Here is a 213240-nt window from a genome sequence, read left to right as displayed (position 1 = left end):
ATCAATCGCATCATTCCTTTACAAGCGTTCGTCTAAGCGCTTACATTGACCATCGTCGTCGATGGTTTTTGCACATTTTTAAGTTGTGATAATTTACTGTTGGGTGTTCAGCTACGAACGCCTTTTGCAATCACGCCTTTGCACGGGTGGTGGAAGTCCGCCGCCATCCACCGACAACGAAAACGTGCGAACGAGTTACAGAGAAAGCTATCTGCTCTAAGAAGAGTTGTTTTGTAGGTGTCTTTAGTTAAATTAATTAAAGTGGGGTTTTACGTGCCAAAGCCACTTTCTGATTATGAGGCACGCCGTAGTGGAGGACTCCGGAAATTTAGACCACCTAGGGTTCTTTAAACGTGCACCTAAATCTAAGTACACGGGTGTTTTCGCATTTCGCCCCCATCGAAATGCGGCCGCCGCGGCCGCGATTGGATGCCGCGACTTCACGCTTAGCAGCGCCACTCCATAGCCGCTAAGCCAGCGCGACGGGTTGCTTGCGCGCTGTGGCGAGTCGTCTGGTGCAGTAACGAAACAACGGAAGGTCTCGGGAAGAGGTTTTCGTCTTGCAGTATAGAGCAGAAGAGGCTGGCTACGACGATGATTACTAGAACGAGGTCGAATTGGGTGAAATTTGTTAATTACCTGACTGATAATGCCATTTGGCGGGCAAGGGATGTACCCCCTGGTAATCTATTAGTTCGCATGGTTCAGTGACACTATAAGAAGTATAGAATCTATGGTAAAAAAAAAGTCGTGCTGAAACTTCTCTAGCAGGTGTCTAAGTATGCGTAAGCATTGCGCCGCTTGCTCAACTCTGTGCAGCCCGGTGTCACGTTATGAAACTTGATACGACCAGTATAAACCACAGCGCTGCGGCGACACGAACTGCTGCGAACGGCGGCGCAAGGTGAATCGATTATGCAAACAGACTTCTGCCGGCGTAGGCGCCAGGTGCACTGATGACGTTCCGATCATTATCAGCTGTTATCGCCCTTTAGCGCCTTATCCATAGACATCGAACCATTATGAACCGTGATCAACTGTACTACGGCGGTGGCTGCGTGTGGTGCGGGCCCTATCTGGAAAGCGATCTGCGATGGGGACAGAGAGTGCGGCGAGTACTGATAGCTTCGTGGACGCTGTGTTATCGCCACTTAGTTCGCGCTGAAGCGAGAGGCACCACGAAAGTGAATTCGCTCGCTGCTGCGGGCCCTATCTTGAAAGCGATCGTCTTACGGGACGGACGGACGGACGGACATACGGACAGACGGCTTTTCTCGTTGGGTAAGCATAGAAATGCCTGCCCATTAAAAAAAAAAAAAACGACACAACGGGCTATACATTATACTGGGAAAGAAATGGAGGAATCACGAAAGGGTATTATTTGCCATACAATCCAGTTAATGGGAAGATAAAAGTCATCGCGTGGAGCTTTCACTAAGATCCGTGGCTAATTCCCCATCACGGGTACGACTCATATTTAAAAGGCCACATCAACCAGCAGGCCGCTGCGACTAAAGCTCCCAGAAATGTGAAAAACTAAAGGCTATATGCCAGTGCAGAAAACACTAAGATTTAAATTGTTGGTGCTGCTATTATTATTATTATTATTATTATTATTATTAATATTATTATTATTATTATTATTATAAAGAGTGCACATTCTATGTTTTATTACGGCACATGCTACTCTAGTCATTGCAATATCTCCTTCGTTTACTTTGCGTTTCTCGCTTTCAAATGGGAATTTTCTTGAGCTGCCTCCTGCCGCCCGATTCTTGGCTTATTCTCCTTACTGGGCGCGAGACATGACGGATGATGATGATCATCATCAACGAGTGGGTGCGTGCCAGTATTTCCAAGGATGTACATCTACATGTCGCGTAGCCGGGAGAACAGGTCTTCGCAGGCCACTTCCTCTGAAGTGAGCCAACGGGAACAGAGCGATGGACCCTCCGCGTCCACGTCTGCACCAGGCAGCGATCTTGGCGAATCCGGACTCGGAAGTCTCGCGTCGGAGGCCTCGCTCTTCGGCACGGACGCAGCAGCCGGGCAGCAAACGAAGCCACCAATCCTGGTGGACAGGACTGTGGGGAAGCAGAAGCCCTCTGCCAGCCGCCGCCGGGGTAGACGCATCACCTGGAACTTGACTCCCGACTTCGAACCAACAGCGGCAGCGACTCAATCTTCGAGATCCTTCCCCGGCATCGGCTGCCTCGCCGTGTTTGTGGCGGTAGGCACTTGCTTCCTCGTGCTCGGGTCGTTCTCCCTGCTAGATAACTACCGCGACGGCTACTTTCTCACTACCGTAGACAGCAGGACTTCCGAGTACAAGGTCGTCGTTCATTCCGTCGGCTTCAGACGCGGTCCAGCAGCAGCGCCGCATGCGACGCCTGACAAATCCGTTTCAACAACTAGCCCGGTTTGGAAAACCCGCCTAGCTAGGCTCCATCCGCAGAAATACCACCAGAGGCAGTCTTTCTGCATCCTCAACGTCTCGTCGTGGTCCCTCGGGCCCGCGAAGCACACCAAGGAGTCCGTTTTGACAGACCTGGAGGAGTACTGCGTCATTTTTGTCTACTGCGACAACGGCGATTCGAGAGGACGGCGACGTCCTGCGCATTTGCAATCGGGTCAACTGGTGGGCAGACGTCCTGATGGCACGGTGAGCATGCTCGTCGGTCTGCGCATTGGGGAGGCGGCGTTTCGGAAGGTCCTAAGCCACGGCACCCCACGAGCGCGATTCGTGCGCAACGTCCTTCGGTTCATGGAGAACAACGAATACGACGGCATCCGCCTTTGGTGGAGCGGCGCTGCGACCTGCAATTTGAACGACCTTGTCGGGGCAGCGAGGGCGATCGGCGACGCGTTAGGCAAGAGACATTATAGTTTCGGGTTCTTTCTTCCCTACGACCTGCTACCCAGTGGTGTCTACTTGGCGAGGTTAGCGAAGCTGAGGAAAGCGTTGCGTGGTGTCCCTTACGGCCTACTGCTGTACCCAACGTTTCCCGTATTCAGAAACCTAACTAGCTGGCCTTCTCCAGGCGACATTGCCATTCCCTGGAAGGCAGCCAAGATCGATATCTCGCTGTGCCACATTCTTCCGCAACAGCCCGTGTGGGTGGCGCTGCACGAAATGTGCGACGTCAGCAGAACGCAGCGCATCTCCGGTCTAGCCTCTCCGACTACCGCCGCACTTTTCGAGCCGTGTCGTCTGCTTAGGGAGGAATCGTGGGAGAAGACGACCCTTCGCTTCCACAGCTACGCCTGCAAAGAACACAACGGCGTCCTTTATCAAACGGCGGCCCAGGCTGACACGTTTCGGCACGAATTTCTTGCGGAAACGAAGCTTCCATGTGTCGGATCCATCGGAGAAACTATTGGCTGTGAGGCAGAAGACAGCGCAGTGACTTCGCTCTGATCTTTTTGAAAGGACGCTTATTTTAGTGCGCCCATTCTTACGGTATTTAAATAACTAATTATCAACCTGCAACGCTTTCACGTGACGACAGCTAGTGCTCCACAAACGACTCGGTTAAGACCTGCGATGTTTTTTTAGACGGCTGTGTCTATCCTGCTATAAAAGCAACTTAGCTGAGTAACCAAATTTCTTTTTAACAGGCTTAAATTCGTTGTCAACATTGGTTGTGAATGTTGCTGTAATCGCCGATGACCATCACAGCATTACCGGCAACTGTAATGACAGGGCAGACAAATTGCCACGATTGCTGCTGTACGGGAAGTGCGGCGCGAAAGTAGCAGCGCACGGATGGCCGGCAACCGTCCGGCTCCATTTCGTTCTTTGCGCGCGCGTGCGTGCTTGTCCGTCGCAACGTGTACGCATTTCTGCACCGTGCGCCAATATCGGCGTAGCAGTTCACTCCAGCTGCTTCTAACGCGTTTCTCTCTTTTCTAAGCTGCATCTCCCTTCGTGCGTTTCCACGCATGGACTTCACTTAGCGGTGTTCTCAGTAAAGGAGTACTGAATGACATTTGCTTGCTTGTCATGTTTGCATATGTTAAGTGAAAGTCCAGACTTTACAAAATACTATAAAGCGTCAGAGGCCCTAGAGTGGCAACCAATACGCATGCTATGTTATGCCATTGAAATAAATTGTTAAGAGCCCCTCATTCGGCTCCTCACTCAACCCGTGCCACTTCGGGATGAATGAGTACTCGTCGGTGGTTCTCGAAACTGCATAGGTGTGTGCGCACACGTCAAGCGCTTATGACGCTCGCAGGGAAAGAACAAAAGTCTGAGAGCGACCCAACTAAACGCTTCTTTTGTTTATCGCATGGGCTCAGTGTATGTAACATTCGAGGACTTGATATAGCCAGGTCCATCGACAGCTCTTGAATAGCTTCACAGCCTGGTGTAGTAGAACTCCGTACAGCGTACACTGCAGTGAACACGGGGCAAAAATTACTGCGTGCCAAGTTGCAATAGTCGTGGGATTCACGGCAAACATTTGATGTTTTGTAAGTGAGAGTCTAGAATGAAAATGTAACTTTTTAGTTGCGATAACGTCGACGTTTCACTTCAGGAGCTGTTCTGAAAGCGCATACATGCCTGCCAACAACCATGGTGGCAGCTGCCGCATGGCACATGACGCGCATGAAATAAATGTGATGTACTTTCACAGTTCTCACAATTTTGAAGTTCACAGCTTGAGTGATTCGGACGCCGTCGGCACATAGGCAGAGGAAACCACTGTTGCTCCATGACAGGTTCAAACTATTACCTGCAGTTGTATGGCAAAGTGAGTACAGGCACGTCTTTTTAATTTCTGGAAACAATACAGAATATCTGGACAACCGGGGCAATGTCTTCCGGGACACCCGATGTAAATTCGGGACATTTCGGGAGAACAATGTTGCTGAAAACTAGGTACAAGCAGTTTCGTAGACGCGTGTACGTAACTCGCATTAACACCGGGACATCTCTAGAAACCGGGACACGTCCCGGAAATCCCAACTCTAGGTATGAGGATACATAATCTCACCCCTACCCAGCGATATCACCGCGGCTGTGCCGAAGGCTCTCCCGCGGGCGCAGCCCGGAAGAAACGCGCGCAGCTCTCTAGTTCTTTTTTATGAGCAGCTTCTTCACACGTAGCCTCATTGTTGAACGGCTTTAGCAAATTTTGCTATTTGTCGTGACGCACGTCTCTGTAGTATTGATGACGCCTGGTCTGGCATCTTGAGACCGACCTTCATAGGTGCTTATCAACCTTAATGCTTCCTAAGTGTCATCGTTTTGGGTGCGAAAAACGTGCGGAAATGTTTGTACAGTTCCAAAAAGGTGTGTCGGTACTCCTTTAAGCTCTGCGTAATTGATGGAAAATGTGTTGTGAAAATTCGGTGTTCTCAAAGTACTCAAGAATTTGGTTTTATTTATTGCATTACCCTTGCACATAGATTATCTAAGGGCCGTATTGCACACTTTTCTTCCAAGCGTCGACGTGCCTATCTGTAATGCGGCACAAGAACTTTGATCACGATGTTTTCGTGCCAGAAGAAGCAGTCGACAGAAAAATAAATTCCACTTCTGCTGCGGTTTAGTGGTCGTGCCATCGTCGTGGGACCAGCTGTGTTTAAGCGCGGCTATCTTTGCCTCTTCGCACCTTCGGCCGCTAGAGTTATATTAGAAAGAGAGGCGTTTGCGCTTGGGGCTTCCGAAATACGCTGCCAACACCATATTACACCTGAAAGCGTGAATCCCACCCCCTTGTATGTCGACATCACCTGACTGTCCAGATTTACTCAAGGCTATATGAATAACTTTTAAGCCGCTCTCAGATAATTTTCATCTCCGATCCAGAACTTTTCTTTTCTGCTCATTGACTCCGAGTTTCATGCACCACGAAGTATAATTGTTCAAACTTTACTTGAGCCACTGAATGTGCCAATTTCGGATGAGTTTCCCCTGAATGCCTATTCTAATTAACCGGAAATTTCTTTTGATAATATTTTTCCAAGCCACGCGAAACTACTACCTTATGGCATCTTAATTGGATTACTACAGCGTTATCCAGAGACACTAGCAACAAAGGCGGTCACTGCGACAGACGCATCGCAATGTGAGGAAATGTGTAGCATAGGAATATTCTATCCTGCATTCGACTGGTTCCTTTTGTAAGAGGAGCCTGACGCTGGGGCCCATTTTTATCGCTGAGGTTAATACAGTATTTCTAGCTCTAGGCAAATTAAACCCTTCAACTACAATAGCTGCTATTGTTACAGACTCACTATCCTCCCTTTCCGCGTCTAGTTATTCGCCAACGCTGAAAAATATTTCACTTGCTAGGTGCTGCCCATCTACAGTGTGATAATTTGATTTGCTTACCTGGCAAGTAAGGTTTGTTTTTGAAAGAAGCTAGCCAATAACTGATTCCCACATGTGTGTGGAAATACGAAGCACACAGACACAGAAAATGACAAATCCGTTCTGCAGAATCCCGTAAAGTGGGGGAAACTTCATGGAAAGAAATAAATTGTCATCCACCCGTTTGTGGCACCGAGCTGCAAAACTTCATGCTAGAGTTTGGTCATTTAAAGTCCGATTTCATCTGCAGTATGATCATTTACAGTGCGATGATCATTCGCCCTCGCGTTGCCATCTGCTAGCCTCTTGGTTAGCTTAGATGGTAGAGCGACCACCCCGGAAAGGCGTCGGGCCTGTGCTAGATGCCCGAACTAGAACAATTTTTTCTTCGACTGCAAAAGCTTGCTTTCTGAGAAACTCGTAGAGGTCCCCTCCTTTGTGAGCTCGTGTTACACGACGGGTGGACGAGTATGCTTCCCTGTCGCGAATCTTCCTCCACCTTGCGGGCTTCGGCAAAACTGATTTGCCAGCCGTTGGGCCCATTCTTGGCGAACGCCACGGGACGGTCACGTGTGCCCGCACAAGCAAGCAGGCCAAGCGGCTAGAAGTCGTCAACAGGAGCAGCCGAGTGTGGTAGAGAGTTTAAGCGAGCAAACTGGCCCTTGAGCGTGCATCGAGCGAATTTGGTGCTTGTCTATTGCCCTGCTCGAACAAGCGTTGAGCAATGAGCCTGTCGAGATACGGAGAAGTGTATAAGTCGGCAACAGGAAATTCAAGTCGGCTACAGAGAATTAGTGCGAAAAAAGTACATTTAGTTTGCGTCATGTTGTACTGATATATTTCGATCATTAGCTTTCATTTTGTACAACATTTACATTTAACATCTGCGAGATCGAGTGCTCTCCGCGGCTAAGAAAGCTAAGCTGAATACTGGGAATCTTGGTTTTGAGGCTCATGAGCCAATTTATGAATACGAGCATATTTGCATTTGAGAACAAAATACCGTTTGGCAAGGTACGACATGTGAGGAAAGAGAAGAACTGGAAATATGTTTGGGTTTCCCAAGGGAAAGTGCTTACGCGAAAGGCGGACAACTTGCCTGTTGTGCACATAACTTGCGAGGCGGACTTGTCCCGCATACGTTAACTATATAACGCTTGTTAGCTAAGAATAGCTTTTCTTTCTGTTCAAGTATGGATTTCTGATCTTCCCAGGTTGATAAGTTGATCGGAAACATTAACACATGTTCTATATTTCAATGCAATGTTCGCAGTATTCATAAGAATTTAAACTCCTTAGTTGCATGTATTTCACGTAATAAATCATCGTTTGGCCTAATCGCTGTCTCGGAAACATGGCTTAAGTCTAACGAGAGAATCGATATTTAGGGATACAAATTCTTGTCGCGACCCCGCGATTCTCGTTCGCGAGGCGGAGGTGCCGCATTTTTTGTTAAAGAAAACATCCATTTTCAAGTTCTGCCTTCTCTCTCAAGTATTGATGAATATGTGGAAGCGCTGTTTATAAGACTAGATTTCGTTTTAATTGTTGGTGTCGCTTACCGACCTCCTAACTCGTTGATGGCACCTTTCCTGAGCAGGCTTCAGTTTATTCTGGGAGAACTATCTCTAGGATCTGGTAGTATTGTCGTTATGGTTGGTGATTTTAACATTGATTTAGTTTGTGTTGCGCAAAACAGTTATACGCTACTTCTCCAGTCATTCGAATTACGCAATCTTATCACAGAACCTACTCGCCTTACTGACACGTCCAGCACGTTATTAGATCACGCTCTATGCAATACAGATACTGGGGCGTGTGCTGGAACTTACCCTGATGCAATAGCTGATCAGTTGCCTATTTTTCTTATCATGCAGACCAATCCACCCAGACAGAAGTCGCGTACGAAGGCTGATTATAAGCTTCTTCGCAGAAACCTTGAACAACCTGATTTTTACGTCTTGTATGACAGTGGCGTTAACATTGAATATCTGAAATTTGAAGAAACCCTTACAAATGGGATAAATCTTAGTAGCATCCCCATAAGGCGTAACAATTACAGTAAGCCCGTGTGTCCCTGGATGACCGATTCAATTCTATTTGTGTTGAAAGAAAAATATAAGTGGTACCATAAATGGAAGGAACACTGGCCATACCCTTTTACTGGAGCCAGTTTAAATGCTTCAGGAATAAATCAGCATCTCTTATGCGGAAACGAAAAAGAAAAGACAATATTGCTCCTCGATGGTACAGCAGGCCGACAGAAACACGCAAGAAATATGGACTATTGTAAATGATGTAATCGGCAATCACTCAAATCAGCCTGTATTGTCCCAACTAGTCGATCAAGCTACAGTATATGCTTTTAACGACTACTTTTCTAACCTAGGACAGTCACTAGCCGCGCAGTTTCCTCCCGGTTATGAACCTTCCGTACCGATACAACCTGTTAGTGAAAGCTTCGCGATGCATGATATAGAGTTGGTGGATATTTTAACAGTTGTGAAAAACTTTTCTGTAAGTAAGGCGGCGGGACTAGATGGAATTCCTTTCAGGTTACTGAAAGATAATATAGATATATTAGGTATTCATCTGTTGCGCATGTTTGATCACTCCTTGGAAGCGGGAAAATACCCTGACGCCCTCAAAGCAGCAAAGGTAGTACCAATTTACAAGGAAGGAGATCGTTCTGCCCCCAGCAACTATAGACCAATATCTGTTCAATACTTTGTTTGAGAAAATAATTTGTGCGCGCATGCAGGAATTTATAGGTAAGCGCAATATTATTTGTCCTAATCAGCATAGGTTTCATCCTCATAGATCCACATCATCTGCAGTTCTTGCACTTACACAATTGATTAATACAGCATTACATGATAATAAGATTGCCGTTGTTGTATTTCTAGACTTGAAAATAGCATTTGACACGGTTAATCATATAATATTAATGCATAAACTGTATACTTACGGTTTTAGGGGGCGAATATCGGATCTGCTGAATAGTTATCTCTCGGAGCGGGAGCAGTATGTTGTAATTGATAACCTCATGTCAGCCTCACATAGTGTTTCGATGGGCGTTCCGCAAGGCTCAGTCTTTGGGCCCGTCTTCTCGCTATACGTCAACGATCTTCCGTCGGTGTTAACGTGCTCCGAAGTTTTATTATACGCTGATGATACGGCTTTATTTTTTGTTGAGGATACTATTGGAGGAACTGTAGGGCAAAATAAATAAAGAAGTTGGTCGTGTCACGAAACGGTTCACGCAGAATCAGCTTACACTTAACATCGACAAAACCAGTTTTGTAGTCTTCCATTCCAGGTGGAATGAAACGAATTGCGACTCCCTGTCTATATTTTTGAATAATGTCCGGTTGAACAGAGCATGCCGCTACAAGTATCTAGGTGTTTGGTTTGAATCGAATATGCATGGGAAATGTCAAATTGGTTAGGTATGTTCCAAATTGGCGTATGGTTATCGTGTATTGGTAAAAGCCCGTCAATGATTCGACCCTCAAGTTTTACGGATACTGTACTTTGCTTTTATGCAGAGTCACCTTCATTATTGTTTAGGGTCTTGGGGCAGTACGCACAAAACCTATGTAGAATCTGTCGTCGGTCTTCAAAAACGGGCGCTACGAATAGTTCCTTTTCAAAACATACTGATCCAAGTAAACCTCTGTTTCAATTGCTTCGTGTTCTGCCGTTGAGTGAGGCGTATAAAGTAACAGTTGCTCAGGCAGTTAATGCAATAATACGCTATAATAATCCGCTACCTATCACAATATTTAATTTCCCGGCACGAAACGCGAGGGCAGCTACTAAAAACAGTATTAACTTACCACCATGTCACAATGTATATGGACAGAGACTCGTGGAGTTCAACGGTTCTCTAACATGGAACACATTCCTAGTCAGTGCAAAGACCAGCCACAACTTTGTGCAGAGCTTAAAAAACTTCTTTCATGAATGCTCACAGGGTCTTTCTATTTGTAACCCCTGATGTCATAACACAGCATTTTGTTTAGTTTATATTTTCCATGTAAAAATGCTTTAATAACGTGTGTTTAAGTTGTCTCGTACAATAAGTACGCTGTTCTTATGTCTATTTGGTTACTGGACCCCAAACTAGCCGCCAAGGCTATGGGTCCAAAGAGTACTGTGTATTGTGTGTATGCAATGAATGAAATAAATAAAAAAACACCAAATAAAGCTTCGCTTAACAACGGTTTCTTTGCACATAAGTGTAAGATTCGTGAATTTGGTAACGAACTCAAAGCAACAGAAATTTCAGGATGACCACTACAGATTGTAATTAAAGGTGTCTTCAACAGTACGGTGTGTCGCTATATACATTGCTTGAATGCTAAACTTATTAACGTCGACAGCCATCGGGAGATGGGCTCTGCCGGAATTTTTTTTTTGTGCCACACAGCTGTCCCTTAAGTGTCCCTCTGCATTTTTTTTCTTTCAGTCGCCTTGCGAGCCGGTACTGCTGCCCCGAATAGCGAAACTGGCCAACAGTTACTTTCGTATTCGGTGTCAAAACGTAATAAATATTAACGCAGCATGAGGAACGGAATAGTCTTGAAATGAAGTAGAAAGCGCAACTATACGCCAGTGCTTTAGTGCCCCTTTAATAGACCCTTGGACGGCACCACCCTTGCGGGGAAGCAATAGTTCCGCGAAATAAAGGTGCGCTGGCAGCCGTCCTGGTGACGTCATGAAACGAGCTTGAGCGGCCGTCCTCCTCGCCTGCGCTGCCCGGCGCATCGATCGAAGCGCGACCAGAGGGAACAGCGGCTGATACCGATCCAGCGGGAGCGCCCGAAGCCACCGTCGACGCTCTGCTGACGTAGCGGACGCACGCAACCATGGCTCAGCTCTAACAGCGCTTCGGCGAAGTAGGCAGCAGCTGGAAAGGAAAGCAGGCAGAAACGTGCTCCCTGCGCTCCCAGCTCCTCCGCCGAGATATAGCCGGCGTCAGTGAGTGTGTGCGCGTGCACGCGGAGCACTGCCTCGCTCCACAGCGATCGCCTCGTGTTGACCTTTGGATTACCGTGACGTGCTGATCACCTGCTTGGCAGGCCACTCGAAAGGAGTGAGATTTCTAGCCCGAAGCCAAGCGCTGACGGTGAGTGTGGTTTTTTCCTGTGGCAGCTAAGCCGTGCGTTGCAGCCCACCCCCAGGAGATGGAGCACAGCGTAGTCGCGTTTCATTCTCGACGCCCTGGCGAGCCCATCGATCGCAGCCGACCGAGTGCGGCGTGCCAGGGCGACATCCCGGCCGATCTGCCGGCGCGGCGTAACTGCACACAGTCTGCTACGCGTGGCAGGCACCCACCACTGCACATGCTTGTGAGCTTCGCTCGTCACCCACTGAAATACTCCACCGTATCTTTCCTCCTTTGGCGCCCAGCGCGGTTCAACATTGAGCTGAGAGCCGCTTCTTGTGAGTACAGTGGTGAACACCCATTGGCTACTTGGCGTTGCAAAAACTCGCGACACGCTCTCTTGTTTCACGAAGAATTCGTATGACACCTTTGGATACTGCGCATGTCAAGCTTCCTCTGTTAGAATCATATATTGTTTTTGTTTGTCTAATGCACGAATGCTTGACTTTTTTAGTTGAGGCTTCCTCGATCAAGCTGGTTATATATACGCGAAAATGGCAGATCCATAGATCAAGCTTTGAAAGAGGCATATAACAGCTAGCGGGACCTAACTGGATCCTTATGGGGGTGCAAGTCTTACGATGAGCAGAGAAGCATCCCATGGCAACCTTTCCTGGTGTTTTATTCGTAGTGGCTGAACAGACTTCATTCCTGGCACCCTTCACGCGCACAGCCAGCGAGTACATTTTGCGTGGCATATGAATGGCCTGCTGAGCGGACGTAGAATTTCTCTCGAACAATAAATAACCGCACAGCCTCACTGACGCTTGCGGCCACTGGCGGCGGCGAGGGAGGCTTGAAACAGCTGGCACAAAAGTCTGAGGCGTTCCATCAAATCTGCAATGTTAGCGAAACACATTTACAGAAGGTTTAAGGCATTATCAAGAGTTGGCTTCCTCTAAGCAGGACTACCTTCTGCCCTTCTATTACTACGCTTTCATACTCGACGCTGCGGCTCAGGGAGAAGCTACGTGCATCAGGGGCGCAGAGAAATACGTCAGATGTGCAACATTTATTTTTATCGAAGTGGAAAAAAAGGTCACTGGTAACACTACAGTGGCCACGGCTGCTGTATTTTAACTTGCAGCCCTAAAGCTCGCAGAATTGGCGTTCTTATGGCAAGTCAACCACATTGAGTGATGCTGGAAAGAATACGTAGACACGACGAAAGGAAGTAGAAAGCCCATGATAACACTCGCGAAGCTTGCTGACCGGACGTCACCAGCATACTTGCCTTATATATCCGAATCTCAATAAATGGGTAAGCGTTACATTACAGTAGGACGGAAATGATGCAATGCCTAATCCAGAGGCAAATTGTTCAACATTAACTTAAACCTGCCTCAACCACCCTTGTAGGGCGACACAGCAGTTCACGCGGTAGGTCGCCGTATCTCGGCTCACCTTGCACTCTAGCCACTTTGCTTTTGTTGCACAATGCTATTCGCAGTGCACCGAGTATTTTTTTTAATGGTCATTGCTTCTGCTTTGATTTAGAACGTTGTAGTTTCTCTTCGGGTTTTCTTCTAATATTAAATTATGACTGGTCTCCAAACTAAAACACTTTTCCCACTATCAAAATGCTGTGTCTATAAGGGAAAATAACTTTTTCTACTATCTTACTTATTCTTGGCTTGTCGAACATGTCGATCGCTAAGCTAAAACGTTATCGCGACAGTGTGAATTTTAACAGGCCTAACCACGGTGAAAAGAAAAGCGTCGTATATAAATATATAAGCCTTGTGTATGAATGCAAGTAGTGGTGCCTATCGGTGCTCAGTAGTACCCAGCGATTACAGCTGTAGGCATGGCACTGTAGCGGAGGCCGGCTTGGAGTAGGAGAAAGGAGCGTTCCGGTTGTAAAGCTGGACTAGTCCACATTAGGTGACGAGCGTCTGCTTTCGTCACTGAAGGAAGAAAGTTTGGACACGTTGCACCCAGTGGAAATTGCGGCCAGTTTTACGTACTACAGGTGACAGCCGGTGCGAGGATTAATTTTCTTTCATTGCACTGTACAGGTGGCTTCGCTGCTTCATTTAAAAGTCATGAAAGAAGCGCACTTTACAATAGCAGCGCTTTTCCATGCGCATAGCACGTGATCCCGCGCCTTATGCGTACCTAGGGCTCTAGCTGTGGCTCCCACAGCACGTGGAAGCGGGAAACCAGCGTTCAGTGGGTGCTAATGAGGGAGTAGCCATGGATTTGTGAAAACGAAGCAGATATTTTTGCCAAAGCTATCGTTAAAGAGCCTACATACCTACAAAACATGCTTTCTATTTTGAACTCCGCAAGCACGTACAACATAGAAGCTTCTTCTACGTGTCAGCAAACCCAAAAGCTGCTTCCCAACAGAGCAGTTTATAACCTCACGTACCATTTTCTTTTTTTCATTATTTTAATTATATTAAGCCATCCTCCTGAAATTTCTTTTTCATCAAACATTTTTTTCTTGCGCATTTCTTCAGGCAGAGGGCAGTCACGCAGTACTTTTTAACGTGTGCGACACATAGATGAAGAATCTCTCCTCTGTTGAACTGACATGCTTGTTTCTTTCCCTGTGACGTTGCACGCGTTCGACCATCCGGAACCATGCAGCAGGAACAGCACAGTTTGCGTGAACGATAAATTTAGCCAGAGGCTTCCGGGCAAACCCAGACGTTACTTTGGCAACACTCCAGAGGAAGCCGCAACAATCTAGGACTCTGGTTTAGGCTCGGCGAGTAGTTGTCGATGTTTTCACTATCGGTGGCGTTTGCTCAAGATGAACCGACAAAAGGTGCCGATAAGAGGGCTATTACGCTTTATTTCTTTGGCAAATGTCCACTGTGGCTTCTGGTTACAAATATGCTATTTGTTATTTCAGAACTGTGTTAAGATGGTGGATTAACTTATTAAATAATCGGTTGATTTGCGGATAAACGGTGGATCAACTCTATAAGCGCGTACTGATGGAGCCGATAAAAAACTCGCGCACTGGACTTGCTTTATATAAAAAAAAACCTAGTAGTGAAACAAAGGTCCAGCACTGTTCCCTAAGACTAATATGCTACAGCAGTTTGCACATTAAAAAAAATTCATTGGTTTATTATAGATTGCAAATGTTGGTAGCAAGTAGAATACGTAGCAGGCTTCTCCACAACGTTAAATTGTTGTATGAATGAAAGAAGATGACATACGTAAAGAGAGACCCTGTAGATATTAGGCAGCTCTCACGGTCGTCACGCCTGCCGTCACAGCCCATCACTTTGACAAGTCTCGCTGGACACAAGTTTTGACATCGGTGAGCCAGCCGTAACAAGCTACCTGCAATGAACGTATCCAGGCCTATCTGCGTCTCGAGAAAAAATCACCGAGCACAGTCGCTGCACATTAAGCGGGGGGATGGTAGGCACACATAGGCTTGTCGGAGATTGCGATTTTCTCAACTTCCTCTAAATGAACAAAAAGCAAAGCTTTAAATTTGTACGTGCTTGGTAATGACATTCGTAATTATCCAGAGTACGTTTTTTAAAAAATATTCAGAAGTGTCGGAATTATGAGCATTACACCTATTTGACTTTGTACTTCCACCAAAAAACATATAACAAGGTAATGCAAAAAGAGCTTTGAAACTTCTGTCAAATATTGTTCCCCATATAGGCCGTTCACTGAACATAACCAATACCATTCACACTGCAATTTGCTGCAAAATAAATGTTTCAGCATTCACATCCCAATATGAGGGCAATTTTTCAATGAAATTTTTTTCCATTTAAAAATATTCTCGGAGGTAACATAATTGTTTTAGTTCATTAGATTAATTATACATATTACAAAATTTTTGCAGAATATCGCTGCAAAAGTTTGTAAGTTGCCGGGATAGTGCGCCTTTTGTGAACAAAAACAGAGTTTTTCAGAAGTCGAGTTTATATTTTAAGTTGCAGACGATCGAGCCTTAAATGCACCACCGGATACAATTTCTAGCAATATTTACCCGACAATCGTTTCAAAAGTTATTTCTTGCATTTACTCTATGTTTCCTCTTTCGCCAGCTTTTCAGTTATTGTGCTTGGCGGTCGCAATCTTTATGGGCCTCGCCCTCGTGAGCATGAGCTGACCACGTTATGGACGCAGGGTAGCAAATCGATTGCCGCAGGAGCTGCGCTTTTTCTTCTGCTAGGTTAGAAAGGAGACATCCCTGTATTCTGAGCGTAGCGCGTAAACATGACAATTCTGTTAGTACTAAAAAAAATTAAGAATTTCTACTACGATGAACAAAATCGCTGATGTACAAAGAAGTGCGCTGCTGGCAAGTGTCAACAATGTAATTTTCGGCGAATATTCGAAACTCTGAAAAGCTGAAATCAGTTATGAAGCCACATCCCCAACTGTCAAAGCAAAAAACATCTTTTTGCAAGTTTTTAGCTCTTTAAAGAGGGAGTTGTGTCACTTTACTATTAAAGCAGGCCAATTTCTACAGGCGGGAGATAATATTCGGTGCCATTTTTGGAACATTCCTATTGGTCGTTTGAATTCTTAGGCATTTTTAAAAGGTAATGACACAGTGACAAATTATTGATCTACTTTATACTTCGGAGCTTTCATAATGCATTTTCTATTCTCTTATATGGTAGTTTTTTTATATAGTTTATTAACGGGCAAATATCTGTGTGTGTTTGGCTTTGCTTAGGTTGATTCTTGTTTGCGTGGTCTTTGTGTCTATTCGTGTTTTTCGTTTGGTACTGCTCAATTGTACGAAACCTTGCTTGTATTTATTTTATTTTATTGCTTTATGGTGGCTATCCACGGAGCTTTTGTGAAATGCCCGTGAACACGGGGAGACTGTCTTTTGCGGTCTATGTCTCAGGCTACGTGAAAGAAATGTGTTTTATTTTCTAGGCCTTTATTTAATTGTACAACATTGCTAGGTCACAAATGTTACAACAGGTTTGCACTATGACACAAAGCTATAGCGCGCCACAAGCTCGCACTATAGTGTCTTCCGGAAACGGTGACACTAATCTCGCCGTTCCCGAACATTGGCGCCAGCAGAGTTTATCATTCTGCCTGTTTCGATTCGACGACGGCGTTCGTTGAAGTCGCGCTCTTCGCTGACTGGTTGCCCGTCTCGGACGCGGCTGTGCCGAGAGCTGACCGCGCCCTTGATGCGCAAGAAAGTGGGCAGCGCGACTCGTCTTATCTAACCACCGCGTACGGAAGTCGGTGCCCGCCACGAAAGGATTCCGTACGCGCGCCCTTTTCACTCCGAAATGCTATGCTTAGGCTCGCCATTATGATGCGCAGATGCGCATCCAAGCGGTCGTCCAACAAGTTCACCAAGGAATTCTAAATCTACACGGCTGAGTGCCGAGGGCGCAGACACGCAGAGACGTCCTCGAGTCTCTGAGGTATATGTACAATGTGCGATGTACTGTCGTATACAAACGAAACATGAACAGGAAATTCAAGCACGAACATGCACAAAAATCTGAATATTCTGTAGATGGAATACTGCAAAACGATGCAATTATTGTCATCGCCTATACAAAGGGCACTCTATTGCACCTTGCATGTCCCCTACCTCCAGCGCAATTTTAAGAGTTTGCTGCTTTCTTTTGAATTTTCGTTTTCATTTTATTTGTTCATGCCATTGCAGCTTCTAGTTAACAAACACGATCGCGGGTTATTTAATATTTATAGCGTCGGCTGTTAAGGTTTCACCGGAGGATATTTTGTCTGGTTGCCTCCGGCATGCTCAATATTCAAGCGATTACTGAGCGAACCAAACACGACATCGTGTAACAAAATTCAGGTGTTACCATGAGGTGGAGGGGAGGGGGAGGGAGGGGAAGCTTGCCTCTTAGGAGCTGACACTATCGTTCGTATTTACTTACTAAATGCTGCGTGAACTCTGCCAGGAGATGTATTTGGTTCTGTATGCTTCTTTTGTTCGCCCAAGAGTGCAACATGTCGACTTAATCCTGTCTGACGCTGCAGCCACTCAGTTATTCCAGTGTCAGTGATGGTCCCGCAGACCAACTGGTGGCTTATAACTATACCGTGGCACACTGTTAGTGTTTTTTTTTTCGACTTCTATTGAGTGTACGTGTCTGCGTCGACGGTAATCGTTACGGTAATGCTAGAATTATGAGTGACAACGGATCAAACGCTCGTGGATGCAAACCAATTCAGTGTGCGGGTATCATTGTATACGGTTGTCAATTATTATAGCCTCAGGAGTACAATCAACTGGAAGATTACATTACACATCACTCATGCTGATAGGCAGAATTAAATTTGTTTCTTTTATTTTTATTTCAATCATAAGAAAAAGAACATGCTGTCTTATTAAAACCGTTCAGCGCAGATAATACTGCAAACCGTTCTCATATAACATGGCAGTTGAGTAAGAGCTACAACTGGTGTATTCAGTCCGTGTTAAAGCGCTGTCTTCAACAGCGTTTTGCATCTTACACGCCAGTGCCAGGTTATCGCTAAAACTCCTAGACTGGTTCTGCGTCAGTCATACACTAAGATTACACTTGCGAACAGCCTTCAGAATCCAAGTCTATCGTGAGTTGACATTGAGACTATAATAATAATAATAATAATAATAATAATAATAATAATAATAATAATAATAATAATAATAATAATAATAATAATAATAATAATAATAATAATAATAATAATAATAATAATAATATTTGATATGACTATGTATATATATATATATATATATATATGTGTGTGTGTGTGTGTGTGTGTGTGTGTGTGCACAGGGAAATAGGAAGGAAGAGGGCTGGCAACTGCCTCCGTTAGGGCCACAATGCCTGCCTCCTCCTTAGGAAGCTGGCTATAGAAACAGAAGTTGCAGAAAGAAAGGAAGTAAAGAGAAAAGAGACAGCAAGATGGCAGGCCACAAAGGCTAATGCAAAGCATCGACAAAGAATAGAGCACGCCAGTAGGAACATAACAGACACGCGGGAGCAGGAAAAAAAAGAACGCAAGTTGCACTAATTACGAAAGAATGTAAGAAAACACAAGAACAATATTGCAAAAGGTTTTTGTCACAAAGAAAAAAAAATGAATATAGGAAGTCAAGTCAGTTCCTTTTAGGGAAGTAAGCAGCTTTAGGGAGCGACGCGCCTAGTCGTGTCGAAAAGCGCGACCAAATGGCTTCAGGCACGCGGTAATCGCAATAACTGCAAGCTAAGCAGACTATGGTTCCTCAGTAGCGAGGTGCGCTGCGTAAGGAAAGTAGGACACTCCAATATAAAGCGCTCAAGTGCCTCACAGGAGCTATAACACGCACACGACGGACTGTCCCCACTTCCTTGTCGGTATAAACGTTCAGACACAAGGACAAAGCCAACTTCCAATTTGACTAATTATACTCCAGCAGGGCGAGGCAAGCCTCCGACACGACTACAATGTGGCTACCATCCGTTTGCGACGCTCTATGTCTGGGTGCCATTCAAGGAGGCATCGGCGAATGAACAGACAAGCATCGTCTAGCCCACGCCAAGCAGTCACATACGTTGTGAGCACAAGTGAAAGCGAGTAGATCGGCAAAGTCATTTCCGGCAGTGCCCACGTGCGAAGGTAATAACTGGGCAACGAGGAATGTCCCCCGAGAGGCGCAATTCTTCTGGCAGCTGACCGAATGGTGCTACGTACAACTGGACGACCAGCGTCACTTCTCTGTATAGTCTGCTAAGGGCAGCGCGGGTGTCCGTATAACAATCACAACCTTCGATGTGCCTGACTCCTTTTGCACGTACTTCAGAGCAACACCAATCGCTGCCACTTCTTAATGAGCCTGGATGTGGTGTGCAAAACGCCCGTCATATTTCAGCCAAGCAGCAGAAGAAAGATGTAGAGGTGCCTTGCCGTCGCTGTGTACAGAGGCGCCCTTAGTTACTTAACCTGCAATCCTTCGAATAAGTGTGATTCAGACTTTTGTGTATTTCAGTAAGTGAAAGACAAAATGCGAATAGATGTTTGTGGGATTCTTCCGTAGGTGTAACCGAAATAGCACATTCAGGACTGTCAGCAACTGTTATAAACAATGCCGTCATTTTCCCTATGCGAGGGAGTGGACGCCGAAACAGTCGATTAAGAAGTGCTTGGCCATTCGATGCGCGGTGCAGGCGCTCGACGTGTTGTAGAGAGCTCGTCTATGGAGTTGCCCTCAAATGCAACAAATGTGCTTCAGCAGCTCTGACTGCACCTCTCGAGGATAGCCAAGCACGACTCGGAGAGCAACTCGATGGTCATGTTCCAGCTGGGCCATCAAACTAGGCGGCGCATTCAGAACTGGCAACTCAACTCAACGGAGTACAGATGACTGATACATCGCCAATGCAGTCGTTTTGGCGCCATCCGCACCTCCAGCAGTCAAGGCGGCCACGTATTTGATGAGGAACTGTGATTTACTTCGATCAAATTTAACTGTAAGGGTGCCACGAGAGGCTATCATAGATAATTACGCCTTCGTACTGGTGTTATCGTAACAATTGTATTTGTGCATAGGACAGCATGCAATTGCAGCCGACTTAGAAGGCGATATTTACGGGCAAACCTCTCGCAAGTACTCTTGTGGTCGCATTAAGAGCTCTCTGGCGAGCACGCACGAAGGCGTGGACCAAGGTGCCAAGAGCCGCTGATCCACAGAGAGATGTTATCAGCATAGATTTTATTTCAAGAAACCTCTGAAGGCCCTCACAACAAAGGTATTACATAGGGGTGTGGCAAAAATTATATGGCAAGCTATAGAACCCCGATAAATGTACAGGCGAAAGTGTGGCGGAACAAAAGCACTAAATGAAACGACGAAAAATCACGCGCCATTCCACTGCTGCGAAGGTGAATTACCAGCGAAGCTGTTTAGCAGACGACATAGAGGGGACACAGAATTTAGATCAAAGGTACGAGCAAATTTTATTGCTCTCTAGTGACACGCACACGCACACACACGCACGCACGCACGCACGCACGCACGCACGCACGCACGCACGCACGCACGCACATTTATTCTAGATCGGTGGCACACGAACGCGCACCAAATTTTCTTGATCGCTGTGCCTTAGTCGGTGGTCTTAGTAGGACCATGTTCGTATCATTCGATTCATTATATACAAAAGCTTATACGTCTCATCACTTGGATATACATTTATTTTCCTGATAGGTGGTCATTTATTTCATTTATTTGTACGTACTGCAGCCCCATAGGAGGGCTATTGCAGGAGTGGATAAAAACTGTGGTAACGAAAAATAAAGTGAAATCAACAATGACTCTTACAACATTTATAAGATAATCAAAGAACTGGAAAGTCGTTTTCATCGAATCTTAAATGGAACGAAATAGCGATATGCATACACATAAAGTATAAACTAAACATAATTTAAGTAGTTGCACATGCTGGTTTTCATAGAGAGCACTTTCGAATTCGCTTATCGGGAGTGAACGAAGGCAGCCAGGTAAGGAATTCCATACTTCTATCGTGCGGGGAAAGAAGCTGTACGTGAAAGTATTTGTACGGGCATAGAAAGGGTTAAGATTGAGCTCGTGGAAGTTACGCATGCAAGAAGGTTTGGTAAAAGATATGCAAGCTGTGTTAGAAGTGTGATAGGACTTGTTTAATTATGTTGAGCAAAAATTTTAATGATTCCACCTCACGACGTACTGAAAGTAATGTTAGTTTCAGTGTAGGGAGGGTAGACGAGGGTGAAAAATAGCGGTCATACCGGTGAAAAATGAAACGGACGGCTTTTTTCTGAACTGCTTCTAGTTTGATTATGTTGTTTTGGTTATGGGGTGACCAGACTGTTGCGGCATAATCGATAACGGGGCGAACCAGAGTTTTATACATTAAGAGCTTAGTTGCCTTTGGAGCCTTTTGCATAGTACGAAGTAGGTAACCAAGTTGTTTTAGGGCTTTTGAACATGTTTGGTCAATGAGAGATTGATGAGAGAGTCCATGAGAGATTGTCAGTTAATATTACGCCAAGGTATTTGTATTGTCGAACTCTGGTTAAAGGCGACCAATTCAAAGAATATGTCGCAATTACAGGTGCTGCTCTATTCGTGAATGCCAAAACAACCGTGTTTTTTTTTAAAGTTAATGTTCATTTTCCATTTTTCGCACCAAGCACCGAAAGAGACAAAGGAATCGTTCAGTCGCTTATAACTAGCCGCAGAGTCAATTACGTCGTATAAGACGCAATCGTCAGCATAAAGACGAATGCTGAAGAAAACGTTTTTGGAAGGTCCATTGACATAAATTAAGAACAATAAAAGACCCAGGACGGATCCTTGAGGAACCCCGGAGCCAACTTCAAATATGGATGACCTTGCGGAACTAAAGTCGACGTATTGGGACCCGTTAGAAGGGAAACTTGCAATCCAATCGACCAGATGGGAATGTTTTAGTATCGCATTTAATTTTTGCAAGAAGTGAGAATGAAGTAATGAATCGAAAGCTTCAGAAAAATCAACGAAGACAGCGTCAATCTGTTTACCGAGGTCCAATTGATAAGCATGGGTGAAGTCGGTTAACTGCGTGATAGCACTGAAATCATATCTAAATCCGTACTGAACATTAGTTAGAAAGTTGTTCGACTCAAGAAAATCTATTATGTGTTTGTAAATAATATGTTCCAGCATTTTGCACGATTGGGAAGTTAAAGAGATTGGTCTGTAATTGGTTACGTCTGTCTTGCTACCTGTTTTATACAAGGGTATTACTCTTGCAAGTTTCCAAGATGAAGGAACGATTCCTGTATCTAGAGACTTATTGAATATAATTTCAAGATAGCGTGATGTACATTGTGAATATCGAAGTAAAAACGAATTCGGAATACCATCTGAAGCACTGGAGTTTTTTGTGTCTACATTTAAAGTCAAATTAAGAACGCCATTAACATTAACTGAAATGTCGGAAATCGAAAAATCTGAATCATTATCAAAAGCAGGATAGACATGACAATCGTTTGCATATACCGAATGGAAATATTCATTGAATGCATTGGAGATGCGTGCAGGATCGTTTACAATTTCATTATTGATAGTCAATGAAGATGAAGAATCAGTAGTAGGCATGACAGAATGCCAGAACTTCCGAGGATTATTTCTTAGTAATCCTGGCAGCTCGACATGAAAGAAGAAATCTGGCCATATTCATTTTCAAATTCAGTTCCTCTTTGGTAGAGGTGAATTTCGTAATTGCATCTGGATCATTACTGCGTTTTGAGCATCTCTGTCTTCTAACGCAGCGTGATAATTGCAAAATTTCTCCAGTCATCCAAGGGAGGGCACGATTCTTTTTCTCACTTTTTAACGGAACAAAGCGTGTTGAATACACAGCTTTGTAATGCTTTGAAATTGGCGAACTAGTGTACTCACATCACAATCTTTACTGAGTGTGCCAAACTATTCGAAACGTTCAGATAAAACATCAAGAATAGACGTGTCGTCAGAGCGATTAAAGTCGGAAAAAGTTTTAATTTCGGCACGCGGTTTACAGACTGTGCAGTTTAGCGATATAAACACTGCCTTGTGATCTGAAATTCCGTCAATAATTTCACACTCAGACAGCTTATCAACAAGGTCTGAACTGATGAACACCAGGTCAAGAAGTGCGTTTTGTTTTGTTGCGCTATCAACTACTTGCGTAAGCCCAAAAGATAAAGAAAATTTAATTAGTTCACTACCTAAAGAACTGCAATGTGATAGTGAAAGCCAGTGAATATCTGATGTGTTAGTCTCCCATTAGAATTAAACTAGATGCATGATAACTGTGGTTGTTAATATAATCGGCGAGTAGAAAAAGATTGTCGAGTGAGGAGGCAGGTGGATGGTAGAAAACAGAGACTATGATTGCTTTTTGCCTCGGTACAATTTAAACAGACTCAAGATCTGCTGGAGGACAGATAACCGAAAACTTAAAGTCAGATTTGAAACAAAGGGCGAAACCGCCTCCTCTGCCAGTTTTGCGGTCTGATCAGACAGCTACATAGCCGGGTGATTTCAGAGTCATATATGTGATCGTGAAGCCAGGTTTCAGTGACACCAATGAAATGAGGGGAATAGGAGGCTACCAGGGAAAGGAACAGCGGGAACTCATTTGCTAGACTTCTTGCGTTCAAATTCAAGAAAGTAAGCTTGTAAGAGTCGCGGATATGCCAATGTGAAGACGAGGTAGCGGGGAGAGTGTTTGGCATGCCTTCAGAAAGACTTGAATTGTTAACTAGGGCGTTATCTGTATCATTCCACCTGTAGCGGACACCATTTAAAAAAACATGGTCATAACGCAACCTCACCACAGAGCCATGGTCACGAAAAGAAGAGGTTGCTGCCCATAGCTTTTTGCGACTGACACGTACATTAGCCGAGAAATCTTCAGTAATATAAAATTTTGTTCCTTTAAGCTTTGAGACAATTTTCATGATTTCTAATTTGTTCCTAAAGTCTAGTACTCGTAGTATAACTGGGCGCAATCTACCTTCACGTTTGGTGCCAATTCTGTGACAGCGTTCAAAGGGCGGGCATTCAATTTGATGTTTCTCTGTGAAAAATTGGTGTACATTAGACAAAAGCGTGTGTGTGTCAAAAGCGTGTCATCATTATGTTCACCAAGTCCGTGCAAAATTATATTGTTGCGTGTGGAGCAATTTTCAAGGTCATCATTTTTTTAATTAGTTCTGAAACGGCCTGAGATAAAGAGCGTACGTCAGAACCGGAATGATCAAACGAGACTCTAGGATCAGCGCTAGTTTTTTCGAGGGCGGCCACATGGGATTTCAGAGCGTCAAAACGCTTGTTCACAGTTTGCTGGAAAACGCTGATGTCAGCGATGTCACGAGCCATCATTTTCTGCCCAGCCAATAGTTCGGTCAGCATTCCGGAAATGCTGTTCGAGTCATTATCAGTTATATCAGGTTCAGATGAGCACGTAGTTTCATTAGAATTACTGGTGTTGCGAGCCGTCTTTTTCGTAGGACCGGGATTTAACTACACATCACCGCTAAGGACAAGCCGATTTGCGCAGAACAGTGCATGCATAAAACAAGACAAAACGCTCTCGTATCTATCGTGTCGGTAGGTACGCACACATTCTCGTACCGCCTCTGTTATTAAATGCGTAAGCATTTCTATGCCGACCCAACGAGAAGTTTAAGCAATGGCTCATACCACCGTAAGCAACCAAAAGAAAGTTATCTATCTGAGAATCTTCCGACGTTGAAAATCGTGCCTATGGATAATTAATGTACCGAAAATTCGTACCCAAGTGATGAGACGTATAAGCTTTTGTATAGAAAGAAGCGATCTTGCATCAAATTCGGGAGCAAAGTTTTGCAGACGCAGATTTAGTGACGGACAGGAAAAATCCACGGAACCTTAATCATAAACAGTTTAGCTGTAAAAACGCCACAGAATCAAAAAAAATTATATTATGGGGTTTTACGTGCCAAAACCACTTTCTGATTATGAGACACGCCGTAGTGGAGGACTCCGGAAATTTCGACCACCTGGGGTTCTTTAACGTGCACCTAAATCTAAGCACACGGGTGTTTTCGCCCCCATCGAAATGTGGCCGCCGTGGCCGGGATTCGATCCCGCGACCTCGCGCTCAGCAGCACAACACCACAGCCACTGAGCAACCACGGCGGTTGATAAACAATACCAAAAATATTAAACATATTGCGGTGAACGAACCAGAACTAGAAGAAAAGCTACGCATCGTTTAATTTTTTAGAAATTCATGAACATTAGTCGCATTTATTTCAGTTGCGAGTGTGGGAGGCAGCCGGTTCCGATCAGTAATGGTTTTTGGTACGAACGATTTGGCAAAAGTTGAAGTGCCGCATGTGACGCGTTTAAACTTGAAAGAACGGTCACGGCATGGAATGACCGCTTAGGATGAGTGTAAGAAATCGCCCTGAAGCAACGGATGACAGTAACATTTGGGAAAAAGAGGTAAACTAGCAAGTTTGCGACGATGGGAAAGGTTATCAAGACCCGCGCGAGCTTTTAACGCTGTGACGCTAGTGAAACGTGAGTTATCTGAAAAAAGCTCAGTGCCCTTCCACTCTGTGAAGAAGGATGACCAGCGAAGCTGTGTGTGTCGGCCCCTTAATGGCGAACTGCACTTCCGCCGCGGGTCGACCCGGCATTGCACCGTCTCCGGGATCGGCACACGTATGGGGAGTGCTTCACGGCTGCTTCACCTCCGCCGCGGGTCGTCCCGGCATTGCACAATCTTCGGTATAGACCCACGTATGAAAAATTGTTGGTCTATACGCGCGAATGCGATCCGCCAGATTCTAGCCATAGACAGCTTCGCTATAGAAAATGAAACGAGGAGCGCGGTTCTGCAGGGATTCGATATTATCTTTGATGTAGGCCTGATGTGGGTCCCATATGGTTGAAGCGTACTCAATTTTAGGTCGGAATAAGTTACTATATTCCCCCATGCACTGACTTTTCTCCAGCCTGCTTCTTGCCTACCCTGGCATTGAAGTCGCCCATCAGTATAGTGTATTGTGCTTTGACTTTACCCATCGCCGATTCCACATCTTCATAGAAGCTTTCGACTTCCTGGTCATCATGAGTGGATGTGGGGGCGTAGACCTGTACGACCTTCAATTTGTACCTCTTATTAGGTTCACAACAAGACCTGCCACCTTCTCGTTAATACTATAAAATTCCTGTATGTTACCAGCTATATCCTTATTAATCAGGAATCCGACTCCCAGTTCTCGTCTCTCCGCTAAGCCCCGGTAGCAGAGGACATGCCTGCTTTTAGCACTGTATATGCTTCTGTTGTCCTCCTAAACTCACTGAGCCCTATTATATCAAATTTACTGCCCGCTAATTCCTCCATAGCACTTCTAGACTCGCCTCACTAGATAATGTTCTAGCGTTAGACGTTGTGAATGTTGTATTCATATAGGAGGTTGTGGCCAAGTACTGCACCAGGGTGGCCAATCCTGCTCTGGTGAGGGAGTGCGTTACCAGTTCTGGTCACCGGGATCACGCCGCACTCCAGGCCTGTTTATGCAATTTTATCAACACGCGGATTTTTTTTTATGCGGTGGAAAATTGCGCGGCACCGGGATTCGAACCACGGTCCTCTTGCACGCGAGGGGGTTGCTGTACCTCTACGCCACCACCGCAAATTTGCACACCTGCGCAGGAGCATGTCGAAGGTTTCGTTTTAAGAGGCCAAGAGAACGGCTAGCAGCTGCTGGAATGATCAATGTGACAGTTCGAGGATAAGTCGCACTGAAGGTGAACTCCTAAATATTTGTAAGTGGAAGCTGTTTCAACTGTTGTGTCTTTAAGAGTGTATGTGCTTGGGATACGGCAATAATTTCTTGTAAAGGAGACGAGCTTTGTTTTAGCGTGGTTTAATGTCATTAGCCACCATGAACAGCAAGTGTTATTTGAATCGAGGTGAGTTTGTAAAGATTAGTAGTCGGTGTCACTTTTAATGGTTCGGTACACAATACAGTCGTCAGCGAACAGTCTAATTTGGGAAGATACGCCATTACGTAAATCATTAAGAAATATTAGAAAGACCAGGGGACAAAGCGCGTTCCCCTGCGCTACACCATATGTGACTTGAGCCATTCAGGAATTAGAACTATTAACAGAGATGAAATGAACGCGAGATGAGAGGAAATCTTTAATCCGGCCATGCTAAAGCCTGAAGGTGAATATTGAGAAACGATAACTTGAGTAGTAGTTTATGGTGGAAGACTAGATCAAATGCTTTGGAAAAATCGAGAAACAAATCATCGACTTAAATTCCGGCGTCTATTAAAGTAAATAAGTCGTTAGTAAATCCAGCAAGCTGAGGGTCACAAGAAAATGTTTTACGAAAACCGCGCTGCTATTTAATTGTGATGTGATCTTCGAGATAATTAATCATCTGCGTGTGTATGACATGTTCAAGGAGCTTGGAGTTGCAAGTTGATGAAAATTATCTATAGTTTAGAGGATCATAGCGGATGCCTGATTTGAAAATTGACATTACTTTAGCTACTCGCCACTCGTGAGGGATGGAGCCAGATGTTATGACTGAGAAAAAAGTGCAGATAGGATTTGAAAAATATTCTGAGATATGCCTTTAAGTATTTTGTTGTTAAAGCCGAACGGATCCGTGCTTGTAGCATCTCTAACGTTCGTTAACGAAGAAAGAATACCACCTTCACTTTGGTTATAGGGGGCATATAATGATCATGAAATGAACTGAGAAGTAGAGAAGGGGCAATGACTTCATGAGTGAAAACAGACTTCGGGCGTTATTGATAGCCTATTGGACAAGAGATTGCTGTAAAACTGGCGCCGAGTGGCTTTAAGCAATATTTGGTGATCCTTGCCGCTTTTTCTGTAGGTTTACCATGTAGTTAATAGGTTGTTAGCAATTTCCTGCCCATACAAGCGTGTTTTGTTTGTATTGGCTATTCGCAGCCGCTCAGTGAACCGAGACGCACTTTTGCTGCCCTTAATTGTGATAACCGGTATGAATCTTGAACTGAGGTTAATTAAGGTAGTTCTCAACAGCGCCCAGGTTTGTTCAATGGGGCGGAAAGAACATCCAGCTAAGAACCGCCCAGAAAAAGAGGTCAATTCGAGATTTATGTGGTTAAAATTAGCTCTGTTAGCACTTAATCAGCTTTGAGGTGGTTTTCATGTCAAGCATACGGGGATTGATGCACCAAGTAGTGATGTCATGATCCGAAAGACCACTGAGATTATTTATTTCAGAACAAGCATCGGGATAATTGGTTAGAATCAAGTCGAGAACGTTGGCAGTGTTACCTCTGGATCGCGTGGGCTTTGTAATGAGCTGAGTCAGGCGAAAATCAAGACAAGTCTGCAGAAAAGCGTCCGCATCCTTATCACTTGCAGAGAGAGATAGAGCGTGCCACTTGATACTAGGAAAATTAAAATCACCAAATTAGGACAGAACTTGGAAAACGCGTGCACACATCGGTCAGTAGGCGACAAAATTTGTTGGCAAACCCATCGTACAGGTCGGGTGGACGGTACAACAAACTGGCAATAATATTTGTAGCATTGCACTTCAAGGAGGAGGTGTGCGGTATGTGCCGTGTATAGTTTCAGTTTAAATACAATGAATTGGTAAGACGCAATACACAGGCGAGAGTCCCACAGTGCCACGAGGTAGGCGCCCAGCGGCACGTGCGTAGCAGACACGCGCGGTGCTCACGTGATTCGTTCACTGACACCATACAGTGTATCGATATCACACTTTATGGCTACTATTTGTGTGCGTCACATATGAAGTGCCCTAATTAAAGGACGCGTGTCCTTTAGCATGCATTTTAATCACTCCCTGGTAGTTGTTTTTGAAGTGCAAGGCCTGCGTGAAGACTGCTCACCAGCAGTGTTGGTCCTTTAGTACGTGCTATATGCGTACACCGGCGCTGACTCATCGCAGTTCAACAGAATGGAAAATTGGACTAGTGAGTTTACACTAAGCATGGTCTTAAGTAGTGCTGACTTCTTGTTTTCCTCCAACAAACTTCAGTTGAAAGTTGTTGCGCATGGTGTGTACCTCCCTTCGTTCTTGTGTTTCGGGAAATTAGCGTTGCTTAAGACCACGCTAGTAGGTTACATATATTGTGGCGTGGGTCCCTTGCGGGACCACCATTAGCGTAGGTTTGGTTTGACCATCAGGGGTTCTTTAACATGCACCCAAAGCGCGGTACACGTGTTCTAAAGCGATAGATCTATTTAGCTATTAAGGTCACATTGCATGGTTGCACGATCTCGCACAAAAAACAGTGACACATACCCACTGTCCCCAGCTGTCTCCTAGCCTAGGTCACTAGGTGTGTGCTGTCTGTTATCTTGCCGGGCAGACAACATGGGCAACTGGGTGGATGCCCGAACAGACAACTGGCCGCCGTCTGGCCTGGTGGACAACCTGTGCCGCTGGGTGTGTGCCTGGACAGACAACTTCGGCGCCGAGTTATTGGCCAGTACCCCAGAATGAATGTGCCATGGTGACACAAGGGTTATGTATCAATGTGGGAAATGTGGGAATTAAAGAAAAATGAGACAAACGCAAGAAAACGTACACACATTTACGTATTATAAGAGCGGGTTCACAAGCTGCTAGGCCTACTTTCTCGTATGCTTTTTTTTTACCGTTCTCTTAACAGTGTCTTGGGAATCTTTAATTACAACATATCACAAGGATCGAAAAGCAGCGTGAAGCTGTGTTGTGGGAAACCATATCGAGCGCTGGCAACACAACTTATGCGTGACTGTGCCACAGCGCGCATTCTACATCTTGCGCGCGCTGTGAGCACTGATGGAAAGCAATCAATTGACGGTGCTACACAACGCTCGAACACCGCCGTTAGACGCTAGGCTATCTCACTGCTGACAACGATCGTTCACGCTAAGTTGACGGCGACAAATCTTTGCGTATGAGACTTCTTTTGCAAATATTTTCTGTTGAGAGGCTCGTAGGTTTGTTTCATGCACGCACGCTTTTCTCATTTCTCCTGAGAATGGTTTTGCTCCATCACTTCACCCCGACCGACGAGAAATGCAGCGACACAGTGCATGAACACACTCGCCGCTGACAGTAGGCACCAGAATCTGGCAAACTTTTCTCGTTATAACTTCACTCGGGAGCGAAATAACAAAAACATGGAACAAACACGCAGGATGTGTGTTTGCAGCGGTCGCTGCGGGATCCTGTTTTCAGGCAAAGCGTAGAGCAGCGTCAGGAATGCTCGCTGCAATGTTTCTTCGCCGGATTACGGCTGAGAATAAACGCACGCGGCACAAATGCGGCATCATAAGCTCGCAGTAATATTTCCGGCATGATAGACAATCACAAACAGTTTGGGTATTCACTGTGACGAGGCGTTGACGCGCACAGCTGACGCGACTTGGCCCAGTTCGAAGCCCGGGCGGCCATCTTCTCCGACGGCGGGGTCACCGGCCGTCCGGCTCATGACGTCGGTCTATAGTGCGCGCCCATTGGTGGATGCACGTGTGCATCCGCCTCGGAAGAGCAAACGCCCCCTTTTTTCTATAGTTGTATCAGATTATAAACATGTATTTAAAAAATTGGAGGCTTAACCTTAGCGTATCCTTAGCGTTTGGAGGCATCTTGACCGCATACACGCCCGGCGCAAAGACGCTGGCGCGGTTGCGGGCACAGAGACTGACGCGACGGCGGGCGCGCGCCGCTTCATCCCTGGCGTGACGTCACATATCACGTTATACAGCGATGGTGGCGCCGCCACCGCGTCGCGCGCGACGGCGCAAACCGAAGCGTGGAGGCCTCCGCCGGGCGACGTCCGACGGCGCGATATGAGGCCCTATCTGCAGCCGGTGTGACGTCATCACGTGACGTCACATCATGTGATCTCACTTCAGGGTCAATGGTGGCCACCGCCGGGAGGCGACCGACGGCGCGATATGAGGCCCTATCTGCAGCCGGTGTGACGTCATCACGTGACGTCATGTCACGTGACCTACTTGAAGGTCACTTGAAGGTCAATGGTGGCCACCGCCGGGAGGCGACCGCCGGCGCGATATGAGGCCCTATCTGCAGCCTGTGTGACGTCATCACGTGACGTCATGTCACGTGACCCCACTTCAGGGTTAATGGTGGCCACCGCCGGGCGTCGCGCGAAGGCCCGAAACCTACGTTAATATGCTTCGCATAATAAGCGATGCTGCACCATCCGCAGCAGACACCTCCGCGCTTGGTAAACAGCCATTGCAACTACGTTGCAATGGCTTTTTACTAGGAATAGTGAGCGTTGCTATGGGGGTGTCAACTGGGGTGCACTGATTACAACAGGATGTACCGTGTCGTGGTATCGTTGGGATTATGGTTGACAGCGTGATTGCCCCTTCGTGTTTCTGCCGATGATCCCACAAGGTTTCGTGATTCGCAGATGGTATGGCGATATTTATTCATTTATTGACAATACCTCAATATGCTTCTCTACACAGGGTTTTAAGCAGCAGGTTAGATAAGAAGACTAACTCTGGCCTTCAAAATTATCTTCGGTGGTTTCTCCCCAATTTTTCATGTACCTCCCTCATCCGAATACGACGGATGAGAATCGAACCAGCGATCTCGCGCTTAAGCGTGTTTACCCTTTTCGCGGTGAACCCGTGGGCAATGCCAGTTTTGATCACGTGGTAACGCTTGCATTGCTTGCCTCAACTGTCTCTGTTGCCTCTGCGTTTACAGTGGGTGTGTATGATGCCGGTGCGGCTTAGCAAACCTCTGTTTCGGGAGATATGGTAGACGGTGACTGGGTGGACGACACCAAGCTTTGGCCACAGCTTCAGAGAACATGCAAAAGTGTTCTGGAAACTGATTAAGCTATCTTCAAACCGCATGAGCAGTGCATATTGTGTTTGTTTTTAAAGGGAGGCTAAATATGTATTGTAAGCTATCTATACTTTCCGCTCATGAATTGAATCAGGATTAGTGTCTTGCTCTTCGTTCTTTATTTAGCAAATATCTTGAAGCAGCGCCTTGTCGCACTTCTGACTTAGTAAATTTCCTTGGCGCGGTCACTATCTGATTATCTCGGTGTGCTCAGTTCCGATGTATTTGTTCTTGCTGCGTGCAAAGCTTGAAACCTAGCCGTTTTGTGCATTGTAATGCCTTGTAGCAAAGATGTATTACCGCTATAAAGTCGCTTACTCTTGCTGACCGTCACGAAACATTCAACATTCAGTTTCGAACATTCGTGCGCTATTGCTGTAGTCCGTGATTTGCACCCGCGGTGGTTGCTCAGTGACTATGGTGCTGGGCTGCTGAGCACGAGGTCGCGGGATGGAATCCCGGCCAGGGCAGCTGCATTTCGATGATGCGAAATGCTAAAACACCCGTGTACTTAGATTTAGGTGCACGTTAAAGAAGCCCAGGTGGTCGAAATTTCCGGAATCCTCCACTACGGCATGCCTCATAATCAGAAAGTGGTTTTGGCACGTAAAACCCCGTAATTTAATTTAGTCCCTCGTTTATTGTGCGTACATGGTGTGCATATATTCAAGTGCGCGCCCATTTACTTATTGGCACGTTGGCGATAAAGTGGGCGTAAGATTCCGCGCCAGTTGGGATAGATGGGCGTGTAGATACTGTGCGCGAAACGTACTATGACAGGAAGCGGCGCCACTCTCTTTGTCATTGTTTGACGAGCGGTACTCTTGCCGACGTTCCGGGGCCGAAGCACTTTCTTTGAAGGTTAGCGATACAACGCTGGCGGATGAGCAAATTTCTGTGTCCTCGAAGAAAGCCGTACATCTCAAGGTGCCGGTAACATGTACGGACAGTTGCAGCAGCGGTCCGCGAACCTGGCTACACAGATTCATTCCATTCCTTAATATGCCAGTCACTATTTTTGCATCCAAGTACTGCACCACGTCTTCAATGCACATAATTCAATCCGACAGCTGATCGCACACAAGCAAGGTGAAAGCGGTAATGGTTTCGCATTCGTGCGCTGTCGCTGAGGCGACGTGCGGCGCGCCGCCGAAAGCGCCATCTCGTTTCACTAGAACAAACTGGTCAGTAGAACGTCAGAAACTAATGCGAATACTTTCTCGTGTTCCATTTTTTCATTCGCGATCAGCGCCACGCTTAGTGCAGCAGCTGCGCGCCTCGATAGCGGCCGCCCCGTGCACAGCTGGCGCACATTCCTCAAACTGCGTTGTGTGCGCGTGGCCGGACACTGCAAGTGCGCGCGGCTGTGCACGAAATGTTTGACTGAAAACGCGGCCGGTGACTCGTCACACGATGGCCGTCTCACGATCAGCCCGGCTGTAGCACTCTCCTACTTTGCTGCGTCACTGAAGGCAAGCTGACGGGCTTTTATCCCTTCTACGTCGACCCTCGCTCTAATGGTGCCATCCCACAGCAAAACATCTGCGTACTGTTGTCATACAGCGTTCAACTGGCATGTTGAACTTCGCGCTGTACGGTTGAGGTGACGTCTCGTTGAAAGACGAACGTGTTGCGCGCGTTCGTGTGCACACGCGTCTACTCGTGCAGCAGGCGAGAGCTATTATTCACGATAGTAACAGCCAATCACTTTCACGCGATAATTCGCAGAAGAAAATTTTTCCGTGTCTGTCCATCTGAGCGTTCAACCACAACTTGGGCATGACTTAAAAGTATCACTGGAAGCCGTCTTAAGATGGCGCTCGTGCATATCTATAGCATGTCTGACAGGAACCCTCCCAAAGCAAAATTATCTTCGTAAGTTCAGTATAAGGCAGTAAATTGCTCATATCTATCTCCGCTTGTTGCCCTTCGTTTTGAGACCGTAATAAGATAATCAAATGTTTAAGCTATTGAACAACTATTATGCACGCGAAATTTGCCGCTAGAACGTCATCGACGCCTGTATACCATCAAAGAACAATCTCTCAATGCATGTTTAAATACATCTTTCAATGTTGGGTCAAAAGGTGCAGGAGTTCTGTAACGTACATCTGGATACACGAAAAGTTTACTTCCATCAGAAGCGGCCGTCGAGCGACCAGGAATCGTGCGGCGTTCGCCATCGAACCGCCTTGCCAAATCGATGCCTCGCTGATATTGCAACATTATTGACAGATTATCCATCCCTGCCTCGTCTACCTCCACTGACATTGCACCTTCGTCTTTGTTCTGACAACGTTATATGATATTCTATACGAGGTGACCATTTCTCAGTTTTACGGCCAAATATCGCCTGTATAGCAGGTAGCATAATTCTTGTCCGTGAGCTGAATTATTTGAAGAGGTGGACTTTACTAGCCCGAGAAATCGAAACACATCTTGAACTAATTAACAAAAGTCCATTAATTAACGTCTTAATTATTTACCTTGCGGTACATGTTGCAATTTAAGAATTGTGGCCGGTGAACATGCAAGAGGTATCCCCTCGAAATCAATCTCCAGGATGACACCACTTTCGAGAGATTATTTCACGAAGTGTGTGGGGCGAAACACATGCGCGTTCCGGTTGTTTTTTTGCTTCCGTGAATAAAAGAGATTTTTGTTTAAAAAGTAAGCGGAACAACAGTGCATTTTTACGGCGAGTTTGATGGCGTATATCTACAAACTGGTGTCATTCTAGAAATTCATTCCAGTGGACGCGTCTTGCAAACTAACCGGCTGCAAAACTCGGAATATTTATTGATTGATTGATTGATTGATTGATTGATTGATTGATTGATTAATTAATTCATTCATTCATTTCACACTGGCAGCCTGGCTGTCAGGCCCTAGACATGAGGAGGTATTACAAAAAAATATGCAACGGGTAGTACAAAGGAACAAAAATAGTGTATATACAATGCAGAAATATGTACAAAAAATAACAGTATATGGGACATTTTGAAGCTTAGAACGACAGAAAGCTGAGCTAATTGGTAAGTATTCATTATTACAAAAAAGGTGAGGCGTGCAGACAAGACACACGAGAAGAGAAGCGGCGTTCGTGGTGTCCACTTCTCTTCTCTTGTGTCCTGTCTGCACGCCTCACCTTTTTTGCATAATAAGCATGAGACAATTGAGACAAAGCTGTATCTCAATAAAGAAGGTAGGATATCGCAAGTAGAAATAATAGAAAATTGAAAAGCCCAGGCAGAAACAACAGCATTGTAGAAAGTACCACGGCATGCATATAAACACAACGGCAAGTAGAGAACACTTCATTACAATGTAGCGCTAAAAGCACAAAGGGCAAAAAGCACAAAGCACAAAGAGCTTCTCAGGCGAAGTACACATGCATGTATGTATTGTTTATCTATGTCGCACACTTTCTAGTCTGTAGCAGATACCCTGGGAAACAGTTTATGTCACAGCTTTTGCGAGTGCGTGCATGAATGAAGATGCGGCTTTTGAAGCATCCAGGCAGGGCGCTCCAGTTCGGCACGCATACTCGTTTAGCCTCAGTGAGTCAGATGAACGCGTTGTGCGCCGGTTACAAGGTTTCATGTAGAAGTTATTTATTTATTTTTACGTATTCGCTACCAGTTCTGTATAACATCTTAAGCCTCTCTCGATGCCGCCGTACCTCTAGAGTTTCGAGGTTCGAATCCTGTAGAAGAGCGCTAACTCTTGCGTGATGGCGATATGAATGAAAAATGAATCTAACAGGTTTCCGCTGCATGTTTTCGATCATGCTTATATTTGATAGGGTGTAAGGGTCCCAGACAGGAGTAGTACGTATATTCTAACAGCGGTCTTATAAATGTATTATATGTTAATAATTTTATGTGACTGAGAGATTTAGCCCAAGTTTTTAAGTATCCAAGTTTCCTCACGGCCTCTTTCTTTTTTAAATGTGAGCTATATATATCGCTATTCTATTTGAGGTATGAAGTTATCACTAATCCGAGGTACCCATCTTCGCTAACATACGATAGGTCGTGACCACTAACGCTGTGTACAAATGATAACGGCTTATTTTTGCGTGTTATGTTCATTGATACTGTTTTCATTAGATTAACTGTCATTTGCCATTCTAAGGACCACGTTCCTATAGCGGATAATCATGAGTTTGGTATAGCCTGATCTGCTTTACTATGAATTTCTCGATAGAATATGCAATCATGTGCGAACAACCGCATTTTAACTAATATATGCTTAACGATGTCATTAATGAAAACTAGAAAAAGCAGGGGGCCAGAAACTGATCCTCGCCGGATTCCAGACTGAACTTCTGATGAGACAGATTTTGCGTCACCAGCAACGCCTGCCTGTCGCCTTCCCGTAAGGTATGCCTCAATCCAATGAAGCAGCCGGTCGTTTTTGAGAATAGGTTTTTATTTTGGTAGCAATTTCTGGTGGAATACACAGTCGAACGCCTTATTGGAATCTAAGAATACCATGTCAATTTGGCTTTGTCTGTCTAGTTCGGCCGCAATTTTCATGTACAGTTTTTAACAGTTGTGTTACCGTTGACATTCCGCGACCAAAAAAAGGGGTTGGCCCGTGTCGCAGAGATCGTTGTTTTCAATTCAAACTGATATGTGCCTAAACATCACATATTCTAGCAGTTTTGATGCCATACAAAGTAGGAAAATTTGACAGCAAGAGACGTGCGGTGAGGGGTCTTCTGATTTACGGATGGGCAAAATTTTTTACGTGTTTCCATTCAAATGAAATTTCCGCACGGGAGAGTGACTTATTGTAAATGATGCAAAGGCACTTAGCGCACCAGTCGGCGTACCTCGCGAGAGAGGCATTAGGTATTTCGTCGATGCCTGCCGACTTAATTACGTCAAAGTCAAGAAGCAAAGACAGCACGCCTACTTCGTTTATGTCAATATCGTTAATGTGTGCAACGCTATTAAAAATGACTATGCGCGGTGTCTTGTCATCATCTTTCGTGGACACATAGCAATTTCGTGGACGCTTCTTCAATGCATTCGCAATTTTTGGTTTATCAGTCAGCACGATACCGTCAACACATATATCAGACACATTAGTTTTTTGTTTTTTTTTTGGCGATAAGTATCGCTAGAACTTATCCGGGGATGTGAAAAGTCTTTAAAATCAATATTTTGATAATGTTCTTTAGCTTCCGAAACACTACGTTTAAGCAGTTGGCGCAGGTCGGTTAGCTTATCAGTGTCAGCCTTTGATGGCCGTGCTTTGTGTTGGTTTGGTATATTTTTTTTAATTTTCGCACAGGGCCCACGAATCTTATCATCTACGGTTTCGTATAATATGCAACTTTTCGCTTTTTTGGGTGCGTAAGCGTAGATGCAGTTGTGAACAAACTTTTTCAAGAAGCACCATAAACTTTCAACAGACACATAATCGGATTCTGAAAAAACAAGAGATATAAATTTATAAAATTCAGTGTTTAATGCATCAAGTATATCGACGTCGTTATTCCGTGAGAACACCGGAATTTTAGAGGGTCTTCATCCGAAGTTTAGCTCTAATGTTAGTCGTAACATTCTGTGATCCGAGATTTCTTCGAATGTGTCCACACTCATATTACGGCTGAAGACGTGGTCGTCTACAAGAAAAAAGATCTAATGTGTTTTGCGCGTGCGTCTTTTGTTGTACAAGTTGAGTCAGTCCATGGAAAAGAACAATGTCAGTTTGTTTCTGCGGCCGCACAATGGGCCTCAGGGAAATCGCTTGACCAAGCCACTGAAGGGACGTTGAAATCGACAGCAAGCAAGATACTCTTGCAATGTTTACCACTTTTACACAAACATTCATTCAGATTATAAAAGCATATGTCAGAGTTACGTGGACGGTAAAACCCGTCAATTACAGGATGGAAATTGTCCAAGAACCCTTTCACAATGACGCATTCAATGCCTGCTATATCAGGTAATCTTCGAATTTGCAAGGATTCGTGAAACAACAAGGCAACTCCGCGTCCTCGAGAATCTCGGACTTTCCTGTAAATCTTGTACCCTGGCGTTGTTACCTCGAAGTCAGAGATGCCGTAATGAAGCCAAGTTTCTGACATTACAATGACATGCGGCTCGTGCGCCATTGCAATGCTCTGTAAGTCGCATAGTGTATTTACGATGCTGCGATAATTTAGAGCAACGGAAGTTACCTTCAGTGCTCGAGGAGGTTCACTGTTTCATTTTTGACTTTTTCTTGGTTGCGATAACGGGAATTATTTTCAGCTGAGCAGCATCCCATCCTCTTATAATGACCTTGTCATGTGCAAGCTTCACTTTCCTGTAGTTTTTTCTTATATTTGCATACTTTCCCGTAGGTGCTTTCTTTATTTGTCTAGTCTCAGCCGAAAAGCCTTCTGCAATCGAGATATCTTTCCCCTTTATGTTTATGATAGATTTTGAGTACACTAATCATTTCACGGTAGGCGATAAACCGGAGTACAACTCGCCTATTTTTGTTTCGGTTCTTCTGCCCTACCTGATGAAATCTTTCGACTCTCGACCCCTTGATCCAAACCGTGTTTTCAATTATTTCGAACACTACGGCATTCGTTAGGGATTCAATTGTTTCGCCAGCACGTTCAGGTAAACTAAGCACGAGGAGGTTATTGCGTCTACTCCTGTATTCGAGATCGACTAATTTCCTTTGCGGGTTCTGAATGGTTGTCTCAAGGCTAAAAAGCTTGTTCGAAAGTTCTGTGAATGCCGCTGCAAAACTTTCAACCTCGGAGTCTTGCTGGCATGGCTTTTTGATCATCAAGGATTTGATGCAACAGCTCCTCTGTGCTGGGCCCGGGCTTCGATTTCATATCAGCACAAAGCATGAGCAATGAGAGTACAATGTCTTGCACAAAAGAGCACAAAGAGCGGTGGGCTCCCGTGAGCAGCGGGCTCTATATATGCCGACAGTTGTCGGCTCCGGTCAGTTTAAAAGAAGGGAATTCCACGCCACGCTCGACGAGCTTGACAACCGTCGCTTTACGGAAAACATCTTGGACCCTTGCCTCAGCCGACCCGAGCAGGAGTTGCTCTATAATGTATATATATATATTGCAGCTGACGGTCGTCTTCTCCAGACCACCGGCACCGCTCGTCAAAGAGGCAGGACGTCTGTCCAGTGAGCCCCTGAACAACGCTTTGCAATGTGGCGTCATCATCATCATCATCATCAGCCTGGTTACACCCACTGCAGGGCAAAGGCCTCTCCCATACTTCTTCAACAACCCCGGTCATGTACTAATTGTGGCCATGCCATGCCTGCAAACTTCTTAATCTCATCCGCCCATCTAACTTTCTGCCGCCCCCTGCTACGCTTCCCTTCCCTTGGGATCCAGTCCGTAACCCTTAATTACCATCGGTTATCTTCCCTCCTCATTACATGTCCTGCCCATGCCCATTTCTTTTTCTTGATTTGAACTAAGATGTCATTAACTCGCGTTTGTTCCCTCACCCAATCTGCTCTTTTCTTATCCCTTAACGTTACACCTATCATTCTTCTTTCCATAGCTCGTTGCGTCGTCCTCAATTTGAGTAGAACCCTTTTCGTAAGCCTCCAGGTTTCTGCCCCGTAGGTGAGTACTGGTAAGACACAGCTATTATATACTTTTCACTTGAGGGATAATGGCAACCTTCTGTTCATGATCTGAGAATGCCTGCCAAACGCACCCCAGCCCATTCTTATTCTTCTGATTATTTCCGTCGCATGATCCGGATCCGCCGTCACTACCTGCCCTAAGTAGATGTATTCCCTTGCGACTTCCAGTGCCTCGCTGTCTATTGTAAATTGCTGTTCTCTTCCGAGACTGTTAAGCATTACTTTAGTTTTCTGGAGATTAATTTTTAGACCCACTCTTCTGCTTTGCCTCTCCAGGTCAGTGAGCATGCATTGCAATTGGTCCCCTGAGTTACTAAGCAAGGCAATATCAAATGCGAATCGCAATGTTGCGTATGTGGTTTAAATCATGGATCCAGGAACTCAAAGAAGTGCGGCACAACGCTAACGCATTCCTCTCGCATTTACCACTAAATCGCCCCTGAATTTTTTTATGTATTGGTCGGGACTGATTGAGAAAGTATGGTTGTCAGTGGTCTTCACTGTATATGTGCGGACAGATTTTCTTCACATCTACTCTTCTTTCCTCGTCATCTTTTCTACCCCATACCCCAGTGCGAAGTAGCAAACCACACAGTCAAACTTCTCTGCCTTTCATCGCTTATTTTCTCTCTCCTAACAGTTTCCCTCTATGGTCCATCGATGAAAACATGTCCAGTTCTCAGCGCGTCGTGAGCTGTGAGCGACGCCACCGTTAGCAGATAGGTTCTCACGAGCGGCCGTTCTGAAAGGAGAGGCCGGCCCCAGGAAGTGTCGCCGGGCCACGTCCTGCGAGAGAGACGATCACAGCGACAGCGGTGCGCGCTTTCGCCGCTGTTGTCGCGCCGGCCTCTCGGTGTCTCCGACAAGGGACGTCTCCTATTTCCGGTAACGCTCAACTCGTATTCGGAACGATTCACGACCACGCAGGAAACGAGGCGGCCCTGGAAAGGGGCATTCCATGTTATGTGTCACGTTTGTTTTGCTCAGGAGTGGAGACACCACGTGCTTCCCTTACGCGCAGTGTTAGTGCATCCTCACCGTTATCACACCGCTGCCCGCGAGTGCTGGTGGACTGAAACGTCAGGGTCCCCATAACGTCAAGGTGCACTCTGAACTCGGTAACCCAGGTGCACATTTTCACAACTTTAGGCTACTGTTGCTGTGATGTTAAATAAAGCTGACAATCGCGTGGACTTTGATGTCGTTGTTATATACAATTTGTCAGAAAATTTCTAAAGCCGATATCTCAGTTTCTTTTCATGATGCTCAAACTCTAAAAATGGGTGTTACTGAGTCACTTTGTAGGTTCTCAGCGCACACATAGTCTTGGTATGGTTCTAATACGAGCTCACTTGGCGGCAGAGCTCACTTTGGCAACCAACTGTTAGGCTTGGTGGCGCATTTATAGACATTACACGAGGGATGCGATGAACAAAAAATCCGGGCAGAAAGTAAAGATTAAGTCTTGCATCAGGCCAGGGAAAACACATAGTGAGGCGCGGTAGATGGTATGGCAAGTGTAAGGCGATGGAGGATTATCGAGAAGCCGTGTATTTGAATGGCACCAACAGTTTCGCGAGGGCGGGGATCTCTGCTAGACGGTCGTGGAGGCGGGTCGCGTACCGCTACAAATGTTGAGCGTGTGACGCAGTCACTCCATGAAAATCGCAGTGTTACCATGTTCCCCCACTTTGTCCCTCTTTTCCTCTTTCTATTCCTCATTTTTCCTTACCCTCAGTGTAGGACAGCAAACCGTGCGCTCGTCTGAATGACCCAACTGCCTTTCCTCTCTTCGCCTTCTTTCTCTTTCTCTCTCTATCTCTCTTTGTCCTTTTAAAATATGTTACTGTGTTTGAGTGTTGTGACCTCAAGCCGTGCGTCGTAACGGGAGCTTGGTGCTTTCGGCATCGTCTGCAGCTACACGGTACGTATTAATTTCGTACCGGGGAAAGGAAAACCATCTGCTTAAGTTCAGGAAGCGGCATTCGGTCATGTCTTCTCGCGTGTATTTTCGGCAGACGCGTCTGTTATTAACATTTGTGAAGGGTGTGCCACTGTGTAAACCACGCACTAGACCTGCAAGCAGTGCATATCCGGACTCAGCACCTGAGCCTGGCTATTCATATTCTGGCTGGACATGTTTTCGCACCAACTAGTGCAGCTTAACAACGCTCTCACGGAAGAAAATTGTGTCATTTGAGTTTCCTCACAATTTATGCGCAGACGTTATCAACGGAAACGACGGAAGTTTTGGCCTCCGACAGCCTCACAACAATTTGACCACGCTCGGCATACGACCACCGAATGCCACGGTTTGCTATTGTGTTCCCTCTCAGTTCACGTGCTCCTGACATTCAGCGCTCAAAAGAGAGAGAGAGAGAGAGAGAGAGAGAGAGAGAGAGAGAGAGAGAGAGACAACGTGATGGTTTATGCGTTCTATGCTACTCTCAGGCAGATCCACCACCGCCTCATCACAAGTCTTCACAGATGGCAGCCAAGGCCACATCAGAGCAGATTCAGACTATTCAGTTCTGTACATAGCGGCGGCCAAACTGCCCAAAAGTCCCGACAGATGGCGGCGTGGCTCTTTTGTTTCAGCGATGTCCACGTCCCAAGGCGATCTAGTGACACGCGGATTCGTCTTCTCCGACCGGCCTCACTTCTGTCTCACCGGAGAAAGGGTTTCAGGGTCCCGTCAAGGTAATTAATTCTCCGCCGGCTCACTTTTTCTGCGTGTGTGGGACAGAATGAACGAGCATAAGCAAGCATTTTTCTTTATCATATCACTGATTCCGTAGCAAATCTTAAGTTATTGCACGCATCACCTCGGAAACCTCACTGATATCGAGCCCAGAGCCTCAAAGTTACAAAAATACCACCTGACTGTGGACCACAACAAGCACGTCGCGTATTTGCCTTTGGCACACAATGCATGTTTGTTTTATCATACTATTATCAGGAAGGGAAAAGTAGCAGACCACGAAGTAATTGATACCGACGCGCAAGATATTAATTTTTTTTTACTATTAACGCAATCTGATTTCACTTATTCCAGTGACAATGTCCTGTGCAGTGTTTAGGCGCTCGGGCTGTTTTTCGTTCATCTACATTGCTGGTCGTTTGTACACGTATGAATGCAAACACAGATAAATGCACTTATGCAGAATTTAATTTTGAGGAATCACTGAAGATTGTTTTCACTGAGATCGTGGTTTCATTGATGAACCCTGTTGCGGGTATATTGCTATGTGTGTCTTTGATGGGGGTGATGGCGAGTTGTAGCAACAGGCGAGTTTAGCCTGGCGATCAAGGCCGGCAACTGCTCCGCCCGAGCGTCTCTTACAGAATCACTGTGGTGTTTAGCCACATGTTCATCATACCAATCTCTCTTAAGAATGCGATAAGGAGAAGCGAAGTTTCTTTGCTCCTTTGGGGAACACAGGGAGCAGGATGAGAAGGATTAGGAGGAGGAGGAGGAGGAGGAGGAGGAGGAGGAAATGAACAGAGAAGGCAGGGATGTTAACCAGAAATGCGTCTGGTTGGCTACCCTACTCTTACTTCTGGGGACAGGAAAGAGGAAAGACAAAGATGAGATAGAGAGAGGGAGGGGATGGGAGGAGGTGTTGCAGGCACGTATGTGGAAGGTCCTTTTGTTGCATATTTTCCAGGAGAGCGTCCATTTCATCTAGGAATTTCTGGCGCGACCATAAGAAAGTGTTCAATGCCTCCTGTCTCATCGCATGTAGTACAGTTCGTAGAATTGATATACCGTCTTAAATAACCATGCTGGTGTACCATAAAATCCTGTCCTTATCCCATGTAGAAGCGAGGCTTCCTCTCGAAGAAATATATTAGTTACGCGTGACATATATGGTGGAACCCAAAGTGATTTAGAATGTCAGTTTGTACATGATAAATGGTGTGGAAAGGAAACTTTTTTGATGGCACATTTTCGGGAGCAGACAAAAGACGTGGTAGGTGCACCGTGGGTTATTGTTCATCTCGTAGCCAAGTTCGAAATGAGCTGGTTTGAAAAGGTAAACATTGCTGCGGTATTTTGTTTGCTCTGAACACAGGCTGTATACATCCTTACAAGACTGTTAATGAAAACATCAAGGTAACTATGCAGAGGTGGTTTCTGATGAACCTATGCTGAACAAGACGACAGCCCTTGCTTTTGATACTTTCACCCCCACGGTCGATCACTTCAATGGTGAGATATGATGTGTATTCTAGAAATACAAGGACAAGTATTTTTATCTATGTAATTGTGCTGCTTATGCGCCAATGATTACAAAAATATACGTGAAATAACATCGTTTTTTATTTGTTTTTTGCTTTTTTAACATTTGATTTGGTTGCGATGAGTATCTTGAACGTCCACTTGATGGGCACCAGTCTCTTTCATAGCAATCTGGTTTACCTATGGCTGCCAACTCTTTCACAGGCTGAACAACCAATTGCCTCGAAATGTCAAGAAAGCGCTGATTATTCCTGTAACGAAGAAATACGTTATTCTAAGTGAAATTAATTTAAAATGTAAGCCATTTCTGCGCGTTTACCTTAATCCTGTGCTAGCTTGCCTACTACTCAATGCTTGATTTTATACATTGTAGGGATGCAGCTGTGTAAAGCGTAATATTTTGGCTAATTTACTACAAAAGACTATACTTACAGCATCAGGGCCTTTGAGCGCAGCATTAATTTGATTTACAGACAGCAGCAGCTTTTTTATAAACCTTTACTTTCAGCCACAGATTTTATCGTGAAACATCATTCATTGCTGTGACATTAAACCCGCTGCAAAAAGTCTAATATCAAGCAAATTGCATACTACGCTATGCTTTGATGATAATTATTTCAATGTTATTTTTCATGAACCTGTACTTAATTTTCATTTCGTTATAATTTTCACTTTTTATTTCACCTATATTTTTACCTTTCCCTTTTATCTTCATGAAACTGTACTGTATGGGAAGTGTCCGTTATTAGCCGTTTTGTAAGTGTGAATTGAATTTGAATTGAATTCTGGGGTTTTATACGTGCCAAAATCATGATGAATTATGAAGCACGCCGTAGTCGGTGACTATGGATCAATTCTGACTACCAGGGGATCTTTGACGTGTCCCAGTTGCACGGGATACGTGCATGTCTGCATTTCGCCGCCGTCGAAATGCGGCCGCCGCGGCCGGGAGTTGATGCCGCGACCTCGTGCTTAACAGCGCAACGCAATGGTCGCTAAGCCACCGCGGCGGGTGTTTTGTAAGTGTAATAGGGGGGTGAGAACAGTGATTTCTGATACCGAATCGAATACGAATCGAATATCAAATACTTTTTGAATAGTTTTCGAATAATGAACAGCCGTTATCATAATTAATATGCTACAATGTTCACATGCCAGTATTCTTCGAGTTTGCCACTTTCTGTGATTACATAATTCGTTATGAAGCGTTGTTTATTAAAAGCACAAATAGAGCATTAGGAGCAAACAACTAGTTTCTTCGCGAGCACAAGGCTCTTCGAAGAACGTGGCTGATCACTGCACAGCCTTTAAAGCATGGCTGTCCCAAGGGACGTATCCTGCTTCACTACGCGAGTTGACATGTTTTATGCCTGCGGGGGTGAAAATTTACCGGACTTTTGCTCCAATTTGTATGTTTATTTGGGCGCAGTTGGCATCCCGATATACCCTAAAAGTACTTGAAAAATATCCGCATTTGCGAATAGTGACTGTTCGATTCGAAGACCGAAACGAATAAGGCACTGATCGATTTTTTACTCGAAAGTTTCGAATAGTGCACACCCTTTAAGTGTAATGACACTTTGTCATCCCTTTGTAATTATTATCACTTTGCAAGTGTGATATCCCTTTGTTGTCCCTCATCTCGTTCTATGATGCGTCAGATGTGTTTTGCGCAACAAATGTGTATCTGTTGCGAACTACGGGTGCCTTGCCAGGCGCATAAAACGGCCTTTTGCTTCTGTTTCTTTTTTGTTTGTATGTATGCATGCAAGAAAGAAATAAGGATACTGCTACAACTTAATACTGACATGTAATGTTGGTACTGAGGCATTTCTACTAATAAATAATTGCATCTCGAGGTAGCTGTAATGACAAAAAAGAAAGAATGTAACCGACTGAAAGCGCGAGTTACTTTCTTTTTTCTTTTCTTTTTTTTTGCGAAATAATCCTGCACCATTGAAAGATTACAGAGATTACGGTAAGAACGTTAGCGATCTTGCTGCATTGGAGTAATTTACCTGCCAATATTAAAGTGCATCACTGCTGCCACTGTTGACGGGCTGATTTCCTTCGTGTGTCGGTGTGCCCGTGGCCACGCATGTGCATCAACTAAAGGATTATATAGACACAAAGGCAAAGCCAATCCGGCTGTTCGACTTTCTTTTCTTGGGGAAACATTACCGTGCATATTATTGTGGTTTTGTGTACCGCTAGCTAGTAAAGTGCACTCTCCTAATCACTTATTGCAATGTGAGGTTAACTCCTCGTGCTGACTCCAAGAGCGAGTTTCGTCCTCATTTTGCTTTTACGGTCGTCAGCAAGCGTGCATTTGGTACGGTACAGTGAATGCGCTGCTGTGTACGCTGCACAATGAGCTGCATCGTCACTGAAAACTGATTGATTGATTGGTATTAAAGGGCGAAAGCAACAGAGAGGTTATGCAAAGTTGTTGCAGGGGGAACCAGGTTAGTTTTCTCCCCTTGGAATAACTTAACCGGCACCGCATGCTAGGTGCACCCGTGCTTTCCTTTATTGTTATTCCCCTCGCATCGGCACGGGAGTGCCGCATCCGAAACATCGTGAAATTCACGAAGCATGCGAAAGTCGAAACAGGACATCGTGCCTAGCAGCAGAATGCCATAGCCACCAAGCGACCGGGGCGAATTCATTGAAGACTATATGAGCGTAGAAAGGCAGGGTTAAATCGATACCATTTTTTATCATAATTGAGATGCAGTGTAACAAACAAGTATGGCGCCCGGCGATATCAGGTCATATATATTTCCACAGGCATTCTCACTTTAGCCCGCAGCGAAGGGCCGACAGTTGTGCGGCAGATCCGACAGCTGCACTCTTGACGCCACGCCACGGTGAAAGCAAAACACGACGCCACTTGCACAGAACGCTATTTTTGGCTGTGAGTCGAGAGTTGATGTCGCTCGCAAGGCTGCCGCAAATGCTGCAATGACCGCGTTTCTCATATCTTGATGTTAACTTAGCGAAATTTACTGCGTTAAATTATTCCTTACCGTATTAAAGATACATTTTTTCCTCACTTTCGTCCAGCAGTTACGGTCACATACAACAAAAGAAAAATTGGCTAAGAGCAGACGAGATAACTTGTAGAACGCAGGTATAATGGCGCAGGCATATCTGGGCTCCGAATCGTTAACTGGCTCCAAGGCATGCCTTTCAGGAACAGCGTTGCGTCTGCGCAAGTGTTTCCATTGTCTTCCACCTATTCTAGTTATAATATCGTCCAGTTATAATATCGTCGTAGTGACTATAATGTTACAGACGACGTCACGAGTTATAACATTCGTTAAAACAGAAGAAACTAACTAATAGAAAGAAAGGACGTACTACATTTTCTAGTAAATACAATTTCACTCACACAAATGGTGTGCGAATATTACGAAAAGGCTCAGGGGTGGTGTAAAAATGGTGAACAATTAAAGACCAAATAGGATCCTTTTTTTAAATATACGATGTTTAGAAAATTGTGTCTTTAACTGGTGCCGGTGAGCTCTTTTCATATATAAATGCAAATAAATAAATAAATAAATAAATAAATAAATAAATAAATAAATAAATAAATAAATAAATAAATAAATTTTCAGCCATTTATTTATTTATTTACCGTTCCTATTGTAATGACGGAGATAGCGCGAACGTTAGTGCGGCCGCATTACTCCCGAAGTGAGGAAGACAAAGACCAAAGGGTCGGAGTCGCTGTTGTCCCTGGTTCCTGCTGGCCTCGACAGAGCGACCGTTTCGTTGACCTGCAGTGGTGTTTTGGCTGAGTATCGGGTGGTTTAAGGTGTCTCAATAACCGTATTTTCGTTCCTGGTTGATTGGCATTCCTTGCGTCAGCCGTCTTGAGCTGATGTCGACCAGTTCTCCTGGCCAGGCGCGATCCGCCTGGTCAGCATCCCTGCCACCTAATGAATTGCCCATAGATGTATTTTTTCGCAGTGGCGTCAGCACCATTCCTGTGGCGCTTGTGCCTACCAATGGAGGTTCCCTCAGGATCACGAACCCACAGGCTGCCGAGAAGGCACTTAAGGCCACGTCCAACCACTTCCAGACCGTCACTGATGTGCGAGCGTTCGGACGGGGAGGCATAGTGTGTCGTTCACCCGACCAGACCTGTGTAGAAGACCTCTTGAAATGCACTTCATTCGCTTCCACCTCGGTGAGTGCTTTCATTCCGCCTCACCTTGCGTGCACCAAGGGTCTTGTACGGGGCGTAGACTCCCGATTAAGTCCTACTGAAACCCTGGACAAGCTATCCGCAGCAGGCGTCATTGCCATCTACCGTTGCAATCGACTCGCAAATAACGAGAGGGTTCCGACAGAATCGGTTATTGCAACGTTTGTGGGCACATCATGTCCATCTGAAATAAAGGTGTGGCCTCTTGTGTTCCGTGTAGAGCTGCTTGCGTCACGTCCAATCCAGTGTAAGAATTGTTGGAGATTCGGGCACAGTGCAGGAGGATGTAAGACTAGCTTGCGTTGCCGCACCTGTGGCGATGGTCGTTCTTCAAGTGAATGCTCTACTCAATCTCAATAGTGCTGCCTCTGTGGGGGAGAACACCCAGCAGACTATTCGAACTGCTCAGCTCGCGCTCAAGAAATACAAATTCTTGAAATAATCCCGTCGTCGCTGCTCCCGAAGAGATGCAATTTCAGTTATCAAAGACAGGACCTTCGGATACTCAGGTGTTACAGCGCGCAACACTCCAAGCATGGATCTTAACCTCTCAGAAGCAATTGACTCTGCTGTGGAAAAAGCAATGGCTAAAGCTATGGATAAATTGATATCCAGTCTCTCTGATTGCTTAGCGCAAATCATTTCCAGTCACATCATGCAAATAATGCAGCCCACTAAGACACCAATGCAGTGCCCAGTATCTAACGCCACACCTCGAATGCCTAGCAACGAGGTAGAGACGCCTTCCACAGTTGCAGAACATTCCACAGACACCACTTCGCTAGTCCAAACACGCGAGGATGAGCCCTGTTATTCAGACACTGTTAGTGTCACAGACATGGAACTTGACACTCGAGCTCCCAAACGTATGGGGTCCCCAATTTCAAAAACTATGAAACCAAAATCAAAAAAGAGTCAACCAACTCCTGTGCTTACAGAAAGTATTCTAAAGGCGGCAGTTGCCGCTGCTGTGCGTTCAACACCATTGAACAGTTGAAAGTGCTGCAGTGGAACTGTCGTTCTATATTTTCAGCTTCAACAGATTTATCTTGCCTATCTATTCAATTCAATCCAGATATCTTCCTGCTTCAAGAAACGTGGCTTTCACCACCAAAAAATTTTCATTTAAAAGGTTTTCGGTCCTTCCGATTAGAGACTCGCGAGGTGGAGGATTAATGATACTTGTTTCCAGTAAAATTCGTCACAAGGCAAAAATTTCTTTTCAAATCATGGACTGCGACGGTGAAATTTTGGCCATAGATTTATGTCTCCCAGGATACCATCCATTTTCAATTATAAATGCTTATTTCCCCAGCGGTGTGCAAAGTACGCGTCAACTTGATAGGGCTGTGGCTGCCTGTAGAAAAGAAACTTTGTTTGTAGGGGATTTTGATTCGCATCACGTGTCGTGGGGGCTAAAATAGATTTGTGTGGTAAGCGACTATGGGAGTGGACTATTGATAGTCACCTTTCATGTCAGAACACAGGACAAGTAACGTTTGCTAGAGGACCCTTCCGTTCAGTGTTAGATTTGACATTTTGTAGCGCTGGCATCAAGGTTTCTGAAGCATAACTGCGAGTCGGCCTAGTTGGAACATATTCATATTTATACTTTTTGTGCGCAAACAAACAGGGACGAAGAATAGGAGCAACACAAGGACGCACAAAAAAGTATAAATACTTTTATACTTCTTGCGCACAAAAAGTATAAATATCAAGGTTTTGTCGTGGGTAGCGGTTGACTCAGCAACCAACAGTGATCGTCTTCCTGTGTCATTTGAAATCAATTGTCAAATAACATCTTTAGAATACCAGGCATGCACATTTATAGACCATACGAAATTTAAGACTTTCTTGCGTTCTGCCGTTTCGAAACTTGCCAATGCCAAGGATAAGGAAATCGCTTCAACCATTTGCTCAATTCTAGAGGATTCCCGGAAGCAAGCTGAATTTGTCATCCCTTCGACTAAAGGCACCGCTTGTCGTAGGTGGAATAATGAGTGTACGCGGGACTATAGAAAAAAGAAAGGCCGCTTGGAAAATGCTTCTGCATAATCAGTGCCCGACAAATCGGAAAAAATTATCAGTTTTATGCTGGTCTATTTAAGCGTACTGTTAATCGAGCCAAAGAGGAATACGATATTAGACATTACGATTATCTATCTAATTCAAAAAATAAGCGTGCTTTATTTGCATTATTTCGTGCTAGGAAGGTGCTACCAACACTCTTAACATTAGATTCAATTGTTTTGACCTAGCTGGAACTGAGCGCCTCCCTAGAAGAGATTGCCGAAGGCTTAGAAAATCGATTTACGGCCAGGCTTCCGGCTATTCATTCTACATTAGATTCTTGGGATGGCTTTACTCCAATTTCCTTAGCTGAACTAAATAAGACTGCACTATGTTTACCGAATTCAGCCCCTGGCCCTGATGGCGTCACAAATGCAATGTTAAAAATATTGTTACATGAATCGCCTAACGTTCTTTTAGACCTGGTGAATTATTCAATTAAATATGCTTGGATTCCGTGGCACTGGAAGCTCGCCAAAGTAATATTGATGCTTAAGAAACAAGAAGGAAGGTATGTATTGGAGAACATTAGGCCCATTGCGCTTACATCAAACGTAGTAAAATTCATTGAGAGGCTTCTTCACCATCGCATCATGAAATTTATTAATGATAATTCCATTCTTAGTCCCTGTAAGATTGGTTTCAGGGCCGGCTGCTCCATCTGGCATGCCCACGTCGACTTAGAAAGCCGAATACAACTCGCTCGACGTCATAAGCAATACGCTGCCTTAGTGACGCTCGATATCGCTAAAGCATACGACACTGTGGAGCACACTGTATTGATCAATCGGTTAACTTCCTGTGGTGTTCCTGGGCGTGGATTCAGTCATTCTTAGGTGAAAGAGAATTCTATTGCTACGAAAGCGTCGTTTCTTCTTCTAAACACAAACAAACGAGAGGCGTACCGCAAGGCTCAGTTCTTTCCTCAGTTCTTTCCCCGGTGCTTTTTAATATTCTCATGAGCACACTACCTTGTCATCAAGAAATAACTACTTATGTTTATGCAGACGATATTGCGTTTTTTGCATCTGCAAACGACATCCACACGCGATACCAACGACTGAAAACTTACCTTTATGATCTGGAGAGGTGGTTAGATGCTAATGACTTTATACTCAATGCCAGCAAATGTGCTGTTCTCGTTTTTCCGATACGTGACATAGTGCACATTTCATTGTCTTACCACCTTCAAGACATACCACAGGTGGAATCTGTTAAATACCTCGGAATTATTTATAACGCCTCTCTCAACTGGCGCTCAGACATAGATCATGTGACTGGGAAAGGTACCCGTGCAATTGGCATATTGCGTAGGCTGAGCAGTCGTCGAGTAGGATTGAGAAGAGATACACTACTAATGATATATCGTATGTACGTTCGCAGTGTATTAGAATTTGGTTGCGTGCTCTTCTCTGGAGCTACAGCCTACATGTCCCGTCCTCTAATCCTCTTAGAAAGAGAAGCCTTACGTCTGTGTTTAGGTCTTCCTAAATTTGTTGCAAATTCTATTCTTTATCTAGAATCCCGTGTTCCGCCACTTTCGTGCAGGCTCCGGCTTTTGACGGTGCAGACGTTCTTAAGGATTTATGAATCACCAGTGCGTCATCCCCAAATAATCTTTATTTCACAACCTGCATTGATTTTCGGTGTCATCTGGCCGCGACTACATAATCCGCAAATTATATTCGTGCAAAAATTACTTGACTCTTTGGGCGTGCGCATATGCGATGTACTTCCTATTACCGACAGAGCTGTTGCCACGGATATTCAATTCGATGACATCTTTCCTAATAATGCAAAATTACTTCCACACCGTATTCTAGACGGTATATTACAAGATCACCTGAAAAACCTTCAAACAAACGTTGTAATTACTACAGATGCTTCACAATGTGAAGAAAAGTCAGGTGGAGGAATATTTTCCCCGATTCTCGATTGGACATTTTCTCTTCGGCTGCCAGATTTCATACCGATCTTTTTAGCCGAATTCATGGCCGTGGTGCTGGCATTACGCAAATTAGGACCATCAATTACGTCAGCCGTGATAGCCACTGATTCGTTATAATGTTTCTAGTAATTCTCGCGTGACGAGGACATTTCAATCATTGGTACCTGGTTACTTGAGAAGCCTGCGTTTGATTTGGGTGCCTGGCCATAAAGGACTAATCATTAATGAAATTGCAGACTCTCTAGCCAAGGCATCGATAAGTGGTCCGATTCTCTCTTGCTGCCCTTTGACTGCTTATGTTACTGCTGCTAGATTTCACAGGAGTATCATTATACAGTCAGTATCAGGCTCCGCAATTACTAACTCTGTGGATTACGGACATCTCCTACACCCTTGGAACAGAGATTTTTGCCGAACACGGAAAATTGAAGTGTCCATCACGAAGCTGCGCTGCCGTATACCTGCATTGAACTTCTACCTCCACAGGTCTGGTCTGGTCCCCTCACCATTATGCTCATTCTGTGGCGAAGCGGAGACAACCGACCATTTCTTGTTGTCTTGCAGACGTTTTTCTATTATAAGAAAACGACTACTCGAAATCCCGCTTCGCTCTATTGGTCTAACTTTTTCAGTGCCTGTGATCCTATCTTCTGGAGCCTCCATTGTTGGGTTCAGCCACAGAAATGTTTGCTTGGCGATCCAAAATTACCTCATTGAAACCAATCGATTTCCATGTTAGATTGATCGTTCTCCCTCCCAACCATAGCTTTCTTTTATTTCTTATCTATTATTAATTATTATTGTTATTATTATTATTATTATTATTATTATTATTATTATTATTATTATTATTATTATTATTTTACACCCGGTTTTCATCTGATTATTTCCTTTTTTCTCCAAACACAAAACGTTTACTTTTAAACTCACACGCTCAAATTGTTAACTAGCTTGTTATCATTATTATTTTTATGCACCTAATTAAACCACCCGATTCTTGGCCAATCCCCCACTGTGGGTATGTGCCACGGCCACTCAGGACGACAACAACAACAACAACAACAAAAACAACAACAACAACAACAACAACAACAACAACAACAACAACAACAACAACAACAACAACAACAACAACAACAACAACAACAACAACGCCGCTTCTGCTCGCGCTGTCGTTTGGCTGGAACCGCTCGACTGCTCTCTGCGCTAGACTCGCTAACCGCTAACCGTCAATAAACCTCGTAGCATTTGTTGGAAGTGCGGGGCACCCTAACGCCTCGCCCTGGAACTCTGCCCACTGCTACCGCCAAGACCATGCCAGATGACGCCGGTGAGCGACCCACTTCAACAGGACCAGTCAGCTGCGGTGCCGTTCGTCAACGAGACTCAGCTATGTTCAGTGGCGCCACTGATAGTGACGTCGACAACTGACTTTCGTCGTACGAATGGGTGTGCAACCACAACAAATGGGACGATCCGGCAAAGCTCACCAAGGTTATTTTTTATCTTGTGGATGTCACCAACCTCTATTTCCGATACCACGAGGCCACTATTGTGACATGGAATGACTAACACTGCTTTCGTGGAGGCAATTTGGCCGTCTGGCCATGCGAAAGCTTCGCGCCGGACAACGCCTCCACCAACGAGCACGACAGCCGGGCGAGAATTTCAGTAGTTAGATCGTTAGATACGTCAGCGGTTAGCCAGGTTTCGGTAAGTATCGACAAGTTACATCCAGATGATAAGACCAGATTAGATACAACGTCACGTTTGGAAAGGAAGCTACGTATGTTAGAATATATTGCTGAAACAGTACTGTTAGGGCGGGTTGTCGTTATCCAATGGTGTGTTGGATGACGGTGATGCAGCGATTGGTATTGGATTTCTTTTACACATTTTGTAGTTTCGTCGTACACGTACTTAGCAGATCCTGTAAACAGAGTTTTGTAACGTAATGAAAATGCAGCTGACTTGGTCCTCGCAAAAGCCAAAAGATGTTTCCGGGCATTTTGCACAGTACGGGAGTAGTCTTCGCGAATGCTATAGTTAGTCTCTTTCAACTTGCGGCCGCTAGACAGAACTTTTTCTTTTGTTTTATAAGAAAGGAATTTCACGATTATAGGACTGTTGCGGTTATCAGAATGGCGGCCGAGACCATGCGCACGTTCAATCTCCTCAGGATTCACGGTCACGTTTAATTGGTCTGCGCAAAGCCGAATGATTTTTTCCTCTGCCTGAGCGGCGGATTCAGACGCCCTTGGGTCGGGGATACCGAAGAAAATAAGGTTCTTGCGGCGGGCTCGGTTTTCTGCGTCATCGATGCGCGCTTCTATATCGGAGATTACCCGTGTCGTCATGGCCGCAGAAGTCTAAAAGTTTCAACCTGCCGCTGCAGGTCCTCATTGTGTTTACAGTGGCTCTCGACGGCATGCATTCTTCTGTTTAGTTCGGAAATCGAATTGATAGTCTCGACTAGTTCGCTTTTTAAACCTTTAATCTCGTTAATTAACTGCGATTGCCCAGCGGACAGCTTCTTTAGTTCAGTTAGTAAAGCGTTAGAGTCAGGACCGGGGTTAGTTTCTATGTCACCCGACAGTAGCAGCAAAGAGCGCGAGACATGAATACAATTCATAGCGATGGCAAACAGACACTGGGGGCTCGGCAGCAGTACCAAAACATAGTCGCTTGATTTCTTCGCGTAAAGACGATAACACTGACTAACCTGCATATTAAACAGCAGCAGTTTAGTGGACTGTATCATGGCACAGCCACCGAGCCCACAGGTTGGCGCGTAAAGGCGTTGGTCTTTTATAGGTGATCTGCCAGATGTTGCTGACGCAGGCAGCTCCCTGGTGGCAGGGCTGATCACGCTCGTCACAGGCGGCGCTAGTAGAAGCGTAGGAGGGGCTAGCGTGACTTAGCGATAGACAGCAGGGGCACGGCCAAGGCACGGTTCCAGGCAGTTTGAAGTTGCGTGTGGGACAGCCGAGATGGTAGCGGGCAGAGCTGCGCCGATCAGTGCGATGATGAGCACCTGCATATTAAACAGCAGCAGTTTAGCGGACTGTATCGTGGCACAGCCACCGAGCCCACGGTGGCTGTGCATGTGCAAAAACGCATGTGCTCTGGCTGGCTCTGGCAGCCCGCGGATAGGAGAACAAGAAAACTGAAGAGGCTCAACGTGGTGCTCACCATTAAAAGCCAAAGTAAAAAAAATAGAAGAACGTAGTTGTCTTTGCTGGCATTAGTGCCTTGACATGGTTTCCTTGGCGCAGGTGAAAAAAAGATGACGGCACAAATGAACCACCGCGCAACGCTTCGTCTCATCGGACCGCGCTGTGTGCTTTGTCAACTTGTCTGATAGTGTGTTGATTTGGCTTGTGTCGTTGTATGGTACAGTGTACGACTTTAGAAAAGTGAATTCACCTCTGGCGTCAAGTGTTTATAACAGCATTAAACCCACAAAACTCCGGAATTAAAATCTAAAGCACGACTTTGGAAATGTCAGTGCACCTTTCGCATCAAAAGATTGCGAGAACTTTATGCCCATAAAGTTTCAGAATTGAAATCCAAGCGCTTCCTAGATACCACGACCGCCGCGAGATGCGGCGACCAGCCCGCTCGCCATCAAAACGCCTTTGAGACTTTGTGCTCGGATGGAGCTCCTTGCGTTAGGATATGCGACTCCCGTGCATGGGCGTTGCCGCGAAATCCAGCGCGAGTTTGCAATATTCGTGCTAAAATGTCTTTTCGAGCGTGAAAAGGACATTCTAGACAAAATCGAGCATGATTCCGGCGCCGGGGGTTGTTTTGGTCGGCGGCGCATGACAGCACGAAAAAATTTCGGGGGGGGGGGGGCTTATGGGGCTTCAGCCTGGCTACGCCCCTAATATATATATATATATATATATATATAAGCAAGAAGAAAGGGGTTAACCGAGGGGACCGATTTTTATTAGTCATATCATAAGAAGCCAACAAACACTGACACTAAGGACAACATAGGGGAAATTACTTGTGCTTAATAAATGAAATAAAGAAACGACAAATTAATGCAAATTAAAGTGGATGAAAAAACGACTTGCCGCAGGTGGGAACCGAACCCACCTCAATTATCAATTGTTAGAGCATTGCACGCGAAATGCGAAGGTTGTGGGTTCGGTTTCAACCTGCGGCAAGTTGTTTTTTCATCCACTTTGATTTCCATTAATTTATTGTTTTTTTATTTCATTTATTAAGCACAAGTAATTTCCCCTATGTTGTCCTTGGTGTCAGTGTTTGTTATGTGCTTATATATATATAGCTGTCAGCTTGCATTTAATTCACTTCCTCCGCCTTGTACGCATGCCTATACTTGCCGATTTCGTTGTCTGCCATAAAGGGCTTCCTTGCAGCCTTCTCACCTCCGGCGTATTTCGCAACATGAATGCCCGTATACCACACGTTTGCGCTTGAGTGCAAGTTGGGCGCTTGTAAACAAGGGGACGAACACTGTGACATGGAGAGAAGCCAGAAGAAGTGGTTGCTCTCCGCTTCTTCCTATTGCATCTCGAATAGCTGATAGAACGACCGACTGGCGCAGAACGAGTGCGTTTGAGCGACAGCGCTTTTAAGCCACAGGGGCAGGGAACGAACACGCATTTGTAATAAAAGCGACGGCCAGGCCCAACCGACACAGCAGCGTGGCTTCGTATGGCGAGGGTTCGGGCAGCAATTGAAGTAGCTAAAAGCGATCGAGTCAGTGCAACGGATTAAGTAAATCAGTGCGAGGACCCTGGCTTTGGGCGTTATTTATGCGCAAGACCACAAGAGTGCCGCTCTAATTTCTAAATATAAATGGGATTCGAATTGAGACCTGACGTGTGTATTCGCACGTTGTCGGATTTACCCGGTGTCAATGTTCCTTCTCGGCCTTCCACCGGTGCAATGTAGCAAGCCGGGTATACTACTGGTTAACTTCCTCGCCCTTTCATCCTTGTTCCCCTCTTTCAGCTTTTTCGCTGTCCGCAGATAAGAATGATAACCTGCACGAGGAAGAAAAGTAACTGTGAGACTCTTCACGCTTAGGCATGAACAAAATTTAATGGCGGGAGTCCTGGCTTTTCTATAGCGACGAGACAACAAACGTCTTGTTGAGAAAAGCGCCTGATGCTCCCGGAGAACAAACTACACCAGTGTCACCACAGTAACTCCAGAAACTTGTGGACAACGCTAGGAGGCTCGTCCGCATTTTCTAGAAGCCATTCGCTTATACTGACTTAAACCACAATTGACGCGCCCTGTCTGCAGTGTCACACTTGGAAACAGAACATACGAGACATTTCAATAAAACTTCGGCTGGTGCCATCTGGTACATAGTACTTTTAACGTGAAAAATTCAGCGCAAGCACACAGAACAATCACAAAGAAGAGACGAGACAAGAATTGGCGTTGTATGCAGATGCCAGTGCATCCTTTGCCAGTTGCCGTGCTGACTCAGCACTATTCATTTCCCCCTCCCGCCTCTTCTGTCATTTATTTTTCTCGGCGCACAATTTGCTCGGACATGTCGAAACGGCGTTTCATCAAATGTGTCCAACTTGGCTTGCCGTCCACAAAGACACGAGTCCTACTGAACGGCGGCCATTGTTGAGCGGCGAAAGAGGCTCAAGAAGGCATCTTCGTACATCGGTCTTCCTCGAGGTTTAAATTCTACGCTCGGGTGAGATGGCATTCTGTGCTAGCAAGATAAAACAGCGCACCTTTAGGGAATTTACAACCGTGGCAAGCTATTCGAGGGCGAAGTTCACAATCTCGCACGTATTATCCGAACCCTAGCTTACTCGCCTGGCGAAACGTTGGCTCCGGCGACGTCAGTCGTCCGACCTCCACTGTTGGCCGCACGTGTTATGCGCGTTATGTGTGCTTTGTGTTTTCGGTCCTGTTTTCGGCGAACTGTCGAGGCGTCTATTTCACGACGAGCAACTCCCATGCGTGCGGCTGAAAAGCGTCCACAGCTAAATAGGGACAGTGGGACGTGCTCCTTGCGGCTGCACGTTACAGCGACAACCTGGCGCAACGCATTTAATCTGTGTCGGAAATCGCCGAAAGATCCTCCTACATGGCTGCCTCTTGGGATTTGTGCCGGACTGACCGACGCCTTGCCTGTCGTTTCGATCGCTATCGTGTATGACAGTCCATCGCGCGCCAGATAATGAGATAGAGAAAAAGAAGTGATAAGGAAAAGACAGGAAGGCTTAGCCAGATTGGATATACCCAGCACTGAGGAAGGTGAAGAAATGACTGAAAGATGAGTAGAAGGAGAGAAGAAGGGATTTGGTATTTTCCGTAGGTTGCCACGCTCCAGGGGATATTGGTGACACATGAGATGGCACGTTCACGCGCCGTGCACGCTCACAGAGCGTACAGTAGCGCGCACAGTTGCAGTTAGCTATGGGGTGCCTAGTCGAGGCCACTGTTCCGGAAGAAGACCAAGAGAGACTTCGTTGAGTGCGAAGGGAAGAGAGCGCTGCTTACAAAGTCCAAGTACGTGGTTCAGCTGAAGGCGCCTACCACGTAAATTCAAGGCGCATTTCAGGGTAGCTTTCGAGATCACAATCCGCATGTGGACGCGTTTAACGTGGTTCCGATCATAGCGCAAGTTGCGCACATTACACAGTGATGATTGCATTCAACTGCGATGTGAAAGAGAACAATCTAATTCGTATATTGGACGGAAAATTATATCCGCCGGCTGTATAGCTTCCGGAAACGTTGCACGGTTTTAGAGAGACGACAGTTGCCAGCGTTTTCCTCCGCGCTTAGACAATAGCACCGCATAGGCCAGTAGACAGACGGGCTATGGGTTTGCGGAAGAATTCTCTCCCAGCATCCGCGGATGGGGAAGGGAGAGTGTGCACTATGAGGCAAGGGGTCGCACAGCTGCATGCGCACGACCCACAGAGGCGGCGCCGGCGGCGCACATGTGTTGTTGCACGCCGGTCGCCGCAGCAGCACCCCTGCGGCGATCGCCGGCACAGTTGCCCCGCGCAACACTGCGAGCGAACGCACTGCTCCTCTGGCGACTGCCTCTGCTGCACCTCGGGCAAGGAACGAGCGGTGTCTCTCGATGGGCACAGCTGTCACGGAAGCTCGTTTCCGTCGCAGAGCACACGGTAATCGCTGCGAGCGACCGGAGACAGCCGAGTTGCACTGGCAGCGGCGAACAAATGTGGAACAAGTATTCGTGGTATATATCGTCCCCCACATAGGCGAGCCATCGGTTCGCCGTCGATTAACTTGGAAGCCCACCTGCAGGACTTCGGCAGCGGGAGCAGCGAGACCAGAGCGGCGTTAGCAACACTGGCTGGCAGCACTCCGAGACACTTGGCATTTCGAAGAACAGTGGGTCACCGGGTGCACGCTCGGGCCAAAGCTGGAGCTCGGACACCATTTTTCCGATGTCGACTGCCAGTGGTCGCAGAAATTCGGGATCTTTTCTTGGAGCGCTGCGAGTGCATGCCGCGCCCGCGGGTGGGACGTGCCGTGTCGCGATGGCCAAGGCTTCGCCGGCGTCGACGAGGCTCGACGATTCCCTCGAGCAGGATCCGCGGTGCCTGCGCCGACGAAGCCGCTGCTGCAGCTCTTGGCCGACGGGCAGCGTGACGCACGAGAGTCGCCGCTCCGCTACCGGTGAGCTGCCTCGAGACGGTGCTCGGCATATCGTTTGCGCACGCCGGCATCTCTCCTACTAAGTTTACGAGCCCAAAGATTCAAGGTGGGGTTTCGCGGCCACATTTCTGCGGCAACAAGACTCGTCTCGCGCGTGTCTCGCCCGCCTCTCCCCCTCCTGCGAAGGTCGGGCAGTTTGCTTGGCCACATGCGCGACGGCCGGCTCGCTCTTCGTCCTCAAGGCTACTTCATTTGGTCTTCCCTGAAGCGTGCGTACACGGAATCACAAGTAAACAAAGCGGGAACACTCCTTTTGTGATCATGCGATATAGCGCTGCGGTGGCTCACAGACTGACAGTGCCTTGGCATTCCGCTATGGAGCGAGTAGGTTTCAGTCATTTTTATTTTTGTTAATCTTTCAATCCGCTGTATAGTTATTACCGGCCGAACTTTTCAACCCAACAGCAATTTCAGCTTCAGGTAAACAAGGACCGCCATTATAAGTCTTTCATTCTCTAGAGATTTCGCAAGGTTTAATCGCGCCGTGCATGCTACGTGACACGTTACTCGGATAAATGAAATACGTAATTATTCTGCAGCTGCGTGGCCCCGTTGCGACCGCTCACAGGTGGCTGCAGAGTACGTAGACACCCCGCGCTGCTTTGTAAAGATGAGGGACTGAAGCGCGTCCATACGATTTTCTTAAATGTGGCTGTGATTAATGTTACGTGTGTGAGCGCTTGGCTCCGAGCCATCCCGATCACTGCCGATGTTCGCGTTACATTAGAGAGAAAGTTCTTACGCCAGAAGTGTAAGAGCAGGTTCCAGTAAGAGCAGGTCGTAAGAGCGGGTTCCAGCTTATTGCGATGTTATAAATTTTGCTATCAGAGGTGGCTGGCCACTGGCAGACAGATTAACGTACGAAGAGCTTTGTGAGTTCCGTCTCTCGTTGTTGATAAATGTATTGTGGAGCAATGTAAAAGATCAAACGTAATAAAAAGGAGACGACAGAAGCAAACCCGGACGTTTTTCTTCCGTTGATCTTTTACATTGCGCCACAATACCTTTATTAGATATAACTTGAAGCAGCGCGAAGAAGACGAGGACAAGGATCAAAAAGAAACACAACAGGACTGCCAACTGAAAAATAAGTTATACTCAATATGAACCAACTCGCTCAATATAATATCATTATATGATAATATCATTCTTGTTGGTTTCGTGGTTCCTCTTGCCATTTCGTTGTCTGTTGTTTATTTGTGGTGACAGTGAGGAATGTTTGGCTACTGGAGGGCTCGCTAATTCCAGATCGTAGTTAAAACAAACAAACAAACAAGCTAGCTTACAAAACCACTAAACGAGGGAACAATACAGATAAAAAAATACAAATATTCACAGCCTTTTACTTAGAGTAAATGAAGCTCCCACTATGTATCTTCCATATCTCATAACTCCCATCTTAGCATAAAGTTGTAAGTGTATCAATTTCAATATTATGGGTAATGTAAAGTGCGCGCATTAACTGTGACAAGCATGACTATAGTGTCTACTTATACTCAAATAGTGGAGTTTACAGTCGCACTAGCCGTCTAGCGATTAGTTGTTGCTTCGCAAGCACTCGCGAATTTTCTTTTTTCCTTCGCGCATTCAGAATCGATATAGCGACGCAATGACGCAGCAACACTCTCACGTCTACACATCGCGCGCATTCGTCCAACATTCTTCCAGCGCCCGCAGTGTGTTCGAGAGAAAGGAAAACTGATGCCGCCATGTTTACTCCATCAACCTGCATTCTGTCACTTTGCCGTCTATTAAGATTTCATTACTTTAACGCGCTCATTTTACCGCATTCAAGAAAAAAAGGGGCAAGAAAATATTGACGTAGATGTTAAGCTCTTCACGCTAAAATTTTCGTGAATAGTTTCTTTCCGAGAAAGGAATGTATGATTGATAATACAAAATATAACGAAAACAACAACAACAACAACTAGACCATCATACGCGGTGTCACCACGTACTGAAATTTAAAAAAAGAAAAAGCGAACGGGAAGCTTCTGATGCATGAAAGTGAGTTCGTCTTAAGCTCGACACTTTCTTTCTCACTGTTTTATCTTGATCTTCGAAATGGCATCTCACGGAGTGAAGGCACCGATGATAACCGCGACGAATCAATAAGCGAAACGAAAATTGTACGCATCAATTTCCACATCTTTAAAAAATGTATATTTCTATTCACTTCCACGAAGCTAACAACCGATGGCCACACTTGTTACTACCTGCGTTGCACTTGATAATACCCCTGGCACCTCCACAGTTCTTGCAGGAGATAATGTGTGCAATGGGCTTCTGGCCGATAAATAATTGCTTTCATTCCACGTATACAAGTTGACAGCGAAGACAACAGCGCACCGTGCTCTCGAGTTCCCTCGATAGACAAGCGTAAGGTGCTTATTTCGCTTGATTTTACTGGTCGCAGCTGCTATTACTGTCCTAAGTAAACCATTGGCTAAGCGTTCATTCAGGCACGCAAAGTTACGACGTGCTAGCTATTTATTTTTGTCTCTGTGTGTATATATTCAATCCCCACCTCCCACCCCGCGCTTTCTTTTCTTGTTTTGTAATTGCGGTTCTCTCTTATTTTTATTTTTAGTTCATATGGTACGAAAATTATGCAGTGAATTTTCTGAAATTAGGCGATACTGAAAGTACACTTCAGCCTCTCGGCTATGGCACAACAGAACTAGCGAGCAGCTATGGTTCGACACGCGTGCAATCAGCGCCAGCACAATACCGTGCTGCAAGGTCAAAGCCTCGGCTGAGGAGCCGAAGGGAGAAAAAAAAACTATTTTCAGCCTAAAGCTAGCTGCAAGGCGGAGGCAGCAATCCATCTTTCGCGCCACTTCGAAGATTCTCGGGGAATGGATCCGGTTATAAGAACCGCGCGACAGAAGAAAAAAAAAAGAACAAGAACAGGTGCGATAGTCGCGATCGCTAAGCACGGAACGCTCACGGACGTCGCCAGGAAAGATCAATTTCGAAACAACTGCATTCACGGCACGCGTTAGAAAAGGTGGCAGGAAAACATCGAAGGAAGTAACAGCGAAAAAAAAAGACTGAGGCAGGGAACAGGTTACTAAGTTGCTCACCCGCAAGAATATCATTAAAAAAATGAAATTGGCGATTTGGGATAGTGATAACATATATGTAGGTAACGGGAGATTTATCAGGATTTTACCAAATACAGCTCGTGTGCCGTCTTCCCCCAAAACACTTCCCGTACATACGGCCGGACGAAACTACGCGGAACGACAATGCATGGACGTGCCGTGTTCACTGACTGGCTTCAATTTCGTTTATCCCTATATGTACCCAAAAATGAATAAATATAGCATAATTAGCGTAAAATTGAAAAGTACCTTGCTGAATGCACATTGCAATTTGTGGCGCAGGCAACTTCCACCAAGTTCCACCAATTTAAAATTAGGTGATGCTTTATTTAAAATACGATTATTATTTATTTATTACATAGGATACGATTATTTAAAATAATCCAGCCGAAGAGGTGGAATTGTATTCCATTCCATAAGTACTCCACCTCCTCCCCCTTCCCTTCTTTGTTATCTTCTAATTTTATTTTCGTTCTAAACAAAAACGTTCATTGCGATTGTCAGAATTTGTGGTTCGTGAAAAGCTGCTTGTCATTTTAAAATATCGTGAGTTACAAAATAAATCACTGTGTGAACGTCTCTTTCCGTTCGTGACAGTCATTGCCAAGCTGAAGGATTCGTTGAGTGGGGAGACCGCTCACTCATAGGGCGCGCAGGATGGAACGTGACGATGCGACAATGCAAAGCGTCCAATACGCTGTCCGCGCATGCACGCAATGTGCAAAAGGTAAATCCGCACATAACGCAGCACATTTCGTCGATCGCCACAAACGCAAAGGCCGAAGGAACAAAAACACACTAAACGAGAAGAGGGATTGGCTCACGTATTCCAGCTTGGAAGTGAGCACTGTGCATCGTCTCCTGGGTCTGTTCGTTCTGTGCTTTGAGTGATTTACACGAGACCAAAAAAAGTGAAAGTCTCGAAGACGAGTCCTCTGGTCAAAACCTTGGGTCCGGGCTGTGGCTTATCTTTCTCTCCAACTGTTGATCAGTCATTGGGGCAGATTCTTCTGGAATCCGGAGCTGGCATGGAATCCGGGAGGACAAAACAGAGTGACGCTCTTTCCTATGTTTGGAATAATTCCAGTGACGTTCCATTGATGTCTTCCACTGGTGGAATCGGTACACAGCGCCTCAGCATAATAATGGGAACAATTAGTTATCATAAACTTATCACCTTTGGAAATGAGCCTGCTCATTACCGGAAATTTCGCGGTGACCTAGAATCCAACGTACAGCGCAACGATGTGCAGCACAGTAACGTGCTTCCGACGGAGGTGCTTGTCGACAGATCATCGTATGAGCGGCACCTTGGGCGCATTTGTCCTCCTGCACGTGTCCTCCGGAACCATGGAATGCTAGTAGTGATCCGCCGTGCTTGCTCAGTGGCTGTGGTGTTGGGCTGCTAAACACCGAGTTCGCGGGATCGAATCCCGGCTCCGGCGGCCGCATTTCGATGGGGGCGAAATGCGAAAACACCCGTGTACTTAGATTTAGGTGCACGTAAAAAAACCCCAGATGGTCCAAATTTCCGGAGTCTCCCAATACGGCATGCCTCATAATCAGAAAGTGTTTTTGACACGTAAAACCCCGTAATTTAATAACACGCTAGTAGTTCTTTTATGTGGTGCCAACCCTCCTCGTTGAATTTCAGTCCTGCTTTCTTTTTCTTTTGGCTGGCACGTGGGAATGAATGAATGAATGAATGAATGAATTGGTTAGATACAGGATCGCTCGTTGGTATCGTTGAGCGCTGACAGTTCCGAGGGCGCTTCACTAAAAATGTTCAGGAATACTTATTCCCATTAACGGAAAGGCCGCTCCTGAAGCGCACGAACCTGTCGAACCCCCCTGATGAATCACGATATATTTGGCCTTTGGCAGACCAATTCGTCCGATGTTGATATTCTACTACTTATTTATATTCTAGCCTCTCACTTGAACGCATATTCCACAGGACATTTCTCCCGGCAGTGAGTTCTAACTATCTTCTGCCATGAACTTATACAACGAACAGCACACGACTGCGAAGCCCGTGAAGCAGGCCTTGACATTCTCCAAATCAAAACCTCGTGGCACAACTGGGCGCGCGAGTAGCGGCGAGGGACGTACACGTGTGTTACCACTCTATTCTCTTTCTCGCCTCTCGCTCACGGCGTGCTCAGCGAGCGCCGAGCAAAGCATCCGCGAGGCGAACCGGAGGAGAAGGGAGCGAAGAAGTGCTGCGCCTGATTTATGCCCCCTCGCGAACGCCGGTGCTTGCATCTTTCGTAAACACGGACTGCCCGAGGTTCCCTCTCTTCACAGACCGCATAGAGTGCACGTCCCCCGCCCGCTCCACTCTGATTCCGTGTGAAGCCATTCGCCACATTCTTCACCTGCCTCACCAAGATCGCTGTAAACAAGTGCCCGTTGCACAGAAACGTATTTGAAGTAGACTTGTAATGTTACCAAGTACGCGAGGTTTCATTTCAAAAGTCAAAACGAAAAGTTGCTGCGAGCCACATTATGAGGTGTGACACAGCATTCACATGCTGTGTCACACCACACAGCATGTGAAATTCACTTTTGTTACTTTATGCTCGATTCTCCTCTTAATCACTGTGAAGAGCCATATTGTTACTCAGCACTTATGTTCACCGCAAAATCGTTTAGTGTTTCTCGTCAGCCACCGATGACGACGGTTCCTTGAGCGCACTGGCCAACGCTCCCCTTTTCTTTTTTCTTAAAAGATGGGTTCAAGTGCTGTTGTGTGGTCATACTATACATGTGGACAAAATGACAAATAATTGAGAGCAACAGCCAGAAACCTTGTCACTTCTTGGCCTTCCACTTTTATTTTACGGTAGCAATGTGCCGTCATAGTAAACTGTAAGAAAAATAGCGGACCTTCATTCAGGCTGCGACGAACATGTTTCACCTCGTTATTTAAAAAATAGCCATCGGAACCTGACACGCCTCAGAAGATAGCGCGCCGGGTATTTGCGCCAAGGTCCGTGCCACCACGTGCGAGTCTCGAACCCTGCGCCTGTAACAGCTAGGCGAATCGATATTGTGGCTTCTGGTTCCTCGACGACGACAGACACAAGCTTTTCAGAGAGAGCACGAAGAGCGGTTTAGAATAAGGAATGCATGAAATTTAAAAGGGCCGTAAACAACACTGCCAAGCGACGACATGTAGAAGACTCGTACGTTAGTTCGCGTGATAAATCGTGGACAACACGAGGAGGCTCGTACCAGCTTGCGATCTTCCGAACACTTTGGGCACTGGTTTAACGCGATGATAGTTACTAACATGGACGTGACACCAGCTGTGTCAGTAATATTGCTACATGCATATTACGTGTTTCTTTTGGACAATGCGCGTGCCCCCCCCCCCCCCCCCCCAAGAAGAAGACGAACTGCTCCTGAGTATCGAGCTGCACCGGCTGAACTGGCCAGCGCTGCAGTTGTTTTTGTGAATATGCTTCGTAAATAGTCTTTAGTGTTTAATCCATCGTTCGCGTAACATTTTGGTGGAGGTTGGCGTTCCCCGTCCTCGTCACGGAGCTCCGCAGAGGCCGCACCGTCCAGCTTTCCACCATGGTTCCCGGTGACGACAGCCCATCTGCATCCACACTTGCGGCTCCAGCAGCAAATTACATCACTGCTACGAATGCCCGAAGCCCTGGCATATTCTCCGAACAAGATAATGTTGACGTTGAGGACTGGCTCGGTGTGTATGATCGTGTTAGCGAGAACAACCGCTGAGACCCTGCTATAATACTCGCAAGTGTAATATTCTACTTGGACGGGGAACACCGCATATCTAGTTCAGGACTCACGACAACGAGGGGCTGAAGAACGGGCCGTTCAGATTCTCTAAGTTGTTGGATTTTGTCCTAAAAGACTTGCAGGAGTTCACATTGCCATATCTTGATGATGTCGAAATTTTTTCTGACAGATGGAAACAGCACGTATCGCACCCCAAGCAGGTGTTCTCGCTATTGAGGGAAGCAGGCTTAACGATGAAGGCGGGAAATATAGGTTTGGCTGCTCGCAGGTTACTTATCTGGGCGATGTTGTCGGCCAGGCCACGAGACGGCCGGCCGAGCTGAAAACAGCTGCTATTGGATATTTATCACAGCCGCGCACAAAAATAGAGATTCGCTCATTTTTGGGGCATGTTGGGTACTATCAACGGTACATTCCGAATTATTCGCAAATAGCAAGTCCTTTAATGGAGGCACTCAGAAAGGGAGCACCGAATAACGTGCACTGGGATAAGAACAAAGGGAACCCTTTCCAAGGTTTCAAAGCATTATTAGTTTCTCATCCTGTGCTTCGCGCGCCAGACTATACAAAGGAATTCGTAGTTAAGTGCTACGCAAGCGACAGGGGAATGGGCGTGGCGCTTAGTCAGGTCGGCGGTGATAATGGGGAACATCTTTTTCTCTATGCCAGAGAGGAAGCGCTTCACAGAAGGAATGCGCCTGTTTGGTTTGGGCAGCCCAGAACTTGTCTTGCTACTTGTACGGAGCGAGTCATCTTCGAGACCGACCGCCGCCTTCTGACATGGCTTAATGAAGTGTCACAAAAAAAGTGGCCACGTGCTCCGATGGAGCCTGGCTCCCCCACAGTACAACTTCTCCGTTAGACATCAGAAGGGAAAGTTGCATAGCAATGCGAATGGCTTCAGAATCAGAATCAGTTTATTTATGACAAAATGTGGATAATTATCTTGATAAGCATATACAGAAGGAGGTCCCGTAGTTAGAAACTGAAATGGGACCTCCTGCGCATGATGAATAGAATTAATAATACAAACAACAATGACAACATGTAAAATTTACGATAATAAAAATATTTAGGAGATAAGGCGTAAATGAACAGGAAAGCAGCAGATGAATGCATTAAACAATAACAAGGCTTCGGATTAGTCAACAAAAGGTGAAACTACAAAGGGAGTTTAAAAAAAGGTAAGAAAAAATGTGGGAGACAAATATAGAAACAAAGTTAAAGTTTAAAAATATAACACATGCTACACTCAAATAGGGAAGTCGGAGGACGCTAAAATAAAGTACTTAAGTTCTGTATGAAATATGTGAGCTTTGAGCAATTTTAAAGGAAATTGTAATGTGTTCCATAGAGATAAAGCTGAAAAGTGTAATGACTACTTACCATAGTTGGTGCGAACAGAGGGTAAAATGAAGTTTATATTGCCTGCAAATCTAGTATTGCTTATATTAGTAAGGGATGACTTTGGTATGATGGTTACTGGAATATCATTGTTTAATGTCCTAAAAATAAATATGGCTAGGTTATACTTAACAAGATCAGTCACATTCAAAATATTATGTGCATGCAATAGCCGATTCGTGCTAATGCTACGACATGAAAATGTTAGGCGAATAGCTCGATTCTGAATGACTTGCAACGAAGTTATGGGACTGTTATAAGTGTTTCGCCATGATTCAATGTTATAGTTAATATGAGATAGAACAAAAGCATAATAAAGCGACGTAAGAGTGGAAAATGATACATGTGGTCGTGCTTTGATTAAAACGCGTATTCCATACGCCATTGTCTTTTTATTAGCTTTGTGAAGGTGAAATTTAAGGTGGCCATCAAATTCCACACCTAAATAGGTGCAATGATCAACTGCAGCGATTGGGCGATTGTTGACGGAAATAGACTGAAGGAGCTCAGGCGACCGCTGATGCGAGGCAAAGACGGCAAAATTGATCTTATTATGGTTAATCTGCAGCTTATTAAGTTCACACCATGTGGAAATTTTCACAAGATCTTCGTTTAGCCTACATACGAGCGTTGTTACACAATTGTTAGAACTAAATATATTGGGGTCGTCAGCATACAGAATGCACTTCGATGAGGAGAGGCAACTAGGCAGATCATCAATATAAACTAGGACGGGTAGGGTACCTAACTGGACCCCTATGTACGTACACCAATGTTAATAGTAGTTTCTTTAAAGTAGTACTCACAAATGTTAACGACAAGTTTTCCATCTTGCAAGTAACTGCGGATTAGAAGTAGAGGCGGACCAGTTATTCCAACGGCTTCAAGTTTAGCGCAAAGAATTGTGTGATTGTGTCGAAGGGCCTTGGATAGCTCTACGAATATCGAGGGTGATAATTTACCTTCATCACTCGATTTTTTGAGATAATCAGTAAGAGATATAAGTGCTAGGTTAGTTGAAAAGCCAGAACGAAACCGAAACTGATAAAGGGAAAGAATACTAAATTTATCTAAATATTTTGTTATACGCTCTTCGATAAGTTTTTCAATAATTTTAATTAAAAAAAATGGAAGAACGCAAATGGGTCTATACTTCGTTGTAAGCGTGCGATCACCTTTTTTTGAAAACAGGAATGACTCGACCGCGTTTGAGTTCACGTGGGGAAACACCGCTCTTAAAAATCAGGTTAATGACAGCTGAATGTGGTAAGCGTTAACATTATCGAAGCCAGCTCTAGTGGCTTTAAGGGTCCTAATTATTAAAATTACTTCACCAGGTGTTGTTGGAAAAAGGAAAAGTGAATGGAGTAAACGGCTAAAGGACATGTTACCGCATGGGGCGGGATCAGGAGTGTTATTGAAGAAAGCATCACAAAAGGGATTTGCAGAATCAAGCTGATTAATGTATACCATGTAATTGTGAATGATTCTCGAAAGGACGTTGTGAGAGTTACGATTTAAAAAGGCGTTGACTATTTCCCAATTTTTCTAGTGTTATTACCACATTTTATAATTTTTTGTTCATTATAATTCCTCTTCGCACTTCCCAGCTGTGCAGAAAGTTACCTAGTTAGAAAATGTTTTGTGACGGGCAAGTAGTTTAGTATTGAAAGGTTGTTTCTTAGTTTTTCTTATACAAATCTTCACGAGACTGCATTGCTTTCAAAAGGCTATTTGTAAGCCATAGATTTTTTGGCGATGCTACGTTCTTTCTGCATTTTAGGTTATGAGAGTGGGAATTGAAATATGAAGAAAGTGTCGCAAAAACTGTGAAAAAGCTTTTTGAGGCTTATTAGATGATACAACTTCCGACCAGTCAGTTTTAGTTAGGCTAGCAAGGAACATTTCTTTGTCAAGTACAACTCTGAAGAATGAAGTGTTTGATAAGGTTTAGTGATTGTGCAGGCGTAGAACGATAGGGTAGTGATGGGTGATATCGGTGGTAACAATGCGAGCATCAGGTCGGTCTGTTAAGTTCGATAATGCGTGATGAATTAAGGTGCCATCGGCAATGCTAGGACAGCGAGTAGGGAAAGTAATTAAACATTCATACTGAAAACTATGGAAGATGCTTGGAAGAATTATAGGAAGTGGTACCCATGAGGTTAATGTTGATATCGCCCATGATTATTGTGTTACAATTAGCGCACGATATCTTTTTCATGGCTTGATCAAGGGCACTACAGAAGTCAGTAACTAAACAAGAAGGTGAGCGATAAATGCAGCCAAACATTAAGTTCTTGTTGTCTATCAAAATACGGGGGGATCAAATTCAACAAATACAGATTCGCAGTTAGTAATATTCAACTCCAAGTTATGCCGGCATTTATATGGAATTTTAGATGAGACAAATACAGCGGCACCACCGTGATTACTCGTCTCTCTGCGAGAGTACTCAGAAGTGTACGAGTTAAAGCAGAATAGGACGTTGTCATCATTGCTAAACCAGGTTACAGACAAACATATTATTGAAAAGGTGTTGTTTAGTTTCGAAAACAGGTGCTGAAAATCATCAAAATGCAGGCTAATTTGAAACTCGTTGCGCATTTCGGGATCCCAACTAATGTTTTTTTTTGTTAAGCCAAGACGATCCCCTTTTATTTAGCAGGACTCCATCCATGATTGCTAACTTTGTCGGCTCAAAATGCAGTATTTGTTGTTGCTACACTCATGTTTTCTTTGAAGCCTGGCGGGTCTAAAGCGAGATCCAAGATACTCCATCGTTGCGCAGAGCCGTGTTGTGGGGTTCGCTTTGGCGCTGACTGTCATTGTGAGATGTTTTGAGGTGTATGTCAGCATTTTGCGGCTCGTTGCTGCAAGGCAAGTCATGCCCCTTGCCACCAGCCATTATCTTCCTGCCAAGCGGTTACCAGCACTGGCCAGTAGAGATTTTCTGGGCCATGGAGGGACTGTTACGATCGGCCGGCGGGGTAGTGACCTTCTAGCCCCTCCTACACCACTGCGACGAATAGCTTCGTGAAGCTAACAATGCGTCCCCTCGGGCAGACCTGCAGCCACAACAAGGCTAGACACGTTCGGCGGATCGAGTGTACATTGTCGGTTCAATATCGCCGTCACCGACGATGCGAGCAAGACACTCCTGGAAAAGAGCATTCTACGGCGTTTTCTGACGGACTCCTGTAACCGCCACGGTCGTTTGGCAGACGCTCCAGCTAATTGCTGGGTCATCCCAGGAACCAAGACACGCCAGTTTGAGTCAAGCGTGGCAATCGCTGTCTACGAAGCTCCCATGCTTTCTGTGTGTCGAGTGAACAGAGCTGCCGGAGTGACTGCGTGCACCTTCGCCCTCAACGCGGATCCTTTGGCGGCTTTGGACGCTCCGACCGGACGAAGGTGGGGCGGCAGATTTACCTGGCCTATAGGGACCCAATGAGAACAGATCGGACTTTTTCGGCTCCTCGGTGTGCTTCAATTCAGTTATGCTAGACTGATGACGCGTGACGTTCTCAACTCCTCATGTAGATATTGTAAATAAACCTAGTACTCCTCCTTCTCGGTGGGAACATGTTCCTCCCTTCAACAACGTTCTTAGCGTGGATGAGTCGGACGACGGTATGGGCCAGCTACCCCTTTTAACATGCCCGACACCAACTTTTGCAGCACTTCTGCCGGACGCTGAAACGACCGGCGAGTGGGCGTTACCTGATCACATCTCATTTGGAATTCGTTCGTTCCTGCGAGTCCTGTGACCGGTGCAGCACGAGCCTGACGACGGCAACCGTCAAGCGCCGCGCACCCCCTGTATCTGGAAGGTCAGAGCGAGAAACGCCGACCGCAAGATTGAATGGCGAACAAGCCAACGCGCAGGCAAAGCAGACGTCCTGTCCTGTTCACCGGTCCACCGACTCGCCCAGTCCTCTCGACGACCACAGGGCGGCGCTGCTCTGCCCGCGGCGCTTTGGCGTCGCGGTATACCACGGCCCTTAGCGCCGGCGCCGCAGCTCGCGCCGGACGCATCAACAGGACCCGGCTTCTTCTGACTCACACCCGGGTCACCAAAAATAGGACCCCTTCCTCCACGCCCCTTCCCCTTTCTCACCCGCGGGAAGAATTCCCCCCTCCGGTGGGGCAGCTTCAACGCCACCGCTGCGGTGCTGGTGGTTTCGGCCTCTTCGACCGCGAGCCGCGGGCGCTCACCGTCGAGAAAGCCATAGTTTACAGCGCAGAGCTCGAGGCGCACGTGTGCGTACTATCTCACAGCGGTGCCTAGGCTCAGTTGATGAGAGCTGACCCTGTCTTCTGCCGACGGTTGAACGATCTGCCACCACAAGGTTGAAGCCCGAGCTCCACTGTCGTCCGCCGATATCTAGCAGGTAGGCACGAAGCAGCGGCCGACCATCGCGCACCGATTCCCAGCTCAGGATTGACTGAGGCGAGAGGCTGAGCTTTGCTTCGACCCCTGCTTGCGCCGAAGTCAGGGTACGAGTAGTTTCATTAAGTGCAATAACGGGCCGTAGTGCAACAGTTGGTTGTCAGACACGTTCATCTATCCCCGCTGTATGCCTGTCGGACTTTGGGTAGCGGAACTTCAAGTGCTCGCATGGCGCAGAGTACGTACCATGCATCCGTTCCTGAAGCTAGTGAAGGCGTAACGTTAAGTGTCATCTTTCGCGAACATGTTTAAATGTGTTACTTCGTTTTTATTTACGTTGTCCCTCGTTCCTCCGACGGCTCTGCTGGCGAGGATGCCCACCCCCTGTTTTTGCGTTTCTTCTAAGTTTTCAAGTAAAACTCTTGCTTGGCCTTTACTAATTCTACATTTTCGGCGCAGAAAGAAGGAGGATGGCTTGCGCGACGGTTCGTCTGTGCTAAATGTATGTGAGGGCGAATTATGAGGTCAAATACCGGTGGAGGTGGTCTGAGATCTCGCTCCGCCTACCAAGCTGAGCGAAGGCCATTTCCCGTCCGCACAAACAGCTGACGAGATTGACAAGTCGCTACATGAAACTTCACTGACCGAATCCAGGAAGAGCGCCACTTTGATTGAGAACATAGGCCCGATGACACCTATCTTTCTATGAAATCATGGCATTTCTATCGACATGTTCATGGAATGTACGCGAACGAATGCGATACGTTTGCATTGCATCTCATGCTGCGCAAGCCGCGCGAAAAAAAAAAAAAAAACCGCCAGCGAGCGCGCTTCTGGCCTCGAGGCTGAAGGGGGGGCGTTCTGGAAATAGTTTGTATAGTGCACGCACGTGCTTTCGTGCCGCTTGTGTGCGTGTGTTCTAGTAAGCATGCTATCTCACATACCGACAACGCGAACTACCATCCCCACTTTAGCAATAAAGCCAGAATCTCTCCTTCTGCCGGAACTCCTCTATTATTTTGGGCGCTATAGCTGTAAGTATAGCATTAACGAAAGCCTGCTATGCACGACTGTTACAATGTTTGTTACCTGTGCTTGAAGAGTCTATAGCTATATTTTGTTGAATGGTCTCCAAATTAATGTGCACAGGTGCTCCCTATCTATCACAGAATCTGTGCAGAATCTGTGAGAATGAATGTGCAGAGGTGCTCCCTATCTATCACTCCCTGCGCTGCGAGGACCGACAATTATAATGCTGCACTTGAACACCGACACCAAAGGCGCTATTGTGTGTTTTTTTTTTTTTTTGTCCACTGGCCAGTGTGGGTCTGGTCTCCGTCAGCCCGTGTTGATCACCGTATCATTCTGGAATAGCAAGTTTGATGCATTTCTGTTTAAACTTTGTACCACAATATTTTCTCACAATCTCTTCTGAATGCGTCACCCGCTTCGGAAATTCCATCATCGTCCAGGCGTTAGCACGTACAGGTTTATAGTAACCGTTACGTGGCTGCCACAATCTTGCTTATCGCACCATATACGTATGCTATTGTGATTGGCCAGTGCTTGCGCCTCCTGCATATGCGACAAATACCTAAAAGTTTTGAACCATCATCGCACCGGCAGCAGGAAGCCCACAAACTTGAGCTTAGTGGCATAACCACGGTCATATATGCTTTAAAAAGCTCCCGTTTGAAGTCCGTTTAACAGGGTGATATTCTACACCGCGTATTTCTCAGCTATGATTTCCACAAATTTGAACTTCGCATTGCCGGTTCACATGCACCTATCGCGGCAGCTGCGATCTTCGCATTTGCTAACACCTAGTGGGAGACTGAATTACTGATTACTGTTGGCGCCAATCTACCTCGTTGAAAAGCAAGTTAGAAACTGTTTTAAAGAAACGTTTTGACGTTAAACGTCTTTAAAAACAATCAAAGAGGGTCGCTTGTGGAAACCGATTTAACGAAGACATGTTATAGCATTATTGCTTATATATTCGAAACCATACCACCCACGTACCTTACTTTGGTATCGTTAAAAAAATAATGATGGGGTTTTATGTGCCAAAACCACTTTCTCATTATGAGGCACGCCGCAGCGGAGGACTCCGGAGATTTCGACCACCTGGGGTTCTTTAACGTGCACCTAAATCTAAGTACACGGGTGTTTTCGCATTTCGCCCCTATCGAAATGCGGCCGCCGTGGCCGGGATTTGATCCCGCGACCTCGTGCTCAGCACCCCAACACCACAGCCACTGAGCAACCACGGCGGGTTACTTTGGTATCGTTGTGTAAAGGAAAGAAGCCATTACTCGACCATGCATGTATAGCATGCGTAGATAGCGCCGTTGTCCCATCACACATGACGCGATCGAAGAAAAATTTAGCCCCGCGCGCGGCGCGTTCAGACAAGCGTATAGCTTGGCAATACTATACGTTTGTCTATCCGAGCAGGAATTGTCGCGTTCGAGAGACCTCCCTAGGCAGTGGCAAGCGTAATTTACCAAATTAAGCTGGTGGTGTTCACCGGTGCTGAGCACAATCAAACCCGCTTAATATATATATAAACGAGAAGAAAGGGGGTTAACCGAGGGGCCCGATTTTTATTTGTCATATCATGAGAAGCCAACAAACACTGACACACACACACACTCCTATATATATATATATATATATATATATATATATAGAGAGAGAGAGAGAGAGAGAGAGAGAGTTGTTTTTCATACACTTTCATTGCCATTAATTTGTCATTCCTTTAATTCAATTATTAAGTACTAGTACTTTCCATTATGTTGTCCTTGGTGTCTTTGTTGCCCCCCTTCTCGTGATATGATTAATAAAATCAGGCGCCTCGGTTAACCCCTTTCTTCTCGTTCATTACATAACAAGGGTCTCGAATCCGGCAACACTGATGCCTCCAGGTTAGCATATGTGGGTTTATTGACCATTTGCCTTCACTCAAAAAGATCACGTACTCGTGACGCCTGCGGCAGAAAGGATGTGCCACATCCACCGCGAAGGTTTGTGAGTGGTGGCGCTGGGTAACACTCCTAAGGTTAGCTCTAGTAGTCAAACATAAATATCCAAGAAAGTCGAGGGCAAAACAGCGCCGCAGTAGCTTAATTGGTTAGAGCATCGCACGCGTAATGCGAAGACCTGGGATCGTTCCCCACCTGCGGAAAGTTGTATTTTCATCGCCATTAATTTGTTATTTATGTAATTCAGTTATAAAGTACAAGCAATTTTCCCTATGTCGTCCGTGGTGTCTTTGTTTATTGGCTTTTTATGATATATATATAAACGAGGAGAAAGGGGGTTAACCGAGGGGCCCGATTTTTATTAGTCATATCATGAGAAGCCAACAAACACTGACACCAAGGACAACATAGGGGAAATTACTCGTGCTGAATAAAGGAAATAAAGAAACGATCAATTAGTGGAAATTGAAGTGGATGAAAAAACAACTTGCCGCAGGTGGGAGCCGAACCCACAACCTTCGCATTTCGCGTGCGATGCTCTACCAATTGAGCTACCGCGCGGCGTTTCGCCATCCACTTTCTTGGGTATTTATGTGTACTAGTAGAACCCTGGGAGTATTAGCCAGCGCCACCACTCATAGACCTTGGCGGCGGACGTGGAACGTCGTTTTTGCCGCAGGCGTCACGAGAACGTGATCTTATTGCGTGAAGGCAACTGGTCAATAAACCTACATATGCTACCTGAAGGCATCAATGTTGCCGGATTCGAGACCCTCATATATATATATATATATATATATATATATATATATATATATATATATATATATATATATATATATATATATATATATATATATAGACACGAGGGCGAATCAGAAAGTCTTGGCTCCTATTTTTCTTTTAGCCAAATTACGGCCGTAAATGCGAAGTCAACGTATCCATTCCCAGCGGTGGACCTCTCTTGCACCGGCCCGGCCTTATCTGCCGGTAGCTCCGCGGCACGGCGCTGCTGTCAGTTGAAGATGGCGGTTGTGCTTCACACGTCCACGGCGTCCTAGCAATGAAGGAGGATTTGTTTTCTATGGAGCAAGAGACGAATGCCCATCGAAATCCACAAGGAAATGGAGCCCACGTGTGTGGAAAGGTGTCTCGCTTTGAGAAGCGTGAGGTGGGCATGTTGTGAGTTCGCAAAAGGCCGCGAAGACTTGCACGACAATGAGCTTTCGGGGGGGGGGGGGGGGCGAATTCTAGCACAGGGGCGGGGCATCTCATATTTAGTGGGGAGTATGTGAAAAAATATTGTAAGGTACGTAGAGTAGTGCGTATATTTGTAATTACCTATGTGTACCTTATTTTGGCTAATAAAAAATTGAGGCAAAGACTGCCTGATTCGCCCTCCTATATTCTGTGAATCACACCTGAATTCACACACGAGCTACGCGGGCACTTCGCCGCGGCGGCGCTAGATGGCGCGGCGTATCCACAGGGAAGCGCGAGAAAGTTGCGCGGCTGCATACACGGCCTCACGCATGACGCGTCTCCGCGTTGGCATTACCGTATCTCGCAACATTGCTTTAATTATAATCTCATTAACTTCGACATTCATAGTGAGATAGGTTCTGCGGAATTATTTTTCTTTTTGTGAATACGGGCTCGGACGTCTCGCTATCTACTTGCTCTTGCGTCGTCCCTCCCTTTCGTGTTTTTCTTACTTCTCACCATATATATGACGATCAGGATTGCGTGGTGCATTTGGAATGCAAAGACGACGTCACACTCCTGCCCCTTCGGCTCAGCTCGGCGAGAAGGCGTTTTTAGACCAGGCCCGTATCTGACAATCGCGCACTATCGCTGTTTTTCTTTCTTTCTACGCGCAAAGCTCCTTGCTATAAGCGTCGAAGTAAGGGACGATTCCAGAGGGTAGCCGGGGAACATGCTTTAGCCGCGCCGCTGCTTGATTGCGCCCTTGTTTCTGGCGCTGAGGCAACGCGGGCAGCAGCTGTGTGTATAACTTGGCATCCGCCGCACGGGGCAGAAAAAGCGGCTGCGCCGCCGGCAGGAGTGAAGGGTGTTGGCGTCGACACTGGGCTGTCCCCTGGACCCGAGCCAGTGCTAGGGCCTGTCCTTAACCCCGACGAAGCCGGGGGCGCTTGTCTGTGGTCACGAAAGACGCCGAGTACAACTGAATAAATCGCATCCGTATGCTTCTTTGTTACTTCCTTGATGCACCGCTAGGGGTGCGTGGTTTCTGTATTGCCTCAAGTCAGCGCGAAATTCACTGATAGTTATTTAAGGGGAACAGTTCTCAAATATGAAACCGCGAGCACTTCACATGCGGTACACGTTGCGACACTGTTAAAAGTACGCAAGTAATGCGAAGTAGAAGGCACTCAAATTGCATACTCAACCCTTGCAGGTTTAGCCCTGAACTAGACGTTAATGAAATGATACTTTGAGAACAGTGACGTATGGAAGGGGCACTAGCCAGAACTGTTGTATTTCTTTATAATACTTAAATTAAAGTTGAAATAATTGTGGGGTTTTACGTGCCAGAACCACGATCTGATAATGAGGCGCGCCGTAGTAGGGGACTTCGGTTTTATTTAGACCACTTGAGGTTCTCTAACGTGCACTCAATGCACAGTACCCGGGCGTTCTTGCCTTTCACCCCCATCGAAATGCGGCCACGGCAGCTGCCGGGATTCGATCCCACGACCTCGTGCTTAGCAGTGCAACGCCATAGCCGCTATGTCACCACTGCGGGTTCTCTATAAGACTGTACACCGAATTTTCAATATGCATGAGCATTATAGAGCCATGGATATTTTAAAAATATTCAGCGGCATTCCGTGGCATTGTCGTCACGATGCTGTGTTCAGGTAATCATACGCCACCATCAGAAAGTAGCGGACTATTTGCAGGCCGTCCCCTCGGAAAATATCGAATAGAAAGAATATCACGTTAGTCATTTTAACTCATAAAAAAAAAAGCTGGTGAAGATATGCCCCATTAACATTCCCCAATATTCCACGAACATCACAATTTTGACAGCATCTGAATGACAAAAGAGAGGCAGAAAGATTGTGTTTGCAGCTGAATGGTACCCGCGCCTGGCAGCTTTGCTGGACTTGCACAAGAAATGCGACAACTTTGACGTTGCACCGGCATCATCGGTGGAGAAATTAATACATCAACTAAGCAACGAGCTTAACCTGATGTTCTCCTTTGAGAAAACGTCTTTTGTTTAGTAATTTATTTTTATGACCGAGCAATGGTTTTGAAAAGGTCATTTACCAGTCTGGCCTGATTGAGTCTTCTCTTTCGGTCCAAGCTTAATCAAGGCAGTCCTCGCCTCTGTGTAGCCTGTGATGGACGTCATATGCGATACCTGGGTTCGTATGCACAGCGCGTAGCTCAATTTATGACCGATGACGGCTCTTGTGAATGACGTGGAAGGTGAGAAAATGCTTAAAATAATGAGTATATTTTCTCTTTCAAACAGCATTTTAAGTGAAATTAAATGGTGAGATTTTATGTGTGAAAACCAAGATATGATAATGAGGCACACCGTAGTGGGGGATTCCTGATTAACTTTGACCACCTGGGGCTCTTTAACGTGCACAGTGCACAGCATTACGCCATGGCCGCTAAGCCACAGTGGCGAGTGACGAGCGTTTTGTACGTGCGACTAGTGAGTCCCATTTTGGAGCAGTGAAATTGATCCGAGTGCGGAAAGCGCAGTTACTAAGAACCGTCAATGCTGGGAACGTTATCGTACGGTGACTGATCGAGAGCTTGTAGCATCGCATAGTGAAAAGGGTATATGCGTTCTCGTGTACAAACAAGCCTCGGTGTCGTCTGAAAGAGCAGCCCGTCCTTCAGACTCTCGGCGCAAACAGCTCGCGGTCGTATGCGCAAGACGGCTCACGTGGCGGCGTGCGATGCCGCTGGGCGTCGTCCGACTTCGTCCCAGCTGTGCCGCCAACACTGTCGAGGAGCTCACGGCGCACTGGTACGCGATGTACGACGAAGAAGACTCACCCACGAGTTTCCCGAGTTGAAGCTCCTGAATAAAGAGCGAGTGCTCGCTTTCCGACTCAAGAACGGGTCTCGGGAACCAATCGTGGCGTTGGTGGCTCGAGTTTCTACATTCCAAAATCTAGCCGAGCACGTTTCCCGCTGACGCGGCTTAATGGCGTGGAGCGATTCTTTCGCACGCTGCACCCTCACTAAAACCACACAGTTTAGGGGCAGCTGAGGCGGTAGTATCATGTAATAAGGGTTCAAGTTCACAGATACGGTCGCAGGTTAGGATGGTGATCACTAGTTCCTTCTTTACACGGCATCACTGGTTATCACGAATGGCTGACTTTTGTCTGCTGACCAATCACCAGTGGATTTCACGTGCAAACAGCTTTGTGCATCCGGCTAACTATACGTGATTCGCGATTGGCCGGCACCTTGGCTGCAGTATATCGTAGACTATTGTTATTTGGTCGGCTCGTGGGCGCCATCGAGTCACGTTCATTCTACGTGCGGACGATCTCGTAATTCAGTTCCTTGGTCAACGTCACGTACACACAGCACCTTCGCGCTCTGAGACATGATGTCACGCAATTAGGAAACCACTAGAGCAATAGCTCATGCGATCAAATGGGGGAGGCAACAAGCCACGCTTATCATTATTATTATCTTGTTATCTTCAAGATACGCCGGGTTTGATAATAATGTCAGTTCACTTTATGCATATCAGGCTGCGGCTAAAACCACACGGTCCTTGCGCTATCCAAAGATGGTGTTCCCGGGGCCTGAATTCGCAAGTCCGTTTGTACAAGAAAGGTGCTCCTGTGGAAGATGAACTGAGCGGAACTGTATTTTCAAATATGACAAAGTCAAACAGCCGTAGCCAGTCGGAATAATGTGGAACGTCGATGACGAAGACGCCGGGCAGGGGCAAATGGCCCTTGCGAAAAAGAAACAAGAAAAACAATAAAGAAAAAGCTCGCTGAAATCTGCCCTCGAATAAACCGACTCTGTATAGCTTCCAGGACGATGACTGTTAGAAGGTGCGCAGGTCTGTCCTTCGTTCCCACAGCGACCGGCCGCGCAACCCGAAGCCGCGACGATCGGCTGATGTCCCGCGTCGACGTGGAAGCGAGTGGCGCGCCGGATCCCTCGCCCTCTGCAGCACGTTGGGGAGAGCTGCCGCTCGCCAGCTCGAGTGGTCGCGCAGCGAAACTTCGCTGTGTTTACGCGAGCAGTTGGCGATGCGAAGAGGGTTGGCCGGTCGTCGCGCATTATCGCGTGGCCGGGCCGCGCGTGCTCATTCATCTGGTCCGCTATTACGGCGACCACCGTGGCACAACCTGGGTCACACGGATTGCTGCGAGTCGCAACCTGCCACGACCTGCGACAACGGCGCGCAGGTAACTGGCTGTGTCGGACCTTAGCTGCGCCCATGCCTTGTATTTTCAATATATGTTACTGTTATGGTTCAGGGTAAATGAGTGAAACTCACGAATCCAGTCTTCCGTAAGAGTTCTTGGCCAGCCGCCTTCGCCTGTGTTCTCTATCACCATTGGAAGACGCCCTTTCTCACGAACCGCTCCAGCGCGAGAAGGGACATGCGACAGGCACTGCTCTTTTTGGTTGCAGTTCCTACAAATTCGTGGTGGCCTAGTGGCCGTGGTGTTGGGCTGCTCAGCCCGAGGTCGCGGCATCAAATCGTGTCCGCCGCATTTCGATGCGGAAGAAATACAAAAACGCCCGTGCACCGTGAATTGGGTTAACGTTAAAGAAGCCCAGGCATCAAAATTATTCCGGAGTCTCCCACTATGGTGTGCTTCATAATCAGATCATGGTTTTGACACGTAAACCTCCAGAATGTTTTTTGTCGCAAACTCAGGTACTCGTTGCTAACAGTGCTCACCCACTTCGCATATCGGTTGGCTGGTTCATAGCGTTGGTGTCATTATTTGGCGACGTTATATACTACCCTCTAGTGACATACACCCGCCGTGGTTGCTCAGTGGCTATGGTGTTGGGCTGCTGAGCACGAGGTCGCGGGATCGAATCCCGGCCACGGCGGCCGCATTTCGATGGGGGCGAAATGCGAAAACACCCGTGTGCTTAGATTTAGGTGCACGTTAAAGAACCCCAGGTGGTCAAAATTTCCGGAGTCCTCCACTACGGCGTGCCTCATAATCAGGAAGTGGTTTTGGCACGTAAAACACCAAATATTATTATTATTATTATTATCTAGTGACATAACAGCCCGTGAACATCCGTATTCTGGTCAGGTCAGCGTGCTAGATATTGCAAACGGCGTCCATGGGCCACTTCGCGGTTGGTTTTGTATGACAAGCGCTCTGGGACCTCGGGGCCGGCCATTCTGAAAGCTGAACGATACCGCTACTCAAGCCTCGCACGGCCAGTGTAGGGAGAGATCGACATTGTGCCGCTGCGCCATCGAAAGGTGCTTGGCCAGCGTTTATGGCCTGTCGGCCTGGACACGCGGCAGAAAGAAATAATCCTCTCGGATCGCGGCCTTATCTGCGCGCTACGAATGGAAGCACCACGGACGGCGCGCTCTTAGCTTTGACCGGTAGCCTGCGCCAAGGCCGTGCGTCTTTTCCCGGATAACGTCCGAGCTGTAGAGCCATAGCATGGCCCGAGTGTCCCGCCCGTGTTTTAGGGATCTCGATTTTTTTTCTTTTTCCGTATTACGTATATTGCTCTGACGCGTAGCTGTAGATGACAGCGACCTACAAGCTTTGAACACAACCGCAGTAATCACCAGAGTGGTCCAGCGTTATAATGGAAACGGATATATGTTGCGTGATAATTTGAAACTGACAGTTTTGTTGCGCAAAAATTTAATAATGCAGCCAGCAAGCTTTATAGGGAGAATTAAGCTAATTCCACTTGTTTCAGGTATACTTGAACACTCTTAACACACTTCAAGAGAAATCTCCTTGCATGGATTCGCATATGTAATAAATATTAGTTGCAGTTATTCAGGAACATAGACAGCTAGTGCGCAGGAGGGCTCGCAATCTCGTCCGTCTTCGCGGCGCAAATTATCACAGCTCCACTTAGGCGCAAGAAAGAAGGGCATGAATGTTGTTCGTGCCGTGTTCTGGAGAAACCATGTGAACGACAAGTAGCGAATAATAAGGGGACTCCTTTTAGGGCCAACTGGCCAGACGAGTGCTTTGAACACATGCCAAGGCATACTGTGGTCGATGCTGACTAAAATTAGCATCAAAATGAACTATGGAGGCATTTAGCCTCCCTATTTTCCCAGCGAAGTGAACTGCTGAAAACTGCAGTGCAATATTTTAGCCATGGCTGGAAAGAAGTCTACATGGTGCTTTTTAGAGAATATAGCCGGCAAGCACCAAGACGCACGTGCTCTGCGCCTTTTCTTGCAACGATTAGAATCTGCACGCAGTACACAGTTAACAGTCGACCAACGACGAGCAACATCATTATCGTGTTGCTCTTGACATTTCACCGCGCTTCCGATGTCGCTTGCATTCGGTGCGACAGGCAATAAATATGGAATCGTAAAGTCCCGCCGAAATTCGCATCCTTTTGGTGAGTGTGCATCAAGCGAGTCCTGCCTTCGCAGAATTGGCAAAGAAAAAAATGTTGCCAGGGTTAACGTTGGCAAATGCTATTCTGGGCAGATATATATCAGATATTTTGTCGGGTTTGGGAGTTCCCCAATAGTCGGTGGCCAATCAACATTGAGCGGCCACGTACGGTAAGCCCACTAAGAGGCAGTGCAGGTTGGTATGGGCTAGGCATATTTATAAAGCAGAGAAGCGCAGAGCAAAATTAGTTTTGAAGAAGAACTCAGGAACATTGATGGGAGAGGTTGGGTGACTAAAGTGCACAAATATATGTACCACAAGAAGGAGTGGAGGAAGAGGTCAATAAAGCTGACTGCCAATTACAGGTTAATTGAAAGTGCAAATCGACAACACGGAGTCATTAAAGAAAGGAAATGAGAGACACCAAGAAAGTAAATTGGATGCAAAAGACTAAAACAAGATATACCTAGGAGAGTTGCAAATTCGGCAAGAAGGAAATCAGGAGAGAAAACTCACAAAGAGCAGTGCCTTTCTATTCGAGGCCCGATCCGCCTGCCCGAGGAAAAACATACCGAAGCAAATATTCGCAACAAAATGAAGACGTATGCGTCTGCTGCGAAAAAAAAAAGATCCAGAGGAAACTCGGCGCACAGAAACAGAATTCCAGCTTGGAACCTTACACTGCAAAAAATAATGCGAAAACAAAGATAGAACGCGAGATTTCTATTTTGACTACAGAACATTTCTTCCAATCCAAGAAACATAAATTACTTTATTTATAAATTGACTTCTTGCTGTTTAGGCTCAAAACCTGAATTTTTCTTTATCTTAACAGCATTGGCCCCTATACGCTAAAGTGAAAACTTCGCCATAAATACTGTGAGCTGAATGAAATTTATTACCTTTAATTAACATTTCCTGAGCAACTGCATCAGCCACGCAAGCACAAGGTCTCGCATGCTCGAGCCAACCGGTTTCTGTACAAGACAGAGCTGCAGTAAGGTCGAGTGATGCCACCCAGAGCTACGCAAACTCGTAGATCAGGTACTTGGATGTGTCGCGCAGTGCTGGCGTCTTGGCGGCAGATGTCTGGTCAAAGGTGGTCACATCTCACGCATTCTACGTGGTGTGCTTATCTGTAAACGTGTGATCTGTTACAGTCGCATGCCAGCATTTGATTCTTTCGTACTACATGAAAGCTGCAGTCATGAGGGGAGTAAAAATTGCTCCTTTGATGGAGTAAGGTGTCTAGAAATTCATTTCTGTAAAATTACGGAAAAACAATACACTGATTATTTTGGTGAAATAACAGAAAAACAAGCTAACAGAAAACAAAAGAGCACAAAAAATATATCTTACGCAAATAACCACACTTTTCAACAACTCAATGCAGAATCTCCCGTGGGAGTTATCTAAATGATGCGTAAGCATTTGCTACTAATAACCTGTTGTTTCGTGGTTGTATGCTGCTGTCTTTGGTATAATTGCGTGAAACACCGCGAACGAATCGTAAAACGGAGAAGCGGGGTTGCAACACCGAAATGTTAACTGAGAGCAGCGTAAGACGACGAATGGGAAGAGTCGAGCATAGTAGCAATGGTCACTCGTGTTACATGATGGTGCGTTTGCATGATACCGCTGCTTCGTGCAAGATGACCACTGGCCAATGCGTGCTGTATGCAGTACGTGACATAAATGAACAGTGTCACGTTTGGTATACCTAGCGCGTATTGACGTTGTTGATGACGCTGCCTCCTCTCAATGCGAACCGTTTATCGACCATTATCAGCCGTACCCCGGCGGCGGTGGAGTACGGCGCGGCCACGCGGGCCCTATCTTGAAAGCGATCTGCGATGGGGACAGACAGCGCGAAGTGCTGATAGCTTCGTGTGCGCTGTGTTCCGCGTTAGTTCGCATTAAAGCGAGAGGCAGCACGAAGGGAAATTCGCTGGCTGCTGCGGGCCCTATCTTGAAAGCGATCTCGTCCTTAGGTGACGAACTGACGGAAGGACGGGTTTCCTCGTTGGGTAGGCATAGAAATGCTTACGCGTTTAAAAAAACTTAAGATTGTAAGTATCGTCCACCTTGCAGAAGGGCTGAGATTCAAAACTCATGGAAGCATTCACTGGCCAACAGTCGGGCTATAGCAATATATGTATTGGCATTGACAGCGATAGCAATGTGTAACTAAAGCTCGTTGGTCGATGCTCTGACGATACGCGGGGCCACAAGGTACCCGGGTCTTTCTCAAGTTTCGGCTCTGTGGGCGACGGGCCGAATTTCTGAAGCTCTTCGTTCGCAAGGGCTCTTTGCCATTGGCTTAAAGGCTTTCCTAATTAAATGCCCAGCATCGGGATTGGTTGGAATTTACTCCTACGAACAATTCTAACGTAAGAGCTCTTTGTGAATTTGGCCTAGTAGATTTTGTTCGAAGGAAGACTTCTTTGCCTTCATGGACCTCGAGTTCCATCAGGGCCGTCGGCAGGCACGTAGTGAAGCCATTTTGCGACGCTACGGCTCGCAAGATGGTGTGGTCTACACAGACGCAGCGAGACACCCTCGCGGCGACCTCATGACCGAGGTGGTAGCGGATCACAACGGAGCATTGATAGAACACACAACAATCATGGCTGGCCGAGTGGTGGAAGCGGAGAAAATCGAGATTGTCATGGTCATGCATGCGGAAGCGAGTACCGTCATCAGCGATAGCAAGCAGGCCATCGGAAATTTCGTCCGCGGTAGAATTTCCGAACAGGCGTTCCGTGTCCTCACGCGGCGCCCACTAAGCGGCTTGAAAACCCTCGTGTGGACCCCCCGCTCACGCGGCTTTGCCCGGCAACGCGTCGGCTCACAGTTTGGCTCGAGATTCGCGTGCCTCGCGCGCTCCCACCGCTGGCCAAGCTACTCCATAAAACGCAAGGGGTCGCGTTTAGGCGACTAACACATACCCACACCCAAAGTACATTAACAAAATCACAGGGGGCAGGTAAAGCGACCTATATGTAGGCTCTGTTCATAAACAGGGACACACACACATAATGTACGAATGCACCTCACTCCCGTTTTCTCCTGAATGACTGAATGGACAGCCTGGCTAAGTTCCGGGGACGTCGACCGACAGCTTGAACTGGGGTGGACTGGGCGGAGAAGGCCAAGCAGGCCCAGGGCATTACTTGAGCCCGATCCCTCAGCCACTTCCCCCATTCCCCTTCCCCTTTTCAATAAAATTTACCACCAGCCCCACCATAAAGTTAAACAATTTTATTGTGTTTTATTTATTATAATACGTCGAGCATAGCAGCAAACTGCAATTTTGGTGCGGGAAGTCAACCTACCGTTTCCTCTCATTAAACCTTCTTCTCTCTCCCTTGGTGCAAAAAATATTGACGCATCCCCTTTTATTACGCAGGTCGTCCCGCCAAGCGCGTTGCCGCGGCCCCGCTGCCCCCCAACGGCGGCATCACGGTGACTTCATCTGTGCCGAAAGAAAACGAGCCGACGACCCAGTGTGTTGGCGGCTGCGCCGGCGGAGAGCGGGCTCCGGCGCCGCACCGCGAGAGGGTCAGTCATGTCTTATACAGTCGTACACGGGTACCAGGCACGTACCCGGGATTTTTTTTCGGGAGGGGAGGGGGGAGGCAACCCAAGGTAACCTTTCTATGCAAATGAGGGGGGGGGGGGTACCTTTACTAGTATGAATGGGAATAACGTCCACCATTCGCTATAGCGACGCGTAAACCCACAAAATAGAAGTGATATAAGGTGTATTTTACGGGCACGCCTGTGAGGTACGCCTCTCCTTTACTTGACAAACAATGAACCACGTCAAATGGACTCGCGCAGGAAAGAAGCGCAGGAAGAACACTGCCAAGAACAAGTAAACGAGCGAAAGTGTAAAATAAGGATTACTACATTAGAATACAACTTAAAGAAACAGCAGTTGGCAACCAAGGCACACGGATCGCGCGGGGTTGTGTTACTCCACCAGCCAATCACAGAAGCAAACAAAATCGTACGTCGCCATGCGGTCTTTCCAAAATGATGTCGTACTTGATACCTCCGGAGCGTCTGCTGTTCTTGAAGAGTCTTTTCATCGGTGGAAGCAATGAGGTGTGCAAAATATGGACAAAGTGTATGGTGTTTGAACATTGCACTCTTCAAAAGTCTGCGATGCAGTTCATTTCGCTGCTGAACCCGTTTTATTCATGAAACTTCACTGCCAACTGAAGTGAAACTTTAAAATAAACAGTCGCAGTGAAGCAAGCATGTTATTTCAGTTCAGTAAAGAATTAGGCTTTCGCCATTCCACTATAATACGTGAGGGAAAACGTATAAAATGACGCGCTAATAGTTTTATTTTGGTTATTACCGCCTTATATGGGTAACAGGAAAAGTTTGAAGTACAAATTATTTGCAGCCTCGCGGAGGAACAGTGGCTGGCGGTTATGAGGATGTGGGCGGGGCTTCACGGCAGACTTAAGTTGCGTCCGACTATAGTAGCACTTTTTTAATTAGCTCTGGAAGAATTATAGAGAAATATATATTTGCGGAACAATCACGGTTTCTTTGGATCCCTCGTTTACTGCTCTGCCTAGTTAAGTGCCACAGCCAACTCGTATTGTTATTAGGGACTTTTTAAATTTTTTATGTGAACCTAAACTGCGCTAGGAACGAGACACAGAGGCATATGAAGACAGGACGAACGCAGATGTCCCCTGGGTACGTGCGTTCGTCCTGTCTTTATCTACCTCGTCCCTAGCGCAGTTTAGGTTCACACAAAATGTCTTACCAACTAGCCTCCCAACACACTGCCGTCTTGTTATTGGGGAAGTTGCGTAACGATGCGTAGCCGCCAGTCCCGTACAACCACGTAGAGTGCAGGACGCTGCGGTTCTAGACGCTTTGCGCCCACGGCGGAAGGTTAGAAAAACGTCTACATAAGCAGAGCGGAGAACTGGCTATGTCAGGCAGCCTGACTGATTACTGAAGAAGCACCATTCAAAACACACGGAATGATTCTCCATTTACGGCGGCGTTTCCTCTACTTCCTTCTTAAATAAAAAGATTTGTTTATTCATCAAAAATTTCATAAACAACGGTTAACTTCGTTAATTTTCGCTTTTACTTCCTGTTGGGCTGTTGCCTTGGCTCTCTTCCCCCCTCCCCCCTCCCCTAGTGTATCGCTTAATTTCTCAACTCCTTGCTACTCTTGTTTCCAGTTGCCAATGTTGCCCGAAAAGTGCTGTACGATTAGGGAAAAGCCAGACGAGGTAACGGGTGACAGTCATATTGCTTATGAATTTAAGGGTTATTGCAGGCTTTTATGATGGACGCTGTCTAGCATTATTTTATTTTCCACCTTGCCTAACCCATATCGCGGGCGTATGTTTCCGTGGATCTGCCAGCGTCGCGGCGAGCCGTCAGTCGAGGAAATAATGAAGCAAAAGGAAAAGTTAAACTCAACTGGCATTTTCTCCGGCCGTAACTCGTTCCACGTGCATACAGACCAGCTGACCACGAACCGAATCCCTTTCCTAGTCTCCGGTTCAGTCTAAACAAAGAAGGTTTGTTTAGACTGATCCAATCAAGCAGTTCAAATTTTCCTTAATATGTAGCCTGCAAAGTATATCTCGCAAGACAATGTGTAACAGTCGTAAGCATACACCTGGAAGCATCGAGATATATTACGATTGATAGTTTGGGTCGATTGATTGCAGGTCGATTGATAGATTGATTTTTAGCATCACAGGATCAAACATTATCATACGTGGGGACTTTAACGCACACAACAAAACATGGGGGAGTAATCTCCGTGATGCCCGCGGGAATATCGTTCAATGCGCCGCGGAAAGATGCACTCTGCCAGTACTGAATGATGGATCTGTCACACTTATGCGGGGATATCGCCACGACAGTTGCATAGCCGTAACACTGTGCTCTAATGACCTTGTTACCAACGCTGGCTGGACAACAGATGCAGAAACACGTGGAAGCGATCACTTCCCAATTATTTTGACATAAGAATTGGGAAGTGATCGAATACGCGTTTAAAAAGTACTGCGAAACGAAGATACGTGGATATAACAAACTTGCATCTCTTTCGTCAACACTTGTCCAGTCAAGTGGATTGTGAAGCTGACGTAGAAAAACTCACATTCGCGATACAAGAAACATTGAGAATGTGTACGAAACAAGTGCCCATCCCTGGAGTTGATGGGAATATGAACATTTGAGAGCTGTAAGAGCAGAAAAAGCTTATCGCTGGAGTGTAAATATAGAAGCATAAAGCAATTCGCAGAAAATCCACGCAGTCATGCAAAGACGACTACTTAAATTAGGGGAAAAAAGATGGCCTGAATTTTGCAATACGTTGTCTCCCCTGACACCAGTTCCACGAGTATGGATGACTATTCGTGCATTGAGCGGCCCTGTTGTTCAAACACAACCACTTCGTGCTCTCGCAATAACCAAGGATACTTCAGAATTAGGGATAGCTGCGGAATTCTGCAAAGTTATAACTAGAACAAGCGTATCTATTGCTAGTGTTCACAACACAAATTTCTGGGGGTTATACTAGACAGGCAACTTTCTTGGAATTCCCACATTAAAACCCTCGAAGAACAAATAAACTCATTAATAAATGTTCTTGGCCGCGTAGCAGGCACGACACGGGGAGGGTCGGTTTCATCCTTACTAAAAGTACATAAGCACTTATAAAGCAAAATCTAGCATATTCTTCACCTGCTGTGCATGGAATATCCCGTTCATCTGAAGACAGACTCCAACGATTAACAGCTAGGAGCCTCAGAGCATGCTTAGGCGTTCCTCGAGCAACCTCAAGTTCCGTAGTAATTGCAAAGGCACGTCATCCTCCGTTTCCTACTATGAGGACGATTGAAGCCTGTCGACACTACTTTCGCGTTTCAGTGCAGCCCAAAAGGCACCTACTAGCATGTGCGCTAATTGAGAGAGACAGGGCGAAGAACAATTCGGTGATTCAAGTGCACAAGGATCCACTACCACATCACGAATCTTGGTTTTAAGATATGTCTTACGCTCCATGGCGACTCGTAGATCCAAAAATTGAACTTTCGGTTGAGGGAATTATTAGCAAACGAGATATGTTTATGCTAGCAGCACAACAACTAGCGTTATACCAGATATGTTTTCGATACCCTGGCTATATTCAAACGTATACACATGGTTCTTGCCAAACAAATTCTTTTACGGCTTTGTCATTCCAGAATGGCACCAAACATAGACGTTTAAACTATCTCACACGACATCATCAAGAACAGCAGAGCTTATTGCCTTTGTTACAATACATAACTTCAATGCAAAAAGGGGAGCAATGGGTCATCCTTTGTGACTTGCAGGCAGCTTTGTCTTCACTTCATGGTGACATCAGCAATTCGCAAAACATCGCGTTAGTTAAGGAAGTACTTATAAAACTGACAAAAGCAAGTGTAGGGAATCGCACAATAATGTTCCAATGGATACCTGGCCATTGTAATATCCCTGGGAATGTTGCAGCACATAAGGCAGCTGGACAAGCGCATGTTATTAACGCCACACGTGGTCTCCTTATAACACAAGGCGAATTGCGCCGCATACTAAGACAGATATCAACCCGTGGTTGGAAAGCGACACGGTTTGATCAGAGCTCGAAATCTTCAGATTTACTTCACGCTGACCCATCGCTTCAATTTAAGATCGCGTCCACATTGCATACAACCAGGCCTTTGAAATGCTCATTCACCGCCTGCGGCTCGCTACCGCGTACACAAAACACGTTCTACATAAAATTTCAAGAGGTGATAGTCCGGAATGAACTTATGGCCACGCGGATGAGGATGTACAGCATCTTCTGCTAGAATGTCCGCGACATTCATGACACACACAGACAACGCTTAGCACTTGATTTAATGGCATTAGATCGCAGGCCCTTCAGCATCAGGAAGATCTTAGGTCCCTGGCCAACATACTCATTGCAAAGACGAGCGTTACTGGCCCTTCAAAGATTTCTCGAAGCAAGCAATATTCTTTGAATGTATTGAGTAGAGTGTTTAAATGTGATAGCGCACTCTATGTTTTTTTTTTTACCCAACTTTGGGCAATCCAATGCCTGTTTCTTTTTTGTAATTCCATAAGAATTTAATCCGTGATTTCTTATGTGCGCTTATTTTAGTCTAGCTAAATGACCGGATTTTGTGTTTACTTTAGTGCACATATGTGACTGGACTCTGTGTTGCTGTGTTACTGAGTTCCCCTCCAGCTTTAGTGTGGCATTAGTCTACTTACGTGAATGTACTTCGTGTTTTTATTATTTCGAGTTAACTTTCAGTTATAGTGTGACATTAGTGTACTTATGTTACCAGAATTTGTGTTGGTATGATTTCACTATTTTTGTTACAATTTATTCCTTTTTTTAAATCCCTATGTGAAAAGGAGTAGCCGGCGCCAATTAAAGGCGACGACATCTCCTAAATACCATATAATAATTAAAAAGAAAGTTGAGCTAACGAAGCAACAGCGATGCACGTGAGCGTCGAATAGATGGTGACAACTGAATGCATCTCGAGTTAATCGCGCTGGCACCGAATCGATGACAAAACTGGCCTTCACACCCCAGGAGATGCCGATAACTACCGCCATCCGAAAGGAGTGAAAAAGGCAGCAAAATGTTGACCGCCGAATAGCTGTCAAGTCTCAACATTGATTTGGTGGCGCTTTAGGAATGTGTGTGAGGAGTGTTGGCGTGGGCGGGAAGGGGGGGGGGTGCCTCTTAATTCGGGAGGGGGGGTGGGCCCTCCGGGCCCTGCATCCCCCCCCCCCTGGGTACGTGCCTGACGGGTACATCGGACGGAGATGAACAGAAAATAAAAATATTGCGAATATGACGATTATAATTTGCTGCGATTGTAACGGGCTGCATATTCAATAGGTTAGAAACTCGGGCAGGTTGGCGTAGCATATAGCTCCACAACAAGAAGGCCATCCCCTCTGTGGTGCTTGAAAAAGCCTCCTGTGTATCTTGCTATTCCAGGAACTGCGAAGAAGGATAGCCTGACCACCGCGGCTCTCAAGGAGATCATATTCGAACTTTTGCATTGTTCGTACGCTAATTCATAATCCATGCTCACAAGGACGGTTCGGTCTCGGAAAGTTCGGCCCTTCCTGTACCGTCCCGATCCCTCGTCATCAAGTTTGAGACTTCACACGTCACGACATCTACAGGTTCCGAACTGGCCGCTCTTCGCGCTGCTGTGGAATACATTGAAAAAGGACCGCCGAGCAAATGGGCAACATTTTATGATTCGAAAGCATCCCTTCAAAGCTGACGAGGTTGACCAAGTGCTAATTACGACCACATGGTGCCCCAAATCAACGAAATTTGCCATTGCGCTTCCGAACGAGGACATTATACTATTTTTCAATGGCTGCCGGGACATCGTGGCATCGTTGGCACAGCGAAACTCTGTGTGAGTGCATGAGGAGTCGAAACACGAGTTTGTGTTTATTGAATGCCTGCACAAAGTGACACGGAAGATTTTATTCAGAGAGGCCGATGCAATGTCTTGTAAACGAAAAACACACGTGCAATGGGCGGTGGGGCATCCTGGCGTTTCCCTTCCCCCGCACGGCCGCCGCCGCAGCTGCCGCGGATGCGTGGAGGCGAGCGCCATCTGGGGGCGGCGAGGGGAGCCCAGCGGCGATGACGTCGCGCGCGTCCTCCGTTGTGACTGGTTGGCCTATTCGCAAGAGGACACCCACAGCAGCACCCACGGCCACCGAAACCCGGAGAAGTTCCCAAAGAAAAGCTTCGATTATAAAAGAAAGGGTCGGTTGTCATTGAATGTATATATGTGACCCACAAGGACGGACAACAAAGGCGGCGTGTAGTCAATACGAATGCTCTCGGCTCTCCTAAGACGCACACACCTTTGACACAGCCGCGGCCACCAGCTAATGAGATTTCACTTTCCCTGCTTCCAGTGATGAAACCCGAAGCGTGGATTTCACCCACTTGACGGGTTTACGCTAATATCGATAACCAGGGGGTCTTTCAGCTCATGCTTGGCCTCGTATGTCAGCATCACACGTGGAGAAATAATGGCACAAAGAAGCATACCGCAGCACGGTAAAGGATAAAAGGAGAGACTTTGGTGCGTGTCGAGAACACACCGTGTATAATTCCCAATATATGGTGAAAACAGTGATAGGCTGGAGCCACAGTGATCATGATGTATTCCATTTTTTATTAGCCTGTCAGTTTTACCGTTCCATAACCGTCTTAAAATATTTGAGTCTACAAAAATGGTAACATTAAAGCTATTATCAAAGAACTCGCTACTTTCGCTGTTACATTCATGCCTATAGTCCCCGAGCGCCCACTAGATATGCTAACATGAGTATAGTAATTCAAGACAAAAGCACACGGTTTGGTAAACCATTTTATCCCGACTCAGCGCGTTTCTTCCTTTTAGAATAACAGTGCTTCGAAGTATACTAAATCTGTCAAACACCTATCGAACAGAAAAGAAGCAACACGTATTTTTCGGACAGCTAAGGGGACGCTTTGCCAGGGTAAATGGTCTCCTTACAAAGAAGCTGCCTCTGCTCATCCGCATTGAAGACTATGTAGCTCTCATTTTTTAATACTACCCTCCCAAACATGCTTATCAATAATACAAGAAGCTTCGATAATGTAATAAGACGTAGTGGATCGCAAGTTATATCGCTTAGCACACCATCCCGCGAACCTAACCTATAATAACGCATTTATCCAGTTATTCTCATCTGCATCATACGGTCACGAACTTCCAAGGCTGTCACCAAATAATTTTTTGCGATCCTATCATCTTCAACTCTACTGGTACAAAAAATAATAGAAAATTTAAAACTTAGTTCTTCCAGGGGATTAGATGAAATCACAACAATATTTGTGGCAGGGAGGTATTGCTCAATCTTAGAGAGCATTTTTTCACAGTCGTACGAATACTCTTCCTTGCCTGTCGACAGGAAACTAGCAAAGGTTATTCCAATCCCCAAATCAAGTAAAATTCATGATCCTTTTACATACATCCGTATCCATTGCCTCGGTACACTGGAAAATAATGGAGGACATTATATTTTCTCACGTTGCCAGCTTTCTCGAAGATAATCTTTAAAGCGAAACTTTCTAGCCGAGTTCCACCGGCCTGTTGCGCGTATCTGGCCTCTGACGCCGAACGCCACGGACGCGTGCTTCGACCAGCGGCGCGGGCTTCTCGCCGACGGGCCAGCGTTTCGGCGCAGCACGAGGCGAGACCGACGGCGCAGCACGAACGACGCACACGGCGCTGTGGGTCACCGTCTCGACGAATAAACATGCGCGCGATGCATTGCGTGCAAATGCGTGTATATAATATCCAGCCTGTGTAGAATTCACTGAAAATGAAATCATTTCTTCGCATAACGTGATGCGATTTAATACTAACTTTTACACCTCGAAAACCACACTTCCTATGCACGCACTCATGGTTCATCAGCAGTGGCGTAGCAACAGGGGGGGCCGGGGGGCCGTGGGCCCCGGGTGCAAGGGGCCAGTAGGGTGGGGGGGGGGGTGTCATATCGTCTGAAGACACCCCTCTTTCCACCGGCTCCACCCGCGGGGGGGGGGGGGGTGACAGAAGACCTATGGGCCCCGGGTGCCAGACGACCTAGCTACGCCACTGTTCATCAGCCAATCACACCGAGAAGGCTTCGCTCTGCGTAGATGCCAACTAGAGTTGTGCGCGCCTGTTTTTCTCTTAATTTTCAACGTGGCTTTCACAAATTCTTTTCTTGTGATACTCAGCTGCTATCTTTCACTAATAATTTGCATGTACATCTTGACACAGGTTTTCTGACTCATTGGATATTTCTATATGTTCAAGAGTTTTTGACGATATTAATAAGCTATTGCTGCTACACAAACTTAAGTCTCCTAAACATTGGCCCGGGTGTACTTAACTGGACTCAGGCGTTTATTTCTTCTCGTTTTAATTTGTTGCAACTAGCGATTCCACATCTAGCACGAGTCCACTTGAATTCAGTGCTCCTCAGGGGTTAGTTGTCGGCCCTCTTTCATCCTTAAAATATGTAAACAACTTATCCGGAAAGGTTTCCTCACAAATTTATTTGTGGACGACTGTGTTATATATATCGCAAAAAGTTGGCAGTCACTTAGTATTCTTACGTGATCCGAAGACGAAAGCATGAGGACTTGTCTGACCTATCACGACAAATTAAACTCCACATTAATCCGCATTGCTCTAATTTGTACCAACGTTAATCAACCCTAATCAAATTTAATCCACCTTAACGCACGCTAATCTACATTAACCCACTTTAATAATTTACTTTAAACCACCTTTACCTAATTTCGCGAGTAGGCCAGAGTGGTTCTCTGGTTGCGGGCCACGGCAGACGCCGTGGCTGTTCACCGTGGGATCGCGGCACGTCCAGCGCCGGGAGAGGTACGTCATCACTTGGTCACGTGGGTACCGGATGATAACGCCGGACGTCGGATTTTTCGCTTCAATAACTCTGATGGAATAAGTAATAAATAGCAAAAACTAATAAATAATAAAACTAATAACTCTGATGGAATGTCTCCTCAATCTGATCTAAATAACACGTCCCCGATTGGTGCCTTAGGTGGGGCACGGAGCTAAAAAAATGAAATTACGGGGTTTTACGTGCCAAAACCACTTTCTGATTATGAGGCACGCCGTAGTGGGGGGACTTCGGAAATTCAGACCACCTGGGGTTCTTTAACGTGCACCTAAATCTAAGTACACGGGTGTGTTCGCATTTAGCCCCCATCGAAATGCGGCCGCCGTGGCCGGGATTCGATTCCGCGACCTCGTGCTCAGCAGCCCAACACCATAGCCACTGAGCAACTGCGGCGGGTACGGAGCTAAACACTAATAAATGCAAACTTATGAGCATTTCCCGTTGCAACGCGCGCTGTTTTGCCTGCACCCTCAACGACAGTCCGTAACATCCCATCGTTACCTTGGCGTTCATATAACTGACGATTTCTCTTGGAAAGATCGTACAGGGCGATCATTTTTAAGTTTTGTGGAATTTTTAGGAATCGCCTGTAGCAGATAGCACAATGCTTGTCGTTGAGCTGGATTATTCGAAGAGGCGGGCATTACTAACACGAGAAATTGAAACACATATTCAACTAATTAAAGGAAATTCACAAATTAACTTTTTAATTATTTACTTTACGACCCATATTGCAATTTAAGAATTGTAGCCGTTGAGCTTTCAGGACGTATCCACTTGAAATGAATTACCAGGATGGCGCCAGTTTCGAGATACTATTTCCGAAAGTGTGGGCGTCCCAGTTACTTTTCTACTTCAATGTACGAGCGTTTTTTTTTTCTTTTTTTAAGGTATGTTTGAAGTTTTGAAGTTTATTCTGATAAAATACATGTACAAATTTGGGTATGATAGTGTACAGAAGGAGGTCCCATAGCGAAAATACTGCAGGGGGACCTCCTATGATATGTTATATGAAATGGAAAACTGCTAAACAGCAAAAGAAGACTAATAAGAACAGTTACGATAAAATACGAGCAGTAACACAATTATTAATAAAATAATAAAGCAAGTACAATCATCTCGGTGATTAAACAATTCTAGTCAATGAATACTTAGTCATTATTCAGCAGAAATAATAAAGGACGAGTTATTTCATTTCCCATATTGTGTTATTGGTTCAGAATAAGATCACGAAGCAAACGTTTAAATGATGACACGGAAAAGCAGCTTTAATATTATGAGGCGAAGAATTCCACTATTTAATTAAAACAACACCAACCCTTTGGGCACCGTAGCTACTGCGGACTTTTGGAAGTAAAAAATTTCTTATTCAGAGAAAAACGTGTGCAATTTGTATTGGTAAGTCCTTACATGAAAACAAATTTAAGAAGGTGATGTTGTTTAATTGCTCGATATGCGAATATATAAACATTGAATTTCACAAGATTAGTAATGCAGAGTATGTAAGATCGCGCTACAGATCTGTAACAGAAATACAATGCATTTTTACGGCGAGTTCGATGGCGCAAATTTCCAAACTGGCATCATTCTGAAAATGCATTCCATAACTCATCGGCTACAATTCGTAAATTGCAATATGTGCCGTAAGTTAATTAATTCAGAACTGAATTAGCGCATTTTCGTTAATTAGTTGAATAGGCGTTTCGAATTCTCGTGGTGGTAATGCCCGCCTCTCTGAATAATCCAGCTCGAGGACTAGAATTATGCTATTTGCAACAGACTACTTTTAAAAATTCCGCAAAGCCTAAAATTGGTCCCGCTGTATAGCACTAGAACCTGGTTTCTAAAACAAACCGTCGCTTAGAATACCTCAATATAAATTTACTCCTTGCGCCAGTTTCAATAAAATTGCTGCTGTATACAACACCCGTCCGCCCCCAATCAGAATGTGCTTCATCTGAGATCCACACCACCCCACATTACCAGATGAAGCAGTACAACGTCGCTCTGCTAATTTCATTCTAGCTAACTATATCATCGTACTGTAGGTATTACATTATTGAAAACCACCCTTCACAATCTTTTACTCTCTCTTCGCCGGAAGCAAACGCGCCCTTTCCATTTTTCACAGTATGATATACTATCAGCATTTCTCCGCTTCCTTTCGATCCCACACTTTCTTCGATTCGGGTAGATTTTCAACACTACTCCTTCTCAATTGGATAAATTTCTTTATGAATTTTCCACAACTGCCGCTTTTTTTTTTTTTTTTGCATATGGTACAGAACTAGACACGGAGCTAGAAAGCAAGGTCAACAAACGATAGTTGCATGGATTGATGAATATCGGTGTAAAAATCATGGCGCATTAGTAATATTTATTGCCAGACAGTCTGAGAATATATTCGGTAGAGACGCCCGAGACTGCTGACAATTGACCGCTGACGTGAGGGAACGCGGCCGTCTGCCGACCCCGGAGAGCGCGCTCGTTCTATGCGCTCGCGACGTGCCGCCACCTCCTTCCCATTGGCTGCGCCGTCACGTGCCCAGTGACTCACGCACTAGGTCACACCTTGAGTGAGCCAGAACCACAGAGCCGTCGTGGTGTCGGGGAAGCGTGCTCGTCCTGCACCCCGCTGGCTGGGGCTAGATTCCCAGCCAGGCCGAAATGTACCGCGTTTTCTGTTCAAAGCCATTTATTTACATTGTTTACAGCAATCACCCTGAGAAATTTCACGTCAATCCGAGCATTTTTTGACGTGCTTTTACTCTTAGCGCCGTCGACCATTTTTGACACCATCTTTAAGTCACGCCGACGGATTTTCGCGTAACGGTGCGTATAATGCTATCGCATTAAAAGTGAAACCGGAGCTCTGCTTACATGATGGGACGCTTGTGAACTCCGAGACGTGGTTCCAGGTGTCACAGCAACCCGACCTGCGTGCCGTCGAGTTGAGGCATCAGCCGAAGATAAGCCAGAGATCACCGAAAGAAAAAAAAAGAAAAAGGGGGGGGGGCGGGGGAAGGAAAAGCAGCATCGCACGCGAAAGAGAAAATAAAATAGTTACGGGCCCGATGGGCCAAAATAGAGCTTGCAAAGCGAGGAGCAGCGGGGACAGACCGTACGCAGGGAAGCGCGTCGTTGTTGCTGTTTCTGCCGTTTTTGGGGGCATTTTTGTGACGTGTTGTGGAAACACGAGGCGAGATGTTCTCGCGTGCTAAATATAAATTGTGGCTGGTGGCGCGGGACGGTGGTGGTTTTCGCCTTACTTAGCAGAGATGCTCGCTCCGGAGGTGGGGGCACTCGGTTTCCCCTTTCCGCAGTGATCGCCATCACGCGCGCCTCTGCCATGAGGGGTCGCTGCAGCCGGAAGAGGGTGACGAGCGATGCGCTCGCGCTCTCCAAAATATTTTTTCGCCTGCGTGTCCTGCGCGAGGTATCGCACTAGAAAGGGTGTTACGTCACTGGCCACGTTTTAGTGCGGAGGGGCCAGGAGCACAGCGCGGTTGGGGCGCCGAGGCAGCACTTGGAGCCCGCATGCTATTTCGCGTCTCCACGGTGCTGGAGTTCCATCTTTTCTTTTGTTGTTTATTTTTGTAGCCAAGCAGTGAACAGAAACAGATGGCACATGACAGCTCTCGGTGGTGAACCCGTTATTTGGGAGGCCGAGGCGGTGAAGTAAGGCGGCGCACTCAACGCAGCGAAGAATATTATACGAGGGACAGAGTGGAATGTGTTTTTCGGGGCTTGCACGGGAGCATATAGCTTACGAAAGTGCTGGCGATGCGGCCTGGCTTTTATTATTGCTAAACAAGGCAGTATATCCCCTAGATAGGCAATCGGATTCGGGAGAGGTCAAGATCGATGGATGCGGGACACCTCCCCGTTATGCCAGCTGTTCACATTAGCGTGCGGTCAAATTGCCCGCTGCTGCACACGTCGCTAAATCTATGGTGCTAACGATTGCATGCAGGTATTTCTACAGAACACTGAAATGAAATCATTGAGCGAAAAGGTTGCACCAAATCGATTCGCCTGCGGAACGAGTCCCTAATCCGAGGTAGCCTGCGAGACTTAATTGACGCGACAGTGTCGATGACTGCCTCGCTTCACTATCGCCAGCAGCTGTCGACGAATCGCGTGTGTATCAGCAGCAGACACAGAAAACCTTACTGCGTATTCATAGAGTCTATAGCATTGGCTTTCATGCCCGGATTTATTGTTCTACAGAGAAACAGTAAAATTGGTCAAGAAAGAACAGGTCAACTTAGAGGCAGTAAGGGTAAAATCAGACAAATTTAGGCTGGTGCTTGCAAACAGATATGCAGCCTAAGAACAGAGAGATGATGATGATTACGTAGAGGTAATGAATGAAACCGTAACGAGACTAGTTTCAGAGGCAGCAATTGAAGTGGGAGGCAAGGCACCCAGGCAACCAGTGAGAAAGCTATCCCAAGTAACAAAGGAACAAAGTAACAAGCCCCAAAGAATGAGTGTCCAACTCAACAGATAAGATAGAATTCACCGAACTGTCAAACTGATCAACAAAGCGAAAATAAGCGATATTAGAAATTATAACGTGAGAAACACTGGAGAAGCCGTAAAAAATGGACCGCAGCCTAAAATCAGTGAGCAGTAAGCTTGCCATACGAAAAACCAAGATGAATCCACTGAAAGATAAGCAAGGTAATATCGTCAGCAATCTCGAAAGTAAAATAAAAGCAGCGGAAGAATTCTATACTGACCTCTCCAGTACCCAGAGGACTCAGAAGTACTCTATTCTAAACAATAATGGACAGCATACAGAAACTCTTCCTGTAACTAGAAATGAGGTCAGAAGGGCCTTGCAAGGTATGAAACGGGGAAAAGCGGCCGGAGAGGATGGAATAACAGTCGATTTAATCAAATATGGAGAAGACATAAAGCTAGGAAAATTGGCGGCTCTCTATACGAAGTGTCTATCGATTGCAAAGGTCCCAGAAAACTGGAAGAATACAAACATTATACTAATCCACAAAAAGGGCGACGTTAAGAACTAAAGACTTATAGGCCCATTAGCTTACTCCCAGTATTATATAAAATATTTACCGAAATAATCTCCAATAGAATAACGACAACACTGGAATTTAGTTAACCAAGGGAGCAGGCTGGCTTCAGGCAAGGTTACTCTACAATGGATCACATCCATGTCATTAACCAGGTTATCGAGAAATCCGCAGAGTACAATAAACCTCTTTATATGGCTTTCATAGATTACGAAAAAGCATTTGATTCAGTAGAGATACCAGCAGTCATAGAGGCATTGTATAATCAAGGAGTACAGACCGCTTACGTAAATATCCTGGAAAATATCTACAGAGATGCCACAGTTACCTTAATTGTACACAAGAAAGGTAGGAACATACCTATAGAGAAAGGGGTCAGACAAGCAGACACAATCTCTGCAATGCTCTTCACTGCGCGCTTGGAAGAAATATTCAAGCTATTAAACTGGGAAGGTTTGGGAGTAAGGATCGACGGCGAATACCTCAGCAACCTTCGGTTTGCCGATGACATTGTTCTATTCAGCAACACTGCGGACGAGTTAGAACAAATGATTGAGGACCTTAACAGGGAGAGTGCAAGAGTGGGGCTGAAGATTAATATGCAGAAGACAAAGATAATGATAAATATCCGGGCAAGGGAACAAGAGTTCAAGAGCGAAAGTCAACCAGTAGAGTCTGTGAAGGAGTACGTTTACTTAGGTCAATTAATCACAGTGAACCCTGACCATGAGAAGGAAATATACAGAAGAATAAAAATGGGTTGGATTGCATACGGCAGAGATCGTGAGGTCCTGACTGAGAGCTTACCGTTAATTTGAAAAGGAAAGTATACAATCAGTGCATTTTACCGGTGCTGACATATGGGGCAGAGACTTGGAGACTGACAAAGAAGCTTGAGAACAAGTTAAGGACCGCGCAAAGAGCGATGGCACGAAGAATGCTAGGCATAAGAGAGAGAAAGAGAGCGGTTTGGGGATCAGGGAGCAAGCGGGCATAGACGATATTCTAATAGACATTAAGAGAAAAAAATGGCGCTGGGCAGGTCATGTAATGCGCAGATTAGATAACCATTGGACCATTAGGGTGACAGGATGGGTACCAAGAGAAGGGAAGCGCAGTGGAGGACGGCAGAAGACTAGGTGGTGCGACGAAATTAGGAAATTTGCAGGTGCTAGTTGGAATCGGTTGGCGCAGGACAGGGGCAATTGGTTAGGATGGATAGTTGGGCGTGTTGGTTAAGCATGATCTGAAGTGAAGGTGCTAAAAAGACGATGGACGAATAAGGAACACATACACACACAGGGCGCCACTTCCAACAATGTTTAATCAGAAAAAGCGCCGCTGATTCATACTAGCAGCGCGATCACAGTTTCTCAGTGCGCATTCGCGTTCAGGTAAAGCAGTTCTTTGCGTGGTAGTGATATGGATGCAAACTAAAGCAGTTATCACCTGCTTCAATGATTCTTTTGGCCTCAATTATTAGTCGACCCCATATGTCATGGCTTCTGGCAACCACAACGCAGGCGTGAAAGTCTGGCTTACATTTGCAATTTCTTCAATGAATTGCCAGGTGGCCCTCCCTCCCATTGTTGACTTTGTTATTGTGTTGCCTCAGCCTGTCATTCAGGCATTGCTCTGTTTGGCCCACGTACTTTCTACCACAATCTAAAGGAATCTAATAAACAACTCCTGCCTGACAATCTAACATAACAAATACCGATAACAAATACGTAGATTGTCAGGCAGGAGTTGTTTATGAGATTCCTTTAGATTGTGGTAGAAAGTACGTGGGCCAAACAGAGCAATGCCTGAATGACAGGCTGAGGCAACACAATAACAAAGTCAACAATGGGAGGGAGGGCCACCTGGCAATTCATTGAAGAAATTGCAAATGTAAGCCAGACTTCCGCGCCTGCGTTGTGGTTGCCAGAAGCCATGACAAATGGGGTCGACTAATAATTGAGGCCAAAAGAATCATTGAAGCAGGTGATAACTGCGTAAGTTTGCATCCATATCACTATCACGCAAAGAACTGCTTTACCTGAACGCGAATGCGCACTGAGAAACTGTGATCGCGCTCCTAGTATGAATCAGCGGCGCTTTTTCTGATTAAACATTGTTGGAAGTGGCGCCCTGTGTGTGTATGTGTTCCTTCTTCGTCCATCGTCTTTTTAGCACCTTCACTTCAGATTAGGTGTAATTGGAGATCGCAGGGAGAGTCCTTCGTCCTGCAGTGGACATAAATAGGATTATTATTATTATTATTATTATTATTATTATTATTATTATTATTATTATTATTATTATTATTATTATTATTATTATTATTATTATTATTATTATTATTATTATTATTATTATTATTATTATTATATAAAGATCTTTAGAAGACGAAGTGCCGAAAAGGCAGTCAGAGATATGTGTCGACCTCACGCCGTGACTTTTGTCATTTCCATCCACTGTATCTGAGGACAGCGCGTCGAGCCGGAAGAGTGAGGTGCGTTAATGATTGTCACTTTGAATGAAAGCCCTTACTCGTTTGTCAAGACACATTGCAAACAGCCACGCAATAACCGCTCAACACGGGCAGAATTACTTATGAGTGACGCTTTCCTTTCATCTTACTTCTCAAACCGCAAGAAAGCAGACGTCGATGTGGTTCACGTGAGAAACAATTACCAGTGTCACAAGGTTAGATAATTATCGACATGAAAATGTGAAAGCTGCAGTTTGTTTCTATTCAAGGTAGCGGGTGTATCCGAAGATGTCGTCGCGAGCAGCCCGATTGCACACATTCTGCCAAGTACGAGTGTATAGCGCGTTTTTTTGTTTTGTTTTTTTAATGTGTATGACATTCTTGGCATAGCGTAGACACTTTTCTTTCCAGGTAACTAGCTATCCCACCAAATAGTACAGGCCGATCCTGAAGTTAGCGTATTCTGGAAATTATTTATTTATTTATTTATTTATTTATTTATTTATTTATTTATTTATTTATTTATTTATTTATTTAGGAGCCTACATTGCCCTGTAGCGTATTATTGTAGAGGGGTCGAAACAATAACGATAATTGAATCATGGGAACAGGCGCAACTGTCACTACACATTCAACTAAAGCACACATTTTACAAGGATGAGGAAACCATATTTTCGGGAATACCCATAACACTCGCTTCCAACTTATTCCTTTTGCTAAATCTAAAAAAGAAGAATAATGAATGCGCAACTACATTCATACGACATTTTATTTCTCGTACCTTTTTAGCATGATCATATCTGTGCAATATATAGTAGGGGCTCACAATGTAGAAACCGTTATTAATATCAGTTTCATTATTTAAAATGGAAGAGTAAAACTTTCATCGCAATAATTTTCTTCGTTGCTGAAGAGCTTTCAAACCTAGTTCGCTCTTAATTTGAGTTATACTGGAATTACTGCTGTAATGAAGACTACATACAGCACGGTTTTGCATGCGTTGAAGCTTATGGATTAGCGCTTGGCCATAAAGATCCCATACTGTACAGGCATATTCAAGGATTGGTCACACATATTCGGGATATACAAAGTTCCCTACCCGCCGCGGTTGCTCAGTGGCTATGGTGTTGGGCTGCTGAGCACGAGGTCGCGGGATCGAATCCCGGCCACGGCGGCCGCATTTCGATGGGGGCGAAATGCGAAAACACCCGTGTACTTAGATTTAGGTGCACGTTAAAGAACCCCAGGTGGTCGAAATTTCCGGAGTCCTCCACCACGGCGTGCATCATAATCAGAAAGGGGTTTTGGCAAGTAAAACCCTTAAGTTACAAAGTTTTTTCAAGGCTATTTGGGGCAGATCTGAAATTACGTTTAATAAAATTTAACACGCCCTTGATTTTACCAGATGTATAGCATATATGTTTCAAATATCAGTCAGAAGAGAAATAGACACTAAAACGCATTTAAATGTTCAGAGAGAGAGAGAAAGGCAAAGGAAAGACAGGGAGGTTAACCAGAGATTATCTCCGGTTGGCTACCCTGTATTTGGGGAGGGGCAAGGGGATGCGATAGGTGAGAGAGAGAAGGATTAAAGAAAAAAAAACTACACACGCACGTACACACAACCTGTTTCTGTGGGCACTGTCACGCAGCCCGCAAAGGCGTTGCTAGTGTTATGCAGTGTCACCGTACAATCCTGCGTCACACAGTGAAGTCACAATCTGTCACAAAGTCTAGTGTCTTTTAAATACCGCAGCAGCGCCTTCATAGCCGATCGCGTTGATGTTCGCGTAGGCCAGTTTCCAAGGATCTTGTTTTCTGTCATTGGGCGCTTGTCTAGGGTGGCTGAGAGGACTGCTCTTTGCGGGTTGAAACGAGAGCACTGACAAAGAAGGTGCGCGATTGTTTCATTGCACCCACAGGAGGGAAAGAGATAAGTAAAAGGCAGGGAGGTTAACCAGAAAAACGTCCGGTTGGGACCGGGCGAATGGAAAAGGGGGAAAACAAAGATAACAGGGGGAGCGAGGAGGGAAGAAAAGAAGAAAATTGCGGTGAGTTCGCTGACGTGTGTGGTCTTACAAAAATTGCAATAATAATCACAGATGGTCGCACAAGCCCGTCGTCCTTAAGCGCCTTCACCGCTTTATGGGCCGACGGGCGGTGGGGGCGGTGTTCCAGCAGCACCTGTACAGAAAGCGGTCGATTGTCCAGTTTTTGGAAGGCTTTGGCAAGTTCTTGCTTCTCTGGGGTGTATCGTGGACAGTGGCACAGCAGGTGGTCGATGTTTTCTTCGGTGCCACAGACCTCGCATGCTGCACTGTCAGTCACTTCAATTAACGTAGAGCATGCCTTTGTGGAGGCAACTCCTAACCAAAGGCGACAGAGAAGCGTAGCTTCAAGTCGAGGAAGTCCGAGTGGAGGTCAGAGTTGCAGGGAGGGGTTTAGTCGATGCAGTCGTGTAAGTCGTAAGTTTGGCGAGTTCCACTCGGTCAGTGTGAGACTGCGTGCCAGGTGTCGAAGCTGCCTTGCGGCGTCTGAAGTCACAAAATGGGCTGTTGGACATTCCGATAAGAAAGGAGTACGCATTTGAAAATGCTACTCCAAGCCATAGACCATCTAGAAGGGTGCAGTCGCGTCGTGGAAGCTCGGGCAGAATACGGACTACCAGACACGCTATAACAAGAATCGAAGCTAGGGTTTGTTTTTCCTATTAAAACTAATCGAGCAATACTTACTTAAAATTTATGCATATTTTCCTTCTTCTTTTTTTGCACCACGAAGCCACACATTTATCCATTATGTGTTGCAGCGCCAATATGGCATTACAGCAGAAAGGGGAAAATTGTCAAGGTCGCGTTGTAAGGCATCAATATCAACCATGGATTGTATAGATCTATAAATGATACAATCATACGCGTACAGCCTGAAATTTCAGGTTAACCGTTCGGACAAATCATTAACATAAACCAAAAAAATGTAGCAGTTCTAACACTGAGCCCGGTGGCACCCCGGAGTCATGTCAACATCGAAGAAGAACAGTTTACTACAACATAATGTTCTCTACAAAGCAGGCAACTACTCAACCATTCAAAAACAGAAGCAGGCAAGCCTAATAATTAATATTTATGCAATAAAAGAGTGTGTGCAGCAGTATAACATGCCCTCTGAAAATCTAGAAATGCTGAATCAACTTGAAGATAGTATAACTCAAGATATGAGAAAATTCATTCAATTGTGTCACACACGATAAGCCGGACCTAGAATCATGTTGAAATAAATAAAATAAATTATTGGATTCCAAATGTTTTGTAATACTACTATAGATCATATGCTGAGTGGTTCTGCCGTAGATGCTTGTCACAGAAGTCGGTCTGTAATAGGCTGAGTCGGCAGAGGAGGCCGATCTGAGTTAGGCTATTTTCATTACCGGACTTTGGTATTCGCACTACATTAGCATAAACTGCCATTCAGGTCGGAGTTACTGATCTAAAATAGCGAGAAACAGTGCCAAGACTATTTGCGCATCTCACCAATAAGTGATAGCAAATGGTGTCAGGCCCTGGAGCTCAATTCAAATTAAGGCATTCAAGAAATAGCACATACCATTTGCGGAAACAACAATGCCAACGATAAGCTCAAAAATGCGGTGAGTGACAGACGGACTTTCACCCTGAAATGATTAATAAAATACATGTTTAAGGCTATTAGCGCAGCTCAGGACGAGCAAAAAAGGAAAGAGGTAGGGGTAATCAAAGGGAGCGGAAAACAGGGTGAGCGCTAACTTCCAACTGAGGTTTATTTCGTGACACAAGACTACTTATATATTCGCAAACCATGTGACATCAACAAAGAAAACCAAGCAAGAAAACTTTGTTGATGTCACATGGTTTGCGAATGTATAAGTAGTCTTGTGTCACGAAATAAACCTCAGTTGGAAGTTAGCGCTCACCCTGTTTTCCGCTCCCCTTGATTACCCCTACCTCTTTCCTTTTTTGCTCGTCCTGAGCTGCGCTAATAGCCTTAAACAGTTATGACATACCAACTCGCCCAAACTGCCACGCTTTTGAATAAAATACAGATATAAAATATATGCTAATGCAGATTACCTTGTCTGCGTCTTCGGATAAGTTTGTTTCGTCGTCCAAAATGTCCAGGATACCATCTGAGTACATCTTATTTGATTTCACATATTAATGTGTAAGCATTCTTAAGCGAGTTCCCCGGCAAAACTGTCTGGCACGCGAAAAGTGTAATTCTTTGCATCTGCACAAAAATGCGCAATTTGCGAAGTTAAGGCAATAGTGTAAACGCAGATGATTGGTAGCTTTACAAGCTATAAGGAACAACTGAAACAAACAAGAAATCATCAGGGAGAACACCCATATGACCAGATTTATGCATACCCATAGGGATACACACGGCCCCATAGAACATGCACGGGGAAGCCTATAGTAGGGGTGGGCCCACTGAAATTTGGGGGTTGGCCAACTTGAAATTCGGGGGTGGGCTAATTGAAATTTAGGGGTGAGCCAACATGGAATTTTTTGATGGGCAAACTGAAATTTGGGGTTGGGCCAACTGGAAGTCTATGGGTGGGCCAACTGAAATTTCGGGGGATGCTTACGCATACTTAGACAACTGCAGTGGAGTTTCTGCATACTTTTTTTCCATACCTCTTAGGGATTAATAATAAGTTTTCTCTCTAAAGAAAAAAGAAAGTGATCTTCAGCATCTCCTAAAAGCTTTCTTTTTTCAATTTTTAGCTTGTTATTCTTTCATTACTTTAGTTAGTTTTTGTAATTGTGCGACTCTTCGGTGGACCTCTTTGACGCTGACTTGGGCGACTGTGCACGTGCCACTGACGCAGCCGTAAGGCCCAATGTGCTTTCAAACTAAAGAATCTGGTCCTGCCTAAAGCACGGCTGGAAGAAGACTTCTCGACTAAGATGCGGTTGGCATGTAAAAAGCTTCGAGACTTTGCCAAGGGAGTACGCAAAGAAAACGAGCGTTTTACGCTCCGTTTTAACACACTGCACATGCAAGAGTTACCTATCACATTGTGTAATTCTGGGAAAACACGGGGAATGAGGGAGATGGAAATTCAAGACGATGAGCAAAACGAGAACAAAGTGAAAGCAGGAGCCAGCGTTTCGACAAGTGGACTTATCTTCTTCAAAGTATTCTTCCACCCCTACGCCTTGAAGAAGACAAGTCCACTTGTCGAAACGTTGGCTCCTGCTTTCACCTTGTTCTCGTTTTGCTCATCATTGTGTAATTCTGTCATTCTAGTGACTAAAACAAGCAAGTCCTTGCATAAATGACCAGCCGCAGCGGTTCACTGCAAACCGACTGCGCATAATGTTTCATTGCTCCTGGCAAACTTCCTAAGCTTACTTAACAAAGTTGATATCTTAAAAACACTGATACACAAGTGTGATGCTGAAATCATCATTGGTACAGAAACGTGACTCACCGAGCATGTGGCTGATAATGAACTATCGTTGCCGAAGTCTTTTGTTGTTTTTCACAGAGGCCGATAAGTGTCGCGGAGAGCTGGCATCATCATTATCATCATCATCATCATATTTTATGTCCACTGCAGGACGAAGGAGGCTCCCTGCGATCTCCAAATACCCCTGTCCTGCGCCAACCGATTCGAGCTAGCGCCTGCGAATTTCTTAATTTAATTAAAATAATTAAATCATGGGATTTTACGTGCCAAAACCACTTTCTGATTATGAGGCACGCCGTAGAGGGGGACTCCGGAAATTGGGACCACCTGGGGTTCTTTAACGTGCACTTCAATCTAAGTACACGGGTGTTTTCGCATTTCGCCCCCATCGAAATGCGGCCGGGGTAACCGGGATTCGATCCCGCGACCTCGTCCTCAGCAGCCCAGCACCATAGCCACTGAGCAACCACGGCGGGTCTTAATTTCATCGCTCAATTAACCCAGTTTTCTGCCGTCCTCACTGCACTTCCCTTCTCTTGGCACCCATTCTGTGACCCTAATGGTCTACCGGTTATCTAACCTACGCATTAAGGGGCCCGCCCAGCTCCATTTCTTTCTCTTAGTGTCAATTAGAATGTCGGCCATCCATGTTTGCTCTATGATCCACACTGACCTCTTCCTGTCTCTTAACGTTACGCCTAACATTCTTCGTTCTATCGCTCTTTGCGCGGTCCTTAACTTGTTTTCCAGCTTCTTTGGTGGCGTAATAATTGCTGTCAAAAAGGAATTTCGGCCGTCTTTCGAACTTCGGCCGCGAACTTCGGCCGCTTGAAATGATTTGGATTGCTACGTGTCATGTGCGCTGTGTTATCGGTTCGTGCTGCCGACCTCCCGATAGCCAGCTCGATTTTGTCGATCTTTTCAACGATGCTATCGAACAGGTCACAAATAAGTTCCCCGAATGCCACACTTGGCTTTGCCGGTGATTTTAATTATCCAGCAATAGACTGGTTGACTCCTTCTGTTCTAGGTAACAATAATTGCAAGAATAACTTCACTTTCTTCATACTGTACACCTTCATAAACTTTCCCCATTAATAAAAAACCCTACGTGAAAATATTCTAGATCTGATATTTAGTAACCATCTTGAGTACAGAGACGCTCTTGTTCTTGTAGAAATAAGTGACCACAGGGCCGTTCACTGCACTATGGAGGTACAACGACCAAAGAAAACAAAAGAAACGAGAACAATACTATAGGGTATGCTCGCGTAGATATTGCCAAAATGGAGAGCATGTTCACTGCTTTTGTGGCCGAATTCCTGCACAATTTCGCAAGCTGATCAGTTAACGACAACTGGTCTTTATATAGAGACTACCTTAAAAAATATGGAAGACTGCTGTGTACCAAAATTAGCTCTCCCGTCCAAAGCAGACGATCCTTGGTTCACACGTGACGTCAAGAGAAATATTAACAAGAAAAAACGAGCGTTTAGAAAAGCTTAGACATCAGATACCAATATAGACTGGGAAAACTACAGAAAGCTGTCAAAGTTTACAGAGACCTTAATCAATGAAGCTAAAAACGAATACTTTAACTGTACTTTGCCCAATCTGATGATTACCGACCCTGGAAAACTTAGGCGTGTACTAAATCCGAAAGAAAAGCTAACCAGTGTGCAACTCAAATGTGAAAATCGTGACGTACTGTCGATAGAAGAATCTGCTGAAAATTTCAGTCAGCATTTTGCTTCGGTGTTCTCAGACGAGCTGCTGCTACAATCTGCGAGGCTTCAAGTGAAAGCAATTCCGCACGAGTCTCCACCCATCTCGATAACAGAAGCAGGCATGACACGCACAATGGAGAGGCTTCCATGCAAAACTTGCCCTGGGCCAGATGGTATCAGCGCAAAACTTTTGAAGCTAACATGAGATAATTCATCTTACCTTTTATCACTAATCTTTCAACAGTCATTGGACACTGGACTTCTTCCAGATGACTGGAGGATTGCGCATGTAATTCCTTGCTTTAAATCTGGAGACAAACACTTCGCTAACAATTACCGTCTCATTTATCATACATCTATTTGCTGCAAATTACTTGAGCATATTATATACAGTCACATAGTGTCTCACATTGAATCTAATAAACTACTTTTTGAAAACCAACATGGCTTTCAAAGAAACCGATCCTGTAACACCCAGTTGTTTGAGTTAATAACCGATTTACACAGCTCCATCAGAGGTACACCTTTAATCGATGCAGTTTTTATTGACTTCTGTAAAGCATTCGGTCGCGTCACTCGCCAACGTTTACTAACAAAACCGCGTAGCCTACAGCTAGATGACAACACATTTATCTGGATTAAGGGCTTTCTAACCAACAGACTTCAGATTGTTAAACTCGATCACTACATATCTCACCACACGCAGGTCAAATCGGGAGTCCCACAAGGATCAGTCCTGGGATCGCTGTTATTTTAGTCTACATAAATGATATATCGACTATCAGGCAGTCTTCCATACGTCTTTTTGCAGATTAATGCGTAATATATAAAGAAATAGCAAACCAGAACGACCACTTTAACCCTGCAATACCACTTGACTCCTTCAGAATGGTGCAGGAAACGGCAGATGAAAATTAACATCGAGAAAACTAAACACGCTAAGCTTGGCCCCAGTCTCAATTTATTGCCTAACGAGTACCTAATTAACAATTCTGCAGTTGAAACACTTTCGTCGAATAAATACTTAGCAGTCCTGTTCACTTGCAATCTAAAATAGAATGATCATGTAGAGCTAATCACTAGCAAAGCTTTTAGAAAGCTTGGAGTTCTAAAACGTCGCCTACGCATTGCTAATTCCGATACCAAAGTTCAGGCATTTAATTCACTAATTAAGCCATCATTAGAGTACGCTTCTAACATATGGCATCCACATCAAGCTTACCTTACTGACATGCTGGAATGAATGAAATGTAAAGCCGCTAGATTAATCTCGGCCTCATGGGGCCGTATAACCTAAGGCTATTCCAATATGTTTTTATTCCAATCTCCTGACGTCAAACTTGCGTAACCGCCGACGCAAGCATCGGGCGTTCACCCGCAGGTTTGTCTGAACAAACCAATGAAATATTCCCCTCGCTCATATGAGGTCACTTTTGTTCACTTGAACAACGAATAACATTGCCTGCACTGAGCGGCTTGTCTTATCTAATTGACTCACAAGAGGCGAGGAGCATGCTCAAGTGGAGAGGGATTCGATGGGGCCGAGCCACTGCACTGAATATCGATAACCGGTTGAAGAGAGTGGTACCGGCGTCTGCTATTGGTCCGCTTTCGCTTACTTGGCTTGCGGTGGCTCGTCGACAATCGCGGCGGCTTGTCTCACATAAATGGCTCGCAAGAGGCGAGGAGCATACTCATGTGGAGAGGGATTCGATGGGGCCGAGCCACTGCACTGAATATCGATAACCGGATGAAGAGGGTGTTGCCGGCGTCTGCGATTGGTCCGCTTTCTCTTACTTAGCATGCGGTGGCTCGTCGACAATCGCGGCGGCATGCAACGGAAACTTAAGAATGAAGCTAAAACGGACCCTCATCAAAGAAGAGTTGGCAGAACGAGGTCGCAAACGATCCGAAAGTGCTCGAAAACGTTGCACGGCCATGCAAAAAGTTTTGTTACCCGCAAATAAACCTCTTTTGCAGCGGCGAGTAGCCAGTGCAGGAGCGATCGGCGGACCCATCGGCGGACGATCGCGATGCCCAAAGTGAGGGGGGGGGGGGGTGCTTAGATTCGAAAAATCTAGAATGACCGCCCCCCCTCCCTCTTTTCTCTGTGACATGACGAAGAGACGGGTACGAGAAATAACATTTTATTTTGCAAATATTCAAAAAAAAATTGGTGCAGACAGTGAACCCACCGATTGTGTAGGATGCTCAGTCACTATCACTGCCACTCGAGTTCGTCGCACCGCTTGAACCACTGCTCTCGGTATCCCACAGCAGGTCGTCTACCGTTCCGTCGAAGTTGTTTGTGATCGAGCACTTCTTAAATGATTTGACCACAACGTCCACTTGGACCCTCTTCCACGCGTCCGAAATCCACTTTGCGATGGTTGATGAGGACGCTTCCTGCAGCTTTCCCGTCGGCGTCTTCTTCCGGTCAGGGTTTCGCACCCACTCTTCGTACTCCTGTCGGAGATTGGCTGTGAAGGGCTTGTTGACTGAAACGTCGAGGGGTTGCAGCACTGGCGTCATGCCACCCGGAATCACAGCCACGTCGCTATTGATGTTCCGAAGCTTCGTCTTTACCTCCGGGGTCAGATGGCCGCGAAACGCGTCCAGCAGAAGCATCGACCGCATGCCTGCAGGTCCGCCGAGCAATGATTCCAGAGTGAGCAAGCGCGTTTGGCTGCCTTGGCTACGCGCTCTTCCTAACAAATGAAGGGGGGGGGGGGGGGGGGAGGTGCTTAGATTCGCATGCAAACTTTTTGCCTAGCTTTTTCGCGAAAATAGAGGGGGGGGGGGTGCTTAGAATCGGGGGGGTGCTTAGAATCGCGAAAATACGGTATATTCATTCCAATCGGTTTTACTAAATTACCTTAAAGGGACACTAAAGCGAAACAATAAATCAGTTAAGACTACTTAAGCATTGTTTGAGAACCCTGCAGGCAGTCATTTAAAAAAAAATAGTTTGGTTATTAGATGTGAAAATGAAGGTCTAAGTATCAGTATTTGAATTTCGCGCCGAAACCCCAGCGCCGTTACGTCAGCGTGACGTCAGGGATTCCAAAGTATGTTTTCGCATTTGGACCGCGTTGGCTGAATAAAGGTTCCCGAAACTTGCCATGTTTAATATTTGGTTCTTTTAGCACACAGTGTAGTCAATCTGTACCGCTATATATAATTAGTAGGCCCTAGAAGATGCCATCAAAATCCAAGACGTCACAGCGGGAACTTAAGTAGGCGTCGCCACTCGTATTTTGTTCTTGCGCTTTTTCTGGCTTACCAAACGTCTTATCGTTGTAAGAGTGATGTTTTTGGTGTTGTATAACGGTAATTTACTGACGCAGAAGAAATCATTTTTCACTTTAGTGTCCCTTTAATAAGATAACCTGCCATACCATCTGATCTTTTCAAAACAACCATGTTATCCTGCTTGAGCGTTTACCTTTGATCACTGTCGTGTATTTGTTGCATTATTCTAATAGTGTTGCAGTTCGATCTTGTATTATTGCATTATATGATCATTCTGTCATGCACTATATCTCCTTAATGCTGAAAACAGTTCTGTTCTTTATTTGTGTTTTGATCTTCGTGCTTATAACCCCCGTTTAAAGTTTCTTGTTGTTGTTATCCCCCCCCCCCTTTGATGTAATGCCTGATTCTGGGCCCTTAGGGTAAATAAATGAAATGAAGTAATTGAAGTTTCCAGAGGGAAGAGCGGAAGAGGGGCCCTGCTGCATTACGTGCTTCACACATATGCGTTTCGTCAATTCGCCTACTTAGATAATCATGGTAGTGTCAGAGTTGTCGGACGATCCCACCGCTGTCAACCAGATGTAGGAGTCGTCGGACGATCTCACCGCTGCCACCATTTGAAGGAGTTGACGGTCGCAGAGAGGAACTCGGTGAACAGGATTTATTTACATTATTTACATCTTAGACAAGACATACACCGACAGTCTAGCGTGACTCCCAAATGGAGCCCGCAAGACAAAGCATACAGCAAACACGCTTACGAGCACACAGCTCACGAGTACATCTCTAGCACGACAACGAGCACTCAGCTCACGACGACGAGCACGCACTAGCAGCCGACAATCGGTGCTTATAAGCACTTGGTCCACCCTTGATTCCAAGCGGACGGAAACGTCCGTCCAGTCATCGTTCGACGTCACCGTAGACCAGCCCTTTTGGAGGAGGATGAGGGCTGTTGGAGGAGGATGAGGACTCACATACACGTGCCGCACATACACACACGTGTAATGGTCCGGAGCCGACGTCAGAGGAGCTTCGTAGAACTCTGAGCCGTTCCGGGCAGCACATTGTCTTGCGTCTTGGCCGGAACGCGGGAAGGAGCCCCTGTCGACGTTCCCGCGGCAACTCCCCCACTCATAGCAGAACAGGGCGGCGTTGTCGTGTCGCGCACAAAGCCTGCTTCGTCGAACTCCTTCACTCGCAACGGTGGCGGTTTCAGCACAAAGCCTGCTTCGTCAAACTCCTTCACTCGCAACGGCGACGAGGCTAGAGGTTGGCGGCGGCATTCCAAGATGAGGTTAGCACCGCTGGCGTTAATGGCTGGCAAACTGGCACTGCAGCTGACCGTTCTTAACAGTAGATGAGTTCTGCCCGAATTTGTTTTTCCTGATTCTTCCCAGCACCAAAAGTCGGCCTCTCGCGGATTTGTCTTATGTGCTGATTTCTTCGCTGCACAGATTATGAGTACTTCAGGATATTGTGAAATATGAAGCCGAAAACACGTCATCACTTCACTGCGTTCATGACCGTGCAATGAAAAGCGTTGCCCGCCGGTTAACAAGCAGGCAACGAGTTCACTTATTCTTATTTTGACTCCTTTACAGTTCTACATTTGCATCTCGGCGTCACCAGCACATCACCTGCAATAAATAAGCTATGAGCAAGTTCTCAAAATAAATAGCAAGAATACCTAGTTACGCTGAACTGCGTGGGGCAGATAATTTCTGTTTGCGTGAAGGGAAGGGAAGGCGCAATTCTGTGTGTCGGCGAGATAGCGCTGACACACAGAATTATGGGTTTTTGAAAGAAGTCTGTACACAACGCTCGTGCAACAACTCTACTTCTTATTTTTTGTTCTTACACTTGGTACACATTTGGTGGCACCTAATTACGTCGAAAGCGACATATTCTTACCCGACAATGAAAGAAGAAGCAATTGCCAATTTGTAACCCCTAAAGTATGACACAGACTACTCTGCAGAGTGCATTCTTTTCAAATGCGATAGCATCCTATAGGCTTAAAGAAGAATGAGTAAGTGACCCTGATTGGTCGATTGTCGGGGTTTAAGGTACTGCCTAGCCTATGAAGTTTTAACCTGAGGTTCATTTCAACGACATGATTTGCTTTACATTTGCGAGTATACGTGAATGTGCACATTGTATGCCTTAATACATAGGCGGCAGGGACACGCCCCCTGTTTGCCTATAAAAATGCTGTATACGTTTCTTGGAGCATAATTGCTGCTCCTGGTTGTTTCCTGTGCATTTTCAGTGCCTACGCAAAACGTTATTCGTATACCGCTAAGCTTGAAGAAAACAAGAACACAGAACTATAGCTTCATGCGATGGCTGAAGCATCCTTGTCCATATAGCTCTATGCGGGGCGAGTGCTGTTTGGAAACACTTGGTCGTTGCCCGAAAATATGGCTGCGATAACACACCTTATTGAGAGAACAGGGGCACGAACCACTTGACAACGCGTTCACCGCGATATTCTTGGGATAGGAACCATAGATAGGAACAAAGTCATGGACTGGCCCGATCAGGCAGCAGACTTTCATTGGCACCACTTCCGAGCTATTATGCCATTAGGCGTAAGCGGCGACGCATCGGGACTCAACTATTTGATGGACGAGCTCAAACCCGCCTAGAGCCAATTTAAGTGGCAGGGACCATGGGGTAGCGTGGACACCGGCCACGAGGAACGTCTCTTGCAAATACTGCCGAACACCCCCCCCCCCCCCTTCATAAGCGCGACTGCCCGTTTACACGAGTTCCGCGCCTTCGCCATATCGGTGGCTCGAGCATCAGCCGGCAACCAGGTCGACCCTGAACAGGCTTCTGGATTGCCGAGGTCCTTGACCCGGGATACGCTCTGGAATTTCTCGCCGGTTTCTCGAGAAGCAAGGTAAGCCGGCGCTCCCCCGCCTTCCGTCGACAGCGTGGCTGCGTGCGGGGTCCAGGAGGCAGGCATCGCCTTTCATCTACGCCGAGGACAACAACTGCACAATGGTCGGCCGCTCTGAATGGACGACCGCGCAAGCCACTGCCGTGCTGCTGCCCGGGTTCCCCGTCGGGAAGCGGGGTCAGTGTGCTGGCAATACCTTTGTTGGTCGTGCTCTGGTCGAGCGGGGACAGTTGGGAGGGATGCAGTGGAGAAAGCGTTCCCGATGCGTTCCTCCCCCGCGCGATCTCCATCTTGACCCGGCTGCCAGGGTAGTGTCGGCGGTGGTGGTTGTTCACCTTCGTGACCCGCGAGGCCCTGCGAAGGGAAAGTGTGCGCCCCCGTGACTCGGTTCCAGAACCCGAGAAAGAAGGCCGCGCGCCTCCCCCACCTTTGAGTCCGTGTCACGCGCCACTGTCCACACTGTCCCTCCGCGTCTATTCCTCCTCGCACGCACGCAGTTTAACGAGGGCAGGCAGGGAACGTAGACCAGCTGCCGGGAACAAAGAAGAGCACGATCGAGCAATGTGGAGGGACGCGGCTTTGAAACCCCGAGGGAAACGCCGTGCGTGGGATAGGGGTGACGCTGCGCTGCTTTTGACGAAGACTGTTAAGCTGTACTACATCTAGCTGAAACTCGCGCGTGTACTCCGAGAAGGCACTACTGGCACAGTGCCATCGGATGTAGCCGCACTAATCAAAGTTCGTCATTTGGTAGATGTCGGCCTGGTTGTTGTTGAAGCTTTAAAAAAAAAGTAACATATAAGCACTGCTGAGCCTCACGACATCTCAGCCCCTGAAGAAAGAGCTGGTCTGGCTCCGAAGCGTCGGGGCTTTAAAATACATTGTCGCTGGAGTCTTCTTCGCTATTTAACCGCATTAATGGCTTCGCTGCTATGCCGAGCTCAAATTGAATGTTACGTTGATGTATACAGAATCGGCAAAGGCCCAAGAGTCTTTTTCATTAATGTTATTAGTCCAACCATTTGAAGCCAACAGATAATGAAGCCAAGAAAACCACAGGGGAAGTTATTTCTAGTGTTTTCTGGAAGTGTAGAAATGATAGGCTAAACGGGAATGAAAGTCGGCCTGCGGCTGTTCCCACGTCCACATCCTTGGGTATTTTTGTATCTGGGAAGTGCTAACCAGTGCCACTCATGGCCCTGGCGGCGTACCGTACAAAGCTTTGCTTTGCACGGGCGCGAGGGTTGCACTCCGTCACGCGCGCTGCTTGGGTGCGTTGCTGGCGTGCTTATGGCGTGTGAACTATAACTAACCGGACAGCTGTGCTGTGCGTAACGTATGCATCGCTGTCAAACGAATGTTCATTGCCGCGAAATTAGGTGCCCAACAGACGTGGCCACAGCTGCTTCGAACTTTAAAGTGACGTTGAGGAACTTGCCCCCTACCAGACAGACGAAATATTGCCGCCGAAAGACTCTACCGTCGGCAAAAGCACCCCCGTGTGTCGAGGTATTAAGAATGGTGCCCTTAAACAGCGAGCCCGCCTACACAACTCTCCTTGGATTTATAAGGAGCAACCACGTTTACGAATTGATTTGACTTCTAAGTCGTGAGCCCAAGTGTTTATTTACTTTCTTATTCTTATCTTTATTGTTCCTTTTATTCATTTAGTTTTTAATAAGGATGTATTATCATCCCTCAATTGAACACGCGTCAAAAAGATCGCAGGCAGAACAAGTCAACAGTCCTTCCCCGCAACCTCTGTCATAGCCTCTATGTGTTGCTATGGGCGTTAAACCAAATAAAGTGAATATTTATTAGTAGACTGCTATTACCAGCGTCAATGTTATCATGAAGAACGGCACCAACTGCCTCTGACGCTACTGCCATACTACTACAACGGCTACGACCATTATGCTACTTGAGAGAGAGAGAGAAAATAGAAAACAGGAAAAGCAGGGAGGTTAACCGGACGCAGGTCAGGTTTGCTACCCTGCACTGGGGGGAAGGGGGTATGGGGATGAAGAGAGATAGCACAGTTTCACGCACAGTGGAAGGTTCGCACCGAGTCTTCACACGGTTCCCAAGACCTGTCGACTTGAGGTATTTCAAGAGCGCTTTCGTGGCTTTCTGTGCCATCGACGCGTACGGCCAGGGTACAAGGATCATCATTACGGAAAATGGTCTAGAGTCCAGCCGGTTCAGTGCTGTCAGAACTTCGCGCTCGACGTCGTAATGGAGACGGAGACATAGGATGTGTTCGATCGTTTCTGTGGTTCCGCAAGAGTCGCACGTGGGCGTATCCAATGCGGAACGAGTAGGCCTTCGTAAATGCCACCCCGAGCCACAGGCGGCACAATACTGTCGCCTCGGAGCGGGAAATTTTTGATGGCACTTGTAGCTTTAAGGATGGATCCAGCCTATGCAGATGACACTTCGGGAGGTTGGGAGAAGACCAGTATTTGTGTGTCATAGCTTTAGCAACAGTATGAAGCATTCCTGCAGCGTCGGTTCTTGATAAGGGGATTGGCACTGGTCGGGCGTTCGGATGGGCAGACCGGGCGGCTTCGTCGGCGAGGTCATTACCAGCGCTGCCGGTATGTCCAGGTGGCCAATATAATTTCTTGCCCTTTAGCGATAACTTGATGGTGATCTTCTCTTATTTCATATGTCAGCTGCTCATGAGTCTTATGATATAGGGCAAAATGCAGTCTCTGAAGTGCTACTCTAGAGTCGCAAGAAATTACCCATTTCTGAGGTGTCTCTTGCAGGAGATATTTGACAGCGTGAGTGCTATAGTAGTTAGTGGAGGTAATGGCAGTAAAGCGGCTGAAGAATATTTGACTGTCTAAAGCTGACGCCGCTGCGGCCTCAATGTTCTCGCCGCGTCACGCGACGTCGTCCAACTCGCTGCGCCGTTTGTCGCGGACGCGCCCGCCTCCTTCGGAACGAGTTGCTGCAGCAATTGACACGCCAGGCTAGTCCGTTTACTTAATTGTCTTTGTTTTTTTCTGTTTTCCTAGAAACAGTCGAACTCACTTTGATGAAGGCCGGGCTTCCGAAGCGAAACCGTATTACAAGAATGGAATAACCAGCAGAGTTCCAAGTCATAAAAGAAAAAAAAATCAAGAAGAACGAGCGGGAGGTGGCGGGGGCAGCTACTCGGAGAGAACGGCCCGAAAACATGTTTTTGTCAACGGGCAGTGTGAGCGAAAAGTGATTTAGCGGGTAAGGAGCGCGCACCTCTTAATTACGCGGCGCCCCCTAGGGGGCCTGACGCACGCTCCTCACTTCGCTGCAGCGGTCCCGCTGGGTGAGGAGAGAGGCGAGAATAAGGTGAGCCTGGAAATAAATAAAATCTAAAATGCCTCAGAAGCCCTGCCTGCGGGGTATAACGGCCATTGCGAATTAGAAAACTCTAAAGGACGGGCAAGGCGCGCGCCACTTCCTCGGCATTCACGCAACGGTAGTGCAAGTCGGCGTCCCACGAAGGGGCGCACCTGCGGAGTCGCTCTTCTTGAAGAGGAGTCGGCGTTTTGCGGGGCTGCTTCGTAGAACTGTTCTCATCATCTGCAGTTTCGTGGGGTGCAGAAGGAACGATGTAGGCTCTGCACGATATGCATGCACAGATTTCTGTTTTAACAGCCTCCTCTACACGCTCGCGCTTCTTTTCTCTGTCTGTGTTCCTGTATCTATTAGTTACGGAGGGAGGGAAGGTGGGAGGCTCGTTGAATGCACATACGTGCATACAGCGCAATCATACGCGCAGTCTTCGCTAAGGCGGACCACTGCCTTTGTTTATCCACTTGCTCTGATTTGTCATACGTCCGTAGTGAGTGGCAGCGTCGATAACTGCTCCTGGGCAGCCGCTGCTGCGAAATAGGCCAGCGGATTTGAAGGATAGTCTTTACCTCTTTTTCTTGTTTGCTTGTTTGTGATCTATAAAATGACATTCTGCTGTGCATTCGGCATCAGTGTAGTGACTCAGTGTGTTACCGCAAAACTACAAACCTCGCAACAGCTGGGGACGCAGAACAGCTAGGCCATAGTGTACAATCACTTCCTTAATGTAGATGGAATTTTTTCTCGCTCCAACGAGTAAAATCCTGGGGCGGCATTCACAAATCTTTTTGTTCGTGAGTTCTTTTTGCCGCTGGCCTGCAGCCTTCGTTAACTATTTGTCCAACATCACAATGGCCTGGTATCTCCTTTTATGAGCAGTTCTGGCTTAACAACGTTTTTGTGAATACAGGCCCTGGTGAATATTTATTATATCTCAAACGGCCTCTGTGTGACGCATTACGTGAAGGGTGGGCACGAGAACAGCAGCCATGATTTACGCGATGGCGATGGCGGACTTGATTTGGAGGGGATCCGTTACTATAGCGACGGGGCAAGGAAGGTCGTTCCGGTCTTGGGCAGTCGGTAAGAAAAAAGAAATATACTTTTGATACGCCGTTGTGCTGGCCCATAGAGGCTGAACGGCGGTTTGATGACTGCTGCGTGATATGCGATGTACAGGTTGAATGAAGTCGTTGTTTAGTTCTAAAGAATAAAAACCTGTGAAGAATGCAGGTGCGTGCTATTGTACGACGAGAAGCACTGAGTGCATGAAGATGAAGTTGTGATTTGAGGCTGGTAACAGTGGTATGGCATTAGAAGTAGCAGCAGTAGTTAGAATAAATCTAGAGGTAATTAGGTTCGGAATGTATTTATTTAGTTTTTGACCGGGAGCTTGTGCCGATTTGCCTTCGCGCATTACCTTCCATAAGCAAACCTCACGAATTCATGCTGCTCCGAGCCCGAGATGTCTACGGCAGCGTTGACTTACGGCATGTGCGTCTGTTCTCCGCTCTCTTCAAATATGTCCTCCTACCCCTAAAGCCGCCGCCTCTTCCGTGAGCAGCTGGCTTGGGGACACGCGCTGACTCACGGTGCCCAACGCACTGAACGGCAAGACCTGCTGGTGTCGACCCCCGACGGAGCGGTTTCCGGTGACAGGCGGCCGTGAGAGCCGCGCAGGCGAGCCGTGGGACACACGGACGACGCGGCGGTCGCAGTAAACGGCGGCGCGTCGATGACCCGTCACGTGGCGGGCGTCGCCCAGCGTCAAGTACTTCAAGTCGGCAGATGTCTTCCGAAGTTGGCAGCAGCTAAATTCAACACTGCACCCCGTCTCTCCTCTTTGCGAACACATACTTTCAGTGATGCGTAAACATTGTCAAAAATAAACGCTTTTATGCAGAAGGCATAACGCTTTTAACGCTTTCCTCTCTGTCCTCTTTCTAACCCCTACCTTGCCAATAAGGCGTAGTTAATTTTTTTTATGCCGAAGGGCAAACTAACCTTTAAAAAAGTCCGGTCATCCACCTTATGCGTGTGAATTAAAACTTCTTTCTGGGCGAGTTGGTGCACACTTGATTTGAAAATTGTTACAGCGCTGACACATGCATCCACAAAGTAAGCGCCTGAGTCTCGTCCTTGTTACTTTGTCGATGCATCTTTTAGCGCTGTAACAATTTTCAAATCAATTATGCGTGTGAAGTAGTCACCTTTTAATGGAGTACATTATTATTAAACTATAAGGTGACAGGCTTACTATAGCTACAATCTTCGGGAAAATTTTGGAAAAAGCGCTAGTGACGGTCCATTTATTCACATTTTTTTATCAGTTGCCAAGTTTGCATTAATTTCTTAGAAACGCGAAAGGCCCATAATCGATGTGGGCAGTCTGCCATGACAGCTTTGCCGTGGAGACACCACGCTTTTGTATCGACTGTGGTTGGGCGTTGCCTTTACCAAAGCCTATGCATTCCACATAGGTATGACCGACACCGCAACCTGTGACCACTGTGGCCATGAAGAATCGATTGACCATATTTTGCGCGCCTTCCCGCAGTACAGTCCACAGAGGGAATGCCTTCGCCACGAACTTGACCAGCTGGATGACTAACCGCTATCGGAAAAAAGAATTTTACGCCATCGAAAGGACCTAACGTCACAGAAGAAGGCCGTGCAAGCACTATTGCGCTTTTTGCAATCTACCCGCCTTTGTGAACGTCTTTAACTGGAACGCCTTTTGCGTGTGTGTGTGTGTGTGTGTGTGTGTGTGTGTGTGTGTGTGTGTGTGTGTGTGTGTGTGTGTGTGTGTGTGTGTGTGTGTGTGTGTGTGTGTGCGTGCGTGCGTGCGTGTGCGTGTTTTTTGTTTTTTGTTTTTAACGTTTTCCTCTCTGTCATCTTTCTAATCATCTCTGTCTCTCTCTCTCTCTCTCTCTCTCTCTCTCTCTCTCTCTCTCTCTCTCTCTCTCTCTTAGTAAACGAAACTATAACCCTGTCGAACCTGCGGTCTATCACACCGTGGGATGGAAATGTTAATGTGACGTTATAACGACGTACCGGTTATTTGATGATGCTGAGGTAACAGTCCCGTTTGGCTTTCTTGAACACATAGTTGTAGGCAGTTGATTCAACAGATGCGGCACCCAACATTTTGTACTTCAGCGAAACACGCACGTGCTCGCCGCCTTCAGTCGATGCCCTCGAGACGAAGGCTGTAAAGGGCGATACTCGGCACTCGCACCGTCCCGCTGGTGTCTTACATTTGGAGTGAACGCAACGCCTCGCATAAGGACTACGTGAATGCAGTGGTGGGCAAATTGTGGACACTCAGCGTCAAGTGACACGTGGGCCGCTGCACAGTAATGGTTGCTGGCTGGTGCAGTTATACTATGTCATATCACAAGTTCTGCGTGTCATCAACACTTGAACTTCAGCCGAGTAGCGCATGTTGTCTTACTTGAGCGAGATGATCTCCGAGAGGGCGACGTGTATAGCATTCAACTAGGTCCACTGACTTATTTGTCATGAATCACTGACTTTACCGCCTTACTACTGTGCACAATTGAGACAATTAAGAATCATTGACGCGAATCTGCTTACGTGATGTTGGCGCTGAAAGTGAGGCAAGTGTGCAAGTATTTTTGATTGAAATGTAACATGTAGTATTGTTTAAATTATTGGTAAATTGGAGGAAGAGCTTTGTGGTAGTGATACAAGTCACGAGCGACCATCGCGCTCGTGAAGATCATCTCGATCTTGGAAGCGTATTTCATGCTAAAAATGACTCGGGAAACCACGTTAGCACACCTTCTGTGACGCTGGGAGAAACAGCTTTTAAATTCATAGACTAATGTTAGATCAAGCCATACTTCTCATTGTTGCCCATCGTGGTCGCTTAGTGGCTATGGCGTTTGGCGACTGAGCACGAGGTGGCGGGATTGAATCCCGACCCCGGCGCCTACATTTCGATGGGGGCGAAATGCGTAAGCACCCGTGTGCTTACATTTAGACCCACGTTAAAGAACTCCAAGTGGTACAAATTTCCGGAGTCCGCCATTACGGCGGGCCTCATATTCTGATCGTAGTTTTGGCACATAAAACCCCATCATTTAATGTTTTACTACTAGTGGTTGTAAATCAGATGCGTGTAGATTAGTTTCATTTTCGTCTTTCATTTCATGTTTTCTATTTACGTTCAGTCACCTTATCGTGTATATATTTGATGCACGCTAGCGAATAATAAGCAGTTGAAAGTTTGCGCACATGTGTGTCAGCCTGCCTCTCTCTCCCTCCCTCTCTCCCTCTTGTCCTTTGTGTAAGAGTATATCGGAGTAAACAGAACTAAGAACGGAGGAAGAGAACAAACAACTGGTGATGGCTGAGCTCACCGGAAAACAGGAAGAGTGATAAACACACGACTTGTTCAGCTGCTGCATCAGCTGGTACAGCAGCAATTTCAAGCTGTATCAGAGTGCAGCTCTTAAGCGCCCGTTCCTGCGGCAAGCGTCGGCGTCGTCCCTCGACGTTCTCGTAACCGAGCGAACGAGCACAGCAAAATGATCAAAGCAAAATGATGAAACGCGGAGCACGGATGAAAGATGGTGATAGAGAAGAGGCGCAAGAAAGAACGCGGTGGAGGAGGGTGCAGCGGAAACATGAAGCGGAAAGTGGAAGAGGAGGGTATGATGAAAGCGTGAGAAGAAAAGCGTAATGCCGCGCGCGACGGGCTTTGCGGCGACGATGGCTACTAGATGGTGCCACAATAGCGCACGTCATCCGTATGGAAAAAAGCGCTGGATGAGCGGAGGTCTGTCTGCGGCGGCGGCGGCGGCGGCGGCGGCTGTGAATCGCGTCCACGTGTCACGATTAGCAAGGCAGACGCGCCAGACTTCGCTCCGTTTGCAACGTGCCGCGCCAAACACCTTTTCCGCGCCAGCCAATATGTCGCGAAATTAAAACACGTGTACAGCTGCGCTCAAATTTCGCATTATGAAGCATCGTAATCGTCGGTGGATTAAAGTGTGCCTAAACCTCAGCTTTTATTCCCTTTGGCGTTGTATAACACTACGCATTGTAAATACCTGATGATGTAAATAAACAGCAAACACTGACGTAGTGCATCCTCCTGCCTGTGTTTGATACTGTAACCATATGCTCATGCACCACGCATGGCTGCTGTGTCTGTACCGTGGCTTGCGTTGGGTCTAGTTAGATTAGCATTCGTGTGAAGCAGCGCTGCATAGATTGTTTTAGGAGGCAGGACAACGGGAGGAGGAACATGAATGAAAGAACGCTTTTTCGGCTCATCTTACTTTTCCCGTTGTTCTCTCTCCTAAATCAGTATGTGTAGCGCTGTTTCACATCCATGGCCATTAGTTCTTTGATCGAACACTTCTTATTCTGCTAAATCACCTCCAAGGAACGTCGAATCGTGCTCTAAACCGTACTGAATAATTATACGAAAACACCACTCGTCTGAAATTTTAGTCAGCCCTCGTAGCTGTAGTCACTTTGTTTTTTTTCCCCTTCGTCTCAAGTGTTCGTCTCGTGGCTGCATAAGAGAGGGGACATGAGTGTGCTGCTATCCGGCCACGGGGTCCAGCGGCGAGCCCGGAAATGCGTTTGGAGGTAAAGTAGCGACGGCGCACGCGTAGGGCTCGACACGGACGTTTTGCGCCTCTTAGTTTATCAGGATAAACAGCCTCGTGAAAGGGTTTACTCTGCTCACCAAGCATTCCAGTGTAAACGCTGCGGACCGGCTACGCAAAAATAAAAAAAACACTCGGCGGCCTAATGGCCACGCACCGCCTTTCCTGAATGGAAAGCTCCGTGGTATCGGACTACTATGCATTGGCTAGCAGGGGATGCTTTGGCCCTGCCGTCATCGTTGTATTTATTATACTATAATATAGTATATAATATATATTTAATTATATAACTTTATATACAATTGTATAATTACATTATATATCACAACATTTATCTATATAAGTCAATGGTGGAAAGAGAGATCTCGGGCGTCGTAACTGTTTTGCGGGAGCGAGAGTAAGAAGAGAAGAGAGAAATAAAGAAACTTAATGATCATTCAACATATTTCGGAATAGGGATGTGTAGGTAGTGCAAACGTCTCTTTATCACACGATGTTTATAAAGGAGACGATGATAATGTCATTCCTGGAAGGAGCTACTAGTGTCATCATCATCATCAGCAGCAGCAGCCTATTTTGTGTCCACCGCAGGACGAGATCTACAATTACCCGTCCTGCGCCAACTAATTCCAACTTGCGCCTGCAAATTTCCTAATTTCGTCGATCCACCTAGTTTTCTGCCGTCCTCTGCTGCGCTTCCCTTCTCTTGGCAGTGTTGTCGATGTAAAAAATATAAAGGGAAATTCGGGTATTATGCCCGATGTCACCGACGCTATCTATGGTTTACCCAAGAGTCATAGAAGTGAGGCTAGACCTGAGCGATTTGGGATTGAATTTGTCGTGTCAACGACTGTGCAAACGGCAGACTCATCCCCTACCAGGGCTCATAAACGCCGACGTTCTCTTTCTTCTGACCTGTGAGGGGAACAACCTTGAAGAGTTGACAGTAGGCAAATATTTTTGGAGACGAGGTAGATCCTCTTATTCTTGCGACGGTATTGCAAGAAAACCAAGTGTTATTATGATGAAAGCAACACAATTACAATGTCATGCTTGGAGTTACCATATGTCGTCCAGTCGAGGCAAGCACTGAGGTCCAGATGCATCAGTATTTAATCTTTACGGGGGATGATTGTGCTAAACGTGGAGATAACAAGGAGAGCCTACGTGATTGGAGAAAAAAGGCGATGGAAAAGATGTTTCGCGGCATGTAGCAAACCTGCATCACATAACATTCCTTTTATGCGATGCACTTTTTCCGGGGCACTTTATTCCTCTTAATGCAACTTCTATACCACAGTGTGCTGCTCCATCTGTCAGCCTCCTCCTTGATTTCGGACTTTTGTGGCAACGTAACATTTGCCAACAACTCGATACAGAGGAAAGGGAAAGTGGTGGGGAAGCATCCATCCATCCATCCATCCATCCATCCATCCATCCATCCATCCATCCATCCATCCATCCATCCATCCATCCATCCATCCATCCATCCATCCATCCATCCATTCATCCATCCATCCATCCATCTATCCATCCATCCATTCATCCATCCATCCAACCACCCCACCCACCCACCCACCAACTGGACCGACAGATGGACGGGCAGACAGACAGACAGATAAACAAACAAATAAACAAACAAGCATGGGGGTGGGAGGGGGGACCACAATGCGCAGTACGTTTTTATTCTACTCAGTCGTAGCACTCACTGCGAACGTGCTGCATGGCTTCTGTCGTTACTCCTTGAGGTTTAAGTATGTTCGTAATTAGAACGGCTCTTCTGCTTTACTGCAATAATTTGCATTTGAGAACATTTAACGTCTCGGGTAATATTTTCAATGAATGAAATAAATTTCTACTTAGTACATGCGTGACGCTAAATATGGGTAATGCTGCGCAGTAACAATCACTGCAGGGGAACTGTGTTTTATACTTGAAACAATTTTCACGCGCTCGGAACTCGTAAAGGCTAGCAGTACTTCCCGGATTCCCGTGAAACTGCTAGCATATAAAAAAATGTTTCATGAAAGGGAGCATCAACATAGGGATCGAAAGAGATAGACGTCGAAGCAAACTTAGAAGGTCGGCCCTACAACTGGCAGGTCTTGCCACTTCGTATCAAAATGACTGATATGAAACGAAAGGAACAATGAGAAAACAAGACTGCTGTAAGAAACCAGAAAGATTAAGGGCAGTAAATTAATATTGCTACACGTCTACTGAAGGCTAAAGGAAAGAGTCGCCGCTGGGAAAAGACGACAAAGAGGACGGTGTCGCTCTGCATGCGAGCTGTCCACCATTTGGTTGAGAGCTTTGCATCTCAGTGCAAACACAAAATTAGAACCCGTATTTTCTTTACGTATCATTTTTGCTGGAGGTACGTGTTGTTCCCTGCACCACCAGGCAGCTCCGCAGTGGCCGCTTCATCGCAGGAAGAAAAGAAAAGGAAGTTGAGAAGATGCTATAGCTAAGGATATCAGCGAGCCATCATCTAGTCCGTGAGCTGCCCCCATCGTATAAGCAAGAAATAAAGACGGTACGTGGCGGTTTTGCATCGACTATCGCCACTTGAACAAGATCACTAAAGAAGACGTGTACCCGCTTCCTCGTATTGACGACGCCCTGGACTGCCTCCACGGTGCCACTTATTTTTTGTCTCTGAACCGTCGATCTCGCTGCTGGTAAAGCAGACGATATGGACCGTGAAAAAACTGCGTTCGTCATCCATGACGGCGTTTGCCAATTCAAGGTCATGCCTTCCTGCCCGTGCAATGCGCAGCATGTACGACAGCGCCCTTCCTTTAAAGCTACAATTAATTGCTGTTATTAGTTTGCTTTGAAAATACTGATTTAATACTTAATAACGTGTTTTTAAAGCCGTTGTTTATATAAAAAATACGCATTATCGATCATCTGTACTGAGCGCTGACTTCAAAAACGGAAATTGTATCTTTTTTCTTACAAACAGATTTCTGTTAAAGAATGGCAGATATTTTGTGTACGGCCATAGAATATTTTTGCAGAAATGTTTGTAATTTTACATACATTTTTTCGCAGTGCACTTCAAGGATTCAAGTGATCCATTTGCTTGTGTTACCTGCACGATGTGTCTTCCACCCCTTCGGCTGCACACGTTGAGCGTCTTTCTGACTATTTTCAGGCGAGCTGGACGTCAGCTAAATTCCTCCAAGTGCCGCTTCGCTCTTCGACAAATTACACTACTTGGCCCTCTAGTTGATTCTTGCGGCGTACGACCAGACACCGAGAAAATTCGTGCCGTCACGAGATTCCCCATTCCCCGCTCTTCCCACGATGTCCGTAGTTTTGTGGAGCTATGCTCCTATTTCCGTGGTTTTGTGAAATAATTTGCTGCTTTAACAATGCCTCTTACTGACCTCCTCGAACAAGACGTTTCGTTTTGTTGAGGTCTTCTAGCAGCCGACGCATTCTGTCTGCTAATCGCGGTTCGAACTACTCCACCAATGTTCGCCCGTTTTGAGCATACAGAAGTGCGAACGGACGCAAGCGCCCATGGCACAGGCGCAATCCTGGCCCAACAATAACTAGGCATGAACCGTGTTATTGCTGTACGCCAGTCGTCTGCTCTCAAAATCGGAACACAACTAATCTATTAAAGAGCGGTAATATATAGAGCAGTTAGAATATCTGGGCGGTCGTAATATTCCCTCCGTACTTGTAGGGCCAGCCTTTCCGTGTCGTCACTGACCGCCACGCCCTCTGTTGGCTTTCTTGCACTGAAAGCTTACCCCACAGATTGGATTGGTTGTCGGGCGTTGCGCCTCCAGGAGAATTCTTACTCAGCTGCGTACAAGTATGGCTGTCTGCACCAAGACGCCGACTGCATGTCTCGCTACACTGTCGACCAACCTAACGCTTCAGACATCGATCCTGGCCCTTGCGTCCTCTCCATGTCTGGCTTCCTTCATATTAGAGACGAGCAACGCCGGGATGGCTCCTTGCGATCGCTGATGACCACCTTGAAGCTGCGCTTTACGACGCTCCACTACGCATGTTCGTCCTCTTGGATGACACTTTATATCGCCGCAATGTCCAGCCCGACGGTCCTGATGTTTTCTCGTCGTACCTAAACATCTGCGTTCGACAGCGATGCATCAGCTTCATAACGAACTAATTGCTGCGCACCTCAGCATATCCTGCGCGTATGACCGTGTTCGGCGCCGCTTCTTTTGACGCGGTTTCGCCCGTTCCTTTCAACGTTGCGTCAGCTCTTGCGAGAAATGCCAACGCCGAAAACGACCGGCCACGCTCCTTGCTGGACTCCTTCAGCCGATTGCCATACCGACCGAACGATTCTTTCGTGTTGGCTTGGACCTTCTCGGACATTTTCCTGAATAAGCATCCAGCAACAAGTGGGTCGTCGTAGCAACTGATTATGCGACCAGATACGCGATCACTCGAGCGCTCCCCACCAGCTCGGCATGCTACTGACATTGCCGGCTTTCTCCTGCACGTCATTTTGCATCACGTGGCTCCAGGCCAGTTGCTCACGGACCGCGACCGCACATTTTTGTCCAGAGTTATTGATGACATATTGTGCTCCTGCTTATCGCAGTACAAGTTGACAACTTTCCATCACTCTCAAGGAAACGGTCTCACACAGCGCTTAAAGCGCACGCTCACAGACATGCTATCTATGTATGTTTCATCAGACCACTGTAACTGGGATCTTGCGCTACACTACGTGACGTTTGCCTACAATTCATCATGACAGGACACCACTGGACGTTCGCCCTTTCTACATGGCCTTGAACCCACGAGACCAGTGGACATCCTGCTGCGACAGCGCCGCTCAGCGAGTGCGGCGCCATCACTCGTGCCGTCCACGCTAGGCAGATCGCCCGCCTCACGAGCTAACCAGAAGCGCCTGCATGACAGCAGGCACCAAGACACCTGTTTTTCACTCGGTTATTTGGTTCACCTACGGTGCCCGTTTCGTCGCGTAGGGTTGTCCGAGAAGCTACTAAGCCGGTACATTGGTCCTTGCCGGGTGGTGCGTCAGGTCACGAACGTCAACTACGAGATCGTTCCTGTCTCTCCGACTATACGCCACCTGCGACCACGTCCAGCGACATAGTTCACTGCGCACAGCTCCCTCTGATCGGAGGCGGCTCTTCCACCGTCGGTTGTAATGAAGGAGAAAGGAAAGAACTGTTGCTGGAAAAAGACGACAAAGAGGACGGTGTCGTTCCGCATGCGAGCTCTCCACTATTTTGCTGACAGCTTTACATCTCAGTGTAAATACACCCTGTGCATATTCAGAACTCGTGTTTTCTTTACGTAACAATAGAATATCCAAATGCCCATCATACTGAGACAGCATACTGGCGGCTCATGCACACACTATCGCCATCCTTCCTCCTCGCAATCTTTGTGCGGAGCTCCTCACACCTTTATGTCCCCGTTTCCCCCTTTCCTTGTGCAGAGTAGGAGGCTAGAGCACGTTAGTTCAGACAGCCCTCTCTGCCTTCTTTAAAATAAATTCTCTCTCTCTCTCTCTCTCTCTCTCTCTTCGGGGACTAAACGCTGCGAGGTCTTTGTCTTCATCTAATCGACTGAAATCCCTTTGTATGTTTGCTTCATTGCTTAAAAAAAATGAAAAGAGAAAATGAAAGATGTTGTACAGAAAAAGAATGCTCTACATGAGAGAAATAACGCTACCATGACAAAATGCGAGTCTCCTGTTGGTTTGGTGCAGCTTTCGCTAAAGAAATTCTGCTTTTTCACCAATTATTCGTCAGCCAACAGGTCATCACGGTGGAAAAATGGTTTTCTTAGTTGTGATCCTGCATGACATTTTTCTTTATTTTCTTGATTGGTTTGTTAAACAGGAAAACATAATCCTGTCCGTCTGTATACAGTGTTATATTTGTCTTAACCTATTTCTTTATATTACACAGCATTTTGTGTAACCAATGCCACTATTCTTTGTTCATCTGTATTATGCAACTGAACATTTGTATAATGTTTTCAGTATTGCTGTGTGCTGAATTAGTGCCATATATCACTTCTCTGTTCTCTATTCTAGTTTTTCTAACATTGTACAACGAAAGTATGGCTTCGTAACGATTCAGCAACATCTCTTAGTGAGTACGTTTACGCTATTCAAGGGCTGGCGTTTTGTTATACTTGCTATAATTAATTTCTGTATACATATGTTATTACCACTGTCTACTAATGGACTTTAATACGATGGGTTCTAGTCCATCGGAACTAAATTCACGCATTGTAGACCAGTGCATATCACCCTTGGCTGTGCTTCACATTAATATCAGTCTGCCCGTTGCAAAGAGGACATGACAACCTCTTTGTTCTTCTTGATGAGTTTAAATTTGATTTCTCCATAGTTATGCTAACAGAAGCTTGGTACCGTGATGACTCGGACGTTATTAATATCGCAGGTTATAATCCAGTTTAATTAAATAGGAAAATAAGGACAGGAGGTGGCGTATGTATGTATGTTAAACATGAGATGAGATACGAATGGCTTAACGAGTGGTCTCAATGCAAGGATTATATTGAAATTGTATATCTTAAAGTAGAAGCTGTGCTTGTTGCAGTATACAGACCACCTGATGGCAGCATAAACAATTTTTATACAGTTTTTAGATAACATATTTTCCTTTGTTAATGGCAATGGATATGGACTCGTGTTGGGAGGCGACTTGAATATTGATATGTTAGCAAAGACAAATAAGCAAAAGTATCTTTCGGCACTTCTCGATTCCCACTTTTTATCGAATGTTATTGTCACTCCTACTCGTATTACTGACTCGAGTGCAACATTATTAGAACTGTTAAAAACAAACTTTCCCTTCGATTCCCTACTTTCTGGCACTATTTGTACCGCTATCAGTGATCACCTACCCATATATTTTATTGCGCACCAATGCCGCTGCACACGTAGACAGGCTGCTTCTGGTATAAATTATAGAGCTGTAAATTCAAACTCTGTTTCGCGATTTCGTGATAAAATTGAGCAAACGCAATGGGACGACTTATTTTCTTTCTCCTGTGCTGATTTAGCTTACGACTGTTTTATCCGAACGATCAGTTCAGTTTATAATAAACATTTCCCACTTCAGGTTCTTTTTTAAAAAAACCAAAGCGTGCCCGCAAACCTTGGATGAATACAGAGATCCTAAAGATGATGAAGGAAAAGGATAGGATATTTCATGCATTCCTAGTTAACCGAAATCCAGACTCTTTGACGATATTTAAAAAATGTAGAAATTTGATTATTAAGTTACAACGGCAAGCAAAACGAAATTACTACTATAATTAACATGTTCGAGGTCGTCATAGATATCAAACAAATGTTTGGACTTCATCATATCTACAGGTAGAATCAGAAATTGTTTAGAAGATTAAAAGAACTTGTAGTTGACAATGAAGTTATCAAAGGCAAGGAGTCAGCCGACAAATTCAATGAATACTTTACATCTGTAACGGAGAGCTCACATTTGATTACTTAACCACGCCGCTCAAGGAATCAATATTTCTTTGCCCAACTGATGAAAATGAAGTATTAAGAGTATTTAAAAACTTTAAGATGAGTAAAAGCGAGGATATAAGTGGTCTAAAAAATGGAGCTGATTAAATATGTGATTGATCTTCATAGTCCGCGTGTGACATATATTTACAACTTTTCCTTACGAACTGGCATTTTCCCACAGAATATGAATATAGCTAAGGTGACGCTAATATACAAAAGTGGAGATAAAAACATTCTCAGTAATTATAGACCTATTTCAATCCTTCCCCTATTCTCCAAAGGACTTGAAAAAATTATTCATCTTAGACTGACAAACTTTTTTGACATACGTTCCGTCATAACAAAATCGCAATATGGATTTAGATCAGGTTTTTTAACAGAAAGTGCTCTACTGTTTCAAAAAGAATGGGTTCCTAAAAATATAGAAGCAAAAAAAAATCACACAAGGCATATTCTTAGACATGTCCAAGGCCTTTGATAAAATTATCAATGAAACATTAATAGGAAAGCCGCAATGTTATTGAGTTCGTGGTGTTGCCCTCAACATCTAATGCAAAACTACTTAGCAAACAGACATCAATGTGTATCGATAAGCAGAACTCTGTCTTCTATGCAACCTGTTAAATACGGAGTTCCCCAAGGAAGCATATTGGGGCGCTTTTGTTTATTATATTCATAAATGATATTGTAAATGTTGACCCTTCAGCCCAATACATCATCTATGCTGATGATACAAGTCTTTTATTTTCAGGAACAAGTATACATGACCTCGTGAATCTAGCTAACTTGACATTACAAAAAATATGCAGCTGGACACTTAGAAATTCTCAAAAACTAAAGCTGTTCTTTTTCGCTTTAAATCCCCACTTTATGAGCTCACTCATTCTTATAATCTCGTGTTGAATAATAATAAAATTGAATTTTCTTCTACAGCAAAATCTCTAGGTGTAATTTTTCACCAATATATCAAATGGGATCACCATATGGAACTTTTACAAAACAAACTTTGTAAGGTCTTGGGCGTACTGAGAAAATTTCAGCGTGTATTGCCAGTTTGACAAAAGCTTCCGATATTTAAGGCACTCTTCCCATCACATCTGCTTTATTGTAACTTAATTAGGGTTAACGGAGCAGAGGAACCCACAAATGATCTTGTTATCCTACAAAAAAAAAAAAAAGGCCCTACGTTCTGTTGCAAACCTACCGATTAATGCACATACTTCAGAACTATTCGTTAAATATAATGTAATTAGATTAAACGTGCTATATGAATACACTTTATTACTTTTCTTTAGATCTGATACTGTAATATATCGCGGTTATATACACAGTGTAGCTAACTCGCAACTAAATCCTTCTTCACGCCTAAACAGACACTCGGAACAATGGTATGTGCCACGGCCACTCACAAAGTATGGCTTTCAAACGTTAAGTCATTGCTTGCGGAAGACATTAAATAATTTCAAGATTTCTTATGAAAACGTTCGCACACTCTCTATTTCTGTTTTAAGCATACTGTGTTAAATATGTTCATAGTTAAATTTCACTTTTCTAAATATGTTTTCTGTTAATATCATGTGTTTTATTATTTGACACCGACGTTGAAATGCATTTTTCTTTTACTGCCATGCTGTCTTAGTGAACCGGAGACGTGGGGCTAGTCAAGCTGTTCTCAATGCAGCTTTCTTTCCCTCGTCCCAACCACTTATGTGAAACTCCATGTATGTGGTAAATAAACGAACGCATCACTGACTTCTCGCAGTGAAGTTTGCGGAGGTGCTCTTCGCAGGACACTGAGTCTCTCATAAATGCCCTGCGCTCATGCACGCAGGTTGTCTCGCTTTTTTTTTCCCCTTCTTTCTTTTGTTTTTTCTTTACAGTCGCGCGCGTGTTCTAAGTTGACATCGCGTTTAGTGTGGTGGTACCGCGCGACCGCAGCAAGCGCGCATCACCTTAGCGACGGCACGAGGATGCGTCCGCGACGTGCGATGTCCACGCTCGCATCTTCGGGCGCCGTCGACGCATACGTGGCGCGCGTCTTCCACGCAAGAGGTCGCCTCGTCGCAGGCCCGCCCCCCTCGTTCGCCGCCGCGCGCGCATCGTTGCCGGCAGCGATGCAACGCGAGCAGGCAAAAACTGATTCATGCACGCTCTGTAACGACGCGCGGAACGGCGGCTCTGGCCCGCGTTGAAGGCAAGAGCTTTGAGCGTAGCGAGGAAGCACCCTGCGCGTTCCGAGCACGCGCGTACGTTGTATCAGAGCACTGAAGGACTCGGGCTGTGTATGCGGTGAGCGTGTACGTGTGCGTCCCGAACTACACGGCGCGAGATATCGCGAGTGCGGGGACGAAAAGGGGGAGAAAGAGAGAAATAAGCGGGAACAGCGCAGTGGCACCGCGCACCCTTCCGGTGCGACCACGTCGCGCCACCCTTGTGGCGTCGCCCACGACGATCCGCGATCACGAGATTGGGCGTCCACCCTCCTTTGTTTCCGTTTTGCTTTGATTCCTCGCGCCACTGGCACAAAAACAACTCTCGCCTTCTGTGTAACAATTCCCTCGCGGTCTCCTTGCAAGCTTTCGATCCTCTTCGCTTCCCTCCACTTTACTCTGTTCCTCTTCCATTCTCGCTTTACAGATGTATGTGTTGTCATTTCCTTTTCCACTCTTGCGCGAGAGCACATGATGCGGACAGCGTCACCGGGTTATAATGCACCGGCATATAATTCTTCGCCTCTCAGACGTGCGGGTGTGCGTGCGGGCACTCGCGAGACTGGTGTGCTTTTCCGGACGCTTCCCTCTGGCCTGGATGCGCTCTCATCCGTGCCCCTTCGTCTTCTTTTTCACCGATGAGAAAAGAGAAGAAGCGCACGATCACGGCGAGATGACGTGTAGCGCTGCTGCCGGCACGCTGGCCGTCTCCCTCGCGTCCATTCAGCCGGGCACCGTTCGCCTTCTCCACCGCGGGCCCCCCGACGCCGAACTCTTCGGGGCGCGCCGAGAGGCTTCCGCCGCATTAAGCCATGTTTGACGACCAACCTTCGAGTTGTGACACCGACTTGTTGCTCACGGTGGGTATTCACTGTGTTAAATGTTCAAGTGCAGAAAAAAAAATGTATCTGGAGGAGAACGAACCTCGCGTTTCTTTTCCTTCTAGCAGCGTTCCGCGTTTCGAGTTCTTGGGACCCTATGCAGTATGTCTGTTTTTCAGATTAATTCTCTCAATTATTTTTTAGATCTATTGTGATAAAAAATGCTTCTTTATTACCCTGTCTGCGTCTGGCGCTCTGCTGCCATCACGTGGCACTCCGACAAGCGAAACATATGCTGAAGAGCGCACACAGACTTGTTGTTGTTTTATCAAATCGCATTCTGTTTTCACCCATCGCTCACATTTGCTGATTCTATAAGCAACCAACAAAAAAACCTTTTCTCCATGATGCAATGTACATCAGTCACATACATAGACTGATGTGGTTGGGAACTTATGACAGCGGTAAACGCGCGTTAAATAGGCATTGCGGCACGTATACATATATCTTGTCGCGAGCGATGTTCACTCGTAAAAATTTATTCTAATCACTACATTTGCTCGCAAGGGCGCTATAACGTAAACCTATTACAATATGTTTCTATTCCATTTCCTTCGTTAGCCCTCCAGGATTTAAATATTGCTAGGGCCTCACCCATTTCACCCATCTCACAAGACGCTACAAAACCGCGAAAAGTCCCCGTGGCATCTCAAGATGACATGCACGCACTGATTATGGATGATTACGCTGAACAACATAGAAACGTTTCTTGCCGTTTCTACGCCTTTGTCACCATTAGCCTTCCGCGATTGGTGGAAATGTTTTCGGGCCACACCTACCTAGTTCGGCTGTCTGCCACGCGGCGTCACCAAACCGTGGAAACACAAGTGTCAAAGTGGCGTGTACGCACTAAAGATGCATTAATATGTCGAACAAAGCTGAACTTTTTTTTTTGGACTAGCCAGAGACGGGGCCCCGTTCCGAAAGGAATAGAAGATGGCTGTGCACTGATCGCTCCGGCGCTGTGTAATATGGTAACCGCCGGCGAGAATCGGTTCATTTTCCTATAATTGAAGTTTTCCGTGGCTCTATAACATTACCCGAGCCCTTTCGGTACGTATACGGCGTCGCTCTGCCAAGACAGTCTTCAGTGAGCCTCTATTCTCGCGGCATCTTTAACGTCCCGTTGCACGCCGCCGCAGTTGTGGACGAGCCACCGCAAGCTAATAAAGCAATTGAAGGCACCACGCTTCTCACCCGGTTATCTACTTTCACTGAGCTCAGCCCTGCAGATGCCTTCTCCTTTTCTGCGCGCTTCTTGCTTCTCGTCTGACATTTAACTAGATAAAGGAAAAGCTCTCGCGGTAGGACAATGCTATTTGCTTTGAAACCAAACAAATGTCACCTCTTGTAAACGACGAGCGCGTTTGATTGAGATGTTTAAACAACCTTGCGCGTCACCGCACCTGCTTGCGTAGGAAATTACGTAAGATTGACGTCGGGAGAATGGAATAAAGTCAGCATGGAATAACGTAACATTTTTGTTACGATTGTTTCTTATCGCTTATAAAGCTACCAATCATCTACATTTACATTATTATAACGGTTAAATCTCGTAACTTCGCAAATTGCGCATTTTTATGCAGATACAAGCCATTACACTTTTCGCATGACAGACACATTTTGCTGCGGTACTCGCGAAACAATGCTTAGGCATTTAACGTATATGTCGTACAATGGTTCGATAGATGATTGTCTTCATAGGCTTATCTATCGGGGAAGGCAAGGGGAGCACTTACCCCCCCCCCCCCTCTGCCGTAAGTGTAGGGTAAAGTAATTACCCCCCCGCCTGCCCCCCCTTGAAAGCGGGCACTTTCAGCTGCACGCTGAAAAGTCCATTAAATCTACAGCTGTAGCTAAATTTTCTTTCTTGGTCGAGTGACCACATAAGTAATGGTTTTGTTTACTACGCATATCCCTGCTTGGACAGCGAGGATTGGCTTTTGTGTCTTCTCGGGACGCCCTGTAGCGGACGACGCGCGGGATTCTCCATGCACGCTCGCGTTGCGGATAACGTCTGGCGCAGGGCAGTTCCCGCCCTGACAAACTGTCAGCTTGCGCAAATTGCATCCTACCCAGTTTTGTGGGACCGCTATATCCGCATTCTAAAACACTATCAGCTTGTTACATTCAATCTGCGGGCGACGGGCAAGTTCGGATAAAGTGTTATAATCAGCCCCTCCCAATGACTGGTGTGCCATAACATCAAATGCTGAAACTATTTAATCTCTGTCCAGAGATAGCCTATGTAGCGTTGCAGTCTCAGTATCTTATCACCACCGAAAATCTAATCGAACTTATTACAGGCAAAATTGTCGAATTTGATTGTGTAAGCACTACTTATCGGAGATATGCTCGTGAAAATGACCTTGGTCGAACTCGCAGAGCCATTTCAGTACCACTGGCTTGATTTTTTTTCTAAAGCCGTATGTCACTTCTGGCTTTGACGATTCCATTTTCAGGCTGCTCCTAAATAAAAGTTCCACTACTAATTGTTTCCCGGTAGGAGCAAAACCAGCAAATATTTCGTATATTGAAAAAATGAGGGCTACTTTTGGGAGTTTTCGGCTTCTTATGATATATATGATATATGATATATTATATGATATATTATATATATATATATATATATATATATATATATATATATATATATATATATATATATATATATATATATATATATATATATATATATATATATATATATATATATATATATATATATATATATATCGTCTTGGAATACATGACTGTCTGGTTTTCCTGCAAACGAAGATGATCATTTATCGTTAGAACTTGGTCAGCGCCGATCGCCAAGCTTTAACCGAATGACTAGTCTGTTAATGATACTCCGTGTCTACTGACATGCAGGCAACTTAAGGAAACATCAAATTTGCATTAGATTTGTTTTTTTCTGTTACGAAATGGGCACTGTTGAGTTGATGTTAGCTCTTTCCTAAAATTAACCATGCCATCAATTGTCTCTCACTATGAGGTGTTCACGTTTCTCGTTTTGATAGCTGCACATTCAGAACAAAGGTAACGCAACTGCGCTTTGCTGCGATGGAAAGCGAGTTTCTTGAACGCGAGACGTATTCCCGGAAAAAGCGAAATAACTTCAGTAATGCATAGAGTTTGTGGATATTTTGACTCCATTCAGTGAACCTGTAAAAGAATACTGAAGCATAACGTATAGATGAATCACTTCATCAGAGAAAAAAAGAAAGACATATCAATGACTTATCCATATAACCTATAGCCAAGAACATTTTCGTATAATCGAAAAAGAGCCTGATGTGGCCTCACAAAGAAGCCGCAGCAGCTCGTTGGCGGGGTTCCTTTGCAGCGACAAACGAAAGCACACAAGTAAAGGCGATGATGCAATGCGTTGGAAGCGCCTCCGAGTATTGCGGGATTCGATGCTTGCGACGATCGCGATCTCGGACATTCCCAGAGCGTCCAGGTCTCTCAGGCTCTCGTCGGACGACGCACTCGAAATATGTAGCTTGAACCTTTTCTTTCCTCGCATCTACCATCGTTACGTCATTTCCACAAATTTACCAGACTCTCTCGAACGACTGCCTTGCTCTGAGAACTGCGTTGAATCTTCTTTCTGCGTCCGCTCTTTATTATTTTTTTTTTTGAACTGGCCGGCGCTGGCTACCCTAGAAAACGCTGTGCTCTGCCGGAAACGACGTGAGATCTGCGCACGATGCGACACTGCATGCCCGACAAGCTTACCAGAACGATGCACGTTCTAATGTTTAAATAAAGGCACAGTTGGGCGTCCTGCGCTCTTATTTATTTATTTATTTATTTATTTATTTATTTATTTATTTATTGCCACTACTTACGGCGAGGAGGGGGGGGGGGGGGGGGGGGGGCGTCGGATTGTATAATGGATGATTGCGACCCACTGCAGTGAATACAAGCGCGCGGACACACACGCGCGCGCGCGCGCACACGCAGCTGTGTTTAGAACGCTCCAACAGAAAGGTTGCCCCGGCCGTTTAAATTACGTGTTCCGGGAACTGAATTTTCATGCCTGCTGTTGGTCCACTTTACGCACAGTATAGAAGTTTATTGCACACATGTCCATGTTCCGTCCCCCCTTCCCCCTCCTCTTTTCGCTCGGTTGTATTATTTGTTAATTAAACCACTGTAAGTAAAGCACTAGCTTACCGAACCAGTTGCTAGTTCGCTTTTATCACGCGCATTATGTTTACAGCATAAAGTGCCACCTGGTCTTGTTAATCCTGATATCTCAACATCTCCAAGAGCCCTGAGAACTACTTTACGATTATTTGCCTGTAATGCTTCGCTGACAGTTAATCATTATTCCTTCGTTCTTATTACCTTTAGCAGTTGCAAACCTTATGGTCTGTTTTATTTGCAAACCTTCTCCAGCGTCTGCCGCCAAAGCCGCTTTTCGCCATGTCGCCGCAGTGAAGAATGGATTTGTAGGCGTCAGAATGGCCTGCAGGAGTATTCTAACTCGCTTCTCTTACCTCTGCTAATGAAGATATGCTGGATAATGCCGCTGAACCGAAGGCAGGTTACTTTTCCCCTTCGTGCGCGCCCAACACTTTGTACGCGTCATGCAGCGTGAGCAAGCCTGACAACGGCCAAGCTTCCGCCGTGTGCGGTCATTCTCGAGGTGCAGTGCGCTGTCGCAGTGCGCCGCCGCCGTTGCGCGCACTGTTCTCAAGCTGCACCCACGGCGGGCGTCCGCCAGAGGCCGGGCGGGTTCGCCGTGCCCACACGTCGGCGTGCGACGACCGCTCTCTTCGTTGCGTAACTTGGTCGCGTTGGAGAGCGCACGATTTCGCGGAAGGCAATGCACCGCCACGAGACGGCGTCGCGGATTAAGCTTGTCGGTGATCGATGGAATGCGCGGTGGCTCGGCGATTGAAGGGCGGAGGTGGCGGGAGCCGAGGCTCGCGGAGCCCGTCTTCTGCCGCGCGACCTTGGCTGCGGCTCTGAGCGCGGATCGGTGTGCGTACGGAGGCGGCCGGTTGCGCGAGGTGGCTCGGGCACGTGCTGCGACACTAAATCCAAGGTCACACGTTCGATTCCCTGCGGCTGCTTAAGCGGCGAGGAGGAAGGCGAAACGACGGCGCCTGTTCGGGCCATCTCGTGCCGAAAAAGGATTCCAGGTGTCACCCGAATAACGCGAGTCGAACCATCTGTCGCAACGTCCGCCACGCCAAGCAGAGCCAAAGTTTTTTGCGCGTGCGCTATTATTCGATAGGCCCGTCACGCAGGTATTCGTTATGAAGGCTTTCGCAACGGCCCTTTGAGGGGTTATGACAGAGCAAAGAACAAAGACCCTAAAATCTTTTGCTAAACGATGTAGTTTATACGCTAGTTTCCGGTCTCCTATTTGGCTAAATAAATTAAAGTGTCAATGGGGAAACCTTACGGTTCTCAAAGGGTTATATGCTAAACTTCCATAATGTTGCCGGAGTGTAGCTATACATCTTCAACGTAAGCAACCTGACAGCACAAGTGCGTTATTATTATTATTATTATTATTATTATTATTATTATTATTATTATTATTATTATTATTATTATTATTATTATTATTATTATTATTATTATTATTATTATTATTATTATTATTATTATTATTATTATTCTTATTATTATTATTATTATTATTATTATTATTATTATTATTATTATTATTTGCTATGAAAACACAGATATAGCATTTTTTGATAAAGAAATGGGAAACACAACCAACCGTCACCAATTTGAACTATACTATAATATGACTCCTCTCTTTTCTTTGTTTATTTCTTTATTGTCGGTTATTTAGTTTTTACTATTTTATTACAACGTGACGAATGTGCTCGTAGTTTACGGTTCTGCGCGCGTGATCAAGTCCACAGAGGAGGCAAGCCATGGCAAGCATAAGCTGAAACACGACGCCTGATCGAAGAAAACAGATTGGTTATTCCTTTCAGTTTCAGAAGCAGCGGAAAACATCGAAGTTCGTAGCCTTGAACGCAAGCGGTTAAAGAAAGCCACTGCAAGACAAAGACTGCTGTATTCAATTATCCCCCTTGAACTTACAGAGAATTTAGAAATTTATAGAAATTTCATGTTTCCAAAGAACAATAGTGCGTTAGATGTAAATAGCATTCAAATACTCGTAAACCCTGTAAAATGCGTTTGACAGTTTATTACTTAAGCACTTACGCATATTTTCAATTTGTTGCTTGAGGAAGGAAAATTTCCTGACGCAATGAAACAAAAGCAATATTTCTATCTTATATGAAAGGGGAGATATAAATTCAGTTTCGAACTGTCACCTTATATCAGTGCTACCGGTGTTCTCTAAAGGACTCGAAAAGATTATTTGCTCCCGGTTAACGAATTTTTAAATAAGGAGAGTATTTTATCTGACACTAAGTTCGGTTTTAGAAAAGAGAAATCAACCAAAACCGCCCTGCTAACATTAAAGAAAAAAATAGCTCAGCTGATAGCCAATCAGTTACATACTTTAGGATTATTTCTAGACTATAATCATACTTTTGATACACTCGATCATGCAGCACTTCTTTACAAGCTTTCAATTTACGGAGTTTGCAGGACACCCTTAAACTTGTTTCTAAATACATGGGAAAGGAGAAATCGTTTTTGCCAGCAACTGCTGCACTAAATTTGGTGATGTTTGTTGCATTTAAAAGAAAAAAATCAAAATCTAGTGACTGTCGGTAGCGAATTTTCGATTTAGACCGTGAATATTTTAATAAAGATTGTTAAAAGTCGCAAATTTTCAGAAAACGAAACTATAAAGTCTACAGCTCTCAAACTCAGCAATGAAAAACGATATGTGGAGGAGTTTATTGGCTGCGGACTGGGAGCGGCTAACGCGATGGCCAACCAGCAGCAGCAGCAGCAAGAGCCCCAGCACGAGTGGCGAACCTGGTGATAATGACTGGCCAGCGTTCGTCGTCTTCACTATACAGATCTAACAATTCTGTAAATTGCAGCTAACAGTACAACCACAGCGGATAAAATTTATTTATTACACATGGCTCTCAAATTTATCGCTAATATGCGCGTAGAACTTTTGCAAAGCCCTTGTAGACATATTGCAACAAATCCACGTAACACAATAACTGACATATCAAATTTTTCTTCTTTGAGCGCTCTAATGGATGCAGTTTACAAAAGTGCGATATCTGTTCGAGGTGCAGAGTTACGATTTTTAAACTTTGTACTTCTGATTTTCTTTTTCTTTTTTCAAACTTGCGAATTTTTGAAAAATTTTGAAAAGAAGCCTGCGAATACACGCGAAGTGCCTCGAGCGGCCAGATGCCGTAAATTACTCTATGCAATATGCATGGATCCCTCCTGCGTGGAGAATCGCGAAGGTGGTTCCACTGCTGAAAGACCAAACCAAAGGGTATGTCCTAGACAATATTCGGCCTATTTCTCTGACATCAAATTTTGTAAATTTAATAGAAAGATTATTACACGCACGCATGATTAAGTCTGTGGCCACAAGAGAATTACTGAGCCCTTGCCAAATTGCATTTAGACCAGGGATGTCAATCTGGTGCACACACGTCGACCTAGAGACCCGAATAAAGTTGTCTCGTTACCAAAAACAATGCGCAGCTCTAGAAGAAAGGGTATTAACCGAGTGGACCGATTTTTATTAATCTTATCATGAGAAGCCAACAAAGACACCAAGGACAACATAGGCGAAATTACTTGTACTTACTAGTTGAATTAAAGAAAATGATACATTAATCGCACGCGTAATGCGAAGACGTGGGATCGTTCTACCCCCGCGGAAAGTTGTTTGTTCATCCACTTTCACTGCCATTAATTTATCATTTTCTTTAATTCAGTTAGTAAGTACAAGTAATTTCTCCTATGTTGTCCTTGGTGTACTTGTTTGTTGGCTTCTCATGATATGTGCAGCTCTAGTTACACTAGACATTTCTAAGGCACACGATAGTGTGGAATACCCTATACTGATAAAGAGGATGCACAATACTGGATTACCTGAATGCTTCGTAACGTGGACTACTGAGTTCTTGCAGGGCAGGCCGTTTTACTGTGCACAAAGTGGATATTCATCGGGAAAATTCAAACAAACGTGCGGAGTTCCCCAAGGCGCAGTTTTATCCCCGCTGTTGTTTAACATCTTACTCAGCTCCCTTTCTTATCATCAGAATGTAATCACTACCTTTACGCTGATGATATAGCGTTTTTTGCTTCGGTAAGTGATATCCAGTCACTGTACGAATGCTTACAGGAATACCTATGGGAGCTAGAAGCATGGCTGGACAGTATCCGCTTGTCCCTTAATGCAAAGAGTGCCGTTCTTGTCTTTCCTCTATAAGACCTAGTTATTATATCCCTCTCACGCCGCCATTCCACTGTTCCACAAGTGGAAAAAGTCAAGTACCTTGGAATTATTTATGATGGAAACCTGAACTGGCGTCATCATATTGAACATATAACTTCAGAAGCGTCCCGTGCAATGGTGATATTAAGAAGGATAATCAATAATCGATGGAGCATGCGCAGAGAGAGAGAGAGAGAAGGGAGGAAAGACAGGGAGATTAGCCAGTGTAAGTACCGGCTGGCTACGCTGTGCTGGGGAAAGGGGTAAAGGGAATAAAAGAGAAAGAGATACACACTTATAATGATTTACCGCAGGCATATCCGACCTATACTAGAGTTAGGCTCTGTTATTCTCCAGCGCCTCTGCTTATAATCTACGTCTGTGTCGATGTCACTGGAAGCCGTGGTGCCAAATGAAATATCAGACATTCGAGTCAACACCCGAAAAAATCTACTGGCGGTTGATGTCCAGCATGTACCTGCTCTGACCACTCTACGCAGCGTGACGGACATCGATGGCATTCAGGTGCGCTCTTACATCCCTCTGGGATCTCACGTAGTCACCGGCGTTATGTACGACGTAGACGTCGCCATCCTTAATAACGACTTGCCGATTCTTATCAAGCCAGCCAATGATGAGGTCATTGTTGATGTTAAGCGGCTAGGCAGTTCACGCTGCGTGAAGATTGCATTCAAGGGTAAGTATATACCCTCGCATGTTAAGGTGGGACACTTCAGGCATGCAGTGCGGCCTTTCATTGCAAAACCTCTTCAGTGCCGCAAATGGATGAAACTGGGGCACCTGAGCAGCGTCTGCGAAAATCAGGCAGCATACCCCCGTTGCGCCGAGCCACACGCTGCAGATAAATGTGGCGCGACTATACTGAAATGTTCAAACTGCGGAGGGTCGCACGAAGCTTCATCGAAGAAATGCCCGCATATTAAGAAGGAGATGGCTATCTTGAAATAGATGGCGAGAGATCATTCATCTCATCGCGAAGCCGCCAATAAAATCAGGAAGCGACTTTCCCGTCGCCGGCGCTCCTCAAGGAAGGGTGTTGTCTCTGCGACGCGCATGCCACTTCCTACAACACCACCTGCTCCTCTGCCACCCAGGCCAGATTCTGTGGAAAGGACCTCGAAGAACAAGGCCACTGAGAAGACCACATCTGCAGAATCTTGCCCGGCTCTACCGAAACGACAGCATCCACCGACAGAATCACAGCAAAATTTTGCTGGACAATCCCCGACGTCTACTGTCAGTGATTTATGCGACCAAGACAGCCAGGTGGCTGATATGCTGCACTCGCTAATTAATACAATGCGCACCGTATTGAACAAGCTGCAAACCCCAGCAGCTCGAAGTGCTCTGGAAATACTGGATGCACTAAATCCAGTGCTTGCTAGCATCGCTTAAGCATCATGGCTTGACCAATAGTCCCCTTCCGCACTGAAGTTAAAAGTGCGTCGATCTTTCAGTGGAATGCTAGGAGTCTAAGGACCCGTATAGCAGACTTTCGCCAAATCATTTTTACAAATCGCTTTCCCATACTGGTCATTTGCGAACCAAATACACCAACTCCACTCAGACTGTCCGGTTACGAATCTTTCGCCTCGTCCTCATGCAGTGCGAGCACGAAAGTAATCATCTACATCCGCACGGACTTTAGATATGTCGCTAATGCGGTCGAGCCTCATGACGTCAACCAGTATGTCTGCCTGAATATCCAAAAGAAGGATGTGTCATTTACACTAATTGTAGCCTACATATCCCCAGCGGGTCATTTTGACGGCAAACGACTCAAGAAAATATTACTGATGAACAATGGCCCCTGGGTTATCACAGGTTACTTCAACGCGCATCACCAGCTATGGGGAAGCACTAAAAGTGATTCCAAAGGCAGGAGTCTCGCCTCCTTTGCTGCCGACCATGATTTGTGCTGTGTGAATGACGGCAGCCCTACGTTTTTGCGAGGCATGACCTATAGCAGCTGCTTGGACTTAACTTTGGTGTCACGGCGCTTTGCCCCGAGCATCCACTGGTTTACGGACATTGAAACGCATGGAAGCGACCATATTTCAACATACATAAAGGTTAGAGGAGTTGAACAACGTTCCTCTACTGTCTTGCGTACAGTTGATTGGACAAAGTTTAAGAAGGATATGGATGCCGCATGTCGGGAAGGCCTTCCACACACTATCGAAGATGCAAGCGCAGAGGCATTGAAAACATCCATCTGCTCGCTCACAAGGTCAGCAAGGCGAACAGACTTGGATATGGAACTGGAGAGGCTGCGTGCGGCACGCTGACAGGCGGAGAGGAGGTATTGGCGTACGAAGTGCGTCTTGGATCTGAGGGCTTCGCGACGCATACAGAAGAAAGTCCAGCGTCGTATGGATAAATCGGAAGACAAGCGATGGAAAACTTCCTGTCAGTCGCTTGATCCCCGAAAATCGCTCTCGCGCATATGGTGAACGGTTATGGGCCTTCGCTCATCTCCGCATCAAAGGAAGCCCTTTGCTGCTCTGGCCCTCTACCAACTCCGCTCGGAACTTCAAGTGGCTGAAGAGTTCTGTGCACGGGTTGCTGGTTCCGTGGCCATCATTACTGACGCAGCATTGCATGACATCCCTGAGGCACGTGTACCAGAAATGAACGTGCTATTTCCACTAGAAGAGCTCGATGCTGCGTTGGCGACCTGCAGGCGTTCTTCGTCACCAGGACCTGATGGCATCACGTATGCTTCCCTATGCCACCTTGGACATGACGCACGTGATGAGCTGCTCAGCTACTACAATGAGTCTTGGCAGAACGGCACCATTCCTAGACAATGGAAAACGAGCCGCTTGATCCCCATTCTGAAACCTGGAAAGTCTCCGCTTGAACTCTCATCATATCGTCCGATTGCGCTTTCGAGCTGCGTCCGTAAAGTGATGGAAAGAATGATTCTTGTTCGGTTGGAATGGTACCTAGAGCGATTCAACATCTATCCGGATGCCATGACAGGCTTTCATCGAGGTCGCTCGTCCATTGACAACGTCATTGACATCGTAACCTGGGTCTAAAATAAAAAAAGCATCAAGCGCCTATCAGTGGCACTTTTTCTAGATATAAAAGGAGCATACGACAACGTCGCCCATGAGGCCATACTGAACTCACTTGAGGCTGTTGGAGTTGGTGGCCGAATGTATCAGTGGATTCGGGACTATTTGACTGAGAGGTGCTTTTTCTTACAGACTGAAGACGGCCCAACTTCGGAACATTACACCTGCCGTCTCAATATACGCCGACGACATTTGCATCTGGGCTTCTGCGGTGACTCGCCCTCAGGTACGAGCCAGGCTTCAGCGGGCGGCAACCATGACGGCGTCTTATCTCCGAGAACAAGGCCTCAGCGCGTCTACTGAAAAGTGCGCATTGGTTGGCTTTACGCGCAAACAAATGACATCGTATCCTGTTTCAATCAATGGTCAAGCTGTATCCTATGCTAAGACACATCGCTTTCTGGGTGTAATCATTGACCGCAACCTCTCGTGGAGCCCCACTGCGTCTATATAAAGAAGAAATTAGTTGCCATTGCTCAGGTCTTTAAATTTCTCTGCGGGAAAAACTGGGGTACGCCAGTCCATGCTATGATGCAGCTCTACAGGGTACTGTTTCTCGGACTCCTACGTTACAGTCTACCAGTGTTCTCAAATGCATGCAAGACGAACTTTCGCGCTTTAGAGAGCATACAAGGTCAAGCCCTACGAACGTGTTTAGGGCTGCCTCGGTGCACGTCAACAGCCGCAACAATTGCCATCGCTGGGGACCATATGATCCAGACACACGTAGCTGTCGACTCTCTCCGAGCGCTGTTGTGCCATTACCACAAGCCCGGATTCCGAATCCGCAAGATGGAGAATTTTCCTGCGAGCGCCCTTTGGACAAACCCGGGGCTGCGCCGAAAGGCACAGCGCCCTAATTCTCCCTTGACAAGTCAAGATGCTGAGCCGTCAGGCAGTGGTGTCCTCCGGAGAAGCATCGGCGGGCAACATGTTCAAACGTGTCGCCAAGTGCCAGACAGCCCGGCGCCGTACATCCCCTTCCCTGGAGGTCACCGCGCCCGCCAGTTTTGAACGGGGTGGCGAGCGTGGTCGCTGGTTGGACCCCCTCCGACGACCGTCGAGTGCTCACTTTGTATTGGGCCGTTTGAGTGACAATGGTTTCTGGGGGCTTATAAGCCGCGGCGCGCCGCCTGGAAAACCGGATCCGCCGACCCACCGGGAGCAGAGTGCCGCTCTCGACTGGAGTGAGATGTGTCACGCGTTTTCGCCGGACGTCGCCGTGCGAGAACAGTCGCGTTTGCTGTGAGCTCTCGGCCCCAGTGCCGATCCCTTCATGTCCTGTATAATGACCTGTATATAGTGTATAAAGTCCCTTTTGTTATTCTCACCGACGCCTGACTCGGAGTCTTCGCTACCAACGCTCTGTCACGAAACGGGTGACGAGCGCTACGGGACCACCTCAAAGTCGTAACAGCGCACATTCGCCATCTGTCAAGGATCCCCGACCATCATTTGGCCTCCCTACCAGCCGAGAGACCTCAAGCGACCTTTTCAAGAGTGATTAACGTTCATAAAGAGTGCATACCGTCATATTTTACACCGGCGACGAAGCCTTCATCTCACCTGTGGTGCTACGACAGCCTAAAGTGAATTTTGCTATTCCTGGAATTACAAAAAAGTCCGATCATGCATCGCCGGCTCTGAAGCAACTTACGCTCCTATATATTACTGCACCAGACGTATCAGGACCACATACATATATACACCGATGGTTCTACCTCCCGTACCTGCTCCAACTGCCGCATTCGTCGTTCCAGCCAAGAAGGTTACAGTTAAATTCAAATTGTCGCATACGACTACATCTACATCGGCAGAGCTTGCAGCTCTCCATGCAGCTATGATGTACGTCAGCGAAGAGGCAACACAGAAATGGGTCATATTTTGTGACTCTAAGGCAGCCCTTCACAGCATCAAGTCTGGGGCCCTATAACGTAAAACTATTCCAAAATGTTTTATTCCAATCTCGTGACGTCAAATTTGCGTAACCGCCGACGCAAGCATCGGGCGGTCACCCGCAGGGTTGTCTGAACAGACCAATCAAACGCTCTCCTCGTTCATAGGAGGTCACTTTTGTTTGCTTGGAAAACGAACAACATTACCTACACTGAGCGGCTTGTCTTATCTAATTGGCTCATAGGAGGCGAGGAGCACGCTCAAGTGGAGAGGGATTTGATGGGGCCGAGCCACTGCACTGAAAATCGATAACCGGACGAAGAGGGTGGTGCCGGCATCTGCGATTGGTCCGTTTTCCCTTACTTAGCTTGCGGTGGCTCGTCGACAATCGCGGCGGCATACAACGGAAGCTTAAGAATGACACTAAAACGGATCCTCAGCAACGAAGAGTTGGAAGAACGAGGTCGTAAACATGACGAAAGTGCTCGAAAACGTTTCACGGCCACGCAAAAAGCTTTATTACACGTAAATAAACCCATGCTCTCCGACAGGTGCGAGTAGCCAGTGACTGAGCGATCGGCGGCAGCCATCTTTTATTCCTTTCGGAACGGGGCAGCCTGCGGCTATTCAGAAGAAAATTCAGTTTTGTTCGGCATATTAATGCATCTTTATCGCGTGCACGTCACCTTGACGTAATTAGTTTTTGTGGTTTTGTGACGTCGCGTGAGGGGGAGGTGAAGTGGGCGCAGTCCGAAAACTTGTGACCAATAGCCGAGGGCTAATGGCGAAGAGGCGTCGAATCAGAAATAACTACTTTTCTTTCGTTCCATCAAATCATGCATAATCCGTGTGTACATGTTATATCAGATGTGGAGCTATCGCGATTTTCGTGACGTCGCGTGACAGACAGGTGAAATGGGGGTGGTCGAAAGAAATGTTTGACCAATCGCGGAGGGCTGATTGCAGAATTGGAATAGAAAAGTTTGGAATAGTTTTACGTTATAGGCCCCTGCATTATGTCACAGAACTTACGAGCAGATGACATCTGACATCAGGGAAGCGCACCACCATGCTCTGGAAAGAGGGCACACCATCATATTTCAATGGATTTCTGCTCACTGTGGCATCGTCGGCAACAACCTAGCTGACAAGGCTGCCCGGTCTGCGCACGAAGATACCCAGACGCGTTCAATACCTTTGGCGAGGTCGGACGCTGCCAGGGAACTTCGCCTACATGCACGCAAAAAGTCGCAAGATCTCTGGAGTTCAAGTGCCTACAATTGCCGATTATATAAACTCGACCCCACGCTGCGGCTACAACTGACATCTAGCCTTTCCCGCGGTGAAGCAAACTTGCTGTACCGCTTGTGGCTGGAAGTAGCGTTCACGAACTCATACTCTTATCGTTTGGGAATGGCCGAGAGCCCGATGTGCGATTCCTGTGGGTGCGAGGAGACCATCGAGTACTTATTGTGTACCTGCCCCCGCTACGATGTACAACGCCTCTCTCTGCGGGAAACTTTACACCGACTTGACTTAAGACCGTTCAACGAGTCAAAGATACTCGGACCGTGGCCACACCCGCCACTGGCACGAAAAGCGAATCGTGCGTTAGTGCAATACTTGAAGTGCACCGGCTTACGAGACCGTTCATAGTGTCCCTGTGCATAGTGTCCCGCCCACACGCACTCAGTGCTCACTTTCTACCCTTTTCCTCTTTCTATTCCCCTTTCCCCCACCCCCAGTGTAGGGTAGCAAACCGGATACTCTTCTGGTTGACCTCCCTGCCTTTCCTATCCTTGGTTTTTCTCTCTCTCTCTCCACTGGTTTTGCTGGAACGGGAATCGCTTCGCTTATGTCTGGGGCTACCAAAGTTTGCAGCAAATGCTGTGCTCTACAAGGAATCACGAATACCTACCCTTGAAATTAGATTTAAAAATACTCACCGTTCAAACATTTATCAGGCTCTATGAATCCCCACTAAGAAGGTCCCAGTCAATTTTTATCAATCAACCAGCCCAATTTTTTGGAGTCTCATGACCTGCGTTTCACACGCCACGAGTGATTATAACAAAATCCTTATTGCGTCCTTTAGATGTACATATAAATAATGTAATCGCGGTAAACAGTACCTCAAATTCATTGGTTATTGTTTATCGTGACATATGCCCAAACAATGCAAATCAGCTTTCCTCGCATATTCTTAACGGCTTACTCCAGGATCATTTGAATCAGCTCCACACAAATGTAGTTATAGCAACAGGTGCTTCGCAGAATGAGGAAAAGGCCGCAGTTGGAATTTGTTCATCATCATTGGATTGGTATTTTTCTGTTCGGCTTCCCGACTTCACTCCAATATTCCTGGCGGAATTCCTAGCGGTTGTCTTAGCTTTGCGTAGGCTACAAGCTTCCAGGATAACCCCAGTAATAATCACACTTTTTATCGCGATGCACCTCACTAACTGCTCCTGGCGAGTCGCATATATTAAAAACTCTGCGCTCACTGGCTTCAAGTCATTTGCGGAGTTTACGATTAATATGGGTACCTAGGCACAAAGGCATATTTATGAATGAAGTGGCAGACAGCTCGGCCAAGGTTTCTATCAGCGGTCCTGGGCTTACCCTTCTTCCAACGACGGGTTTCATCATGTCTGTCAGACTTGGAAGGTATATCATTTTAAAAACAAAATCAAATCTAACATCATCCTCGGACCTACACCCCTTACAATTCCCTTGGAGCAAGAAATTTTGCAAAGCCAGGCAGACGGAAGTGACATTAACGAGACTGCGTTGTCGAGTCCCACCCCTAAATTTATACATGCACCGATCTGCTCTGGCAATTTCCCCTCTGTACCATTCTTGCAACTCATTAGAAACGATCGAACATTATTTGCTGGAATGCCGGCGTTTCTCCTCCCTGAGAAAAAGGACATTGGAGGTTACAGTGCAACAGCTCGGCCTTCCATTGAACACTCCGGTACTGCTGTCTTTCGGAGCGTCTGTGCTTGGGTACTTACACAAGAATGTATGCATCGCCATAGAAAAATTCATTATTGACTCAAACCGGTTTAATTGTTGACCGTATTATTACATTCCTCCTTTATTGCCTCATTTATATTATATATACTTTCTTTTATTGAATGACTGTGTACTGAATCGTTTTCAACTTTCCTCGCTTTAATTTATTAATCAAAATTATAGATTTGTTAATTTATTACCCTAACACATATGCAGAATCTGCCTGACTCTTGGCCAATCCCCGTGAGTCGATATGTGCCAATCATCATCATCATATTGCGTGCATTCGCGGGCTTCTTTCGCGCTCGGAAAAAAAAAAGACACTTTCGTGTAGCACATATTGAGCAACACAAAGTTGTATCCGGAGTTTTTCATGTTGCTCTAAAATTTTCTCAATGACACTTTTAATCTAATCATATTATTTTAGAAATTGATTACATAATTAAGACTAATTATGTACTGACGCGGAACGTAAGAAATAATCCGAGTAGCTCCGAACGACGGCAAACAACATTACCTTGGTTCTGTCCAGCTACGTGGCATCCGCATATTTTTAAATCTTGCTGCACCCTTTGTATACGTAAACTTGCCAGGACGTGTGTCGAGTTAGCTCCTGAACAACACTCTGCAATGTGGTAAACGCGGTTAAAATTATCGATGCGGGACCTCAAGGAGGTGCGACCTAATGCTAACGCAGTTCTCTCGCATTTACCCCTAAATCGTCGCTAATATATTTCCTCTCAGCATCGTGTATCATATACCTAAGATTGCAGAACGTGAGACTGTTTATTACATGTATGTTCATTTACATTGTTGTTTGTTCTGTTACTTTCTCGCTATACTGCTTTTCTTTGGCTATTTACCGTCGTGTATTTTTTGCTTTTGACTGAGAATGTAGTGCTGCTATGTATATGGATTTCTGGATCCAGTCAAGCTGCTAAAAGCGACTTTTATTCCAAAAGCCTTCTTGTCACAGTAAAATAAAACTGAATGGAATTGAACAGAATTGCAGTTAGGGTTTCTGTGCACTATATATATATATATATATATATATATATATATATATATATATATATATATATCCACGAAAAGTGTACGGGCGATGACTCGAAGCAGTCCCCAGTTGAGCATACATATCGCAAATACTGTGCGGCAGACAAATGCGCTACACTGCGTGCGCTTTGTGCTCGATCCACCTAAGCAGAACGTTGGTTCAGCGTCGACACAACGTTACGCCATTGGGCAGAGTGTGACAGCCACGAGACGTACTTCGTGCTAAGCTTTACGGGCGAATAAGCCGCTTTGTGAAATGCCAGAACGAGTCTCTAGCATACATTGAGGAATCGACGCTCCAAGTAATTAAGAAAAAAAAGGAAGATAAAAGAAAACCTTAGCCTGCAAGTCGCGTGTTTTCGGATTGAGCATTTCCGGAGCAGACAAGGTGCACCATGGGCTCAGGTGGAGTCCGGGCTCGTTGCCACAGATCACCGAGGTCCTTGAAGTTCCCGAAGAACGAGCAAAATGCGTACGAGCACACGCACGCAAGAAAGCGGCGCCCATAGCAACGTGTAGACTTGAGACGCACAAACACCGAAAGAGGGGCGGCAGCGGGCAGGTGGCTAAAAGAGCGCGCACCTATTGTGTGCGTCGGGGGGCCCGTGCGCGGGGTACGCGCGGGGGTCGCAAACCTGTACGGCCAGAACGGAGAAAAGAGCGAAGTGCAGGAGTCGGCTTGTTCGCGCTCTCCGGCCAGCCAACCCCGCGCAACCATGGGCCACGACCGCCGACTGGGCGCATTGGCAGTGGAGTGTCTCGGGGGGAAGTACCGTAGCGCTTCGGGAACGAGGGGAGGGAGGGTGACCGCGGGGATCGCAGGTAGACCGTCCCCAACCACGCTCTCTGCGCCGCCGGATCTGTGGAAAGGAGGCGTCGCGCCACTCCGCGGTGGGAGCACCAGCGCACCACTCTCGTGCGCGCAGAGGGCGGCGGCGCTCACTCGTTCCCCAGTCGAGGCAGGCTGCGCGTCTGGTCGCCGGCGCGTTCGACGGATCCGACGGCCGTCGGCGACTCCAGCGCTGCCGAGGACGTTCTCACCCGTCGCTCGCTCAGTCGCCCCGCCACTGCGGCGGAGCGGCAGTGTCGGACCAAATGTTCTCAGACGCTCTTCGCTCCCGACTCCGTCTACAGACACAGTGCTAGTTGAGACACGAGGGGAGTGACCGTTGCATCGCACAGAGTGTTTGATTCTTTCTGCATGTGCAGTGCTATCTCGCTTCGCTGCAACAATGCAGCTTCAGGTCCGTTAAGATTTCTCGGCTCACAATTCGATTCAAAGGCGGTGTGGGAAACGCAGTGACTGCGTACGAATTTCCATCAGAGTATCCCCCACAGCGCGAACTGTCGCAAGGCAAGTTTCGATTCCAAGTTCGGTTGACCTATCAGCCGAGTGGTGTGAACAGTGACGGGGGAAGTGGCTGCTTAGAGGGCGTTGTCGAAAACGGAGGAACCGGCGCTGCTGCTGCACGGAGCCGCACTCCCGGGACTTTGTCGACCATGACACCGGATCGCGGCTCCGTGACCGTGTGTTTCGTGTCCCTGTCCCGAACCACGGTCAGCTGGGTCACCGAGGAAGCCCCGTTCCATGAAGTCCCGTGGAACGGCCGCCGCTCCAGGCAACAACAACAACGCGTCGCAGTCAGCACCGTCGATGTCCTGCTCTTCTGCTACGTAAGCCGTCGCACGCATATTAAATGTACAAACGTCTGTCGCTGCTTCCCTCTTTCTCCTTGTTCCCTTTTGAGTTCATGTTCTTATTTATGTTCCTTCATTTGTTAGACTTGGTTCCTCTATGCACAAGTTCTTCGCGGTTGTGATCAATACGCAAATATACGGGGTAAAGACGCTTGCACGCAAAGTAAAATCGGTATTGTGGCTTTATAGGTGGCCTTGCAACGGTCAGCTGCAGAAATCCGCTTTTCTTAACATACTGAGTACAACGTATCTTTCTTTTTTCAGCTAAGTTCAACAGTGGGCGGGAAGGCACGGGAGCGCTTTCTCAATATGTTTGTGTTCTATCTTGAGCATTAAGCACACGAGTAGTAACTACAGCTCACTTACAGACCTGCATTACGCATTATGTGAAACCGGTTTGTGCAATCCAACAGGCGTCAGTCTACTATATGGAGGGCCATTTCGAGTCGTCAGTGCTGCTTTTGATAGCAATCTGCACTTGTCTCTATTCTTCCTTTTTTTTTATGAGTGAAGCGCAGCGCGAGAAAGGAAAAAGACATAAGAAGGACGTTTAATAAGTGATATCTGTGCAGCCTCGTAATGTTAATTATAAAGATGACCTACAGTTTTCCTTCAGTTGTAATACTTATTGAAGATGCGCTATAAATACAAAGTCATTCTCGACGCAAGGCATTTGTTTCCCGTTAATTTCATATTCAAAAGACAAACGTATACAAGCACACGGAGGTGGGACTGGATCCAAGTGCAAGGTAGCCAAAAAAGAAATCTGCAAATCCAACACACTTGTTATAACTGACGTTAAGCGAAACTTTGTTGAAAGGTTTCAATGAAATGCTATGCAAAGAGACGCATGAAGCGTACACTTTTATTCAATGTTCAACTACGCTCGAGGAACTGTTCGCACTCATCGTTCACCGCTGAAGTTTTATGTCATTTGGCTTCGCGGGTGCCGCACATGGAACTCTTCGTGTTTTTTACTGCGTCTGGCAGCGTATATCGAACACGTGCCTGCCCGGCGAGACGCTTCTTGACTTTGAAAGTGCACTTCGCTTCCATCGTGACACATATATGCTGATGGCACAGACTCCTACAATGCAGATTGTACGTATACCAGCCTTACTCATGTTCTCCGGCCTGTGGGACCGCGGAGCCATGTGAAACACCATGCGACCGCAAATTGCAGTCTCCGAGATCGGCCCAATTTACTACTGCATTGCTTCCGCGATCACTGCCTACGCATTGTCCCACTTTACTCTGCCGGAAACCGACCGAGAAGGCACGCCTAATGCACAAGAAGACTAAAGAGTGTTTTGCTTTAGTAAAATCGTTATTCTAGGGGATCGCGAATGGTAATTTTTGAGACCGGATTGAACACGCACGACTGGAATAGTGCTAGAAGCGAATCGAATACTTTTCGAATATTGAGCAGCCATTTCTACTATTACTAAAACGATGTTCCCACTTTATTATTCGACATGTTAGCAAGTTTCTGTCATTACATTAGACTTCAGGAAGCGTTGTTTACTAAAGGCACAAATTTAATACCGGGAACAAGTACTATGCACTTCAATCGTGCGCTCAGGACTGATCCGGAGTGCAAAGGCTTTTAAGCCTGAGCGACGTAGCGTGCTGCACAATGCGTGATATTCTCGAGTTTTATTTTTAGATTACATTCACAGCACTTTCTTGTTTCAATATCGTGTTCGGTCACACACAGTTGACAATTTCAAATATCCGAAAACTGTTCGAATACTGTATTCGATTTGTTATTCGAAACTTTCAAATATTCGCACATCTCTAAATTATGCGCTTGATGGCGGATATATGTTGCAGTGAGGTTACTTCGTTACCATTTGTTGTTTTATGGCGTAAATAACCGAGCCGCTCACCGCTCTCATCAATCACAGCCAGACAGCACCAACTTTGGAGTGCGAAATTTTGAAGAAAAAATCGAAATATTTCAGTACACGCCATTTGCATAACTGAATAGCCAAAAGACTGTCTCGCGTAAGGCTCACATTGTGTAAAAAAATTTTGAAAAAGGATACGCGTCTCACACGCGTAAATACGATAGACACTCGGCCTGCTGGTAAGGCGAGGGCAGCCGTATTAATTGGGCGTGGACTTACTGAACATCGGATGTGCGCAGCCAGCTTATTTTCATCAACATCAAGGGTCACGTTCGCAAAGCTTCTTGTTCGGCTGAGGCACCCTCATTCGAGGGAGTGCGTAGCATACGATAACGAAACAATGGCAGCTGCGACGGCCGACCTCGGACGGAACTCACGTAAACGAAGTTTTGTGAATGCATACGGTAAGAATTCACGAAGCTTGTTGTCCGTAAGTGTTATTTGCCGTCGGCCAGCCACCCTCGCTAATAATGTGCCCAGCGTTATACAACGGTCGACTGGCATCAGCTCTTACGAACAGTTCTTACAAACTATATATTCAGTCCGTTAAGACTAAATGTCGGATTTATATGGCGCTGTAGGCACAGGACTGCGACCCGTGAGCAAAAGCATACGGACCGCTGGATCGTAAGGAAATAAAGATTCTTAACTCAGACATACAAACTGAAATTGACGAGTGGACTAGAAAGTTCGCAATGCCAAGTTTCTTCTGCAGTCCTCAATTTCAATTTACATTCATAGGCGGAGAAGCAAATCGGCGTCATCGCCGAATGCCTTGCCCGTATACTTCTGCTCAGGGGAGAAAGAGCCAGCGGGAAACTCATTGCTAACGTGGAAATACTGCGAATATGCCCGCCTGAAGACTTCAGAAACAGAATAACGTGAAGTTTCAATATTCTCGGCGAAGACACTGCAGCGGGTGGCGACCACCTGCCCATCGTTTGCGGCTCCCCGTGGCGGGACGACTATCGGGCACACTGATTGGGCCGTCCCGCCGCGCCCGCGTAGTTGGCTGTGAACCAGCAAGGCGAGCGCTGTGGCACCAGGAGAAGCCGACGTCCGCTGAGGCCGCGGTTGGTGGCTGCATGCCGGGCATGGCCCCCGAGATTTCCGGCGCCGATGGCATCGTCGCGCGAGCGCCGCTTGAACATATGACTCGCGCTGCCTCGAACGCCGTCTTTATTTAGACCGCTTCTTTCCGGTGGGCCCGACAGGGCTGACACGTGCCCCATCTGAGCGGCGCCAGCTCTACTGCGCTTCCCGCTTCCCGCACAGGCGTCCGAGGAAAACACCCGCAAAAGGATTGAGAGTGCAGCTACTGCATGCCGAAATCGACGGAGGCATACCAAGGGTCAAATTCACAAAGTTTTTTTGTTCTTAAATGCGCTTCGCTATTGACAAGCCGCCTTCATAATAATTTGTCAAACGTTGCGATTGGCTGGAATACGGCTTCGTAAACAGCTTTAGCATAGAAAAATGTTTTCATGAATACGAGCTCAGCACAGCAGGCCTTTCACAAACCGGCGTGAGCTACAGCAGGTTGGAAGGTCGAGATGGTGCAATATTCAAAGCATTCAGCACAATGCGTTGGCGGGCTAGTTGGTGCGAATTCATGAATACTTTGTTTAGCGCAAAAAGACAGACACACGAAAGACGACATGACAAGGCGCTACTCTCAACTGACATCATTTTATTGCGTCACTCCTTTATAGACCGCTCAAGCAAGAGGAACATGCGCAATGAGCACCATGCGGTAGAGCCACCAACATCCGATCCCAAGAGCGCACTCATGCGAGACAGCAAGGAGGTATTGCTTCAAAAACTGAAAGGGAAGCGGCACAAAAGTAACTGCATCACACAAAAAAAGAGGCCTGAAGTTGTGCCGTATTGCCACAGAGTGGCTCACAATCTGAAGAATGTTGCCACTAGATACCAAATTCCGGTAGTGTTTTCCGCTCCTCAGAAACTGTCAATGTTGTGCAGCCGTATTTCTAAAACAAGTAAAAAACCTGATTGTGAAAAGAACCACGTGAAGTTTGTAGATTGCAGCGTCGGTGTAGTTTATAAGATTCCCTTGTCATGTGGCAAAGTAGATGTAGGGCAGTCAGGCCGCTGTGTTAACGAGCGCTTTAGAGAACATGAGCGATCCATACCAACAGGCACAGGTTCGCATTTGGCTCAGCATTGTAAAACATGCAATTGCAAACCCATGTTTCGTGATACCACGATTTTCAAGAAGAGCCGTGACACCACCGCCCGAGAGTTATCGGAAGCATTTTTCATTCAGTCATTGGGGTCACAGTGTATTAGTGTGCCTTCCTTAACCTTGTGCAGCGCTGAATTTGGTTTTTTGGATTCTGTCGCATGAGTGCGCTCTTGGGATCGGATGTTGGTGGCTCCACCGCAGGGTGCTCATTGCGCATGTTCCTCTTGCTTGAGCGGTCTATAAAGGAGTGATGCAATAAAATGATGTCAGTTGAGAGTAGCGCCTTGTCCTGTCGTCTTTCGTGTGTCTGTCTTTTTGCGCTAAACAAAGTATTCATGAATTCAAAGCATTGTTTGCAAGCGTTTTGTTGCAATCGCCTCATGTGCGTCGTACACGTAAACGGCAGACGCTGTATAAACCTGACCACGGTAACGGAGCTTGACATCGCCGAAAAGCTGTCATTCTACAATTGATCTTAAGAGAAAATTCCAGCCTGTGCTGATGCTGGACATATTATTAGACAAGGTGACCAGCGAATGTCAAAACTGAAGCACTGATTGAAAAGCTTTGTGAATGCGGATATCATTATTAATGCGAAGCATTCATTGCGAACTCCAGGCACTCTGAGTGTACTTATCTCGCCTCGTATACGACGCGGAGCTGGCGATGCGTATACCAACCTGAGCCGTTGGATATACACGCTCACGTTCGCGTTGCCGGCGTGGTCGCGGCATCGTCGTCATTCGAGCTTCGTCATCCGACTCTCGTCTCCGATTCGTGCATGCTATACATCTGTGCCGAGCCAGGTGGCGCGCGATCCGAGCATGTCGACTGCCGAACACTGGGTGTGGGGGTTGCCTCCGTACGAACAGCGATTCGTCGTCCCCGTGCACGCCAGCTTGCTCCTGAGGCCCGCCAAGAAGCTCTTGCAAGACGCGGCTCCGTAGAGAAGTGCGTCAACTCGGACGTTGCGTTCCTCAGAGGTGTAAAAAGTTCTCGACCGCGGACTAAGCTAGCTAACCGCGCACTTGGTTAGAAAGACTAGCTCTGGTCGACAGCAGCCCGCGAATGTGCCACTGTGGACCAAACGATGCAAAGTAAGGCACAGGCGTACACTCGCCCCAGGTGGCTCCCACGCAAAAAGGGCGGCTCGCGAACTTGGGGTAGCAAACAGACACACAACCTTTCTCTTTTAAACGCAATTTTACTCTCTCTACGTACAGCGCCAGGGTCGTAAGACGCGGGGCTCGAGGCGGAGGGCCAGCGGTCAGCGAAGGGGGTCGAACCGGGGGTGGCGGCGAGGCTGCAGGCATGCAGCCCGCCGCTGCATGCCTGCAAATTTGGTGCAACTTAAAGAAAAAGAAAAGCACCCTGTACATACAGGAGACGCACCTCGATGCCGGAAAGCGTTACAGGTGACGCGGCCGTCGACATTACCTGCGTGTCGTTGATCATCCGTCGCAGGCACGCATCGCCCGGCTGCGGAGCATTCATCGTAACCAATCGCACGCACGGACTTCAATAAAACAGCGAAGACGACCGATATAAGTGCGTTTCTGCTGAAGCACGCTCAAGAAAGGCTAGAAGCCAGCTCCATATTTGTATATATAACCGGAATGCGCTAGCAGGAAATATTAGATCCTGAATTTACGTAGTACGTTCGTTTATTAGTGCACTAATAACGGCTCTCGTTGTGGTTTTATTGACCTCGATTAACCTGCCCGTACATCTCGCGTATGCTCTTAATTTTACATGATGTTGGGGATGCCTGAATTGAAACACTCCTACGAAGGTAACTGTTGGAAAAAAATAAAATCAAGGAGGCCTACACGTGGCTTAATATTAAACCGGTGCAGATTTCAGAGACCAACACAGTGACAATGAGAGCCCTTTTTGGCCATACGGAGCGCGCAGCCAAAGCTCACTGCATATCGGAACGCGACCCTCACAGCCGGTAACATCGTGCTTAGCGGGAAAACGTAATAGCCACTACGCCACCATAACGAGCAGGAGAAGCGCACGTGTGCCAAGTTAGCGCTCGTCTTAATTTCATACTTGAAGTTACCGCAAGGGAGCGGCCGAAGAATTATTTGCGCCTTAGCCCGAGGTCACCGATTCGTCTCTTTTCATCGGCGTTAGTTTCGCGAGCTATACATACGCACCGGTGGTGAACAGGTCGTTTATGACGCAGCGTCCTTCCTGGAGCTCGAAGCGGACGTTAACCCGCGCGCAGTGCGACGCGGCGACGGTCCGCTGGGACGCCCGCCGCCGCGCATGTTGCGTAATGCCAGCCTCCGCCCACGCACTCGGAATAGCGCGAGTGCGCGGGGATAGCAGGGTGCGCTTATCTCGACGCGTACGCGCTTGCATTGTACGCCGGCCATCGCTCGAGGAGGCGCGTGTGTAGCGCGCGTCATCTGCGAAAGCCGCCGGGTCGGCGCGCCTGAAGGGCGTCGGCTCACGCCGCGCGACAAGCGCGAGTGGTCGCGTGTCGCACTATCGGTGTCGAAGTTGTCGCCTGCGGCGGCGGCACGCGCTTTCCCAGCACTGTCTGACCTCAACTTGACGCCGACGCTGGTCAGGCCTGCATCGTCCTTTGTCACAGTCCCAGCGGAAAAGCGCCAATAATGCAGGCTATCGGGGACCAGGGTGCTCAGTCGCACTCGCCTCGATGAAAGGCAGGCTCTATGTGCCCCCTGCGTATGCCACGGCCCTCGTTAGTGCACGCATTTGCGCTGTGTGCCGGAGTAGCTCGAGAGTGTGTGAAGTGAACGCGAGTCATTCCTGCAGACTGTAAGCGAGTGCGAGCTTAGCTAAACCATGAACGAATGACCGTCAATAACACTAGCTGACACACTCAACTGATACAGCGGTATAAGGGAGGGTTGGCAACACAAATCAGCGGCACTCAGTGTGAGTGTGCGCGTTTGATAATCAAAGCGCATGAATTGTGGGTGTTACAACGGTATAGGCTTCATCGATGCATCGGTTGCGGCATCTTATATTTCGTCTCAAAAACTCCGTGCATTTCAGCGAAAGCTACGGAACCGTGCAGAACGAAGTAGGGCTCCTCCGCCTTTACAACACCCGGCCTTGCGACGCCAACTTAGCGTCGCGGAAAGTTTAGCACATAGCACGATACGACGTGGCAGCCGGCTCTCACTACTGGTTGGCTGACAAGCGCCTTCTCTCCACTGCACCGAGTTGGTGAGACCAAGTTTAGTCGCGAAATGTTCAACGCGCCGACATTTGCCTCGTTCTAATTGCGCTGCTATGCTGTAGTTTGCTGGATAACAGCATCATAACGACTACTGAACAAACCTTAAGCGAAAAGAGTCTAACCATCGCACACCTCACACACTGTATATATATACGACGTGTTGTATTTTAAATGTAACTACTACTCTGTTGTATTCCAAAGCACTCCGTTGGCGGTAACTGTTTTGCTCTGGCACCTCTTCTGCTGCTATCTGACATCAGCCGCCGCTTACCTGCTCTACGCATTGCGTGACCTGCAGTCGACGACGGCAGACGAAGGGATATACAACCAGAAAATATACGGGGAGTCTCCCGGCAGGGGCTACCAGAGATGGCACAGTAGTTGGCCTGAATATTATGACGGTTATCATAGTATATCAAGGCTCCTTTCCCTGTGCTCCATATGGCTGCTGCTGCTGCTGCTGCTTTGCCGATTACGCAACAGCTTGAGCCACGTGCTGCCCGCTGTCCTTCACGATTGCCGTCCCGGGTGTAGCGCATGCTGCAGACACCCGATATAGTCAGTCGTCGTTACTTCCTCGCCGTCGCTTTATCGTCGTAATCTCTTTGTCGCCTTTCGTTAGTCGCATGCCGTTTTTGTAACTTCATCGTCGTCAAGCAAGTGACATTCTGTCGTCTTCGCGTCGTCGTGCAGTCCTCAGCCCGTCGTAATCACGTAGTCGTCGGCATGCTGCTGTCGTCATTCCGTCGCGATCATGGTGTGGTCCTCAAGCCTTCGTGGTTGCATCGTCATCTTCCCGCCGTCGTCATTTAGTCACCGTCTTTTCATCGTCAATTGCTGTCATACCATTTTTATTACTCGTTCGTCGTGATTTCTCCTTCACATGCCGTCGTCACGCCTTCGTAATCGTGCAGTCGTCGGCATGCCATCATCGCCAAGTACAGCTGTCGTCACTCCATATCGTCGTGCCGCGATTGTCAGACCGTTGCGGTAATCGTGATCATTTCGTCGCCACTATAGAGTTTTCATCCCATTGCCGTCGACCATTGCCGAGGCAAGGAGAAAAGAAGTCGGCTACGGACGGGATACAAAGAAGTTGGCAACATATGCCATCCCCGTAACGGGTGTTTGCATTTAATGTGCATTTCTGTCGCCTTTAAATAGACGCCCCACCTGCAGCTATATACATTCCGTCGTTTTCTGAAAGCAGTTCGGTTATTAGCGTCATGTGTGCGCATAACATTAACTTTATAATTTGCGGGAGCATGACCGAAAGCGTAATTCTTAAACAAGTGTGCGATCCGTCAATTACTGTTATTATTATTGTTAATAATGTTGTTGTTGTTGTTGTTGTTGTTTTTTTTTTTAATACTAACACCAACGTACCCAGGTTGTTCATGGGTACGTTAGTCAAATTTATTGGTTGATTGATATCGGTAGCTCAACAGGGGTGAGAGACTTCTCGCCGTCGAAATGTGTCGTTGAAACGCAGGCCTGCTGGGAGTCTCCCGCCACCGGTGAAGACGGCGGATGCTTGCGGAGGTTCGCCTTTCTTTTCTCTTCTCCGATCCGTATCGAAAGGAAGTAAACACGGAACACTTTTTGTCGGCCACGCACGAGTGGCGGATGCAGATATGGGCGAAAGGAACGCGTTTATCTCCACATGTAACCCTATACACGGAGGCGCCAAATCTTTTCACTAACAAAAGCTCCCGGGGAAACGACGCTTCGAGATTTCACATACGGGTACGTCGCTAAACGCGCACTCAATCAAGGAATAAGTCCGAACAGCCCAGCAGGAAAACAGGATGGATAGCCCCTGTCAACGCACATTTTTATAGCAGGTGGAGAATCTGGCGATGTTGGAGCTGTTGCCTTTGTGGAGACGTGTGGAGGCGACTGCGCGTTCGCGCACGACGACGTTCACTGCCCGTGCGGTGCTGTGTGTATCCACCGAAGCTCCTCGTAAATCCTGTTTTTCTTTGTTTTTTGCGCTTGGTTTGCAACGTGGCATAACGTCATAATAGAGCTAAATATTAGCATGCAAACGACAGACGACCTCTAGCGAACTCCATGCGCAAATATTAGGTAACCAGCCCACACTGCTGGCTACACTCGATTCGTCAACACGACAGCGAAGTTGACGGGACAGGCGCGTGCTCGCAAGTTGGCCCCTGCTGGCCCATTTCGCAGACATGTCTGCGCCATTTCAATGTGTACACCTTGAGTTTTCGAACGTCATAATATGAAAGTGGCGTCAATTCCTCGCCAAACATCTAGCATTTGCTGCAACAAAGATAGATACGCTGAATATCCGCGGAAGGCTTGCGCGGCCAAACGAATGACGACCCAAATTACAGTGAAGCTGCCCCTACCTGCGCCATGTACCAGGTTCTTCGGATGGGCTCAGCCATCGCGGCACGCACGCGAAGTCACCTTCTCCTGACGGTGAGAGGGATCGTCTTGCTTGCCTAGAAAGGTAATTTACTAATGCACTGTAGCTTAATATACCTCCTCATAGCGTTCCTTCAAAGGTTCTCGATCCGTCCATGGAGCGCCCTATTTGGGAACGTACAAGAACGCCCTCCTAACGAATAAAGGATTGCAAGCAGGTTCAAAACGTCTCTCTGGTCCAGAAGTGACTATAATAGTATCGCGATCGATATAATGCGCCGGCCGACATCGTTGCCGCATCAGGCCAGGTAAAAGAGCAGGTGCGGCACCCGACTTCATTGCCGACCAGCAGAGCGCCGTTCGCTTAGCGTGCGCTGGCTCTTGACTCCACGCGCTCACACCTGTGCTGCCAGGCCTTGAACTGCAGCATAGACGTGATTCCCGCGAGAAAGAAAAAGAACGTAGGCGGGAGTCCATCCGCAGGACGTACGTGGACGCTGCACCACCACCATGCTAACGAGACATCGCACCGACGTCGTGCGCCACGACCCCCACCTCTGGTCGACGCTGTGAGGGACCCCGTGACCGGAATACATAGGCAGGTGGCGCCGCGAACGCTACCCACCCAAGTCAGCGGCATAATGACCAGTGCTATCGCGTTTGTTTTTCTCATTATTGTCATTGTTTGTCCCAGTGAGTTACATTTCCATTCGGCGTCACGATTGATTATTTATATTACTGTCTTTTCTGCAGAGCTTCTCGGTAAAAGGGAGTAACCGCGGCTAGCAAATCTGTGTGTATTTATTTTTTGCTATAACGACCAACTTTCTTTCTTTCTTTCTTTCTTTCTTTCTTTCTTTCTTTCTTTCTTTCTTTCTTTCTTTCTTTCTTTCTTTCTTTCTTTCTTTCTTTCTTTCTTTCTTTCTTTGTAGGATCAGTGCTACGGAAGGCTAAGAATATGGGGCGGGAGGCAACGAGACAGGCGGATGCAGAACTGACCACTGAGAACAGCGACTTTTATTTAATACGACGATGTACTTTATGGCTAGAAAATTCCAGAGCACACCACATAAAGAAACAAACCAACAACGCGGCGCGCTTGCTTTGATAAAGAAGAGTATCGCTCAGCCTTTTTCTTTACTCATAGGTAATTATTCAATCACTCCGAATTGTAAAGCACCATACGCGATAATGCAGGGGATGTGCGTTCGGTTCCCACTTGCGGCGATTTGTCTTTTGTGTCTTCTTTCATTTCCGTTTTACTCATTATTCTTCCATCCAAATAAAAAGAACAGTTAAGTTCTATGCTTTCCCTGGTTTCATTGTCAGTTTGCTTCATATATTTATATATGGTTGCAACTAGCAATAAATCGGGCCCCTTGTTTCGGCATACTCTTCATAACCACTGTTTCACAGCTTAAATTCACTTATTCTGACTTCTCGGTTGCGTTCTGTTCACTGCGCTGTACTTTTCACACAGAGAACAACAAATAGAATGGACAAACATATGCAAATATTAAACAATTAGGAACAATGAATCATGTGTTCCTAGCTTAGTGTTGGAATATTCAACGCCGTCAAAACGTGCTGTCTGGCTTATAATCAAAATATTCGCTGAATCAAATAAACGCGGAATCAAAATATTTCCCTAGCGAATAGCACGCGCAGTGTCGTATAATTTGGAAGTAGTTGGAATGTTCACGCGTCAAAAAATTCGTTCCGACAACGAAGCGGATGAGGAGTATGACAATAAACGGGTGTCGCGAGAAATTCTCTCTTTTGATTATGTAACGCGCGATCACTATTGATAATTTAGATGGAATAACTTGCTATTACTGTCTCATCATTTCGAGGATACTGTGATAAATTGGTTTGTCCAAGAGGGACAGCGATTGGTTTTAACGTCCCCAGTAGGCCTGTCTGTGCGGGACGACGCGCAGTTAATAAATATGTCTAGGTACGAAATAATTTTGAACTACGTCACATTCGATGATCGAAATCATGGTGGAGGATGTTTTCGCATTAAGGCCCCAGCTGTGAAAACGCGACAGGGCGGCTGGAGATGTAGTCTGCGAACTTGTGCTTGGCAGCAGCTAGAACATGTGTACCCGCTGATACGCTAACTGATACGCCTATAGCATGGCTGGATTGTATAGTTTGTGACGCCCAGTCGCGTGTACCTGCTTGCTCCGACTGCGCTTATTCGTTCTTTCTTTTTCTTTTCTTCTTTTCTGTCGCCGACTGAAAACTCGTGCTTCCTGCCAGGTTTGTCGCTGGGGACGATCGCGCACGGACGACGCCGGGCGACCGTCACGTCGACGGTGCGCGCGAAATGCGCCCACGTGACTTTTGCGCGAAGCTACGCACCGTAGCAAGATATTTCGAACGGAATACTTAGCGCGATGGGGCGCCAGCCCAGCTTGCAAGTCGATATTGTGGACAGCAAAGAAGCGGCAACATTACATGCCTGTTTGCTGTTGTGATATGCAGTTACACTGCAGGGGCCGAATTCATAAAGATTTTCATTACTAAGCATTTATCACTGGTGATTGCTATCAAGGTTTACCGGGCCTTCCTGTCGTTCTAACCGTTGCTGCGTGCTAGACTGCTTTGTTCATAAATACGGGTACACGTATAATGTCGTAAAAAGCAAAACATTAGAAAGAGGCGTCGCCGGCCTTAAGCAGCAGCCGTGATTAACGTGCGTCTGTAGTTACGGACCTCGCCTATCACGAGTTTTGTTCCTATATCGGGAGGGAGGACTCCGCGGAGCGTCGAATTGATTTCATTCCTTCGAACGAGAACACGCGCGTCTCACGATTGCTAGGAAAAAGACGGGCGCAACTGCAGCCAGTGCAACCAACAGCACGAACGACCTGCACGCGCACACGAATTCACCCAAACACACGCGCACAGAGAAGCTCCGTTTGCGCGCCTTTTCTTGTTGCCCGCGGGACAGGAGCGATGTGCTTTAAACGCCCGGAGTCTCCGCCCAGCAGCTGCTCCGGAGCATCACCCCGCGTGCTTCCTGCCGTGCTCTAACACCGCGCAGGGGTCGACCCTGTCAGCCACTGCGCGCGCGGGTAGCACCGCTGGGGAGAGGGGCGCGCGGTTGTTTCGCTACGAGAGGCGGGGGTCACTGTCTTACACGGCCGGGGAGTGACCCCCGCCATGCCGTCTCTGTTTCGCATGTCGGATGCTGCGCGCAACAGCCGGATTCGCGGAAAAGTCGATCGGTGCTCATAATGGCTCGCAACTATCCCACCTTGCCGCCGAAGAAAAGCCCCGCGACGCTTGATGCACGGCGGCCGAGCAAGGAACGAATAATGTAAGCCTTCTCGGCACGTAATGGCGGTCTGTTTGTCTCCCTCAACAGTCGGTGCACTGGCTCCAAGAATGTGTTTCGGTAACCTTATATGCACTCTAAAAGCAACGCTGCGGAGCTTGCAACTGAAGGCAAGGTACATAAATGGTACGCTGACTCGCTACTGAACCGTGTTATGCAAAATACGTTTAGCGGAATACTTCATACCCTAAACAAGCCTTTATATCTGTATAGTTGCGCATTTTACTTCTTAATGAGGAGCGCGCAGTGCGATTCTTTGGAAGTATAATTGATTTGCCAAGTCTTCAGACACAGTTGGTCAGTTGCAAAAATACATGCTCAAATAGCTTTGACTTGGGCGAACTACCTGTGTTTCAGGTGCCGCTTTCTTGCATACCATTTCGGCGCCCGGCTTTCGTTCAGCCTCCAGAACTCGCCCAACAGTACAGTTGCGAATGAAATGCTCGCGCAGATGGGCTGACTCCATTTACTGTCGCTCGTGGACGACTGCGCTAACTTTTGCTGCGCGTTAGCTAAGCAGGACGGCGTCGGCCGCGCGCGCGCAGCTCGGAGACTCGAAGGAGAGAACTCCGCTCGTTGGGATCCGTTTCGAGACTAGCTTATTAAAAAAAAAAAAGACAGATCGAAGGGAAGAGAGAGGAAGCACAAGATCCAAGTTCCCCGTCGGCCGCACCGACGTCTTCGTCCCTCTCGGAGGCGTCGCCGAAAACCCGGTGGCACGGATTATAGTTGCGGGTCGAGGCGCCGGCCGGGACGCTAGCCCACCCATCGTCCGTTCGCCGGCTCCCTTGCGTAGTCCGGCCTCCAACCACGGGCACAACAGCGTGTGGCGGTCGGTTGCGATTCTCAACAATACTCACCCACGCGCAAACATGCAAGCAAGCATATACACACGAAGGAACACATTCGCTGCTATACATAGTTTCATCGCTCTTTAAGTGTCAAAATAATAAGCAATATGTTGTGAACGAGGCCCCCGCAGCAGGGCCGAAACGTCTTCTGTTTTCAACGCTTGGTCGGCGCTCGATATTTCCCGCCAATCAGAAATAAAGTATTAAAATAAAAAAAAAATAAGGAAATTCGCAATGCTGCGACCGTTCTTCGCGATTTTTACGCATGCTTTCTTTCCGGAGGTTCGGGCCGTAGTACTGTGTTTAACCCTGCGATTTATGCAGGGGCACGAAACGTAAATAAATGGATCGCCGCGTAAAACTTGCATAAGCCGGACAGAAGTTTCCGCTCGCCTCCCACCGACCCATCGCTGCAAGCACCCAGCCCACAAGTGCATAACCTGCGCGACTGAGCATGTCGACAGTGACATGCGTACAGTTTGTCACCGTCATTAGTAGCCGGTGTGTAGAGACGTCCGCGACCACCGAGTTTCTCGTACGCTGTGAGCGCTTTAATCTATAGACCACTTAAAGGGAACTGCTTTGGTTGGGCTACTACGCACAGCTTCTGAAAAACGCGTGGTTTTTATAGCCGCTATAGCAGCCGCATGTCATCTGCGTCTCACGTACTCACGCAGCAGCAAAGGGGAAATGAAAGCTGAAGAAAACTGAAGTGAATAACTTTCAATTTCGCCGCCTTTCTGAGACTGTTCTATACTTGTGACGCACCGACGAGACGTCTCCTCATTCAGTCTTCCCTCTCGCGACATATGCCCGGAGTGGCACGCGGTGTCGCATCCGGCGAAAAAAATTAATCACTCGCATTTAGTCTACCGTTGGCGCTTCCGTATGAGCAATTGAATACAAATTCTGCTTAAGAAGCGCCGGTATGACACTAAGCGTACCAAAGTCCAAATTAATAGCATCGACGGCGGCTACGTCCACTAATTGTACAATAAACTCATTTCCTTTTTGTCTCTCACAAATGTAGTTTCGTTTTGTGCTGAAATGAATGAATGAATGAATGAGGCCCCGTTTTCATAAGAAAGTTCTGACGCTAAATCTGTTCGTGTGAGCCAGCCAATCGTGATGTCTGACACAAGGAAAGCCAGCCGGCCAATCGTGTCAGCGGCACTTAATTACTAACGAGAAGCGTTGTGAATCCAGCCCTAGACCTTCAACCGTGTAGGCTGGCCCGAGGTGTTGGGGAGGAAAGAGTGAAGTGTAAAGGCACATCGCGGCTATAGTGTCCTGCTCACAGACTGTTCTTCGCACATGCAACTGTTGCACGGCACGTAAACCTCATCGCTGCGGCCCCTTCTGGATACTGCGGCTCAGCACGAGGTCACGGGTTCGGCGAATTTCGGAGCCTTCGACTATACGGTGTCTCTCGTACATAACCCATTTAAGTAGTTTTCGGACGTTCAGTCCCGTGATTTAATTCTAACAGCGTGTAAAACAGCAGTGGTAAAGAGGCGGGCTTGGTGGAAATGGTGAGTGACACTAAAGTAGTAACAACGGAGTCGCACAGGGCAGCAAGTTTGTTTATTTCGAGATTTTGGTCGATTAACGAGTTACGTATGGCCGACCGCACACGTCCATCGCTTACGCTGATGTCGTTTTCTGAAATGCTCTGGAAGCACAAAGCACGCTTACGCATGTACGCTGTCGCTCTCGATCGCTGAAACACGTTTCGCACGAGACCCTTCACACGCCTCACCTTCTTTATTTATTTTTATTTATTTTTCCGTGTGCATATAGTAACACACGTGCGGGTGCCGCGTCGGCTCCACGCTGCGCGAGCTAATGGCGGGCCGCGAAAGCAAATCACGTGGCTGTCAGTTTACGCGCCAAAAAGACGCAGGAGAACGACGCAAAAAGAAAAGAAAATAAACACCCGAAATGGTAAAACTGGGTTTGAAGGACGCGTACGTGACCGGGCGGCGGTGATTAGAAAGCGGCTTTAAGAAAAAGGCGCGAAGTTCGGGGCGACCGTTGGCGTTGAAAGGGTTGTGGAAAGATTGCACGGGTGTACGCACCGTCATCCCGATAAATCTGTGCAGCGAAACTAAGGCGAGAGGTGGCGTCTGCTAAGTAACGCACATCTGCGAATCACGGCGTGCGCCGGCTAATCGCGACAGCGAACGGCAGAACGCCCCGCCTTTGTGCACTGTTTTCCGAGTGCTTCCCTTCTGTTATATACGAGCGAACGACTTCACGACGAAAGTACAAGCAAAGACGAACATAATTACCTTACTGACGTTTTCAGGTGTACGTTGCCGACTGGACGAGGATGTTCAGAACCCTTTCAGAACTGTTCGTATGCAGACAGCTAAAATCAATAGTGATGTTGGATGTATAATTAGCGTAGGTGGCCAGCCATCGGTAAAGAGCATTTAGGAACAAAAAAAACTCGCGGCCATAAACTTCTGTTAAGTAATACGTGCGGTTCATGATTGGTTCTCGCCGCGACGATCGGCTCGTCATCGCACCGATGGTTGTCACGTCTGGCCCAAATACGAGCCAATGGGAAAGCACTTGTACGTAAGGGAGGCCTTGTGAATACTTGGCCAATGCACGAATGCATTCTTTTGTAAGAACAGTGCCACTGGTCGCGCGCCTTCACTATTACGTATTCCTCATCGTAATTTGCCAACACCCGTCTTTACGAACGGTTCGAGCTTATGACGTGAATAAGGGCACAGACCCCGATGCAGAAAAGTACAGGGGAAAACTTATACTGAAATGCGTACGTTTGTGATTCTTTTGCGTCGTTCCTGCTGGTGTTACTGCTTATCGATATTGGCCAGCGAACGAACGCCGCCAAATCAGGACCCGTTGAAGGCGAGCGCTCCTGAATTCGTCTTCTGTCTCCAGCCGTCTACATCGCTGCGTCGCTTTAGTGCGATGTAATGTCGCAATTACAAAAGGGGACGCGATAAACAAACAATGAAAACAGGACAGGGAAAGTGGACAAGCTAATACACCGAAGGGGGTGGCGGCTGTTCGACTACAGTCGAGATAGGGTCCGTCACGACATCCGGTGGTAGCAGCACTTTCGGACGCGCCAACCTGTCGTCGGCGCTGGCGTGTGCGAGCAGCTGCCCCCGGTGAGCACGCACGCCCCTCAACGATGCCGCCGTCGGCGCGGCCAGGTTTCCGTGCCTTCGCCGCCTTTCCTCGGGCCGTTGGAGCGTGCTGGCGTTGCTCTGCTCCAACGGCACTGGTTCGCAGAGAAAGCGCGAGGTGTAGCCAACCCTCGGTGACGACAGCAGCGGTGGTGGTCTTCAACCACGACACTTACATACGTGGGATACTATAGGAGGATACGCAGAACCAAGTATTCCATAACGAGATAAAAACAAACGGAGTCAGGCAGCATTAATGCGCAACTGAAAAATAAGGCGTCAACTGGGGATAGTTGGTACGACATCATTCGAATGACTGCGCTGTACTTTTCACACAAAGCACAAAATAGACGTGCGCAACATAATTGTGCGTTCGAACAGCCAGCACTTTCGAAACCCGTACGGTGCACGTACGTGCACGTCGCGTCGGTCAGCGTTCTCGCCAAGGCGCTCGTGCCTCTCGTGTTCTTGGGGACGCGCTCGAGGCTTTGCTCCCACGCTGGTGTCGGCTGTCGGTCCGGACAAAACAGCGCAGCCCTCGCCGTCTGCGTCCGATCAGTCCCCGTGTTTATTTTTGCTTATTTTTATGTCCTTTTTTTTTTGTTCGTTGTTGTTGTCTATCGTGTGCCGGTACACAGGCCTCTCTCTTTCGCACGGCAGACTTCCTGCATAGATGGCTCGAATGCTGGCTCGTTCTTACAATGGTCAAACTAGACCACCCCGCCTCCTTGCAGTCCAGGAACACTGGTAGTAATTGCTCGCCCACTTGGCGGCGCCACGGGAAATCAAGAACATGCTACTTTCATGGATAGTCGAGCTAGCTTAACCTATCTTTTTTTAAATAAACTTGTGGCTCATCGAAATAACAGGGTTGTTGCCGCTTTATTCCTCTTGTATAGACCGGTCAGATCCACTGTAAACAAATTAATCCCAGTAAGGAAACGACGACTTAGGCGGCTTTGCTTTCATGAAAGCTCATCTCCATGCGCGATAATTGCGTCTTTTGTGCGCCTTTTCGATTTCCCAGCTTTCCACTCCAGCGAATGTACTACTATTATCCGTATAACCAGCACCACAAAGTGTACACAAAGCAGAAGCCACAATAAAGGACACCTGTCTTTCATGGCGAACGCTTACAGCTTTCAACGCTGGTGGACGATGCAAATTTCTGCAAGTGATCACCGTCATCACCACCACCACCATAATCTTGATCATCGTCATCATCATCGTAATCTTTTATCTATACCACAGGACGAGGGCCAGTGATCCCCAATTGCCCCTGTCTTGCGTCAGCTGATTCCATCCTGTATACCTGCAAGTTTCCTCATTCTGTCACACCAACTACAGTTCATTCTCTGCCGTACATCACCACACTTCCCTTCTCTTGACACTAATTATGTAACTCTATAAGAGACTACCAGTTACGTGCCCTACTCATTACATGCCCTGCCGAACTCCATTTATTCATCTTTATGTCACCTATAGAGCATCGGCTACCACCATTTGCCCTCTAATCCACGTCGCTGTCTTCTAGCCTCTTAAAGTTATGCCTAACATTTTTCGTTGCATTGCTATTCGCATGGTCCTTAACTTCTCAAGCTTCCTTGTTAGCCTCCAAGTTCCCGCCCTCTATGTTAGTACCGGCAGAATGCGATAGTTTTACGCTTTTTTTTTTTTCAGTGATGGCAGTAATCTGCCTGTCATGACTTGGTAATACCTTTCCTATGCTCTCCAACTCACTTTTCTTCTTCAGTAAGTTTCTTTCTCACGATCCGGGCCCCGTGTAACTAATTGGCAGAGATAATCGTACTGTTGCACAGATTCTAGAAGCTGATTGCCAATAATGATTTTTCTATCGACATGACTACACAGCGCAAAAGACGACGACAGAAGAAAGGACACAACACATGCGCTGTGAGAACTCACACCTTCACGTTATCGCATGAATTCTGATTCTCTTGCCAGGCTATTGAACATTACCTTAGCCTTCTGAATAATAATCTGCGAACCTACTCATTTATTCTGATGGCTATATAGGTCCTCTATAATTTCTTGCGAGCTATATCGAGCTTGTTGAACAGGACAAAAACATGGTAATCTGAACACCACAGGTTGCTGAGATGTTCCCCGTTGATCCTCACTCCTAACGCTTCACAGTCTAATACCTTGAATACTTCTAAGCATGCAGTGAATAGCATTGCAGGGATTGTGTTTCCTTGCCTGACCGCTTTCTTCATGAGTATATGTTTCCGCTTTTCATGTGGAGAACTTAAGTATATATTATAGCTGTGAAATCTTTATAGATAGTTGCTGAGGTATTCACGTATGCTTCCTGTTGCCCTTGGCTACGAAATGCATCCATAACTGCTGGTATATATACTGAATCAAACGCTTTTTCAGAGCCTATAAAAACTATATAGAGAAGTTGGCTATAGTCCGCAGCTTTCTCACTTACCTCATTGACGGCGCGAATGTGATCCATTGTTGAATATGTCTTTCTAAAGCAGGTGATGTACGAAGAAGGGGTGAAAAGAAATTTAAAGAAAATATGAAGAAGATAGAAAATTCTGTCGGCATGCGTACGACCGCCTACAAAGCGCGGTGAATAAAGAGGAGGCAGGCAGAGCGTCCAGGAGGAAGAACGCCTATTCAGGGTGTTTCACTTAACTTGAGCCAAACTTTAAAAATGCAACCAAGGTAATGTTGTTTGCCTTCGCTTTGGGGTATTCAGGTTATTTTTTGTATTTCGCGTAAATAGATTATTAGTCTTAAATAATTAATCAACATCTCAATTATTACAGTCAGATTAAATGTGTCAATGAGAAAATTATAGAGCAACATGAAAAACTACCGATACAGCTTTACGTTGCTCAATACGTGCTACATAAGAGAGTTTTTCCAAGCATGAAAGATGCCTGCGAATACACACAATATTGCCGCGCGAGTGGCCGCTCGAGGCACTTTGCGTGCATTCGCAGGCTTCTTTCACGCTCGGAAAAACACTTTTATGTGGCACGTATGGAGCAACAGAAAGCTGCATCAGGAGTTTTTCATGATGTTCTACGATTTTCTCATTGATACTTTTCATGTTATCAGGACTGCTCTCACTACAGCACTTGTAGCCCGCACTGGCAGCTATGGGATGGAAGCCACGATCTTTTACCTTCTGTCATGTGAGACGGCTGAAAGGGAGGCGGGAGAGTGAAGAAGTTACAAAAAAAAAAAAAAACGCTTTCGCATGAAAGCCCTCGATGCAATACCGCGTAACACAGGCGTTGGTCGCCACAATAGGATGGTCGCGGTTCGAATCAAAAATCATTTACCGATACAGTTATCCCCAAAGCTACGCACGGTCTCGCTATAAAAGGCCCCGTTTAGTTACGTGGCCGTGGTTACATTGAATACTTGCTCTATCAGTACGCGAGGAGGCAAATTGGCTTCGCCACATTCTTGTCACTCCACGCATGGAAGTTCTTCGGCATTCTTTTTCGTAATCACGTTTCCTTTATTTTAAGCAGTATCAGTTTAGTTCGTTTACCTGAGGACAGTTTAGTTCATCCCCCTCGTTACGTATTTTACAATGTACCATAGTGCTGTCCGAGACTTCAATGGGGATCAGTCGCTCAGAATGTCCGAGACCCACCGCCATCCCTTCCACCGGCGGCCAACGGCTTTCCCGCGTCTCGCGCAGGCACGCACCGAAAGAAGAATAAAAAAGGAAAGTGAGCGACGTACCGAGCGTGCGAAACGAGCGGCGAATCGCGGCCGCTGGCGCAATCTCGACCGGTCGTTTCCTTTCGCCGCCAGATGTTCCGCGCCCAAGAGGGTTCGTGGTACGCCCCCCCCCCCCCTCCTCCTCTGTTGCTAAGTGCACGCCGCGGACCAAGGGGGCAGCAGGTTGGAATTGCTTCCCAGCCCCGCGCGCTCACGCAATCTTGTAGATCTAATCATTACGTCAACCAGTCCTAGTGGAAGAGAAGTAGGCGCTGATAAGGCGTAGGCAAACACAGAAGGACAGATTAGTCTCAGTTTGCCGTCGCGAGGAGATTTTCACCAACCTCCGATTAGCCTATTCGTTGCGTACTATACTATTCTAGCCATCACGAGTGCTTCTACGGTTGATTCTCCGGCGCATGAAATTCTTGCCTACTCCCGTTCAGATTGTAAGTGTCCGTCGTGCGAATGTGGACCAAGATGCAGCTGAACGTGGTGCTGAAGTGCGAATGCATTGACCTGGAGGAGTCGCAAAGAGTGCCGCTTGCGAATGCCCCTGATTATACCGGTGAATGCGCAATGCATATGCGGAGCGCGACAACCAGGAGCGCGAGATAACAATTGAAAAAAAATTATGGGGTTTTACGTGCCAAAACCACTTTCTGATTATGAGGCACGCCGTAGTGGAGGACTCCGGAAATTTGGACCACCTGGGGTTCTTTAACGTGCACCTAAATCTAAGTACACGGGTGTTTTCGCATTTCGCCTCCATCGAAATGCGGCCGCCCTAGCCGGGATTCGATCCCGCGACCTCGTAGATTACAATTGAGTTCTTGCATGTTGTAAATAGTCGGATGAAAGACTGAAATTTGTATGCGCGTGACAAACGGTGCGTTTACCACGCTGGTCATGCTAAGCGGACGAATTGAAGACCAACTGGAGTAATATTTTGGGCCGCGTAAGAAAACCTAGCTTCAGCAAGCGTAGATATGCGGGGCGATCATTTTTAAGATTTCCAGCATTTTTATTGCAGATAACATAATTCCATCGTCCTTGAGCCGGATTATTCAGAGAGGAGGACATTACTTGCATGAGAAATGAAAAAGACATATTCGACTAAATAAATAATATGCACAAATTAAATTCTCAATTAATTACTTTCCAGATCATAATAAAGGGAAAATGAGACGTCTACCCAGACGTAGCTAGGTGCTACAAAGGAAAACCATACGGGCTCCTCGAAAGAAAAGCTTCGCAGTTGAAGAAAAATTCGTCCTGGTCCTGGACGAATTACAGATCGTATAGCAATTAACCAATTGTAGCCGGTGGGCTTGCAAGGCGTATCAACTTGGAATGAACTTCCAGAATGGCACCAGCCTGGAAATATATGCGCCATCAAACTCGCCGTAAATATGCACTGTTGTTCTAGTTACTCTTTTAACGAAATGCTCTGTTATGTATTGAAGCACAAGAGTAACTGGAACGCCCATACATTTGCTCACACACTTTGCGAAATAATATCTCGAAACTGATGTCATCCTGGTGGTTTATTCAAAATTGATACGTCTTGCAATCTCACCGGCTACAATACTTAAATTACGATATGTGCCGTAAAGTCATTAATTATGAATTTAATTAGTGAATGTATGCTAATCAGACGAATATGTGTTTCGATTTCTCGCGCTAGCAGCGTCCGCCTCATCGAACGATCCAGTTCAGGAACAGGAATTGCGCCGCAGGCGATGTCTAACCGACCTTGTAGTGAAGCGGCAAGGAATCTCTCTGAGATACAGAGCAATAAAGCTTTTCCATTCCATTAAGAATTCTGGAAAGCTTAAAAATTTTAACCCTGTGGAACAGCCGCCATGCGAAATTTCATTAGGCGTTCTCGATGCCGGATTAAAAAAATAATAATAATAAGCACCGTCACCGTCCTTGCCGCTTGCCTGAAGTGACGCACGAAGAAGAACGTGCGGCTCCTCGACGTCAGCTGCGAGATTAGGCTTCGCCAGCCGAGCTGAAGACTCTCGGAGGCGACATGCTGGGACCGCAGGACTGATTGATTGATTGATTTCTTTATTTGCAGACGTGGAACATACAAAAATACCAAAACTAGTAGGAACCATAGCCACAGGCTAGTTGCGGGTCCAATGCAAAATAAATAACAATTACAAGTACATAACAAATAAGATTTATCACGTGCATGCACATATTTATCGTGCACCACTAAATTGCACGTGCGTACAAAAGGAAATACGAAATAGTGAAAAGCATGTTTTCCTATTAAACCTTTCTAAGTAAACTTATGAAACACTAGTTAAGAGGATTGCAGGCAAGTTCCTGCGTTATTATGAAGGTCTAAAATATACATTATTAATCTCGACAAAAGCGAAACACTAGTTAAATGATATTTTAGCAGGTTTCAGCGGACTACTAACACAAAAAAGGACATCACGATTGTTCGCATTGAAAATAATTATTCAGGCTAAGCAAGTATTTTTTTAAGAACGGATGAAAAATTATTTGCTTCTTTTATTTCTGCTGGTAGTTTATTCCAAATTTTAGATACTGAAAACTGTAGCAAACGTTGTCCGTAAATATTCTTAGTTGGAGGAAGATTAAAATTTCCGTACGTTTAATTTTTGGTCGCACCAGAGGATGAGTAAAATATAGAAATATGAAAAGACAGATTGTTCTTAATAACATTGAAAACACACGTGGCAGTTTTTAATTCGTGTATCATATCACACGGCTAAATATTCATCATATTAAACAAAGGCAGACTTGGTTCATCGTTACATGAATGGGTAATTATTCTCAGGGCTCGTTTCTGAAGTTTGCGTACAGGTTCAAGAAAAGTTTTGTACGTCGCACCCCATGATTCATTACAGTATGCGATATGGCTATGGATGAATGCAAAATATAAAATACGCAGGGTGTTAGTATCGAGATGATGACGTGCTCGTGAGAGTGCGTAGCATCCAGATACGAGCTTTTGCAAACTGCGCTTATTTGTTGTTGCCAGTGCAGATTGCTATAGAAAATTACGCCATGAAATGAGCTGACTTCGTCTAATTGAAGATTGTTTATTTGTAAATCTAATGATTTGTGAATCTAACTTTAGCTGGCAAGATCTGTGACGCAGTCGAAATAGCACAGATTTAGTCTTATTAATGCTAATCGTAAGTTTGTTCATTAAAAACTATTCACTTGCTTTTTTCAACTCTTCGTTTGCTTTAGTTTCCAGATCACATATGTTATCGGCTGCTACTACAATACAAGTATCGTCGGCGTACATAAGAACTTCACTTGTACCAAAAATAAGTGGGAAGTCGGTAATGTATAATGAAAATAAATGTGGCACAAGGACGGATCCTTGAGGGACTCTAGTGGGCATATTATTAGGTGATGATGTAAAATTGTTCATTCTGATGCTTGCACTAGTTCATAAAGGTAGCCAGTAAGAAGATCCAATGAGCTACTGCGAAAACCATAATGCTGTAGCTTATGTAGAGGTATGTTGTGTTCAACTGCGTCGAAGTGCTTTTCTTTAGGTCCAGGAATATGACACACACAAGCATATTATTTTGCAAAGCTACATTAATTATTTGAGTTAACGTTAATACTTCTGACGAAGTTGAATGATTCGGACGAAAGCCATGTTGCTGTGGGCACATAACTCTGTACTTATCATCAATAAATTTGTAGAACCGACGGGTCATATTTTTTTCTAATATAGTTTTAATGGTACTGAGCACGGATATTGGCCTGTAATCACAAGGGTCATTTCGGTCTCCATCTTTGAAGATAGGGACCACCTTAGCAATCTTCCGCTGAGACGGATATCTAGAGCAGTTCACGGAATGATTAAACAAGTGGCATAAAACTGGTCCTAATATACCTATAATATCTTTGATCATTCGAATAGAAATACCATTTAGTCCAGACATTTTATATGTTGACATCTTACTTACTGTTTCCATCACGCTTCAAGTTCAATGGTATACATAACGAAAGTGCTCGGTACGGGACTCTGCGAACAAGAAACCTTATTAAAGATTAGTCCGGCGGTTTTTGTTGTGGTGGCCTGAGGTGCGGCTCGAAATAGATATATTTTCTGATTCACTTAACAATGCAGCCAGAGATGGAACAATACATGCGAATTATGTGTTGAAAGTCTCTACAACGTCTTCATCAGTGGTTTCGGGAAGCACAGTTACCTTGCGTTATTTTCTTATGATTTTGTCTACAATTTCCCACATCTTTTTCGTCTTACCAGCGGTCCGTGTAATTAGGTGAATATAATACGCCCTTTTGCGCGATCGAATCATAGCGATAGATTTAAATTGAACTGCTGCGAGCAGTATATATTATCTTTGTTATGGCGCCATTTGTCATGCCAGTATTCTTTGGCCTTAAGTGTTTGAAGTATCTGCTCTGTCATCTAAGGGCACATGGGTTGATCATGTCGGCCCTTCGAGACCTTGCGATTACTCCTTTCTACAGCAATATTGATATGTAATTAGGCTAGTTATTTCAATATCAATATCATCGTTGTATATTTCACTGCAATTAATGCAAATAATTTCTTATCGTAATACCTTGTAATATATTTTTATTACAATGTTATTTCTTATTTTCACGGTACTAGTCGGATGATCTAAAGCGGAAAAGATAGGTAGATGATCAGAGACTGGCTCTAAGGGAACGCCTTCGGTAAACCCCGTGTCTAGATTTGTTAATGCGTGGTCGATTAAAGACGAAGATGCCTTAGTTATACGCGTCGGTGACGTAATTAAATTACGGTAGTTGTAATATTGGAACAAATAGCTATAGTCACGGTTATGCATGTTATATGTGTTCATCTTCATGTCGCCTACTATAATCACTGGTTCATTTGGATGCTTTGACACAGCGCAGAAAATTGATTCCAGCTTATCGAGAAATCCTACGAGGCTACCGCTAAACTGCACCAATGATGACGTCATACTCAAGCCGAATGAAAAGGGATTCAATGTCATTGCAACTATATGTGGCCACTGAAACTTTACAATACATGTGATATGTCGTCTTTTACGAACAATGCAACGCCACCCTCGCGTGAGTCGCGCGCGTTTGATTCTGTTCGGTAACTTGGGAAACGCATTATTTCACTTTTTCGCAGCCGCGTCTCAGTTGTTGCAATGGCACTGAACGAATGGGCATGCAACGACAGGAAAGCAGAAACAAGTCTACGTTTTTATTAATAGTACGGATGTTACGATGGAAAACTGATATAGATTTTGCTCTACAAAGGTTGTCTATCTCTTTGATTAAATAAGCCATTGTTAAGGAATATGGTGTACAGTTATGAAAAATACTGAAACTATTTCCGCTAAGCCTTCTTCACGTGTTAGCTGCACAAGTTAGATGAGCGCGTCGCCCACCTAGGTGTTATACGAAGGCTGCTAATTAGAAAAATAGACGATTACTAGCACTACAGCATTGCCAAAATTGCTTCAGTATAATATGTACTACTCATTTAGCACCCATTGCACCAAAGTGAAATTCAATTGCACTTGGCCTTTAAAGCACGCAGACAAGCTGAATATACCGGGCGTTTCAACGAACACCTTCAAAAAAATTTTACCGACGGAGGCGTATGAAGGAAGAAAACATCATCCGCCTTGTCCAATCTTTTGTCATCTATCACATTACTTATGTTGCGCCCTTTCTCAATTGGTACGAAGCTGAAAAGACTAAACTAGGCATCATCATCAGAGCAGCCTATAAGCAGGCCTTAGGTCTACCCAACCACACCAGCACGGAATTTCACTACAATTAGGTATCCACAACACGCTAGACGAGTTAATCGAAGCGCAACGCAGATCCCAACTGGAGCGGCTTACCCTCACAGAAACGGGCCGCAGCATTCTAACCAAGCTTGTTATCAAAGATGGTTCAAAATAACTCTGTACGTTTTATTCTTGCTAACTACAACCGTACAGCGAGTGTAACTAACATGAAATCTAATCTTTGCCTCCCATCGCTGGCATCTCGCAGAAAAGTGTCTCGTATTGCCCTCTACTACAAGTTGTACCATCATCATACTCTACGAGATCACCTCATTCCCCATCCAATTTACGTATCCCGTCGAATTGATCATCAGTACAAAGTCGGCATTTTGTCATGCAACACTAAAAGTTTTTAACAATCATTCCTGCCGCGAACCTCACGTGACTGGAACCATCTTCCCGCCGAAGTTGTAGGCCTTATTAATTATGAACAGTTCCGTGAAGCCTTAGCTAATATTGTATATACAGGTGTCATTTAAACACTCACGAAACCAACTGTATTTGTTTTCTTCATTCTTTTGTATTTACCGCTCCCCCTCTGTAATGCCCTTGGCCCTGAGGGGTATAATAAATGAAATGAAATGAAATCACCTACCACCGCCAACATGGAGACAAACACCCAATACCACGCGACATTCAGCAATGGACACACACCGACCCTATTCTCAAAAACATGCACTAAGACAACAACAAAGAACGCAAGAAGGCACGAGCTACCTCCCTCATCAAAGCTTATGGCAATACCGCGGGCCTCACCTTAGTCGACGCAGCTGAATACCAAGATGGAGGTCGTTTTGCGGCGGTTACCACAGCAGGCGGCTTGCTCCGACATGCTACCAGCATCGTTACCCAAAATGCCGAGACGGCCGAGGAAGTGCACTCGTGACCCAGCCTGTCACACCAAACTGAGCGATTCTCGCACAGCCATCAACAACTACAGCAAGGGTCGTATTTCTCAGCAATCACTCCGCATCTTACAACAAGCCCCCCATTCGTTTGAAAATCAAATCACCCTCGTCTGGATCCCAGCACACGCCGGCGATGTCCACCCGCACACACCAACCTCAACGAGGTTACACAATCCGTAGCACGAGAACTAGTCAACCGTGCCGGAGACGGTGCAGGTGCACCCGCAGGACGCGACCGCCTTACAAGATACAACGACCTTGTGAAGTCATTTTACCTCGCAAGAAGAACCTTCCCCACCTCCCACCGCAAGTTAAACAGAGCACAGGCAGCCACCCTTCGCCTGTTACAGACCAATACATACCACTCCCTCACACGCTATCACATGATATACCCCGACTTCTACCCAAGCCACACGTGCAAGATCTGTAAAGCTCAATCAGCAGAAGAGTACGCATTTGGGCTGGTTGGTTCATGATTTCTCTCCTTCCGAAGGAGACCGCCTTCGTATCGCATTAATTGCAATCCCCCTGCGCATGCCCAATGCTATTGATTCTGTGGTTTCAGATAGCGGCGTAGCATATATATGCTGACTGAAAGGATAAAGACACTTTGGTTGTTAGTCAGCGCTGTTGCCTGTGTCCCTTCACTCGTCCTGTCGTTTTAGCGCTGTTTCTATTGCTCGTACTCAATCAACGACACTCCCCCACATGCTATGGGAGCGCAAACATCAATACCCAGACTTTAATACCGTGACCCTCGCGTCGAGGTAGCACTCAGCACTGCGCAGCTCCCATCTCGACGAGCAACTCTGGGCGAGATGGGATAGTACGATAGACGCTGTACCTACGAAGCGGCGAAGAGGCAAGACCTCGACGTCCCATCATGGGAGGCCTAGGCGCAGCCGACTAAATTGCTGGTTCTTAATAAATTATCTCTCTCTCTCTCTCTCTTGGCTGTGGCTGATAGCGCAATTCTAGTCCATAAGCTGGTCTGCCCGAAGAGGCGGACATGACTTGCACAACAAAATTGAAATTCATAATCGACTAATTAACAAAAATTCACTAATTAAGTTTTAAACTTGTCGCCTTATGCCACGTGTTGCAATTTGCAAATTCTAGCCGGGAAATTCGCAAGGCAGATCCACTTAAAACGAATTATTGGTATGAAATCAGTTTCGAGACATTAATTCCAGAACTTTGAGGAGAAATGCATTGGCGTTCTAGTTACTTTAGTGCATCAATGCATAAAACGACATTTTGTTATGAAAGTAACTGGAACGACAGTGCATATTTACCGCAAGTTTGACGGCACATTGTCTCGTAAATGGTGTTATGCACGCAAATCTTTTCAAATGGATGTGCCTTGCAGTCTCACCCGCTAGAATTTGTAAATTACAATATGTGCCATAAGGTAATTAGAAACTTAAATAGTAAATCTTTGTTAATTGGACGATTATGCATTTCAATTTTTTTTGCAAGTAATGTCCGCTTCTTCGAGTACACCAGCTCATGGACTATAATTGCGCTACCTGCCACAGGCGATTGAAAACAAATATTGAACGTGTTCGCTTAAACACCTTGTGTACATCACACCCCTTCGTATCGTTCCGTCGTTGTTGCGAACGTGCAAACACGCTGTGATCAGAAACAGATGGAACGTATTTTCATTAAAAACGTTTTCTATTGCTAAAATTAAAATGCGTTCTGTGCTTCCTAACCTCAGAAATAAAATTGTCGTACAGTTCCCGTGTTATGTCAGTCGTTAAAGGTCGTGTTGAATCCCATTAATTGTCGTGTAATCTACGAGGGTTGATGGCTGCTACTGCTATATGTTACGCACCACGAGAACACTGCCTGCCTTTACCAAGCACTATTAGTACAACCGCAATAGCGGTAGCCACGCTAGCATCGCGTACTATTTCTACTGATACCAGTGCCAAATACCGTTGCCATAATACTTCCATCACGAATGCGGCGACGTCGGTAGTTGACGCCTGCTATTACTGCCATCGCGGCTGCTGACGATAACGTAGGGCGCATCGACTTGGCCCGCAAATCGAAGCCCCGGATCCCCGAGGCCTGTTCTGAGCTCTGTTCTCGCCACAGGGTCGGGCGACCGGCAGGCGCCGCGCGCCGGGGTCCCGAGGCGCCTTCACGTCGGCCATGGCCGCCCCTCGGCGGGCCGTGCCGGCGAGGAGCCGCTGCACGCAGACCGACCCCGTGGCGTGCGGCTGCGCCTCCTGCCCTCCTCCGGCCGGCCTCCGAGCGCCGAGGCCCAGCGCGCCGCCGCTGCCCGAGGAGCCGCCCGACGTGCGGCTCGCCGTCGGTCCGCAGGCGGGGGAGGCCCGGTCCGTCCGGGTGCACGCTGCTGCGCTGAGCCGGAGCGCTGTGCTGCGAGACCTGCTCGCGCAGTGCAGTGCGACGGGGCTCGGCTGCCAGCCAGAGGCCGACGCTCGGACCAGGACGCTGCGAGTCGTCTGGGCAGACCCTGACGCCTTCGAGAAGATGATGCCGTGAGTGCGTCGTCTCTCCGTTGACACGCGTGTGCAAGTTCGACAGGTCGCTCTTCGCACTTTATGCACGCACAACTACAGTCTGCGCTTATCCCCGGCCACGATTGTTGTGGACGAAAAAGCTGCGACGTGATAGTTCTGCGGAAACCCGCAAGGTGGAGAGCAGTATGTATAAAGGCAGTTGCGTCGTTGGAAGAGTGCGAAGGCTGAAACGCCGTGCGCGTCCGATGTGATTTCGTATGTCAGCTCGGCAACTAATTGGAGGGAGAAAGCCAGAAGAAAGGGGAAAGGCAGGATTAGTTAACCATGCAGGCTAGGCTGCCAATAGCTGAGTCTAAACATCGTATACACAGGGGGTGTCCCAGCTAACTTTAGCCAGAGTTTAAAGATATGCGAATGGCACGTAGCTGGACAGAACCAAGGTAACATTGTTTGCCGTCGCTTGGAGATACTCAAATTATTTGTTTCATTCCTCCTGATTAGATAATTAGTCTTAATTAATAAACTTCTTTAGCGCTCGGAGAAACACTTTTATGTTACACGTATTGAGCAACAGAAAGCTGTATCGGGAGCTTTTCATGTCGCTGTATACAATTTTCTCATTGATGCTTTTCATCTAATTATAATACTTGAGAAGCTGAATAATTAATCAGGACTAATTATTTAATTAGGTGGAATGAAAACAAAACAGTATCTCCAAGCGACGGCAAACATTACCTTGTTCCTGTCCAGCGACGTGGCATTCGCGTATTTTTAATCTCTGGCTAAAGCTAGCTGGGACGCCCTGTATAGCTTCCAGGGGCACAGAAAAATGTGCAGCTATAGCTTCAAGAATTGTCTTTATTTTATTTTTGTTGTTGTTTTTTCGGAGATGGTGGCAGTTTACTCTGTTGGATGAGCCAGTCGACATAATTTTTAGTGCACTGAGAATACTGTTGGGCAACGGCGCGTGTCTCTCGTTGTGTCTCTCCATGCAGATGATGACGGAAATTCATTGCGGTGGCTCGAAGCATGGATAACGCTTGTCGTATTGTCATCGAACTTGCGAATAGTTTGGTGTACTCGGCAAACGGGCGTTATCAACTTGTGCGCTTTCCGATGATTGCACTTTCAACCTCATGAAATGCTTAAATCGTGGCTCGGCATTGCCACTTGCTGAGAACGAGAAGCGTGAGAGGGATTTTACGGCGAAATGACTCCACTGTGCGTATTTGTTCTTATATAACGTAATTTTTTTTTATCATGACAGCGTTGCGTCACGATTTGAAAATCACGATGCAACACCTTGCATTCAGTGCTTGCTCAACGCTGCACAGATTTCACGGATCACGCTAATTATGCGAGCGCATATTCACGCAGCTGATATTTACAATTCTGAGAGGAAGTAGCGAAGCATTCTATCTCACGTTGCTTCGTATGAAGGAACACCGCTTGGAGCATTGTTTACGAAAAAAGTTCTCGCAGCCATACAGAAGCAGCGTAATTGCGTTGCGATTGCGCACGCATCGATAGCGGAGCCGCTACTGACCGCCCGGGTTCCTTTGCTCAGCTTCCTGTACGGGCGGGAGGTGCGCCTCGACGACGTGTCCTCGGCGCTGGATGTGATGCGCGTGGCCCACGCCTTCGCCGTTCCCGGGCTTTTCGCCGTGTGCCTGCGCTACGTGGGCGACCACGTGGACAGGGAGACGGCGCTGTCAGCGCTCACGCGGCTCTGCGAGGTCTCCGGCGGCGGCCCCGCCGCGGACCTGCAGCAGAACCTGCTGAACGAGACGCGCGCCCGCTGCCTGGACGTGGTGGACCGCAACGCCGAGTGGCTGCTCGCTGACGCCGCCTTCGAGCGCTTGCCCCGCACCATCTTCGCCCTCGTGTTGGGCAGGGACTCCCTGTGGCTCAGGTTCGCGCAGCACCAACCAAGCATGCACGCACACGTGTCTGGTGGCCGAAAAAATGAGAGACGCCGGTTCCTATTTAGAACTCAACTATCGCTTCTTTTATAGCAAACTACTCGCTAATTCCATGTCTTTGTTTCGCAAGCGAAGTATCTACCACACCTAGCAATAAACTACAGGATCGACTCGTAATCTGCGATGAGACCGTTTTTGAAGAAGAAAATGTTGGCGGAAGTGGTCTTCTTACTTTTTCACTCTAGTACACAGTCGGCCGTGGAGTCACCCACACAATTACTGTGAGGTGCAGGAACTCGCAGGGCGTCTGCTAGTATGCGGATCTGCAAAGAGCTAGGAGCCAACATGTCGAAGCTGCTGAACCATATGAGCTGGTCGTTACAGCTTGAAATGGGCGACCTTAACCACCGGGAGAGAGAGATCACACATCCTAAATCTGTTCCCGGTGCAGTGTGCGGCATGGAGCTACTGCGTGTGCATAAAGAAGACAGAGCTAGCTGTGCGCATGCGGGCTGTGCATCAAACTATTGATCAGCTGTATTTTGGCATCCAACTGTGTTAGTGGTGCAGAAACGGCAATGTATTGCCTACAGACTTGTGGCATCGCCTACTGGGCCATCTGCAAGTTTCTGCGCACACACACAACTTGAAAACACCCAATAGTGTGAACCGAGGAAACGTGTTTTCTTAGCAGTTTGGATCTGACATTCTTCTATAGGTCCAGAATAAGCCACGCTCTAAGGTCAGTGAAGCCATCTGCCCAAGTCAAGCGCAAGGACATGAGCATGCTCACGTGTATACAGATTGTTCACTCGCTCTCTTTTCCTCGTTCTATCCTTCACTCTTGTGTGCAGGGTAGAAAATCGGACGCTCGTCTGGTCATTCTTCCAGTCTGCCTTTCCCCACTATTTTACTCTGTCTCTTTTAGTTTTTTCAAAAAGTTCTGGCTTAGTCCAACGTTGATCTTTTGAGATACTTCCTCTACGCGATTTATCTTCACCCGGTCTTCACTTACTCCATTCTTGGCACATGATTATGCCAGTTAACTCAAGTCCCTCGAATTTGCTATTTATGCCTTCAGACATTCAATTCTATACACCACATGTCTTATTTCCGTATCACTTTTTGTTGGACCATGACGACTATCTAATGTTGGCGAAATGAGCCTGACGTCACCGTCGCGTACGTTTACGTACTTACACCCGCTGCTTCCTAGGTTTTAACTTATCGCGGTAAGATTGCCCTTAATGAGTGTTGGTTGGGCAAGCGATGCCGTTCTCTTATTCCCTGTTCCTGCTGCGATCCCAGGTCCGAAGTTTCGGCGGCAAAGGGCGCTGACCGCTGGGCAGCCGCCGAATGCCGACGGCAGGGTGACGCTGCAGAACCCGCACAAAAGCGGCGAGTGCTGGGCGACGCTGTCTACCTGGTTCGTCACTTCCTGCTCGACCGCGACCAGTTCCGACGCGCGGCTCCGTCACTGCTGGACGACATCGAGGCAGCCCTCGTGCTCGAATTCATGGACGGCCGCATCGGAGAGGACCGACTGACCCCTGCGCTCAGGACCAACCTCGCGTTGAGGCGGCGCCCTTCGCTGCCGGCGCTGCCTCCATCCTCGCCTCCAGCGGCAGACAGTGAACCAGGCAGCGCTCCGGCCACCGGACCAGTGCGAAGTCAGACGTTGGCCAGAAACCGAAAGTCCACGTCGGCCAAGGTGCGCAAGTGCGCCGCGGACGTCTTCTGGACGGTCGTGTCTATTCTAGACTGACGGGGGGCGAGGGGGGTCCTACGAGTATCCCTTCTTGTGCATGTCGTTGTTGTCGTTGGTGTGTGTGCGCGAAAGACACCTGCTGGGCAGGAACTTGGACCTCGATGCTTCTTGCTTTGTGCCAGGAATTACTAGCTTTTATTTTACTGACTGGGTGTCCATACCCGATTGCTGTCCTAGTGCCCGGCTACTGTATTGTGACGCTGAAGTTTCGAACTCTGATGAGTGTAAAGACACTTTTCATAATTTGTGGCAGGGCATAAATTGTGACAGGCTACACTAGACGTCCAGATAAGCTGCTCCTCTACAGCTTGGTCAATACGCTGATGGTCGTCGAAAAGGGTATGGCTTATGCCAAAAGCATCAGCTACAACGACTATACTGAGATAAAGATTAGAGTGGTCAATGCCTAAGTACGTTTTCTACTTGGCTTCGCTCAATCTCAAAATAGCGTTATCGTCCTTCATTATTGCTTTGGCAACACCACATAAAGATGGCTAGTGCGGTTTGTTGTGCTTACCGATGAGTCCCCGCAGGCTGACAGCAGTTACGGAGGTGGGATCTAATAGAAGCATCAGCTCAGATAGCCGAGTCAGCATTCTCTTTCTACTCCGCTCAGGCAGAAATAAAATTGTACGAGGTCTATTGACGTTTCGGACAGAAAGAGACTATGAGTAAATAATGCTATAAACCAAAGTCTGTGAATCGTCGCCACGTCAGGCGGAACTCGGGTGTGTGTACACGTTTCACTTTATTACTACGAGGAAAAAATTCAAAGAATAAGCAAAAAACCTCAAGCTATATATTTATTCGCAGACCTAGTATATGCATTAATTCAACAGCCGGCAACCCAGTACACTTATCTTCTCATGCTAACTCGATCACGGCTCAAAAAAAGTATTTTTGGTGACTAGTGTTATCGTGAACCATTGATCCCGTGAGTACCTTGTGCTGTACATATGTTGTACTTGTATTATGAAAAATCAAGCCGCTGCTGCTGCCAGTTCATTTCGTATGATGTTCTGTTGACTTTCACCTGCCAATCTTGTATATCTACGCTCGCCTTAACTGTGAAAGTGCCTTTCAGTTATGCGTAATGCACCGGTGTCGTATAGAGTATGGGAGCATGGACGGTGTACATCTTCAAGCTCTGAGCGGCGTTGTGTAGCTTCTCTTCCGGCCTGCTGAAGTATGCATAGATTGTCCTTGGCTCATGAAGGATGGGACACTTATGGCTCCCTTTATTTCAGAGAATTTGACATATTATTTGATGAATGTGGACATAATCAAGAAACTAAAGCAACTTTCGAATCACTACATCCGCTTCAAGTAAAAGTAGTTGTTTGCAAGTTTTTAAAGCACTTCAGCTTCGCCTTCCTTGAGTTTCCCACTTGCACGGGCGCTGTGATGACCGCCAAGGTAGCCTTTCGAAGCAAACTCAGGCATGCTAGATTATTCTGTGCCATGTTTATCTTTTTTCTCGTTTAGTACTCCACTCGGTGTTCAAAGCATTGATTGTTTCGCATTTAATCACTGCCTTTCACGCATAATGGACCATGCTGCACGGAGTGGAGGATATGCGTGTATAGTTTTCACACCAACGCTAAGAATTTCAGCAAGAGCCTTGTGAATTAGCTGTGACGACGAAGGAAGGACAAAAAAAAAAGATATTCACGAGATGTCCGTATAATGCTGCATGCTAGATTTTTAAACATATGATGGGCTGGCGTCGTCAGCGACGACATTGCGGTTGCTAACACTGGGCTCAGCGTGAAAGGGCCATGTATGAACAGTACTCCCCGATTCAAACTCGATCCCATATGACTGATACTCGGAGAGCCTGATCGCCGCCGCTTTTTGTGGTACCGGTAGGCGTTGGGGACCTAATGCTCTGTGGTATCCAATGAAAGCGAGGGTCTTTGTGACGCACTGTGACATCGTTTGCCGCCCGACGATCAGCCAGTGCTTTCTGGTGACACAAAAATTGCCGACCGCCAAATGGTCCGATTATCGCGTTTGAATCGTTAACCACTGTACATTTTTGCTTGCGCTATACTGATGTGGAATAGGGGGATGGAATGCGGACGATGTGAAAAATGTGGACAGAAAATGCTACACCCACAGAGGAGGAGCAACCGGGTCGGGTCCCAGCGTAGCAACCCACCAAAACTCGGCATTACAAAACGTGATGTCGGTTAGTTCATTTTGTGTGCTTCCTCCGTGGTCGCAGCATTTTTTTCTTGCGATGATGGAAAGTAGTTAGTCTGGAACAGCCATTGGTACATTGCACTGTCCTCGACGTCATGCGTTTGTCCTCTTGCGTGTCATTTTTATTTTTATACCTTCATCGATCGCGTGGAAAATTGGGCTATATGCTGTACTAGAATTAGGCAGTGTGTCGTCAGTGGCCCTTTTTGTGATGACAGCCTGAGGCGCTGTAGCACATTCGTCTACTGCAGCGTCATCTGTCGCTGCAGTCTGCAGACGTTGGCAGCCTGTTATACCTTGGTGGCACAGGCAAGGCTTTTTTTTGTTTTACTTTCTTTTAATAGCCTCACCATAACATTTCTCTCGCAGTCGCTGGCAACGCAAAGCCTTCGGGAGCAACATTTGCGGTTCTCGGTGCCGTTTTTCCTGCCGACGCTCGCGTACGTTTATAATCGTATGGCAGGCACACTGTTGGCTTAAGAAACTTTTGTTTGTTTTTATGCATCATGTTTCCTTTGGAACAATTATTGCAAGTCCGGACTTATTTTTAAATCGAATTCTAGGGTGTTATGTGCCAAAACCACCATTTGATTATGAGGCGTAAGCCGTAGTAGGGTACTCCGGATTAATTTGGACCACCTGGTGATCTTTAACGTGCCCTCAATGCACGGTACACGGGCGTTTTTGCATTTCGCTTCCATCGAAATGCGGCCGCCGCGGCCGGGATTTGACACCGCGACATCATGTTTAGCAGCGCAACACCATAGCCGCTAAATCACCGCGGCGGGTGACCGGGCTTTTTGCAAACGCGCACTTTCAGTTGTTCCTGCACATCAGGGCAAGAGCACAGCACAATAATACCCGAGCATTATTTTTTATTAGACGAGACCTGGTGACCAGTTTCCTAGCTGATACAGCTGAAATAATACTCGAGCAGCTTACCTGGTACAACGCAGGCTCTCCTTCTGGTCGATCTCCTTCTCGTGTGTTCTGGCCAATAATTTCAAAGTAGCTTTGATAACAAAATCATGCATGCATACGAGTGGAACAGGCAGACGATCGAAAGCACGTCTTGTCCTGCTGCGTCAGAACAGTGCTCAGGTGGTCGCGGGGTCCTCTGAACACCTAAGCATAGGTACAGCTTACTTTTTTTTTGCAATTTCTTTGTGCTTTAACTTACCCTGTGATCTTGTTTTATACATTTTATGCGAAGTATATTAATTTTATTTGTGAGTTGACAGCGTTTTAGATCTTAAATGAAGGTGCCTTGTACTATAACTTTTGGGTTTCGCGCACTGAGTATGCCAGTTGCTCGCAGCGTTCTGCTATGGGCGTCGTTGCAGTGGTGACCATGGTTCTTTCATTGTTTTGCGGCGCTGACAACACATTGTCCAATTCTAGTAGACGATATTTTGGCTACTCGTTCTTGCTCTTAAATTTTCCAGACATCTTGAACCGCAACCTAAAACAAATGTAGCGGGGCGCAAAAAAATAAAGGCCGTGTACTTTTGTTGATGAAGACATCACTAATCTCTCAAGCACCGGCTTTTTTTTTTCCATATTTGCAAGGTCTGGACAAGATCACATTGTGTCTCAAAAGGCTTCATTCGTCATCACTAGTTTACGGCTGCTTTTATGCTTGGACTGTTTTCATTTCTTTACCTGGTTTCTTTACCTGGTGGGTTAGGAAGGAAAACAAATTTTTATGTGTGTATTACACATGTACTTATAAAGCTTGAATTATATGACAGTCGACTAATCACGCATGCATTTACAGGTTACTGCATTGGTGGCACGTATTGCTTAATTTCACGGCATGGGGCTTAAACCGACATCTGTGTTTGCTTTGATTAGGTCATAAGTAGATGCATGAAAGCTTGCACTTATCGTACTTTCTTTTTCTTTTTTGATTAATCAGAACCTTGTTCCAAAATGCGACTAAGTGGAATCCACTTTTGTACTTGCGCTAGTCAATTCAGCATGGAATACCAACTATCCTGGTCTCGCATCGAAATCAGGGTTGAAAAAAAAAAGTCCTACGGCATTGATTCCTAAGTTGTCCCGGCATATACACAGCATATATTCGACATCGCATTCACTGCATAATTACACCGAAAACAAACAAAGTTTTGATATCCAAGGACGCAGGACTTGAAAGGGAAATAATGCACTACACTGTTTTCACAAAAGATCATTGAGGGTTTACATACTGTCCGGTGGAAAGTCTGCTGCACATATAGGCATAATTTAAATGTACTTGCTACGCATGCACAGACGATAATGACATGAAATTTAGCCATTCATATGCTACTTTCGGGTAACTGGCCACTCGGAGTTGTGGTTGCTTTTATTAACTATCTAGTAATGTTTTTTAAAGGTCTGTGTTATCATGCTTTGTTGCATTTTGAGTTCTTGGATGTCTGTTCGTGATGGATCTGCTCGCCAGGTGAAAGACAGGCTTCACTTTCGCAAGCTATTTGTGTTCTAGTCATTATGATGCCAATCAAATAGTGCCAGACTATTATTTCTCGTTTTGTGCGACCAAAGGAAACCTCAGGAATGCAATCATAGAGCCTGTTGTGCACTCCCTGCTGTGTTACCTCAAGGAGCGTTTGTAGATGACCCTTGGGTGTTTTGTAGTCGTATACAACTTTTTATTGCACTAGTACATTTTTTGTTGTACTTTTTTGGAGTTTTTGGGGCAGCCGCTGCACCGTGTCATTTGCTGTGTGTAGTTCTGTAAACACATCTCTTTGTCTGGTGCGCAGAACATGCGCCATTTTGACGCAGCACTTGTTCAGCGGCTACACCAAGTTAGGCTGCATTATAATTCTTTTTTTTTTTGTAGGTTCCTATGGGCTTTGTATAAGACTCGCATGCACCACACCTGCGTTTGTGGTTTTTGAACGGGGAAGATAACCGGACACTTGAAGCTCCCAAGGAGTATTGAGATCTAGTCCTGAAACTATTGACAGCGCGAAACGGCACGAACTGCACAAGAAAGGTACACAATGCCGATGCTGATGCAGCGCTTGTCCGTGTATCTTTCTCGTGTAGCTCATTCCGTTTCGCGCTGTCAGTAGCTTCAGTATGGAATACCAAAATGCCCAACGTACCGTCATTTTGGAGATCTAGTCGTCTAAAATGTGCGGTGCGAGGAAGCATTCACTTTTAAAAATTTATATTAGACCATTTACGCCCTGGCCATGCGCGTATAGAAACACTTGATTGAGTTACGCAGTTGCCTATGGTGTCAATGAAAAAAAAGCGACAGAGGCATGTTTCATTCTAAGGCTTCCAGAAAGTTCGGTTAGCCTGTAACATAATAAATTTTACGCCCTGTGTAACAGGCTACAGAACCATTTAAGCAGCCTTATTTTCGTCAGCCTTTCTGCTTTTACGAGCAAAAGAAGGCATCATCGGCGTGAATATGGACAAAATGTTACCGCTTCGCAACCAACGAAAACAAGCTTGCTTTCTCAGACTACATGAGCAGAGACGAAGAAAAGCAAAATATGTAGGCACCATGCCTTAGAACTTCTAGTTTCAACAGTAGTTAACAAAACGGTTAGGCCTCGTGCGTATACGTAACAAGATAAATACGACATGCCGCAACGATGTAAGCTTTACATTCACTGGAGGCAACTTATTATTATAAAAACGCATGGTGTAGCAAGTCAAGGAGCAAATTATAATAGAAAAAAGTGTGTGAGCCCCACAACTTCTCTTTTTTCTTTCTTTCAAATGTCATTTCTGTAAAGTAAAGGTACTACTTTAATTGGCTCCGAGTCGTATTAAGCTTGTGGCTTATCATTCAAATCTCGTCATTTAATTCCACCAAGCACATTGTTGCAGGATCCTGCATACGCATTCTTGCTCTGTTCTTGTCAAAAAACGGTTGCACGTACTTACTTTTTGTTGTGTTTTTCAAGTTGCGTAGCTGAAGCCCGAGTTTACTTCCGAGAGGAGAGCGTGTGTTCGCCCGGACTCCTTTCATATGCCGAGCATTGTTAGAACTGGCTGTTTCTTGTTTATAGTTGTACAGCTGATCGGTTGGAAGGAGCTTGAGCATATGAGTGAAATTTTTGGGACCTGTGTGCCATAAGCGCCAAGCTTCCTGCCACGTTGTGTATATATGTATGGACGTGTTTTATTTTACCTATTTTAGCTACAGCCCCGTGTCGTGAACTCTTGCAGCGGCTGTGTGCTGAGTGGAAGATGCGGAGAAGCCGTTTGAATGAATGAATGAATAAATAAACGCGCGCTATTGCGCAAATCAAACAATGTGTGATTTTGTCACCTTTCCTACTCTCTGCCAGCGTTTCTATTTTTAGCGGCTGATTTCATGTTATTGTGGTTTATTGGTAAGCTGGAAAACGATGACATTAGCGTGCCTATGACATTGGAAGTGGACGAAGAAACACATGGTATGCGCGGTCGCATACAAACTTACAACATGCAAGATGCATTCGTGGTTATCCTCGCCATTATTCACAAACGTGTCATGTATGGGATAGGACGCACGTATCTCATCACCCTTGCCAACTACCATACTACCGTTCATCGCCAGACTGAACCGTTTCTTACAAACAATGGTATTGATAGTCACTCATGGTTGGTATTTTTGTCTCTGCTCCCACATCTCTGCAGTGTGACCAATCGGCTTCACCACAAGCTCGGAAGGCAACTTTTGAGCGGTTTTGTTGCCTCGCGGCCTTTCTTTCTTGCTAATGCCGGTCCAGCTTCTGGTTATCGGCTTTTCTTCGCCATAACTGAACAGTTATGCCAAACGAAAGCTGTAAATTGGCTACTATACGCCGCATATTTGTTTCAGAATGACATATTGTATCTGAACTTATGTTTCAACAAGATTAAGATCACTAAAACTGCGTTTACGCAGTGCTAGACACACTCTTGTTACGAACTCGAGACATCTGAACTGGGCCTGACCAACGTCTGTGGAGAAAACTTCTGGCATATTTCAATCTGTAGTTACATATGAGTGAGTGGGTACATGTATTTATTAAAAACTCTAGATAAATGAATGACTTAAAACCCATAGCTCTTTTCTCTACAATGCTGGCACTGCTTTGTCAGTGAAATTATGGCTTCCATAATAACTACTGTTAGTGCATCTTGCGATGATCATCGGCAGAAGACGCACTGCGTTCGCCGGAAAGGACGCGACTTTGCTAAATATTCCTTTGATAAACTAAGAATGCGTGTTGCACGGCTTCGTGTATGCAAACAGCGCGTGCCCAATGTCGCATGCTGCCCAAATGTTACATTGAAGGTGAAATAAAGAAATAAAGAATCGTTCATATACTTCATCAACGATACACTTGTCAAAGCAGGCTTAGCCGCGATTGTATTAAACATGTGGCAAAGCCTACTTCACACCTTTTCCAGCATCAATTCATATGAGTTGCGCGTTCTGCATGCTATTGATTTTGTTTCATGAAGTTCTGATTGTGTGTTCCTGTATGCCCACATGGAAGTAAATGTTGCTTCATCTCACGAAGTCAAAATTCGTGAGCGTTTCTTGTGTAGCTATCAATTCATTAAAAGAAAAAAAAGAAAAGACGCTTGTAACAGCGCGTTATGCTGCTTCGCAGTAGTACGTCTTCACTGCATTACCTAGTGCGATGCAGAGAAGATGCAGAGCGGAGTGATGCCGACTATAGAACGAGGACCGGACATCACACTTGCTTTCCTCCCTTGAATTAAGAGCTATTGTGACTCTTTATGATAAGAACTTTAATGTATACTAACACCAATGGCTTGGGACTCTCGGCGCATAATCCAAGCCACACTGCTTGGACGCAGGGACCGCATTATCGATCCCTCTTGGACTTCATTAGGTCAGCAAATCTTTTTTCATTCATTTAATCATCCTTATTCACCCCCATCCCATACCCTTGTATGCCCTGAGGCATTTATCCTTGCAGTAAAAAAAAACATATCATCTTTCAAATTTATCGATGTACTTTTTCTATTCACGAAATAAACACTGATTGATTAACTGATTAAAATTGTAATTCAAACCTCATGAGTGTGAAGCACGTGGTAGTTTGCATATTCAAATATAATAACTATCTTCACAACTTGAAGTACCTTTCCTCTCTGACAATAATCGGACTGACTTCAAGGTCGGAAGCAAATACTGACACATAGACTGTAAAATGCACGAACTCTCGTATATTTGCATAAACCACGTTAGTATTCAATTTATAAGTACAAAATTTCTTCAGTGTTAGAATTATTTTTCTCTCATATTTTTGTTTTCCTGCATGGAGATACATTTTAGAAAACATTTTAAACCGTACATCTATATTTAAGTTACTGTAATCGATGCTCAATCAATTAGGAGAAAGCATGTTAATTGTAAAGGTACCAGCACTCCATTGCTATATACCGCTTGAAAATTGAAAATGGCACAAATGGTTACTAAATCCAATGAATATATTATAAATACTCATCTACGATAAAGATTCGAAATCACACCACGAAAATAAAATAAAGGAATGGTTTTTCTTCGCATGTTAGTTTTTTCTCCACCATAAAAATTAGTGGTGCGTGGGCTCAGTGAAAACATTTACTCATATTTTCAGCACACACTACTGGAAAGGTATTAGTGGGCCACCATTTTATTCCGATAGCACTATAGGCGGATAAAATTCTAGGCGAAGGAGGAGGCCCCTGCCTTTCCTGCCCACACGCCTATGGTTCAAGTTACGTGAAAGACCCTTGTGATGATCATACCTTGCTGGTGAAGTAGCGCACTGGCACGGACACAGTGAAGACACACAAGAAAAGACGACGCCCGCTGCAGCGAGTGTCGCCTTTTTTTGTGTGTCTTCACTGTGTCCGTGTCAGTGCACTACTTCACCAGAAAGGTATGATGATTACTCACCAATTAGCCAAACTTTCCACATTACTGAACCCTTGTAATGGTTGGGGTCGAGCATGAAATAGATGGTAGCTGGCCCATGCCGTTGTCCAACTTATCCCCGCTGAGGACGTTGTTGAAGGGAAAGACTTGTTCTCATCGAGAACGAGGAATATGGGTTTATTTACGGTTTTTACATGATAACATTACAGTTCATCAATCTAACATGACTGAAAGAAAAATGCACCCTGAGGAGCCGCCAGCGGCTCCCTAGATCCCTAGGTGAGGAAAAACGGCCGTTCAACCTGCTACCAATTCGGAGCGTTCAAAGTCATCGTAGCCGACCCGCCTTTGAGGGGGAGGTGTTACATACACTTCCGCGCAGGTTTCACTGACCACGCCAAGGTGAGCGGGTTCTCGCAGACACGTGTCTTGCCCCGAGCAGGTGCCTCTTCATCCCAGCGTTGATTCCGCAGACAATGGCCGTCGCGTCCGTCCATGACTTCTAAGCCCCGTGAGACGGCCGCAAGACATCTCCTCCTAGGATTTCCACCGCTTCTAACAAGCCGTGGCGGCCCATGGCAAATCCACTAACAATACTTGGTCGTCCGACCGCGTTTAGTCATAGCTCGCCACCTGTATCTGCAGCTGGGAAAATTTTGTAGGTCGGTACCCTTGCAGCTGCAGTGGTGGCGTAGAGGTAGGCCATACGCCTCGCGTGCAAGAGGACCGTGGTTCGAATCCTGGTGCCGCGCAATTTTCCACTGGATTAAAGAAAATCCGCGTGTTGATAAAATTGCATAAACAGGCCTGGAGTGTGGCCCCATCCCGGTGACCAGTACCGGTAACGTACTCCCTCACCAGAGCAGGATTGGCCACCCTAGTGCAGTACTTGGCCACAACCTCCTATATGAACACAACAATCAAACCCCGGCCCTCAGACCCCAGCAGCTGTGAAGCAACTGACCACGGCGGCGGTCAGACCTGCAACGCAGCAGAGGGTGCTAAGTATCCCTGGTTCCGGACAGGCCGCCATTGGAATCTGAACCTGGCAACGTTTAACGCTAGAACGTTATCTAGTGAGGCGAGTCTAGCAGTGCTATTGGAGGAATTAGAGGGCAGTAAATGGGATATAACAGGGCTCAGTGAAGTTAGGAGGACGAAAGAAGTACATACAGTGCTGAAAAGCGCGCACGTGCTGTGCCACCGGGGCTTAGCGGAGAGACGAGAACTAGAAGTCGGATTCCTGATTAATAAGGATATAGCTGGTAACATACAGGAATTCTATAGCATTAACGAGAGGGTGGCAGGTCTTGTTGTGAAATTTAATAAGAGGTACAAATTGAAGGTCGTACAGGTCTACGCCCCTACATCCAGTCATGATGGCCAGGAAGTCGAAAGCTTCTATGAAGACGTAGAATTGGCGATGGGTAAAGTCAAAACAAAATACACTATACTGATGGACGACTTCAATGCCAGGGTAGGCAAGAAGCAGGCTGGAGACAAGTCAGTGGGGGAATATGGCATAAGCTCTAGGGATAGCGGGGGAGAGTTATTAGTAGAGTTTGCAGAACAGAATAATATGCGGATAATGAATACCTTCTTCCGCAAGCGGGATAGCCGAAAGTGGACGGTGGAGGAGCCCGATTGGCGAGACTAGAAATGAAATAGACTTTATACACTGCGCTAACCCTGGCATCATACAAGATGTGGACGTGCTCGGCAAGGTGCGGTGCAGTGACCATAGGATGGTAAGGACTCGAATTAGTCTAGACTTGAGGAGGGAACGGAAGAAACTGGCACATAAGAAGCCGATCAATGAGTTAGCGGTAAGAGGGAAAATAGAGGAATTCCGGACCAAGCTACAGAACAGGTATTCGGCCTTAAGTCAGGAAGAGGACCTTAGTGTTGAAGATATGAACGACAATCTTACGGGCATCATTAATTAATGTGCAATAGAAGTCGGTGGTAATTCCGTTAGACAGGATGCCAGTAAGCTATCGCGGGAGACGAAAGATCTGATTAAGAAACGCCAATGTATGAAAGCCTCTAACCGTACAGCTTGAATAGAATTGGCAGAACTGTCCAAGTTAATCAACAAGCATAAGACAGCTGACACAAGGAAGTATAATATGGATAGAATTGAACATGCTGTCAGGAACGGAGGAAGCCTAAAAGCAGTGAAGAAGAAACTAGGAATAAACAAGAATCAGATGTATGCGTTAAGAGACAAAGCCGGCAATATCATTACTAATACGGATGAGATCGTTCAAGTGGCTGAGTAGTTCTATAGAGATTTATACAGTACCAGTGGCACCCACGACGATAATGGAAGAGATAATAGTCTAGAGGAATTAGAAATCCCACGTGTAACGCCGGAAGAAGTTAAGAAAGCCTTGGGAGCTATGCAAAGGGGGAAGGCAGCTGAGGAGGATCAGGTAACAGCAGATTTATTGAAGGATGGTGGGCAGATTGTTCTTGAAAAACTGGCCACCCTGTATACGCAATGCTTCATGACTTCGAGCGTACCGGAATCTTGGAAGAACGCTAACATAATCCTAATCCATAAGAAAGGGGACGCCAAAGACTTGAAAAATTATAGACCGATCAGCTTATTGTCCGTTGCCTAAGAAGTATTTACTAAGGTAATTGCAAATAGAATCAGGAACACCTTACACTTCCGTCAACCAAAGGACCAGGCAGGATTCCGTAAAGGCTACTCAACAATAGACCATATTCACACTATCAATCACGTGATAGAGAAATGTGCGGAATATAACCAACCCTTATATATAGCTTTCATTGATTACGAGAAAGCGTTTGATTCAGTCGAAACCTCAGCTGTCACGGAGGCATAACGGAATCAGGGTGTAGACGAGCCGTACGTAAAAATACTGAAAGATATCTATAGCGGCTCCACAGCAACCGTAGTCCTCCATAAAGAAAGTAACAAAATCCCAATAAAGAAAGGCGTCAGGCACGGAAATACGATCTCTCCGATGCTATTCACAGCGTGTTTACAGGAGGTATTCAGACACCTGGATTGGGAAGAATTGGGAATAAGAGTTAGTGGAGAATACCTTAGTAACTTGCGATTCGCTGATGATATTGTCTTGCTTAGTAACTCAGGAGACCAATTGCAATGCATGCTCACTGACCTGGAGAGGCAAAGCAGAAGAGTGGGTCTAAATATTAATCTGCAGAAAACTAAAGCAAAGTCTAACAGTCTCGGAAGAGAACAGCAGTTTACGATAGGTAGCGAGGCACTGGAAGTGGTAAGGGAATACATCTACTTAGGGCAGGTAGTGACCACGGACCGGATCATGAGACTGAAATAACCAGAAGAATAAGAATGGGCTGGGGTGCGTTTGGCCGGCATTATCAAATCATGAACAGCAGGTTGCCACTATCCCTCAAAAGGAAAGTGTATAACAGCTGTGTGTTACCAGTACTCACATATGGGGCAGAAACCTGGAGCCTTACGAAAAGGGTTCTACTTAAATTGAGGACGACGCAACGAGCTATGAAAAGAAGAATGATGGATGTAACGTTAAGGAATAAGAAAAGAGCTGATTGGGTGAGGGACCAAACGCGAGTTGATGACATCTTAGTCGATATCAAGAGAAAGAAATGGGTATGGGCGGGACATGTAATGAGGGGGGAAGATAACCGATGGTCATTAAGGGTTACGGACTGAACTCCAAGGGAAGGGAAGCGTAGCAGGGGGCGGCAGAAAGTTAGGTGGGCGGATGAGATTAAGAAGTTTGCAGGGACAACATGGCCACAATTAGTACATGACCGGGGTAGTTGGAGAAGTATGGGAGAGGCCTTTGCCCTGCAGTGGGCATAGCCAGGCTGTTGATGATGATGATGATGATGACCCTTGCAGGCCGTTCGTAACACCCTGTATAGTGGTTTCTTATTTGCGCGCTTGTGAGCTAGACGTTCTTGCTTCTCTTTTTTCCGTTAGATTAGTGTAGCGATGCCTGTGCATGGCTGTTCTGGCGCATGACGTAGACACAACGCTTACCTTTGGTCGAGGCATTTTCGAAATCGGAGGGCAGAAGCAGCTGAGAGTGGCAAGCGGCGCCCAGCGTCCCGTTCATTGCCCCAACGAGCACGAGCCTCTGCTCCAGGTGCGCGCCACTTGGCCGGAGCTGCGCCTGCATTGCGCGGAGGGGGCGGACTTGGTTGCCGGTGATATGGCCTTCGTGTCCAAAGGACCCAGCGCCCCCGAATTATTGTATGGTCACGGGACTCACTTTAAGTAAACTCTTATTGCATAGAAGAAAAGGAACCGAGGGACCAATTTTTATTAGTCATATAAGAAGACAACAAAGACAACGAGGACAGCGTGGGGTAGGTTATTTGTACTTGTTAATTGAATAAAAGAAATGATAAAGTGATGGAAATGAAAATGGATGAAAAACAACTGGCCGCAGGTGGGGCACGAACCCACGTCTTCGCATTACGCGTGCGATGTCCTTACCACTTGAACTAGCGCGGCGCCGTTTTCCCATCCACTTTCCCATCTTGGGTCCGGCAGCATCGATGCCTTCAGGTAGCACATGTGGGTTTACTAACCAGTTGCCTTCATCCATGAAGTTTACGTACACGTGACGCTTGCGGCAGAAAGGATGTTCCACAGCCGCCGCCAATGCTTGTGAGTGGTGCCGCCGGCTAACACTCCCAGGGTTAGCTCTTGCAGAAAAAACATAAATACCCCAGAAAGTGGACGGCAAATCGGTGCTGCGGTAGCTCAGTTGGTAAGAGCGTCGCACGCGTAATGCGAAGACGTGGGTTCGTCCCCCACCTGCGACCAGTTGTTTTAACAGCGGAGTCGAGCATTCGCCGTCCGGCGTCCGGTGTCACGCAGGGGTGAAAGTTAATGGCACAAAGCCATTATGGGGGATAGGAAGATAGAGGAGAGAGGCACATGAGCCGGTGTTTCGCCGGCGCGCGCGCCCTTTCGCCCCATGTGTTCCGTTCGGCGCGAGCGGCAGCGCAGACTTCGCACAAATCCCGAGCTTCGAGAGCGAGAAGCGCAAGCAAAGCGCCAGCGCTGAGAAACTGCTACCACCGAGGATTGAGAACGGGAAGCGCAAGCCAAGCGCCGGTGGAGGCAAGCCAGCCCCCACTTTCAACAGAAGGCAACCCAAGCCAAACGCCAGCAGAGGCAAGCTAACCCCCAACTTCGAGAGTAGGAGGCCAAGCAGAGACGTCGACGAAGGGAGATTCCTCCCACGGAGGGTGCCGATGGATGGCTCATGAAAGAATTCCTCGACCGTGAGTGCGGCCACAGCTGCAAGGTGCGTGACAGGCTGTGATTTGATTACAACCTCACGCAACTGAAGAGTGGGCGCAATCCGGAACCACAGCTCGAATCTAGCAAAACGACGACAGCGAGACAAAAGACATTCACGAAAGAAAATCGCGCTAAACAGGAGTTCAAACTTAAAAAAGCGACCACCAGCTTCGCTGTTTTGACAGCTTTCACTGCGTGGAAGTGGCTTTACTTCTTTTTCATCCATTTTCACTTCCGTTAATTTATCATTTGCTTAATTTAATTAACAAGTACATTTCCCCTATGCTGTCCTTGGAGTGTTTGTTTGTTGGCTTCTTGTTGTAGCAGCGCTGCCAGCAACACGGCATCGTGACCTGTTACGTCACGCTCCTGTTCCATATATGTCAGCGTCCCACCGGCAATAAACGTTTTCACTGACAACTGGCTTGATTATATGGTGGCAGCGGTCCCTAGTCGGCATGTCGACGCCAGCGTCCCTTCTTCCACCGCCGAAGCCCTTGGACACATACGGCAACGCTCGAGTTGGATGGCAAATTTGGAAAAGTGAGTTTACTTTGTTTCCTACCGGCACTCAGCTGAGCAAGCAGAGCAAAGATGTGCAGGCAGCCACGTTGCTATAGTAACGATTGGTGAGGAGGCTAGAAAGGCGTACAGCATGTTCAAGTTTGAAGCAGGAGAAGACAAAAACGACGTAGACATCTTGTTACAGAAAGTTGAGGATTTCTACAAGCCTGAAACGAATCTAACCTTTCAGGAATTCCGTTTCGGATAAAGAAACCAAAAGTAAGGCGAGATCTTCAGTGAATGGTTGACCGAACTGCGTATACTAGCTAAAAACTGGGAATTTGGAGCGCTAGAAGATCGCATGCTGCGCAGCCGCATTATTCTGGGCATTCGAGACAAGAATTTGCAGCAAACGTTTATTGCTGAAAACCCTTCGTATCAGAAGACTGTCGATATCTGTCGTGCCCATGAGCAAGGGGAAGAGCAGTTTCGCGAGATAAGCGTAGCAGCCGCAACCGCTCAGGAAACGAGTTCATGCAGTAGCAAGTAACAGAAACGTCTGCACTAAATGCTGCTGCCAGACACATCGCAGCAAAATTTGCTCTGCGATCGGGAAGACTTGCAAAAAGTGCGGCAGGCAAAATCATTTTTCCCTAGTATGCAAGACGCCACTGCCATCACGAGGCGCGGTTCAGAGACGCAGAGATTTGCGTGAGCTGCGTCGAAAAGCAGACGAGGACTATTTGCAAACTTTAACGGTGCATACCATAACAGACAACTGGAATGTGATGGTTCCTATTGAAGGCACACGAATGACGTGCAAATTAGACACGGGCGCAAACTGCTGCGTTATTTCGAAACGAGACATTGACACGCTACCAGGTAAGCCAACAGAATCCTGCCGGGTCACGCTTACAGCATTTTTTTTTTAATAGAAAACTGCATCGCATGAAAAAGTACGGCTGTTACTTTCAGCCAACAACAAATCTCACGAAGAAACATTTTTCATTGTAGAGCAGAACACCGAGCAACACCGAGTGACGCCGCGGCAGAACGTTTGGGGTTCATCAGCCGCTTGTAGAGCATTGAATACGAACATATTTACCCCCCAGCACAGCCTTGTGCAGAAGTCTTCAAAGGGCTAGGCCAGCTAAGGGACTTCGAGTACAACTACGACAAACGGTCTGCATTTCTACCGCAGCGAGCAGCGACAAAAAGTGAAACATTTTTAACCGAGTCAAAAATAAGCCAAGCGTGTTCCGGACGGCATGCAACGGTATGCCGCTGGAAAAAGGGGGTCCATACCTCGGGGTTAAAAATCCGCAGACACGGCATGCGCTTCAGCGTAGCCGTCAATTTGCGGTTGAGCAAGCGACGCTTTTGCATTTTCTGCTCCGCATCAGCATATGCTAGGCAGCGAGGGAGCACCTTGAAAACCAGCACGACGGGGGCCACGTCTCGCTGAAGTTGAACAATCAAGGACTAAAATTTAAAAGAAAACACAGGTATCAGTGCTTAATGTTCAGAATTTTTTTTTATTTCAGTAGACTTACCTTGATGTCGCATATTTGTGGATCTATGTTGTTTTCAAGGTCATTTCCGCCAACATAAAGAACGGCGAAATTGACACGACTGTCGCCGACAATGACACTGCGCGAGGACGGCATGACTGAACACGAACCAGCGAGGGGTAACAAGATCACGTGGATGTCGACCTACGTGAGCCGGCAGAAACCATAGGGATTTAGCAGCAGCACCTAGCAGCGTTTTTCCCTAGGCGTACAAGTACCTATAGTCGGATACAGTTTTAGAAAAAAGGGGAGGCCCCGCCCAGATGACCGAAGCGGCGGGGTCACCGGCCGTCCGGCGCATGACGTCGGTCCAGAGTGCGCGCCCATTGGTGGATGCTCGGTGCATCCGCCTCGGAGGAGTAAACGCCCCCTTTTTTCTAATGTTGTATCCGACTATATCTGGGGGCAGGGAATACACCACCAGCTCACGTCATATCCGGTTTGCCTCAAAACCGGGTACAGCCGGCCTGCGGGGAAGCGCTTTTATGTAGAGAGCCTGACTCCTCGCATAGTCGGCTTTTATGTCACGGTACGGCTTCGTTTTTTTTTTTTTTAATCAGAGGTTTGAACAAAGCACGTATTCTGTCAAAAAGAAAGGCAGCACAACACCTGAAGCTAAGCAGACTGACTTAGCTCAGTTTCTACACTGCTTGTTAAGTGCATTAAAGCCCTCAGGATTATTCTTGTGCTATTGCAGAGCGCCTACAATAAAATCGTATGGGACAGAGAAAGCAGTTTCGAAGTTGTTCTTCCTTCTCTTTTTCTGCTCGTCATATTCCGTCTTCTGTAGCCCGTGCTTTAAAATGAAGTGTTTTCTCGTGTAAATATTAAATCCGCCTTAATCGGCCGGATTTCTGTGCATGTGCACCCTAGCAGATTGATCGCGAACATCATGCGAATGTTTGGTCCTGCAAATAAGTATTGCTTCGTAAAATTTAGTACTCGCAAATTCTTCCGGTATTGCCATCTAGCCCACGGTGATCTGGCCCGAATTGGCGACTAAGCGTGAAAAATAAAAAAAAAATTGCAGCGCATTGGCTTTCCTTCGTCTGCCACTGGTTTTGCTTTGTAGACACGCCCGAAATTATACGCCCAGCTCAAACACCTCTGCGCACATAAAGTACCCAAAAAATAATTGCTAAGCCAAGTTGAATTACGTTAAAACAGCGGCTGTACATAACCAAATACGCTTTCTATTTTTGTGTGCCACGTACGCTGCAGAGGCGAACCGCCACAGGGCGAGCCATAGAGAAAGAAAAAAAAGTTATGGGCGAGCTTTCAAGAGCGGAAAGAGCGTTCGATTGCAGCGCCGCCGCTGCCGGTGCCACCGCGCCAACACCAACACCACCTAGTCAGTCTTCTAGGCATAGAGTTAGTAGAACGCTTCTAGGTGGTGTTGACCGCGCACGTCAGCGGAGAAGCGCGCTCGTGCCACTGACAGCATAGTGATTCCAGTATACTATCTAGTAGCAACAGGGCGGCGCCCTAGCGATTGTCACTTCCTCGGGCCAGCTTTTCCTCTAGACCTATGACGACAGCATAGAATAAAGAACCAGTTTACGAAACATTCATTTGAGGGATCGCCAGTCGTTTGTGCGCTGGCGCGAGAGAGAAAATCTGGGGTCTTTTGCTCCTTGACTCTGCCTAGGCACTGCGGAGGAGGTTTCTTAGCGCGTGTTGTACGCGTTTGTCCCCTAGACGTGCCGGCATTGTGGAGTGCGGTCGAGTTCGTTGCTCCGCCGCTGGTTGCCCGCCCGGTGAGGCAGTGGGCACCGGCGCCCCATTTGTTGGTTGCTGTGTCGGAAGGGCAGGCACGTACGCAGGATTTTTTTTTCGCGCGGGGGGGGGGGGGGGGGATAGCTTTCAGCTTGCTGAAAGCTATCCTGAGTTTTTCAAAAGCAAACGACCGCTGCTGGACAAGAAGTGCTTAAAACAAGGTTCGCTATAACCACATATGTCCCACGAAATGAAGAAGGCCAATGAGTATACAGGCGGTTTACTTCATATTCAACAAGCTTGGTTCTCCCTTTGCTAGTGAGTAAACTCGACTTGCCCTGAATACATGGCCTGTGACAAACTATGTGCCAGATGCTGTGTCCCCTGCAAAGCTGAAGATGTGCACGAGATCCTGACACCCTGCAGCGGCTTCTACACTGGGCAAACGGGCTACTATAAAAATGAGTGCCTTTACTAATATGCAAATAACATGAAAACGGGCAGAAATTTGGCTATTCATTGGACCCAACTGCAGGTGCAAGCCACTCTTCCACCAGATGTGTGTTGTTCACAGAAACTGGAGCTATACAAATGCAGATAAAAACAATGATGCTTGAAAGTAGTAGAGTTGAACTATATTCTGCACAAGCAGTGCTACCTGCAGTGCTGGTACCTTATAGCCACAATTCATGGCTGCACTATTCTTGAATTATTAACTTTTATTATATTTATGGTGGCCATATATGGCAAATACGTCTCATCCACATTGTGTGCAATATGGTTAAATGTCAATTATGATAGCCATTCCTGATCTGAAATGCAACAAAAGAGCAAATATAGGCAACAAATTGCAATTCAAAGAGACAAAAGACAGCCAGTGCACAGGTTAAGTGACAGACTTCCTTTTATTGAAAAGAAATGTCACATGTGTCAGTGGGTAGCAATCTTTCAAGCTTGGGTGCCACGCTGTAAAACGGCCTTGGACACAAAAAACCGACATCATATTGTACAGAATGAAAGGGCAAGACTCCATCTAAGAACAGTCTATGGCAACACATACTTGACATGGTGTAAAATATGTTGCCATGCCCTACCCATAAAGAAAAAGCAACAAACACAGAAAAGACGCCTTAAAATGCGATGTGCAGAGTCTGAAACCAAGAAAAAACAACCCGGAAAAGGTTTCGCTAAGTCTTTCAACGATTAAAATTGTCAAACTGTCTCATCGCTTTTTAATGAACCTGCACAGCAGAAAAGGAAGGAAAGCCCAATAGCAGGGCTGCAGAAAATGTCACCGAATAAATATAATTTGCTTACCAACGATACCTGTGGTTTAGTTGTGGTCTGTGTATAAACTAATTGTGTATAAACTTTTCTTGTTTAGAATGGTTTAGCAGATAGGAAAAAAATGACCATAAGAGCACCAGGTGTATGCATAGTCTACGTACGAAAATTCTCAAAGAGCATGTGCAGTCCAGCCAAAAGCAGGGGCAAGAATCCGCATTGTGCTCCTGCATTGAAGGTGATTAACACATATCATAATGGCGAAAGTGCTTTAGTAAGCTTCCCTGCAATATGAATTTGTAATGTACAAAGAATTGTCAATGAAGCTTACCGCAATCATAGATGCACTTGCAAATTATGTCACAATTGAAAATAATGAGCACAGTGTAAACCTATGTGCCCTTTCCACTCTTAGTATGCTTTACTGCACGATGCTTATTTACACCCCTGTATTGCGGTGTAGCAAGCTACGAAAGAAACTTTGCATAGTTAGGCTTTTTACGATTATCTTTCTCTCAATACACTAATATTTCGCGGTCAGGCGTACTAAAAGGGGAAAGGGGCCACAATCACTACATAATAGGAGTTCTTTAATTATACACTCGCGCACCCGGCGCCTCTCAGGTCGCCTAAGTGGACATACTATGCTGGCTGATAGCGGCTCCCTCCCACTTTTAGTATGCTTCACCGCGTAGCTAAAGTGTACTGCGGCGAAGAAGCCGTACATTTGTATTGAGTGAATAAACAAATGGTTTTTACAACAGTGCAGAAATAAACGCGCACCATGCATCAGTCAACCACACGGAAGAGCGTCGCAACATACGGCAGCTGATTCACACAGGCCGTGTAGCCCACTTATTAGTCGTAAAGGGTATTATGGGTAATACAATATTTCAGACACACATACGTGTTTATGCTTACGTTCGCACTCCTTGCGTAATAAGACTCCCAGAACTTCCACAATAGAAAGTAATTTACAACACACAAAGGCAAAGAACACGGACATACGTCTCGTTTTCAACTCGGCCGTCATGCAAATGACATATAGCGCGGAAAAACGTGAACATGCTGTGTGTTAGCATCGTAAACTTCATACTAGGCAAGGAGCTAGCACACCACAATCCCGCGGCAGCCGCTAATGAGACCAAGGCGGGAGCACATGTCTGTGAACGCGCAAACGGAGCCCCTAAGCCACTCTGTTGCTCCGCCAACCCCGCTGCACGGCTGCACCACTCGTTTCAAGCACAGCACACCAAACACACATTCAGCGCTGAGTAGTGGGCGGTCGACGTAGTTGCATTTACATGACTTGCAAATTGCATGACTAGCGAGCAGCACATCCCTCGATGTACGTTAAGCAAAGTCGGACACGACGACGCCACATCGCGGTTCGCAGAACTTCGCTGCCGAGGCGCTAGGCCACTTCGATATTTCAATTGTCACCACCGCCGGGTTCTCAAGAAAGCACGGGTCACACAACGCAGATTCTGTACTGCCAGAGCTCACCGAGGCCAAAGCCGCACTGACGCACCGCCACTACTCACGGCTTTCCGCCAAGTAACACAGAACCTACAACCAACACACAAGCAACGCAAGCATAATCACATGTGCAATGTTGAACAACGCGCGGTCCAGAGAACGATCACGCCGAGGACGAACACGCCACGGCGACGCTCGGCGCCAGCATCGCGCCTTCTCAAAAATCTCTAAACGATGCTGTCCCTAGGCACCTAGGATCAGGTCACGTGAGGGATTTTTGTACTACAAATAGACGCACGCCTCCATACACGGTGGTGCGTGGATGCAGGGGCTTTAGGTAGTACCAAGCTCGGTCGTCTGCTTCGGAAATGTTCGGAAAGCACGTTTACAATATGGACCCGCCACTTTCGGTTGTGTTCTACCACGGCTTGCAGCGAATATCGGGCGCCAAAGATTTTTTTCAGAGGCGGCACGCTGCACAAAGGCAAGAAATTATGCAACGCCGATTGCGTGTACGCCGTTCAAGAAATAAGCGGCGAAGTTTTAGCGCGATGTCAATCGCAAGTGAAGCGAGTCGCGTACGGAGTTAAACTTCAGGTAAGGTTTGCACGCTGCTAGATTCAGGCGCACAAACGCGAGGAAGTGTTTGCTATAAATGAATTCACAGCAGCGACAAGCAGACATCATGTGTACGGAACTGCTCGCACTGGTACGCGCCGCGACGGCAGCGGTCTTTCGAAATGCGGCAAAACGGCGGGCCTCCTGCAATCTTTGTTGACTGCATGCCGCTAGACAAGTATAGTTATATGCCTGCGCTGCAGTAGCGGCCATCTGACCCTTTAGCAACTGATGAACAACTGATGCAGTGCATGTGAGCTCGCAGTAACGTGCGTGCGAATCGCGCTGCAGCGCGAGCTCATGCGCTGCTCGCTTGATGTAGCTTTTAATGACATCGCTCGAACATCGATGTGCTGCAATCAATACTACCTTGCTGCACTGCCTCAACGTGCTGGCTTGAGGACAAGGATGAGCACATTTAACTCTCTAACCAGTGCTGCTCGTAGACCATTTGTGGTCATTTGCACACACCCGGTCACTTCACCACTTCACACCGGTCGAATGGTTAATTGTCGCTGTGGCCAGGTCTCAAATCGTGAATCACCAGTCATGCCTGCTGCTGTGTCGGTCTGCCGTCGGGACTGTAGGTGCAAAAGACCGATTTTTAGCAACGCAAATAATCAAGTAAGCTTCAAGACAGGCGAAGCAGTCAGCCTGGCGGGAAGTTTCGCCTACCCAACGCGACGAACTGCAGTTATCCAGCACGCCCGATGCTCCGCTTCGTAAGGCCTTGAAGGAACACGGTAGAATCTGATGCTGGGATTCAGGCCTTCTTGTTCATGGCAGCCCACAACGTAGCAGTAACGACGGTGACGCTTTTTTTGAGGCTGAGCTAGGTCTCTCCGGATCGGCGTCGTTGATTCCTTCTGCTTCCAGCATTACGTCCGTTTTCGTTAAACTGCGGCCAGCTGCGGCCAGCTCACGGCGTGGTCTGTGAGAAGTGACGAGCCTTTTCGCACTCGCAACAGGACAGCAAAAAGTGCGAATCGATGCAAAACTCGAGCTATATACGTGCTTCGCCACAACCAGGGCTCAATACTACCCAAGCTGGTACTACCCAGATAACGTTTCTCGCCGCCACCAGGCGCCGCTACTATACCTCAAACTCTAGAGTTACTGTATATACAGCATATACAGTAACTCTATCAAACTCCAGCGCAAGACACCCATAGATTGCATATTTTACAGGCACTGCTCCAGGAGGGCACATGTAACCGGCAAACGGAGGCCTCAAAAGAGCACCTGAGGTTACAGTAAAGCAGGCGGCACAGGATTTCCCGGGCACCCAAGGGTTAGCGGGGGGATCAAAGCTAGAAGCAGGGCGGCACGTGGTTTGGGGCCGCGGAGGCTGAAGCGTGCCAGGAAGTGTTCGCATTAAAAGTTGCCTGTCCGCGAGAGCGGACAGCCGATCTTATACACGCCTGGCATGCGCAGGCCTCGGAGAGCCCCAAACCAAGGACGAGTCCGGGTTCTATAGCTTTGGTGTCCCCGTGGCCGCTTTGGTTTCCCGGAGGCGCCGCCAATGCGAAAAAATGACATGTTGTTGCAATTAGGGAAAAACACGATTGAATAAATATATTTACGTCCAGCCGCCAACTTGTGACGCTAAAAGTTCAGCACTGTCACGCCCCGCGACTTCTGCAACACCAGTCAGAACTTGGCCTCAGAAGGTACGTCGGACAGACTTTATCGCGCCTGTGACACTGGTACTGGGTCGGTCATCGTCAAAGGCGGCCTTTCAGCCACTTGCGTTCAACCGCGGTTGCTAAGGCCTTCTAGATTTTCAATATATGCGGCTCGGTCCGCATATATTGAAATTCTGAAACTGGCGAGACGTTCATTTGAAGAATCGCCAGCCGTTTGTGCGCAGGCGCGAGTAAGAGCGGAGGCGAGTGAGAAAATCTGGGGGCTTTTGCGGGGCGAGCTCTTTATTCTATGGGCGAACTCCACCACCACCGTCGGCGTCACGTGGCATGAGGGATCAAGTGGACACAGCCATAGAGTTTCCTACAAAAATTGTTGGAAACTCTCTGGGCACAGCGTCCGCGTCGGCTGCTTCGGAAGCGCCGAAGCGAACTGAAAAGGAAAGTTTAAAGCCCCACCTGTGCTGCGGTTCTGATTAAGTGGTGAGGTTTTCCCGCCTTGGGTATCTGCTAACCGGCAAACAGCCATCGGCTAGAACTCGGGCTTGCAGCAAGCACAGACGCGCGGAAGATTTCTGCTACGGCGTCGGGACTGCGATGTTCGGCAAGGGCAGAAACGCGCACTGAAACACTCGCCCGCTGACCAGCTAATGTCGTGACGCTTTATTTGGTCTACGAACTTGTTGATACTAGATTTTGGCAAGTTCACTGGCATGGAAAGGCAGTGGTAAGAATTAAGCACATTAGAAAAAGGCATGACACACGGTCATGTTTGTGTTATGAATGAATGTACTGGATTACGAAAAAGAAGCAGCGGGAAATCGCACGCTGAGAAGACCGATAAACATACAGTGCGACGCTACAAGAAATAATATTGAAACACCCAAGAATTTTCAAAACACAAAAAAGGATTCAATCGTTGCGCCGGCATATCACAGTCGCGTAGGCGTCGAAGTCTCTATAACGAAATTATTTTTGGACAGCTCTGACAGGCGTCCACGCAGCAATGGTTGCTTGTGTGCTGTCAAATACGGCCTAAAGTTCACTTCACGGTACGAAAACGCGCCCGCAGGGAAAGCAAAACATTGTGCGCGGACATGCATGCAGATGCGCAGTCGGTCGCTGCGAACCCGTGCAATCGCTGCGTTGAGGCTTCATTCTGATAC

General features: G+C 46.4%; 2 protein-coding genes and 1 non-coding gene across 4 annotated transcripts; 2 read left to right on the top strand and 1 right to left on the bottom strand.

Moving 5' to 3' along the window:
- Window positions 1–43878: 43878 nt before the first annotated feature.
- LOC142582225 (uncharacterized) lies at window positions 43879–59714 on the bottom strand. The gene is made up of 3 exons (XM_075691673.1): window positions 59282–59714; window positions 54714–55025; window positions 43879–44011 (listed from the first exon to the last, which is right to left on the bottom strand). The coding sequence occupies exons 1-2, from the start codon at window positions 59421–59423 to the stop codon at window positions 54736–54738; spliced, it is 432 nt and encodes a 143-aa protein (XP_075547788.1). The 5' UTR covers window positions 59424–59714; the 3' UTR covers window positions 43879–44011; window positions 54714–54735.
- On the top strand, window positions 59431–195349 carry LOC142582224 (uncharacterized). Of its 2 annotated transcripts, XM_075691671.1 has the most exons (5): window positions 59431–59662; window positions 86374–86525; window positions 184782–185188; window positions 186738–187082; window positions 188401–195349. In XM_075691671.1, exons 1-5 carry the CDS (start codon window positions 59431–59433, stop codon window positions 188855–188857), a joined length of 1593 nt encoding a protein of 530 aa, XP_075547786.1. In that variant the 3' UTR covers window positions 188858–195349. The 2 variants fall into 2 exon arrangements, with proteins under 2 accessions (XP_075547786.1, XP_075547787.1); XM_075691672.1 differs by lacking the exons at window positions 59431–59662; window positions 86374–86525 and adding an exon at window positions 154300–155101.
- A 7353-nt stretch (window positions 195350–202702) lies between these two features.
- TRNAT-CGU (transfer RNA threonine (anticodon CGU)) lies at window positions 202703–202775 on the top strand. The gene has a single exon. It is a non-coding gene; the product is annotated as a tRNA-Thr (tRNA).
- The last annotated feature ends 10465 nt before the right edge of the window (window positions 202776–213240 follow it).

Source organism: Dermacentor variabilis, chromosome 5 (assembly GCF_050947875.1).
Source record: "Dermacentor variabilis isolate Ectoservices chromosome 5, ASM5094787v1, whole genome shotgun sequence".
Lineage (NCBI taxonomy): Eukaryota > Metazoa > Arthropoda > Arachnida > Ixodida > Ixodidae > Dermacentor > Dermacentor variabilis.
The sequence above is the reverse complement of the archived record's forward strand: the minus strand, read 5'-3'. Positions and strand labels throughout refer to the sequence as shown.

What these genes read in the sequence shown, in the direction of transcription:
- LOC142582225 (XM_075691673.1), bottom strand. Translation starts at nt 59,423, where the DNA reads ATGGTGTCCGAGCTCCAGCTTTGGCCCGAGCGTGCACCCGGTGACCCA. An exon ending in CCGCTGCCGAAGTCCTGCAG is followed by an intron (nt 55,026 to 59,281) that starts GTGGGCTTCCAA and finishes TTTAATATGCAG; the next exon opens with GTGCTCATCATCGCACTGAT.
- LOC142582224 (XM_075691671.1), top strand. Translation starts at nt 59,431, where the DNA reads ATGTCGACTGCCAGTGGTCGCAGAAATTCGGGATCTTTTCTTGGAGCG. An exon ending in CGGCGCCGCACCGCGAGAGG is followed by an intron (nt 86,526 to 184,781) that starts GTCAGTCATGTC and finishes TTCTCGCCACAG; the next exon opens with GGTCGGGCGACCGGCAGGCG. An exon ending in AGGGACTCCCTGTGGCTCAG is followed by an intron (nt 187,083 to 188,400) that starts GTTCGCGCAGCA and finishes CTGCGATCCCAG; the next exon opens with GTCCGAAGTTTCGGCGGCAA.